Source organism: Astyanax mexicanus, chromosome 16 (genome assembly GCF_023375975.1).
Source record: "Astyanax mexicanus isolate ESR-SI-001 chromosome 16, AstMex3_surface, whole genome shotgun sequence".
In the NCBI taxonomy this organism is placed as follows: Eukaryota; Metazoa; Chordata; class Actinopteri; order Characiformes; family Acestrorhamphidae; genus Astyanax; species Astyanax mexicanus.
In genome coordinates this window covers 40,640,089-40,920,906 of record NC_064423.1, presented here as the reverse complement: position 1 = coordinate 40,920,906, position 280,818 = coordinate 40,640,089, and the positions used below count along the sequence as shown (strand labels likewise).

General features: G+C 38.7%; 3 protein-coding genes across 8 annotated transcripts in view; 1 reads left to right on the top strand and 2 right to left on the bottom strand.

Moving 5' to 3' along the window:
• Positions 1-69,116: 69,116 nt before the first annotated feature.
• Positions 69,117-83,027, top strand: ric3a (RIC3 acetylcholine receptor chaperone a). The gene is made up of 6 exons (XM_049465393.1): positions 69,117-69,297; positions 71,159-71,367; positions 73,429-73,516; positions 77,680-77,773; positions 79,359-79,504; positions 80,562-83,027. The coding sequence occupies exons 1-6, from the start codon at positions 69,180-69,182 to the stop codon at positions 81,602-81,604; spliced, it is 1,698 nt and encodes a 565-aa protein (XP_049321350.1). The 5' UTR covers positions 69,117-69,179; the 3' UTR covers positions 81,605-83,027.
• A 12,823-nt stretch (positions 83,028-95,850) lies between these two features.
• Positions 95,851-263,758, bottom strand: tub (TUB bipartite transcription factor). The gene is made up of 12 exons (XM_022670111.2): positions 263,565-263,758; positions 162,806-162,857; positions 141,678-141,840; positions 131,250-131,384; positions 123,632-123,799; positions 120,833-120,954; positions 116,781-116,972; positions 114,825-114,937; positions 105,023-105,137; positions 100,389-100,487; positions 98,119-98,290; positions 95,851-96,747 (listed from the first exon to the last, which is right to left on the bottom strand). The coding sequence occupies exons 1-12, from the start codon at positions 263,618-263,620 to the stop codon at positions 96,614-96,616; spliced, it is 1,521 nt and encodes a 506-aa protein (XP_022525832.2). The 5' UTR covers positions 263,621-263,758; the 3' UTR covers positions 95,851-96,613.
• Positions 263,759-276,023: 12,265 nt separating this feature from the next.
• The window catches only part of rras2 (RAS related 2), a 70,913-nt gene continuing 66,118 nt past the window's right edge, over positions 276,024-280,818 (bottom strand). For 2 of the 6 annotated variants that reach the window (XR_007424753.1, XM_007239334.4), the window contains one exon: positions 276,024-280,818. This exon is cut by the window's right edge. The gene's annotated coding sequence lies outside the window, so the exon portion shown is untranslated. The other 4 variants (XR_007424755.1, XR_007424756.1, XR_007424754.1 and 1 more) reach the window with 4 other exon arrangements.

Sequence of the window (280,818 nt, the reverse complement as noted above, 5' to 3'; positions counted from 1 at the left end):
ATGTTTTCTCTCTGTACTACGAGTTAAAATGCTCTGGTCTGCTTTATTGACAATCTTGGGGTGTCTGTCACTCCTCTGTGTTCTAACTCCAGTTTCCTTACGTTGGTCACAGGTAAATTCCAGATTATTGCTGGAATTCCTGGTCAGTACGGTCTACATGGTTAAATGTGGTGTAATGGAACCACAGTGGCAACCTCCAAACAGAGGTTTTGACCCCATTTGTATGCACAATATGGCATTTCAAAACGGCATTCCATCTATTTGGTCCTACCGTACAACCTTACCACCACGGCGCCATAACAAACCATATGCAAATTTGGCCAACCTTCGTTCTTTCCCCAGGACCTTGGAGTCCAACACACAGAAATGCCACCTGAAAATGGCTTTGCTTAATACTCGCTCGCTCAATACTAAAAGTCTTGTCTTAAATGAATTTATATCTGACAGCAAACTAGATTTTCTTTGTCTTACCGAAACCTGGCAAAAACCTTTGGACTATTATTTGTTAAATCAGACCACTCCTGTAGGTTATACATACATTGTTAAGCCTCGCATGGAAGGGCGAGGAGGTGGTATCGCTGCAATCTATAGGGCAGACATTAAAACAACTACAATTTCCATTCCTGCTGCACTTTCTTTTGAACACCTTGTTTTCAAGCTGTCTGGCCCTACTCCTCTGGTCATTGCTGTGATCTATCGCCCCCCCAAGCAAAACCCCTCCTTTCTTGCTGACTTTTCTGAGTTCCTCACTCATCTAAGTGCCCTTTCTTCATCTGTTCTCCTCTTGGGTGATTTTAACATCCATATTGATGACACCAACTGCAAGTTTGCTAATGAATTTTTGGATTTATTAGAGTGCCTTAGCTTTACACAACATGTTGACTTTCCAACTCATATAAAGGGTCATACTCTAGACCTTGTCTGCTCGACAGGTGTTGCTATAAATCACATCTCCAATCAACAACTTGGTGTCTCTGACCATTTGACGGTCTCCTTTGATGTTGATGTTCCTGCCCCCATCACAAAAACAAAACGTAAAATTTCGTTTAGGAATCTTAAACAAATTTCCCCCTCTGCTCTTACAGACTCTCTTATCAACCAGTTGTCTGTCTCTCCTCCTCTGCCACCTAGAAATCCTTCAGCCCTTGTCGATTATTATAATGACACTCTCTCCTCCTGTCTTGATCAGCTGGCTCCTCTCAAAACCAAAGTAGTTTCATTTTCCCATTCATCACCATGGTACACACCAGAACTCCACCTAATGAAATCTCGGAAACGCCAGCTTGAACGACTTTACAGGAATACCGGCCTAACAGTGCACCACCAGGCATACTCTGATCACCTTAAACTTTATAAAGATGCCCTAAATACAGCCCGATCCAATTACTACTCTGATCTTATTCATGCTGATTCGTCTAACCCTAAAGCTCTCTTCTCCACAATAAACAAACTTCTCAAACCAATGGATAACATCTCCAATTCCTTTACAGTTGATAAATGCAATTCTTTCCTTTCATTTTTTCAAACAAAAGTCGAGACCATTTACAGCTCACTGTCCATCCCTCCTGTCCTTCCTGGCCCTCCATTTGTCTCACCACAATTTATCACTCAGCCTCTCTCGCAGTTCTCACCTGTGTCTCAAATACAGCTGTCAGAGATTGTTGCTAAAACTCAAAGCTCCACCTGTATCCTAGATCCTCTCCCATCTAAACTGGTGAAGGATTGCTTCCCAGCCATCTCGTCACTCATCACAGACATAATAAACTCTTCCCTTAGCTCTGGTTCAGTTCCACATTCCCTCAAACTGGCTGCTGTCACCCCCATCCTAAAGAAACCAGGGCTTGACCCAGAAAATTTGACTAATTTTCGTCCCATCTCAAACCTCCCTTTCCTGTCAAAAATGCTAGAACGTGTTGTTGCGTCTCAGCTTACAAATCATTTAGTTTCTAACAATTTGTTTGAACTGTTTCAGTCTGGTTTCCGTCCCAAACATAGCACTGAATCTGCCCTTATCAAAGTGACAAATGACCTTCTTCTTTCCTCTGACTCAGGACATATTAGTATTCTCATCCTCCTCGATCTTACTGCAGCTTTCGACACCATTAACCACTCTGTTCTTCTTTCACGCCTTAAATCTTCACTCAATATCACAGGTACTGCCCTCTGTTGGCTAAGGTCATACCTCACAAACCGCAAACAGTTTGTTAATATTAACAACTGCAGTTCTGCTATTGCTCCACTATCCCAAGGTGTTCCCCAAGGCTCGGTGCTTGGTCCACTACTATTCATACTTTACATGCTTCCTCTCGGTAACATCATTCGTCAGCATGGCCTTCATTTCCATTGCTATGCTGATGATGTCCAGCTTTACATTTTTACCAAATCCATCACTACTGCATCTCTTTCTGTTCTGACAAATTGCCTCACTGAAATAAAATCCTGGATGAAAACCAACTTTCTCAAATTAAACTGTGATAAATCTGACATGGTTATTATCGGTCCGAAATCCCTGACAAAAAACACAACAAACTTCCAGCTCACGATTGACAACTCTACATTGTCTCCTTCCTCAAACATCCGTAATCTTGGAGTCATTTTTGACAGTAATCTTTCATTTGACAATCATGTAAATCAAATCACAAAATCTGCTTTTTTTCATCTAAAAAACATTGCACGCCTTCGTCCATCACTTTCCTTTTCCTCCGCTGAAACCCTGATCCACGCTTTCATTACATCTAGAATTGACTACTGCAATAGCATTCTTTACGGCACATCTAACAAAATCTTAAATAAACTTCAATATATTCAGAACTGCGCTGCACGTCTCCTCACTCGTTCTCCCTCCCGCGACCACATTACACCTGTCCTCCAACAACTTCACTGGCTCCCTGTCACTCATCGTATTCAATTCAAAATTCTTTTATTTACTCACAAAGCTCTCCATAATCAGGCCCCTCCCTACCTCACTGACCTGCTTCATTATCATACTCCTTCCCGTTCACTTCGATCATCTGACGCCAATCTACTGTCCATTGGTAGAACCAAGCACCGGACCTGGGGCGACAGAGCTTTTTCCATAGCTGCCCCCTCCCTGTGGAACTCTCTCCCAAAACACCTCCGCGACTGCTCTGATCTTCCCACTTTTAAATCTCTCCTCAAAACTCACCTTTTCAGATCTGCTTTCAACACATGATGCAACATTTCTATGTCCCTTTCCTTTTTTCCTTTTCTTCATTTGTTTTTAATCTCTTTAAATTTAAATTTAAATTTTCTATCTTTTATGCTTTGATTGTTTTGCTCTATTTGATTTCTATTGTATGGTATTGATGATGTTGGTGATGATGATGTTGATTATTTTACTATGTATTTTCATATTGTATTTTTTATGCAATGTAAAGCGTCTTTGAGTATCCTGAAAAGCGCTATAAAAATAAAATGTATTATTATTATTATTATTAAAAGTCAGGGTTCCTCAGTCTAGGGCTATCAGGTGGCATTTAGCATTAGCGGCTAATGGGCCACAGACTCTGTAATAAATCAAATAATGAAATATACCACTTTAAATAATACATTTTCCTGATTATTTCAGCTTTTCAGAGCTTTTAGACTCTTTGGCCCCGTTTTTCGGCGCTAGAAATGCGCACTCTCTCCGCTTTTAGACTCTTTGGCCTGTTTTTCTGCGCTAGAAATGCGCACCCTCTCCACTTTTAGACTCTTTTACCCCGTTTTTCTGCGCTAGAAATGAGCACTCTCTCCGCTTTTAGACTCTTTGGCCCGTTTTTCTGCGCTAGAAATTCGCACTCTCTCTGCTTTTAGACTCTTTGGCCCCATTTTTCTGTGCTAGAAATGCGCACTCTCTCCGCTTTTAGACTCTTTGGCCTGTTTTTCTGCGCTAGAAATGCGCACTCTCTCCGCTTTTAGACTCTTTGGCCCGTTTTTCTGCGATAGAAATGCGCACCCTCTCCGCTTTTAGACTCTTTGGCCCGTTTTTCTGCGCTAGAAATGTGCACCCTCTCCGCTTTTAGACTCTTTTACCCCGTTTTTCTGCGCTAGAAATGCGCACTCTCTCCGCTTTTAGACTCTTTGGCCCGTTTTTCTGCGCTAAAAATGTGCACTCTCTCTGCTTTTAGACTCTTTGAACGTTTTTTTTTTGCACTAGAAATGCGCACACTTTCAGCTTTTAGACTCTTTGAACCTTTTTATTTGCACTAGAAATGCGCACTCTCTCCACTTTTAGACTCTTTGGCCCGTTTCTGACACCTAGCGTTCAAACTTTGAATCTCACATTATAAAAACCTGCTTAACAGCGGGCCAACTTTCATTCTATTTCTAAAATACCTCGCGGGCCGCTCCAAAAAAGGAAACGGGCCTCAAATGGCCCGCGGGCCGTAGTTTGGACACCCCTGCTTTAGCACATTCAAGAGATTTTGGACAATTGCATTCTCCCAATATCAGAAATAGGTAGATTTACACCGGAGTTCTCCTTTAAAGCCCAGGCCAAACACTTTGGATCGATTCTGCTGACCCCAATAACACCTCTTCAGAGTAACTATGTTCCACCATCTCCAAACCCCCACCTTTCCTCTACTCCTCCACCCCCCCCAGCCTGTTTCCCAGTATTCCAGCAGCCGCTCAGGGCTGTTATGAAGATGTGTGGTGGTGCGTAATTGTGTGCTTGTTGTCGCTGATTGACTGAGCGCAAGCTTTGATGCAACATTCATTTAACCGCAGCCGCACTTCGCTAATGCACAAACAGTGTACTCAATCACTGCTGGGCTCCACCGCCACCCCCCCACCACCATCCCGGGGGTCTTTAGTGGGCTGATGGGTTGGTCGATATCCGCACCTACCGACAGAAAGAGCTGCAAACTGGCTTTAAAGACTCGCTCCCACGTATGAGGGATCGGGATGGACTCGGGAACCAGGCCTTTAGGAGAACAACACTTCATAGAAACACGGTTCTCTGAGATCATGTGGCGTTTTGTAGTTTGCCACACATCAAAATAAGATTTAAGGCGCCCTTAAAATCCTATAATTTTTAATAAAAATCGCCATTGTTTTCAGTGAAGTTTCTCCAGCAATAAGGCTTGGTGCAGCAGCATTAGCATTAGCGCTAGCTCTTTTGCGGTTCAGAGGTGAGTATATTGGACTGTAGTCTGTAGCATGTTTACCGTGTTAAAACAAGCTAATTTGGACGAACTGCTAGCTGATAGCCCCCTGGGTTACTGGAACACTCAGGGTTTGTCAGTCTAGCACTATTGGGCGGAATTTACTAGCGCTAAGCACTGTGGTTAGTGGCTAATGCTATGAAAACCATTTATTTGGGGGAGTAAAATGCTTCCGTTTATTTGCAGTAAGCTTAGATTTTTAATATTTTGTCTAAGGGTGAGTTTTCAGTGAAGTTTCTCCAGCACTAAGGCTGGGTGAAGCAGGATTAGCATTAGCCACCAACTAGCAGGACGTAAATTGGGCCTGTCGGCACTAGACTGAGGAACCCTAAGTGTTGCGGTAACCCAGGGCTCTATCAGCTAGCGGTTCGTCCCACGTAGCTTGTTTTACACAGTAAACATGCAGACTACAGTTTGATATACTCACCACTGAACGGTTAGCAGCTAATGCTAATGCTAATGCTGCTGCACCCAGCCTTAGTGCTGGAGAAACTTCCCTGAAAACTCACTGACAGACAAGAATTATAAGAATTATAGTTTTGTTTGCTTAGGTAAGTCAATTTAATGCAAATAAGCCACTGGCTGGCCACGCCCTACCACATGTTAGTGTTAGCTTGTATAGCTAAATGGTAAAACACAATCAAGCTGTACTAAAAGCACAAAACTCAGTATTTAAAAGTTCTTGCATCTCCCTCATCTGCTGACTTGCCAGTAGGTACAGATCCCTCCCTCAAACAAAGTCTACTGGCTAATCCTGCTGTGTACTGTCTGAGGATCTCAACCATTAGTCCCAAATTCTGTTTCATCAACTGATCTAGTGGGTGGGGCTCTGTTGGGGATTAATGGGTGAGGGGTGGAGCCTGGACGGTTTATTGGAACTGAGACTCAAGTGGAAATACAAAAACACAGAAAAAGTGAGTTTTGGTCATTTAAAAATGATGAGTTTCTTTGATTTAAAACCTCTGGAATATAATCAAGAGGAAGATGGATGATCACAAACCATCAAACCACCAAACTGAACTGCTTGAATTTTTGCACCAGGAGTAAAGCAGCATAAAGTTATCCAAAAGCAGTGTGTAAGACTGGTGGAGGAGAACATGATGCCAAGATGCATAAAAAAAACTGTGATTAAAAACCACCAGGGATATTGTTGTTTTCTTTGCATTATTTAAGGTCTGAAAGCTCTGCATCTTTTTTGTTATTTCAGTCATTTCTCATTTTCTGTAAATAAATGCTCTAAATGACGATATTTTTATTTGTAATTTGGGAGAAATGTTGTCTGTAGTTTATAGAATAAAACAACAATGTTCATTTTACTCAAACATAAACCTATAACAACTGGTCACTTAATATTACAAGGTAATTAATATAGATATTCTAAATTAATCTGAATACTGCTGATTGGAAAGTAAAAGTAAGTGATCAAATCCTCTACATTAAATAAATTAAACAAATTAAACCCTTTAGATGCTGTGATTTACTGCATACTAGGTGATTATGTGATTTAGGTGATTAGAATAACAGGAGCAGGAATGAAGTGAACCTGCAGATGTCTCGCAGATCCTCCCGCAGCCATGCTTTTTAGAACAGCACCATCTACAGGGAGCCCACACATGTCCTCTCCAGAGCAGAAATATCAGCTCCTCTGAATTAAACAGCCTCTATAAATCTCAGTGAGGGGAAGAACGAGTTCTAGTGCATCTCAAAAAAATTAGAATATCATTGAGAAGTTACTTTATTTCAGTAATTTAGTAAAAATGTGAAACTCATATTATATAGATGTATTAAACACAGAGTGATCTGTTTTATTAAGCGTTTATTTCTTTTATTGTTAAGAATTGAAGGCTTACAGCCAATAAAAACTCAAAAATCATTGTCTCAGAAAATTAGCATATTATATAAAAGCAATTGGTACTTTTGTCAGTGTGGGCAGTGTGCCAAATCCTGCTGGAAAATGAAATCTCCATCTCCAAACCATCACTGATTGGTGGAAACTTCACACTAGACCTCGAGCAGTTTGGACTGTGTGTCTCTCCACTCTTCCTCCAGACTCTGCTCCCTTCATTTCCTTTAAATGAAATGTAAAATGTACTGATGATCAGTGATGGTTTGGAGAGTCATGTCTGTCATCTGCTGGTGTTGATCCACTGTGTTTTATTATCAAGTCTAAAGTCAGTGCAGTTTTGTTTTCCCACAAAATCTTACAGCACTTCATATCTTACAGCTTCCCTCTGCTGAGAACAACTTTTATGGAAATGTATGGAATTTCATTTTCCAGCAGGACTTGGCACACTGCCCACACTGCATACCAAAAGTACCAGTTGGTCTTACTATATAGTATTCTAATTTTCTGAGACACTGGTTTTTGGGTTTTCATTGGCTGTAAGCCATAATAAATCATCAACAATAAAATAAATAAACACTTAAAATAGATCACTCTGTGTTTTTAATATATATATATATACAGGTGTTGGACAATGAAACTGAAACACCTGTCATCATTTTAGTGTGGGATTTTTGGTTTCATGTCTAAATTGGAGCAGCCTGGTGTTCAATCTTCATTAATTGCACATTGCACCAGTAAGAGCAGAGTGTGAAGGTTCAATTAGCAGGGTAAGAGCACAGTTCTGCTCTAAATACTGCAATGCACACAACATTATGGGTGACATACCAGAGTTCAAAAGAGGACAAATTGTTGGTGCACGTCTTGCTGGAGCATCTGTGACCAAGACAGCAAGTCTTTGTGATGCATAAAGAGCCACGGTATCCAGGGTAATGCAGCATACCACCAAGAAGGACCAACCACATCCAACAGGATTAACTGTGGACGCTGTAAGAGGAAGCTGTCTGAAAGGGATGTTCGGGTGCTAACCCGGATTGTATCCAAAACACATAAAACCACGGCTGATCAAATCACGCAGAATTCAATGTGCACCTCAACTCTCCTGTTTCCACCAGAACTGTCCGTCACCACAATCAATTATTGTGCTCTAAAACCAGGTGTTTCAGTTTCATTCTCCAAACCCTGTATATGGCCAGGGTACTACAACATCAATCAATCAACGTCGGAAAGTCTTGTCACCTTGTTAAGGTAATTAGATTTCCAGAAAAGTGGTGTGGAGTGTGTTTAAAGGATTATACGTGGGTCGAGAGAGACGGAAGCATGTTGTAAAAGCAGCAGCTGTGTGGTCCAGAAACACCGAGGTGAAGCAAATCAATAGTGAAGTGATCTATCAGATTATGAAGGAACACATAAGGAATCATGTAGTAACTTAAAAACAGTGTTAAACAAACCAAAATACTCTGTGAAGAAGTATTAAGATACTCTTATCTGGGGAGCTGTTGGTTAACTTGCGGTTTCTGAGGCTGGTAACTCTGATGAACTTATCCTGTACAACAGAGAGAACACAGGGGTGGTCCTCATGAGTGCCAGTTTCACCATTATAAGGGTTTGATTGTCTTTGCTGTGACTGCACTTAAGGATGTATTTTGTTACTTAGTTGAGTAGTTCTTGCTTCTCATAATCTGGATTAGAACATTACTCAAATATTCACTATTCACTGTATACCTGTAACTCTACCTCTTCAATACTTGAAGTAACAACATTTCGCTCATTTTGGTGGAGAATCTCAGACAGGACACAGCAGGATTAGCCAGCAGACTTCTTCTGAGGAAGGGATCTGTACCTACTGTCTGTAGCATGTAGGTGCAAAATAAAATAAAATAAAAAATCACTGATACCTCTGATGCTACAACTGATGCTCTCAAACACATTAAGAGAAATTTAAGTAATTAACTCTTGATGAGTTCAGCACAGCTGTTAACTGAAAGACTGAATTCCAGGAGACTCTACCTCATAAAACTGAACATAAAATCCAGCAGAGATGTGCAAAACGTATCAGCTAAGAATGTAAAATCTAAAACATATTCTGGTTTATTTGACACTTTTTGTTCACTAAATAATTCCATTTTTTTCATAGTGTGGATGAGTTTAGTATTAATCTACAATGAAGAACATTTTAAAATAATGAGAAAAATTGTATTTGTAGATATGTGCATGCAATGTTTGTAAAAACTTTTATTATTGATATGATTTAGTAATGCACATACCTAAAAAGTATAAAAAGTGTAAAAAGTATCTCCATTCATTACTATAGGTAGAAGTATATTTTAGATACTTTAATAAGAGTTTAATAAAATACTTCTATAGAAGTTGAAGAAGAATCAACTCAAGCTTTTTAATCTTTAAGTAAAATGTAAAAAAAAAAAAAGTACTGGATTCTGGATTCAAAAGTTATACTTAAGTATAAAAGCCATAATGACTATAAATGTTAAAATATTAAAATGTTAATGTTGATAAATATATATTTGGGATGCACTAGGCTCCTTAGTGTTTCCGCTGCATATATGCTGATGGAAAATGAATGTATTTTTTTTAGTGGAATGTAAATATATTGTTATAAATATATATCAAAAATATATTAAAGATATTAAACTTTAGTTGAGACGTCTTGAGAGCTGGAGTTCTCTTGACGTGACGTGTGCAGGTGTGATGGATCACAGTATAAACCAATAGGGAGTCGGAATGGTATATGTTTGTACTTCTCTATATCCAATCACAATCAGATTTATTCACTCTATCTGGATAAAGGAGAGATTTATCTGGATAGGGGTTTTATTGAACGACGAGAAGACGGAATTTAAAAAATGAGCTGAAATGAGTAAATAGGAGTAACGAGGCTGTTTTTATTGAAATGTAAGGAGTAGAAAGTTCAGATAATTGTGTGAAAAAGTAAAATAATTTATTTATTAATTTATTTTAGGGGGGGAGAGAATCCAAATAGACCTCGGCAGCTCTGACACACTTTTCGGCGAGCAGGTATCTGCTGCTGCTGCTGCTTCTGCTGCTTCATATATGATTAATTAATTGAGGCAGGCTGCCATCTGTGTTTTAACTGATTAAATAGAGCACAAAGTAGGATGCACCTTTTGATGTGAACCTTTGGGGAATGCTTTCGCCGGCTTTGTATTTCTACCTTGATTAAGCACAATACTCCAGCACTAACCGCCCCCCCCCAAAACCTCCCAATCACCCCCCCACCACCACCAGCCCCTCCAGTTCAAAGTCTCTTTAATTTGTGGGAAGAGGACTTGAAGGCATTAGAGGAGCTTTATAATCCTGCCCATCTCCAACTTGGAAGGATTCGTCTTGCTGTAGCGAACGTTTCGTACAGGCCTGAGACCGGGTTTCTAGCTCGAGCAAATTCGTGATAGCAGAGCAAAGTGTTGCATTACATTTATTGTTTTTTTTTTAACTATAAGAAGTGCTTAAAATCCTTTAATTTTCTCAAAAATCGTCAGTGCGACAGTAGATACAGATCCCTCCCTCAGAAGAAGTCTGAGCGAAATGTTGTTTCTTCAACTGATCTAGTGGGTGGAGAGTGCTGTGAACATTTCGTACAGGCCTGAGATCAGGTTTCTTTAGCTCCAGCTCATTCGTGATAGCAGAGCAAAGTGTTGCACTACAATTATCGGCTTTTTCTGACTATAAGTTGCATTTAAAATCCTTTAATTTTCCAAAAAATCACCAGTGCGCCTTATAATTCGGTGCTCCTTATTCAGTGTACCTACTTGCCACAGGCAGTAGATACAGATCCCTCCGTCAGAAGAAGTCTGAGCAAAATGAAGTTTCTTCAACTGATCTAGTAGGTGGATAGTAAAGCGAACGTTTTGTACAGGCCTGAGATCAGGTTTCTTTAGCTCCAGCTTATTCATGATAGCAGAGCTAAGTGTTGCATTACATTTATTGTATTTTTTTAACTATAAGGAGTGCTTACAATCCTTTAATTTTCTCAAAAATGGTCAGTGCGTCTTATAATTCGGTGCTCCTAATTCAGTGTACCTACTTGCCACAGACAGTAGATACAGATCACTTCCTCAGAAGAAGTCTGAGGGAAATGGTGTTTCTTCAACTGATCTAGTGGGTGGAGAGTGCTGTAAACATTTCGCACAGGCCTGAGACTGAGTTTCTTTAGCTCCAGCTCATTCGTGAAAGCAAAGCAAAGTGTTGCATTACACTTACCGTATATTTGTACTATAAGGTGCACTTAAAATCCATTAATTTTCCAAAAAATCATCAATGCATCTTATAATTCGGTGCTGCTTAAATGTATGAATTCTACCAGTCAGGTATTAAGGAGCAGTAAAGCCACTCCACTGAAGTACAGAGTTATACAGGAGTTTCAGTGAAATTTCTTCAGCACCAAGGCTGGGAGCAGCAGCATTAACATTAGCCGCTAACCGTGCTAAGCGCTAGTTAGCTCTTTTGCCATTCAGATGTGAGTATTATCAGCCTGTAGTCTGCATGTTTACCATATTAGAACATGCTACGTGAGGCACACCTCTAGCTAACATCACCCTGGCTTACCAGAACATCTAGGGTGATGACAGGTGAGTACTAGAGGTTAGCCGCTAATGCTAATGCTCCAGCCTTAGTGCTGGAGAAACTCAAGAATCTAAGCTTAGTGTAAATAAACCGAAGCGCTTTACTCAAGCAAATAAACAGTTTTCAGGAGAGAACTCCATGTAGATTGCATGTTTAATTGTGACGTCCACAATCTTTTAAACAATTATATCTTTCAGAAAACAAATGAATGGATTGTAATGTTTATTTTTTGGTGATTGAAGTGTTTATATTAGTGTTTATAGGGGAAATACAAAAACATGCATGGTTTGCAAGTGAGTTTTTAATCTCTGTTGAATGTTCAGATCTGTACTTTTTGCTGTGTAAAGGTATTATAAAAGGTCCGTAATTGAAATGAAAGGCCTCTAAATCCCTGCGTACATCTTCACGTCCTCGCGCTCTCCTCAAATCCATCCCCCCATCACATTCACAGGCCTTGAAAGGCCTGAATTGATGTCAGAGAAGCAACAATTTCTCACCTGTCATCTTGTCATAACTCCGCCCCTTTCAGAATGTAAGATGACTTTCTTTATTTTGTACCTACTTGCCACCGACAGTAGATACAGATCCCTCCCTCAGAAGAAGTCTGAGCGAAATGGTGTTTCTTTAACTGATCTAGTGGGTGGAAGGTGCAGGTTTTTTTATCGTGATGTCCAAATGATTCAATCTTTCAGAAAACGGATGGATGGATTGTTTAAATTGCTTATAGGGGCAGTCGAAACCCAAGTGGGAATACAAAAAGATGCATGGTTTGCAATATAAGTTTTTGCTGTGTAAAGGTATTTTAAAAGTCACTTTTAACCTGTACGGATTGGATTTTCCCTACAAGTGTACATTTCCTACAGGCCTGAGCCCGTTGTTCCCTCGTTCATTTATTAATTCGTTCATTAATTCGCCAGCTGATATTTATTTTTTGTGTTTTTGTGATAGCAAAGCAAAGTGTTGCATTACAAGTGAATAGAATTAGATTCACTTTTTTTTTTAAATATACTGAATTGATGTCAGAGAAGCAAGAATTTCTCATCTGTCATCTTGTGATAACTCCGCCCCTTTGAGAATGTAAGACGACTCTCGTTATTTTGTACTTACTTGCCACAGACAGTAGATACAGATCCCTCCCTCAGAAGAAGTCTGAGCGAAATGGTGTTTCTTTATTGTGACGTCCAAAATCTTTCAAATGATTCAATCTTTCAGAAAATGGATTGATGGATTGTTTATATTGTTTATAGGGGCAATTGAGGCCCAAGTGGGATTACAAAAGCAAGCATGGTTTGCAATATGAGTGAGTTTTGCTTTATATAAGCCATTTAAATCTCTGTAGAGTTAAAATTGCACTTTGAGAGTGAAAAAAATTTACATTCGACTGTTTATATCTGTAGTTTTTGCTGTGTAAAGGTATTATAAAGGTATATCAAATCTGTACGGATTGGATTTTCCCTACAGGTGTACATTTCCTACAGGACTGAGCCCGTTGTTCGCCCACTCACTCGCTTGTTCATTCGTTCGCTCATTCGTTCGCCGGCCGCTGTCTATTTTTTTTTTTTGTGCCGTTGGAGCACTCCCACCCCCCTCTAGACCGCCACCGAATAAAAAATTGATTCCAGTAAATTCTCACCTGAGATCCATCACGGTGAAAGGCTTTTAAAGGTCACACATGTAATAAGTTCCGATGGTCTCAGTCACTCAGATAATGGGCCTTTAGTCCACCCCGCAATGCTGCTATATAGAAATAATGGAGTAATCTGCGGACCATTCAATTCAACAGTGCCGGAGCGCCAGTGCCAGGCGGGCAGGGCGGGCGCTAGGCAGGCGCCGAGGACGGAGGAAAAGCCGAGCGGCCCCGAGTCATTGACATTTCCGAAAAAGGCTCCTCGCCGGATTCGCTAAGCCCCGCCACTCCACCCTCCCTCAGAAATTAGCAGCACAAAAAAAATATATTCTAATGATGAGCCGTGTGATAATCGTCCTCGCTCACAAATTAATTAGCTTCTCAACAAGCGCCCAGTACGGCCGCGAAACCACGTCCGCAATCACAGGGAAATTGTACTGTGATTGCTTTAAAATGGAATCATTGTGCGATGATACATTCCACTTTATTTTAATTACGAGAAATAAGCTCCCATTTTCGCCCGAAGGTCCGTAATTGAAATGTTAGGCCCCTAAATCCCGGCGTACGTCCTCACGTCCTCCGTCCTCCTCAAATCCGTCCCCCCATCGCATTCACGGGCCATGAAAGGCCAGCGAACACGCCGAGCCCCACAAATGGCACGAGAATAATGCGTCTTCTCAACAGTTTCCAGTAATTAGGTTCCAGAAAAGCGAGGACCAGATTCAGCCTCTCGAATATATGGGATTTATTTGACTGCAGACAGAAAGAACTCATGAAATCACAGAGAATAATGCAGTAAACTTGAGTACTCTGAAGCATTTAGGTGGTTCCTTACCTGGGGCAGTCCTGAAGTATCCTTTTCTTGGTAACACTTTACATTAAGTGTTGACTAACTAGTATGAATTAATGCATTAGTTACCATTATTAACACAATGCTTAGGTAATGTTAATCAAACACAAAACAACTGAATTATTAATGTTACTTTTACATTGAACAAAGATGAACAATGACTGCAGACAGTTAACTGTATGCAGTAAAGTAGAATACTTTGAAGCATTTAGGTGGTTCCTTTCCTGGGGCAGTCCTGATGAGTGCCAGTTTCATCAAAACATTCAGGATATATTTTGGATTGACTGATCCCTTATTTCTGAAAATATCCTTTACTTTACCATATTAAAGGATTATAAGGCGCACCAGATTATAAGGTGCATTAAGCGACACTAGTAAGGATGCATACTTCAAAGTGAGCAAGGGTGTCGCCATGTTTCCCTTCTAATGGGGAACTGCCTAAATAAATAAAACTGTAATTCTTCAAAAAACATTTTCTTTTAAAGTTAAACAAGTGCTGGATGTTGATCTACACAGATTTCTAACTAGCTAGCTAGTGCTGCGGATAGCGTTTACTGCTAATGCTGCTGCACCCAGCCTTAGTGCTGGAGAAACTTCTCTGAAAGAAAAACCCACCCTTATAATGCTGTACTTCAGCAGAGTGGCCTTACTGCTCCTTAATACCTGACTGGTAGAATTCATACATAAGGAGCACCGGATTATAAGGTGCACTGCCGATTTTTGGGAAAATTATTGAATTTGAAGTGCACCTTATAGTGTAAAAAATACGGTCAGTGATCAGTGATGGTTTGGAGAGTCATGTCTGTCATCTGCTGGTGTTGATCCACTGTGTTTTATTATCAAGTCTAAAGTCAGTGCAGTTTTGTTTTCCCACAAAATCTTACAGCACTTCATATCTTACAGCTTCCCTCTGCTACTGACAACTTTTATAGAGATGTAGATTTCATTTTCCAGCAGGATTTGGCACACTGCCCACACTGCAGAAAGTAGCAATTGGTCTTATTTAATGTTCTACTTTTCGGAGACACTGATTTTTGGGTTTTCATTGGCTGCAAGCTTCATAATCATCAACAATAAAAATTTTAAAATAAACCACTCTCTGTGTTTAATACATCTATATACAGTAATATATGAGTTCCACATTTTAAACTGAATTACTGAAATAAATTAACTTTTCACACCTGTAATCGCCTTTATAAATGCATTTTCCATGCTGTTCCAACTTTGTCTCGAGATTTGTGGATGTAATATTCAGCTCATGGAACCATGGGAAATATAAATAAATGCATAATTTACGCTCTCTAAGCATTCCACAGGCAAACAGCACATGTTCTGACCTTCCGATTTCTAATATTAACTTATTATTAACTGTGGCTGGTCTGAACCAACAACTAAACCGGGGTGGTGTTCAGCTAGTCCTTTCTTTTCACCAACTAGAAGAAATGAAAGAAGAAAGAAAGAAGAAATGAAAGAGGTCAGCCAATGAATGGATAACTTTAAACATGGCTTTTTCTATTTCCTGCTGTTTTAATTCTCTCTTATTTTTAAACAGAACCAGACCAGAGCGACCACAACAGATGTCTTCAAAAAATAAAAATAAAATAAAACACAGTAACTCAGTAATCTGTATAATGGGTGAAAAAACACAAAAATAAAAAAATGTGGGTTTTATCCTCGTTTTTTACTTTCTCAAAAAACGACGGGAGAGAGAATCGAGGATGTTGAACAACAAATCGGCAGAGCAACAGAGAGTTTACATTTTCTTAACTTTATGCAAATTAATTATAGCGTTTTGAAGCGACATTCTAACCCAATTGGCTACTATTTTCCCTGCAAAAATATATATTTTTCGGGCGGGACTAAAAATGACAGCATGTCAATGTGAATGTTATATGAACATTGTTATAATGTTATATAAAAACAACATTCACTATGTCTTATTAAAATTTATTTATAATTTTAAGCGGATTTATAGCATTTTAGTGATCTTAATTTAGTTATCAAATACATATTTAATACAAACACACAATAAATATTATTTAAAATTTTTATTTAATTTTCAAGGCTGTTGAAGTAATACAATGTTTTTTTTGTTTTTTTTTTTAGTTTTTTATTGTTAGCTGGACCATGAAACATGCAAGCTTTGACGCCCCGCGACAGTAACTCAGTAATCTGTAAAATGGGCGAAAAACCACAAAAATAAAAAATGTGGGTTTTATCCTCGTTTTTTTTACTCTCTCAAAAAACAAGGGGAGAGAGAATCGAGGATGCTTACCAACAAAGCGGCAGAGCAAAACAGAGTTCTTTTTAGCAAATTATTTATAACGTTGTGAAGCGACATCCTAACCCCCGATTGGCTACTAGCTTTTCTCTGGACCTATCAAATACAAGGAGGTCCGAGGTCCTCAGGCTTCTGTTCTCTGAACTTTTGGTTCCTTTCACATTTCGTTCCCACCATCTCAGAAAGGGCCGAGAGTCTACCGAGCTCGGGAGTCTGAGCTGTAGAATAAAGAGTTCAAGTAATTCCTTATATTTATAACCTATTTTCCCATGCAAAAATATATGCAAAAATATATAAATATATATATGCATGTCAATGTGAATGTTATATGAACTTTGTTATAAATGTTACATAATATAAAACAACATTCACCATGTGTCATTAAAATCAATTTATAATTTTAAGCTTATTTATTGCATTTTAGTGATATTAATTTAGTTATCAAATACATATTTAATACAAACACACATTTTATATATATATATTTTTTTTTTTTTCAGCGCCGTAGAAGCCATACAATTTTTTTTTTGTTTTTTTATAGTAAGCTGGACCACGATACGGGCGAGCTTTGAGGGTTATATATAAGTTCTATCAGTCAGGTACGAAGTACAAAGTTATAAGTGTGAGTTTTCAGTAAAGTTTATCCAGCACTAAGGCTGGGTGCAGCAGCATTAGCATTAGCCACTAACCGTGCTAAGCACTAGCTCTTTCGCCATTCAGAGGTGAGTGTTTCGGACTGTATTCTGCGTGTTTGCCGTGTTAAAACAAGCAACGTAGTTCAAATTTTCTGTCCATTTGAGGCTTAATTTGAAAATAGAAAATTGATTTATGCATTCTTTGCATTTGGTATGGTAAAAAAAAAAGAAATAAATTAAAAGAAATTTATTCATGTTTTCTAATTTTTGCATTTTTGCATTTTGTTACAAAAATATAAAATGGTATAATGGCATAATTTTGTCACCATATGAAATTTTTAAATATTAACTTATATTGGAAAGGTTAGAAATTAGGAAAAAATGATAAACAAATTCATCCTGGGCAAGCTTTTTTTGGGGGCGAAAAACCACAAAAATAAAAAATGTGGGTCTACGCTAATTTTTTATTCCCTTAAAACGACAGGAGAGAGAATCGAGGATGTTGAGTGAGACGAAAAAGCTGAAAGAGCTGAAAGAGCTGAAAGAGCCGTAAAGAGCGGCGCGAGAGCCTCGACTGGGTTGCCATTACAGCTTTTGATGTTCACCCCCTTTCCGCCGTAGTGTGTTTTTTTGTGTTTTCTTGTGCATATTAAACAACATTTAAAAAAATATATATATTTTTTTTTTCATGGCCGTTGAAGCCATAAATTATTTTTTTTTTTATTTATTACATTTTTTATGATTTTAAGCTGGACCATAAAACATGCAAGCTTGGACGCCCTGCGACAGTAACTCAGTAATCTGTATAATGGGCAATAAACACAAAAATTTAAAAAATGTGGGTGTATCCTCGTTTTTTAATCTCTCAAAACAACAGGAGAGAGAATCGAGGATGTTGAGTGAGACGAAAAAGCTGAAAGAGCTGAAAGAGCGGCGCGAGAGCCTCGACTGGGTTGCCATTACAGCTTTTGATGCTCACCCCCTTTCCGGCGTAGTGTGTTTCTGTGTTTTCTCGTGCATATTATATGACATTTAAAAAATAAAATATATATATTTTTAGGGTCGTTGAAGCCACACAATTTTTTTTTTTTTATTAATTTAATTTTTTTTTATGATTTTAAGCTGGACCATAAAACATGCAAGCTTGGACCCCCTGTGACAGTACCTCAGTAATCTGTATAATGGGCGAAAAAACACACAAATAAAAAATGTGGGTCTACCTTATTTTTTTTATTCTCTTAAAACGACGGGAGAGGGAATCGAGGATGTTGAGTGAGACGAAAATCAAAAAGCCAAAAGAGCTGTAAAGATCGGCGCGAGAGCCTCGACTGGGTTGCCATTACAGCTTTTCATGCTCACCCCCTTTCCGCCGTAGTGTGTTTCTGTGTTTTTTCTCGTGCATATTATATGATGTTTAAAAAATAAGTGGAGTTATAACAAAATTTTGGGAGTGAACCATGCCCTCACTCCTCCCACTTCCTTCCCTATTTAAACCGTCACTTCCTCTCTACCTGCTCATTGAACAAACCTCGCACCCACCTCCTCCCAATCTTCCTCCTTCTTTAATTTTATTCTCTTCTCATGTTTCTCTTCATGAGAGGGGGGGCTTCGGCTTCATGCTTTACAGCGAAGCTGCCCCGAACTCCACCCCAATACTCTGAGTTCGCTCCCCCTCTTTTCTTCTTCTCTGCCCAGTGAAGGGCGTGGGTCAATACTAGCAAATATCAAGTCAAGTCAAGTCAAGTAGTTTTATTATCAATACTGCATATGTACAGGACATACAGAGAATTGAAATTACGTCACTCTCCTTCCCAATTTTTACAGCAAGTACAGATAATAGATATAATAAAGGAGAATGGGAGACACTATGTGTACAATACAGCAGGGACACAAATAGACATACATGAGACAAAAACAAGGTGCAGTGGTGTGGGGGAGGAATAGATATATAAATATAAGTAAATAAGTAAAAATAGATATATAATTATAATATAAAAGAGTGGGAGACACTATATGTTCAATACAGCAAGACACAATAAACATACGTAAGACAATAGTGCAATATTGATGGTGATTGAGATGGAATGACAGTAAAAATAGTAAATAACAGTAGTGCAAATACGGTATATGGTATATAGCTTAAGGCTGGTAAAGTGAATGGGTGCGTAAGTCCTTAAAGTTCACAGTTTAATTAAGTGGAATTAAAGTGCGTATAGACAGTGCAAGTATATCAGTAGTGCAGGTGTTGTGTAGTGCAAGTCTGTTTGGAAGGGACCAGTACTTTGTGCATTGTAGTGCAGAGTTTCAGTATTTTATTAGTGGGGGGGTTCAGGATGCTGAGTGAGTGTGTGCTGGGGGCAGGATTGGGATGGGGGGTAGAGCAGGAAGAGAGTTCAGCATCCTCACAGCCTGATGGATGGGGCTGTCTCGCAGTCTGCTGGTCCTCGCCCCGAGACTCCGCAGTCTCCTCCCTGATGGCAGCAGGATGAAGAAGCTGTGTAGTGGGTGGGAGGGATCTCCTGCCAGACGGAGGGCTTTCCGTGTGAGGCGGGAGCTGTACAAGTCCTGAAGGGAGGGGAGAGAGGTGCCAACAATCTTCTCAGCTGCTCTCACGATGCGCTGGAGGGTCCTGCGGCAGGATGCTGTGCAGGCCCCGTACCACACGGTGAAACAGCTGGTCAGTATGCTCTCGATGGCCCCTCTGTAGAAGGTGGTCATGATGGGGGTGGGGGCTCCAGCTCTTCAGTAGAGACGCTGGTTTGCCTTCCTGGCCAGTGACGCTGAGTTGGTGCTCCAGGAGAGGTCCTCCGTGACGTGCACACCCAGGAACTTGGTGCTGCTCACCCTCTCCACAGCAGTTCCGTTGATGAACAGAGGGCTGTGCAGTGTGTGAGTTCTCCTGAAGTCCACAACAATCTCCTGGGTCTTCTCTGCGTTCAGAGAGAGATTGTTGTGTTTGCACCAGGAGGCCAGGCGGCTCACCTCGCTCCTGTAGTGTGACTCATCGTTGTTGCTGATGAGACCCACCACCGTCGTGTCATCCGCAAACTTGACGAAGAGGTTGGAGGTGTGTGCTGGTGTGCAATCGTGGGTCAGCAGAGTGAACAGAAGGGGGCTCAGCACACATCCTTGGGGAGCCCCTGTGTTCAGTGTGGTGATGCTGGATGTGCTGCTGCCAACCCGCACTGCCTGTGGTCTTCCAGTCAGGAAGTCTAACAGCCAGTTGCACAGTGAAGTGCTCAGCCCCAGACTGTCCAGTTTGTGTATGAGCTGTTGGGGGACGATTGTGTTGAATGCTGAGCTGAAGTCAACAAACAGCATTCTGACATAGGTGTTCTTCTTGTCTAGGTGTGTGAGGGCTGAGTGGAGAACAGTGGAGATGGCATCATCGGTCGAGCGATTTGACCGATAAGCAAACTGGTAGGGGTCCAGGGAGGGGGGAGCAAAGACTTGATGTGATGCATGACTAGTCGTTCGAAGCACTTCATGAGGATGGGGGTGAGTGCAACTGGACAATAGTCATTGAAACAGGATGGCGATGCCTTCTTTGGGACAGGGATGATCGTGGTGGCTTTGAAGCATGTGGGAACCACCGCCTGACTCAGAGAGGCGTTATAAATGTCAGTATAAACCTCTGCGAGTTCCCAGGCACAGTCTCTCAGCACACGGCCAGGAATGTTGTCAGGCCCAGGAGCTTTCCGAGCATTGATCCTGCTGAATGCTCTCCTCACACTTTCTGGGCACAGCGTCAGCACCTGGTCACCAGGAGGAAGGATGGATTTCTGGGCGGGTGTGTTGTTGAGTGGCTCGAACCTTGCGAAGAACCCATTCAGGTCGTTCAGCAGAGATGTGTCACTGTCGCAGGTCTGTGGATGTGGTTTATAGCCTGTGATAGACTGGATACCCTGCCACAGGTTCTGTGTGTCTCTGCTGTCACTGAAGTGTTGGGAAATCTTCTTTGAGTACAGCCTCTTAGCTTTCCTGATCCCGCGGGACAGGTTGGCCCTGGCTGACCTCAGGCCTGCCTGGTCACCTTTTCTGAAGGCTGCATTTCTGGCCTTCAGGAGCTTGTGGACCTCTCCTGTCAGCCATGGTTTCTGATTCGCTCGAACAGTGACGCCGCGGCTCTTACCTCCGTCAGCTAGCGCGCGGTCCGCCCGATAGCATGTTAGCCGCTCCAGCTGAACGGCGTGGTCCGGGACGCTGTTGTTGAGCCAGGTTTCGGTGAAAACATAAACACAACAGTCTCTCACGGTCTTCCCACGGAGTTGACTGAAGTAAGCGGATGTAATCCAGTTTATTGTCCAGAGAGCGTACATTGGCCAAAAGTACGGTGGGGATAGCTGGCTTGTGTGGGCTAGCCGCTAGCCTCGCACGGATACCCCCGCGCTTACCCCGTTTCTGCCTTCTCACCTGCCGCCTGTGGCGCTTCCATTGTGGGCGAGCTGCAGCGGTGGGGGTCGGTGGGGGTGCGGGTGTCCGGAGCACGCCGCAGACTCGCAGTTCTTCTCGGAGTCCGCGGTTTAACTCCAAAAGTGAGTTTCTGCCGACTCCAAGCAGAAACTCACGGCTGTAGGTGCGTTTCAGGACGTGAACGCACGACAAAGACGTACAAAAACACTGCGACTTACGAGACAAAAAACACGAAAACGCTGTTTCCTCGGGGGGGAGAGAAGCCGCAGCGTGTGCACGCACCGCCATCTTGGATAGAATATATATATACATATTTTAAGGGTCATTGAAGGCATACAATTTTTTATTTTTTATTTATTTAATTTTTTTTATGATTTTAAGCTGGACCATAAAACATGCAAGCTTGGCCGTCCTGCGACAGTAACTCAGTAATCTGTATAATGAGTGAAAAAACACAAAAATCAAAAATGTGGGTGTATTCTCGTTTTTTACTCTCTTAAAACGACGTGAGAGAGAATCGAGGATGTTGAGTGAGACGAAAATCAAAAGGCCGAAAGAACAGAAAGAACAGAAAGAGCCGAAAGAGCAGAAAGAGCTGTAAGAGCTGTAAGAGCTGAAAGAGCGGCGCGAGAGCCTCGACTGGGTTGCCATTACAGCTTTTGATGCTCATCCCCTTTCCGTCGTAGTGTGTTTCTGTGTTTTCTCGTGCATATTATACAACATTTAAAAGGAAAAAGGTGTGTATTTACCAGACGGGCCTCGCCGTGTGGCGAACGAGGAGCTATTGGAGTGGCAGACAAAAGAGGCGAGCGCATTGTAATTGATTGTTACTAAAGATTACCTTTCTGCGGGAAACGCCTGGCGATTGCAGAATCGCGCGGGGCTGCTGGAGGTGCCTCTCGCAGGAAAGTGTCGCTTTCAGCATCACACGTCCCTGCTGACACGCAGCTCCGCAAACAATTACTGCACTTTCCTCGCTTTGTCTCCGAACCCCTGCTAGCCTCGCTGGGGCAACACTTCCCCCTCTTTGTAAAAACTACTCTACACTACTCTACTCTACTCCAAGCTGTGGCAATTACGCCTGCATCTATTGACACCTCCTTCACGGGATCTCGCGTCGCCAGCAGATGCATCGCTTTCTCTTCTCCCTCCCTAAGAACTACGACAAACTGTCAGGAGGAAGCGAGCAGCTTGCTACATGGAAATGAAGCAATTAAAATAATGCCACATTATGGTGCCCGCTGAGGACTGGCATCTGTTGCCGAGCTCAGATCCCCCGCAATCCTTCTCTTAAAAGCGCTAGCAGAGTGCAGCGGAGCTGATTAGCGCAGGTGAGTCACGCTAAGCGCCGGTCATTCGGAAAAACACCGGGCCTGGAGGGGCTGAGTCAGATAGTGCTGATAATACACAAAGAGTTTTTTGCACTTAAAAGCTCTATCCTGAGCAGATTCGTTTCTTTCATGGGGATGTCTGTGAAAAAAAAACTATTTCAAACTTCTACTTCAACTGATAAAACTCCTGTACTCGGATTGCAATAAAAAAAAAAAGATTAATTAAAAAAAGAACCAATGATTTGTTTTTGGGTGTTCAGTAGCTCCTCCATTTCCACTCGCTGTTGTGTTTTTTTAACATGGATCTCTGTGGAAACGTGAGCCGAAAGTTGTTGCGTATTCGCACTCTAGTAAACTGTTTAAGCAGACAACTGGAAAGACACGAAGGCAAATATACAAGATATATACACGAAGTTGGTTTGGTTTATTTGATAGCCACCGCCACTGAACATGTAGTGCTCGGCTTTTTCACGCAGGAGCAGGCAAAAGACAAAAGACTCCACCCCTCGCTAGAGAACATCCAATGAAAAACACTTCATTCACCAGTACCAAAATAAAAGTAACCTCACCAAAATAAAATCCTATTCTTTTGTGTTGGAACACCACAAAAGTGTAATTACGGTGCGCAGCAGTGGACAAATTTTGAGCTATTTTATTAAACGCGAGGACAAAGAGATGTGCGTCTGGACAGGACTAAAATTAACGGAGGACCACAAAAAAAAGAGTTCAGAGAAAAACAGTAGATAATTCAGCCTGTAATTTTCTCAGGGGGACGTGAGGTGTAAAATATTTCACACTTCTACTTCTACTGATAAAACTCCTGCATCCGGACTGCAACTGAACAAAAAAAAAAAAAAAACAGGAGGACCAGTGAGTTTTTTTTTTTTTTTTTTTTTTTTTGCTTTCTCGGTCACATGACATTCACATGATGTTCAGTAGCTCCTCCATTTCCACTCACTGTTGTGTTTTTTTACATGGATCTCCGTGGAAGCACATGCGTCCAAAGTGTAATTACGGTGCACAGCGGTGGACAAACAGCTACTGTATTTTATTAAAAGCGATGAGACAATTACACACAAAGAGATGTGTCTCTGGACAGGACTAAAATTACTAGAGGAGTTCAGAGAAAAACAGTAGATAATTCAGCCTGTAAATTTCTCAGAGGACGTCCAATGTTTTCAGATTTTTCCAGTTTTGCACTTTGTAACAAAAATATAAATGGTATAATTCATCCTAATTTTGTTACAAGATGCAAAAATGGAAAAATCAGAAAATTAAGTAAAATTAACTTTCATATTTTAGTAAAAATCTAATTGAAAGGGGTAGAAATTCTGAAGAAAAAAAAATGATGATAAACAATTTCTTCCTTACTTTAAAGGGCTCATTCCATCAGCCATATGAGCTGTTTTTTTGTGGAAAAAACTGCTCTGGTGATCCGGTGTAACGCGCGGGAGGGGGGTGGGGGGTTAAAATAAAGACATTTTTACACTAATAAAAGTCTTTACAATGTCATATGTTACTTTACAACATGTGTAATAATGCCCGGCTAAGTGCAGTTCAGACACTGATCTAGTCTTAGAGTTTCTGTAAAACACCAAATCCACCGGAGATCCTATTTAAACCTTTAGTTACACACAGATGTGTTTTTCGCACAAATAACACAGGAATGAACTGCCCCTAAATGTTCGCAAAATTTCATCCACAAATAAAGTCTCTAAATATATTTTCTTGTACACAGACATTCAGAAATTAAAGAGTCTTGTTTTGTTAATAAAGCCAAGAGTAGTGAAGATCTGGCAACCGTAACCCATCTCAGGAATCCTCTAATTGCTCCAAATGAAACGGACAGGCAAAAAATCAAACTGGACAAAAGACAAAACCACTCCAAAACCTCATAACCTCATTTTTTGTCATAAATATCAATTATTTGAACATGCACTCTATAACCATTTCTTTAAAATAAAAAAAAAGTTTTGTAACCATATTGAGTTTCGAAATCTTATTAAAAAAAGAAACAAAGCTTACAAAAAGAGTTTGAGTTTGACCAGAACATGTTTTAAATAGTTAAATATTAAATAAATATAAATATATGTGTTATAATTCAGATTTGAGTCAGAGATTAAGAAAAATATATAAAATATGAAGTTTAATTTGGGTGCATTGTGGGTGGGTCTCTGGAGGAGACGGATTAACCCACAGGCCCAGAGCGCCCAAACTTTCCAACCTGTTTGGTGACAGGTTTTATAAGCTAATGCAGTTTGTGATGTATAGCATAATAACCCGGCGCATGACTGTAGGGCGCTGCTCTTAATATCGGGCGGCTCGTGAATCAGGGAAAATTATTGTAATGAGGCCCAATTTCCATACAACAGCCAAATGAGTTCATTATTCTAAAGCTACTCTGCCGGACTCACCCACCCAAATTGATGCTTTTATTTGGGAGGAATTGGATTCCGGACATAAATAGAATTAAGTAAAGTTGCAGACGGTAAAAATGCAATAATAATTATATTGCAGTTATCAGAAGGTTATGGGCGGATCTCGCCCGGTGATTATTCACATCATCCGTCAGGGAGAGGCGGACTCGTCTTCTTTTGGTTGATTATTTTAACAGAACAACGACTAAAATCAGAGAGTTATTAAATATTATACACTGATTTAATGAGTTCAATAAGCTACAGCACTTTAAACCTTCAACAGAAAAAACTTGACTTTATTTAACTGTGTGGAGTTAAAATGTATGTTTATTTTAATTATAATTATTGTTATTGTAATTTTTATGATGATTATTATTATTTGTTATTATATGTTGTTATTTCTAGTAATATTGCTTTTGTTAGTTATTATTCTTGTTATTTGATATGTTATTGTTAGTTACTGTTATTGTTATTTATTGTCATAGTTGTTAGTTATTGTTATTATTGTTGATGTTATTGTTAGTTATTGTTATTATTGTTGATGTTATTGTTAGTTATTATTGTTATTGGTATTGTTATTTGTTGTTATCGTTGTTGTTATTATTTGTTAGTTATTATTTGTTGTTACTGTTATTATTGTTAATGTTAGTTATTTTAGTTATTATTATTTGTTGTTACTGTTATTATTGTTAATGTTAGTTATTGTTAGTTATTGTTAGTTATTGTTAGTTATTGTTATTATTTGTTGTTACTGTTATTATTGTTAATGTTAGTTATTTTAGTTATTATTAGTTATTGTTAGTTATTGTTATTATTTGTTGTTATTGTTATTATTGTTAATGTTAGTTATTTTAGTTATTATTAGTTATTGTTAGTTATTGTTATTATTTGTTGTTATTGTTATTATTGTTAATGTTAGTTATTGTTAGTTATTGTTAGTTATTGTTATTATTTGTTGTTACTGTTATTATTGTTAATGTTAGTTATTTTAGTTATTATTAGTTATTGTTAGTTATTGTTATTATTTGTTGTTATTGTTATTATTGTTAATGTTAGTTATTGTTAGTTATTGTTAGTTATTGTTATTATTTGTTGTTATTGTTATTATTGTTAATGTTAGTTATTGTTATTATTTGTTGTTATTGTTATTATTGTTAATGTTAGTTATTTTTAGTTATTGTTATTATTTGTTGTTACTGTTATTATTGTTAATGTTAGTTATTTTAGTTATTGTTAGTTATTTTTAGTTATTGTTATTATTTGTTGTTATTGTTAGGTATTATTATTATTATTGTTAGTTGTTGTTATAGTTATTATTTGCTATCTGTTACTTATTCGTGGTTATTGTTATTTTTATTGTTATTTGTTACCTGTTACTTGTTCATGGTTATTGTTGCTATAATTATTATTATTAATACTTACATTTTTATTGATTTATATTAGTAATCTAGATTGAATTGCTATACTCTTTATATCAATACCATACTATTCTATAGTCACACTAACTATATAACTTATAGCTTGCTTTATCTCAATCTTTAATCTTACTGCATTTATATTTAATTTTATTATTATTGTAATCGTTTTTTCCATTTGTTTCAGGCCTTATTGTGGGGTGTGATCCTGTTTTATAATCAGTAACAAGTCCAAAAGCCTGCTTCCTTAAATGTTCCTGCAAAGTTCGAAGCATGAAATTGTCCCAAAATGAAGACTTAAGACATCATAATCATAATGATCCCCCCTCTACCAAACTTTACACTCAGCACAATGCAGTCAAACAAGCACTGTTCCCCTCACAGAAACTAAACTCAAAAGCGTGATTGGTGGCATCATTTACCGAGTCGCTGTCGTTCCCAGTCTCTTCCACTGTGTTATAATAATATCACTGACAGTTGGCTGTGGAATATTTAGTAGTGAGTAGTGATGAAATTTCACGATTGGACTGTTGCACAGGTGCTGCATCCTATCACACAGTACCACAGTGCTGGAGTTCACTGAGCTCCTGAGAGCCTGAGACATTCTTTCACTAATAGACTGTTTGTAGAAGCAGTCCCAGCAGCAGGGCCTAGCTGCTGCTTTTAGAGTGGCTTGCAAAAGTATTCACACCCCTTGAACCTTTTCATTCAGTATTTAGTCACCCTACAACCACAAACAATTTTATAGAGATTTTATGTGATAAACCAACACAAATTAGCATATATACGTAACTGCTACTACTGTTTGTAGAAGCAGTCCCAGCATGCCTAGCTGCTGATTTTATTATTATACACCTTGCAAAGAATTTAATTCAAAATTATCTACCTTCTGAACTGATCACAGTAAGGAACAATGCCACGTTCATGTCGCTGAATTACGGGGGGGGGGGGGGGGGACGATAATGCGTCACCATGCTCTGTAAAATGAATTAAATAATGAGGTTTTGTTTCCAGTTTTCTACTTTCGAATTAAGCTTAAAATGATTAAAAAACTGAACTGATAAACGTTACACGGATGTTTCCCACACCCCTCAGACTATTTACAGTATGTACCAGTGGCGTGCAGTTAATTGTCACACCTCAAGCCTTTTGTGTCCTGGATTTTTCAGTTTCTGTCCTGCTTCTGTTTGTTGCCGTTTTCCTTGTTTTGTTTTCCCTAGCCCCACCCTGGCCCCGCCCTTGCCATTAGTGTTGTCACCTTTTGTCTCATTTGAAACTCCGCCCCCTCATAGCTTTCACAGGTGTCTCCTATGTTTGCCTGAGTATATATATACCCCATGTGCTCCCTTTGTTCCCTGTTGTGCTTTTTGTTGGACCTCGTCCCATTAATCTGTGTTTTGTTTAGCCTCAGACCTGCTGTGTTTTTTGTCTTCAATGTTTGAGGTTTGCTTTGTGTAGTTTGTTTCTTTGTTTCTTATTTTTGCGTGTTTGTTTCAGTCTTTTAGTTTTATAGTGTTTTGTTTTTGTTACCTTTTCCTTATATTACTCCCAAGTTTTTTGTTCTTTGTTTGTTTAATAATGGAAAATAAAGAAGACTTGCGTTTGCATCCTGCCTCCTGCCTCCTCCTCTTCGTTACATTAATATGTGTGACCTACACATAGATGAACATTATATTATCTTCTCATTAAATTCTCATATTCTCTGTCTTGACTTACTTATATGAACTTAATACACGTTAACAGCCCACAAACACAACTACAAATAACCATAAAATACCAAATACAACACATCACAGCTATCAATGCTTAATTTTCCTTCAAATACATCAGGTACACACAAAAACTCACCAGTCAGGCAGCCTATTGTTAAAGGCTTTTAAATTAGATACGACACAAAATATCTGTCTTATTTGCAGCCGCAATTCCCTTATAGTTAGCTAACTAATGAACTAATCCAGCATGAGCTCCGTTTTATGATAAGCCAATGCGTGTGTAGCCCCTTCATCAGAACGCTGCTGAGAAGGGGTTAGACAGCCATGAATCTGATTGGTTAGATTTTCCTACAACTTTGCTAATAGACTCATCACTAAACGCGTCAAAAAATCAGTAGAAGGGTCACGCAGACACACAAGGGGGCAGAAGCCTTTTAAACAGCAGTTTTCAAAGTGAACTTTGAAAAAAAAAAACGTTGAAAAGTTACTTTATTTCAGTATTTTAGTTGGAGTGTGAAACTCATATATTATATAGATGTATTAAACACAGAGTGATCTATTTTAAGTGTTTATTTCTTTTATTGTTGATGATTATGAAGCTTACAGCCAATGAAAATCCAAAAATCAGTGTCTCAGAAAATTAGAATATTATATAAGACCGTTTGGTACTTTCTGCAGTGTGGGCAGTGTGCCAAGTCCTGCTGGAAAATAAAATCCACATCTCCATAAAAGTTGTTCTCAGCAGAGGGAAGCTGTAAGATATGAAGTGCTGTAAGATTTTGTGGGAAAACAAAACTGCACTGACTTTAGACTTGATAATAAAACACAGTGGATCAACACCAGCAGATGACAGACATGACTCTCCAAACCATCACTGATCATCAGTACATTTTACATTTCATTTTAAGGAAATCAAGGGAGCAGAGTCTGGAGGAAGAGAGGAGAGACACACAGTCCAAACTGCTCGAGGTCTAGTGTGAAGTTTCCACCAATCAGTGATGGTTTGGAGAGTCATGTCGGTCATCTGCTGGTGTTGATCCACTGTGTTTTATTATCAAGTCTAAAGTCAGTGCAGTTTTGTTTTCCCACAAAATCTTACAGCACTTCATATCTTACAGCTTCCCTCTGCTGAAAGTTGAGGATTTCATTTTCCAGCAGGACTTGGCACACTGCGTACCAAAAGTACAAATTGGTCTTATACTGTATAACATTCAAATTTTCTGAGACACTGATTTTTGGGTTTTTATTTATTGGCTGTAAGCTTCATAATCATCAACAATAAAATAAATAAACGCTTTAAATAGATCACTCTGTGTGTTTAATACATCTATATAATATATGAGTTTCACATTTTTAACTGAATTACTGAAATAAAGTAACTTTTTAATGATATTCTAATTTATTGAGATGACCCTGTATTGTGTAATCATCAATTTCACATGCACTTATTGTCACCCCTTCTCTCTTCTCTGAAGGGTTAGAAGGGCATCACTGCACACCACTGATATTTATATATTTATATAGTATATACAGTATTTTCAGGCCTCATCATCTTCATCAGGAACCTGTTACCCGATCATGTAGAGTCTATAAAACACCACACGACTTCTATATAACATGCCTTCCACTCCAACAGGAGAGGGACTCTGCAGATCCCCGGCTCGTATCGGCGGTGTTTATCAGGGCCGTTCCTAATTGCGTTTATCCCTTTCAAGGTAACCTTTTCTAACCACCTCCGCCTGCCGGTTAGCCGCGGCGCTATTCACGCTGCCCATCGAGAGTTCTGCTCCAATGTATCCTCTTCATCAGGTGATTATACTATCTATCAGCTGCAGCTGTCACTACTCATTTAAAGCCTCTGCCAGACCCTCCGAGTGATGCAGCCGACTGTAACCCCGCTGATTGCTGTTTTGTAATCCAACACCTCGCCCCGTGATGTTTCTTCTTCTTCCTCCGCCGCCACGGAAAAAAAAAAGCGCGGACCCTTACACGTGAAAAATTCACCGGGGTAGACTCCTGTTGATAAAGGCGAGACGACGGAGGAGGGGGAGGAGGAAATAAATAAAAAAGGCTAATTACGAACGCAATGCCATCGGAGGGGAAAAATGAAACCCAACACATCGCTTTTGTTGTTGTGGGAAAAAGAGAGAGAGAGAAAGAGAGAGAGAGAGAGAAAACACAAGGAGAGAAGAAGAAACACAAGAAGAAGAGGGAGGAAAAATAAAAAAGCTCGCGCCAAATTCTTTTCCTTGTTGCCAAGGCACGCTCGGGATGCTGGCAGCTACAAAGATTCAATTATACAAAGTGCAAAAAATAATTAGAAAAAATAATAGCACTTGAAAGAGGAAAAAAAAAATAATAATAATAGTCCCCTCCAGAAATTGCATAGAACAATAAATCTGTTAATTAGCTCATTAATATTCAATTGGGGTCAGTGGACTTAATGGAACCTTTTTCATGGGCCAAGGAAATGTTTAACACCCGTTTTTTCCTCCGCCGACTCTGATTATCAGCCGCGCGCAGGCGAGCCTTATCAGCGCTCCAGATGGCGGAGAACAATGCCGCGCCATTATCGCCTCGCCGCAGCGCGGGCGCCTCGTAACCGCGGTGAGCCTGAGACAGTGAGGTATAGATACCGGGGCGTTTAGTGTAATTGATATGTGGTATATATCGTATTGTTTAGGCGCTGTTTGTTTGCTCCGTCGGTATTCAGGCCCAGAAAGGAGAGGCCGAGATTGATTCTCAGCACCGGCCCCGGGTTTTACTTTTTTCTCTCTTTTGGTGTGTGTGTGTGTGTGTGTGTGTGTGTGTGTGAGGTGTGCGGGGGTGTGTGTGAGGTGTGTGTGTATGTGTGTGAAGGGGTGTTTTAGGGGGGGTGGGGGTGATGTTGCCCTGCTTATACAGGTCACAGATTACATGTTGGTGCTTGGGCCCCTTGACATTGCCACTACCAGTACTACTACATACTACTAATACAACAATATATATATATATATATATATATATATATATATCATAATAAAAAAATAAATAAAAATAAATAAATAATAATAATAATAATAATAAGTAACTTTAAGCATAGTAAGAGAGGGTAGTGTAAGGGTTTTCCCTCCTTCCACAGGTCACAAATAACCTGTCAGTGCTTGGGCCCCTTGGCATTGCTACTACTATTACTAATAATAGTAAAAATACGAGAACTACTATCACCACAACAACAACAACAACAACAACAATAACAGCAACAACAATAATAATAGTAATTATAAAAAAAGTTCTTTTTGGCATAGAAATAGAGGTTAGTTTAAGGGTTTTCCCTTCTTCCAGTGGTCACAGATAACATTTCAGTGCTTGGGCCCCTTGGAATTGTCACTATTAATCATACAACTAATAATAACAATAAAACTACTTATTAAACAACAAAACTATTAATATTTTTTTTTCTTTTTTTTTTGTCCCTCCTTGCAGATGACACAGATAACCTGGTCAGTGCTTGGGCCACTTGCCATTGCCACTACTACTACTACTACTACTACTACTACTACTTATAGTTAAACTACAAGAACTACTACCACAACCACAACCTCTACTACGACGACAACAATGACAACTGCGACTACTACTTTTCTGTGCTTGGGCCCCTTGGCATTGCCACTACTACAAATAATAAAACTATAGGTAATAATCATAATTATAATACATTTTAAAAAGTTATTCATGGGCAATTTTGGCTAATGTAAAAGGGGTGGTATGAGGGATGTTCCTCTTTCCACAGCTCACAGCTAACTGAGCTGTGCTTGGTCCTCTTAATATTGCCAGTACTATTACTACTGCTAATAAAAATGAGAGTTTCCTAAGTCCTATCCGAATGGGATTAGTTTTTCAGTGGGGCGTCTGTGAAAATTATTTCACACTTCTACTCAGTGATAAAACTCTTGTATCTGGACTGCAATTGAAAAAAAAAAAACAGGAGGACCAGTGATTTTTTAGGCTTTCTCGGTCACATGACCTCACGTTCAGTAGCTCCTCCATTTCCACTCTCAATGGAAACGCACACTCTTTAGATAAAAAAGGGAGAGACATGTATAAGAAACATCACATAACATTTCCGTGCTTGGGGCCCTTGGCATTGCCACGACTACTCATGCTACTAGTAACAATAAAACTACTACAAGAACTAGTTACTCAATGGCGCTGACTAAGAAAATACAGAGATGTGCAAAGCTGTCATCTAAGCAAGAGGTGATACTTTGAAGAATCTAAAATATAAAACATATTATAGTTTGTTTTCCTTCATAGCTCAGATGAATTAAGTATTAATCCACAATGCAGACTATTTAAAAATAATGAAAAAACACTGAATGTGTGTGTGTGCCCAGACTTTTGACTAGTAGTGTATTTCACTGTAGGTTCGACAACACAAAGTCAAATTTTTTGGAAACACAACTTTCTGTGCTTGGGCCCCTGACATTGCCACTACTACTACTACTACTTCTACTACTACTACTACTTCTACTACTACAACTACTACTACTACTTCTACTACTACTACTTCTACTACTACAACTACTACTACTACTTCTACTACTACTACTACTTGTACTACTACTACTACTTCTACTACTACAACTACTACTACTACTTCTACTACTACTACTACTTGTACTACTACTACTACTTCTACTACTACTACTACTACTACTACTACTACTTCTACTACTACAACCTCTACTACTACTTCTACTACTACTACTACTACGTCTACTACTACTACTTCTACTACTACTACTACTACTTGTACTACTACTACTACTACTTCTACTACTTCTACTACTACAACTACAACTACTACTTCTACTACTACTACTACAACTTCTACTACTACAACTACTACTTGTACTACTACTACTTCTACTACTACTACTACTTCTACTACAACAACTACAACTACTACTTCTACTACTACAACTACTACTACTACTATTACTTCTACAACTACTACTACTACTACAACTACTACTACTACTACAACTACTACAACTACTACTTCTACTACTACACCTACACCTACTACTACTACTACTACTACTTGTACTACTTCTACTACAACAGCTACAACTACTACTACTTCTACTACTACTACTTCTACTACTACTACTATTATTTCTACAACTACTATTTCTACTTCTACTACTACTACTTCTACTACTACTTCTACTATTACTACTACTGCTACAACTACTACTTCTACTACTACTACTACTTCTACTACTACTACTACTACTACTTCTACTACAACTACTTCTACTACAACTACTTCTACTACTACTTATATTACTACTTCTACTACTACTACTTCTACTACTTCTACTACTACTACAACTACAACTACTTCTACTACTACTTCTACTACTACTACTACTACTACTACTACTACTACTTCTACTACTACAACTACTACTTCTACTACTACTTCTACTACTACTACTACTTCTACTACTACTTCTACTACCACTACTTCTACTACAACTACTTCTACTACTACTTATATTACTACTTCTACTACTACTACTTCTACTACTACTACTACAACTACAACTACTTCTACTACTACTTCTACTACTACTTCTACTACTACTTCTACTACTACTACTTCTACTACTACAACTACTACTTCTACTACTACTAGTACTACTACTACTTCTACTACTACTTCTACTACTACTACTTCTACTACTTCTACTACTACTTCTACTATTACTACTACTACTGCTACAACTACTACTTCTACTACTACTTCTACTTCTACTACTACTACTTCTACTACTATTACTACTACTACTGCTACAAGTACTACTTCTACTACTACTACTACTACTTCTACTACTACTACTTCTACTACTACTTCTACTACTACTACAACTACAACTACTTCTATTACTACTACTTCTACTACTACTACTACTAATACTACTTCTACTACTACTTCTACTACTACTTCTACTACCACTACTACAACTACAACTACTTCTATTACTACTACTTCTACTACTACTACTACTACTAATACTACTTCTACTACTACTTCTACTACTACAACTACTTCTACTACTTCTACTACTACTACTACTACTACTTCTACTACTACTACTTCTACTACTACTTCTACTACTACTTCTACTACTACTACTTCTACTACAACTACTACTTCTACTACTTCTACTACTACTACTTCTACTACTACTACTACTTCTACTACTACTACTACTACTGCTACTACTACTACTTCTACTACTACTACTACTACTACTGCTACTACTACTTCTACTACTTCTACTACTACTACTAATACTACTTCTACTACTACTACTTGTACTACTTCTACTACTACTTCTACTACTACTACTTCTACTACTACTACTTCTACTACTACTACTACTGCTACTACTACTTCTACTACTTCTACTACTACTACTTCTACTACTTCTACTACTACTTCTCTTACTACTTTGCTACTATGATCGCTAGTTCGAATCCCAGTCATGCATAGTTGGCCTTAATCTGCTGCATCAGCAGCAGTTAGAAAAGAGGCAAAGTCTGACTTCATATGCATCGGAGGAGGCGTGTGCTGGTCTTTACTCTCCTGGTGTTGGAGCATCACTAGTGATAGGGTAACAGATAACCTTCTGGTGTTTGGACCCCTTAACATTGCCACTAAAAATAAATGGCAACAACAATAACAGTAGCAATAATTTAAAAATAATAATTTTGAAATAAGGTACTCTTAAGTGCACTGAAAAAAAAATTATATGTAAAATTTACTTTTAAAAAGTTTCGCAACTTTCTGCATTTGCTGTTTAAAGTAAATTTAATTTCAGATAAATGTAAGTAACTTCAACTCGGTTTCAAGACTTAAATTTTACACAGAGTAAATAAGTGAACTGAACTTCAGTCAATCCTTTCTTTTAGTAAACTTTACTTCATTTATTTTTACTGAATCAATCCTTTCTTTTAGTAAACTTTACTTCATTTATTTTTACTGAATCAATCCTTTCTTTTAGTAAACTTTACTTCATTTATTTTTACTGAATCAATCCTTTCTTTTATTAAACTTTACTTCATTTATTTTTAGTGAATCAATCCTTTCTTTTAGTAAACTTTACTTCAGTTCTGCATACAATATTACCTACTTACAATTACTTAATTTATACAAAATTACTCAAATAATTTATGATACATAATATATTATAATTCCTGAAATTAAAATATTTTAGTTAAAACACACATATTACACTGTCTCAACACATGGATGGTATGTAATACATTATTTTAGTATACTATACTATACTATACCATACTATACTATACTTTAGTATACTAGTATAAATAATTTATTACATACCATCCATGTGTTGAGACAGTGTAATATTTGTATTTTAACTGAAAATATTTAGATTTCAGGAGTTATAATATATTATGTATCGTAAATTTGAGTATTTGAGTAATATTGTATGAACTACGTAATTGTAATTAGGTAATATTGTGTGCAGAAATTAAGTAAAGTATAATAAAAGAAAGGATTGACTGAAGTTCAGTTCTCTTATTTACTCTGTGTAACATTAAGTCTTGAAACCGAGTTGAAGTTTCTGAAATTTATCTGAAATAAAATGTACTTAAAAAAAGCAAATGCAGAAAGTTGTGAAACTTTTTTTTTTTAAGTAAATTTTACGTATATTTTGTTTTCAGTGTATATTTTGCAATGCTACTGCCCATAAGTGAGAGTATAAGTGTGTAAGTGTACAGTACACAGTACTATACTGTATTTTATCTATCTGCGCAGACGTGAGGATCTGCTGGCTGCTCTCAGCGACTGTGATTGATGTTTTATTCAACAACTGCGGCGGGGAGCACGGCCCGGGCTCAGACCGAGCTCCCCGACTCCGGCTAACTGCTACCAAGGCCATTAGCGAGGAGCGCAAAGTCCGGCTTCCTTTCGCCCAATCAAATTCCAGACGAGCGCGAAAAGGTCAGAGGAAATATAATAATGGAGCTCTTTGATAGGGGGTAGGAGCCGGAGTTAGAAAAAAGAAAGGGAAATATTGTCGCTGCTAATGGCTGGAGAAGCTCTCCCGCGGCTGAGGACCGGCGAGGAGCTGACAGGTACGCCGGCTAGCCGGCAGCACAGCTGGACCGGCCAGTAATGCACTGTAATGGCTTCAGCATTGTTCTGCGCTGATGATAGAATAAAGGAGATCACAGCAGGAACTGGAAAAATACTAAAAATACTAAAAATACAAAAAAATGGCACAACTGGATCCTTAAGAAACAACTTTAAACCTTTTTTAGGGTTTAAAATGTTCTGCGTGTTCACTTTTTAAACGACTTTATACTAGTGCATCTCAAAAATCTCAATTTAATATCAATGAAAAGTCATTTTATTTCAGTAATTCAGTTCAAAATGAGAAACTCATACTATATACAGCTTTGGAAAAAATGAATAGAAAACTTCAGTTTTTATTTTGCTATTATTAAAATGAACATTCCAGGCAATTAAAATATTGTCATTTAGAGCATTTATTTGCAGAAAATGAGAAATGACTGAAATAAATAACAAATAAAAAGATAATAAAAAGATGCAGAGCTTTCAGAAATCAATATTTGGTGGTTTTTAATCACAGTTTTTTTTTCATGCATCTTGGCATCATGTTCTCTTCCTCCACCAGTCTTACACACTGCTTTTGGATAACTTTATGCTGCTTTACTCCTGCTGCAAAAATGTATTCAAGCAGTTCAGCTTTGGTTTGGTTTGATGGCTTGTGATCATCCATCTTCCTCTTGATTATATTCCAGAGGTTTTTAATTTGGTAAAATCAAAGAAACTCATCATTTTTAAGTGATGTCTCAGAGCTGTAGATGTATTACATACAGAGTGGTCTATTTTAAGCATTTATTTATTTTATTTTTGACAGTATGTGGCAGTATGTGGGCAGTGTTTCAGGTCCTGCTGGAAAATGAAATCTGCATCTCCATAAAAGTTATAAGATATGAAGTGCTGTAAGATTTTGTGGGAAAACAAAACTGCACTGACTTTAGACTTGATAATAAAACACAGTGGATCAACACCAGCAGATGACCGACATGACTCTCCAAACCATCACTGATCATCAGCACATTTTACATTTCATTTAAAGGAAATAAAGGGATCAGAGTCTGGAGGAAGAGTGGAGAGACACACAGTCCAAACTGCTCGAGGTCTAGTGTGAAGTTTCCACCAATCAGTATCTCCCAGTCTGAAGGGTGTTTGTTGGATAAACTGTTAATATTTCTGGATCTCTGAACGCTGTGGGAGAACGGAGGTGTGCTATTCATCAAAGATAAGAATGTTTAACTACAACAAAAGCCCGTTTTACACTGAGGGGTAAAAAAAAAGACTATATGGTGGAATCTTCAGTGAAACCAGCAGAAACCGAAGCCGGATAACCAGCGTTTGATGAAGCTCCTCTCCGTGTCGCTGAGGTGCCGTGAACTCACCAGGACCCCGACTTCCCTCACACTTATTAATCTGCTCAAAGATCTGCAGAGGAAGCTTGAGGAACTGCATTGCTGAGATCTGATGGTCAGAACTCAAAGAAATGGCTGTAAAATTATCAACCATAAAGAAAGTAATATTTTAAATTTATTTTAAATTTTATCTCCAAATAATAATGTAATGTAATGCCAAAAATCTATCAAACATTAGTCTCATTAGCGATAAAACCAAACTGAAGACTAGCACACACCACCTCTCATACACCTCTCTCAGACTCCGGCTGCTGATGTAGAAGCAGCATCACCTTCTGTACTCTCTCTCTCTCTCTCTCTCTCTCTCTCTCAGTCTCCGGCTGCTGATGCTGAAGAAGCAGTATGACCCACTGTACTCTTGGTTTATTTCACGTTACACCCAAAATTAATCACACCCATGATTAATTAAGAAAATTAGTACATGCATTTTGCACACTTCAATCTTAGCAAGGTGTACTTTTCCTGTCGTTATGATAGCAAAGACACATTGACATGCCCTAAATCAAGCTGCACACAAGGTGCACACGGTTGACTGCTCACCTATATACATGTATAAAAATCACTAAAATAGGGCCCAATACAGTCGCTATTACTATTAATTAATGTAATTACTTTGTAATTGCTACATTTCACACATTTCCACAATTGTAGGGTCTCAAAAGTGTAAAACTCTCCAGTGAATAGTTAAATTTCTGCAGGAGAACATAGCGAGACTAAGCGGAAACAGAAATGTGAAGGAGGAATAAGTCCATACACAAAGAAGATGATGGAATATCCTTTTCATCCTCAGAGATAACCTGCAGATTCCTGACCTTACGGAAGAGAGGGGGCACTCCAAAGCTCTTATTTTCCATCAATCCGGAGAGAAAAAAGAGAAAAGAAAGAAAAAACGTTATGGATAAATAAGCAGGCGGCGCTCGATACGTCTCCCTCCCGAGATTAGCGAGGTCCTGCCGTGCAGATAAACTCTTTGCTCTGTAAGATTAAGCATGACACTCATTTCCTATTAAATCTGCCATCTTCTTTTTTTATATCCTCTTAAAAAATCTCCAAAATAAATATCAATCTTAAGAGGGAATGTCTTCCCACCTCGGGTTTTGCCTTTTTGATGGAAAAAGCGGCTGAAAACATGAAAGCTTGAACGGACCGGTTCTGTTTTTCTCTGCATGAAGTAAAGACTTTATGGATTTTTGGGGAAGATAAAAGCGGCGGCGTTTTGTTCTAAACGCGTCTGTTTATTGACACCGATCGCGGAGAGAGGGGAGATTATTTCAGACTGCATTATCTTTTTTAGTCGCTTGTAAAAATTCAATTTTGCCTTTTCTTTATCAGGGCGGGGAATATCTGTAACAGTTATGCGGAAGGTGAGGGACTTAGCGCAGATTTCCCTTCACCCTCTTGCCCGGGCAGCTTAGAGAAATGAAATAAGAAAACAGCGGCGGGGAGCCGCCCGGCACGCCGGTGACCACTGGAGACGCTGCCACTGTGAGTGTAATTGAAATGGCCGGCGACGGCGTTATAAATGAGATATGGGAGAAATAGATCTGTCCCAGACACACAATGTGTTTATTCTTCTGTTAGCGACTCGAGAACAACAGCTAAGCACATATTTATACAGCGGATTCATGCTGAGGAGCGAGGCCTGAGCTTTCATGGCCGGACGTACCGTTATACTTAGAATAAAAAGAATATAATACCAAAAAAAATTGGTACCACTTTAAAATAAGGCTCTTTAATACAGAATTATTGGCTAGAGGTTAATAAAGCATTGAAGGTAATATTCTGCATGGAAATACCTTTTTAATGTAAGGAATTGGATGTGAGAAAGTCCAGATAAATATTTGTTTATGGGTAGTTTTGGGTCACACTTCCTATGAACCCTGTATTCATAATGCATTATACATGCATTCATAATGCATTACAGTGGTGTGAAAAAGTGTTTGCCCCCTTCCTGATTTCCTGATCTTTGCACGTTTGTCACACTTAAATGTTTCAGAACATCAAACCAATTTAAATATTAGTCAAAGACAAACACAGGTAAACACAAAATGCTGTTTTTAAATGAAGGTGTTTATTATTAAGGGAGGAAAAAAAATCCAAACCTACATGTCCCTGCGTGAAAAAGTGATTGCCCCTAAACCTAATAGCTGGTCGGGTCACCCTTAGCAGCAACAACTGCAACCAAGCTTTTGTGATAACCTGCAATGAGTCTTTTACAGAGCTGTGGAGGAATTTTAGCTTCTCTCATCTCTGCAGAATTGTTGTAATTAAGCCACATTAAAGCATCATTTATCGGGAAGAGAACTAAAGTTAACAACAAGCTAGCTAACCTTAGCAAAGCTAAATTACACACTAAGGTTACCAGAAAGTGAACTGAAGCTAGCAGCAATCTAGCTAACCTTAGCAACAAGCTAAATTATAAACTAATGTTACTAGGAAGTGAACTAAAGCTAGCAACGTGCTAGCTAACCTTAGCAATGAGCTATCTAACCTTAGCAACGAGCTAAATTACACACTAAGGTTACCAGAAAGTGAACTGAAGCTAGCAGCAAGCTAGCTAATCTAAGCAACAAGCTAAATTATATACTAATGTTACCAGGAAGTGAACTAAAGCTAGCAATGAGCTAGCTAACCTTAACAACAACATAGCTAACCATAGCAACAAGCTAGCTAAAATACTATTGTTATCTGGGACAGTACTAAAGCTAGTGATGAGCTGGCCAACCTTAGCAACGAGCTAAATTACAAATTAGTGTAACCAGAAGTGAACAGAAACTAGCAACGAGCTAGCTAATCTCAGTGATGAGGTAGCTAACCTTAGCGAGGAGCTGTTTGAGGGCAAATTGTGGTTGTTTTTTTACATTGAATAATAAAAACAAATGGAATTTGAATTTTTATTTTAAAATCCTAATCTGGTCTCGGTTTTTCTCGGTCTTGGACATTTCAGTTTCAGTAGTAAATAAAAGTAAGAATTAGAGTTAGTCTGGTTGATGCATGTAGTTAAACGTGTTTATTATGTGTGTTTTATGGTCAGTATTTTCGTTTCTAGAGGAGGTTCTGGAGTGGAGATCAGTATTAGAGGATCTGGAGAGTTTTTCTCAGTTTCTCTCTCTTTGCACTGCAGAGCTGCTCCCCAATCAATCCCATTGCTCTCTAACCCTCCAAACACACTCTCGCGCTTGCACTCGCGCACACACACTCTCTCTCTCTCTCGCGCCCCAGACACACAAGGGCAGGCTGGAGAGCTGTGGGCGAAAGTCTCGGGACCCCCTCCTGCTGAGTGCAATTGGGATTTGAGAAAGTTAAACACTTCTCAAGCACAAATTCCAGCCTGAGCAGCAGAGAGGGGATTCAGCTCGTCCTCAGAGCTCGCTCCGGCCATCAGGAGGTCAGCTCCATCATCTCCGTCCCTCCCCACCACACACACACACACACACACACACACACCTACCCTCGCCACCCTGCTGGTGTGGAGAGGCTGAGCTTTCTCATTTAGCCTCAAACGCCGCTGTCAACACTTTCACGGCCGCCCTTGACTCTCGCAAGACTCTCGGAAGAAGACAAGGTTGAGGAGGAGGACAAAGGCTTCAAAGTGAGGAGGTGGATATCAGAGCAGCGCTGTGATGAATGGGCCGAGACGGAACACACACTTCCTCTTTTTATACGCAAAGAAAGATTTCTCAACGCTTCCTTTTTCCTCAATTTTCCGCGTCCGGAGAGAGAGACGCGAGGGCGATGGGTTTCCTTTGATTCTTTGACCAGCGTCAAATAAAAAGGAGCGACAAGAGTGACAATCGAATGATTAGCGTACAGTGACTCGTCTCACCATCCCAACACAATTCAGACACAATTCCAAAGAAATCGAAAAAGAAAAGAAAAAAAAAAATCAATATAGGAATATAATAAGAAATAAACTTTAAAATAAAAAAAAGAGTCCTGATTGGTGGAGATTAGTTCACTCAAGGTAGTCTAGTCTTGGAAAGCTATTAAATGACTAAATACTTATCATCGATAAACCTTTAAATGTCAATACTTAGATAGACATCATTACTCATCGTTACACCCGTAGAGAGTTTAAAACTTCTCTACTGTTGAACACAAATCAGGCGAAAGTTTCAAAAGCAAATGCTACAAATGGGCCAAGGCGGAACACACACTTTCTTTTTTTATACGTGTAACAGGTGGGACCTGTTTAGAGAAAGTTATAGTTTCTAGTAGGACCTGTTGTGAAACACCAGGAAGGATCAAGGGAGGGGTGTTTCCTTACTATTTAGGCAGTGCTAGGCAGTGCCCACAGGTGTGGATTGGGACTGACTTGCTAGTTAAATCGAAAATATCTATGTATACGGACATGCGCAGTGCTATTTGTTTGGCAACATTCGGCTTCACAGCCGGTTGTTTGAGAGGATTCAGAGTAGCCTTTAAATACCGTAAAGGTGTGGGGGTGTATTGAAAGTTTCCACGTGTTTGTTTGGAGTAACGTGAACCCTGATGCATGCTGACTGAATTGGGAGACATACAACCAAACACATGTACCAGCAGCCGGTACACAGCCAGACCAGACGGAAGGTTACAACCATTCGGATTGTGTTGCCTTGACTACAGAAGTCGCCGCGTGTCACTGCTAGCAAAGTACATGCAGATCACCAGTGGCTGTTTCAGCCAGTTTTTCCCAGATTCAAAAACAACAAAGTGATTTTTCTCCGTGAATTATATCTCTGGCTCTGTGTATGTTTGCATATTTATCTCCACGCTATTTAATATAGTAGATATTAGTTCTAGTGAAGTCTGATTCTGCTTACAGTATTATACTATTATATTATTTTATTTGGGTGTTTTTATTTTTTAATATTTTAAAACTACTTGTTGAGTAAAAGGGTACTGTTCTAAGTGTGATATTAGTCTTTTTTTGCTGTTATATCCTTTTTTTGTTAGCTTTCTTTGCTTATTATTATTATTATTATTATTATTATTATTATTATTTACTATTATCATACTTTTGTGTTTTTTATTCTGTGACAGAACAAACAAATTAGTTTTCAGCCCTGTTCTGTCCCTGCTGTAATTTTCTCAGTGCATACACATACACAGCTATTTTTTCCATTTAATACTAATTCCCCCTTTTAAAAGTTCAACATTCTGCTAGCTTGGTACATTTAACATATTTTACAGTTAAATGTATGCTAAAAGTATGCTACTGGGAACACATTTCTGTTTTAATAGCTGCCGGTACAATTTTTACATTTCATACACTCACCTGTACTCTCTTCCTGGTCTGGCAAAGGGCCCTACAATTGTTTTAGCTGCCCTTATATAGGGCCTGAGCAAAATTGGGGGCATGCTCACTGGGCCCATTTTGGGCCATACCATTTTGAGGGGGTTCTTTAGGGATTTTAAATATTTATGTACCTATTTAATTTTCTTTGATGCAGTCACAATAGCTATAGTAAGCATTTCTGGGCCAAAAAGCGTGAGTGTACTATATTGAGTGATTTGGTAGCAGATATATATATATATATATATATATATATATATATGCTGAAGACCGACCTCACTCTTAGGGTTTTCCTTAGTTACGGTGACCACACCTTACATATGTAAAGATTTCTCGTCACTCCGATTTTCCGTGTCCGGAGAGACGTGAGGGCAGCGGGTTTCCTCTAATTCTTTGACAGGCATAAAAAGAGCGTCAACAACGACAATCAAAAGATTAGGGTACAGTAACTCGTCTCACGATCCCAACACAATTCTGAATAAATCAGAAAAAGGAAAGGAACAAACTTCGAACGCTTAGCCCAAAGTGACTCGTCTCACAATACCAACACAATTCTGACACAATTCCAAAGAAATCGGAAAAGAAAAGAAAAGAAAGAGAGAAGCGTAAGAAGCGTTAGAAGACGAGGGAAGGGTGGACACGGCTGGACGAGACTTCTGTGAACTTTTGAATAGAGCTCTGCCAAATACAATATATTCAATCAATCAATAAATCAATCCATCATTCAATCAATTTAGGGATTGGGGGGAAAATAAGATAAAAACAGAAACATAAGACCAGAACTGCTATGCAATTTTTCATATAGGCATAAAGCCTTTATTAATAAGAAGCAAACTTTATATTATAGTAACAATCTCATCACTTATTGATTGGAGGCGAGCCCTGCTCTAGGAAAGCTATTAAAATAGCTTCAAATCAAATTTTATTTTTAGTTGGGATCATAAATTAGATTAAGTAACACTCTTGGCATTTAGGTCATTATCCTAAAGTGGTAGAATTAAATAATTATCCAAATGATTTAGGCAAAACAGCCAATTTTAGGACTTAAGGAAAGCGCAATATACTTATTTACAATAAACCTTTAAATGTCAATATTTTATACAGGTGTATCGATGAGTATTGAAGTGTTTTAGAGTTTAAAACTTCTGGAAATCAGGCGAGAGTTGAGATAGTAGATATAAAGGCGCAAAAGCTACAAACCTACGTTTTCTCAGGTCAGTCAGAAGGTTAGACACACTAAAATACTCTCATTCTCTGTGAACATCAAGCGTTTCTTCATCTAGCATTTCCGCCGTATCGCGCTCGAACCAGAAAGACACGGCGGAACGAGAGCGACTCCCCTCCCACAGGTTTCCTTTGATTCTTTGACCGGCGTAAAAAGAGCGACAAGAACAACAATCGAATGATTAGCGTACAGTGACTCGTCTCACCATCCCGACACAATTCCAATACAATTCAGACCCAATGCCGAAAAAATCAGAAAAGAAAAGAAAAGAAAAGAAAGAGAGAAGCGTAAGAAGCGTAAAAGAAGACGAGGGAAGGGTGGACACGGCTGGACGAGGCTTCTGTGAACTTTTGAATAGAGCTCTGCCAAATACAGTATATTCAATCAATCAATACAGGGATTGAGTTGGGGGGGAGAGATGTATAAAAAAAAGAAGAGAGAGAGAAAGAAAGCGAAAAATAAGACGGTTAAAGTCTTTGTTGCTAAAGGTTAGGCAAAAACGGACGGCAGAATGCTTTTTCGCCTCCCAGCGCAAAAGGGTGCCAAAATGAAGAGCTGTCGCTGTCGTCCGGCCTCAGCTTTGATGTGTAAAGTGGACAGAAGACGTGGAAAACCAGAGCACGAAATTCAGAAATGCTCCGTGGAAAAAAACAGAGAAGAAAGGAGACACTTGGAAATGGGGAAATGGCGCCAAATAGCGCCACGGGCCTTCCATCGATTCCCTGGTTTCTTTGGGTTCTTCAGATTCCTCACATTGCTTGAATTCCTTGAATACCATGGATTCGCTTCCTGTCACTCTTGTATATTCCTGTCATTTCGGGGCTTAGCGTCATCGCTAACGTCAAGCGCTAAAAGCTCTAAACGTGATTACCCCGCACGTCCAAACCTGTTAAGATGTCTTGACGCAGTCTTTCAGTTCCTATCGCTCCCAGACGACAACCGCCGCCACAGAGGGGGCACAGGGCCCGATACCCAGCCCCGGCTGAATGGTCCACGCCGAGGTTTAAGGGCAAAAGCCGACAAGTCCTTAACGCCTGGCGTAATCTAACTAACGGCATTATTCAGCCTGTCACAACCTCTGCTCTTCACCTACGCTTCCTTCATTCAGAGGTTTTACTCTGCTCTCAAACTGTTAGTGAAAAAAACCCAACACTGAACCACACTTAGCGCTAAAGCTTTAGCTTAAGCTAAAGAGTTCAGCATAGGCTATAAAGGATCACATAAGGAGCCCTTTAGTCACTTAAAAGTGCTATTCCTTTCCTGTGGCGGTCCTGATGAGTGCCAGTTTCATCATTAGTTCTTAAGGTCATAGGTCACAACTTTATAAAGGTGTAACAATGAGTATTAAAGTGTTTTAGAGTTTAAAACTTCACTACTCTACTATTAAACACTACTGAAAATCAGGCGAGAGTAGAGACAGTAGATATAAAGGCGCGGAAGCTACGAACGCTACGTTCTCTCAGTCAGAAGGTTAGACACACTAAAATACTCTCATTCTCTCTGAACATCAAGCGTTTCTTCATCCAGTCTTTCCTCCGTATCGCGCTCGAACCAGAAAGACACATAGAGAACGAGAGCGACGCCCCTCCCACCAGTCCAACCTGCCGGGGGGGGTTGGTATCACTCAAACAAAACGCAGCGTGTTTACAAGTGCAAAAACAAGAACATTACATTCAAACAATGGCACATCAGATTCACCCCACCCCCCCACATCAACCCCCTCAACCTTATTCATCCATCCCCCTCCCTCCTTTCATCCCTCCATCACTCGCTCCCTCTCTCTCTCTCTCTCTCTCTCTCTCTCGCACTCCCTCTCTCGCTCATATCCCCCTGGGGCTCCGAGGCCTTCCTTCATGTTCAAAGATTATCAGTTAATCCAAAATGTGCAGGAGAGCCAGCGAACGAGAGAGAGAGAGAGAAAGCGCAAGAGAGAGAGACAGAGAGAGAGGGAGAGAGAGAAAGCGCACAGGGAGAGACAGAGACAGAGAGAGGGGGAGAGAGCGGGCGAGTGCAAGAAAGAGAGAGAGAGGGAGAGCAGGCGAGTGCGAAAAAGAGAGAGAGAGAAAAAACGCACAGGGAGAGAGAGAGAGAGACAGAGAGAGAGGGAGATAGCGGGCGAGTGCGAGAAAGAGCGAGAGAGAGCATGCGAGTGTGAGAAAGAGCGAGAGAGAGCATGCGAGTGTGAGAAAGAGCGAGAGAGAGCATGAGAGAGGGAGAGAGAAACAAGAGAAAGAGAATGTGTAAGAGAGAAAGAGCATGTAAGAGAGTGTTAGAAAGAGCAAGAGACAACGAGAGAGAAAGAACGAGTGAGAGGGTGAGAGAGCGGGCGAGTGCGAGAAAGAGCGAGAGACAGAAAGAGCAAGCGAGAGAGAGAGAGAGAGAGAGTAAGACAGAAAGGGAGTGGGAGAACGAAGTGGAAGAAGGAGTGAGAGAGAGCATAAGAGAGGGAAAGACAAAAAGAGCAAGAGACTGTGCGAGAAAGAGAGAGAGTGTAAGAGAGAAAGAGCGTGTAAGAGAGTGTTAGAAAGAGCAAGAGACAGAGAGAGAGCAAGAAAGAGTGGGAGCAAAAAAGAGAGAAAGAACGAGTGAGAGGGTGAGAGAGAGCAAAAGCGAGAGTGCAAGAGAAAGAGCATGTGTGATAAAGGGAGCACAAGAGAGAAAAAGTCAGAGGGAGGGTAAGAGAAAGTGTAAGAGCGCGAGAGACAGAATAAGCACAAGAAAGAGCACGAAAGAGAGAGCAATAGTGTGTGAGAGAGGCAGAGAGAGAAAGAGAAAAAGAGCAAGAGACCGTGCAAGAAAGAGAGAGAGAGAGTGCGAGCACGAGAGCAAAAAAGAGGCAAAAAGAGAGAGCGTGAGAAAGAGAAAGACAGTACGAATAAGAGAAAGCGTGAGAAAGAGAGAGTGTGTTTGACAGAGAGAGAGAGAGCAAAGAAGAGGGCAAACGAGAGAGCATGAGAGAGAGATAGACAGCAAGAACGAGAGAAAGCGTGAGAGAGTGCAAGTAAGAGAGAGAGAGAGATCGCGAAAGCCAGAATCCAAAAAAGTGGGGGATGGTTGGGTTTGTGTCAGAGCTTTTTATTTGTTTGTTGGCTTTCATATTAATGCATTGGAACACCACGCCATTTTTCTTCCGCTTTCGGTCGTTTCGCTCTTTTTTCCTCTCTTTTTTTTGTTATTTTAAGGACGGAGGGATGGAGGGATGGAGGGATGGGGGGGGGGGGTGTTTGCATGTGTAAATGTTTCAGAACCATTAAATAGGAGATGAAATTTTCAATGGATAGCATGCGCGAGTATTAATTGTAAAGGCCATTATTTGGTGTCCATGAGGCTGAATCAGCTTAGCCACTCCATTCCCCCATTTGCATACAAAATGCTTTATTTTGGCAATCAATGAAAGTGCTCCACTGTACGTGAGGCTTATCACATGCTTGCAGGGAACGGATTCCTTCGCCATCTCGTTAAATTCTGTTGATGCAGAACAATTTGAAACATGGCACGGGCTGCAATGACATTTAAAGATGCCTCGGCTTAATTATATTTTGCAAACATTTGGGTTGTTTGTCCTCGGGGATAAAGTGCCTCCACTACAAAGTTAACTTGTTAATAATTCAGAGGAGAAGAAGCTCTCTCTCTCTCTCTCTCTCTCTCTTTCTCTCTCAATCCCTCTCTTTCTCTCTCCCTCCCTCTCTCTTTCTCTCTTTTTGTGAAGCACTAATCATTATCTCCTATTAGAGCTGGTTAAGGGCGTTCAAGGTGCCGTTGGTACAACAGGGAAGGCCGGGCTCTGATGGCATGGTTTCCATTTAATACTAAACTCATCCGAACTATGAAGAAAAACATATGGAATTATTTTGCTTTATGAGGTAGAGTCGCCTAGAATTCAGGCTTTCAGTTAACAGCTGTGCTGAACTCATCAAAAGTTGATTACTTGAATTTCTTGCCTCTTAATAAAGTGCTTAAGAGCTTAATTTTTTTCTCCAGGGCCTTTATAAAACACATATTTATTGTTAACACAGATCCCAAAGGGATTGGTGTACAATGTACAACTAGTCAACAAAAGGGCAGCAATAAGTAACAACATACTTAAACAATCAGGAGTATACGACAAAAGATAAGGCAAGAGAGTACTCCAAGAGGAAAGCAAGGTCGGTAACTAAAGATAAACTGCAGAACTAAAGGGCTAAGCAAGAGAGTAAACTAAGAGCAGAAAAGGGTTGATAACAAAAAGGCAAGAAAACAAGGAAAACGTGTCAAAACAGAGCTAGAAAACTAGATAATACTCACCGAGGAGCAAGAGAAACAGAGGGCTATTTATACAGGTGAACACAGGTGTGAAAAATGAGCAATCAGAAGGTGGGTGAGGCTGAGCGCTGCAGAGTCACGTGTTAAGCCGAGTAATTGTAGTCCATTAACTGAGAATGCTGGGAAATGCTGGAGTCTTCAGTGGAACAATTGTCCTGAATGGGCAGACTGACAGCGTCAGGACTGACACAGTTGTGGAGTTGTGAAGAGGTGGAGTTACAGTGGTATACAGTGAAAATGTTATAAATGATGAGAAGCAAGAGCTACACAACTAAGTAAAGAAGAAAAAAAAATATTTTAAGAAAAAAAATTAAGACAGTCAAATAATAAAAAAAAAAACTACAAGAACTTCGAAAGTATTCTCAAGTGCAGTCACCGCAAAGCCAATCAAAAACGTTAAAATGCTGATGGAACTGGCACTCATCAGGACCACTCCAGAAAAGGATGGAAGAGCAATAGCAAGTTTTCTCTGTTGCACAGGATAAGTTTATCAGAGTTACCATCCCTCAGAAACCACAAGTTAAAGTGTATTTAGATTTGTTTAACACTTTGTAAGTTACTACATGATTCCTTATGTCACTATAAATGTATAACGTAGAAATAATAAAAAAAATAAATAAATATTGAATGAGAAAATGGGTCCAACCTTTGGCTAGGACAGTATTAAGTTAATAAGTGTATGTTAATGAAAGTTAATGAAACTACCTTAACTACCACAACGACCACCTTAACCACCACAACAACCACCACAACAACTACCACTCCTTAACCACCACAACAACCAACACAACCACCACCAAAACCACCTTAACCACCACAATAACCACCACAACACCACCCACAACAATCTCCACAACCACCTTAACCACCACAACCATCATGATAACCACCATAACCCCATTAACCACCACAACAACCATCAACACGACCACTTTAACCACCAACAACAACCACCACAACAACCAACACAATCACAACAACTACCACCAACACAACCACCTTAACCACCACAACAACTACCACCAACACAACCACCAACACAACCACCTTAACCACCACACATCAACAACCTTAACCGCCTTAACCACCACAACTACCACCAACACAACCACCTTAACCACCACACATCAACAACCTTAACCACCACAACAACCACCACAACAACTACCACTCCTTAACCACCACAACAACCAACACAACCACCACCAAAACCACCTTAACCACCACAATAACCACCACAACACCACCCACAACAATCTCCACAACCACCTTAACCATAACAAACATCACAACAACCACCACCTTAACCACCACAACCATCATGATAACCACCATAACCCCATTAACCACCACAACAACCATCAACACGACCACTTTAACCACCAACAACAACCACCACAACAACCAACACAATCACAACAACTACCACCAACACAACCACCTTAACCACCACAACAACTACCACCAACACAACCACCTTAACCACCACACATCAACAACCTTAACCGCCTTAACCACCACAACTACCACCAACACAACCACCTTAACCACCACACATCAACAACCTTAACCACCACAACAACCACCACAACAACTACCACTCCTTAACCACCACAACAACCAACACAAACACCACCAAAACCACCTTAACCACCACAATAACCACCACAACACCACCCACAACAATCTCCACAACCACCTTAACCATAACAAACATCACAACAACCACCACCTTAACCACCACAACCATCATGATAACCACCATAACCCCATTAACCACAACAACAACCATCAACACAACCACTTTAACCACCAACAACAACCACCACAACAACCAACACAATCACAACAACTACCACCAACACAACCACCTTAACCACCACACATCAACAACCTTATCCGCCTTAACCACCACAACTACCACCAACACAACCACCTTAACCACCACACATCAACAACCTTAACCACCACAACATCTACCATCAACACAACCACATTAACCACCACAACAACCACCTTGACCACCACAACTTCAACAACCCCCACCGCAACAACCACAACCATCTTAACCACCAAAACAACCACCACAACCACCTTAACTCCCATAACAACCTTAATCCCTACAACCACCTTAACCACACCAACAACCGCAACAACCACAATAACTGCCAAAACAACTACCACACCCACTTTAACCAGAATAACCAACGTAACCACCACAACAACCACCACAAAAACATGTAAAAAACACTTTGTTTTGGACTCTTGTCTCGTGTGGAAACACCCTAAAATGCCATTTCTACATTTAAATATTGGTTTTAAATATTTGTTTTTTTGCCTGCCACTCTTTCATTTCTAATTGCTAAACCTAATATTGCGATACTTTGATATATCAGCATTTTTATACACTCCTAAAAAGCAATATGATCTGAACTGCAGTCTAAGATTTGGTTTGGTAAACTCGACACAATTCCATACGATGAATAAGATAAGACTATGGGATTGTGTACAGCAGGAAGTAATCCAGCAGTGCCGGCGGTAAACTGGCGTGAGGAAATCCAAACAGACGCAGAGAGCAGATGTATACAGTATGGAGGACGAGTCAGAAGGCAGCGTTTGAAGTGTCTGTACGCTTTAATGTATGTAAATACATTTCCTTGCGTGTAGCAGCGAACCATCTCGCCCACTGCCGCGCCATTGATGTTCTCCGTAAACTTTTAATGCTGGCGAAATTAACACGTCTTCCCCAATTCATCAATACTGTGTAACATCAAACAGCGAGCGCGCTGGGGGAGCGCTTTTATCTCCAAAAGCCTCGGACGCTGCATCCACCGCTAAGTGACTTCCACTCTCCACTTTTATTTACATTGCACAGAAAATACACTGTAGCCTCCAGATGCACAAGAAGCACCATCCAGTTTTCACAAACATCTACACTCAGCTCAGACAGCTGAAAGAGGCTCTACGTAGTGAAGTTAAGGTCAGATCAGCAGCCGGAGTCAGAGAGAGAGAGAGAGAGAGAGAGAGAGAGAGTACAGTAGGTCATGTTGTTTCTCTAGAATCAACAGCCGGGGTGAGAGAGAGGGGGTACAGTAAGTTATGCTGTTTTACCAGCATCAGTAGCCAGAGTATGAGACAGAGAGAGCAGAGTAGGTCATGCTGCTTCTCAATCAGCATCAGCATCAGCAGCCAGAGTCAGAGAGAGAGAGAGAGAGAGTACAGTAGGCCATGCTGTTTCCCTAGCATCAGCAGCCGGAGTCTGAGAGAGAGAGAGAGAGAGAGAGTACAGTAGGTCATGCTGTTTCTCTAGCATCAGCAGCCGGAGTCTGAGAGAGAGAGAGAGAGAGTACAGTAGGCCATGCTGTTTCCCTAGCATCAGCAGCCGGAGTCTGAGAGAGAGTACAGAAGGTCATACTGTTTCCCTAGCATCAGCAGCCGGAGTCTGAGAGAGAGTACAGTAGGTCATACTGTTTCCCTAGCATCAGCAGCCGGAGTCTGAGAGAGAGAGAGAGAGAGAGAGAGAGAGAGAGAGAGAGAGAGTACAGTAGGTCATGCTGTTTCTCTAGCATCAGCAGCCGGAGTCTGAGAGAGAGAGAGAGAGAGAGAGAGAGAGAGAGAGAGAGTGTACAGTAGGCCATGCTGTTTCCCTAGCATCAGCAGCCGGAGTCTGAGAGAGAGTACAGTAGGTCATACTGTTTCCCTAGCATCAGCAGCTGGAGTCTGAGAGAGAGTACAGTAGGTCATACTGTTTCCCTAGCATCAGCAGCCGGAGTCTGAGAGAGAGAGAGAGAGCGAGAGAGAGAGAAAGTACAGTAGGTAATGCTCTTTCCCCTCATCACTCTCATCACAATGCTGGTTGGTACCCAAGTACATTAGTGAAGTAAAAATAATACTCCAGTAGATACAGGTGCAGCATTTTAGTACTTAAGTACAGTAGTGAAGTAGTTTTAGTATTGCAGGCCTTTGGCAACTGGCAGCAACAGTGAGTTTAAATGTGCAACGTGAATAAAATTGAGTGGAAGAAAAACGTCCGGCACTGATCGTCAAACAAATCCATTCGGCTCGGTCCTAATTTGTTCATGGTGGCAAGGAATTCTTTCAGGATGCAGCTGATGAAATAAGCATCGAGATAAACATCTCCATTTATGACTCTGTGCAAAAAAAAAAGACGTAAGCCCGGCGTGCCGAGGTTCTGATCAAAGCCTTTGATTTCTCCATTCAGAAGCTTTATAATTACAAGGACACGCGACAGAGATACACCCGAGCTCCGGCTGAGCTGACCTTCTGATCACTTCATCTCAGGTGAGCCGGTTTCTCCTGATGCTCTCTCTCAGCCTTTTGAAATCAGTTTTGATAGACGCTGAGACATTCTGATATAATAAAGGAAACAGCAGTCAATGCCGAAAAAATAAATTGCGACATGATCTTGTAATAGAGAACAATGTACAGATAGATACAGTATTTGTATGTCTGGACAAATATTTGAGCAAGATGATGTATTTTATATAGGCCGACCGCTCCCCAACTCGTTCTAGAATAACTGATGCCCAACTCGATCCACACTAACCACTGCCCTATTTGTTCTAGACTAAACACTGCCCAACTCCTTCTAGATTAAATGTTATAGACTAAACTCGTTCTAGACTAACCTTTGCCTGAATCAATAGATTAAACGCTGCCCGACTCCTTCTAGACTAAACGCTGCCCGACTCCTTCTAGATTAAACGCTGCCTGGCTTGTTTTAGACTAACCTTTGTCTGACTTCTTCTAGACCAACTATTGCTCGACACATCGCTCTAGACTAACCACTCAGCTTGAATCGTTCTAGACTAACCTCTCAGCGCGAATCGTTCTAGACTAACCACTAAGCTTGAATCGTTCTGCTCGAATCGTTCTAGACTAACCACTCAGCTTGAATCGTTCTAGACTAACCACTCAGCTTGAATCGTTCTAGACTAACCACTCAGCTCAAATCGTTCTAGGCTAACCACTAAGCTTGAATAGTTCTAGACTAACCGCTCTGCTCGAATCGTTCTAGACTAACCACTAAGCTCGATTCGTTCTGCTCGAATCGTTCTAGACTAACCACTCAGCTTGAATCATTTTAGACTAACCACTCAGCTCGAATCGTTCTAGACTAACCACTCAGCTCGAATCGTTCTAGACTAACCACTCAGCTCGAATCGTTCTAGACTAACCACTCAGCTTGAATCGTTCTAGGCTAACCACTCAGCTTGAATCGTTCTGCTCGAATCGTTCTAGACTAACCACTCAGCTCGAATCATTTTAGACTAACCACTCAGCTCGAATCGTTCTAGACTAACCGCTCGAATCGTTCTAGACTAACCACTCAGCTCGAATCGTTCTAGACTAACTACTCAGCTCGAATCGTTCTAGACTAACCTCTCTGCCCGACTCGTTCTAGACTAAACGCTTCCCGACTCCTTCTAGATTAAATGTTATAGACTAAACTCGTTCTAGACTAACCTCTGCCTGAATCAATAGGTTAAACGCTGCCCGACTCCTTCTCGACTAACATCTGCCTGACTCTTTCTGTACTAACCACTGCATGACTCCTTCTAGATTAAACACTGCCTGATTTCTTCTAGATTAAATGCTGCTGACTCCTTCTAGATTAAACACTGCCTGACTTCTTCTAGATTAAATGCTGCTGACTCCTTCTAGATTAAACGCTGCCCGACTCCTTCTAGATTAAATGCTGCCGACTCCTTCTAGATTAAACGCTGCCGACTCCTTCTAGATTAAACACTGGCTGACTTCTTCTAGATTAAATGCTGCCGACTCCTTCTAGATTAAATGCTGCCTACTTCTTCTAGATTAAATGCTGCCTGACTTCTTCTAGATTAAATGCTGCCGACTCCTTCTAGATTAAACGCTGCCCGACTCCTTCTAGATTAAATGCTGCCAACTCCTTCTAGATTAAACACTGGCTGACTTCTTCTAGATTAAATGCTGCCGACTCCTTCTAGATTAAACGCTGCCCGACTCCTTATAGATTAAATGCTGCCGACTCCTTCTAGATTAAACTCTGCCCGACTCCTTCTAGATTAAACACTGGCTGACTTCTTCTAGATTAAATGGTGCCGACTCCTTCTAGATTAAATGCTGCCTACTTCTTCTAGATTAAATGCTGCCTGCTTGTTCTAGATTAAATGCTGCCGACTCCTTCTAGATTAAATGCTGCCGACTCCTTCTAGATTAAACGCTGCCCGACTCCTTCTAGATTAAATGCTGCTGACTCCTTCTAGATTAAATGGTGCCGACTCCTTCTAGATTAAATGCTGCCTACTTCTTCTAGATTAAATGCTGCCTGACTTCTTCTAGATTAAATGCTGCCTGCTTGTTCTAGATTAAATGCTGCCTGACTTCTTCTAGATTAAATGCTGCCTGACTTCTTCTAGATTAAATGCTGCCGACTTCTTCTAGATTAAATGCTGCCGACTTCTTCTAGATTAAATGCTGCTGACTCCTTCTAGATTAAATGCTGCCTACTTCTTCTAGATTAAATGCTGCCTGGCTTGTTTTAGACTAACTTCTGTGTGACTCACTATTGCTTGACACATTCTAGACTAAGCGCTCTGCTCGAAACGTTCAAGACTAACCGCTCTGCTCGAATCGTTCTAGACTAACCGCTCTGCTCGAATCGTTCCAGACTAACCGCTCTGCTCGAATCGTTCTAGACTAACCGCTCTGCTCGAATCGTTCTAGACTAACCGCTCTGCTCGAATCGTTCTAGACTAACCGCTCTGCTCGAATCGTTCTAGACAAACCGCTCTGCTCGAATCGTTCTAGACTAACCGCTCTGCTCGAATTCAATCCAGACTAACCTCTGCCCGACTCGATCCAGAATAACCTCTCCCTGACTTGATCCAGAATAACCTCAATCGAGAGTCCTGACTTCATTAACTCTTCATTAAAGCAATGTTTCTATTCCAAAGTCTTGTAAAAAGTATTTTTTTTTAAATAATTAAACACAGTTACTCTAACAAACGGAGGATAAACCCTTTTTTAATACCCTTTATTTTAGAAGAAACACAGAGAGAACAATCAGAAGTGTCCCGATACTTTTGTCACAGGCAGTGTGTGTTCGGCTTTTCTGTGTTTGTGTGTGAAAAAGTGTGTGTGTGTCCAGCATTTCACCCACGCACAACTAAACCTGCAATTTCACCGTGTGTCTCACACTGTGCCGCCGGCCCGCGCTACAGCGCCACCTTAAATAATGTCATTTCCCCCCCGCTGGCCCAGATCAAAGCCCCTATCAGCTGAACTCCAGCGCCTCCTCCACCTTCACGGTGAGCCCCCCGCCATGTCCCGCCCGCACAAACCCGCCGCCTGGGCACACTGGGGGGGGCACCGCCGCCACAGAGCCGCCACCGCAGCCGCCACCACAGCAGCCACCACCGTCCTCCGGCTCTATATGTCAGACAGAGCCAATCAATTGGGGGCCTGGGCGAGCGAGCGCGATCGGCCGTGCCTCCGCTTTGAAACAATAGGTCAGGTGGACGTAATTAGCTCACCGGGACGCTAACCAAATTCACGGGCTCGCTTAAAGTCGTGACACTCTCACGCGGTGCACGCCATTAAGCCGCGCTGACCGGACCGCGTGATGTCCGACGCCCTGCGTCTGAAATGCGCCACGTGCCCCTCGCCATGAAAACAGCAATCTACATGCAAACACGATTTTCAACCCATCAGCTTTATTCAACCCTAATTTCTACACTCTCTTTCCACCATTTACATCCAAATCAAACTGGAAACTTATCTGAGTGACAAATATCAAATCATATCAAAAGAGTCTGTGAGGTCAGCAAGAGTAAATGAGGCACTATAAGAGAAATCTGTACAGGTAACAGGTAACAGGATGAAATAATGTCCCATGATATTTATTTTTTACCCTTTAATGCATCTATGCTAATTCCGAACCGGAAAAAAATATGAAGAAAATGGAATAGCTCCTTGAGTTCACAACCTAAACAGACAAAATGAACACATTTTTCCATACAATTCTGGACCAAGGAATTTAAAGGAATGATTATTTTTAAGTTTTTTACACATTTGGACTTAATTCTGGGACAAAAATATCAAAAATTAGCAGAAAATGTTAATTTGCCTGTATGTTTTCACATTATACTAAATTCCTGGACACTAAATAAAAACATCCTGAGATTTTTCGTAATCCTTGAAGTGTCTACTTTAAGATTCTGACAGGTAACAGGACAAAAAATGTCCTGTGGGGCTTATTTTTAACACTTTACTACACCTATCCCAAATCCGAACCTAAAAAAATATGTCATATTTTTTTAGCTGTCATCTCATATCCAATGCTATAAAAACATTTTAATGGAGTCTTCAATATACAGGTATGTGTAAAAAATTGTACATTTTGTTAAGGGTTCAGGCTTCAGAGATTCACGCCCTGCAGTCAAACCAGGAGGAGACAGACACCCGTGTTGTCCTGTACCTCCACCAAGCTGTAAAGTGGGGGTTCAAGTCCAGTTTGATGGGGACCCCGAACACCGACACATTGCGGAACCTCCTTTACCATGTCAGCAGTGTCAACCTTACCATGATTCTTGACCACGGAACTGGCTTGCATAGTAAACTAGTGAATGTCTCTGAGCTAGCTGGAGCTCTGGGATCTAAACACTGGAGCACTCTTCTGGGATACTATGCTGCACCAGTGCTCTTTTAAGAGCAAAGGCAAAGTTTGAAGGAGCTGCAGCTTGGTACATTGTGGCAGGTCAGCAATGAGCTCCAACAGGAGATAATGTTATGTATGTCCATCGGCCAACTGACCTCCATTGATGCTGCGAGAACCAAGATGCTGCAAAAGATGGTGGGTGTTAACAGAGCCCTGGATGCAAGTTTTAAAGTGGACAGAGTAAACTACAGGGTCTCCTGCTAAAAAAGGACAGATCAGCCAAAATCTGAAAGGCCAAACCCTTACGATCAGGGCACGGGTTGGGAGAAGACAATGGAGGAGGGGGTGTTGGAGCCGGTCTGGTCAGTTTGCCCCATCTTCCCTCTTTCTCTTCCCATTTTTGCAGGAGCAGAAGAGACAGGATTGATTGGAGAGGGGACAGGTGATCAGGAGGAAGGGACAGAGATTTAAAAGATAGACTTTGATGATCTCTTCAATGTTGATAGTACCACACTATACTAATACTTTATTTTAGTACATTGTTGGATTTTATCATCAATTAGTTCTGCAGCTTATTACATTTTTCATCCTAGTACCTGTCAGAATCTAAAAGTAGACTTTTCATAATGTGAATATAATGTATAATGTAAAAAACATACAGGCGAATTAACATTTTCTGCTATTTTTTTATCTTTTTGTCCCAGAATTGAGTCAAAATATGTCAAAAACTTCAAAATAACCATTCTATGGAATTCATTGTCCCAGAATTGTATGGAAAAGTGTGCTCGTTTGACTTTATAGGTTTTAACGGAAGGAGCTATGCCAATTTCTACATATTTTTTTTAGGTTCGGATTTGGGATAGGTGTAGTAAAGGGTTAAAAATAAGCCCCACAGGACATTTTTTGTCCTGTTACCTGTCAGAAACTTAAAGTAGACACTTCAAGGATTAAGAAAAATCTCAGGATGTTTTTATTTAGTGTCCAGGAATTTAGTATAATGTGAAAACATACAGGCAAATTAACATTTTCTGCTAATTTTTGATATTTTTGTCCCAGAATTAAGTCAAAATGTGTAAAAAACTTAAAAATAACCATTCCTTTAAATTCCTTGGTCCAGAATTGTATGGAAAAGTGTGTTCATTTGTCTGTATAGGTTGTTAACTCAAGGAGCTATGCCAATTAATTAATATATTTTTCAGGTTCGAAATTGGGATAGGTGTAGTAAAGGGTTAAAAATAAGCCCCACAGGACATTTTTTGTCCTGTTACTTGTCATAATCTTAAAGTAGACACTTCAAAGTTTAAGAAAAACCCCAAGATGTTTTTATTTAATGCACATGATTTTAGTGTAATGTGAAAACATACAGGCAAATTTACATTTTTTGATATTTTTGTCCCAAAATCAAGTCAAAATGTGTAAAAAACTTAAAAACAATCATTCCTTTAAATTCCTTGGTCCAGAATTGTATGGAAAAGTGTGCTCATTTGTCTGTTTAGGTTGTGAACTCAAGGAGCTATTCCATTTTCTTCATATTTTTTCCGGTTCGGAATTAGCATAGATGCATTAAAGGGTAAAAAATAAATATCATGGGACATTATTTCATCCTGTTACCTGTCAGAATCTTAAAATAGACACTTTAAAGATTAAGAAAAAACAGGTGGCGAAAAAAAATCCACTATGTGCTCGTGGACCCCTGTTTCCATCTAGACTATAATCCTTTCCCTGTATTTTTTTTTTCTAGCAAATAAACAGTAGATGTATGACATCCAATAAAAAAATATACAAATCTTATTATTTTTTTTTTTTTCAATTTTACCTGCATCATATTTTTGGATTCACAGATTGGATTTTTCCATTTTTTAACACCAAAAGAAAAATGACAATAAAAAAAAATGTTTTACAGCATCATTTTTATATTAGTAAAATATCTTGACATAAACCCATCAGCTTTACTCACTCTATATTTCTACACATTTGTTTCGCCATTTACACCCAAATTAAACTAGCAGCTTATCTGAGTGAATAATATCAAATATGGAGTAAACGATGCACTAAAGAAATCTGTCCGAAAGAAGGTCAGATTTGTTTTAAAACATACTTTAAAAAAATTACTGCATTTTGCTTTTTCAGCAAATAAACACTAGAGGTGTGATGGCATTCAAAAATAAATATTAAAATCTTATCTGCATCATATTTTTGGATTCACAGATTGGATTTTTCCCATTTTTAATAACAGAAGTGAAATGAAAAAAAAAAAACAGCTTTTTTGTTTAACAGCTTAATTTTTATATTAGTGAAATATTCAGACATTATCAGTTTGTTTGTATATATGACTTATTTTAACAGTCTATATTATTTGTATATGTGACCTACCAGTACATTATATTGTTTGAATTAGTGACTTTTATTTTTACACATTGTTTGTAATGGTAACATACTGACACTGACACATACTGACACTGACACATACTGACACTGACACATACTGATACTGACACATACTGATACTGACACATACTGATACTGACAGCTAATTTAACAGTTTTTATTTTATACCACTTCAGTTTCTGAATCAGTTTCTCTGATTTTGCTATTTATAGGTTTATGTTTGAGTAAAATGAACATTGTTGTTTTATTCTATAAACTACAGACAGCATTTCTCCCAAATTCCAAATAAAAATATTCTCATTTAGAGCATTTATTTACAGAAAATGAGAAATGTCTGAAATAACAAAAAAGATGCAGAACTTTCAGACCTCAAATAATACAAAGAAAACAAGTTCATATTCATAAAGTTTTAAGGGTTCAGAAATCAATATTTGGTGAAATAATCACAGTTTTTTTTTCATGAATCTTGGCATCATGTTCTCCTCCACCAGTCTTACACACTGCTTTTGGATAACTTTATGCTTTAGATTTATGCTTTAATATTGAGATTTTTTTTCATCAATAATCCCCCAGCCCTAGTGGTCAAAAAAAAGAAAGAAAAAAGAAAGAAAAAAAGAAATGTAACAGGAGAGTGGACAGCAGGACTGTCCTGTACAGTCAACAAGACTCTGGTCCTGGTAGTTCTCTGGTTTGGTGGTAATAGATGTTGGACAGTGGGCTGCAGTTATAGGAGTATTTTTCACTGTTTTATTATCGCAGTGTTTCAGAGACGAGGATTTGTAACAGCGTGTCCTTCAGCGCTCAAATCCAGCCTCACCCCCCTCCTTCCGTCAATACAGAGTAAAAATTAAACCCTACTCGATATATAAGAGTGAGCATTGATTTAATATTTGCACCCCGCCACTGAAAGCAGCCTTTGCTCCTGCACTCGACTCGCAATTTGGAAATAAATTGACTGATTTAGACGGAGGCAGAGGAGAGAGTGAAGGAGGGGTGAGAGAGAGAGAGAGAGAGAGAGAGAGAGAGAATACCGAGGCCTGATGTAAACCTGCTCCAGCAGCACTGAGTAAGGTGACATTGCACAACAAATCACCGGCATGAATATAGAGAAAGCAAACGATTGCTATTTCTGAAAGCAATTTTGTTTGGTGAAGGTGTGTTGATTGCCATGTATGTGAATCCATCGCTGGCGGAGACACGGAGGGGCGCCAACATTTCATAAGAGTCAATGCCATATTTTGCCGTTAGCATAACAATAAGACGAGACAGACTTTCATAAAAAAGGAGAGAGAAAAACTTGAAAAAAGAAAACAAGTACAGATACACCACACGCTGCATCCGCAAAACCACCAGCATTGTGGACGACCCCACCCATCCCTCACACGGACTCTTCGCTCTGATGCCGTCCGGCAGAAGATACAGGAGCATCCGAGTCTCCACTTCTAGACTCTGCAACAGCTTCATCCACCAGGCAGTCAGACTTCTCAACACACATATGAGAATCAGCCAATTTTGCCAACACTTTGGTTGTCGAGTATCATTTTTCAGTTGGCTTGATATGCATGTACAAACACCTCGATTGGTATATTATGGCATATTATGGTGTATTATGGAAATAATCAACATTTTTGCCAACTGTTTGCAAAGTATAATACCGCAATCGTCCTGATTTGTGTGTACTGGACTAATTCTGCATGCATGATGCAGAGTCTCATCCAATGTTACCATACATCCTCACAGCCAATCATCAGACATCCTGGCTCTAACTCTAACACTAACTCGTCACTAGCTCTTGTTGATTAATGCAATCAAATCCTCACGCCAATGTTTAGTTTTTAGGACCCAATGCCACATAAGAAAAGAAATAAAAGGACAGGAATCTTGCTTCGTGGAGGTCGTATGTGTGTACAGTGTGTGTACAGTGTGTGTACGATGTGTGTGATCCAGCTGAGACAACCTGCAGACTGCTGCAGTAAGACTGCAGTGAGTTTAATTGGGCTTAATGAAGAATAATTAAGTAATTAAAACACTGATAAGAGAGAGAGAAACAGATACAGAGCTGAAACTGGAGCAGATTTTTACAACAGGCCACACTGACCACCCACCTACACACACCCATACCCACCCCAAACCCACCCATACCCACCCCAAACCACCCATACCCACCCCCAACCCACCCATACCCACCCATACCCACCCCCAACCCACCCCCAACCCACCCATACCCACCTACACCCACCCATACCCACCCCCAACCACCCATACCCACCCCCAACCCACCCATACCCACCCATACCCACCTACACCCACCCATACCCACCCCCAACCCACCCATACCCACCCCCAACCCACCCATACCCACCCATACCCACCCATACCCACCTACACCCACCTACACCCACCCATACCCACCCATACTCACCCCCAACCCACCCATACCCACCCCCAACCCACCCATACTCACCCCCAACCCACCCATACCCACCTACACCCACCCATACCCACCCCCAACCCACTCATACCCACCCCCAACCCACCCATACCCACCTACACCCACCCATACCCACCCCCAACCCACCCATACCCACCCATACCCACCTACACCCACCCATACCCACCCCCAACCCACCCGTACCCACCCCCAATCCACCCATACCCACCTACACCCACCCATACCCACCCCCAACCCACCCATACCCACCTACACCCACCCACACCCACCCCACCCACACCAACCCCACCCACCCATAACCACCCCCCACCCACCTTCACACACCCAACCCACCCCATACCCAACCCACCCCATACCCAACCCCAACCCACCTACACACACATCCAACCCACCCCCATAATTATGACTTAGTATCTCAAGTATGAAATAGTATCTCATAATTGAGATAAGTTGTAGTTGAGATACTAATTCATTACTATGAGATGCTAAGTCATAATTACGAGATGCCAAGTCATAATTATGATATACTAAGTCATTATTATGAGATAACACCCCCAGACTAAGTATTTCATAATTATGACTTAGTATCTCAAGTATGAAATAGTATCTCATAATTGAGATAAGTTGAAGTTGAGATACTAATTCATTATTACAAGATGCCAAGTCATAATTATAAGATAAGTCCTTATCGTAAGTCATAATTGAGATACAAAGTCAGAAATATGAGATGCTGTCACAGTTACAAGATAGTAAGTCAGGATTATAGCAGCAATTCTTGGGTCAAAAGAAGCCCAAATGGGAATATGGGACCATTCTTGAGACAAAAGCCACGATGTGTGATACAAAGTCATTATTATGAGATACTAAGTCATTATTATAAGATAACACCCCCAGACTTACTTAGTATCTCATAATTATGACCTAGTGGAGGAGATTTACTTGTTTCCAACTCCTGGAAATGGGTCTTTTTCATTCCCTACCTCCTGTACTTTTCTTCATACAGTGTTAGCACACCCTCCACAGCTTCTCGGCCTCACAAACTAATTTTCTCTCCAAACTGAAGCTCGTTTCCTCCCGACACTCGACCGGAAACCCTTTTTCCACGCGGCCGTGAAGCGTGCATGTGGTCAACGTCAAAAGGTAACACTTCCCCACTCTTTTTCTTTTTTCCTCCACTCGCACAATGTGCTATTTTCACCGCCCCCCATTAGCGAGGTTTATTTTTAAAGCAGAGGCCTGATGTGTGCTTATAAGTTTCCATGAGAACCAAGAAGAGCTTATTTTTAACAACGCTGCTGCTGCTGCTGCTGCAATTACCCCGAATATGGAAATAGCAGTTCAACCCATTCACAGTGGAGCTGGCTAGAATAATGGGAAAATAAAACCTGAAATTGGGGTAGGGGTGACAGTTATAAAAATTATATTTTCTTCTCATCTTCAAAGCGAGAGGAGAGAAAGAAAACTTGAGGGCCTGAATAATAATAAATGAAATCCTTAATACCCCATATTTCATATTTGAAAGTGCTTAAGAACTTCTACTTTGAACAATGCGAGCGCGGCGCCAAAAAATAGAGAAAAAGAAAAGAAGAAAAGCAAACTAACTATCAGTCGCCGCAGTGCGATACGTCTGTAGGTCTGGTATAATCTCTGCTAAAATGATGCTGGTCTGGCCTGATAATCAATCCGTAAGCCACGTCTCTGGTGAGGGTGCTCAAACGCAGCGTTGTTTCCCAGGATTAAGAGATTATAATTGGGTACATGGCCAATACAGTGCGGGTGCCAGTGTTTCTGAATGATGTTAGCTGCAGACTGTGGGCGCAGGGCGACGCGTGCCGCTGGGGTAACGTGTAATTGCGGCCCTCGGTGGAATTCTGCCGTTTATATCGTACGTTTTAGAAACGCAAACACGCGGGAGGGAGGGAACCTCACGTCTTTTTTTAAACGCTCGTTTTTCCCGAACGCAGACCAAACGAGCTAATCTTAAAGCCGGGATGAAGAGAAACATCGGCAGTAGCGCAGTAATGCAGCAGTAGCACAGCGGCTCATTCTGCACTTTATGGAGCTGGTCGTTTTGTTTTGCATGCAGATGCCCACAGGCTAGCGTTCATATTGGGACTGCTGCACTGGCAGGAATGAATCAGGGAGGTTATTTTTATATAGAGAGAAAGAAAGAGAGAAAGAAAGAAAGAAAGAAAGAAAGAAAAAGAGAGAGAGAGGCCCAATCCCATTTCCCCCCTTGGTCCTACCTTGTTAGCACTTCATACAGAGATTTTTCAAATTCAGCACACTTCAAACCAAGGGATATGAGAATCACTGGTAAAAAAAACCCACGAATTTAAATATTTTCATTGTTAAAAGTAACATTCAACACTGTATTAATGTGTAGTTTTAATGTTTTATGGCCAAATTCTTCATAACAAGCATAAAAAAGATCGCTAGTAGTTTATCTCCGTAGCTAATTAGCTAGCTAACTTTCACGTTCCACCTTAAATGGTGCAACAGACGGAAGGGGCTGCAGCATTTAAGGCAGTATGGAAAAATAAAATAAAATAAAATAAAAGCTAGCCAATTTTAGCTTCCCATCACAGAGGAATTAAGAAATGGACAATAATAATTTATAATAATTTCTGCACTTTATTAAAATCTCCCCCTTTCTGAAGACATACAATAAAATACGCCCTAAAGTTAACTATAGTTAACCAGCAGCAGCAGCAGCAGCTAGGTTGCTGAACTTTAGCGCTCCTGATGACGTATCAGGTGCTTGAAGGGTTTCCCAATTCTTAGAGGGAGAATTTCATGCCTTACCTTTATAATTCTGTTCTAATGGGAAGGGCTACACTCAAAAACAAGGGGTAAAGGGAAGGGCCAACTTGTGAAATGGGATTGGGCCAGAGAGAGAGAGAGATAGAGAGAGAGAGAAATGCTAATGCTAATCACTAATTTACTGTTTTACGCATTCAATCCCTCACCCACTCATATCACTCATTCAACCCTATTTCAGTGATCACCGTGCAGCTTGATTTAATCGTTGCAAAAAGTCTTTGTGTCTTTGCTATCGTAACGTCAGGAAAAGTACATCTTGCACGTCTCGAAAATCTGTGCAGAAGGCATGTACTAATTATCCTAATTAAATCATGGGTGTGGTTAATTTTGGGCGCACTGTGTAATAAACCAATCAGCATGTCGCTTGCTCATCATTCCCTTTAAGAGCCAGGTGAGCTCTGACTTTGGTGGATTGCTGTTTTAACGGTGCAACGATAGCGATGAACGTCTGACTGCTGACCTCTGTCTAGGTTGTATTCAGTCAGTGGAGCTCCTGTGTTTTTTTCCGTTCCCGAGATACAATGATTTACACTGTACGATATTTTTTTTCGAACTATAAGGCGCACCGGATTATAATGCGCATTATGTGACACTAGTAAGGAACAGGGGTGTCGCCATGTTTCCCTTCTAATTCAGCAGGTCTCGCCACTGGGTGGCTGTTTATTGGGGTGAGTAAAGCGCTTCCATTTATTAACAGTAAGCTCAGATTTCCAGAATTACACTAAGGCTGGGTGCAGCAGCATTAGCATTTACAGTATTTTGTTTGGTAATTTGTTAATTAATCATTATTCATTATTATCAATAAACGGAAAGTTATCACCTTCAAAATATATAAATAGAAAGGTTTTATTAATATTTATTAAAATATGTATTTACTATATAATAACAATTGTAATAGAGTGGGTAGAGCTAGTTTCTATTTATTACTCTGTAGGTAGAATAGAGTAGAGATACTAGTGTTTGATAAAATACTTCTGTAGAAGTTGAAGAAGTATCAACTCAAGCTTTTTACTCTTTAAGTAAAAGTGTTTAAAAAAAAGTACTGGTTTCAAAACTACTTAAAGTATAAAAGTAAAAGTAATATAAGGAGGAAAAATAAAGCCATTAAGAACAAAAGCTTAGGCCACGCCCACATAGTCCTATAGTGCACTACCCCCCTCCCCCCAAAACACATTTTATAAAAAGCCATAATGACTATAATGTTAAAATATTAAAATGTTAATGTTGATAATATAATTTGGGATTTTGCACTAGGCTGCTCTCTAGTGTTTCAGCTGCGTATATGCTGATTATAAATGAATGTATTTTAGTAGAATGTAAATATATAAAAGAAGTTTAGTTGGACTGGAGTTTATCTGGAGTTCTCTTGAGTGTGATGATAGATCACAGTATAAACCAATAGGGAGTCGGAATGGTATATGTTTATAGTTCTCTACATCCAATCACAATCAGATTCACTCTATCTGGATGGAGAGATTTATCTGGATAGGGCATACCTGTCAAGTCTCCCGTTTTGGCCGGGAAACTACCGTATTTTACTCCTCTTTCCAGCCGTCCTCCCGTATTAGTATTTTCCCGTAAATTTCCCGTATTTTATTAAAATAAAAAATATATATTATTGAGGAGACAGGGCACTGACCGCTCTGTGTCTCTTAACCAATCGTGGAGCCGGTTCAAGGAGAAAGTCCCGCCTTTCAGGAGAAACAGCCAATCAGCTTGCAAGGAGGGTCAGTGTGGGGAAGCCCCGCCCTCCTCGCTGTGAGTTCAGGCAGCTAGTTGGAGCTGCTGATGTTAAAACATACATGCAGCGATTTTTCTAAAAGAAAGGTAACGGTAGTCTAATCATGGAAACTGTGATGAGATTTTTCTGATAGCTGCTTAAAAATACTCCGAAACAAAACACACAGATTAAACCTTTTAAAATAAAAAAATTACAGCTTGTGACTCAGTTTAACTAGAAATGTGGAGAGGACCGACATTAACTGAACTGATCAGGGGTGGAGTGATCAAAAGGAAGAAGTATTAATTAAAATTTATTGTGTAGGCCCCTTAGGACTAATTTTTACTGATGGAATATATCTGGTCCATGTCCTTTTAGTAAAAGCTCATAATACCATTTTTAGGTCACCTACAGTCATTTTGCAGAATTTGTGCACCCTTTGTTAAATTTTAAATCCATTAAATAAATAAAAAATATATCATATAAAAGAGTGCATTTATTGAAAAAAAGACATGAAATCTTAAAAAAAAAAAATATATATAGAAAAGGGTTTTTAATTTGGCTGCATTAAAAGAATGACATATGTAGGATTGTCCACAACATTTCAGATTCTGATAATCTAATTGTAGTGTGTAAGTGGTTCACATGTGGTTATTTTAGATTTTTTGTAAACCTGTCTTAAAATGTAAGAGATACTGAACCTTCGTTGGGCTGGTGGGACGGCTTTAAGCGGACAGAGGAAAATATCCCTTATTTTTAAATCTAAAACTTGACAGGTATGGGATAGGGGTTTTATTAAACGACGAGAAGCCGAAATGAAAACGAGTTGAAATGAGTAAACAGGAATAACGAGGCTGTTTTTAAAGCTCACACTCACAAGAAAAGAACTCACAACTTATACACACACACACATGACTTCTGGCACAGCAGTGTGTTTACATGTTAAACCTGGTTTTAGTGAGTGTTTGTTAGAGAGCCAGTGTTTGGCCTTCGTGTGTCTGTGTTATTATGGGCTGTTGTTTATAATGTACCTCTAAGACTTAATTTTATTATATATTTTATATATTCAGAGAAGATGAACTGTGTTTAAAGGTGTGATTATCAGTTTAGAGGAGGAGGATCCATATACATCCTCCTCTCAGCATCTCCATCATCATCATCCTCCTCCACTTTAATGAGCAGAGGCTGCGATTACACTGACAACACTGACATCTGCTGGACAAAGAGAGACACCGCAACTGAACACTGTTATAATAGTAATAAAATACATTAAAAATATATAAACAAAAAACAAAAAATCTTTAATCTATTCATAATAGTCTATTAACATACCTATTATTATTATTCTTATTACAAAATAAATAGAAAATATACAATAAACTTAAACAATATACACAATAACTCAAAACACTACAGATATATTGCACTGTACATGTATGGTAAAATACAACTAAATATATAGATATTACAATGCTATATTATATACATGTGTAAAAACAATCTAGAGTATATGTGTGGAAGTGCAGAGATATTTCAGTGTCATTATTATTATTATTATTATTATTATTATTATTATTAGTATTATTAACACACTAATATACTACTTTTACTACTACTACTACTACTACTAATAATAATAATAATCACTAAATATAAACGTAAAAACTATAATACATATAATACACAATACATAATTGTGTTTATAACTAAAATTATTACAAATTGAATATACACATAATATAAACTGTATTTGTTAATTATTCATAAGTTAAACCATATTAGCAAGAATAGCAATAATAAAAATATTGTATTGAAATAATGAAATACTAATAGAACATGTTGAATACATTTAAATTAATATAACAGTTTAATATAAAAGTACTACTAATAACATTAATAACAATAATTTGAAGATTATTGTAAATTATTTGAAGATAAATTGTAAATAACTATAAAATTGAAAAGTAAAAATAATATAAAGTAATTTTAAATTATCCAGAAGTAAAAATGGTAAATATTCTGACAACCATATAAAATAAACAATCTGTGTTTTGATAAAATAATATAGAACAATATAAAAAAAATACAGGCATTGGTAATATTAGTAGCAGCAGAAGCAGTAGTTGTAGTATTATTTATTATTAATAATAATAATAATAATAATAATAATAATAATAATAATAATAATAATAATAAGTTTACTTAAGGTTTAATTCATCCAAACTGAAACAAATAAAATATACATCCTCAAATTAATAAAAAGAACAGAATAAATATATTATTAATATATAAATGTGTTTATTGTTGTTGTTGAACCCTTTTATGATAATGAGCGGCGCTGAGCGTGGATGATGATGGATTATGGTGGAGGTCACTTCCGGCTGTAAGATGCCGGGAGGTGGAGCTACCCTGCTCTGTGTGTGTGTGTGTGTGTGTGTGTGTGTGTGTGTGTGTGTGTGTCAGTCTCGGTGCTGACAGTCATGTCGGTTTCCACGTTTCAGAAGATCACCTTCATCTCCTGCCTGGTGCTCTGCGTCTCCTTATTCCTACCCAGAATCCTCCTCTCCCGGGGGAAGAAGGAGGTGCTGCAGTCTCAGGGTGAGCTCTCTGGACCCCCTCCCAGTCCTCCCAGTCCTCCCAGTCCCCCCAGTCCTCCCAGTCCTCCCAGTCCCAGTCCCCCCAGTCCCCCCAGTCCCCCCAGTCCTCCCAGTCCTCCCAGTCCTCCCAGTCCCCCCAGTCCTCCCAGTCCCCCCAGTCCCCCCAGTCCTCCCAGTCCTCCCAGTCCCCCCAGTCCTCCCAGTCCTCCCAGTCCTCCCAGTCCCCCCAGTCCTCCCAGTCCCCCCAGTCCCCCCAGTCCTCCCAGTTCCCCCAGTCCTCCCAGTCCTCCCAGTGACACCAGGACCCTGAGAAACATCCCTCCACTCCTCTCCTCCCTGCTGTCCTACAGCTGCCAGTGTGTGTGAACGTTCTTATAGGGACCTGATCTGGACCTCATAAGCAAAGTGTTGAATAAATAACAGTGAACAGTGATTTAATAGTGCAGTTTTGTGTGTGTGTGTGTGTGTGTGTGTGTGTGTGTGTGTGTGGTCCTCGTGTGTGTGTTTGTCTTCAGTAATTGGTACTTTAATAAAAGAAATTGGTCACTAAGGTTAATGTTAGGGTTTAGTATAAAACAGCTACAGTCATTATTAATTATAATTATATGAATGAATTGTCCTATTTGTCTTTTTACAAATGTATATCATTTTACATTTTTATTTTATTTTATTTTATTTTCCACTATTGGTCTTTTTATATAATTATTTTTGCACTATTGATTTTTCTTTATATATTGTTTTCCACCATTGGTCCTTTTACATATTTATTTATGCACTACTGGTCATTTTAAATATTTATTTTGTGCACTGCTGATCTTTTAGCAATTATTTTTGCACTATTTTCAAATGTATTTATGCACAATTGATCTCTTAACATAATAATTTTTTTAAACATAAGTATTTTTCTTTATTGGTCTTTTTATATATTTATTTTTGCACTATTGGTCATTATAAAAATATTTATTTTTGCACTCTATATCTTTACATATTATTTTTGCACTGTCTGTGTTTTTATATATTGTTTTTTGCACTACTGTTTCTTTTACATATTTAATTTTGCACTATTGGTCTTTTTACACATTTATATTCATACAATTGGTCTTTTTATTATATTTATATACGCACAGTTGCTATTTTTACCTTTTTTGCTCTATTAATCTAAATACATCGATATTTTTGCAATATTTACAAATGTATTTTACCACTATTGGTCTTTTTACAAATTGTTTTTTTGCACTGTTCATCTTTTTACATATTTTTTTGTACCATTGGTCTTTTTACACATTTATATTCGCACAATTGATCTCTTCACACATTTATTTTTTGCATTATTGGTCTTTTTATATATTTATTTTTGCTAAGTCTCTTAAACTTTTCCGGGCCTGTGCAATAATCTACTGTACAAATATGTTACCTATATTTCCATAAATCCATCCATCCATCCTACCTTAAGAATTGCTGCTCATGACAATAAATGTATCTTATATTATCTTAAATATTCCTGAATTAATTGATAATGAATCAGAAATGGATTTAAACTGAATTTGGATGTTGTTAATCAGTGGATGCAGAAAATCAGAGGTGAGATCCAGGTTTATATAGAAGAACAGCAGCTGCTGACCCGTCTTATCAGTACTGCCCTATATCTCACAGTGAACAGTGCACGGTGAAAGCATTGTGAGAGCATGGTGAAAAAGCTCAGTTGCGTAAGGTCTGTGCAATTCTCTTCCCCCAGATTATGAGCACTAAAGCGAACAGTGCTCATATTCCTAATGGATCAGTTCAGCCTGAATGTTAATGTTAATGTGCGGATCTGCAGTAACGGGATTAACTGGGTTTTTATTGTTATTATTTGGTGATAGTGGGTCCCGGACACGCCCCCCCGCGGAGGTACGGCCCCCCGTTCTCTGAGGAACCGGATCAGTGGCAGGCTGAGCTCCTGTTCACCAAACCCTTCAGCCCGGAGTCGCTCACCAGAACCAGAGATGCAGGAAAACCCAACCTGCTCGGCCAGGTCATCCCCGTTTACGGCTTCGGGATCTTCCTCTACATCATTTACATTTTCTTTAAGGTGAGAAATCTCCGATTTAGACCTAGCGTCCACATATGTGGACATCACATTTTGGGTTGTCTAGACAACAACACTAATTTTTACTTTACAAGGGCGACTTCATTGTGTTCTATCAAAATATAAAGCTAAAGTCCTCATATGTGGACATCATTTTTCTCAGACACTAAATCAGGTATAAAGAACATTCTTTGTTTTTACACTAATCAGGTACCAATTAGTGCAAATAGCAAAGAGAAAAAAAATGCATGCCATGCAAGAGTTTGTGTCCTTTGAGGTTAATTAGCCATACACTAAAATACTGATTAATTTTAATGTTTTTATTTTATTTTTATTATTTAACTCGTAGTCTTTACGTTACACTTATAAAATAGCAGCTTTTTCTAGAAACACAAGGACACTTTACAACCATCTACACACCGTCTAAACTCACACATACACACACACTAGTGAGAAGCGGCAGCCAATCACACACAGCATACTCTCAACCGGAAACCACAGTGCACCTGGAGACCTGAATCAAGCACTGAGAAGCTGCACAGGCGTGCTTAAATATACCAATAAGTAGGTATATATATATCTGGGCACACAGTCATACACACGGGTGATTTTATGGGTGATTAAGTGAGTTTTTACACCAGCACTATTTAGCGAGGTTCGATTGAGTAGGTGTGAAAACAGTAATCACACTCGGGTGCTGATCAAAAGAACTCTACCTGGATTTAATGATTTATTTGTGGGTTTGATTGGTCAATTCAAATATTCCCAGTTAGACTACAAGCTACAGGCAAAGTTGGTATTATAATATAATATAATATAATATAATTTTATATTAATTAAATTATGTGCTATTCAAAAGAATTGGACCAAACAAACTCTGGAGCGGTTCACTCAACTATCAAATCTACAGTCCATTTATTTGAGCTAAACTGCTGATAAGGCGCAGTTTAATCTGATATATTAGCCAGATAACGCTAATTAATTACCACAGCTATGAACAAACACTGTGTCCATGCTGTTTACACACCCGGCCTGTGCTGCGTTCACTGCTCACAGTTGCGTGACTCTGTTCACTATGTATAGATCTGTGCTGCTGCACATCCAAACACTTTGTTTGATAGTGCAGCGTTTCAGCGTTCAGTATTATAGCACAGATATACGAGCTGGAACACAGAATCTTCTCGCTATATTTACCTTTGTCGTATATTTATATATACTTCCGCGCCAGACAGCTCTGACCAATCAGAGGACACAATGTGCTCGCGTGGTTTATTGGTGCGCATTTTGGTGCGTTTTGGTTTGTGCCTGTGTGAAACCAAACCAAACAAAAGGAGAAACGCTCCAAATAAACAAACTCATCAACTCATTCAGACCATAGAAACTTTCACAACTACAGAGAACATGGAAACTCCACCCAGTTAGGGACTTGAACCCAAGACCCCAGTGCTGGGAGGCGAATGTGCTAACCAGTGCAGTGCATCTGCTTGACTTTATAGCAGCACCGGTTCTGTCGAGTAATGATTATACAGACTCTCCAAAATATTATATATATATAAATATATATATTTAATAAAAATATATATTCAATATATATTCAATGCATATATTGTGAGCGAGCAATTGTGAGAAAGAAAGTTCCTGAGAGCCTTCAGCAATGTGATGCCACGAGCATTCTCAGTGCACGAGTGCATAGGTCTATAGTAACACTAACGCTACATTTTTGATAAATCAGTGATCCGGATCCTTTCCACCCGATTCTGATCCTTTTAAATCACACGATTCCGATTCGTTCACATTTTGCCATCTACATATTTGCTATCTACATATTTCTCATCTGTTAAAGATCTTACCTCCTTCAGTGTTAATCCTGTCCAAAAGTGGTGTTGATTTCTCTGGGCTCTGAAGCTTCTGGGAAGAACTGAAACACAGGGATTGTTGCGTATTAACAAATTAAATTAAGTTAAGACAAAAACATCAAATATCTTAGTTTTTTGTCTGATTTTGAGGCTGTAAAAGATGAAAATGTGATTTGGGTTGATGGATGTTCATTTGTTTTCTCTCCAGCTCACAAACAAAGACCCACAGAAACGATCCCACAGACAAGAATGCAGATTCCCCATCCTGACGCAGGAATGCAGAATGCAGGAAATACGTAAGTTAGAAATGTTTTAAAATAAAGACATTTTTACACTAATAACAGTCTTTATAATGTCATATGTTACTTTATAACATGTGTAATAATGTCCTGCTAAGTGCAGTTCAGCCTATACTGACCTAGTCTTAGAGTCTCTTTAAAATGCAAAATCCACCAGAGATCCTATTTAAACCTATAGTTACTCACACACAGAGGATAGTTCAGGTCTAGAAAGTAAAATTCCGGGGTAAATTAAACACACACCTGCATATCTCAATAGTACTTGGCTGGTGGTGTTTTTCCTCCATAGACTAATTCTAACCATTTGTTTCTTAGCTCTGAATTACTGGGTAAAGTATATAAACACTGATGTGTTATTCGCACAAATAACACAGGAATGAACTGCATGCTGTTCCTAGCACTGTTAGTTATCTCCTATCTGACGAGACGTGTCGCCGCCCGGCTTCAGCTCTCTGACTGTGGGCGGTCCCGAGCCGAGATGGGCGGGGCCATGAATGCTAATTCACAGGTTGATGTAGACATGGCGCTTTTCCTGATCAACTCGTTTTTCTATATATTTTCTTTTAGAGTAAGGAGAACTTTAATAATAAATTAGAAATAATAAGGAACAAGATAATAAATATTAATAAATACAAATAATATATATATATATATATTTTTTTTATTGACATGTATTAAAAATAGGAGATTCTAAAAAGACCATAAAAAATGTACACATAAAAAGTAAAGAATTTATAAAATATAAAATGATAAAAAAGATAATAGTAAAAGTAATGTATAATGATAAGAATGATAAAAAATAATAAATTAATAATAATGAACTAAGAACATAGAAAACAAAATGAAAACATAAGAATAAAAACTGAATAAATAAATTAATTAATTAAACAATAAAAAAATAGAAAGAAAAACTCATTTAAAACAATCACAAGTTTTCTGGTGGTGCCTAGAAATTAAAAGTTTAAAACGATTATACAATGATAAATTCTATAATACAGTGATATAAAGGCCTGGTCCTCTGTCTAAATCTATCAGCAGTTTTTTTGCCCTGAAAATTCAACCAATAAAAACTTAACTTACTTTATACATTAATATATTGATTCACTGCATGAATATTAGAGTTTTATGTAAAACTACTGATCTACTCATCTGACAAACTAATTTCTAATTTGATAGAGCCACCAGAGAACAAAGCTTGTAGTTTATTCTTCACACTTTCCCTTCCACCTTAAAACATTTTTCCCCATCCACCTTAAAAGAAGCACTTATAACACTAAGCCTGTTGTATATGTTTGAGTTTTTAGATATTTTTGATTATGTTGTGCAGATATAACAAAACATAATCTGGAATAATAATTTGCTCCACCTTAAAAGCCAAAGACATTCATTTAAAAGCCCCTTAAAACAAATCATTATCGTTTATATAATTTTATAATTTTATTTCTTACCATTTTCAATTTTTTTTTATAATTTTATTTTTACTATTATTATTTTTATTTATTTTATAGATTTACTTGTTATGTATATTTTTATTTGCATGTATATTTTTATATTCATATATATATTACATTTATTTAAAAATAAAAATACTTTTTTATTATAACTTTTTTTTTTACCTTATTTCTAATAAATTAGCTAATGTTTTCAATTGTTTTTATACTGTTAATGCTCAGCTATAATCATAAATAGAGTAAAACTGAACAATGTCAGTGGTTTTATGAGCATAAAATAAAACATGATTGCTCTAAATATTTATTATTTAGCTAACTAGCTAATTTCCCAATGATTTATTTACTCCAGATGATTTTTACATTTTCTCAAAATTTGAAGCATAACTTGTCATTCACAGTCTTTAACCAGTCTTCCTCTAGTTTATATCAAAATAAAATGGCGATACACTAAATAAAATATTAATTTTAACAAAACCACAGTTAAAAATGTAAACAATGTGTACAAATCATTTCTTACCGCTCTCAACCTGCGACTTCAACAGAGCACCACTGCCAGACTTCCATGAGTTTACGTCAAGTTTACGCCCACAGCACCCAGTTTTAGTCCCAACAGCTTTAAAAACCTTTTAAAAACATTAGAAATACCAGGAAACTCCAGACTCATCGGGTTCTTCCCTGCAACACAGTTCAGTGAGGCACAGGTGAGTGTAATTAGAACTCCGGGGTCTATCCTGGGAGCTGCCTAACAAACGCCGCTGGGTCCTAATGCCCTACACTTTCCCCAGTGCTGTTTGGTACTAGTGCCCTACAGTTCAGAGTTGGCCCTGGTCCTACCTGTTCTTTATTTTATTTTTTTTTTAGGTTTTAGTTAACTAGCCAGTAATAATAGTGACATACAGTACCAGTCAAAAGTTTGGAAAGACCTTAAATGTTTTATATTTAACATTCTTCAAAGAAGCGCCTCTTGCTTTACAAATCTTGGAATTTTTTTACTTTATTAATATTAATTAAGTGCATTTCAAGAAAATTTTTGCTTACAGAACAATACAAGTATAATATGTCTTATTTAACAGTCTATGGATCTTTATAGGTAGAAGAAAAAGAAATGCAGCTTTATCTATATGCAGAAAAAAATGAATAAATACATACAGTGACTCTATATTAACAGAAGAAATCTTGAAATGTGTCAGAAATGTGTCTTTTTAATTGTAGGTTTGCAGTTATGTTTTCCATTAAATGCAAATCCTTAACCCTTTACCATTGTTTTGTTGAGGGGGGCTGTGGTTTTAGCCAGGAGACCATTAAATCTTTTTTTTTAGCAATCAAAAGAAGAATTTTAGGTATTAATATTTGGTTTCTATCTGTTACTTCCTCTGATATATTTCATATCTTGGAATTACCTGGAATTTTAAATCAATAAATTAGCCTTTATTTAAACTTAGACTACATTAAAGGTGGCCCTCGTTTACAATGTAGTCAAGCCAATACATAGAGTATGGCTTGTCAAAGAAAAAATAAAGATAAAACAAGAAAATAAGATATAAAATAAATATATAAGATACAAATAAAAGTTTAAGTTTAAGAGTAGAAATCATAAAACCATCAGATGAGTATACAAAAATAATTCAACACATAAAACAGTAAAATATAAATAAGCAATAACTAAAAACAATAAAAGAAAGGACAACCAAGGAATATCAATTTTTTTATGAGGTAGAGTCACCTGGAATTCAGGCTTTCAGTTAACAGCTGTGCTGAACTCATCAAGAGTTAACACTAATTGAATTCCTTGTCTCTTAATAAAGTGTTTGAGAGCATCAGTTAAAGTAAAGTAGTGAAGAGGTAGAGTTACAGGTATACAGTGAATAGTGAATATTTGAGTAATGTTCTAATTCAGATTATAAGAAGCAACAACTACTCAACTAAATAAAGATTTAAATACTTTAAGAAGAAATAAAGATCAGTCAATCTGAAAGGAGAATTTCAAGAACTTTGAAAGTATCCTTAATTGCAGTCATGCAGCTTTGCCATCAAGCTGCCGGCGCTCAGAGGGAGCACAATTGGCTCTGCTCCCTCCGGGTGGGTAGATGGCGCTCTCTCCCCTCATCACTCTTAGGGTGATGTCTGCAGCACAGGGTGTCTGTGAGCTGATGTATCAGAACCGAGTTGCTGCGCTTTCCTCCAAGTGCTCGGCAATGCTGCATCAACAGCTCAAAAAGAAAGGCTCAAAAAAGGCTGGCTTCACATGTATCGGAGGAGGCATGTGCTAGTCTTCACCCTCCTGGTGTGTTGGGGCATCACTAGTGATAGGGGGAGTCCTAATGAGTGGGTTGGGTAATTGGCCGTGTAAATTGGGGGAGAAAATGGGGAAAAATTAGAAATAAAATTATAAAAAAAAGTCACTGCAAAAAAGACCATCAAACACATAATAATAATAATAATAATAATGATGGAACTGGCAATCATCAGGAGCCCCAGGAAAGGATGAAAGAGCAGGAGTTTCCTCTGTTGTACAGGATAAGATCATCAGAGTTAGCAGCCTCAGAAACCACTAAAGGTTAACAGCTCCCCAGATAGTTACGTTACGTTAAGTTACTACATGATTCATTATGTGTTCCTTCATAATCTGATAGATCACTTCACTATTGATTTATAGTGTAGTTTTATCAGTTTTATCAGGTGTGATTGTGTGTGATTGTGCTCCTCCAGCTGATAATGAGATGGCTCAGCTGCAGGCCAGACTGAGACAGATGGACGGGGTGAAAGAGAGAAGATCCTCCAAAGCTGTCCATCCTCCCGCCAGGTAAACCTGCTCAGTCTTCAGGAGTTTATTAAAGATAGTGAGAGATTCTCCTGATCTGGTAGTAGAAGGTAGTTAGTTAGAGGTGTTAGGAGAGTAAGTGCTCTTTGAAGAGCTCTGTCTTCAGGAGTTTATTTAAGATAGTGAGAGATTCTCCTGATCTGGTAGTAGAAGGTAGTTAGTTAGAGGTGTTAGGAGAGTAAGTGCTCTTTGAAGAGCTCTGTCTTCAGGAGTTTATTTAAGATAGTGAGAGATTCTCCTGATCTGGTAGTAGAAGGTAGTTAGTTAGAGGTGTTAGGAGAGTAAGTGCTCTTTGAAGAGCACTGTCTTCAGGAGTTTATTAAAGATAGCGAGAGATTCTCCTGATCTGGTAGTAGAAGGTAGTTAGTTAGAGGTGTTAGGAGAGTAAGTGCTCTTTGAAGAGCTCTGTCTTCAGGAGTTTATTTAAGATAGTGAGAGATTCTCCTGATCTGGTAGTAGAAGGTAGTTAGTTAGAGGTGTTAGGAGAGTAAGTGCTCTTTGAAGAGCTCTGTCTTCAGGAGTTTATTAAAGATAGTGAGAGATTCTCCTGATCTGGTAGTGGAAGGTAGTTAGTTAGAGGTGTTAGGAGAGTAGGAGCTCTTTGAAGAGCTCTCTCTTCAGGAGTTTATTAAAGATAGTGAGAGATTCTCCTCATCTGGTAGTAGAAGGTAGTTAGTTAGAGGTGTTAGGAGAGTAAGTGCTCTTTGAAGAGCTCTCTCTTCAGGAGTTTATTAAAGATAGTGAGAGATTCTCCTGATCTGGTAGTAGAAGGTAGTTAGTTAGAGGTGTTAGGAGAGTAAGTGCTCTTTGAAGAGCTCTGTCTTCAGGAGTTTATTAAAGATAGCGAGAGATTCTCCTGATCTGGTAGTGGAAGGTAGTTTGTTCCACCATTGGGGAACTCTGTATGAGAACAGTCTGGATTGCTTTGTGTGGATGTTTGACCCCCACTCTTATCTCACCTTACTGATCAAAGAGCTGGACCATAAACCATCCTATCAGACATAGCTCAGGAGAAACATTTAATAAACTACAAAGTTTCTGGCTTGGTCTCTTTTAAAGGAGAACTCTGGTGTAAAATGTTTTTTTTTACTTTTGTTGTAGTAAAACATGATAAAAAGTTCTTATCTTTGATGAATAGCACACCTTCGTTCTCCCACAGCGTTCAGAGATCCAGAAATTTTAACAGTTCATCCAAACACCCTTCAGACTGGGTGATACGGGACATAATTTACCGTGATAAATCACTTTTTACACCTTTATCCATCTCAAAGTAGCTCCACACCTCCTTACTAGAATCTGGAGAGAATCTGACATTTAAAACGAGGCATTAATAACTTAAAAAGTGCAGAAGAAGCTTATTAAAAACCACTGTTTACATCCTATAACACTAGTAGCTTCAGCTCCGAGCGCCACCATCACTGTACTGATAATAACATAAATACATATATATATATACATAGACTCCGCATAGCGTAGCAGCCGGTTTAAGGAGGGAGGCTGTGCAAAGTCTATGTACATATATGTCTATGTTAGATGTCTTTGTTAGATTATCTCTTCCTGGCCTCAGATCTCGGAGAGGAAGCCGTCAGAGAGAGGAGAGGAAGCTCCGGCAGCTGCGGCAAAGCACTCGCGTAATCCTGGAGGGACGACCACTAGAGGGCGTATCTCCTGAAGTGGAAGCTGAAGAAACCCCATATTCAGCAGATTGGGAAGGTACGGAACGGTATACCTCATACACCGCACTGTAGATGTTCAATTATTAGAATCTAAAGTATAAAACATATTCTGGACACTTTTTTTATTTACTAAATAATTTAAAAAAAGAAAGAAAGAAAACAGACTGAATATAAATGAGAATAAGTGTCTTGAAGTAGACAATCATAATTTCAAGATTTTTCATTTTTAATCAACCTCATTCTATAATGACACCTACATGTAGGTGTATATATATGTATGTATATATGTATGTATGTATATATATATATATATATATATATATATATATATATATATATATATATATATATATATATATATATGTATATACACGTATATATTATAGTGTATATTATAGAATGAGGTTGATTAAAAAGTACAGGAATGAGATCCTAACGTGTGGCCATGACTTATTCAAGCATGGGAATAAGATAATTCTCAAGTCCTGGCCATATAAGTCGTCCCCATGACTTTGCATTATGAATTATCTCAATCCCACCATATCTTGTTCCCAGGTCATAAAGAGACACTAAACCCTAAACCATATTTTTTTTCCATTAATGCAATGTGTTCCCTTTAAAAAACACACTAGCATTTAGCGCCTAATGCTAAAAACACACTAGCGTTTAGCTGCTAATGCTAAAAACACACTAGCGTTTAGCTGCTAATACTAATGCTGCTGCACCCAGCCTTAGTGGAAATATGAAAATCTAATCTTACTGTAAACAAACAGAAGCTCTTTACTCACCCAAATAAACAGTTTTCAGGAGAGAAATCTGTGTAGATTAACATCCAGCACTCGTTTGACTTTAAAAGAAATAGCTTTTTTCTTTTTAAGAATCACAGTTTTGTTTACTTAGCTTAGCTTAGCTTAGCTTTACAGGTCTTGAATTAGAAGGGAAACATGGCGACACCCCTGTTCCTTACTAGTGGTGCATAATGCGCCTTATAATCTGGTGCGCCTTATAGTGCAAAAAATACGATAAATAAAGAAATAAAGACGTCTTTTTTGTGTGTGATGTCTGTACAGTATGTATCTGCTTCCTTTCAACAGGTTACTCTGAAGAGACGTTCCCCAAGTATGAAGTGGCGTTCCGCGGACGCCGATATCCCAGCGTCATACTGGAGGAGCCCGACATGGACGCGCCCACCGCCGAGGAACTCGCCGAGAGAATGGGGAGAGCAGAGGAGGAAAACGATGAGGAAGATGATGATGAGGAAGATGAGGAAGATGAGGATGATCACATTTATGATGAAGAGATCAAGAACAGAGCAGAGGAACATCTACCCACGATAGATGTTGCTGAGAAGAATCGTCTAGACGTAAAAGAAGACAATGGGGAAGCCAAACGATCACACAACGAAAATGATGATGATGATGATGAAGATGATGATGACGAAGAAGAGGAGGATGAAGAAAGCGATGATGAAGATGAATTAGAACCTGAAAAAGCACACGAAGCAGAACTATTAAAAGAAGATGAAGAAGAAGAAGATGAGGAAGAAGATCGAAACACTAGAAAACAAGACGAGGAGGAAGAAGAGGAGGAAGACGAGGAGGAAGTAGGAGAAGACCACCCTTGTCTTCCTCACCGCGAGGATGATGATGATCATGAAGAACGAGGACCGAAATCAAGAGGAGCCAAAAAGAGGGCGGAGTCTCCCAGCAACAGACGACAAATCACATTCAGCGATCACAGACGGGTCTTCCTCTACTCGAAAGGAGACGCGATGGGCGGCAGGTTCGAGGACGAGGAGCTGAAGGAAGAGGGTGAGGAAGAGGACAGTGAGGAAGAGGATGATGAGGAAGAGGACGAGGAGGATGATGATAATACTGAAGAGGAAGATAAGCATAATGAAGATGAAGCTGAAGGAAGAAAGAAGGAGGAAGTAGACCCCCTGATGGAGGCTGAGAGTCTGGGCTTCCACACCGAGGTTCTTGATCTCGATCCAGAAGAACAGGAAGTAGATCTCCTCGACTTCCTGCTCACCTACCAACCAGAGTCCACGGTTAGCTCCACCCATCCAGCTCCGCCCAAAGGTCCAACATCTGGAACTCTGAGGATGCGGCACAAGAAATCCAAGAAGAAAAACTGACCCGAGATTCTTCTCGATTAATGTATAACTCTCGATTATTCGATTAGTTAATTAGGTTAGGTTCGGTTAGTCTAACAATTAATCACTAAGGTAGGCTGCACCTAACAATTATTATACGATTAGTTGATTAATCTAACAACTAATCACTGATGTGGTCTGCACATAACGATTATTTTACGATAAGTTGATTCATTTAACGATTAATCACTGATGTGTGCTGCACTTAATGAATATTTTTATGATTAGTTGATTAATCTAACAACTAATCACTGATGTGGGCTACACCTAATGATTATTATACGATTAGTTGATTCATCTAACAACTAATCACTGAGGTGGGCTGCACCTTACGACTATTTTACAATTATTTGATTCGTCTAACGATAAATCACTGATGTGGGCTGCACCTAATGATTTTTTTTTTTTACGAATAGTTGATTTATCTGACGACTAATCACTAAAACGGGCTGCACCTAATGATTATTTTTAACAATTAGTTGATTCATCTAACGATTAATCACTGATGTGGGCTGTACCGAATGATTATTTTATGATTAGTTGATTAATCTAACAACTAATCACTGATGTTGGCTGCACCTAACGATTATTTTTACGATAAGATGATTCATTTAACGATTAATCACTGATGTGGGCTGTACCTAATGATTATTTTAACGATTAGTTGATGCATTTAACAACTAATTACTGATGTGGGCTGCACTTAATTTGATTTTTACAAATAGTTGATTCATCTTACAACTAATCACTGATGAGATGCACCTTTTTAGGGCTAGTCTAATACTAGTCATCTAGTATTCAACTAATCACTGATGAGATACGCTGATAATGGCTGCAGCTTGCGATTATTTTTACGATTAGTTGATTAGATTAACAAATGATCACTAATAAGGGCTGCACCTAACGATTATTTTTTTCTCGATTATTCATTCGATTATGTTTCCCGCCAGTTGATTCATCTAATAGCTTATCTTATTCCACAGATTATTTCGAGATAAATTGAATAGACTAACAATGAATCACTGATGAGATGCACTGATTAGGGTTGCACCTAATGATTTTTATTTTTCTCCCAATAATCTAACAATATTATTTCTGATTTGTTGATTAGTCAAATGACTACCTTACCAAAAAAAAAAAAAAAAAAAACGTCAAATTTAAATGGTTGTGATGCAGTGTTATTCATAAATACTGTACAGTTACCAGAAATGGAGAAAAGATATATATTTTTTTAGTTTCTGTGCTCCCCCTACAGTCAGGGAGTATAGTTCTCGCGTTACACATGCATTTCTGGACAAGCTGACAGGTTACAAGATTTATTTTATATTTTATCTCACAGACTCTGTGGATGTGTCCCAAATACTTAATATTACTAGTTTTAAAGTATATTAGGTTTGCATGATATCTGAACAAACATTACATTGCATATGCAATATATATATATATATATATATATATATATATATATATATATATATGTGCAATATATTTTGTGATATTTTGTGTTGTATTAGATTCTATTCGCCTTACCTGAAACTGCACATTCTGCGATGTGGATGTTGCTCATGTGCCCATTATGATGGTAAGGCTGAAACCATTAATCATATATTATACATAATTAACACTGTGCAATAAGCGTTAAAAGTAACAGTACTTGGGCGGCACGGTGGCTTAATGTTTAACACTACCTTCCTAACCTTCCAGCACTGAGGTCTTGTGTTCAAGTCCCTATCTGGGTGAAATTTCCACGTTCTTCTTAAGGGTCCAAAACTAATACTAAATTAATTATCTAAATGATCTCAATGTGTGTGTGTAAGTATGGATGCATGTATGACTGTATGCCTCAGTTCCTGATGCAGTTCTCCAGGTGGGCGGTGGTTTCCGGTTGAGAGTACGCTGTGCGTGATTGGCTCCTGCTTCTCTCTGGCTTGTGTGTGGATGAGCGCTGAGTGACGTAAAAGAATGTAAATGTGGTAAATTAATTTATTCATTCATTATGACAGTAATGAACATTGATAAATGGTTAAATCAGGGGTGTCCAAACTACGGCCCGCGGACCATTTGCGGCCCGTTTCCTGTTTTGGAGCGGCCCGTGAGGTATTTTAGAAATAGAATGAAAGTTGGCCCGCTGTTAAACAGGTTTTTATAATGTGAGATTCAGAGTTTGAACGCTAGGTGTCAGAAACGAGCCAAAGAGTCTAAAAGCGGAGAGGGTGCTCAGTTGTAGCACAGAAAAACGGGCCAAAGAGTCTAAAAGCGGAGAGAGTGCGCATTTCTAGCGCAGAAAAACGGGGCAAAAGAGTCTAAAAGCGGAGAGAGTGCGCATTTCTAGTGCAGAAAAACAGGCCAAAGAGTCTAAAAGCGGAGAGAGTGCTCAGTTGTAGCGCAGAAAAACGGGCCAAAGAGTCTAAAAGCGGAGAAAGTGCGCATTTCTAGCGCAGAAAAACGGGGCAAAGAGTCTAAAAGTTGCCGTAATTAAGGAGTTTAATATTAAGAGACATCATGAAATGAAACATCAGTTTGAAAAATCTTAGTTTACACAACACTGTCAAAGATAAAGACAGTAAGTCAAGTAAAATGGTGTGTAAATGAAATAATCAGGAAAAATGTATTTTTTAAAGTGGTATATTTCATTATTTGTTTTATTATAGAGTCTGTGGCCCGTGACTTCAAATATATTTCTCCTTCTGGCCCCCGACAAAAATGTTTGGACACCCCTGTGCTAAATAATGTCTCAACTAATTATTAAGTGGCACTTTTGTAGATATTGTTAAACACCACTAAAGCATTTTAAAGCTTACAAATGTTGTACATAGTAATACACGACTTGAGACATAAAATAAAATGGTTGTAATGATTAAAAATGTCTACTAGTGTCTATAATTAATAATTATTACTGTTAATTAATGCACCCTTATTGTAGAGTGTTGCCGATACATGCTCAGATACATTCATCACTGTCCAATGAAAAACGTGCATCTCCAAAATTGTGACTTTACAGTAGAAGACATTCTTTAAACGTTCTTAACTTTGAATGGAAGTTAATGTAAAATAAGAGTTAATTCCAGGTATTTTAGAGCTTTTCTATTGGTCCAATTATCCAGAATTAATAAAACAGGGTTAAAAAATGGAGATACATGTATTTCATTAAACAGCAGCGATACACATAATTAAACCCAATAATTTCAATAACGTTTATATTTATTTTTCTTTTCTTTTTTCTTCATAATGAGAGAAAGAGCTGTATACAAACAGTGTAGGTTGACCAGTGTACACATTTTACATAACAGTGTAACATCAATAAAGTACAGAAGCGATGGACAGACTTGTCTTCATAAACAATCAAGCCAAAAAAAAAAAAAAACATGAAAGCACACATTAGTCCAATCAGAACAAACTAAAACCCATTAATCACTGAAAGAGCAAACGATTCGTCCAATCACACCTTTAGAAAATATGTTTATTTTTAATTTGTCTACAAAGAAGTTTTAATAAATATCGTCACAGATTTCTTTGCGTGTTGCCTTTAATTTGAATGTGTTCATTAAAAACTTTAGTATTTATTAAATATTACAAAATATTTTGAGTATATTTGGGGAGCAGATTGGTTTTAAATTGTGAAGAATATATAAAGTATCTCAGAAAAGACAGTATATCTTTTTGTATTTTTGTTTTTACTGTATAGTTACATTGTGTAAATTTGCTGTGCCATCAATACACATCAACTCATCAAAAAACACAGCCATTAACGTCTTAGCCGCTGGCAACAAAAGTGAATACAACCCTACGCAAAAATTGCCAAATTGTGCCCAAAAATGTCAATATAATTTAGAGCCATCAGTATTTTCCAGCACTGCCTGGATGCAAGGTGGACCTTGCACTTGCATTCCACCACTTTCTGTTTGAGGATGCCCCACAGATGCTCAATAGTGTTTAAATCGGGAGACATGCAAACTGTTTCCAGGCTTTCTTGTGTGTCAGCTTCAGAAGAGGCTACCTTCTAGGACAGAACCATGCAGATAGAGTTGATGCAGTGTGTGCAGGGTGTAATGGTCTGAGCACTGCAGGCTGAACTCCTGCTTGTTCAACCTCTGCAGCAATACTGGCAGTGCCAACCTCTGGATATTACGCTAAACGCATGGGCACATTTCACATTCATGGCTGTGTTTTAAGTGAGTTAACATTGTATTAAAGTGTTGTATCTTCAGTAATGAAATAATATTATATATAACATAATGACAAAAATGTGAGGTGTATTCACTTTTTTGAGATATTTTCAGATATAATATTAAATTTACTGAGGTGCATGCTGTAATCTGTGTTGATGTGCAGTAATGGACATTTTAATGGAAAGGTAAGCCATATATACACTGACATGACAAGGGACGGCTGGCTTGGGAATGACCACACCTGTATAAGTTGTGAGGTGCTATCTTGTGAGTGAATTATTAAGGCCTGACAGCAGATGAAATACGGATGGTACGTTCCATTTCTGAAGTATGAACAGGGTTTGGGGGAACATTCAAAATACTGAATATCATAGAAGACTTGGACTATAATTACTATAATTATTTTTCAGACTATAAGGTGCACTTAAAATACTTTAATTTCCAATATTTTCCCAAAAATCATCAGTGCATCTTATAATATGTTGCACCTTCTGTATGAATTCTACCAGTCAGGTATTAAGGAACAGTAAAGCCACTCCACTGAAGTACTGCATTATAAGGGTGAGTTTTCAGTGAAGTTTCTCCAGCACTAAGGCTGGAGCAGTATTAGCATTAGCTGCTAACCACAGCTAAGCGCTAACCCTTTCACCATTCAGAGTTGAGTATATTGAACCTTGGGTTACTGGACCACTCAGGCTTCCTCAGTTTAGCACTATCGGGCAGCATTTACTAGCACTAAGCACTGCTAACTGTGGCTAGCGCTAGTGCTAACAATGCTAAAATACTGGAAAGCTAAGCTTGCTATAAATAAACGGATGAACTTCACTCACCCAAATTTTCAGGAGACGTTGTTTACGTAGTTCCCATCCCATGACATGTGGCATGTCAGTGTACATGGTTGTGTACCCAATACTTACTTAGTGTATGACTGTGGGCTGTTCATGAATACGGGTAATCTGTTCCTCTTTGGTGGTTCATTGTGTACAAAAAGGCTTCATAACTGCTGCTTTAAGATTTGTTGGTTGGTTTTGTTGTAAAAACACTCAATGACAAAAAATAACGCACCCTGGATTTCGTAAAACTCTTCGGTATGCAGTTATTGTACATTTTTAGCAGATATGTAAATGATTACAGGTGTGGTCTGATTAGAGGGCGCAAAAGAACTTCCCACGTTGCCCTCTTATAGAATTAAGCCAGGCGGACAATGTGCGATTTTTGTAATCGGATGCGTTCTGGAGAGCTCACACTGCACGTTTGAATCGTTTGTCGTGTATGACCAACGCCTGCGATTCATCTGCACACACTGTACGGTCCGACTGACCTGCTGCGACGGGGGAGCTTACACTGCACGTCTAAACGCAGCCCGTAGGCGGAGCTTTCTTTGCGTACAAACTCTCGCTTCAACACAACATGTCGCCTTGCAAAAGAAAGCGCTTAGCTTTGCTTATTTGTGCCCTGTTGTGCGCTGAAAGTCCACGGAAGAGACGTACATGGACTCGCAGGTGGCTGAGGCGACGTGGACTCTACGGGTTGTCCGTTTTACAGAAGGAGAGCGCATAGAAAAATGACTGCGCGTCAGGCTGCGAAAGAAACACCAGCAGCTTAAATAAAATAAAATAATTTTATTTTTTATTCTGTTTATTGTTTATGTAAAAACTGGTTTTGCAACACTGAATATTAAACAAGCAATCGGTTATTCACACTGGACAGGGACACTCATTTACAGTGCCGCTGAGCATTAACAGTTTAAAAGGGATTAAAAATATATATAAAAAATAGAAATAAAAACTGACATTTATTATAGACGAATAAAATATATACGTAAAAAAGGAAAAATAGGACCTTTAAAAAGATCATAAAAATTGACATAAAAGGTAAAAAAATTATATCTTATGAAGATATATATTTAATGATTTGATTAATAAAAGAAGAAAAAGAATTAAAATAATTAAAATTGTCCGATTTATCTTGATTAATTTTCAGTACATTTATTAGCTTTAGTAAGTTTAATAGCACTAATTTTACTACACTTCTCCGACCTTATTAAAACGTTTATTTTAGAAGACAGAGGTTATTATGCGCGCAATGCCGCGCGCTGCGCTAAGCTGGCTTTGCGTGGCTAATATTCTGGAGCACTGGACGAGATTTTAATTAATAAATTAATATATTTATAATTTTAATAAATTTGCCCTGGCGAAAAGGAACGAATTATAAAATATAGCTTTATATTTCTGTGCATGTTTTAAGTTTTATATAATTGACGGGCAGCACCAGACGCTGACAATGTGCTTTATTTTTCAGATATAATAGCAAAGTGAAATAAAATTAATTTATATTTGTTAAAGTTATTTTCTCTTTTAATTTATCTTTTAACTCCAGCTATTGACTGAGAATAAGCATCTGTTGAAGTTATTAAACAGCAGAATGCCTGTGTCTGCTATATTAAGCTATAAGTCTGTGTACCGAACATAAATATAAATCCTTATAACTGACAGAAATAAACATGACTAATAATAATGTATAGTTACTGTGCAGATTTTTGGGAAAACAGGTCGTGACGTTAAGAAATCGGCCCGCAAAACAGCTCACACTGTGAGACAAGCGACCAAAATTTCTGGCATGTCAGAAATCCCTGGTCGCGTCCGACTGCTCATTCGCAGCTCGTATGGGCAATTAATCGGACATCGCTTCCCCTCTCACACTGCACGACAAACGACGCACGATCAAGCTAAAATTCGGCCCGGTCATGAAATTCAGTCGCATCCGACCAGATCGGGCTTAAAATCGGGCTAAAATCGCACAGTGTCCGCCTGGCTTAAGGCTTTTTGGGTTTGGGTAGTGTACCTCCTGGTGAGAGATCTTTAAATGCTAGACATCTCTCTAAAATGCAATCTAAGGCTACGTTCACATTACCAGGCTGAGGTTCACATTACCAGGCCCAGATATGATTTATTCATGGCTGTGTAAACCTGCCAAATCAGATTTTTTCAAATCAGATTAAGTCACTTTCATATGTGGTCCTAAATCGAATACATATCTGATCCATGGACATGCGACATGAATGTGAACGATCAAATCAGAATTTATGCGATTCACTTTTAGCTTTTATGATTTAGCATTAGCATTAACACTACATGCTTCTCTCTTGTACCCACAAACATGTCACCGCCGCCAGCTCTGCTCTGCTCCGTACTCCGGCTGAGGGTGCAGCTAACACCGCCGCCAGCTCTGCTCTGCTCCGTACTCCGGCTAAGGGTGCAGCTAACACCGCCGCTAGCTCTGCCCCGCACTCTGGCTGAGGGTGCTGCTAACACCACTGCCAGCTCTGCTCTGCACTCCGGCTGAGGGTGCCGTTGACACTGCCTTGTCATGCTATCCCCGATAAAAACTTCGCTGTTTTTTTTGTGTATTACTGTTTGTTGTTTGGCAACACACTCAGACTCATGTTCCTGAGCTCGGCAGTAAGCTTTCATCTGGAGTTGCTTCTGTATTTTATGGCATTACCACATTGGATTTTACTTTACCCCCTAGAGATGTCTTATCCTACTGGATCACCAAAAACTTTGGACTACCGACCACTCAGGTACTTCACTTATCTCAACTCTATCCGCTTATGCTATTGGAGCAACTGTTTGGTTGTCATGATCTGCTTCTGTGTACATCCTCTGTGAAAGATGACAATTTGGATAGTTTTGATACAGCTTTTAGACGCATTTTAATTATACTCCTGCTACTTATCTCTGGTAATGTTCACCCGAATCCTGGGCCTGCTTTTGACACTACCTCATCTCAGTTGTTATTTAATGACTTCTGTGATTGCAAATCTTTGGGTTTTTTACACGTGAACATTTGTAGTCTAAATGTTAAATTCAAGGCACTTTGATAACTTAAAAACACTGGTACATACTTCTAACCCTGATGTCTTAGCCATCTCAGAATCCTGGCTTAAGAAAAGCAACACTGATCTTGATATTTTGTTACCAGGTTACATTGTATTTAGACAGGACAGAAGTACCAGGGGAGGTGGTGTAGCTATGTATGTGAAAAACCATCTGCATTGCACTGTTGCTTTTTCTAAATCAGTCCCCAAGCAATTTGAGTTATTGGTGGTAAAGCTTAAACTTTCAACAAATTTCGTTCTTACTGTTGCTGTTTGTTACAGAGCACCCTCTGCTCCAGCTCTGTCGCTAACAGTTCTCAGTGAATTCCTAGCTCCATTCATCACCTCAGAATTTGTTCTTTTGGGTGACCTGAACTGGGATATGCTCAACCCCCCAGACATAGTTCAGCAACAATTTGATGCTCTAAACCTCTCTCAAATTATATCTGAGTCTACAAGACCTAACCTTAAATCTCCCTCATCCTCCACACTGTTAGATCTTATTTTAACTAATACTCCATCTAACTACCAATCTGGTGTTTTTAGTCAAATAAGTGATCATTGTGCTATTGTATGTATACGCTCTGGCACCTCTGTTAAACGACCACCGGTGATTGTGACAAAGCGTTCCCTGAGGAAACTAGACATGCAGGCCTTTGTTCAAGATGTTGCAGCAGTGCCTTGGGACATAATCAATTCCATCCACAGTTTAGACAATGCCTGGTCTTATTTTAAGAAAACATTCAGCATGCTTATTGATAAACATGCCCCGATTAAAAGATTTAGAATAAAAAATCGGTATAGTCCTTGGTTCTCCCAAGACCTAGCAGTGTTTATCCATAAAAAGAATACTCTCTGGCGAAAAGCTCGATCTACTCAATCTCCCGCTGACTGGCTTGCTTTTAAGCAGTGTCGGAATAAAGCCACACAGGCCATCAGAAACGCCAAAATTTCCCATTTTAGGGAAAAATTTAACACTTGCGGTTCTGATGCAAGAAAGTTTTGGAACACAGTCAAGTCTATGGAAAATAAACTTAATTCTACTCATCTGCCAAGTTCTATGATATTCAACAACATTGTTATTAATGGTAAGCATCAGATGGCCTTACTCCTTAACCATCATTTCATTAATTCAACTAAAGCGTTTACTACCTCAAACTCAGTCACTACCTTTCAGCCTCCCTCTTCCAGCAATTCAGGCTTTTCCTTTAAATCCATCTCTGTCTCAGAAGTGTTGGAAGAACTCACTAAATTAAATCCAAATAAATCCGCTGGCTATGATGGACTTGATCCCATGTTCCTCAAGGCATCTGCTCATGTCATTGCTGCTCCAATCACAAAAATATTTAATCTGTCTTTACATCTGTCTGCTTTTCCATTGGACTGGAAGTCAGCCTTGATTTTTCCCCTTTTTAAAGGTGGTTCTGGCTCAGATCCCGATTGTTATCGGCCCATCTCCATTTTACCATGTCTAGCCAAAGTCATGGAGAGGCTGGTCCATAAACAGTTAAGCTACTTCCTTGCCTCAAATAACATCTTGTCTGACTTTCAATCTGGTTTTCGAGCTGGATATGGTTATATGACCGCTGTCACAAAGGTCCTTGATGATATTATCACGGCATTAGACAGCAAGAAGACCTGTATAGCTGCCTTCATTGACCTAGCCAAAGCCTTTGATTCAGTTGATCATAGAGTTCTCCTAAGTCGGCTTTCTAGTATTGGTTTGTCCACCTCCTGCTGTGATTGGTTTGCCAGCTATTTAGTAGGCCGTGTTCAGCAGTTGAAAACAGAAAACTTTCTGTCCGAGCCACTAGCCATATTTAAAGGTGTACCTCAGGGTTCCATTCTGGGTCCAACCTTGTTTTCTATTTACATTAATGATGTAGCCAAAGCTGCTGGTAATTCACATATCCATCTTTATGCTGATGATACCATTTTATATTCATTTGGTCCCTCACTTCACTCTGCAGCTTCTACACTTCAACGTAGCCTCACCTCCATTGAGCAGTCCTTTCAAAACCTCCATCTCCGTCTTAATACTAATAAGACTAAGTGCATTATTTTTGGTCTAAAAAATGACGCCACTAACCCTCCCAAGATCAGCTGTGCCAATGGCACAGCTTTGGAATATGTTAATGTTTATAAATACCTAGGCATCTGGCTGGATTCTTCATTGTCTTTCACCACACACATCAATAACTTGCAGATGAAAGTTAGATCTAGACTTGCCTTTCTTTTTCGTAATAAAGCCTCTTTCACTCATGCTGCTAAACACACTCTTGTCAAGATGACAATACTCCCAATTTTGGACTATGGTGACGTCATTTATAAAATGGCATCAGGCACTGCTCTTAGGAAATTGGACACTCTTCATCACTCAGCAATCCGCTTTGCCACTAACGCTCCTTTCCACACTCATCACTGTGACCTCTATAAACTGGTCGTCTGGCCTTCCCTTCATACTCGGCGGCTCCATCACTGGTTTAATTTAATCTATAAAGCAATATTGGGAAAGACACCACATTATCTCTCCTCTCTACTTGACATAGCCCGTAATACGTATCATACTAGGTCAAGTAATTGCATTAAGCTCACCATTCCAAAAACCCGTACTATTTTTGGTCGTAACTCCTTTCGTTTTGCAGCAGCAAATGACTGGAATGCCTTACAATGCACATTGAAATTTGAAATTTTAACTAAATTTACCACTTTCAAGGAAAAAATTGAGCATATCATAGCTGATGACTGTTCCTGTTAGTCTTTACAAGTCCTTGTTCTTTGTGTCTTTTATTGTTGACATGTTTTTAGTTTTGTGTTTATCTATGTTTATGTGGTGCCTATTTCTATAGGGCCAGGTCATGTTTGTAAATGAGAACTGGTTCTCAAACATTTTACCTGGTAAAAAATAAAGGTTAAAAAAAAAAAAAAAAAAACACATCTCTTGGTGCAGCTGTGCCGCTATAGCTGCAAAAAAAAAAAACAGCAAAAGCAAACCACCTGTCCTTTTTTCTTCATCTCCTGGACCTGAGCATGAACTTCAGAGCAGCTGTTTACTCTCCACTCCAGCAAAAGATGCTCCACATATGAGCTGCTAACTCATCCATTTCCCTTTATAAAGCTACGAGTCTCTCCTCTCTCTAATATGAGGGTTTTTGTTGTTGGTGAAGAAGGAGGCGTTTATACAGGTATCAATGTGCAGCATGTGAGACGATTCAGGGACAGATTCTGTGTTCACATTACACACAGATACAGATCACTTACATTTACAGTGAATGTGAACCGACAAAATAGCCAAATCAGATCTGAGTAAAAAATCTGATTTGAGCAATGTGGCTTGTAAAGTGAACATAGAATAAGTCTTGAAGGCATTTTACCCAGTTGACTGATTTTAAAAAGGGTGTAGAGTCTCAAACAGGGAACTAGTTTCATTTCCTAGTTTCATTTCTTCTTTATATTTAATCATTCAACTTCTTGGTGCGTTATTTTTTCAGTCAATGAGTGTATTTTATCGAGAGGTCAATCGAGAGGTTTCTTCTTTTAAAAAATCCACCACAAACACGATTACAAGTACAATTTTTCTCTGGTCTTCCACCAGCAGGTCAAGGCAACTAGTTTCAGGAAAGTGTTTAAGAGCTAATGAACTTTTCAGAGCTTCTCACTCTTTAAAACCTCTCCAAACACAACTACGAGGACTTCTTTAAATTCTGAAAAGCAACAGTACCTCACGCAGACGTACATGGCTGTTAACAAGCGTAAAGGACTACGCAGATCTCCGTCAGAACGCACTGGAAAAACCCTTTTAAACATTTTTTAACATTTTTTTTTCCTCCAAAGGCACAATATTTACAGCTTCCCACCGTAAACGACGTAGAACTCTGGATAAAGTGCACCAGTCGGCACGTCCCCGAACCCTACTGCAGCGGCTCAGTGTTACAGAGATTATCACCCACTCCCTGATGCACAGCTTTAGCATTCACTTTTACCTAGAGTTAAAACCCATCATACTTCATTCCAACAGTGTGGGCAATGTAATGGTCATCTTTGTGCTGGGGTTGGGTTTTAGGGATGGGGTTTGGGTTGGGTTTTGGGGTTGGGGATGGCTTTTGGGGTTGGGGGTTGGATTGGGTTTTGGGGTTGGGTCTGTTGGGGTTGAGTTTTAGGGATTTTAGGGTTTTAGGGATGGGGTTTGGGTTGGGTTTTGGGGTTGGGGATGGCTTTTGGGATTGGGGTTGAGTTGGGTTTGGGGTGGGGATAGGTTTTGGGGTTGGGTTTTGAGGTTGGCTTGGGTTTTGGGGTTGACTTGGGTTTTGGGTTGGGTTTTAGATTTTGGGGTTTGGATAGGTTGGGGTATTGGGTTGGGTTTTAGGGTTGGGGTTGGTTTGGGGTAGAGTTGTGGGTGGGTTGGGGTTTTGGTGTTGGGTTGTAGAGTTGGGTTGGGTTATAGGGTTGGGTTGGGTTATAGGGTTGGGTTGGGTTATAGGGTTGGGTTATAGGGTTGGGTTGGGTTATAGGGTTGGGTTGGGTTTTGGGTTGGGGATTGGGTTGCTACAGGCTATATTTATCGGGTGATAAAAAAAGAAGATAAAAGCAGCATAATTCATAAATAAATACATACAATTCTTCACACTCAACATCTCTCGAAGCTACTGACTAAGACTATGGAAGCCCAGTTCCCCAGGTTTCAGTAGAAAAACATCATTTAGAGCATTTAGTTCAGAAATCAATATTTGGTGGAATAACCCTGGTTTTTAATCACAGTTTTTTTTTCATGCATCTTGGCATCATGTTCTCCTCCACCAGTCTTACACACTGCTTTTGGATAACTTTATGCTGCTTTACTCCTGGTGCAAAAATTCAAGCAGTTTAGTTTGGTGGTTTGATGGTTTGTGATCATCCATCTTCCTCTTGATTATATTCCAGAGGTTTTTAATTTGGTAAAATCAAAGAAACTCATCATTTTTAAGGGCTCTTATTTTTTTTTCAGAACTGTATATGTACCTTTATTGTTTTCTATTACAGGCCTACTTTTTAAGAAATATTTGTTGTGTATTTTGCTCATTATTTCTCCTACTATTTATTTTATTGTTCTAGACCCACCATGACCCTGACCAATAAGAAGCGGGAAAGAAAGATGGATAAATTAAACATATTTATATAACATTTTTTGATTTATATGCTCTAGGCAGGAATAAAATAAAACTCTGCATCATTTTTCCCTCCATCTAACAGGAACTGGGCTTCCATTTACACGGTATCTCCCAAACATGAGTACACTCCACACATTTCTGCACATATTTTATTCTAATATATGTTTTCATGGGACAAGACTATAGAAATAAAACTTGGATATAACATGCGGACTCATCTTGTTTGGTCAACCTGTCCTGGAAATGTGCTATATATGACATTTTAGGGTTTTAGGGTGTTATCAATCTGCTAACTGCCTAGAGTCTCTTTGTGGAGAGAAACAATTCTGTTTCTCACATCCTCAAAGAGTTCTTTGCCATGAGGTGGCATGATAAATAAATATATTTGGGGGAGTAAAGCACTTCTGTTTGTTAACAGTAAGCTTAGATTTACAATTTTATGTCAAAGAGTAAGGTTTTTTTGTGAAGTTTCTCCAGCACTAAGGCTGGGTGCAGCATTATTTGCATTAGCATTAGCATTAGCTAAACTAAGGAACTCAGGGCACTATAAGCTAGCGGTTCTTCACACGTAGCTTATTTTAACATAGAAATCACACAGAATACAGTCTGATATACTTACCTCTGAACAGCGAAAGAGTTAGTTCTGTAGTTAGCAGCTAATGCTAATGCTGCTGCTCCCAGCCTTAGTGATGGAGAAACTTCACTTTAAAAAACTCTTTAGCAGAGTGGCTTTACTGCTCCTTAATACCTGACTGGTAAAATTAAAACATTAATTTAAGGATTTAATTAAAAAATTAAAGGATTTTAAGTGCACCTTATAGTCTAAAAATTACGGTAATCCATTTTATAATGGCATACAAGCTGAAAAATGACTACTCTAATTTAAAAATACCTTTATATATATATATTGTCTATAGTGTTGTCCCATAAAAATATATAAAATATATAATATTTGCAGAAATGTGAGATACTGTAACATACAGATTAACATTAATATACAGGTGTGAAATTAATAAGTAATAAACACTTGGCTCACACACACACACACACATTTTATGTTATGCCAAATGTGACACTGTATGACATTCAATAAAATCGGACACGTTATAAAATCAGTAGAATCAGTAAAACATTGACATATAAATATACAGTATATCCAAACAGACATCATTGGATAACTGGTTAGAACTGTAGCTGTTAGAATGCAGAGTGGAGTGACGTTTAAATATTGTAAAATGTCATTAAAATATCGTTAAAATATCATTAAAATATCGTTAAAATATCGTTAGAAGTGTTTTTTGTTAGATATCATCAGGAAGGTAAGTGTTTATGGAACTGTGGAGCGAAGAAACTTAGAAATATTAAAGAAATACACATTAAAACCTTCATTTTAACATGTAAAATGTTAGTGTTGTTGAGAAATCGCCGTGCTCCCATTGGAGGAAGCAGTGAAGGCAGTGGAGGGATTCCACCACAAGTGTAGAACCCTTTTTTTTTTGACACAATAATAATCTGTTAAAAAGAGAAAAAATAATAAAATAAGAATAATAAACAACAGTGGTTTAGTCTTTGTGCTTTTCCCCACTGTGGACTGTTTTATCCCTTTATCTGGAGATATTTCACACACACACACACACACACACCTGCACACACACACCTGCCGAGCTCCTACACACACTCTCCCAGACGGGGACGTTTAGTGGCAGGGACGCAGCCGGGAGGGCCGGGGGTCACTGCAGCCCTTCTCTGGGTGATGCCGGGTGTCCAGCGTCCGCCGCCGGCTCGGCTCGGCTGGTTACTCACAGGCCAGCTTGCTGTCGAAGCTGGACAGCGCGATGGCGAAGGCCTGCAGAGCACACATGGGGTAGTTGAAGTCCATCGTGAAGACGTCCTCCGCCACCCGGCCAAACTGCATCACTATGTAGTCCGCTAAAAAGAAATAAACAAAGAAAAAAGAACGATAGAGAAACAGAGGAGAGAGAGAGAGAGAGAGAGAGAGTTACACATTAAAATCTACAGTGTAGCTTTAAAATAACGCTCTGAAATGATCTGATATAGATTTATATAAAACTGAGAACCATCTTCACAATATATGAATATGTAGATAGATGGATGGATGGATAGATGGATGGACTGACAGATATAGAAATGGGTAGATGAGTGAATGAATGTATATATGTATAGACAGATGGATGGCTAGACAGATGGGTGGATGGATGGATGAATGGATGGATGGATGTACAAGTAGGCAGATGTGTGGATAGATGAATGGATGGATGTATAGATAGATGGATGGATGGATAAATGGATGGCTAGAAGGATAAACAGATGTAAAGCTGGATGGATGGGTAGATTGACAAATGTATAGATGGGTGAATGAATGTATACATGGATAGATATATGGATAGACAGATGAATAGATGAATGGATGGATGAATGGACAGATGGAAGGCTGGATGGATGGATAGGTGGATGGATAGGTAAATAGGTAGATGGATGGTGGGATGGATGGATAATTAGATAATTGGATGGATGGGTAAATAGATAGGTGGATAGATGAATAAATAGATGGATGCATAGATGGGTAAATGAATGGATGGATGGTCAGATGGACAGATGGATGAATAGACGGATGAATGGACGGATAAATATATAGATGGATGTATGTATGGACTGATGGATGGATGGATAGATAGACTGATGAACAGACGGATGAATAGACGGATGAATGGATGGATACATATATATATAGATGGATGTATGTATGGATTGATGGATGGATGGATAGATAGATAGACTGATGAACAGGCAGATAGATGGATGGATGGGTAGATAGACTGATGAACAGACAGATGAATAGACACATGGATGGATAACTAGATAATTGGATGGATGTATAAATAGGTGGATGGATGGATGGACGGATGGATGGATAATTGGATGGATAGATAAATAGGTAGATGGATGGACGAACAGACGATTGGATGGACAGACAGACAGATAGATGCATGGATAGACAGATAGATGAAAAGACGAATGTACAGACAGACTGATAACTACTTCACTTTTTAAGGTGGAACTGAAACTATGTGGAACTCAGCCAGTGACCTTGGAAGTAAGTTCTTCACTTTTTAAGGTGGAATGGAGCAGTGAGGAACTCTCAGAGGGTGTTGGTGTAGTTGGGTGAGTTTAAATGAGTACTAGACACAATAAAACTATTGATCTGTGTTCACTTTTTTCACTTTTCTGCTTTAGAGTTTGTTTGAGGCTTAAAGAGGTGTATAACCGTGCTGAACTCACGATCGTTGTCGTGAATGATCTGGAAGTTCTTGACGGAGGCCTGGGTGACCCGGCCGTGAAAGTTGAGGACGTAGGACTGGGTGTCGTCGTTCCACACCGGCGTCTTGTTGTGCAGCTCGATGACGCTCTCCGTGCTCTTGTTCTGCCAGCGTGCGAGCAGCGACTCGTGCTCCTGCACAACAACAGCGGGGCAGATGTGCGAGGATTAGCCCTACATTAGAACCGGGGGCTTCAGACGCTAATGCTAAAACCTCCTATCTGAAACGCTAAAAGGTTAACAGACTGCTCAGAGCCTAATCCCTAAACCCTGCAGCAGCCTTCAGTCTTCAGCTCACCAATAACACACACACACACACATATACACACACGTATATGTTGGTTTTGCTGTGTAAATGAGGACATTTTTTTTGGTACCACTTTAAAATAAGACTACCTTTATAAAGGGTTTATAAAGGATTTACAAATAGTTTATTAATGGTTACTAATCAGGTTGTAAATGCCTTAAAAATTCAACATTAATAATCAGTTATGTAGAACACATACGTAGAAAAGGCAACAATGACCTGTTGTTTGACAAATAGTGAACCCACAGCCATCTATATTGTTGCCCTTTCTACGTATGTGTTATAACTGATTATTAATGATTCTAAAGGCATTCACAACCTAATTAGCAACCATTAATAAAGCCTTTATAAAGGTAGTCTTATTTTAAAGTGGTACCTTTCGTTCTTATAGTAACTGAAGCTAACTAAGAAGAAATTATTTTTTTTAATTTACATCTCTGCTGCATTTTCTCAGTCAGCTTTATGAGGTAGAGTCACCTGGAATTCAGGCTTTCAGTTAACAGCTGTGCTGAACTCATCAAGAGTCAATTACTTGAATTTCTTGTCTCTTAATAAATAATAAGTGTTTAAGAGCATCAGTTGTGAAGTAGTAAGGAGGTAGAGTTACAGGTATACAATGAATAAATAAAGAAAAAAGTGACTTTAAGTAAAAAAAAGGTCACTCAATCTGAAAAGAAGAATTTCAAGAACTTTGAGAGTATCCTCGAGTGCAGACACACTCAAGACAATCAAAAATGTTATAATGATGAAACTGGCACTCATCAGCACCACCCCAGGAAATGAAAAGCAGGATTTCCCTCTGTTGCACAGGATAAGTTCATCAGTTCATATGTTACCAGTTAAATTGTATATTTTAATAAATGATAAAATGAATGAATGAGGTGTGTCCAAACTATCTATGCATGATGTGAGAACATCTGGTCCTCACAAAGACAACAAAACAAACACACACAACAACAATTCCTTATACTGTCTGTTTATACATTCTTATAAACACACACATATGTTGGTTTTGCTATTCTTGTAAGGCGATTCTATTCACGTAATAGCTGTAGTAACTACGTCTGTGCGGATAACAATACAAATATATATATATATATAGCATAACAAAGCAATTATACCCTTTTATAGACAACTGATTTGTATTTAATAATAGTTTGGTACAATTTTTTTGTAAGTACTCCCCCCCCCTACAGACCTTAACTAGACCATTCCAAAACCTTAATTTAGTCTTTACTTTTTTAATCCATTTAGAGGTGAACTTGTTTGTGTGCTTTGGGTCATTGTCCTGCTGCAGAACCCAGGTACACCTGAGCTTGAGGTCACTAAAGAACAGATGATCAATAACTTTGTTTCTCATCTGTTGTTGAGTTTCTTCAGATGGGGGTTTAATAATAATGTGCTGCTAATCAGGCCTGGTTGTGTAGTGAAGTTAGAAGTGAAAAATTAATCACAGTTAATTTATGGGGAGGCAAACACTTTTTTCACACAGGGCTACATTGGTTTGGCTAGAATTTCCCTTAATAAATGAAATCATCATTTAAAAAGTGCTTTTTATATTGACTCAGGTTATATTTGTCTGATATTAAAGTTTGTTTGATAATTAGAAAAATATAAATATGACAAAAATGCAAAAACAATATAAATCTGTAAGGGGGCAACTACTTTTACTTTTTCACGTCTCTGTACCACTATGCTTGCAAGGACATCTAGTCCTCACAAAGATAGCAATACACACACACACACACACACACACCAACAACAGAAACAATGCCTGTATTCTCTGTTTACAGCGCAGACACTAATCTAACGCTCCATTAAGTGCTCTCTGTGTGTGTGTGTGTGTGTGTGTGTGTGTGTGTGTGTGTGTGTGTGTGTGTGTGTGTGTGTGTGTGTGTGTGTGTGTGTGTAAATCTGAGCACTCACATTCCGGGGTCTGATACACACTCGCTCGTGATCCATGTTCATTCCGGGAATGATGACGCTCATCTTCCGAGGTCCTTTAAACCCTAAAACATTAGTCTCCTATAAAACAAACACACAAAAATACAAATACAAATATAAATACAGCAGTTACTGATGTTACAGGTTTAATACAATATTCATCACATTCCTGTAACAGAGAACCATAATCAGGCCACAGATAATAAAGATAGAATTATTTTTCATGGTGTTCCTTAATCCCACTGTTCTTTTTTTGGGTCAAACTGAAGTTTACAAATACAGAAAAAATATATTTCCTATTATGTGTGGAGTATATGTTTTTATAAACACACACTATTCTGGGCTTCAAAGTGTAATATTGAGACCAAAACGTGGCCCAAATATTTATTTATTTATTTATTAATATATATATATATATATATCTTTGTTTGTATGTTTTTTCTATTATAATACATAAGATGCAGATGCATCTCAAAAAATTAGAATATCATTGAAAAGTTACTTTATTTCAGTAATTCAGTTGAAAATGTGTAACTCATATTACATTATATAGATGTATTAAACACAGAGTGATCTATTTTAAGTGTTTATTTATTTTATTGTTGATGATTATGAAGCTTACAGCCAATGAAAACACAAAAATCAGTGTCTCAGAAAACTGGAATATTATATAAGACCAGTCTTAAATTGGTACATTTGGCAGTGTGGGAAAATGAAATCCACACCTCCATTAAACCATCACTGATTGGTGGAAACTTCACACTAGACCTCGAGCAGTTTGGACTGTGTGTCTCTCCACTCTTCCTCCAGACTCTGATCCCTTGATTTCCTTTAAATGAAATGTAAAATTTACTGATGATCAGTGATGGTTTGGAGAGTCATGTCTGTCATCTGCTGGTGTTGATCCACTGTGTTTTATTATCTAAGTCTAAAGTCAGTGCAGTTTTGTTTTCCCACAAAATCTTACAGCACTTCATATCTTACAGCTTCCCTCTGCTACTGACAACTTTTATAAAGATGCAGATTTCATTTTCCAGCAGGACTTGGCACACTGCCCACACTGCTTACCAAATGTACCAATTGCTCTAAATATATAATATTCAAATTTTCTGAGACACTGATTTTTGGGTTTTTATTGGCTGTAAGCTTCACAATCATCAATAATAAAAAATGAACGCTTAAAATAGATCACTCTGAGTGTAATACGATATATTAATATAATATATAGAGTTTCACATTTTAAACTAAATTACTGAAATAAAGTAACTTTTCAATGATATTCTAATTTTTGAGATGCATCTGCATTTTATCTATTATAATATATATATATATATATGATGATTAGCCATTTAGTCGAAATCGACTTTCGGCCACTTTATGGATCTGTTCTCTCCACGCGTTCCTGTCCTCGACGATTACTTTGAGTTCTGCAATTGTTTTGCTGGTGGCCCATGTGATTGTATCAAGCCAGCGTATTCTTTGCCGTCCTCTTCTTCTCGTCCCGCTCACTTTGCCCAGCATCATCGAAGTCTCCAGTGAATTTGCGCGCATAATGTGACCGAAAAAGGACAGTTGTTGTTTGACGATTTTGCCCTCAAGCGACATTTTCGGCTTGATACGGTCCAGGACCCTCTTGTTTGTTGTCCGTGATGTCCAGGGTATGCGCAGTAGTCTTCTCCAACACCAGAATTCAAAAGCATCGATTTTTCTTCTTTCCGCTTTCCTGATTATCCAACTTTCACATCCGTATGTTGCTATGGGAAAGACAATGGCGTGTACGAGTCTCGTTTTCGTTGCAATGCTCACATCCTTGCTCTTCCAGACTTTATCCATTCCTTGCATTGCGGCCCGGCCAAGTGCAATCCGCCTTTTGATCTCTGGTCCGGATTCGCCGTTACGGACAATTTTGGCTCCCAGGAAGATGAAATCTTGGACTGGCTCGATTTTTTCATTGTTGATCTTGATGTTTACTGCATCATTGCATGCCGTTGTCATTACTTTTGTTTTCTTGATGTTGAGGTACAGTCCCATGCGTTCACTTTCCTCTTGAACTCGTCGGATCAAAAATTCCAGGTCTTTTTCACTTTCTGCAAGTATAGTTGTGTCATCCGCATATCGCAGGTTGTTGATAATCCTACCTCCAATATGGAGGTCCATATTGGAGGTAGGATATATATATATATATATATTAGTAAATAAATAAATACATAATTGGGCCACGTTTCGGTCTTACTTTTATATTTTTACACTTTGAAGCCCAGAACAGTGTGTGTTTATAAAAACATATACTCCAAAAATCATAGGAAATGTATTTTTTCTGTATTTTCTGTATTGAGTGCAATACGATATATTTATGTAATATATGAACTGAATTACTGAAATAAAGTAACTTTTCAATGATATTCTATTTTTTTTTAGATTGACAATTAATTGGTAATAGGTATAACATTTTTTTTAATATAGATTTTTTTATATAATTTTTTAAATAATGATAATAAATGTTTCTTTTTTTGTGCTTTTTAGAACAATCAAATTTGCTTTAGAAGATCTTTAACAATGTGAGCTTAATAAAAATAGTTTTAAATACTAGCTTGCAAAAGCATAACTAACCACCAGAGGTCTCCCTGCTCCACTGTACAGTACTGTGCTTTACTGAGTGCAGCTGAGAGTATATGTTTTATATTTTATATTCTTCAAAGTAGCTCCTCTTGTTTAGACGACTGTTTTGAACATCTCTGCTGGATTTTCTCAGTCAGTTTTATGAGGTAGAGTCTCCTGGAATTCAGGCTTTCAGTTAACAGCTGTGCTGAACTCATCAAGAGTTAATTACTTGAATTTCTTGTCTCTTAATAAAGTGTTTGAGAGCATCAGTTAAAGTAAAGTAGTGAAGAGGTAGAGTTACAGGTATACAGTGAATAGTGAATATTTGAGCAATGTTCGAATCCAGATTATGAGAAGCAAGAACTTTGAAAGTATCCTAAAGTGCAGTCACTGCAAAGACCATTAAACACTTTATGACCATTAACACTTTACTGTATATCTCTTCTCCATATATACCACCTCTCTAGGTCGGGTTATCCGCTCACATGGTTTTTCCTACCACTGCTTTGCGGATGACACCCAGCTATACCTGTCGTTCTCACCTGAAGATCACTCAATCTCTGCACGGATTTCGCAGTGTCTCTCTGACATATCCTCATGGATGAGGGAGCATCACCTTCAATTAAATCTCTCAAAGACTGAACTTCTGGTCATACCAGCAAAACCATCTTTTCAACACAACTTCTCTATAAGTATCGACTCTCTCTCTCTCTCACCGACAAAGGTTGCTAGGAACCTGGGTGTTCTGGTTGATGACCAGCTTCTCTTCACGCACCATGTGGCCTCAGTTGCTCGGTCCTGCCGCTTCGCGCTTTATAACATCAGGAAAATTAGACCGTTTCTGACGCAACAGGCCACCCAACTCCTGGTACAAGCTGTGGTAATCTCACGCCTCGGCTACTGCAATGCCCTGCTAACTGGCCTCCCGGCCTGTGTAGTAAAACCACTCCAGATGATCCAGAATGCAGCAGCACGTCTGGTCTTCAACCAATCAAAACGGGCACATGTCATCCCGCTGCTCATTGAGCTCCACTGGCTACCAGTTGATGCTCGCATCAAATTCAAAGCTCTTACAATCGCCTACAAGGTGATGACAGAACAGCTCCTTCCTACCTGCACTCGCTCCTGAAGGCTTACGCTACCTCCCGGCCGCTGCGCTCCTCCAATGAACGTCGCCTCGCTTTGCCAAACATTTACACAAAGCAATCCAGACTGTTCTCATACAGAGTTCCCCAATGGTGGAGCAAACTACCTTCTAATACCAGATCAGGAGAATCTCTCGCTATCTTTAAGAAACTCCTGAAGACAGAGCTCTTCAAAGAGCACTTACTCTCCTAACACCTCTAACTAACTACCTTCTACTACCAGATCAGGAGAATCTCTCGCTATCTTTAATAAACTCCTGAAGACAGAGCTCTTCAAAGAGCACCTACTCTCCTAACACCTCTAACTAACTACCTTCCACTACCAGATCAGGAGAATCTCTCGCTATCTTTAAGAAACTCCTGAAGACAGAGCTCTTCAAAGAGCACTAACTCTCCTAACACCTCTAACAAACTAACTAATTCTAACCTCATCTCCTTCTTCCTCTTCTCTACTCCTCTATCCCATTATTTCCCTCTGACCTCCTTAAGGCCCTATCTATAGATGCTTTATTTCTTATAACTTCTATTATTTTTGTACTTAACCTCTTCTATTATTTGCACTTCAATATTGTAAGTCGCTTTGGACAAAAGCGTCTGCCAAATGTAATGTAATGTAATGTAATGTAAATGATGATGAAACTGGCACTCATTAGGACCACCCCAGAAAAGTTAAAAGCACCCCAGATAATAGCATCTTAACACTTTTAAGTTACTACATTATTCCTTATGTGTTAAGTTTTTCTAAATTATTTTTTAGCCACGCAGTGCTTGGTAAGACAAAACGTATTTTTTATAAGATTTATTGCTTTGACATTATATAATTTCGCTTGTTAAAAATTAGTTTATGAATGTTGGTAAATGATGACTTACGTAGCAGATAGCTGCCAGCTCCTGCCGCAGGTTACTGGCCTCCAGGGTGGAGGTGGTCTTCACCGGGTTCATCCCGTTATCATACACTGTAAACTTCGTCCCCATGAGGTTCGACCTGTGCATCAGACTCACGTCAGAAACATTTACACATTTTCTTCCTAATTTACACTCTTTTTGAACTGCTGCTGATGCAGCATTACCGAGTAGCATCACAGCGCTAACGCTCGGAGGAAAGTGCAGCTCACAGACGCAGCCTTGTGCTGATCCATATCACCCTAGGAGTGATGAGGAGAAAGAGAGAGCACCATCTACTGTACTGTACCCACCCAGAGAGAGCAAGACCAACTGTGCTCTCTCAGGGCTCCGGCAGCTGATGGCAATCAATTAAATTCGATTTTAAACATTAATACTGATAGAAGCATCATGGCCAGGGACGTGAAGCCACGCCTCCTCAAATTCTAGTATAAAGTCTTCTCTGAACAGTATAGAGACAGTTACTTCAATAAAAGCAGAATAAAGTCTCTTTAATACCCTTAATTTCAGAAAAAAAACAGAAAAGTGAATTTTCCTAAAAGAGACGCAGGATGGTTGCGCAGCTAAAGTCGCTTCCACTTTTCGCTATAGAGGTAGCTATGGTGTTGCTTATTGGTTGCAAGATGGTTTCTAAGGTGTCGCTATGGTGTCGGTGGTGGTTGCTAAGGTAATTCGTGGTGGTTGCTAAGGTGTTGCTAAGTGGTTGTTAGGTGGTTGCTAAGGTGTCGCTATGGTATCCGTGTTGGTTGCTATGATGTTTTTAAGGTGTTGCAAGGTGGTTGCTATGGTGTTGCTTTGCTGTCTGTGGTGGTGGCTACGGTGTTGCTATATTTTACATGTTGGATGCTATGTTGTTTCTTTGGTGATAAGTGGTTGCTAAGGTGTTGCTATGGTATTGCTAAGTGGTTGCTAGGTGATTGCTAAGGTGTTGTTATGGTGTCTGGGATGGTTGCTAAGGTGTTTCAGGTGGTTGCTAGGTGGTTACTAAGGTGTTGCTAAGCGGCTGCTAGGTGGTTGTTAAAATGTTGCTATAGCATATGTGTTGTTTGCTCTGTTTTTTCTAAGGTATTGCAAAGGTATTGCAAAGGTGTTGCTATGGTGTCTGGGGTGGTTGGTAAAGTGTTGCTCTAGCATACGTGTTGGTTGCTACAGTTGTGGTCAAAAGTTTACATACACTTGTAAAAAAACATAATGTTATGGCTGTCTTGAGTTTTCAATAAGTTCTACAACTCTTATTTTTCTGTGATAGAGTGATCGGAACACATACATGTTTGTCACAAAAAACAGTCATAAAATTTGGTTCTTTCATAAATTTATTATGGGTCTGCTGAAAATGTCACCAAATCTGCTGGGTCAAAAATATACATACAGCAACATTAGTATTTGGTTACATGTCCCTTGGCCATTTTCACGGCAACTAGGCGCTTTTGGTAGCCATCCACAAGCTCCTGGCAAGCTTCAGGTCGAATGTTTGACCACTCTTCTTGACAGAATTGGTGCAGTTTAGCTAAATGTGATGGTTTTCTTGCATGAACCCGTTTCTTTAGCACTGTCCACATGTTCTCAATGGGGTTTAAGTCAGGACTTTGGGAAGGCCATTCTAAAACCTTAATTCTAGCCTGGTTTAGCCATTCCTTTACCACTTTTGATGTGTGTTTTGGGTCATTGTCTTGTTGGAACACCCAACTGCGCCCAAGACCCAACCTTCGGGCTGATGGTTTTAAGTTTTCCTGCAGAATTTGGAGGTAATCCTCCTTCTTCATTATCCCATTTACTTTCTGCAAAGAACCAGTTCCACTGGCAGCAAAACATCCCCAGAGCATAATACTACCACCACCATGCTTGACAGTAGGCATGGTGTTCCTGGGATTAAAGGCCTCACCTTTTCTCCTCCAAACATATTGCTGGGTGTTGTGGCCAAACAGCTCAATTTTTGTTTCGTCTGACCAGAGAACTTTCCTCCAGAAGGTTTTATCTTTGTCCATGTGATCAGCAGCAAACTTCAGCCGAGTCTTAAGGTGCCTTTTCTGGAGCAAGGGCTTCTTTCTTGCACGGCAGCCTCTCAGTCCATGGCGATGTAAAACACGCTTGACTGTGGAGACTGACACCTGTGTTCCATCAGCTTCCAAATCCTTGCAGACCTGCTTCTTGGTGATTCTTGGTTGACTCTTGACCATCCTGACCAATCTCCTCTCGGCAGCATGTGATAGCTTGCGTTTTCTTCCTGATCGTGGCAGTGACACAACTGTTCCATGCACTTTATACTTGCGTATAATTGTCTGCACAGTTGCTCTTGGGACCTGTAGCTGCTTTGAAATGGCTCCAAGTGACTTCCCTGACTTGTTCAAGTCAATAATTCGCTTTTTCAGATCCACACTGAGTTCCTTTGACTTTCCCATTGTAGCTTTTGTAGCTGAGTCTAATCACTGGTCAAATGAGCCCTATTTAAATGGGCTCATGAGAAGTCAACAGCTGTAGTCAATCAGAATCACTTACAAGAAGTGAAGAGGCCATGACATGAAGCTAATTTGATTGACACAACTCGCTACATCACCAAAATTGACAAATTTTGTTGCTGTATGTATATTTTTGACCCAGCAGATTTGGTGACATTTTCAGCAGACCCATAATAAATTTATGAAAGAACCAAATTTTATGACTGTTTTTTGTGACAAACATGTATGTGTTCCGATCACTCTATCACAGAAAAATAAGAGTTGTAGAACTTATTGAAAACTCAAGACAGCCATAACATTATGTTTTTTTACAAGTGTATGTAAACTTTTGACCACAACTGTATGTTGTTTCTAAGTGGTGATAAGTGATGGCAAAGGTGTTGCTATAGTGTTGCTTAGTGCTTGCTAGGTGGTTGCTAAGTGTTGCTCTTGAATCTGTGGTGGTTGCTGTATTGTTTCTAAGGTGTTGACAAGTGGTTGCTAAGGTGCTTGTGGAAATGCTTGTCTATATCTCTTATATTCGACAGCCCTCTGCTAACCCCGGCTATTATTATTTCCACTCAGTTATACATTAAGGGTAACCATCATTTTAATGCAGCTGAGCATTTACAAAATTAAAAGGACTGAAGAATAAGTTTAAACTGTATAAAAACAAGCAAACAATATAAGATTGAATTAAGAAGAAATAAAATAATTCAGAATAAAAGGATATACAGACAGGCTAAAATATAAAGCAATTAAACAAAGGGATAAATAATTAGAATAATAAAATCTAAACACAATTAAATAAATAACAAACTAAAACTAAAATAACACCACATTTATACAAAAATAATAATGGAACTTAAAAGAAAAAATAGAAAAAACAAGTAAAACCAGTAATAAAACAAATAAAAGGATGAAGTGAGTAAAATAAACAAAATAAATAAATGAAAGGGCTAAAACATAAGTTAAAACATAAAATTAGATAAACAAAAAAATAAAATAAAATAAAATAAAATAAAATAAATAGATAAAAGAAGAAAATCAACTAAAACAGGTACAGGCTGTCTGAAGATGGTTAGATATTAAAAGTTTAAAAGAAGTTCCTTATAGTGTCTTTTAAAATGCACCTTATGTCTGAAAATAGACCAGAAAGTATACATTTATTAATAGTGTGCCTTATAATACAGTGCATCATATATAGTTTGAAAAACACGGTATAAAAAACCCATTTAAGCAGAGTATACCTGAGGAGATTGTAGGTAGACGGTGAGTTTTGTGAGGGACAGGCTGGATTAATGTGTTTCTGTTAGACAGAGGTTGAGGGTAATTGAGGAAGTCACTGATTTATCAAAGCCCTGAACTAGAAAAGGTCACAGTAAAGGTCATCAGCCCCTCAACACTGATCTATCTGTACGAGTGCTGACAGTCTGAAGAGCCGACCGCCAGACTTAATCCACCGCCTCCATCACGGCCGGCCTCCGGAGAACCCGAGCGGGGAGAGAGGAGGAGGAGGAGGGGGAAGAGTGATGAAGGAAGAGTGATGGAGGGCAGGAGAACAGAGCTGGAGGATCTGTAACGTTAATATGTTTTTAATTGAACGCTCGGTCCACATCGATCCTTTCTTTTTACCGCTGAACTCCTGGGAAATCATTCCCTGGCTGCTAATAACAGAAAGTAAGACACTCGTTTAGCTGGTGCTGTGCGATATGAGGATAAATATCGTGGGGACGATAGAAAAGTGTCTATCCTGCTACTTCCCTTCTATCAACATTATCGTTTCTACAGTAATTTAATCAATAATTCATGCAAATAGATAGATAGATAGATAGATAGATAGATAGATAGATAGATAGATAGATAGATAGATAGATAGATAGATAGATAGATAGATAGATAGATAGATAGATAGATAGATAGATAGATAGATAGATACTTTATTGATCCCCGAGGGGAAATTCTTGACATCCAGCAGCAGGTGTGTATAGTACACAAAGTTACAAAAAGATAAAAAAATATAAATGATACATATAAATACAACAAAATAAAAAATAAAATGAAATTATAAAAGTACAGTCTTTAGTGTGTGTGTGATGTAAAAATAGTGCAGTTGAACACAATAGACAGCGAACACCAGTTGATAAAGTGCATAAAGTAAGGATAAGGATAACTGATGTCCGCCATACAGAAAGTGCAAACACAGTTATATAATAATTTAAATTAAGCAGTGCAAATGATACGTAAACAGTAGATGAATGAACTAGTGAATGAACTACTAGTGCAAAATAGGGTAGAACTATAAAAATAGTGTTATGGGCATCAGCAAGATAGTGTGACCATAGATAGATGGGGGTATGTCCATGGTGTGGCCAGAATTGCTGGAAAGAAAAGGTGTCACAGAGTCTTCAGTTTGCTGTGCTGAGATGAGTTGAAAAGTCTTATGGCCTGAGGGACAAAAGACTTTCGGAGTCTGTCTGTGGAGCAGGACTGGGACAGCAGTCTGCCGCTGAATGAGCTCCTCTGCCTGGTGATGGTGCTGTGCAGAGGGTGGTGAACATTGTCCATGATGTTCAGCAGCTTGCTGAGGGCTCTTCTCTCTGCCAGTGGTGTTAAGGACTCCAGCTCTAATCCCAGCACAGAATCAGCTTTCCTCACCAGCCTGTTCAGTCGTCCAGCGTCCCTCTTGCTGATGCTGCATCCCCAGCACACTACAGCGTAAAAGAGGACGCTGGCTACCACAGACTGGTAGAACATCAGCAGGAGTTTCTGGCAGATGTTAAAGGACCCAAGCCTTCTGAGGAAGTACAGTCTGCTCTGGGCCTTCCTGTAGAGGGAGTCAGTGTTCACTGACCAGTCCAGCCTGTCGTCCAGGTGCACACCAAGGTATCTGTAGGACTTGACCACTTCCACATTGACCCCCTCGATGGAGATTGGCTGCTGAGCAGAGGGCCTGGACCTTCTGAAGTTTATGCACATCTACTTGGTTTTGGTACAGTGTGAACAGGACTGGAGAGAGAACAGTCCCCTGTGGTGCTCCTGTGCTGCTGATCACTGTGTCAGAGGAGCAGTCCCTGATCCTGACATGTTGTGGTCTCCCAGTAAGGTAGTCAGTGATCCAGGTGACCAGGTGCATGTCCACCTCCATCTTCATCAGCTTGTCTCTCAGCAGTAGGGGCTGGATGGTGTTGAAGGCACTGGAGAAGTCGAAGAACATGACCCTCACAGCACCTCCCCCCTTGTCCAGATGAGAGTGAGCTCTGTGCAGAAGATAGAGGATGGCATCTTTCACTCCCACCTTTTCACGGTACGCAAACTGCAGTGGGTCCTCAGCATGGTGGACCTGAGGTCTGAGGTGGTCCAGCAGCAGTCGCTCCATGGTCTTCATCACGTGAGATGTCAAAGCAACCGGCCTGTAGTCATTCAGCTCCTTCGGGTGTGCCTTCTTAGGAACTGGAACGAGGCAGGTTGTCTTCCACGTGGCAGGAACTCTCCCTAGACGCAGACTCAGGTTAAACACATGTTGGAGGGGCTCACCCAGTTGAACAGCACAAGCCTTGAGCATTCTGGGGCACACTCTGTCCGGGCCAGCTGCCTTCCTGGGGTGAAGTCTCCTCAGCTGTCTCCTGACCTGGTCTGCAGTAAAGGTTGGTGGACTGGAGGGGCTGATTTGTCTGCTAGCTGATAGTGTTGATGGTGGTGACGATGATGATGAAGAAGATGGTGGGGGTGAGGGTGATGGTGGTGATGATGATGATGAAGAAGATGGTTGGGGTGAGGGTGATGGTGGTGATGAAGATGGTGGAGGTGAGGGTGATGAAGATGATGATGGAGGTGATGAGGGTGGTGGTGGTGGTGGTGAAGATGGAGGTGAGGGTGATGGTGGTGATGAAGATGGTGGAGGTGAGGGTGATGAAGATGATGATGGAGGTGGCGGTGGCTATAATAAAATGTATTGGTGTTAGGGTTGGATTTGTATCATGTTTTCTATTTTTCGGTGAGGATCTTGTACTGATTTTATGTGGTACACGGCGCTCTGTTGTGTATTTTTACATTTTAATCAGAACAGTAACGCTGCTGCTGCTCCTTCGTTCTATAGGTGTTGCGTCTCATAGCGCTGGTAAAGCTTTATATTCTGTCTTTAAGCTACTGCTTTGAGTGTTAGAATTCGTTGGATTATATTTCTTTTAGTATTTTGAGCTTAGTTTAGTTGGTTATTTTCCTATTTTATATCTATTTGTTATGTTGTTATTAGCTTATTAGCTTATAAGCTTGTTGCTGCCTTCTTTGTTATTTAGCATACAGAACGTCTTACTGGTCTTTTAAATGAATGTTGATTTGTTCATTTAATAGCTGTATCTAACTATTTTAAGCCAGACAGGCACTGTGTGATTTTTTAATCAGGTGCGGAGAGCTCATCCGCAAGTTTGAATGGTTTGTCCTGTAGGAAAACGCATGCGATTCATCTGCTGACACTGTACTCTGACTGGCAGGCTGAGAGACTGCACGACATGCAGCCCGTAAGCAGTAGAAGAAGCTCCAAATTTTTTAGGCGCTTTTCAGATTTTCTATTTTTATTTTCCGATCCATAAAATTAAATATTCATATGGATGAATTGTTTTGGCAGCTCGACATTTTGCTATAAAGTGTTTACAATCATCATATAAAATTATAAACTGCTACCTTTTACTGGTTAGATACTATTGTGATTAGAACCGATAATGGTCTTTTCTTTCTCCAAAGGACTGGAAACTTTATAATAATAAAAACTACCAATTGTATACTTTATTTTGCAGTAGAGAAGCTGTTTCTGTTTGTTCTATTCCTGATAGAAAGAGAATTGTGCGGTGTTTCTTTAAAAGTGCTCTTCCGCCCTCAGGAAAATCTCTTGCTCTCTCTGAGTCTCGAGTAACAAGCCCCACCCCCCTTTCAGCTCGCAGAACTTGGCACCTAATTGGCTGAGAGGGCACATTTACATATCGTCGTATCCAGTAGGCTTTGCTCTGTCAGCAGATATGTGTGGACTCGTGGAGCGTTCAATAATACCCGTTTAATAAAGCGTTCAAGTTTATATTCATTTTATTCTGCCTCAAATTATTTCAAGCACTGGTTGGATATAAATGAGGATTACTGGCGACTGGATTGATGGATTTTCTTAAGTTTGGAGGCATTTTGAAGGTAAGAGTGTGGGGTAAGCGCTGGAGGGGGTTGGGTGTGTGTGAGGAGAGTCATCAGCTCACCCCGCAGCGAAACACAAGCAGATTACACTGTACACACACATTGTAACACACTCTTTCAGGAACCGTACATCCTACAGTAAAACGGTTCGCAGTTCCATAATCCGGAGGGGCAGACAGTTTGAATGTGTATAACATGTCCGCATTGGATCAAATATGTACGTACGAAAAACGCAAATATGAAAATGATGATTCATAATTTTAATAAAGAAGGCATATTTTGCCCTAAATGTTTATTTTCTGAAAGGAGATACAGCTAAATCAAGATAACTGAAAAGCAGAGATTCTAAGCCTTAAAATGGCATATTGGGTGTCTATATTGAACCTATAATTATTCATAAACACAGCCAGATATTAAATATTACATTTTTCGCGTGTTAAGAGGTTAATCCACCTGCGGAGTTTTAAACGCGGATGAGCGCGTCTCTTTTCTCGGGCCGGGTCGGGTTCCAGGAAATAGCCTCTGATGTAGTCTTCTGTTTTTTTTATACTATTTTTATTTTATATAAAGCTTTGGTATGATAATCACCATATAGCTAAGTAACCAAGTATTATTGTTTACGAAAATGAACGAAATAACGAAAACTGAAAGTGAAAGTGACTACTTAACTGAAACTAATAAAAATGGTAAATTAAAGAAAAAACTAAAACGAACTGAAATTACAGATTGAATTCCCTCATTTTCGTGTTTGTTAATTTATTTATAATTTATTTATATAAATGTGGTATATCATGATATATATATATATATATCATTATCGTGATATAAAAAAATCTATATCGTGATATATGATTTTTCCCATATCGCCCAGCACTATGTTCAGCTGCTTACAACCAATTACTGTATATGAAAGCAGGAATGCTGTGGTTCCACTTCCTCCTGTTCTGTAGAAATGAAGCCAAAAATGTCCATCATGTTGACAAATTTGCAACTAGAATCTCCCAGATTAAGCCAAGAGTCTCAGGCTGCCTTCATTAAGTTTAGAGCTTAGACTGGGCCCAAAAAATCCACGTTCTGCCCGAGCCCGACCCAACCCGACACATAAACTGGCTGTTTTCGAGCCGTTTGAATGAGTGAAATCTGTTTAGAATGGTGTAAACATTAACATTGCAGCACTGAAGAAGCACAGACCTATTATTCAATAAAAACGTGTAAGAACAGCTAAACACAGTTTTTAAACAGTTTCATTTGTTACTTATAAGGTCATACTCGTTTTTGATTTTTCATTATAATTTAACTTTATTGTGTTTTCACTTTTCTCCTGCAATTCAGTTAGTTTTAATTTGTTTTAATTCCTTTTTAGAGTGGGGTTGCTAGTTTTTTTATTATTATTTTTTTATTAGTGCTTGGTTTTAGTTTTTATTAATTCTAGTATAAGTTTTAGTTTTTTTCATACTTTGAGTTATTTGTGAGATGCAGAATTTAAAAAAGGTGTTATGTAATAAAACTCAACAAAAGAAACCATAAAAAAAAATCTGTTACTGTCAAACAACCAACTGTCCACAAAAACTGTAACAGTCCACAAGCTAGCAGCCTTAAGTCCAAAATATATATAATATTGCTGCTTAAAAAAGACAATAGAACACACATAAACACACTTAGAAACCCAATAAACTCTACAGGTTTCACTAATTTTTTACTAATTTGTTTTACACTGTAAAGCATTAGCATCACTGATACTGTGAGCTGATTGGTTGGTGAGTTGATAAATTAAATAAAGTAAAAAAAGATGTCTTAACTTTACTAAGAAAATGGAAATAGCCAAGATATTGTTCTAAGCTAAAAAAAGAAACATGACACCTGCAGCCTCTCCCGAGAGGTGGTGCTTTTTCTGGCAGGGGTGCTGATTTCAGCACCATAGTAGTGCTAAATCTGCACCCCCGCCATGAAAAGCGCCCTCTCTCAGCAGCGTGCACACACCATCTTTATGATAAAAGCTGAGAAAATTGCTTAAGCTAACTTTAAATAGACATGTGCTCCCGAGAGGAGGAGCTTTTCATGGCGGGGGTGCAGATTTCAGCACATTTTCAAAATAAAAGTTTGTTTTAAAACAATATCTGATTTTCTTTTGCAGCAATGACGGTGAGAAAACCTGCCTTAGTTTCCCGATGAAGCTCTCTCCGCCTCTGGACAGGTCCGTTGGGTCGATGGAGATGAGGTAATTGGATGTTTTGCTCTTCTTTCTTTTTCTCCCGGCTAAAAGGAAAACCTACGGCATGAGAGGAGCTTAATTAACCACAGAGGAACATCAAAACACCAGCACCTGCAGGAAATGAGATCAGAGGCTTCAGCTCAGCTTAACAATGCTGTAAAAAGACTTTTTATGGCCTGAGCTTTGATCTTTATTATTTTTATCATCTTTATCGCCTTTATCATCTTTATTGTCACAGAAGACATCAGGTGATTTTAGTGATCTATCTGTCAAGCTGTCAATCTTGCACCATACAGCTTGATTTAGGGCATGCCAGTGAAGCTTTGCTATCGTAACCACGGGAAAAGTACACCTTGCTTGTCTCAAAATGTGAAAAAGGTATGTACTAATTCTCCTAAATAATTATGGGTGTGTTTTGTGCATGTTTGTTTTCACAATTATATTATAACCTTTTACACAAGTTAGAATAGGCCTATGTTTTATACAAAACATGAACATGAAGTTCTTTGCACAAAATCAGTCTCACATAGATAAAGAAGATAAGGATCTCACCAGTTCTATTCTTACCAGTTTCAGTCCCTTTCAGAACGAGCCGTTTAAGGGTGTTTAAGGTCACTTTTATGCAAATAATGTGTTTCTAGCCTGCCCCATGCTTACGCTTAGTGTTTACCAAACGTTAGCGTTAGCTTGTGCTAAATGGAAAAAACACGAACAAGCTAGTTCATGCTGAACTTTGATAGAAGCACAAAACTCTTATTTAATTATTTGAATGTTTTTACTCATCCCCCTCAGCTGCTGACCTGCCACGGACAGTAGGTACAGATCCCTCCCTCAGACGAAGTCTACTGGCTTATCCTGCTGTGTACTGTCTGACGTTCTGAACCCAAATTATCTTGTGGGTGGGGCTCTGGTGGGGGGGTTGACGGGTGATGGGGTGGAGCCAGGGTGGTTCTATGCAAGTTTCCTTATTGAGATGTTACAATAAGGGAGGAGCATCCAAAGGTGATTCACAGAAAACGAATGATTGATTTTGATTTTTTGGTGTTTTTGGACTGTTTATAGTGTTTATGTATATAGTGTTGTTGCTAGGTGGTTGCTAAGTGGTTGCTAGGTGGTTCCTACGGTGTTGCTAGGTGGTTGCTAAGGTGTTGCTAAGTGGTTGCTAAGTTGCTGCTAGGTGGTTGCTAAGTGGCTGCTAGGTGGTTCTTACAGTGTTGCTAGGTGGTTGCTATGGTGTTGCTTAGTGGTTGCTATAGTGTTGATAAAAGGTTGCCAGGGTGTTGCTATGTAATCTGTGGTGGTTGCTATGGTGTTGCCATGTTATCTGTGGTGGTTGCTAAGGTGTTGCTAGGTGGTTGCTAAGGTGTTGCTATGGTATCTGTGGTGGTTGCTATGGTGTTGCCAAGTGGTTGCTAGGTGGTTGCTAAGGTGTTGCCAAGTGGTTGCTAAGGTGTTGCTAGGTGGTTGATAAGGTGCTGCTATGATATCTGTGGTGGCTGCTGTGGTGTTGCTAGGTGCTAAAGCAATGCTCTACCATAATAATAAGACTTAAGAAGAACAGTACTGCCATTGCCTACTGCAATCACACTAAATACAAAAAAGTGTTCTTTCATGAGGTGGCTTAGGGGGTTAGGTTCAGGGGGTTATACGATAATCCGCAACACATCTGGTTAAAAACGGCTAAAAATATGATGCACCAAAAATATCCCATTTTTGCTCTCGTTCATCATAATCAACTCTTGGCTCTCTCGCTCTCTCTCCATCTTTCAGCAGAAAAAAGAAAGAGAGAAAATGAAGTGCTCCTGATTCTAAATTAAGCCTTTTCTGATTGGACGTCTAATTTAGGGCTTTCTGATTGGGCCATAATAACGGTACTCCAGCCCCTCTTGACCTCACTGACCTTTTTACCGTCTTCTCGTTCCAGATGGAGGTAGTAGGTGGGGTACATGCCCCGGTCCATGCCCTTCTTGTCACGTGTGATCCTGCATTTGACGGTCACGCCCTGTGGAGCCGGCCTCAGCGTGAACTCCTCCAGATCGCCCACGTCGATGGGAGGATTGCTGGCCACTGGAGTAGAAGCGGAAGCAGCTTCCTGTAAAAAATAACAGAACAGACAGATTAATAGTGCATGTTTGATAACCACAGACAATTAGCCTTTATGTAAATATACAGTACCAGAAAACAGTTTGGCCACACCTCCTCTCATTCAGGGTGTTTTCTTTCTTTTTATGATTTAGTATTAGTACTATTTAGTAATTTAGTAATTTAGATTTTTGTAACCACGTCATAATGCTTATCAGGGCCATGCAGAGACACGGCAAGCTGATTGGCTGTTTCTCCTGCAAGGCGGGACTTTATCCATGAACCGGCACCGTGCTTGGTCTCCTGATTAATACTGTTTTTTTTTTCATTATTTAATGCAATACGGGAAATTTATGTGAAAACACTAATACGTGAAGATGGCGGTAAATTATTGCTTATTGCTATCTTTCACCCCGCCAACAGTCTATTTCTGAGAAGCGTTGAACACGTCCAGGTAGCTGCACCGTTAATTTTAGCAATCTGCCAAAGTCAGAGCTCACCTGGTTCTTAAAAGGAATGATGAGAAAGAGACACTCTGATTGGTTTATTTCACATTACATCCAAAATAAACCACACCCACGATTGATTAAGAGAATTAGTTGCCGTGTTTTGAGAAGCAAAGATACTTAACCAGAGACACACCGACATGCCATAAATTAAGCTGTTAATCAAGCAATTAAAGATATTTATTCTAAGTACCACATATATCCCTTTCAGAATGAGCCATGTAAGGGCTCTGTCACTTTTATGCAAATAAGCTGTTGCTGGTCACGCCCCATGTTTACGCTGAGCGTTTACGACACGTTTTATCATCCGCTGACTTGACAGAGACAGTAGCAAGATACAGATCCCTCCCTCAGAAGAAGTCTGCTGGCTAAACCTGCTGAGTACTGTCTGAGGTTCTCAACCAAAATGAGCGAAATGACTGAAATGGCATTTTATTTTCAACTCATTTAGTGGGCGGGGCTCTGGTGGGAGTTGACAGGTGAGGGGTGGAGCCAGGGTGGCTCTACGCAGGTTTATGTATTATGACATCACAATAAGGGAGGAGCATCAAACATTACTGATAGAAACTCTTTCAGCAGATTCACAGAATACGGTTGGATTTTTTTCGGTGTTTATATTGTTTGTAGAAGCAGTCAAGACATATTTGGAATATATTTAGAGCACTTCAGTTTGTGAATCAGTTTCTCTGATTTTGCTATTTATATATGTTTGAGTAAAACGAACATTGTTGTTTTATTCTATAAACTACAGACAAAATTTCTCCCAAATTACAAATAAAATATTCTAATTTAGAGCATTTATTTACAGAAAATGAGAAATGGCTGAAATAACAAAAACCTCAAATAATGCAAAGAATCTTAAGATCACAAGTTCATATTCATAAAGTTTTAAGAGTTCAGAAATCAATATTTGGTGGAATAATGCAGGTAGTTTTTAATCACAGTTTTTTTTTCATGCATCTTGGCATCATGTTCTCCTCCACCAGTCTTACACACTGCTTTTGGATAACTTTATGCTGCTTTACTCCTGGTGCAAATATAAAAGCAGATCAGTTTGGTTTGATGGTTTGGCATCTTCCTCTTGATTATATTCCAGAGGTTTTCAATTTGGTAAAATCATAGAAACTCATCATCTTTAAGTGCTCTCTTATTTTGTTTCCAGATCTGTATGGCCCCAGCCAATCAGAGAGCAGATTTTTACAGGTTAATGCACAGCAACAGCTGAATCCAGGCCAGCTGATTTTCAGCACTGATGGGAGGGACAGCTCCCCGAGGACGGACATGTAGCACTTCTAACTACAAGACACATCAGTGACGTCTTCTGGGTGGACTCAGGGGACAGGGACACACACACACACACACACACACACACACAATTGTCAGTTGTGTTCATTAGCTCCATTACACACTTTACTGACGCTTCAGTCTTAATTCATACGGTTTAATATGATGTTTTTTCCACTTTTTACAACTATATCAGCTTCAACTTTTCTAGGGAAGCTTTCCACAAGGTTTAGGAGTGTGTTTATGATGTTTATAGGAATTAATCTCAGTCTTCATCCCAAAGATGTTCTATCAGGTTGAGATCAGGACTCTGACTGATGACTCTTGACTGCAGACCAGTCAAGTTCTTCCTCACCAAACTCAAACTCAACAGATCCTCCATTTCTTTTTGGAGCTTTCTTTGTGCACTAGTGAACAGTAGTGATGTTAAAACAGGAAGGGATCGTCCCCAAACTGTTCTCACCAAAGGTGTAGGAGTGGGTTCGACATGGGTGGGGAGGGAGGGGGACACATTTGCTAAAATAATTCAAAGCTCACCCTATAGTGACTTAGAACAATATTAGTGGAATTACTTTTAATCACAAAAAACTAAATATTTTATATGTACATTTACTGCTGTTTTTATTATGCATGCCATGCCTGAATTATATACATATATATGACAAAAACTCATCAGGTATCACCTGTAATATTGAAATAATATAACAAGAGATTTGGTTATTATTATTATTATTATTATTATTATTTTATTTTATTTTTTTTTTATTATTATTATTATTATTATTTTTTTATTATTATTATTATTATTATTATTATTATTATTATTATTATTATTATTATTATTATTATTCTTTTTATTATTATTATTATTATTATTATTATTATTATTTTTTTTTTATTATTATTATTATTATTATTATTATTATTATTATTATTATTTATTTTTTTATTATTATTATTATTATTATTATTATTATTATTATTATTATTATTATTATTATTATTATTATTATTCTTTTTATTATTATTATTATTATTATTATTATTATTATTATTATTTTTTTTTTTTATTATTATTATTATTATTATTATTATTATTATTAAGGTCCAAGCATGTTAGCCAATGCTAACCGCTAGGTGATGTGCTGGCATGTCAATTCTGTTATACATTTTCCTTTTTTTTCGCTCTTTTAAAAAAAACTCAATAGCGTTGTGTCCTGTGTTTTTTTTATTTTTTCTACTAAAAGCACTTTTTACGATGGCGTCCTTTTATTAAAAGAAAATAACTTCATGTTTTATAGAGATTTTTGGCAGCAGTTAATATTGTTAATATTTATTCTGGTTTATTGTTTTATTGTTGCGATTCAATGCTCTCATCACTGACCTCGCATGTAAAGCTGGTGTTGTGCTGAATTCAGCACCCCCGCCAGGAAAAGCACCTTCTCTTAGGAGTGCGCACTCAGGTTTTCTTGATTAAAAAGCCGAAATAATTGTTTAGCCAACTTTAATTAGAAACATGCTCCCGGGAGAGAGTGCATTTCATGGCAGGGGTGCAGATTTCGGTGCACTTTCAAAATAAAAGTTAATAAAAAAAAAAAAAAGTTTTTCTATGGTATTATTTTCTTGGGGAACCAATCCACCTATTCTGAAAAAAAAACACCCTCATACCATAATCATAATGATCCCCCCTCTACCAAACTTTACACTTGGAACAATGCAGTCAGACAAGAACCGTTCTTCTGGCCAATAACAAATGAAGAAGCGTGATTTGTTACTTTAGTCTTGCTTTAAAAATAAAACATCCTTGTTTGGTAGAAAGTATTGTGTCTTTTCACTTAATCAGTCAAACATTAAAAGTGTTTTTTTTTTTGTAACTTGCCAACAAATTTTTTTAGTTGCTGAATTTTCACAGTTCCAAATATTAACAAAATAAGCAAAGAGCGTAGCATTCATTAAAAAAACGTTACAAAGATGGAACTGGCACTCATCAGGACAGCCCCAAAGAATTTTGTTTTTTTTTTAACACTTTTACGTTTTTAAGTTTACTTCTAAAATAAGGGTTTGAGTATTTAACCCTTACCTTGCTGGATTTCTTGCTGGTGGCGGATCCTGGTCTCGTGTTGCTGTTGAGCTGAGAGGAACTCGAGCTGACCTCATCTTCATCATCCTCCTCTTCATCAAAATTCATACTACTGGAGATTCCTGAAGAAAGTATGAAATTAAGAGTCAAGGCTAGCACAGAATCAATACACATATATAAAAAATATATTGCATTTTGTTTCGAAACACCAGAAATGTCAGCGTTAAATTACAACTTTAAATCCAGATTAATCTGAAAACTTTAACTTGTACATTTTACATTTGTTTAAAGAGTCTGGTGATGTATTAATAACATTTGTATTTAGCAATATAACACAGTCTTCACTGTATGCTGTTTACTGCAGAGTTCAGAAGGTACATTACTTTATTTATATTGAAGTTCAGGCTCTCTCTTTGTTACACAGGTAATGGCACGTTTCGTCTTTCCTAGTTGTTAAGTGTGGAATATGGAGCTAAACTACAGTATCATTATTACCTCCCTCACACACATACAAGGAAAAACATCATGATAAAATCATGTCATAATGATTTTAACCTCTTAAGCTCCAAGCCTATTTTTACCATTTTCCGCCTGAAATTACATACTCACATTTGAAGGCTTATCACTCCAATATTAAATTATTTAGAGTCAATTCTATGAATTAATATTACTTAGAAGCCTTTACACAATTCATTTAAGGCATTTTAATTATTCAATTGAACATGTAATGGCCAATATATGGTAAAAACCAGGAAAATTTTTAGGCGCTTTTCAGATTTTCTATTATTTTTTTTTATTTTCAGACACATAAAATGAACTATTTCTATGGATGAAGGGTTTTGACAACTCTATATTTTACTATAATGTGTTTACAATCATCATATAAAATTTTAAACTGCTACCTATTACTGGTTAGAAGTTATAGTGATTTGAATCAGTAATGGTCTTTTCTTTCTCCAAAGGACTGGAAACTTTATAAGAATAAAAAAGACCACTTTTATAACTCATTTTTCAGTAAATTCTGGGTTTTTGTGTGGTCTACTCATATACAAACAGAAATCCGCAGTGTCTCTTTAAGAGCGGTTGTTCTGCTGAGTGGAAAATCTATTAGAGAAAGTTTCTATGGCCAAGCATCTCTCTTCTTTAGCCTTTCAGCTGGCCGAGCTCGCCACCTGATTGGCTGAGAGACCTCACTCTCATACCGTCATGTCCAGTAGGCTCCGCCCTGTCTGGCTGTGGGCCAGAATCGGAGCAGCGTCGAATAAAATGCTTTTAATTCGTAATTAAAGTTAAGATTCCGTCTCACATTATTCCTCGCGCGGGGTGGATATAACTGTGGATTATAGGAGACTGGATCGATGGATTTTCTTGAGTCTGGGCTCTTTTTGAAGGTAAGAGAGTGGGGGACGCGCTGGTGGGTGTTGGGGGGGTGGGGGGGAGTGACTTTAGGTAACTACAGGACCAAACCTGTGCATTTTTCAACTCTGAACACGCGCTGCAACGCGCTCTTTCAGCTCTAATTCAGGGGCCGTACATCCTACACTAAAACGGAGCACAGTTTCGGAATCCGGAGGGGAAGACGGTTCGAATGGTGTATAACATGTATAACATTTTCATAACCAAGGCATATTTCGCCCTAAATGTTTATTTTCTGAAAGGAGATACAGCTAAATAGGCTATATAACTGAAAAGCAGAGATTCTAAGCTTTAAAATGGTATATTGGGTGTCTATATTGAACCTATAACTATTCATAAACACAGCCAGATATTAAATATCATACCTATTACATACCGATAACATCCGATAACATACCGATTACACCTAACATCCTATTACATACCGATAACATCCGATAACATAACGATAACATCCGATAACATCCTATTACATACCGATAACATAACGATAACATACCGATAACATCCGATAACATCCTATTACATACCGATAACATAATGATAACTTAACAATAATTTTCGATAGCATAACGATAACATCCAATAACATACCAATAACATCCCATAACATCCTATTACATAACGATAACATACCGATAACTTAACAATAACATTTGATAACATACCGCTAACATACAGATAACATCCGCTAACATCCAATAACACACCGATAACATCCACTAAAATACCAAAAACATTCGATAACAAAGATAACATCCAATAACACCAGATAACATACTGATAACATAAAGATAACATTCGACAACATACCGCTAACATCCACTAACATACCGAAAACATTCGATAACAAAGATAACATCCAATAACACCCGATAACATACTGATAACATATCAATAACATATCGATAACATCCGATAACATACCGATAACACCTAATAACATCCTATTACATACCGATAACACCTAATAACATCCTATTACATATCGATAACATCTGATAACATCCTTTTACATACCAATAACATAACGATAACATTCGATAGCATAAAGATAACATCTTATTACATACCGATAACATCCGATCCTTTATATTCAGATTAATACTGATATTGATATTGGATTACTGTAGAGTTGTTAGCTGTTAGCTGGTTAGTAATGTTAGAAACGCTATATATAAATATATATATATATATATATATAATACAAGCACTGACTAAGTAAAAAATGTAATAAAAAAAAATATTTTACACAATTTACTGTGTCTCTTTAAAAAAAATGTTCAGTAGATCCTTCTGTGTGTAATACAGGGTTCATACATGTTTTAACTTATAAATGTTCATGATTTTTCATGACTTTTTCACTCCTATAAGGCGGGTTACCTTTTTTCAGCATGGTGACCCGGAGGTCCTGTTTGCTTTGGGTCTGAGAGCTGCTGAGCCCCTCCCCCTGCCCCGGACCCTCAGCCTCGCCCTCGGGAGCGGGAGAGTGGCCCACCGTTAGGATCTGGATCTGCCCCTCATCCGGGAAGGCAGCCGGCCCATCGATCCCTGCGGTACCACCACAACAACAACAGCAGCTCACAGCAACCACCTGACCAACCTCAACAACCGCCTGCAGCTGGCAATGCTTTAGTAAGTTTTAATATTATTATTCATATTAAATATTAGAGCACTATTATACTGACACTAATAAACACACACACACATATATAATGGCCAGTGTCGGGGTAAAAAATACAATAATGTAACATATTACATCATATTATGTTAAATGTTCTGCAATATAATCACACAAATGTATTAGTTACGAATTTAATTGAATAAAAACTGTGTTACTATGTCAGGCAGTAGTTCCACTCCAAGCCGCTAGGTGGCGCATTGGCCCAGACTACAGTAATTGGCAGCTCGGGAGTGTTTTTTTCTGCCAAATTAGACCTAAAAAAAGGGGTTAATCTACTTTTAATCTGCAATTGGGTTCCACAACCCTCTGGGCTGGAGAGCTACACTCTAAAACCATACGCTGTTTAAACTCAAATGATTTAAGTCTGTTTTACATAAAATTGTATATTTCTAAACAATACTCAACTATTTTGAGTTAGTTGAACTGAATTTGTGGGCACATATACTGTACTATTCAAACTGAGATCTTTGAGTTGAACCAACTTATAATAATAACTGAGTTTAGTCTGTTTTTCCATTAACAGCTTCTTTTCCATTGGCTTCTGTCACAATCTATTTGCATACTGGGTGTGTCCAACAGTTTCTGACTAACACTCACTACTCATCAGTGTGTAGTGATTCCCCCCCCCCCCCCCCCCCCTGGGCTACCTTACAAATAAATCAACTTCCCCTTTAGCTGTAATAACTTGATGTTTTAGTTTATGCTAACTCAAATTTTCATTCCCCATTACTTAAAAAATTCAAATTATCCGGTTCTTACAGTATAAAAAAATAAGAAAGTTAAATCAACTTCCCCTTTAGTTGTAATAATTTGATGTTCTAAGTTATGCTAACTTAAGTTCCGTTAATTAACCGTTAATTAACTTTTTTGAGGCAGGCGGTTTCCTCAATCGTTTTAAGTAAATTCAGCTTATCCGGCATTAAGATTTTTTTTGTGGCCTGCCACGTAATGGCTTGGAAAATATCTGGCCCTTGATTTAGAGCGTGCCAGCTGTATAAGCACATTTATGTAACTTTATAAAAAGAATGCCTTAATATCTGTTGTCTTATGTACAGTATGTTGCTTTAACCCTTGTGTGGTGTTCATATTTTTGTTACTCGTTTACTTTGTTACTTGTATTTAATTCAGCAAAATGAAGCAATTTTACATTAAAATGCTTTACACATGCTTGCTTCACCTAAACTGCGAGCAATATAAGCAGCTTACATGGTTAATATTTGCCCTTTACCTTTCTTATGTTACATTTCTTTTAAAAAGTGCTACTCTTTTTTTATTAGTTTTTTAATAAAATGTAAAAGAAAATGAATTAAACTCAAGATATGAGTAGAAAATTTGTTTAGTTTAAAATTTACAAATGAAGCAATGTTTATTAGCCCTTGGCCAAACATACTGTATAATATAAATGTGTGTGTGTGTGTGGGGGGGGGGGTGTACAGTGTGTGTTTATCGAAAATGTGTTTTGATATATGTTTTTCACAAAAAATGAGCCAATGCCAATGAGTTTGAGCTAGAAAAAATATATATATTTTTTGTATCATTTGATGAAAAATGAAAACGGGTCCCACAGACCCGAACACCACACAAGGGTTAAGGGTTTATATAGGAGTTATTATACAAGCTTATAACTGTCACTATAAGGTACAGTGTTTGTATATTAACATTTACAGCATTTAGCTTACACTCCTTATCCAGCTTATCCAGAGTGAGGTAGCTCATAAGAAGGCGGTGGTGTTATCCACTGTGCTACACCAACCAAGGTACAGTTGGTACAGTATTATGTACTGTATGCTTCAGTATATAATGTACTGTAAATGCATTCATAATGCAATATAATTAAAGAACTCCAGGATGTGAAGTAATACCAACATTTCCAAGATGTCTTCAGCATAATTTGAATTCTGCATAATTTGTGCATGAATTAATGTCTTGACTGCAAATATTTGCAGCACAAACCTGATTAATACCATTAAATTGACTACATTATTTATGTAGCAACTGCTGCCACATCTTGTCCTCAAATAAAGCGAAATAAATATAAAGTATAAACATAAAGTACTTCAGGTATTTTAAATTAAGTTTATAAAGAATGAAGACTTTTTTCAGGAAGTAATGAGTAAAACAAACAAATTACAATTTTAGTAAAGTAATGAGTACTAAGTAATTGATTTCTTTTTAAAGTAAATACCCCAACACTGACACACACACACACACACACACACACACACACACACATTCTGTGGTTATATTATTTTTAGGCATGCTGAAATGCGATTACAAACACAGTGACACATGCAGGCACATGCTAAGCATTTGCATATAAACACTGAAAGTTCTGCATCACTCATGCAGCAGAGAAAGAGTCACTAGTGGTGGTTTTCACAAGCTCCTCCAGACACCAAGAGTTAAGAGTTAATAACTTGTTTTTCTCGCCTTTTAATGTGTTTGAGAGCATAAGTTGTAAAGTAGTGAAGAGGTAGAGTTACAGGTATACAGTGAAAACTTTTAATGATGGAACTGGCACTAATCAGGACCACCCCAGCAAATGAAGAGCGAGAGTTTCCTCTGTTGTAACTACTATAAACTACAGACAACATTTCTCCCAAATTCCAAGCTTTTATTTGCAGAAAATGAGAAATGACTGAAATAACAAAAAAAAGATGCAGAGCTTTCAGACCTCAAATAATGCAAAGAAAACAAGTTCATATTCAAAGTTTAAGTTTTAAGAGTTCAGAAATCAATATTTGGTGGGTGGTTTTTAATCACAGTTTTCGTGCTTTCATGCTCATCTTGGCATCATGTTCTCCTCCTCCACCAGTCTTACACACTGCTTTTGGATAACTTTATGCTGCTTTACTCCTGGTGCAAAAATTCAAGCAGTTCAGTTTGGTGGTTTGATGGCTTGTGATCATCCATCTTCCTTTTGATTATATTCCAGAGGATTTTAATTTGGTAAAATCAGGAAAAGATTTTTTTCCAGAAGTATTCAAGAAACAGGAAACACCTGGGGCAGGTAACGAGAGGGAGGAGACGCAGAGGAGTACACAGGGCCATGTGCAGGGGAGCACGTGGGAAAAGAAAACACAGACATGGAAAAAAAAGATCAGAAAAGATGAGAAACAGAGCGAGAATGTGACAAAAACTACCAAAAATAAGAGCAAAATCTAATTTTTGGTCCAAAGCCAAAGAATAAAAATAAGTTTTAAGACAAGTTTTAAAAACAGTATTTATTTACTAAGTACTGAGGCCAAAATACAGCATTAAATTTTAGCCACTCACCCGCTCAGACCAGCAGGACCATGATGCTCCACTAAGCCCTTTAAATGGCATCTCACAATACATGACCTTCAGGACTCTACCTTTCTCCCAGCCTCCTGCCAGATCTCAGAATGCTAAAGGTCTCAGGAGTATTAGCTCATTATGTTTTCCTGAGATCATCTCTCACGTCACCCTGAGTTTTCTATATCTCCTGAAGAGGCCGAGGAACGCGAGAGGAACACGAGAGGAACACGAGAGGAACGCGAGAGGAACACGTGAGGAACACGAGAGGAACACGAGAGATACACGAGAGGAACGCGAGAGGAACGCGAGAGGAACACAAGAGGAAAGCGAGAGGAACACGAGAGAAACACGATAGGAAAGCGAGAGGAACGTGAGAGGAAAACGGGAGGAAAGTGAGAGGAAAGCGAGAGGAACGTGAGAGGAACGCAAGAGGAAAGTGAGAGGAACACGAGAGGAAAGTGAGAGCGAGTAGCATCACAGCGCGCTTAGAGGAAAGCCAATTGTGCTCTCTCAGGGCTCCGGCAGCTGATGGCAAGCTGCATGAATGGGATTCAAACCAGCAATCTCCCGATCGCAGTGGCAGCTCTTTAGCGAGCTGGACCACTCAGAACCCCACTCTTTGTTTCTAATAAAATATAGTGCATGCACTTCTCCTGGAAACATGCTCTAATATTGTGCTTCTTTATTTATTAATGTGTATTTTTACCTTTAAATAGATTATAGCACGGTTTGACAGGGTAGCACAACTCGACAGAACACCGGATCTCTCAGCTAGTCCTGTGGGCGTGGCCGTGATGTTTTTTTTAATTCAAATGAAGCAACAGATGTAGTCAATCATAAGTTAAAGATGTTTAATTTTTAATAAATCTCACTGAAATCTGCAGTTCTATAAATCCATATTTTTAGTGTGGTTGAAAGACGCCTGTTCTGTGTGTGTGAGGCTCGAATGTGTGTGTGAAGTCGTCGTTCATTCTGTTCTCTGATTGGCTGGGTTTTCTGAGACTGGTAACTTTTAAACGTATCCTTTACAACAGAGAAAACTCTCGCGGTCCTGATGAGTGCCAGTTTCAGCATTATAACGGTTTTTGATGGTCTTGTTTGCACTTGACTTTTTTTGAGGATACTTTCAAAGTATACTTTTTTAAAGTATTTTCTTTCTTTTCTTTTCTCGCTTCTCATAATCTAGATTAGAACATTACTCAAATATTCACAATACTCAATACTCTTCACTACTTTACAACTGATGCTCTTAAACACTTTATTAAGAGGCCAGAAATTCAAGTAATTAACTCTTGATGAGTTCAGCACAGCTGTTAACTGAAAGCCTGAATTCCAGGTGAGGTCCCTACTTTGTAGAATCTAATATATAAAACATATTCTGAATTGTTTAACACTTTTTTTTCTTGTTTATTAAATAATTCCATATGTTTTTCCTCATAGTTTGGATGATTTTAGTTCTAATCTACAGTACAGAACATTTTTAAATAATGAAAGTTTGTCCAAACCTTTGCACTGCCTAAAAAAAAACTCAGATTTGGTAAAAATATAATTTTTCGGTCACTTTTAGCTGCTGTGTGAGTGTAGCTTTTGAGATTTTGAGACTCTGTGCACTCCTGATCACAGCAGGCGCGAGAGTCTTGCTTTCTGCTATAAGTGAAAGCTTGTAAGCACCGCCGCTGACGAGAGGGAAGGCGAGAAATCCTCCAACACACTGTTGTTTTATAGAGAAAGCTCTCAGTAAGAGATGATGAAAGATAAAAAGACAGTGTGGATAATGGTGTGAAGACACACAGACAGAGGGTCTTCCTTTATATCACTATTACAGACGGTGTCAAAACCAAAAAAGTGAAAGGTGATTCACCTGATTCACCCAGCTGTAACTACACTCATCCAGTTGTCAGCCCTGATCATTTGGAATTAAAGCAGGAAACTAACTGCGAGTGTGATTTGATATTTGCTAATATTAGCTAGCGCTCCGCTAACCTTAGTTCTCTTCCCGTTAACGAAGTTAGCTAGCTCACTGCGAATGTTAGCCTGTTAGCTAGCTCTCCACTGACCTTAGTTCTCTTCCCATTAATCAAGTTAGCTAGCTTGCCGCGAACATTAGTATGTTAGCTAGCTCACTGCGAATGTTAGCCTGTTAGCTAGCTCTCCGCTGACCTTAGTTCTCTTCCCATTAATCAAGTTAGCTAGCTCACCGCAAACGTTAGTATGTTAGCTAGCTCGCAGCTAATGTTAGTCTGTTAGCTAGCTCTCCGCTAACTTTAGTTCTCTTCCCATTAATCAAGTTAGCTAGCTTGCCGCGAACATTAGTATGTTAGCTAGCTTGCAGCTAATGTTAATCTATTAGCTAGCTTGCAGCTAATGTAAGTATGTTAGATAGCTCACTGCTAACATTAATCTGTTAGCTAGCTTGCAGTTAATGTTAGTCTGTTAGCTACCTCTCCACTAACCTTAGTTCTCTTCCCATTTACGAAGTTTGCTAAATCAAAGCAAACATTAGTATGTTAGCTAGCTCACTGCGAATGTTAGCCTGTTAGCTAGCTCTCCGCTGACCTTAGTTCTGTTCCCATTTACGAAGTTTGCTAAATCAAAGCAAACATTAGTATGTTAGCTAGCTCTCCGCTAACCTTAGTTCTCATCCCATTAATGAAGTTATCTAGCTCGCCGCTAACATTAGTATGTTAGCTAACTCAGAGCTAATGTTAGTTAGCTCTCCGATAAACTTAGTTCTCTTCCCATTAACATAGATAGCTAACTCGCCACTAAAGTTAACATATTAGCCAGCTCGCCGCTAACGTTAAAATGTTAGTTAGCTCCCAGCTAATGTTAGTTAGCTCTCTGCTCTCTATCTATCTATCTATTTTCAGGACCCTTGAAACCCTGTTAAACCAAAAAGTTATATTTTGGCCTCCTGATGGTTGACTCATGAACATTAACAGTAGCCAAAATGAAAGCCTGTGGTCCTGGCGTCCATTAAGACTTCATAGAGTATTACACAGTGGTGTGCAGTGAGGCCCTTCTAAGGGCCTAAGGGGTGACAATAAATGCATGTAAATAATTACATAATATTTAATCAGGAAATATATATTATAGTTATTGTAAGTGTAAGAATTTATTTTATAAATTAACTAAAGTAAAAAAACAGCAACTAATTCAAAGCATTAGTCTTTTTAGTGTTTTTCAGTTGCTACAGGACTCTTATCTGACTGACATGTTTTAACCAATCAAAACTGCTGTTTAAAATGGGTTCTGCCCCCTTGTGTCTGCGTGGACCCTTCTCCTGATTTTTTGAAGGGTCTATTAGCAAAGTTGAAGGACAGTCTAACCAATCAGATTCATGATTTTCAGCATTGCTTAGTGTAAAACGGAGCTCATGCTGGCTTAGTTTAATAGTTTGCTAACTATAATGGAATTGCAACGGCAAATAAGACAGATATTGTGTATTAAATAGCCTTTTCAAAGGCTGTCCTTCCACGTGAAGCTAATTTACAATAATAACAGGCCGCCTGATTGGTGAGTTTTTGTGTGTACTTAATGTTTTGGCTGCTCTGGTGTACTTTCGTCATACAAATGAGTGAGAGTAGGCAAATTAAGCATTTATTGTTGGGACTATTGTATACTTTTGTAGTTTGTAGCTGTTGTATTTGTGGGCTGTGGATGTGTATTAAGTTATTATAGTTAAGACAGATGATATGTAGTTATTGTAATATTTATCTACGTGTCGGTCGGTTCCTTACAGAATATGACAAAATAGTAACTCACAGTAATGCCGCCATCTTTTCTGCATTACATTTACAATTGCCAAAAACAAAAAAACATGGCTACATCTATTTGCAACATCATTCTGCATCTGAATATGGCACAAATCTGATAACCACAGCATGCACAAACCACCTTTTCACACTGTTATTCCATGCATACTGTAAAAACATATATATTTAATGTCATGCACATGCTGGGTGGATCTCAGGCCAGGTTCTGCATGGCAGGAAATGGGCAAAAACGGGCAGAAACGGGCACGGCCGAGTGGCTGACCTTTGTGCTTCCCCTTTTTCTCCTTCTTGGCGCTGCCCGTCTGCGGGGTGGACGTGGGAGGCTTGGCTTTTTTAACCGAGCGAGGAGCCTGAATCTCCGCTACAGCCTTGACCTCCTCCTGTTCGGCTTCTTGTACTACGCGAGGAGGCCCGGGGGGGGGGGATGAGGGGGCGGAGCCAGAGGAGGAACGACAGAGGAGGGAGGAGTGTGAGAGGGCGTGAGGACGAGAGAAGGAAAAGAAGGAAGAAGGGAAAATGTTAGAAGTCAGAGTTAAAGAGTTAAAGAGAAGAATTAGTAAAAAAGACAGCTTATCAAAGCAGATAAACTGAGGGGAAAAGGGGGCGGAGCTTTACCTGTTACATGCCATTACCAAATGACCATACAGGGGTTGAACAATGAAACTGAAACACCTGGTTTTAGAGCACAGTAATTGATTGTGGTGACGGACAGTTCTGGTGGAAACAGGAGAGTTGAGGTGCACATTGAATTCTGCGTGATTTGATCAGCCGTGGATTTATGTGTTTTTTGGATACAATCCGGGTTAGCACCCGAACATCCCTTTCAGACAGCTTCCTCTTACAGCGTCCACAGTTAATCCTGTTGGATGTGGTCGGTGCTTCTTGGTGGTATGCTGACATTACCCTGGATACCGTGGCTCTTGATGCATCACAAAGACTTGCTGTCTTGGTCACAGATGCGGCAGCAAGACGTGCACCAACAATTTGTCCTCTTTTGAACTCTGGTATGTCTCCCATAATGTTGTGTGCATTGTAATATTTAGAGCAGAACTGTGCTCTTACCCTGCTAATTGAACCTTCACACTCTGCTCTTACTGGTGCAATGTGCAATTAATGAAGATTGATCACCAGGCTGCTCCAATTTAGACATGAAACCTCCCACACTAAAATGATGACAGGTGTTTCAGTTTCATTGTCCAAGCCCTGTATAGACATTATACAGTAAATCTACTGGTTTGAGGATTTGATTTAAGAATTCAGTGACAAAACTATTGGCCAAAACTATTGGCAAAACAGCACCTCCAGTGGACGGGAGCATCCTGTCTGTCTTAACATACATACTTTACATACGAAATGTACCAAATATACAGCACCATTGTGGATACTTTCAAAGTTTTAGATTTGTTTTTAATTGATGCTCTCAAACACTTTTTTAAGAGACAAGAAATTCAAGTAATTAACTCTTGATGAGTTCAGCACAGCTGTTAACTGAAAGCCTGAATTCCAGGTGACTCTACCTCATAAAGCTGACTGAGAAAATACAGCAGAGATGTTCAAAACTTATCATTTAAACAAGAGGAGCTACTTTGAAGAATGTAAAATATTAAACATATTCTGGTTTGTGTAACACGTTTTGTGGTTTAGTAAATAATAATTCCAAGTTTCTGTCAAAGTTTGGATGGCTTTAGTATTAATTTACATAAAAGGACATGTTAAAATAAAAAAATAAAAAACACTGAAATAAAGATTAAGAAACCCAAACTTTTAACTGATACTCTTTTTGTGCCAACTTTACAAATTTCAGTAAATTTAAATAGTTTCCTCCTGGTTTCTTTTATTTCTGTTAATAAATAAGAGTTAATCTACAGTTACAGTAGATACAGAATCACCAGCACAACAGATTTCCGCACAATACCACTTCTTTTTCTTCTTCTATTGTTAAATGGGTGGTGATATACTGAACTCAACTTCCTGTAATTGGTCTGAAAATCCAAACCATCTAGAAATTGGACCAGATTTTTAGTCCTTTGGTCTGAACAATTATACACTTAAGCAATTATACATTTAAGGTCGTCGATTAGTGGATCAGTGGTAATATTACACATTATAGCAAAACCTCGAGTGTATTATTGTGATTATACCACAGTTCCATTATCACTGTTTATTAAAATATTTTGAGTTAAAGAGGAGGAGAAAACAGGATTACTTCTAGTGTACTTCGTTGGGTATAAAAATATATATTAATATATTGCACTACAATTTTGAGTGTGTTACAAATGTACTTTAATTTTTTTTTCTAATTATAATTACAGAACATTCAAAATATTTTTTAACTGTTACATTAATGTAATACCTAAATATATGTATATATTTAAAAAATGTATCAATGTAGTAATTTAATTTACTTTCTAAAAAAGTTACGTGATACATTGTACTTTAAGTGAACTACTGTACCAGCTGTTTTTAACACACTTTACTAAAAAAATGTACAAAAACATATTTGGAAATAAGTATTTTAGAAGTATATTGAATTACATTAAACTAAAAGTGAACTTCATAGTAGTCTATTTATTTAAAATACACTATATTGTACTTTTTAAGAAGTATGATCAAAGTTTACTTTGAAACATTTGATTAAAGCATAATATTAATGTACTTTTAGTATATATTAAAGCTCACCTTCCGTCGTTTTTTCTTTCATTTTAAAATGTCTAGTTGTGGTCTCTAGTATGAATGAATGACATGTGAGCCGTTTTTGTAAAAAAAAAGTGCTCAGGTGTCTCTGTATAGCTCTTTTTTAACGGACTGTTTTAGGGGTGTGTCCAAAATGACCGGATTCCAGCTTTGCTCATGAATATTCATACATGCAAACAGCATGCAAATATCTCTCCTCTGATTGGCTAGGAGCACTGCGACGCCCCTCCGCCGCTCTGCCGCTCACTGCCTCCCACCTCCTAACTGATGAGCGGTGATGTTGCGTCGCTTCAGCTCCGCCTCTGGGAGTTTCTCGAGCCAAGGTGGGCTGGTCTGTGAGTTTCTGCCTACGTAGGCAGAAAGATAATTCAAAATTCACCCGTTTTTCGGAGGGGGGGAGGGGGGATTTCTTTGCTTAGCTCCTGCAGACAATGGGGGCTGCAAAACAGTTTAATGTGCAGGTGTACACATTCAACTCGGAGAGACCTACTGTATTCCACAAAAAAACAAGAAAAATCGGATTTTCGCGGAAGGTGAGCTTTAAGTAAATTTAAATATCTGTTAGTGTATTTGCAGCATACTTAGACATTTCTCAATATGTTACAAAGATGAAGTAGTATGTTTAAATTACTTAAACTTTTATTAGTTAAGTATATTTAAAATGAGTTCATTTTAGTACAGTTAAGTACACTTAGCACAATTGAAACGTAATTAAAGTGAAATAAGTACAAAAAAAAGTTGTTTTATTTTAGCACTCTTTAAATATACTGATTAATAATAAAGTGGCTACAAGAACACTTTAATGCACTATAGTATAATAATGATAAGTATGCTTTAATCTACTTTTTTTTACACTAGGGTGAAATAGTGAGGATAAACTCGAAATGAAATCGAAAATAGACCAAATTCTTTGGGTGTTTAGAGAGAAAATCCCAGGTTTAATGGAAGGTTTTTTAGCGCACTGCAGCGTGTCCCCCTTCCGCTGTCTCTTATATAAGGCTGTATCCCGCTGAGCTGCTTTTAAGACCAGATCTGAAGCAGCGAACTGAATTTTTACCAAGTTTCATGACAAACCCTGACAGATCTGAGCAGAACTCATCTACCTCAGCGAGACGCAGAGCCCACACTCGAGAACGTGTACGCCGGAGTTGTATAACCAACTTCAAACTGTCACTCAAGCTCCACAAAGGGATCGATGGATTAGTCACGGAGCGAAAAGCGGCGAGAGATAGGAGCTGGAGTTTAAGAACAATGTAAATGAGCGGCGTAAAGAGAGGAAATTCTACAAATACTGGAGTTTTGAAGGAGGAGAAGTTTGCAATTTGAAGGCTTGAATAATTCAGCAGATGGTAATGATCTACGCTGTGTTACTGGGAATAGCTCTATACTGACTCAGGCTGAGGGTTTCTGAGGATCCTGGATAGAGCAGATGTTAAATATTGAAGAAAACATGGAGATTCTTTAGTCTTTAGTCTTTTAAACACAGCAAAGGGAAAATCTATTCTATGTTAATATGTTAATGCTTTTACACTTTATTTACTATATTGACTATATTGGCAAAAATATTCGCTCACACATCTAAATCACTGAACTCAGCTGTTTGAATCAATCACTTCCACGTCATTTGGTTTTGTATAATCCAGATTTTGGAGTCCTATCAAACCAGCAAATCAAATCGTCATCAAATGAAACCATTATACTCTTGAAGAAGCCTTTCATACTATTAATTCCATAAGTATCAAGTGATTTTACTGTACACAGCAAAACTGACAGTGTCAAATTAACTCTGTAAGAGTTTAATTTAACACTGTCCTAGATAACATATGGTCCCACTCCTTATAGTGTTAAAATAACTCGACCACAAGAGTCAATCCAACACTGTATGGAATCATATATTAACCCTATGTAACTCTCATCAGTGTTAATCAGAGTTAATTCAAACACTGCAGGGTTGTAAAACAAGGTAAAACAACAATTTATATTAGATTAGATACATTTTTTTAAGTTTGTTTGAATGTATTTCATCTAAACAACTGTATACCAGAGTATCTATAAAACATTATATAATGTGAGCTATAACACAGAATAAATGACCTTTTAATACTATCTAAGCTTTATTTAGAACAAGAGATACCATCAAAAACTGCCAAAAAAAGCAATGTTTCTCCCATAACACAATAACTCTTGGATGGAGACCCTTATCCACCATCCAACCCAACACTATAAGAGGGTGAATAACGCTCTATCAGGGGAACCACCACAACTAAGCTAAACCACACACACACACACACACACACACACACACACACACACAGCAGAATAAAGAGGCGGAGCCTGTTAGAGTTGAATTTTAACTCTGAATAATAACACCAACTCTGTGGATTGTTAGAAAAACTCCCAGAGAGTTAAAACATGTTTACACTGTGTTTTTGACACTGTGAATTTTACTGTGTAGTATTTTAGAGTAGTGGGAAGTCAAACATTGAAAAAATGTTCATTCGGGTTTGCATAAACCAGAATTTGGAGACATATGAAAGAAAGAAGAAGAAAGAAGAAAATCAAACTATTATCAAATGAAACCATTACATTCTTGAAGAAGCCTTTCTATACTATTATTTCTATAAGTAACAAGTGATTTTACTGTAGTATTTTGAGGCAAAATAGAAAAATAGAAAAAATGTCTATTCGGTTTTGTATAATCCAGATTTTGGAGTTCTAAAATACAAACAATTCACACTGTAATCAAATGACACCATTACATTCCTAAAGAAGTCATTCTATACTATTAATGGCAAAAGTATGAAGTGATTTCACTCTAGCATTTTAGAGTAATGGGAAGTCAAACATTGGAAAAATGTTCATTCAGTTTTGTATAAAACAGAATTGAGTATCAAGTGATTTTACTGTAGCATTTTGGAGTAATGAGAGGTCAAACCTAGGAAAAAAACAGAATTTGGAGTTCTATAAAACCAGCAAATCCTACATTTATCAAATGAAAGCATACAATTCTTTACAAAGCCTTTCTATACTATTAATTTCATAAGTATCATGTGATTTTACTGCAGCATTTTGTAGTAATGAGAGGTCAAACCTGGGGAAAATGTCTATTCGGTTTTGTATAAACCAGAATATGGAAATCTATAAAACCAGTAAATCAAACTGTTATCACATATAACAGTCGCATTCTTGAAGAACAATTTCTATACTATTATTTCTATAAATATCAAGTGATTTTACTGTAGCATTTTAGAGTAGTGGGAAGTCAAACATTTAAAAAATGTTCATTCGGGTTTGCATAAACCAGAATTTGGAGACATATAAAAGAAGAAAATCAAACTATTATCAAATGAAACTATTACATTCTTGAAGAAGCCTTTCTATAATACTAATTTTATAAGTATCAAATGATTTTACTGTAGTATTTTGGAGTAATGAGAGGTCCTAGGAAAACCTAGGAAAAAAAGTGTCTATTCGGTTTTAAACCAGACTTTGGAGTTCTATAAAACCAGCAAATCATACATTTATCAAATGAAAGCATTAAATTCTTTACAAAGCTGTTCTATACTATTAATTTCATAAGTATCAAGTGATTCTACTGCAGCATTTTGTAGTAATGAGAGGTCAAACCTGGGGAAAATGTCTATTCAGTTGTGTATAAACACCTGTGGACATGGAAGTGATTGGAACACCTTAACAGTTTGGAACAGTTGGAACCAGCAAATCGTACTTTTATCAAATGAAAGCATTAAATTATTTACAAAGCCTTTCTATACTACTAATTCCATAAGTGTCAAGTGATTTTACTGCAGCATTTTGAAATATAAGAGGTCAAACCTAGTAAAAATTTGTCTATTCGGTTTTGTTTAAAACAGATTTTGGAGTCCTATAAAACCAGCAAATCATACTTTTATCAAATGAAAACATTCAATTCTTTACAAAACCTTTCTATACTATTAATTACGTAAGTATCAAGTGATTCTACTGCATCATTTTGGAGTAATGAGAGGTCAAACTTGGGGAAAAAGTCTATTTAGTTTTGCACAAAACAGAATTTGACTTGCTGAATTATTGTAAACACCTGTGGACATGGAAGTGATTGGAACACCTGAGTTCATTGATTTACATGTGTAAGTGAATGTATTTGGAAATATAGTGTAAATATATAAGTATAAATATAACACCCATCCCAGAAATATTAGGGTTACTGTTTGAATTTCCGAACACATGACGATAAAATGAGGAGAAAGCAATGTTTCTAATACAGCTGTACATCCGTCACTCTCTGGGTTTAATGTAGATTAGTGTAGAGAGCAGGATGTCAGTGTGAGGAAGCTTGTCTAATGTTGAGCAGCTCTGGGCTTCAGATCAATAGGAGAACTCACGCCGGCGTCTCCTGCTGCTCGGAGCATCGCAGCTCTGTTTACTGAGAAGTTCATCCAGCATTTCCATTTCCAATCACCAGCCGTCCCCAGCCAGCGTCCCCGAGCCAGAATCAATACTGCTGTATCAACACAAAGACCAGCCGGAGCGCCGGGAGCGCCGGGAACGCCGGGAACACGACCTCAGAGCCTCATTCTGATACCACGCCAGCTTTCTCCGGCATCTCTAATTCCATTCACCAGTTCCCAATCATCCATCAGACTGATTTAGATCCATTTCCCCTTAATTAATAAATCATCATTTTAAAAAACTAGTTTTTTTTACTTACTCCTGGTCTCTTTGTATGATATTAAAGTGACACCACTTGGTACCCCTTTAAATTGGGTTTAAAAAGGAGTTTATTTATATTAATAATTCAGTAATAAATACTTTAAAATAAGGCCTATACAACATTAAAGTAAAGGGTTTACAAATAGTTTATAAAGGCGTTTACAACTCTTATTAATTAGGTTATAAATACTTTAAAGTAAGGGTCATACAATAAAGTGCTAATAAAGTGGTTATAAAGAGTTAATGAATATCGTTAATTAGGTTATAAATACGTTAAAGTAAGGGTCATACAATAAAGTGCTAATAAAGTGGTTATAAAGAGTTAATGAATCTCGTTAATTAGGTTATAAATACGTTAAAGTAAGGGTCATACAATAAAGTGTTAATAAAGTGGTTATAAAGAGTTAATGAATCTCGTTAATTAGGTTATAAATACTTTAAAGTAAGGGTCATAAAATAAAGTGTTAATAACAGGGTTATAAACGGTTTATGAATCTCGTTAATTAGGTTATAAATACTTTAAAATCAGTCTCCTAAAATCCTATAGTAAAGAGTTTACAAAATGTTTATAAAGGAGTTTACAACTCTTATTAATTAGGTTATAAATACTTTAAAGTAAGCGTCATGCAATAAAGTGTTAATAAAGTGGTTATAAAGAGTTAATGAATCTCGTTAATTAGGTTATAAATACTTTAAAATCAGTCTCCTAAAATCCTATAGTAAAGAGTTTACAAAATGTTTATAAAGGAGTTTACAACTCTTATTAATTAGGTTACGTATACTTTAAAATAAGGCTCCTAAAAGAAATGGTTTATAAAGGAGTTTATTAATCTCATGAGTTAGGTTATAAATACTTTAACAGCTCCTAAATCAAAGTGTTTATGAATGGTTTATAAATGAGTCTATTCATCTCATTAATTAGGTTAATAATGATGTAAAATAATGGTCTTACAATCCTAAACAAAATTGTTTTTAAATGGTTTATAAAGGAGTTTATTAATATTAATAATTAGTTAGTTAATTAGAAAAACTTTAAAATAAGGCTCCTAAAAGAAATAGTTCATAAATAGTTTATAAAGGAGTTTAATAATCGTATTAATTAGGTTATAAATACTTTAAAATAAGGCCCATACAATATTAAAACAAGGGGTTTATAAATGTTTTATAAAGGAGTTTACAACTCTTATTAATTAGGTTATAGATATTTTAAAAATTTAAGGATAAAAAATATGAAAAAAGGGTTTTATAAATAGTTTATAAAATAGTTTAATAATAGTATTAATTTGGTTATAAATACTTTAATATAAGGCTCATAAATTTTTTAAATAAAGGGATTATAAATCTCGTTAATTAGGTTATAGATACTTTAAAATAAGGCTCCTAAAAAAAGGTTATAAATAGTTTTTAAATTAGTTTATTAATCTATATAATTAGTTTAAAAATACTTTAATATAATCCTAAATCATACAATCCTAAAATAAAGTGTTTATAAATGGTTTATAAATTAGTTAATTAATCTAATTAATTAGGTTATAAATACCTTAAAACAAGGCTAATAACATCCTAAAATAGAGGGGTTTATAGATGCCTTATAAATGAGTTTCTTATAAAATTAATTTAAAATAGGTCTCCTAAAAGAAATAGTATATAAATCGTTTATAAAGGAGTTTATTAATGTTGATAGATTATACACTACAAAATAAGGCTAATACAATCCTAAAATAGGGGGATTTATATTTTATGTTTTATAAACGAGTTTATTAAATGTATTAATTAGGTGATAAATACTTTAATATAAGACACCTATAATCCTACAATTATAAATGGTTTTACAAAGGAGTTTATTGATCTCATTAATTAGGTTTTTAATACTCAGAAATAAGGCTCTTAAAAGAAATGGTTTATAAGTGGTTTATAAAGGAGTTTATTCATCTAATTAATTAGATTATAAATACTTTAGTAAGGGCTCCAAAAATAAAGTTGAGTGTATTAATGTTATTATTTAAGTTATAAATATAAAGGCTCATAAAATCCTAAAATAAAGTGATGGTCGCAGAAGCACAATAATATCTTATAATACTTTAATATTTTGCCACCTCGATTGAAAATCTTAATCTGTTTCTTAAAATTGATACTAAATTTAAAATTTCGCATGACTGAACAACAATTTGCTTACTATTATTAACATTTTGTTCTATAAATCAGGTCAGAACTAGTTATAAGGAACGTAAAACATTAAATAAGCCGTTTATTTGTATGATTAAATGTTTTTAAGCTGTAGAAGGTTCAAAAAGCTAAAATCCACCTTTAAAAGAAGCTGGTTTAGTTTTATGTTCAGCACTAACCCTAAAATACTCCTATATCTGTAGCTAAACACTGTCCTGTAGTGATGATGCCCTCAGGGTTTTTAGTAGTAGTACTTACAGAAAAAGAGCTGTAAGGAACTTTTAAAGCTTTTAAAGGGTCTGTATCACATACAGAACATCAATATTTGGTTCTTTTTGGGTTAAAGCCAGAAGTGGAAAGTAACTAATTACATTTACTCATGTTACTGTAATTGAGCAGATTTTATTAGTAATTTGTAATTTTTAAAGTAGTTTTTAAAATTAGGTACTTTTACTTTTACTCAAGTACATTTTGACACAATTAATTTGCTTTCCAACTTTAGAAAACTCCTCATTACTGAGTAAAAAAAAAATGTGTTTTGTTCTCCATGGCAGCACAGCTGAACTTCTCCATGCAGTGTTTATTACGGTTAGCGGGAGAGATGCTGTGTAAACATTGGGAACATTAAACAATCTGCTCAAATGGCAGTTAAAGCATAGCAATGGCAAGTTGAAAAATAATAATGAACTGTAAAACTATAAAAATACAGTTTATAGTCACCTATATTACCATAAGCTTTTAACAGTAAAGAAAAAAAAAAGGATCATAGAAATCTATGTCACTTTTAATTTATGATTTGCTGTACTTTTTTACATCAAATAAATAAAAGTAACTATGTAACTTTTACTCAAAATACATTTTAAATTGAGTACTTTTTTACTTTTACTCGAGTAGATTTTTAGATGGGTACTTTTAGAATTTTAGCAAAGTAAAGGTACTTTTACCTAATGACAATTTTTCTAATTTTTACTTTTTCCACCTCTGGTTAAAACTGATGTTTTGATAATCAGATATTTTTTTCAGTACTGTAGATCACTCAGGTCTGATGATGATGCAGGTAGATCAGGTGGGTCAGAGTGTGATGGAAGGTGGGATTGTGGGTAATAAGGGATGGTCGTACCGTGGTAGATGGTGCTACTGTTGCTGCTGAGATACGACTCCACCAGCGGCGCCTGCTCCTCCGACTGCCTGGTTCTCCGGGTCCGCGAGCGTCCGTCCAGATTCGACTGAACCATCAGCGGCTCCTGACGCTTCTTCTTCTGCTTCTGCTCTAACAGAGCTCTCTAAAAAAACGCACACAAATTTCAGATTATTAAACAAACTTTAATATCAGACAAATATAACCTGAGTACATGGAAAACATAGAACACTATGTACACTTTCTGTCTAAAGTTCTTGAACGTACTGTTGTCAGCCAGCTACAGGAGTACCTGTCTCTTAATAGTCTTTTTGAACCCTTCCAGTCTGGTTTTCGTCCATTCCACAGCACAGAAACAGCTCTAATCAAGGTCACTAATGATCTCCTTGTGTCTGCAGATGCTGGTGCTTTAAACGGTCTGTTATTTCTTGACTTAAGTGCGGCCTTTGACACAGTGAGTCATTCCATTCTCCTGTCTAGGCTGCACGAACTGGGAATTGATGGTACTGCCCTCGATTGGTTTACATCCTACCTGACCAATAGGCAGCAGTTTATCACCCTCTCTGGTCACACTTGCTCTACGTCTGTGGTCTCTCAAGGGGTTCCTCAAGGATCTGTCCTTGGACCTCTCCTCTTCATTATTTATATCCTTCCCCTTGGGCACATACTTCGTCGTTACAACCTGCATTTTCACCGCTATGCTGATGACACACAGATTTACCATAACACCAAATCACTTAAAAACCCACCCCTTTCTCACTTAGGAGGCCTGCTTGTCTGAAATCAAGAGTTGGATGAAACAGAACTTTCTTATGTTAAATAGCTCCAAAACTGAACTCATTCTCATTGGATCCAAGTCTATCCTTAAGAAAACGCCCACTCTTACTCTTTGTATCGATGGTGTAGCCATATCTCCCTCCCCACTTGTCCGTAATCTAGGTGTTAACCTTGATTCAACCCTCTCATTTACTGCTTATATTAACTCCATTGTCAAAATTTCATTTTCCACCACAAATCAGATCATCCCTCTCTCAGTCAGCTGCTGAAATCCTTATCCATGCTTTCATTTCCAGCCGTCTAGACTACTGTAACTCTCTCCTTTTAGGTATCAACTCTTCCTCCATTCACAAACTTCAAATGGTTCAGAACTCTGCCGCCTGTCTTCTCACATACACTCGTGCACATCACCACATCACCCCTGTCCTCCAGCGTCTCCTGTGGCTTCCTGCAATATCGCATTCAGTTCAAAATTCTTCAAAATTCAAAAACCTGTCTGATCTTCTTTCTCCCTATACACCCTCTCGCTCTCTCAGGTCATCCTCAGCTGGACTTCTCACCATCCCTCCATCTACCCTCCGAGGTTTTGGTGACAGAGCCTTCTCAACATCTGCCCCTAGACTTTGGAACTCTCTCCCATTAGTAGTTAAACAAACCACTTCACTCTCCATATTCAAATCTAATCTGAAATCTTATCTCTTCTCACTTGCCTACAACCTCCCTCATGCTTTCAATGTCTGACTGCCATTGTACAGTGTTCACTCTGTAAATCACTCTCTTATCTCAGTCTGTTTGTTCTTCTATTTGATCTGTCCACATACTCTCTTGCATTTTTGTGTTATTGTTGCTCTTGTTGATTGTAGTGTGTTTTCTATGTACCCTGTACTGTAAGCGTCTTTGGGTTCTTGATAAAGCGCTATATAAAAATAAAGAATTATTATTATTATTATTATTATTATTATTAACACTGGTGAACCTTCCCAGGAGTGACCGGCTGACCAAATTACCAAAAATTACTCAAAAAGGGCATGAAGAACTCATCCAGGAGGTCCAACAAAAGAACCCAGAACAACTTTTAAAGAACTGCAGGATCTCACTCGCCTCAATTAAAATCAGTGTTAATGATTCAATAATAAGAAAGAGACTTAAAACAATTCGGCAAAGAAGAATGGAACAAAATTCCTCCACAGAGGAATTTAGAAAGACTCGATCGACACAATCAAGTTATTTATTAGATTTAGGGGGCAAACACTTTTTTACACTTTTTTGTCTTTAAAAAATAAAATAATAAAAAGGACAAAATGGATTTTTAATCAGATATATGGGTGGGTTAATCGGCCTAGCTAAATTGGAAAGAAAAATTAGAAATATATCTTAAAAAAAAAGAGAGACCCAAAATCAAGAAGTTCAAGAACTTTGAACGTTTTCTCAAGTGCATTCACCGCAAAGGCCTTTAAAACCTTAATAATAATGTTGATGGAACTGGCACTCATCAGGACCAAGTTTCCTTCATTGCACAGGATAATTTTTTCAGAGTTACCAGTCTCAGTAATTGCAAGTTAACCAACCGATGCGTATCTATACTGTAAAAAAATATTTTTGAAAAATCTAGACGAAATACATGGAAATGGAGATATGTATATGCTTATATTGAGCAAAGAAATGAGCAGAGTAATACTTAAATTAAGCAAAAATCCCTGATTAATTGTGGGCACAAAAAAATCAGAATAACTTGACTGGTGGACCTTTTGAGCTTTTTTGAGTCAAATTGCTTAAATATTAAAAGGCGAATATGTTAAGTAAGTCTGATTAAGATCATTATTCCTAAAATAAAGCATTTGCAATTCTCAGTAAGACACATTCTTATCAGAAAAAAAGAAAAATTGCTTTGAAACTAGATAATTTCATATATCTAATATATACACACATATACAGGGGTTGGACAGTGAAACTGAAACACCTGTCATCATTTTAGTGTGGGATTTTAGGTTTCATGGCTAAATTGGAGCAGCCTGGTGTTCAATCTTCATTAATTGCACATTGCACCAGTAAGAGCAGAGTGTGAAGGTTCAATTAGCAGGGTAAGAGCACAGTTCTGCTCTAAATATTGCAATGCACACAACATTATGGGAGACATACCAGAGTTCAAAAGAGGACAAATTGTTGGTGCACGTCTTGCTGGAGCATCTGTGACCAAGACAGCAAGTCTTTGTGATGCATCAAGAGCCACGGTATCCAGGGTAATGTCAGCATACCACCAAGAAGAACCAATCACATCCAACAGGATTAACTGTGGACGCTGTAAGAGGAAGCTGTCTGAAAGGGATGTTCGGGTGCTAACCCGGATTGTATCCAAAAAACATAAAACCACGGCTGATCAAATCACGCAGAATTCAATGTGCACCTCAACTCTCCTGTTTCCACCAGAACTGTCCGTCACCACAATACATTATTGTGCTCTAAAACCAGGTGTTTCAGTTTCATTCTCCAACCCCTATATATATATATATATATATATATATATATATACACACATACTTAATACCCAGATGCAGGACACGCAGAATCCGAAAAATTTTAAGAACTTTAAAAGTATCCTCAAGTACAGTCGCTAAAGATCGTCAAAAACGTTGTGATGATGGAACTGGCACTCATCAGGACCACCCCAGGAAAGGAGGGAAGAGCAGGAGTTTCCTCTGTTGTACAGGATAAGTTCATCAGAGTTACCAGCCTCAGAAACCGCAAGTTAACCAACAGCTCCCCAGATAAAAGCTTCTAAAAGCTTCTTCACAGAGTATTTTGGTTTATTTAATACTGTTTTTAAGTTACTACATGATTCCTTATGTGTTCCTTCACAGTCTGATAGATCACTTCACTATTTCTGGTCGTCAGAAAGCTTTCCGTGTCTGATAAAGTTCACTAGAGTTCACGGCTAGAGGTTTTGAGGAACCTGCAGTGCGCAAATTACACTGTCAGAGGAGAATTTAATGAGAGTCCTTCTACAGTATTTCTTACTGACTGCTTCTATAATGGGTTTCTGTTCTGCTCCCTGAAGTGATTCCTCATCTGCAGCAGCTGTGAGCTTAATTATAAGCTCTTATTATTACAGTGCTCACCAGTAGCACCACAGCTATAGTGCCTGAAAGAAAAGAAGCTAATCTCAGGTGTTCACAGGTGTATAATAATAAAAGCAGCAGCTAGGCATGCTGGGACTGATTCTACAAACAGTCTATTAGTGAAAGAATGGGTCTCAGGCTCTCAGGAGCTCAGTGAACTCCAGCACTGTGGTACTGTGTGATAGGATGCAGCACCTGTGCAGCAACAAGAAGTCCAGTCGTGAAATTTCATCACTACTCACTACTAAATATTCCACAGCCAACTGTCAGTGATATTCAATGGTGTGCAGTGAGGCTCTTTTAACCCTTCAGAGAAGGGGTGACAATAGGTGCATGTAAATAATTATGTAATATTTAATCAGGAAATATATACTATAGTTATTGTAACTATAAGTATATATTTCATAAATTAACTAAAAAAAACAGCAACTAATTCAAAGCATTAGTCTGTGTGTTTTTCAGTTGCTAGAGGACTCTTATCGGACTGACAGCGGTTTTAACCAATCAAAACTGCTTTTTAAAATGGTTTCTGCCCCCTTGTGTCTGCGTGACCCTTCTACATTTAAGGCCAGTGGGAAAGCACATGCTAACATTAGCAGCGAGTTAGTGGGAAGGGAAGGTTAGCATAGAGCTAGCTAACATTAACAGGGAGAGAACTAAGATTAGCAGAGTTAACATTAGCGGCGAGTTAGCCACTGGGGAGAAAACTAGGGTTAGTGGAGAGCTAGCTTATATTAGCGGTGAGCTAGCAAACATGCTAACATGTTCTGCATCACGAAGGAACAAAATTGAATTTCTAGAAAAATGAGAAGAACTTTTCAAGACCTCAATAAATATAATTTAGGCCCAAAAAAGTAGTCAGAACTTCTTAAGTAGAAAATAAACTATTGTATTGAAAAACAATACAAAAATAAAAACCGTTTCCTATTTGTTATCAATTTTCTTTTTTTAATTTTGTTCCTTTGTGATGCAGAACATGTTAGCATCTTCCCTAGGTCACCGCTAATGTTAGCTAGCTCTTTGCTAACCTTAGTTCTCTCACCAGTAACTTCAGCTAGCTCGCAGCTAATGTTAGCTAGCTCTCTGTTAACCTTAGTTCTCTCCCTAGTAACGTTAGCTAGGTCTCCGCTAACTTTAGTTTTCCCCCCAGTAACGTTAGCTAGCTTTCTGCTAATGATAGCTTGCTCACTGTTAACCTTAGTTCTCTCCCCAGTAGTGTTGGCTAGCTCTCCGCTAACCTTAGTTCTCTCCAAAATAACGTTAGCTAGCTCAATTCTATTGTTAGCTAGCTCTTCGCTAACCTTAGTTCTCTCCCCAGTAACGTAGCTAGCTCGCAGCTAATATTAGCTAGCTCTCTACGCTAATATTATTTCTCTTCAAAGTAACATTAGCTAGCTCAAGTGTATTGTTAGCTAGCTCACTGTTAACCTTAGTTCTCTCCCCAGTAATATTAGCTAGCTCTCCGCTAACCTTAGTTCTCTCCAAAATAACGTTAGCTAGATCAATTCTATTGTTAGCTAGCTCTTCGCTAACCTTAGTTCTCTCCCCAGTAACGTAGCTAGCTCGCAGCTAATATTAGCTAGCTCTCTACGCTAATATTAGCTAGCTCTCTACGCTAATATTATTTCTCTTCAAAGTAACATTAGCTAGGTCAAGTGTTTTGTTAGCTAGCTCACTGTTAACCTTAGTTCTCTCCCCAGTAATATTAGCTAGCTCTCCGCTAACCTTAGTTCTCTCCAAAATAACGTTAGCTAGCTCAATTCTATTGTTAGCTAGCTCTCTGCTAACCTTAGTTCTCTCCCCAGTAACGTAGCTAGCTCGCAGCAAATATTAGCTAGCTCTCTACGCTAACATTATTTCATTCATTAAGTAATATTAGCTAGCTCAAGTCTATTGTTAGCTAGCTCTATGCTAACCTTATTTCTCTCCCCAGTAATGTAGTTAGCTTGCAGCTAATATTAGCTAGCTCTCTACACTAACATTAGTTCTCTCCAAAGTAACGTTAGCTAGCCCAAGTTTATTGTTAGCTAGCTCTCCGCTAGCCTTAGTTCTCTCACCAGCCTTAGTTCTCTCACCAGTAATGTTAGCTAGCTCGCTGTTAACCTTAGTTCTCTCCCTGTTAACATTAGCTAGCTTGAAGCTAATGTTGGATAAATCCACGCTAACCTTTGTTCTCTCCACGTTAATGTTAGATAGTTCGCAGCTAATGTTAGCTAGCTCTTTGTTAACCTTAGTTTTCTCCCCAGTACTGTTTGCTAGCTCGCATCTAATGTTAGCTAGCTCTCCACTAACCTTAGTTCTTTCCCCAGTAACGTTAGCTAGCTTGCATCTAATGTTAGCTTGATCTACGCTAACTTTACTTCTCTCCCCAGTAATGTTAGCTAGCTCGCAGCTAATGTTAGCTAGCTCTTTGTTAACCATAGTTCTCTCCCCAGTAACGTAGATAACTCGCCAGTAATGTGAACTATGCTAACCTTAGTTTTCTCTCCAGTAAAGTTAGCTAGCTCACACTTAATGTAAACTAGCTCTATGCTAACCTTAGTTCTCTCCCCAGTAACGTTAGCTAGCTAGCAGCTGATATTAGCTAGCTCCCCGCTACTAACCTTAGTTCTCTCCCCAGTAACGCCAGCTAGCTCTACGCTAATGTTAGCTAGCTCTCTGAGCTAACCTTAGTTCTCTCCCCAGTAACGCCAGCTAGCTCTACGCTAATGTTAGCTAGCTCTCTGAGCTAACGTTAGTTCTCTTCCCAGTAACTCACCGCTAATGTTAGTATGTACCACTGGCGCACCATCTAAAAATGTTATACCTACAGCAAATTTACAGTACATTTAAGACATTTTAAGACTTTTTGAGGAAACGTCAGTGACATTATAACACAGTGGAAGAGACTGGGGACAAAAGCAACTCGCTCTGTCAGTGTAAAAGTCAGAAAAGTCAGAGTGCACCTGACTCTTAAAGTGAAGGATGAGCAAGTGACACTCTGATTGGTTCATTTCATGTTACGCCCAAAATGAACCACATTTTTGATTAATTAAGAGAATTAGTACATCCCTTTTTGCACTGCGTTTCGAGCCATGCAAGGTGTACATTTCCTGTCGTTATGATAGCAAAGACACACTGACATGCCCTAAATCAAGCTAAACAGCGAACAGATGGTTGTCGACTTGCTTATAGATCAGTAAAATAGGCTCCAGAGAGTTATTTGTTGCACTGAATCAGAAGAAGAACAGTGGTTATTAAGCTGGCTCTGTTGAGCAGCTGGTGTAATCTGATCAGTAATGGTCACTAAGACGTAGCGCTGTGTCCGCAGGTCTTCAGTGTGTCTCCAGTGGCCACTTATGATTGGATTTCCTGGCTGGAGGAACATCAGTCTCTCAGTGTGTTAGTTGAGGCTTTTACAGGGGTTTAAACTGTATGTGCTGCTTTATCTTCACTTATACATCACTGAGATCTCCACAGCTCCTTCACACTGTATAGAATTAATAAACATGGGCTGTATTATACACCAATGCTCTTTGCTATCTTACACCCCTTTGACAGTCTATTTTCACGCCTTGCGCCAGAGACATTTGAACAGCGCCAGAGTTTAGCAATAAATCTACACTGATGGGTGTGGTGGTCTGGAAGAGAGGTGTGTTCAGGTAAATATCTGGCATGTTTCTATATATTTTGGCGGAGGAAAACACAGGTGCTCCACTGACTCATTAAAACCCTGACAACAGACAGAGTCCATTTCTATAGGTGCTCTCAGCTCTCGTATACCCGCTCGTTAAACACACACAATCAACAGTGAACAGAATAAAGTATAAAACAACATTACTGTAACACCCTCTATTTTCTGGGTCAATATGATCCCAGCATTTTAAACCTACAAAAATGATTATAATTCCAGATAATTAAAAAAAAAACGGTGAGTAAAATTTGCTAACATGTTTATGTTTATTTGACAAGTTATGTGTGGTTCTGGTGTTATTATAAGTGTTTTATTAGTACTATAGAAGAATTATCAGTATTGTGTTGTTAAGTCAAGGCCAAGAGTTAAGGGACATTTAGAGAAAGATTCTAAAATTTAATGCTATAGTGAACTCAACATTATTATCACACAAATATGTGTAAAATATGGAGATTTCTTATGTTTTACGCAAATAAAACAGCCTAATAAAACAGAAATTATAGTTAATTTTTTTTTTATCTTATTTTTAACAGTTTGTCTTTATCAAATTAAGAGAAGACGGTAAACGTGAATCACAAAACTAATGTCTAAAATTTTTTCAAGGGTTTTAAACATTGACTGGGGTCAAATTGATCCCAAAAATAATACGAGGGTTAAATGAGCTGCTGCCGTATCTTCACAGACACACCAACACGCCTTAAATCAAGCTGCGTGATACGCAATTAAGCAGTGTGCTAAAGTCAAACCAGCGCTGGATGTTAATCTACACAGATTTCTCTCCTGAAAACTGTTTCTGTTTATTTACAGAAAGCTTAGATTTACAGATTTACACTAAGGCTGGGTGCAGCAGCATTAGCATTAACAGCTACCTGCTAACACTAGACACAATTAGTGGCTAATATCGCCCAACAGTGTTACTCTGAGGAACCCTGAGTGTTCCAGTAAGACAGGACAATATTAGTTAGCGGTTTGTTTCACGTAGCTTGTTTAAACACAGTAAACACCCAGACTACAGTCTCATATACTCACCTCTGAACGGCAAAAGAGCTAGCGCTTAGCACAGTTAGCGGCTAATGCTGCTCCAGCAGTGCTAGCCAGGGTTAGCAGCAGCAGACTACAGGCTGATAACTGAAACTCCTGTATAACTCTGTACTTCAGTTGAGTAGCTTTATTGCTCCTTAATACCTGACTGGTAGAATTTATAGATAAGAAGCACCGGATTATAAGGCGCACTGACATTTTTGGGGAAAATTAAAGGATTTTAAATGCACCTTATAATGCAATTAACTGCATTACAGAGATCTGTTTTTTTATAGCTTTACTGGTTAAATCTGAATTAGTATCATCATACTCCTCTGAACATGTGCATCACTGAGGCTGAAGCAAAGCAGCTTTTTCTTCTTTTCTAAAGCGCTCAGATGCTTTGAAGCCCTCGGTTTCTGGTCGCTCCCGCTCCTGCAGAACGCTCGGGTGTTACGCAAGCTTCCAGAAACGGAGGGGCTTCCCAAAACACAGCACTATAAAATATTGAGGGAGTCCCGACGGCGGCGGAGCGCGAACTGCATGAATAATCATTCAGGATAAGAGTTAAATCAGCCGAGCAGAAAGACTGAAAAACCGACCTGCCCTCCAACTAAACCCTGCAGGGGAAATCCTCCCCCGACCCGACCGGGGCTACTGCCAAACCGCAGCCGTACTGAACATAAACTTACTTTTACTGTACCATAAAAACATTAAAAACATGCACATTATACACAATATTTACCAGGATGCCATATAATCACATTCAAAATGCATCAGTAATGAAAGATCCCAAAAAACTGCAGTTTTTACACTGCTGGCATCATCGATATGCAGGACTGGAGAAGACAGGAAAGGACAAGTCATAATAGGACAGGATAAACAAGGAAAGGACAGGACACAAAAGGTTAGGGGCAGGGAAAGGACAGGTCATGAAAACACAGGGCAAAACAGTAAAGGAAAGGACAGAAAAGGATAAGGATAGGGGCAGTATGGGGAAGATACATGACAGTACTGTGAAGGACAGGACACAACAGAACAGAGGCAGGGACAGGAAAGGAAAGGATAAAGGCAGGGACAGGACAGGAAAGTACAGGTTACAACACAACAGGATAAGAACAGGAACAGTACAGGGGAAGAGACTGGACAGTACACAGCAGGATGGGAAGGACCGGACACAACAGGATACAGGCAGGGACAAGACAGTACAGGAAAGGACATGACAAGTCATGATAGGACAGGACAGAAAAGTAAAGAAAAGGGCACAAAAGGATAGGGACAGGACAGGAAAGTACAGGACACAACAACAGGATAATGACAGGACAGTACAGGAAAGGGCAGGTCATGATGGGACAGTAAAGGAAAGGACAGAAAAGGATAAAGGCAGGGACAGGAAAGGATAAGGACAGGGACAGGAAACAACACAACAAGATAAGGATAGGGACAGTATGGGGTAGAGGCAGGACAGTACTGTGAGGGACTGGACACAACAGGATAGGGGCAGGGACAGGAAATTAAGGAAAGGACATGACCATTCATGACAGGACAGGATAGAAATGTAAAGCAGAGCAGGACAGGACAATATAGGAGATGACAGAATAGGGACAGTACAGAAAAGGACAGAAAATGGCAGGGACGGGGCAGGAAAGGACAGGTCACAACACAACAGGATAAGGACAGGGAGAGTTTGGGGCAGAGACATGACAGTACTGTGAAGGTCAGGACACCATAGGATACAGACAGGGACAGGACAGCACAGAAAATGACAGGGCATGACGGGGCAGAGAATGCACAGTGCAGCAAAAGAAAGGCCAGGACACAACAGGATACAAGCATGGACAGGATATGCCAAAACAGTACAGGAAAGAACAGGACACAACAATAGGAAGGGACAGGATAGGGAGCAGGGACAGGAAAAGAAAAGGACACAACAAGCAGGGCAAAACAGGATAGGGAAAGTGACAGTACAGGAAAGGACAGGACACAAAGACATAGGGGAAGTAACAGGACAAGGTTGAACTATACACAGAAAGATAGGAAATCACAATAAGTTAAGTACAGTAACAGGACAGTACAGGAAAGGACGTGTCTTGATAGGACATTACTGGACAGCTCAGGAAAAGACACAGCAACAAATTATTGTAATAATGTACAATTCATTACTCAAATTATCACACAAAATATCTCAAAAAGTTACACATTATGCCCCAAACTGAAGATATTTAAAAACAGATTCAGAGTCAGCGACCTAACAAAATTACTCCAAAAGGGCCTGGATTACTCATCTAGAAGGGCCCTGAAGAACCATAAACTACATATAAACATTTATCTAAATATACAGCTCTGGAAAAAATGAAGAGAGCACTTCAGTTTATGAATCAGTTGATTTTGCTATTTATAGGTTTATGTTTGAGTAAAATGAACATTGTTGTTTTATTCTATAAACTACAGACAACATTTCTCCCAAATTCTAAATAAAAATATTCTCATTTAGAGCATTTATTTTTTCAGAACTCAAATAATGCAAAGAAAACAAGTTCATATTCATAAAGTTTTAAGAGTTCAGAAATAATCAATATTTGGTGGAATAACCCTGGTTGGTTTTTAATCACAGTTTTTTCATGCATCTTGGCATCATGTTCTCCTCCACCAGTCTTACACACTGCTTTTGGATAACTTTATGCTGCTTTACTCCTGGTGCAAAAATTCAAGCAGTTCAGTTTCTTCCTCTTGATTATATTCCTGAGTTTTTTAAAGCTGAATTTACCTGTTAAAGCTCAGGATGCTCTTCACCTGAGTTCACGCTGCATAAACACACTCAGCTGTGCACCAGCAGCCTCTCCTGTCCTCGTCTCCTGCAGGGGGATAATTATGAAGCGCTAACGCTACGCGCTATTAACCGTAGAAGTGTGCTTGAGCCGACTCGCGCTCATTGAAATGCAAAGGTGGAAAGCTCTTAAGGATGGGGACGGACGGGGACGGGCAGGGTGGTGCAGGTGATGCGTCCTCACCTCGGCTGCATCGCCTCGAGTGTCGTCCCACAAAGCAGACAAGCAATCAACATGCTAATAACGGCCTTATGTTCCTCAGATGTTCCTCAGAGGGAGGCGAGGCCGTGGGCCGCATCCACTGTTTAGGCCTGAAATATGGAGCAACATGTGCTCATCTCTCCCGACGCCTACTGAATCCACCAGCACGTCCTCAGATGATGTCCTGCGTCCACCCCCACAACACCTAGGGTGCCTGCAGGACTCTCCCGCTCTTCAATATCTAAAATCTACTGTTCCAGGCAGCAGAGATATACCAATACAGAATCACACATCATTCAGGGACAGTACATGAAAGGAAATTACAGGACATAGGACAGGAAAGGACAGGACATTACATGATAGAGGCAGGACAACACAGGAAACAAAAGGAAGACAAGAAATGAAAGGGACATGAAAAGACTGGAGCGAATGACATTAAAGGACAAATTAGTACAGGAAAGAAAAGAGAGAACAGGACATGACATGATAGGGACAGAACAGTAAAGGTAAGGACAGGACACAACAGGATAGGCACAGGGCAGAACAGTACAGGAAATGAAAGGGCATAACATGATATTATAGGGATAGAACAGTCCAGGAAAGAAAAGGAAGAGAACAGACAAGACATGACAGGACAGGGAGGGACAGGCCATGATCAGAAAGGACAAAATAGTACAGGAAAGGACAAGGCATAACAGGATAGAGACAGAACAGGAAAGAAAAAGAAAAGAAAGGAGAGGACAGGACAGGATAGGATAGGATAGGAAGTGACATGATAAGTACAAGAAAGGACATGGCATAAAATTATATGATAAGAAAAGGAAGGGAATGGACAAGGGAACATGACAAGACAGGGACAGAATAGGGTAGGATGGTACAGGAAAGAAGAGGACAGTGAATATCATGATAGCAGCAGGGACATGACAGAACAGGAAAGGAAAAGACACAACAGGATAGGAACAGGACAATACAGGACAGAAAAGGACAAGGCATGACAAGACAGATACAGGATAGGGTGGAACAGTACAAGAAAAGACAATATAGGGACAGGACAGAACAGTACAAGACATGAAAGGAAATGACTGAACAGTACAGGAAAGGAATAAACAGGCCATGACAGAATAGGGGCAGGGACACAGTGCATAGTACAGGAAAGGACAGGACATGAAATTACATGACAGTTGAGTAGAGGAAAGGACAGGACATGAAAGGGACAGGACAATACAAGAAGGATAAGAAAGGGAAACGACAAGATATGACAGGGCAGTACATGAAAAGAAAAGGAAGGGAAAGGAAAGGACATGCCAGGACAGGGCAGGGCAGGATAGTACCGGAAAGGACAGGACAGGGGGTGGGACATGACAGTACAGGAAAGGAAAGGACACAACAGGATAGGGACAAGAAGAGACAGAAGAGTGCAGAAATGAAAAGGAAGTGAAAGGACTGGAACGAACAGATTGTTCTTAGAAAGTATTAATTTAAGATTTAAACATTCTGGTAACGGCGCTGCAACATTTCGCCTCAATGTTCTAATTTTATTTTCGTAAAAGTTACTTTTAACATTTATATAACGTTAATATTTGTCTTGCTGAGAACGTTGTGTTAGAAACTACGTTGTAATAACACTGTGATACAAACTATTACTAAATTATGCACATTTTTAGAACATTCCTTACGTTACAAACTAACCTAACCAGGACAGGGGGAGGGACATGACAGTACAGGAAAGGAAAAGACACAACAGAATAGGGACAAGAAGATAGAGAAAAGAAAATGACGAGACATGAACAAGGCAGAAAAGACAATACAGGGAGAGGGCAGGGATATGATAGTACAGGTAAGTAAAAACAGGAAAGGAAATAAGGAGAGAACAAGAAATGACAGGACATGTTAGGAAAGGAAGTGAAAGGACAGTAAGTTTTCAATTAACATTTTAAACATTCTGGTAAAGGCGCCGCAACATTTTATGTCAATGTTCTAATTTTTAGTTTTATGAATGTTCTACTTTTAACATTTCTATAACGCTTTTTTAGCTTTTAGCTTTTAGCTTTTTTTTTAGCTTCTAATTGTGATACAAACTATTATTGCATTGCACGTTTTCAGAACATTCTTTACATTCCTTACGTTACAAACTAACCTACCTGGAACCTTTTTTAAAACATTGCTAAAAACATTTACATTTACATTTATGGTATTTAGCAGACGCCCTTATCCAGAGCGACTTACAACAGTGCTTCAAAGTTACTTAAGATATCCAAAGCTAGTTTGTAGACTAGGATCAAGAGATACATAGAACTTAATCATGTTAAGAACCCTAGGAACCTTTTTTTAATTTTTTTTTTTATTTTATTTTTATTATTATTAGTTTAGGAACTCTTTGAAAAGATGTGTCTTCAGTCGACGTTTGAAGACCGTGAGTGACTCTGCTGTTCTGACATCCAGTGGAAGTTCATTCCACCACCTTGGTGCTCCAGCACAGAGAAGAGTCTGGATGTCTGTTTTCTGTGTGTTTTGAGTGATGGAGGTTCGAGCCGAGCCGTACTGGAAGCTCTAAGAGCTCTTGGTGCAGATCTGGTTTTGACCATCGCCATCAGGTATGAAGGTGCTGGTCCGTTTTTTGCCTTGTAGGCCAGCGTCAGGGTTTTGAATCGGATGCGGGCGGCAACAGGAAGCCAGTGGAGGGAACGCATCAAAGGAGTCACATGACTGAACTTCGGAAGATTGAAGACGAGTCGTGCTGCCGCGTTCTGAATTAACTGTAGTGGTTTGATGGCTCGCAGTGGAAGACCAGCCAGTAGAGAGTTGCAGTAGTCAAGTCTTGAGATGACAAGAGACTGCACAAGCACCTGAGTGGCTTCCTGAGACAGAAACGGTCGAATTCTTCGGATGTTGTACAGGAGAAATCTGCATGACCGAGTCAGATTTGCAATATGGCTCGAGAACGATAACTGGTCATCCAAAAAAAAAAAACAGTGGGTACCACTTAATAAGACTACCTTTATAAATTGTTTATAAACAGTTTACAATTTGTTTATTAATAGTTACTAATTAGGTTGTAAAGGCCTTAAAAATAATTAATAATCAGTTATAACACATACGTAGGAAGGGCAACAGTATAGATAGCTGTGGGTTCACTATTTGGCAAACAACAGGTCATTGTTGCCTTTTCTTTGTATGTGTTATAACTGATTATTAATATTTATAAACCCTTTATAAAGGTAGTCTTATTTTAAAGTAGTACCAAACATTGTTTTAAGGTTCTTTGTTATCTTTGTTACCGTATAGCACATGCATATAAAGACTGATCAACAGCTGCAGCAGCGGCATCATTACAGACCAGCACTGATTGGTTGAGGTGAAATCCTGCAGCAGAATTATCAGGGATATCAGTGAGGAATCTTCAGGAAAAAAGGCGGTATTCTCAGCAGCGCTGGGGATCCTGACACCTGCAGAAACTTCCGGATGAAAGAAATTCCTCCAGGCTGTTTTATATCCGCTCATTTGATCTGATTCTGAGTGTTTGGTATGGCTGACGTGCTACAGCTTTACTGGAGACGCTGCAACTCTTGCAGGTATGTGTTCACGCTAACGCCGCTCGCTAACCGCGTCCTGCTGCGGGGCTTTTATTATGTATTATTAAAGCAAACACAGACAGTTCTTTGAAATATTAGGATGTAGGATGAGATGAATTTTACATTTAACAGTGCTATGAAAAAGTACATTTTTAGTTTTTCCTTGCGTCCTTGTTTTTATGCATTTATTTATTTTCCTACATTGTAAATTGAGTACTGAAGTGAACCAGACTTTAAAGAAACACGATTAACAGTCCAGAGGTCATACACAGGCAAGACAATATCAGAGAGCAATCCAAAATTGTTGGAAAAATGCAAATACAAAAACAGGGTCGCAAAGAGAGAAAAAACACAGGCAAGAAGAAATACGTTGTACGAGGATAGTCCATCATTACTCAGCACAGTTGAAATGGAGGGAGGGGTTTATATAGGCCAGTGATTAAGTGTTAGTAATTTGGTGATTTACTTCCAGGTGGTGCCGTGTGCAGTGTCATGTGATCATGAGTGTCAGTGTGTGGTGCATCCTGGGTATCATGACTGAGTACGGGAGAGACAGGAGCGCAGTGACAGGTGTGACGATTTACTTTACTTAGTTAATTAGTCCCTGCTTATCATGATATGGATTAGAATAGGGCTGCACTAAATTAAACAATGCAGGGCCCATGATGTCACCAGCCCCGCCCCCACCCTCACGCTGTCTCATGTCCGGACCAATCAAGAGCTGAGTCTGAGTCAGCGCAGAGCTCAACTCAAAACCCGAGGACAACAGCAAAACAACAGTAATCGGCCCTTTAATCAGCATTTAAATGGCTTTTTAAAAGGTAAATAAGAAAAGCGTGAATTCAGCTGTAACTGGAAATATCTGCACTGCTAAACTGTGCTGGACTGAGGAGCACAGCTTTCCACACGTGTTCACGTTCACAAGCACGTGCCCAACCATGTGGATGGAGGCCATGCATGCGGTTACCTCATGTTTATTCCTTCCCCCTCCCTCTTGCGCTTCTAAGGCAGCTGCAGCCTGTCACTCATACAGACACAGAGACAGCGCTGTGTATCTACTTCTACGTCCAGCCCTAGATTAGAACGTTACTCAAATATTCACTATTCACTGTATACCTGTAACTCTACCTCTTCACTACTTTACTTTAACTGATGCTCTCAAACTTTATATTAAGAGACAAGAAATTCAAGTAATTAACTCTTGATGAGTTCAGCACAGCTGTTAACTGAAAGCCTGATTTCCAGGTGAGTCTACCTCATAAAGCTGACTGAGAAAATACAGCAGAGGTGTGCGAAACTGTCTGTCTACCAATGTAAGATATATAAAACATATTCTGCAGTACAGGCCATACATTTGAACACTCCTTCTCTTTTTCAGTGCGTTTTCTTTATTTTCATGACTATTTACATTGTAGATTCTCACTGAAGCATCAAAACTATGAATGAACACATGTGGAGTTTTATGTACTTAACAAAAAAAGGTGAAATAACTGAAAAAACATATTTTATATTCTAGTTTCTTCAAAATAGAAAATAGCCCCCCTTTGCTCTGATTACTGCTTTGCACACTCTCGGCATCATTCTCTCAATGAGCTTCAAGAGGTGGCCACCTGAAATGAAAAGTTTTCCAACAGTCTTGAAGGAAGGAAGGAGTTCCCAGAGGTGTTTATTAGCACTTGTTGCTCCTTTGTCTTCTTCACTCTGTGCTCCAGCTCACCCCAAACCTCAAATCTGGATTGGGTTCAGGTCCGGTGACTGTGGAGGTTCAGCTCACGTTTTTTTATTAAGCACATAAAACTCCACATGTGTTCATTCATAGTTTTGATGCTTCAGTGAGAATCTACAATGTAAATATCAGTCATGAAAATAAAGAAAACGCACTGAAAAAGAGAAGGTCTTTAGTATGGAGGTCTGACCCATCATCACAGCCTCAGACTGCATTAATTAGTAATTAATTATTATTATAGAGCCGTCTACCACACGACACTGCAGCAGCACCAGCAGCAGGAAATATAACACCAGGCTGATAATATGATCCCGCCCGTCTCCATCGCATCGCACATGCTCCCCGCCGAGCGGCTGAGTGCACACCTGTCGCTACGCTATCAGACACTGCGCTGCTTCAGATCCGACTCTGAGAACGTTATCAGAACAGCCAGGGGCTGAAACTCCTTTAAGGAGGCGGGTAATTAATGCGCTGCCTTGATAAGGTGGCATCCAGCTGCTGATGAAGTGTGTGTGTGTTTGTGTGTGTGTGTGTGTGTGTGTGTGTTTGTGTGTGAGATATTCAACTACTGTGCAAAGAAAAAGTGCTAATTTTTTTTTTATCCCTTTTCTCTCACATTTTATCACATTTATCATCAGCATATTTAAAAATAAATAAATAAATGAATGAGTAACTAGTATAGACTTAAAATCTTGTGAAAATCTCCTAAAATCTCCAGAAAATAAAGAATACTGTAAATACTGTAGATACTGCATATCACTTACAACACTACTCAACACAATTCAAAAGCACTTTTTATGTCTTTTTTATATTCTTTCAACAATAGCAATAGTTTTCTTCTTGCCACTTTTCCACAAAGACCAGATTTATGAAGTGCACGATTATAGTATAGATTCTCCCGATACACCTGAGCTGTGGATCTCTGCAGCTCCTCCAGAATGACCATGGGCTTTTTGCAAAGGCACACCTCGACTCTGTTTGTGGCGTGTTTGCAGAAATGTCTTCTTTCGCATCACTCTCCCATACAGCTTCTCCTTGTGCAAAGTGTAAGTGCTGTATTGTTGACCGATGCACAGTGACACCATCTGCAGCAAGATGATGCTGCAGCTCTTTGGAGGTGGTCTGTGGATTGTCCTTGACTGTTCTCACCATTCTTCTTCTCTGCCTTTCTGATATTTTTCTTGGCCTGCCACTTCTGGGCTTAACAAGGACTGTCCCTGTGCTCTTCCATTTCCTTACTATGTTCCTCACAGTGGAAACTGACAGGTTAAATCTCTGAGACAACTTTTTGTATCCTTCCCCTGAACAACTATGTTGAACAATCTTTGTTTTTAGATCATTTGAGAGTTGTTTTGATGAGCCCATGATGCCACTCTTCAGAGGAGATTCAAATAGGGGAACAACTTGCAATTGGCCACCTTAAATACCTTTTCTCATGATTGGATACACCTGGATATGAAGTTCAAAGCTCAATGAGGTTACCAAACCAATTTTGTGCTTCAGTAAGTCAGTAAAACGTAGTTCAGTTCAGGAGTATTCAAATCAATAAAATGATAAGGGTGCCCATACTTTTGCACCGGTCAAATTTTGGTTTAATGCATATTGCACATTTTCTGTTTTCTGTAGAATAAACCTCATTTCAATCCTGAAATATTACTGTGTCCATCAGTTATTAGATATATCAAACTGAAATGGCTTTTGCAAACACCCAAATATTTAGAGAATAATAATAGGGGTGCCCAAACTTTTTCATATGACTGTAAGTTTGTGGAATACTTTTTCAGGTTAATTGTTGGATGATGGATTGATCAGAGCTGCTTGGAATGCTCAAAGCTTGGGATGTGTTTTTATAACCTAAACCTGCTTTAAACTTTTTCTCCACAACTTTATCTTTTTTTACGTTTTTCTGCGCTACAACTGCGCACTCTCTCCGCTTTTAGACTCTTTGGCCCGTTTTCCTGCGCTACAACTGCGCACTCTCTCCCCTTTTAGACTCTTTTGCCTGTTTTCCTGCGCTAGAAATACGCACTCTCTCCGCTTTTAGACTCTTTGGCCCGTTTTCCTGCGCTACAACTGCACACCCTCTCTGCTTTTAGACTCTTTGGCCCGTTTTTCTGCGCTACAACTGCGCACCCTCTCCGCTTTTAGACTCTTTGGCCCGTTTTTCTGCACTACAACTTCACCCTCTCCGCTTTTAGGCTCTTTGGCCTGTTTTTTTGCGCTACAACTGCGCACCTTCTCCGCTTTTAGACTCTTTGGCCTTTTTTTTATGCTACAACTTCACCCTCTCTGCTTTTAGACTCTTTGGCCTGTTTTCTGCGCTACAACATCACACTCTCTCCCCTTTTAGACTCTTTGGCCCGTTTTTCTGCGCTAGAAATGCACACTCTCTCCGCTTTTAGACTCTTTGTCCCGTTTCTGACACCTAGCGTTCAAACTTTGAATCTCACATTATAAAAACCTGCTTAACAGCGGGCCAACTTTCATTCTATTTCTAAAATACCTCGCGGGCCGCTCCAAAAAAGGAAACGGGCCGCAAATGGCCCGCGGGCCGTAGTTTGGACACCCCTGCTCTAGAGTGACCATGGGTCTCTTGGCTGCTTCTCTGTCCAGTGCTTTCATTGCTTGATCTGTCTGTTTGGGTGAATCATGGCTATGTTTTGGTATATTTGCAGTTGTAGAATTATTTTGCGACAAGAGTCAGTGTCTAACAAGATCATATCTGTAATAGAGTTGCATGATGCACTGAACGTTAGATGCTTTTTCAATACGCTCAATAGTCATCACTTCAATGCTTTTAATACTATAGCTATATAGTCTGATTACAAGCTTCAAAGGAGTCAAATTAGCGCAATTTGATTCATTTCATAAGAAAACTAATTTACACCACGGCTACAGTGGCAGGATTAATGTAAAACTAGTATTCTGAACAAATGAATCAGTTCGCATTTTCTAATTTGACTCAGTTCAGCAACGCACGCACATGCAAGCCAGCAGCGCGAGAGAAGTGTAGAATGACGGCGACTTGTGGGATTAGTGAAGTTACACTAATGAGTTAGTTAAGATACTCTGTAGCTATCTATCTATCTATCTATCTATCTATCTATCTATCTATCTATCTATCTATCTATCTATCTATCTATCTATCTATCTATCTATCTATCTATCTATCTATCTATCTTATTTAAAACAATAAAGTGTTAATTAATAAAACCGAGCAATGTGTGTTTAAATTAATACATTATTAATGTTCTCACTATTTATTTTCCTTATTTAGAATTTAACTTCTACCCCTTCAGGTTCATACAGTCAGGCTACCGTTACATCTGTGCTACACAAACACACAGAAAATACGATTAATATGTAGCTCAATACATCTGCATAGGCCAAGTGCCTGTGGTGTGACATTCACAATTAAAAAAATATAAGTATTTTGATTATTTATCATAAACATTTCAATGTGACATTTAGGGAATAGTAATAATTTAAAGTAAATTAAATAAAAATGATTAAACGTTTTCCTATGTGTGTAGATAATGAAAAATAATGCAAAAGGTAACATATTTGCACATGAACAATGCTATACTTTTATATAGAAATGATAAAGAATCGGGATAAATTGACTTACATTATCACATTATACCCATTTTTAATTTAATACACAATAACAGTCATGTCACACAATATGACATTTTTAGTCACTAAGACTGTGAACTAGTGAATAAATGTCAATTTGAAGAAAACATATATATATATTTTTGGAAATATAAGAGTTGGTAGAATATAACCCTGTGATTTCCATGACTTAATTTTTTACTTTACTTAAATTTTTTCTTCTTAGTATCGTTTTGATATTGAGAATCATGATACTACAGTTGGTATCGGTCAAAATTCTGGTATTGTGACAACCCTAATTTGTACACATAAATACACTGTAGTTTTGAGGTGAATTTTGACATTTACGTAGGATTTTATGTACAATTTTGTAAGCAATCGTTAAAAAAATGGATTGTTGTGAGAGAGCTACAGTCCTCTCACACACTTTCTCGCACTCCCCTCAACTCTCACAAACACACTTATTTATAATTGTCCCCTTCAGCCGGGAAGAGAACAGTTTATAGGCAATAGAGGAGGTCATGTCCCCAGTTAGCAGTTAGCTACCAAACAGCTCAGCAGTTTAATCCAAACAGCACCCACCTGCCTGTCCAGCTTCTGCTGCCGCAGGGTACTGCCCTCCTCGTCCAAAGTGCTGCAAAAAACACACAGAAAATAACAACGATTACTTCGGTGTACCTCAGTACATCACACAACCTGTACAACCTGTAAAATAATGGTTTCAGGTGGATTATGGTCAGATTATTGCTTTTACAAGTTATTTTCAGGAAGAAATGGACACTGTGAGTTCCGAACCAAGATAAAAACAGACCATCCAGACTGTTATCAGCAAGAAGTGCAAAAAAAGTGCAAAAGTACCATTCAGGCTTTCAGTTAACAGCTGTGCTGAACTCATCAAGAGTTCATTACTTGAATTTCTTGTCTCTTAATAAAGTGTTTGAGAGCATCAGTTAAAGTAAAGTAGTGAAGAGGTAGAGTTACAGGTATACAGTGAATAGTGAATATTTATAGAGTAATGTTCGAATCCAGATTATGAGAAGCAAAAAATACTCAATTTAATAAAGAACTAAAGGTATCACTTTTAAATAAAGGGTTTATAAATAGTTAATAATAAGGGAGTTTATAAATGGTTCTAAATTAAGTTGTTAATACTTTAATAAGCATTAACATTAATAAGCACTTAATAAACACTTAAATACAACGAACATCAGTGACAATTACCTTTTTTTGAACATATCTAATAAAATAAAATCAGTTTAAAAGTCAGTTTAGTCATTTAATATGCTATTATAGGTATAAATAAATGATTAATAAAGTTATGAACAGAAATGTTAATGATGACCGATGGAAAAGATAAGTCCATAAAGAAAGATAAGCTTCTAGTAAAATCTGAGGATTAACAGTATAAATAAATTAATAAATAATTAATAAATAAATTAACGTGGAATCACTATTTGGTACACAACAGGCTACTGATGCTCTTCCTTTTTGATGTGTTGAACTGCTTGAACTGCTTACTTATGGCTCATAACCTAATGAATAACTATATAATAATAAACTCCTTTATAAACTATTTATAAACCCTTTATTAAGGAGCTTTATTATAAAGTGGTACTGAATTTAAAAAAGGACTCAGTCAGTCAATCAGAAAGTCAATTTCTAAAGAAGTTTGAAAGCAAGAGTGCAGTCACAAAAGACCATCAAAAACATTATGATGATAGAACTGGCACTCATCAGGACCGCCCCTGATTTGTTTTCAACAAAACATTGGACTGTCCTGCATGCAGTCCTGATCTGTCCCTAATATAGTGCAAGATATACAGCTCTGGAAAGAAATAAGAGGGCACTTAAAAATGATGAGTTTCTTTGATTTTACCAAATTAAAAACCTCTGGAATATAATCAAGAGGAAGATGGATGATCACAAACCATCAAACCACCAAACTGAACTGCTTGAATTTTTGCACCAGGAGTAAAGCAGCATAAAGTTATCCAAAAGCAGTGTGTAAGACTGGTGGAGGAGGAGAACATGATGCCAAGATGCATGAAAAAAAACTGTGATTAAAAACCACCAGGGATATTCCACCAAATATTGATTATTTCTGAACTCTTAAAACTTTATGAATATGAACTTGTTGTTTTATTTGCATTATTTGAGGTCTGAAAGCTCTGCATCTTTTTGTTTTTGTTATTTTAGTCATTTCTCATTTTCTTCAAATAAACACTCTAAATAACAATATTTTTATTAGGAATTTGGGAGAAATGTTGTCTGTAGTTTATAGAATAAAACAACAATGTTCATTTTACTCAAACATAAACCTATAAATAGCAACCTGTAAATACAGGAATATTAAATATTAAATATTAAATGATGTATATTACACAATTTCATGTAGTTAAGTAAATTTCCCAGGCTGTTTGAAGTGTTTCTTAATTTAATTCAGTATAATTTGTGTTTTAGACACAAAAAAGTCAGATAAATGTTGAGATAAACAGCTCCACAGCACAGTTCTGCATATATTACCCTGTGTTTTCAGCAGGCGTACAGTAAAATGATGCATCGTATAGAAGCAGAACCTCAACACGTAAAGTCTCTCTCTGTGTGTAAAGTGTGTTGGAGGGCTCGTCTCCCGAGAGCCTAAATTGCTCCCAACAGGAAAACGAGTGCGGGCTGTTCCGCCGAGCTCTCGGGGGAGAGATCTGAAGCTCTTTAGATGAAGAGCTAAGTGCTAAAATAACACTCCACTCTGCTCTGAAAGAGTGACGGCAGCGCGACAGGCTCGGAAATAAGAGTATAAGAGTCACACTGCTCCAGAAACTCCATGTTCACTGGTTTTACTGCTGGCACTCACAATGGGTCCTGCTGGTCTGGGCTCAAGAAATTTCATCATTTTTCACCCATTTACGTTTCCTATCTTGCTTTAATCAGAGAAATTTGATCAAATTCCCACAACACAATGTGAAATGCACAAAATGTACTGTATATCATCACTGTCAAAAGAGACGTTATTAATGAGGAGATTAATGGCCACTGACTGAAATATGACTCAGGGTTCTCGTAACACTCAACCCAGCATCTATTCAAGGATAAATTCCCACCCTTCAACAAAAAGAGCCAATCATCTTGCTGCTTATGCTTCGAGTAAATGAGGAGATCAGCAGAGGATGTGGAGATCTGCGCAGGCGCAGTAGCCAGAGCGAACTGGAAAAATGGTTGGCGGAGGTTTAGATCAAACATGGTTTAGACATAGGGTTGGCGATTAAGTTTGACCGCTGCCAGATATTTTACAAGCCATTAATTGTCCACAAAAAAAATCTGTTTTGGAAAATGTAGTGTAATGGGATGGAGTGCTGCTACAGACCAGTAGCTCTTCAGCCCAGAGGGTTGTTGAACCCAATTGCAGAACAGTTGATCTCAAAGCAGGTAAACCCAAGAAGAAAGGAAAAAATAAATAAATAAATAAACACATCGCTTCTCACGCAGGATCGAACCCGTGTTGTCAGGGTTGTGATCCAATACACTACTACCGCTGCCCCGGCTAGTGAATTGGGACACGGCGGAGAAAAAAAAACGCCCTTATAAGGAGATAGGGAGCCCAAGAACGGGCAGAAAAACGAGAACGGACAGAAGCTAATGTCATGCAGAGTGCAACAGAGAGAGAGAGAGAGAGACAGGGGAGGGATATAAACAAAAGCTCTCCAGAGAAGCATTTTATTTTATTTTTTTTTCATTATTGTTCATTATAGTTTCTATTGCTGACCTCTGGTTCAGTGCATTAAGGAAGCAAACGCTACAAATCTGTTTATAGGGATTTCAGAATTTTAAAATTAATCAGCAATTTAAAATTGTTGTTCAAACAGTACTAATCAGATGTTCATTTTAATATATGCTGGCCACTCACCATTCAAACAGATAAAAGGCTGGTCTTAATGATAAAAATGGATATAATTGCCCGGTTTTGTCGTAAATGTTGCTGCTGAGGGAACTGACTTAAGATGTCACACAAAAATATTCCCCCAAAAAAAAAAAAAACATAATCCCCCCTCCACCAAACTTTTGACTGTTAACTGAAAGCCTGAATTCCAGGTGACTCTACCTCATAAAACTGACTGAGAAAATTCACCCAAGGTGTGCAAAACTGCCATTTTTTTTAATTATAAATGAAAAAAAAAAAAACTAAAAATTATGAGTTTCTTTGATTTTACCAAATTAAAAACCTCTGGAATATAATCAAGAGGAAGATGGATGATCACAAACCATCAAACCACCAAACTGAACTGCTTGAATTTTTGCACCAGGAGTAAAGCAGCATAAAGTTATCCAAAAGCAGTGTGTAAGACTGGTGGAGGAGGAGAACATGATGCCAAGATACATGAAAAAAAACTGTGATTAAAAACCACCAGGGTTATTCCACCAAATATTAATATTAATCTGAACTCTTAAACCTCTTTATGAATATGAAATAGTTTTCTTTGCATTATTTGAGGTCTGAAAGCTCTGCATCTGTTTATTCATTTTCTGTAAATAAATGCTCTAAATGAGAATATTTTTATTTGGAATTTGGGAGAAATGTTGTCTGTAGTTTATAGAATCAAACAACAATGTTCATTTTACTCAAACAAAAACCTATAAATAGCAAAATCAGATAAACGTATAAAAAAATAATAATGTGCTTATTATGTAAATGAGCATGCAACATCAATAGGTGAGTAAGTCGTAAGTGTAGCACAGAGACTTCACAGGAAAGGATATAAAAGCTTGTATATTTTATTACAACTACGACAACTACAAACACACACAGAGCCCTCACTCCTGTTACATAATTCCGCCGTGGCTACGCTAGTGCTAGCATTAGCATGTTAATCCGGCTGAAGGGTCGAGGCATTGTTCAGAAAAGCGGTGAGCAGCGTACGCTGGATAAATATCAAAGTCTTGTAGAGAGACGGAAGCGGCGGTTATGGAGATGTAGAGGAGGTGCTGCTCTGTTAATGATGTGAGTCACAGAGCCACTGCCTGTTCTCTTTCAGGTCCTGTGAGAGCCGATGACCTTTATGGGGACTTTGAGCTGTCATTGGTTCTACTTCACTTCTGTTTAATCAGTCTGATCTTGCTTAGCGCTGAGTGAATGTAGGTTATCTATATTTTACTGAAGTAATTATTATTTTTACATTTTCACACAATTATCTGAACTTTCTACTCCTTACATTTTTTAAAAAATAGTTACGTTACTCCTATTTACACATTTCAGCTTGTTTTTAATCAGTCTTTTTATCCTTCAATAAAACCCCTATCCAGATAAATCTCTCCATACACCCTAGTAAAAAAAAATATTTATATATTTTTTATATATATACTTAAAATAATATATACCTAATTGTACCTAATTGTCTACGTATACTGTAAATATACTTACAGATTTATGTAATTACTTAAAACATATTAAAAATACATTAAAATTATGCTTTCATCAAAAGTTTGAAAGTAAAATTTGATCATACTTTTTAAGAAAGTAAAATATATTGTATTTTGTGTATTCTGTTTTTTGTGAAAAATAAAAGTGATCCGGTGATTCTGTATAACACTGCTTTAGTCCTGTGAGGGAGTGGGTGCAGAATAAGGATAGGATTTCAACTCTTGTTCATTCATACATGCAAACGAACAATAGTTAGAAATGTTTTAAAATAAAGACATTTTTACACTAATAACTAGTCTTTGCAATGTCATATGTTACTTTACAACATGTGTAATAATGTCCTGCTAAGTGCAGTTCAGCCTATACTGACCTAGTCTTAGAGTCTCTGTAAAACACCAAATCCACCGGAGATCCTATTTAAACCTATAGTTACACACAGAGAGGTGGGTAGTTCAGGTCCAGAAAGTAAAAATCCTCTCCGGGGTGGATTTTTACTTTACTAGTGTAAACAGAACTGTTATAAACATCTAATCACCTACCTATCTCAATTGTACTTGGCTGGTGGTGTTTTTCCTCCATAGACTAATTCTAACCATTTGTTTCTTATCTCTGAATTACTGGGTAAAGTATATAAACACTGATGTGTTATTCGCACAAATAACACAGGAATGAACTGCATGCTGTTCCTAGCGCTGTTAGCTCCTCCTATCTGACGAGACGACGTCGCCGCCCGGCTTCAGCTCCGCCTGTGGGCGGTCCTGAGTAGAGGTGGGCGGGGCCATGAATACTAATTCATGGGTTGATGTAGACATGGTGCTTTTCCTGATCGACTCGTTTTGTTTTTCTGAATATTTTCTTTTTTACTAGCTGCTGCAGACAATGAGCAAGAGGTTGAGGAAGAGTTTCATTATGTGCAGCATCATAAACAACTCAGAATTTAGAGAGACCTGCTTTATTTTTTAAGAATACAAAAGAACAAGAACAAGAGGATTTTTAGTGCCCCTTTAATGTTATAGGCATCTTTATGCCCCACCCATCTCCTCTCTTAATCAAAGCAGAGCCATCTCACTTCACTGTGCTAAATCAGATCTGACACCTGATTTTTATCATTTTATCATGCATGTACAACCACACACACACACACACACACACACGTTACGCAGCAGTCCAGGGGTGTTGTTTCCCATTAAAGCAGCTGATAATGACATAAACAGCGCTGCTCTAATGAGGGTCAACTATCTCATTATATTAGGGGCTGGACGATAAATTGATGGATGCGCTCTGGCAGACACATGCAGCGCTCATCACACTTCCTCTCAGCGCCACTCAGCGCACTGACAGTTCACTCCGCTGAGAAGTGTGTGTGTGTGTCACACACACCGCCTTCGACACGGTCAACCACGACTTCCTCCTAACTATACTTTCAAACATGGGGATCTCAGACAATGTGCTGTCATGGTTCAGATCGTACCTCACTGGGCGCTCGTTCAAGGTGTTGTGGCAAGGACAGCTGTCCTCAGCCCGCTCCTTATCCACTGGGGTTCCCCAGGGTTCGGTACTGGGACCCCTTCTCTTCTCAATATACACTGCCTCTCTTGGTCAGGTTATCCACTCACATGGCTTTTCCTACCATTGCTTTGCTGATGACACCCAGCTATACCCAGACATATCCTCATGGATGAAGGAGCATCACCTTCAATTAAATCTCTCAAAGACTGAACTTCTGGTCATACCAGCAAAACCATCTTTTCAACACAACCTCTCTATAACCATCGACTCTCTCTCTCTCTCACCGACAAAGGTTGCTAGGAACCTGGGTGTTCTGGTTGATGACCAGCTTCTCTTCACGCACCATGTGGCCTCAGTTGCTCGATCCTGCCGCTTCGCGCTTTATAACATCAGGAAAATTTGACAGTTTCTGACGCAACAGGCCACCCAACTCCTGGTACAAGCTGTGGTAATCTCACGCCTCGACTACTGCAATGCCGTACTAACTGGCCTCCCGGCCTGTGTAGTAAAACCACTACAGATGATTCAGAACGCAGCAGCACGTCTGGTCTTCAACCAGCCAAAACGGGCACATGTCACCCCGCTGCTCATTGAGCTCCATTGGCTACCAGTTGATGCTCGCATCAAATTCAAAACTCTTACAATCGCCTACAAGGTGATGACAGAACAGGCTCCTTCCTACCTGCACTCGCTCCTGAAGGCTTACGCTACCTCCCGGCCGCTGCGCTCCTCCAATGAACGTCGCCTCGCTTTGCCAAACATTCACACAAAGCAATCCAGACTGTTCTCATACAGAGTTCCCCAATGGTGGAACAAACTACCTTCCACTACCAGATCAGGAGAATCTCTCGCTATCTTTAATAAACTCCTGAAGACAGAGCTCTTCAAAGAGCACTTACTCTCCTAACACCTCTAACACACTAACTACTTCTAACCCCATTTCCTTCTTCCCCTCCTTCACTTCTCTATCCCTTTATTTCCCTTCGACCTCCTTTAAGCCCTATCTAAAAATGGGTTATCTAAATTCCTATTACTTTGTACTTCATTATTGTAAGTCGCTTTGGACAAAAGCGTCTGCCAAATGAAATGTAATGTAATGTAATGTGTCAGTGTGTGAATGTGTGTGGGTGTGTATTCTTGTACTAGTGTACACTAGAATTAGTTACAGCACCTAAAAACCATGAGTTTCTTTGATTTTACCAAATTAAAAACCTCTGGAATATAATCAAGAGGAAGATGGATGATCACAAGCCATCAAACCACCAAACTGAACTGCTTGAATTTTTGCACCAGGAGTAAAGCAGCATAAAGTTATCCAAAAGCAGTGTGTAAGACTGGTGGAGGAGAACATGATGCCAAGATGCATGAAAAAACTGTGATTAAAAACCATAAGGCAGACCATTATTTGAGAGCACCTCAGTTTCAACTTCTATGTTTGAGTAAAATGAACATTGTTGTTTTATTCTATAAACTACAGACAACATTTCTCCCAAATTCCAAATAAAAATATTCTCATTTAGAGCATTTATTTACAGAAAATGAGAAATGTCTGAAATAACAAAACAAAAAAGATGCAGAGCTTTCAGATCTCAAATAATGCAAAGAAAACAAGTTCATATTCACAAAGTAGTTTTTAGAGTTCAGAAATAATCAATATTTGGTGGAATAACCCTGGTGTTTTTTAAATCACAGTTAAAATCGTGCATCTTGGCATCATGTTCTCCTCCACCAGTCTTACACACTGCTTTTGGATAACTTTATGCTGCTTTACTCCTGCTGCAAAAATTCAAGCAGTTCAGTTTGGTGGTTTGATGGTTTGTGATCATCCATCTTCCTCTTGATTATATTCCAGAGGATTTCAATTTGGTAAAATCAAAGAAACTCATCATTTTTTTTTAAAGTGATCTTTTATCTTTTTCCAGATTGGGGTACAGTATTAATCATGTGTATTAATAATTGTGACCCGAATGCGTCATTATCAGCAGTGTAACATGCGGCCGCTCTTATTCACTGGCAGCTGAGCTGAGTTAATGGGGTCATCAGCTAAATGATCTGGTCCTTTTCTGACCAGAACTAAGTGCAGCAGCAGCAGGGAGACGATGTCCGATTACAGCTTATTGAACATTTTGTGCAACAGTTTTAGTGATTCATTTACACACTTAGGCCCGATCCCATTTCACCACTTTAGGTTAAGGGTTAGGGCAGGTGCTGGGGGAATATGGAACTTTAAAAGGAGATTTTTCAGAGAAACTTTGCAAAGAACAACAAAAAGCACATAAAATGTGACTATTTACCTTGTTAAAAATTACGACATCTCTATTTTACCATAGCTTAATGTGTAGTTTTAATGTTTTATGGCCATTTTCTTCATAACAATCACACACACAAAAAAATCGCTAGTAGTTTGTTTCAGTAGCTAGCAAGCTATCTTTCCCGTTCCACCTTAAATGGTGCAAAAGACTAGAGCTTAGATCGGGCCCAAAAAATCCGACCCGACCCGGCCTGAGCCCGTGCACGTTCTGCCCGAGCCCGACCCAAACCGACCTTTAAACGGACTGTTTTCGGGCCGTTTAAATGAGCGAAATCTGTTCAGAATGTATTATTTAACACTGAAACACTGAAGACGCACAGACGTCAAACGCAGACAAGTGCAGGAGCTCACGTACCGCCACAGCTGCGTGATTATAACATTATAACTGGTGCACCTTTCTTTAAACAGTTTAACTTGTAACTTACAAGGATATAATAGTTTTGAAATTTTCATTAAAGGTTAAATTTTATTTTGTTTTCACTTTTTTTCCTCCAATTCAGTTAGTTTTAATGGTTTTTAATTGGTTTGCTAGTTTTTGCACATCACATCAGAGAGATCAATCTGAGAAACACATAAACAAACTCAAAAACTCAATAAACTCTACAGGTTTCACTAGTTTTCACCAAAATGATTAACTATAAATTAATAAGAGAGAGAGAGAGAGAGAAAAAGAAATTCATCAGTTCATCCTTCAGCGTGGGGTGTTCAGGTGTATGAGCTACTCACAGGTATTTATAGCTGAGTGGTGTTTATTCCACAGTATCTCCTGTTTCACTACAGAACATCTGCTTTTATCTCCCTCGTGCTCATATTCTAATCTCATACAGAATTCGGCAGCTTTCTCAGGGTTTTCTATCGTTATTTTGTGTTGTGCCGAATCTGACTCCCCGCAGAATCTGGCTCCGCGTGCAGATTCGGCACAACACCACGCGCAGTAAAACTGCTGGAGTGGAAACCGTGCTTATTAAAAAATAAAAAACACGAAAACAAAGGATTTTCTATCAGCAATTTCAATTTGTTTTAGTTAGTTTTATAAACACACAATACAGTTCCAGTTAGTTTTGTTTTTTATTTTAATTAACGTTTATATTTTCAGTTTCAGTTAACGGAAATGTTTTTTCACTTTCAGATTAAGTTATTTCCTTCGTTTTCGTTAAAGATAATACTTGGTTACTTGACTACATTGTGATTATCCCGCTAGAGCTTTATATAAAATAAAAATAGAATTAAAAAAACACATGCCTACATCTCAGGCCCCGTCCACACGAACCCGGGTATTTTTAAAAACTGAGGTTTTTGTCTCCTTTTTGGCCTTCCGTCCACACGAAAACGGAGGTTTTCGAAAATGCCGCCCAAGGTGGAGATTTTTGAAAACTCCGCTCCAGTGGAGCCGTGTGGACGGGGGGGAAACTGAGGTTTTTGAAAACGCTGACGTCACACAGCGAGTCTGCGCATGTCTGCTTTTTAGTTTACGAGCTAGAGGGGACTTTTTTTCGGTGCAACAACTGTGAACTCCGACCGTTTAAAGCATATTAACACCCAGCTGATCCAACTAATGAACTAACTGCTCTTTCTGACCGAACAGCGCGGAATTACCCAGAACCAGCTTTAAACTCTGTAACACGTTTTACCAGTGTAGCTGAGAGCAGTGATCGTGGCGTGATGGCTGTTCTACACACTACTCTATCAGTATGAGCTCTAATTATACTGATCCAACACCACCCTGAATACACTGACAGACCAGCTACACCAGCAAACTCAAAATACATCATTTACTGTTTCTGGAGCTCCTCATCCAGCCTCTCTGGATTTTATAGCGGGTCAGTTATGTGGGTAATAGTAGTTTGTTTATAGATTCTGATCAATTTTATTATGCAGTTTGGTGTTTGTTTCTCGTTGTTTAGTACATTAAGCCACGTTAAGATTCATCCTGAAACAGGGACAGCACCTGGATTGGTTCGTTTCTCTTTGCAATTTGTGGATTAATAACATGTTCACAGCTTAATTTAATGTTACGCTCACATTACCTAACACAGCGGAGGTAACGTTGTTACTGAAATGCGCTGTGTGCAGTTTTTTCCGATCCTCCTGTCCGGAGGTACAGACCCTACTGCGAACAGTAAAGAAATTGGTGGGACAATTTTAAAAATGAAGTAGTTGTTGCTGAGAAGCGTCTAGAGAATCCCTGTTCATTTCAGCGTTTTCGAGTGGTATGACGTTTCCACGTGGACAGAGATATTTCTGAAAACGCTGCTCGTGATTTTCGCAGTGTCTCTCTGACATATCCTCATGGATGAAGGAGCATCACCTTCAATTAAATCTCTCAAAGACTGAACTTCTGGTTATACCAGCAAAACCATCTTTTCACCACAACCTCTCTATAACCATCGACTCTCTCTCTCTCTCTCACCGACAAAGGTTGCTAGGAACCTGGGTGTTCTGGTTGATGACCAGCTCTCCTTCACGCACCATGTGGCCTCAGTTGCTCGGTCCTGCCGCTTTGCGCTCTATAACATCCGAAAAATTAGACCGTTCCTGACGCAACAGGCCACCCAACTCCTGGTGCAAGCGGTCGTCATCTCACGCCTCGACTACTGCAATGCCCTGCTAACTGGCCTCCCGGCCTGTGTAGTAAAACCACTACAGATGATCCAGAACGCAGCAGCACGTCTGGTCTTCAACCAATCAAAACGGGCACATGTCACCCCGCTGCTCATTGAGCTCCATTGGCTACCAGTTGATGCTCGCATCAAATTCAAAGCTCTTACAATCGCCTACAAGGTGATGACAGAACAGGCTCCTTCCTACCTGCACTCGCTCCTGAAGGCTTACGCTACCTCCCGGCCGCTGCGCTCCTCCAATGAACGTCGCCTCGCTTTGCCAAACATTCACACAAAGCAATCCAGACTGTTCTCATACAGAGTTCCCCAATGGTGGAACAAACTACCTTCCACTACCAGATCAGGAGAATCTCTCGCTATCTTTAAGAAACTCCTGAAGACAGAGCTCTTCAAAGAGCACTTACTCTCCTAACACCTCTAACACACTAACTACTTCTAACCCCATTTCCTTCTTCCCCTCCTTCACTCCTCTATCCTATTATTCCCCTTTGACCTCCTTTTATCCCTATCCAAAGATGTTTTTCCTTTAAACTTATTTTACATTGTACTTGAATATTGTAAGTCGCTTTGGACAAAAGCGTCTGCCAAATGTAATGTAATGTAATGTAATGTGTAGACGAAGACATTTTTAAAAACGACAAAAAGACAAAAACCTCTGTTTTTTAAAATATCTGGCTTCGTGTGGAAGGGGCCTCAGACTATTTTCTGGAGCCTGACCCGACCCGGTCGAGGAATGAGGTGGGAAATCTCGAGATACCCCTCGCTGCAGAACCACAAGTCCAGGGGGTGGGGCTGGATCTGATCCAAGGGGTGGAGCCTGACCTCCTGACCACCCATATCTTCTTTTCATTGGTTTTAAGTCATCGCATTTCAATTCGTCGTTAAACTTAACACGTGTCGCTTACGTTTCCCGACCAGGACTTTTATCTTATCAAATAAATCCTGGAAAATGTTATTTGCTACGTAGCACATTTAAATCACACAATACAGATTTAAAAGAAGGAACATGTCTGTGATTACAAACATAATAAAATGCTGTACATTTCCTATATAAATATTAACTATTTCATTTTTTATCTTTAATAAAAAGGGCCTAAAGACAAAATAAAAAATAAATAATTAAAATAAAGGATGCCAATGAGTGTCTTATCTACCAGCTACCATGTTCATTTATTATTACAGATATTAATACACAATCAAAATGGCGAACAAAAAACAGAGTTCTATAAAAAGAGTGTAACGATGTATAATTTTCCAAAGAGCTTGGAAAAATGCCCAGTACACTGAGAGTATAGAATGAGGATGTTGTTACTGCCAGATTGTTATTTATATTTTTTCTTTCTCCTCTTCCCCGTTCGTGATTGTTTACTTGACTCCGAAAGGCGAGTGAGTAAAACCGGATGGGGAAGAGTCCGATCTGCTTCAGACCAATGAAAACACGACGTAGGAAGAGTTGGATCAGATCCAGCCCCACCCCCTGGACTTGTGGTTCTGCAGCGAGGGGTACTTGGAAATCTCGGCCGGAGTTCGGATCGGGTCTTGGGTCAGGTCGGGTTCGGGCAGAGAATCGAAGCTCTACGACAGACAGCAGAGGCTGCAGCATTTAAAGTGGAACAGAAGAATAAAAGAAGAAAAAAAGTGAATAAAAGCTCATTTCAGCTTCTCATCACAGAGGAATTAAAGAATGGACAATTAATTAATTAATTTCTGCACCACCTTCACACTTTCTGAAGACTTTTCTGAAGAATGTGAGAATGTCCAGACATCTCTTCATGACCTATTTTAACAATACTTTACTGTTATTCCAAGTAAATAAGGCTAAGCTTACTACTTATATTTTTATTGTTTAGTTGAGCACTCATTTAACATGGCCTAGTGTTAAATAATGAGGGTTTTAGCAAAAGCTGAACATAGAGAGATGGCAATGGGGCTGATGAGTTGCTGTAGGTAACTCAGAAAAACCTGGAGTGGACTTTTTTACTTAAGTAGTATATATATTCTCCTATCGATCGAGCGGAATGGATTTTTTCACAATGCAATAGAAACAGTGATAGGTAAACTATATTTTACGTCAAATGTAGGGGCACCCATATACACAGCTCTTGAAGGTTTCTCTGATTTTGCTATTTATAGGTTTATGTTTTAGTAAAATGAACATTGTTGTTTTATTCTATAAACTACAGACAACATTTCTCCCAAATTCCAAATAAAAATATTCTCATTTAGAGCATTTATTTACAGAAAACGAGAAATGGCTGAAATAACAAAAAAAAAAAAAAAAAATGCAGAGATTTCAGACCTCACATAATGCAAAAAAGAAAACAAGTTCCTTTTCATAAAGTAGTTTTAAGAGTTCAGAAATAAGCAATATTTTGGCATCATGTTCTCCTCCTCCACCAGTCTTACACACAGCTTTTGGATAACTTTATGTCTTTACTCCTGGTGCAAAAATGTATATGTATGTAGACTCCAGTGCTGATGTAATGTTGATGGGATTAATAGAAAAGCATTGAGGATCCCAGCTGATCCAACTGCTGCCCTCCAACTCATCACCACACATCTCCCAGAGCAGGATTCATCTGTCTTGTATGCTGGGAAACGAGACACGAGAGCCCTGGTGCCAGGTCTGAGAGGAGTTATATAGGATATATATATATATATATATATTACAATAAGTATCCTGATATATAATGTTTAACACTAAAACACTAACACTGAAAACAGTTCTTGGCTCTTATGGGTTCATATTGATTTTTTATTTAATTCTGACCTAATTCCAAGCAAAATGATTCAAAGGAATCAAAAATAGGGATTTCATAATGGTCTCTGTTGGACACGTCTGGGTAGCTGCACCGTTAAAATAGCAATCCGCCAAAGTCAGAGCTCACCTGACTCTTAAAGGGAATGGGAATGATGAGCAAGAGACACTCTGATTGGTTCATTTCACATTATGCCCAAAATTAATTAATTAACCACACCCATGATTAATTAAGAGAATTAGTACATGCCTTTTGCGTGTTTCGAGGTGCACAAGGTGTACTTTTCCCGAGGTTACGATAGCAAAGATACTCTGACATGCCCTAAATCAAGCTGCACACTGCACATGGTTATTTGACGGCTCGCATAAAGAGACATTAAGAGACAAGAAATTTAAGTAATTAACTCTTGATGAGTTCAGCAGCACAGCTGTTAACTGAAAGCCTGAATTCCAGGTGACTCTACCTCATAAAACTGACTGAGAAAAACCAGCAGAGATGTTCAAAACTGATCATCTAAGCAAAAGGGAGCTACTTTGAAGAATCTCAAATATAAGACATATTCTGGTTTATTTAACACTTTTTTGTTTATAAAATAATTTCATATTTTTTGGCTTTAATCTACAATGCAGAACATTTCTGCTTATTTCACAGGGTTTCTGTAGTACTGATCTTAATGTTAGTTTAAACATGCAATATATAATATACATAAACATTGTAAAAAAAAAAATCATGGTACAATAGCTTGTATCCACTGATTATTGTGTCTTTATTTTAATATTAACGGATAATTTATAGCATACATTCGTTTAATTCAGTTTTAGGGTGTTTTTATTCACACTAGAGCTGAAAAAAGCCAAAAAAAGTGACGCCGGAAAATAATTTTATCATAAAATAGTAAAAACAACAAATGACAAATCATTTAAAAATATTAATATCTAAACACCTTCAGAGAGCCTATAACTGTTTTATTTGTTTTAATACTGGTTTTACTTTTGGCCTTTTACCATTTTTTTTTAATTATCTCATTCTTTTATTTTTTTATACACTTTATTAAGTTATGAATTGTTATTAATTTATTTTAGTTCCATCACTTACCCTTTTTTTATAATTTTGGTGTTTTTTTAGTCCTCTATCTCTTAATTGTGTTTATATTGTATTATTCTAATTATTTATCTCTTTGTTTTATTGCTTTACATTTTAGCCTGTCTGCGTATCCTTTTATTATTGAATTATTTTATTTCTTCTTAATTAAATCTTATATTGTTTGTTAATTTTTATATTTAAACTTATTTTTAAGTCCCTTTTATTTTGTAAATACTGCATGAGGGTTACCCTCAATGTATTCTAAGTGTAAAATAAAGATTGATTGATTTATTGATTGATTGATTCTCACAAATATATAACTAAAAATATTAGGACAGATGTTTTTTCGTAGTTTCTTCCATTCCAAAATTAAAGGTATTTAAAAAGAGTTTCTACTAGATTTTGAAGCATTGCTGTAAGGATTTGATTGCAATCAGAGACAAGTGCATTAGTACACTTATACATGTATAGCTAAGGTTTTAAACAAGGTCAATCAATTTCTATCTTTTAATGATTTTGAGATTATTATACAGGTTTTTATTTCATACAGATTCAACTACTGCAATGGGCTTTAGGTTAGCTTTTAGGTGTTGGTCAGACTTCCATCTCAAAGTTACAGTTTCCAAAGTCGAGAAATTATTTCTGTTATATTGTCTTTGGATTTGGCGTTTTGCGTACAATTCTCTAGGGTCGGAACATGGCACAACAATGGGAAGACTAAGAAAAACAATTCTAAACGGTAAAAAGGAAAATACACAGTCATACACGGAAATAAACAATACAAAATTAAAAATAAACAATGAAATGAAACACTTGGTATGTCGAGCGGAACCAGAAAAAATACTCGGCATGGAAGCAGTGGGAATGAGGTGCACATAATCTATATGAAAGGGAACAGGTGAAAACAAGCTAAAAGTCAGGTGATGCAGAACACGGTAGTGTCATGCTGTGTGATCCTGTGTGGTGCATCCTGGGTAACGGAGTCCATGGGTTATAGTTCCTTCTTAGAGACTGGTACAGGTTTTTTAATGTTAGTTTGAGAATACAGTGAATAGTGAATATTTGAGTAATGTTCTAATCCAGATTATGAGAAGCAACAGCTAATCAACTAAGTAAAGAATTAAAAAATGACTTGAGAAATAAAGGTCAGTCAATTTGAAAAGAAGAATTTCAAGAACTTTAAAAAGTATCCTCAAGTGCAGTCACTGCAAAGACCATCAAAAATATTATAATGATGGAACTGGCACTCATCAGGACCACTACTGGAAAAGAAGTAAGAGCTAAAGTTTCCTCTGTTGTTACCAGAGTATTTTGGCTTGTTTAACACTGTTTTTAAGTTACTACATGATTCCTTATGTGTTCCTTCATAGTTTGAAACACTTCTCTATTCATTTACTATGTAGAACAAAAATGTACTGTATGTTTCTAAATCATAAATTGGCTTTTAAATGGATTTAGCTACAGTGTAATCAGCTTATAGCTAATATTTTAGGTTAGGGAACACAATAGGGTCCTCCTACACCCTCCCAGTCATCCAGAGCTCTTCCCTTCATCTCCCTGCTCTTCTTCTGCCTGCGTTTCTGTCGTTCCTGAAGCTGAGAGCCGGTCTCTCTGGAATTACTGGAGATATAAGATCCTGAACATCAGCTCCAGATATAGATTTCCCTGAGAAAACAGACGAGCAGAGACAAGCTCAAAATAAACACCAGCCAGACAGCCAGGCATCCATCCAGCGCTCGCTCGCGCTCTCAGCTCCTCAATCAACCAGCGGAGACAAGTGGACCGGGTAGCTTATAGCAACCAGGAGCCAATGGGAGCCCAGGAGCCAGTGCAGCCATGGCAATGGGTTTTCTCCTGCAGGCAGAGGCAGCGGTGGTGGCAGCAGCATCGGCAGCAGCAGCGACGGCAGTGGCAGGGACTGCGGCGGATTCCCAAACTAGCATGGGCTTGTATCTGTGTTTCATCCACAGAGACGCAAAACCGCTAATTAACACGAAAAGCACTGATCCGAACCACCATTCCCAAACGATTCCAAACTTGGAGGCATTAATTGCATTAATTAAGAGTTTTGAAGAAGCACAGAGCGAAAGATAGAAGGGAAGTCTCCTTAAAATGAAAACTAAACAAAAAAGAACCTTATCAGAGGCTCTCCAGCTAAAGAATTAACTTAATAATAATAATAATAATAATAATATGCATCTCTGTTTTATCCGTAAAGACAAAAAACTCCAAATTAACAAGGATTATTCCCAAATGATTCCAGGCATTAATTGCATTAATTAAGAGTTTTGAAGAAGCACAGATTGAAAGATAGGAGGGAAGTTTTCTTTACTCACTGTGGAGAACAGTGAGAGATTAAACACAGTGTTTAAAAACTCCAGCAGCACTGCTGCATCCAATCCACTCACTGTACAACCCCTATATGCAGCAATATATGACAATATGACAATATATGCATCTCTTTTTCATCCATCGAGCCAAAAATGACTAATTAACACAAACAGTACCGATCATTCCCAAACGATTCCAAACTGGAAGGCATGCATTTTATTAAATAAAATAGTAGTACAGTATTTTTCACACTTATAAGGTGCAATTAAAATATCTTAATTTTCACAAAAATCGGCAGAGCTCCTTATAATCCGGTGCTCCTTATGTATGAATTCTACCAGTCAGGTATTAAGGAGCAGTAAAGACACTCTGCTGAAGTACAGAGCTATACAGGAGTTTCAGTGAAGTTTCTCCAGCACTAAGGCTGGAGCAGTATTAGCATTAGCTACTAACCGTGCTGAGCGCTAGCTCTTTGGCCATCCAGAGGTGAGTATTATCAGCCTGTAGCCTGCTGATAACCCCAGCTAGCTTTGTTGAAGCGTGATTAGGTTTACCGTTAGCGGTTAGCCACTAATGCTAATGCTGCTGCACCCAGCCTTAGTGTAAATCTGGAAATCTAAGTTTACTGTACATAAATGAAATTACAGAATTACAGTTGTGTTTATTTAACTTAGCTTAGCTTAGCTTTACAGGTGTTGCCACCCAGCAGTGAGACCTGCTGAATTGTAAGGGAAACATGGCAACACCCCTCTTCCTTACTAGTGTCGCATAAAATGAGACTTATAATCCAGTGCGCCTTATGTATAAAAATGAACCCGGAAATAGATGTTTATGGATAGTGCACCTTATAGTGCGATAAATACGTATCTTATATAATATAATATGTATTTCTTGATGAACGGATCAATAGAAACTCTTCAAAATGACCTGAAATAAATTATTTTTACATTGAAAAATACCAGCTGAGAGCCTATTCTAATAGATATAATAGATCATAATGAACAAGTGGAACGAACAGTGAGTGAACACAGTGATTAAAAACTCCAGCAGCACTGCTGCATCTGATCCACTTGTACCAGACGTATATACAGCAATATATGACAATATATGCATCTCGGTTTCATCCATAGAGACTAAAAACTGCTAATTAACACGAACAGCACTGATTATTCTCAAACGTTTCCAAACTGAAAGGCATTAATTGCATTCATTTGGAGTCTTTGAAGGAGCACAGAGTGAAAATTGTCTTCTTAAAAGAAAAACTTATCAAACCTTATTAGAGGTTCTTCAGCAAAGAAATTTATACTTATATATTTAACTTAATAATAATAATAATATGCATTAAAAACTGCTAATTAACAAGGACAGCACTGATTATTCCTAAACAATTTCAAACTGGAAGGCATTAATTGCATTAATTTGGAGTTTTGAAGAATCACAGAATGAAATATAGAAGTGAAGTCTTCTTCTCTCACTGTGGAGAACAGTGAGTGAACACAGTGTTTAAAAACTCCAGCAGCACTGCTGCATCTGATCCACTCACTGTACAACCCCTATATGCAGCAGTATATAAAAATATATGCATCTCTTTTTCATCCATTGAGACAAAAAAAAAAAACGGCAAATTAACACAAACAGCACCGTTCCAGACGACCAATCCCAAACGATTCTAAACTTGGAGGCATTAATTTCATTGATTAGGAGTCTTTGAAGGACCACAGAGTGAAAGATAGCAGTAAAGTCTCCTTAAAACGAAAACTAAACGAAAAAAAACCTTATCGGAGGTTCTCCAGCTGAAAACGTAACTTAATTTTGTTTTTTTAAACGAAAACTAAACGAAAAAGAACCTTATCGGAGGTTCTCCAGCTGAGATAGTATCTTAATAACAATAAATGACAGTAATTTAATATAAATTTACACTCACTGCTCCCAAAAAAGTGGATAGAGTGAATATCACCGCTGTCCAATAAAAAACAAGTATCTCCATTTTTGTCTGTTTTTAGTTTACAACATATATTTTAAACAGACAAACGCCCTGAAATAAGCTGTTTTTACATTGACTACCATTTAAAGTTTTTTTTCTCTCCTCTAAAGCTGTTTTGGAGATACTCCTTTTTATTTGACAGTGACGATATGTTCCTATACGATATATTGGCAGCGTGGGCAGTGTGCCAAGTCCTGCTGGAAAATGAAATCTGCATCTCCATAAAAGTTAGAGTCAGTAGCAGAGGGAAGCTGTAAGATATGAAGTGCTGTAAGATTTTGTAGGAAAACAAAACTGCACTGACTTTAGACTTGATAATAAAACACAGTGGATCAACACCAGCAGATGTAAAAGAAATAAACGCCTAAAATAGATCACTCTGTGTGTAATACATCTATATAATATATGAGTATATGGAATAACTCTTCTACAACATACCAGTCAAACTGATTCTTCATCACAATCTTATGCGAAAAGGATATTTAGGACAATTTACTCAAGAGTGCTACAATTTCAAAGCTTCCAGACGCAGACTGTGGACAGGATCTCATTCAACCCATCGTACCCCTGCCAAGAAGATACAGTACTAATACTACTAGCCATCTCTAAAGGAATAAATCGATTAAACAGGCCATAATCAAGTCTAAATCAGGACACACCTTCACATTCAATGCGTTTCTTTATTTCTTTATTCAATGTATTTTCTACACTGTAGATTAATATTAAAGACATAAAAACAATTAAGGGACACTTAGCAATAAGAAAACACATTGAATAAGAGCAGGTGTGTCCAAACTTTTGACTGGTACTATACATGTATACAGCTCTGGAAATAATTAAGAGATCACTTCAGTTTCTGAATCAGTTTCTCTGATTGTGCAATTTATAGGTTTATATTTGAGTAAAATGAACATTGTTGTTTTATTCTATAAACTACAGACAACATTTCTAAAAATATCGTCATTTAGAGAAAATGAGAAATGGCTGAAATAACAAAAAAAAAGATGCAGAGCTTTCAGACCTCAAATAATGCAAAGAAAACAAGTTCATATTCATAAAGTAGTTTTAAGAGTTCAGAAATCAATATTTGGTGGATTAATAACCCTGATGGTTTTTAATCACAGTTTTTTTTTCATGCATCTTGGCATCATGTTCTCCTCCACCAGTCTTACACACTGCTTTTGGATAACTTTATGCTGCTTTACTCCTGGTGCAAAAATGTATTCAAGCAGTTCAGTTTGGTGGTTTGATGGTTTGTGATCATCCATCTTCCTCTTGATTATATTCTAAAGGTTTTTAATTGGGTAAAATCAAAGATATATACAGGTGTTGGACAATGAAACTGAAACACCTGTCGTCATTTTAGTGAGGGATTTAGTGTGGGAGGTTTCATGTCTAAATTGGAGCAGCCTGGTGTTCAATCTTCATTAATTACACATTGCACCAGTAAGAGCAGAGTGTGAAGGTTCAATTAGCAGGGTAAGAGCACAGTTCTGCTCTAAATATTACAATGCACACAACATTATGGGAGACATACCAGAGTTCAAAAGAGGACAAATTGTTGGTGCACGTCTTGCTGGAGCATCTGTGACCAAGACAGCAAGTCTTTGTGATGCATCAAGAGCCACGGTATCCAGGGTAATGTCAGCATACCACCAAGAAGGACCAACCACATCCAACAGGATTAACTGTGGACGCTGTAAGAGGAAGCTGTCTGAAAGGGATGTTCGGGTGCTAACCCGGATTGTACCCAAAAAACATAAAACCACGGCTGATCAAATCACGCAGAATTCAATGTGCACCTCAACTCTCCTGTTTCCACCAGAACTGTCCGTCACCACAATCAATTATTGTGCTCTAAAACACAATAAAAAGGTGTTTCAGTTTCAGCCTCCAACTCCTGTATATACAAAGTACTCAGTGCTGTTACTGCTACCATTTCAAAGCATGCCTGACTCTGACTGTGGACAGTATCTCATTCAACCAATCGTACAATTAGCCTGCTCTAATAGATCATAAACTGTGATTAAAACAGTGTTTTAAGAAACTGCTACAACTACCAAGCATCCCTGACTCTCTATCTCTATCTCTATCTTTAATTCTACACAATATCTCTCTATATATATTAATATATAGATATATACAGTATATAACCAAATCTTCCCTCCATCAAGGTCTATCCAGCAGTAAACCCACTCCAGCATATTCAGCAGTGCCCTTGACCCCGGCTCAGGCTCAGGTTCTGGTTCTGGATGTACCTGTAGGGGATCCAGTCGGACGAGTGTTTGGAGCTCATGTCTCCGTGTGTGGAGAGGCCTCACTGTGCTGGGGAGGGCTGAGGAGCGTCGTAGGACGACGGAGAAGATCCCTCCATCCCTGCAGCCATCGTCCGTCCGTTCGCGCGCGTGTGTGTGTGTGTGTAAGGAGTGTGTGTCCAGCTTTAGTCCAGGTCTTTGTCTTGCAGGTCTCTCGTTGTCCTGCTGCTGCTGATGCTGTTTATCCTGCCGTCCTCTTCCTCTTCATTCAGGCATCATGGAAACGAGGCGGCTGCCGCTGCTCTTCTACATCCTTCATCCTACATCTGCTGCTGCCTCGTGTTGTTCGCCCGCATCCTTCTCTCTTTTTTCCCTCGCTCTCTCTCTCTCTCTATCTCTCTCGCTCTGTTTCTCTCTCTCTCTGTTGCTGTCGATTGCCCGCTCTTTCTGCCTTAGACCCTCCTCCACACGGTGCCCGTTATCCTCTCTCTCTCTCTTTCTCGCTCTCTCTCTCTCTCTCTCTCGCGTGCTTGTTCTCTCTTTCTCTCTCTCTTAGTGTCGAGTGGCTCTTTCTGCTGTTTGTGTTCTGTTCTGCTCTCTCTCTCCCTCTATCTCTATTTCTCTCTATCTCTCTCTATATCTCTCTCCTACAGACTGCCAACCATCTGCATCTCTAACCCAATATTTCCCTCCCTCCCTCTCTCTTTCTTTCTTTCTCTCGCCCTTTCTCTCTTAGTGTTGAGTGGCATGTTCTGCTGTTTGTTTTCTGTTTTGCTATTTCTCTCTCTCTATGTCTCCTATATATCTCTCTATCTCTCTCTATATATATATATCTTTCTCTCTATCCCCATTTCTCTCTCTCTATTTCTCTCTATCTCTATTCCTCTCTCTATATCTCTCTCTTACAGACTGCCAACCATCTGCATCTCTAACCCAATATTTCCCTCCCTCCCTCTTTCTCTCTCTCACTCTTTCTCTATTTCTCTCTCTCTCTCCCTCCCTCTTTCTCTCCCTCTCTCTCTCTCTCTCTCTCTCTCTCTCAGACCCACAGAGAGGATCCCCAAATACACTCATCAACCAAAAATAACACACCAAGACACCGAGCCATCAAATAACCCTGCACCGTACAGCTTGATTTAGGGCGTGTGTCAGTGTGTCTTTGCTATCATAACGTCGGGAAACGTACAGCTTGAGCCGATCAAAACCTGCTTAAAGCTTAAAGCATGTACTAATTCTCTTAATAATAATAATTAATCATGGGTGTGGTTAATTTTAGCCGTAATCATTCTCTTTAAGAGTCAGGTGAGCTCTGACTTTGGTGGATTGCTATTTTAACGGCGCAGCTACCTGGACGTGTCCAACAGTTCTCATTCATTCTGTTTGTTGTTGATGTAAATGTTGGGTTTTTGCACTTTAGTGTGTCCACTGCTGTGTGTTGCCACAGTAGGAATGAACGTCTGACTGTTGGCGTCTGTCTAGGTTGTATTCAATCAGTGGAGCTCCTGTGTTTTCTGTTGCCAAGATAAACAAGCAAAACTCCACAAATTTACCTGAACACACCTCATTTCCAGAATATTTAAATGACGTAGACGAAAGCTGTGAAAATAGACTGTTGGTGGGATGAAAGTTAGCAATGAGCATCATGATATGCCTTGCGCAAGATGAGATACCCTTGAAAGGGTTGGACAGTCCTAGAATACCTTTGCTGTCTATGGATGAGCATTATCCTGCTGAAAAAAATGGCATTTGCCATAATTGTCCTGCACATATTGCTGAGCTGTTACTGTCCCTTGTATCACTACCAGGGGTGAACGGTTGTCGTATGCCATGGTTCTCTAGATAGTGTGGTGTAGCATAGCACGCATTTGAGATTATTTGTGGCCTCTGTGCTGAATAGAAGAGGATATGCCCTTGACAGGTTTGGAAATTTCTAAGAAACCCAGGATAATAGACGAGCATTATCCTGCTGAAAGAATAGCCTTGCCATTAGATGCTGATTGTTAAGAGGCCCTTGTACTATTTATATGAGATGACAAACATGGAGGAATAAAAGTTCTGCACATATGTTCCTTTTACCAACGGCCAATGGCTTCCCAGATCATCACACCAGCAGTTTCTTTGGGCAGTGTGTCACCAGAACGCAAACAAAACATGGATTTGTCACTTAGAATGATGTGGCTCTAGTTTGTAGATGTCCAGGTTTCTAGTTCACAACACCACTGCAAATGAAGGACACGGTGTCTGGCTCAGGAACGAATAGCGAGCATTTAATTGAAATGTCTCGTAGTCAGCGTTCTCTCACCAAGAGGTACACTACCCCAACAAAAGTAGTCTTCGGAAAGTCTTTCCCAAAAATCGTCAGTGCGGCTTATGAATGAATTTTCCCTGTCAGGTTGTAAGGAGTAATAAACCACTCTGCTAAATAACAGAGTATAAAGCATTTAGCTGGGTAACGCTGTTAACAGCTAGCACCGGGCTGAGTAGCACTGCTAACCGCGGCTAAATAGCCCTGCTAACTGTGGCTGACTGTGCTGCTAACTGCAGCTGGCTAACGCTGCTAACCACATCTGGGTAGCGCTGTTAGTTAGGGCTGGCTTGCGCTACTAACCGCAGCTGGCTATGATTTTAACCGCAGCTGGGGAACCCTGCTAACTGGGGCTATGCTGCTAACCACGGCTGAATAGCACTGCTAACCAGGGCTGGCTATGCTGCTAACTGCAGCTGACTACACTGCTAATGACGGTTGGCAAGCTCTGCTAACCGCAGCTGGCTATGCTGTTAACTGCCGCTGGGTAGTCCTGCTAACCGGAGCTGGCTAACGCTGCTAACCGGGGCTGGCTATGCTGCTAACGTTGGCTGAGTAGCACTGCTAACCGGGACTGGCTATGCTGCTAACTAGGGCTGGGTAGCCATACTAACCACGGCTGACTATACTAAACTGCAGTTTGCTAGCCCTGCTAACCAGGGCTGAGTAATGCTACTAATCACGGCTGGCTAGTGCTGCTAACCAGGGCTGAGTAACGCTGCTAATCGCTGCTGGCTAGTGCTGCTAACCAGGGCTGAGTAGCACTGCTAACCACAGCTGACTATACTGCTAACCACGGCTGAGTAGCACTGCTAACCGCGGCTGAGTAGCACTACTAACCACGGCTGACCGACACTGGCTATGCTGCTAACTGCAGCTGGCTTTGCTGCTAAAGGAGGCTGGCTAGCACTGCTAACTGCAGCTGGTTATGCTGCTAATGGTGGCTGGCTAGCACTGCTAACTGCAGCTGGCTATGCTGCTAAAGGAGGCTGGCTAGCACTGCTAACTGCAGCTGGTTATGCTGCTAATGGTGGCTGGCTAGCACTGCTAACTGCAGCTGGCTATGCTGCTAAAGGAGGCTGGCTAGCACTGCTAACTGCAGCTGGCTATGCTGCTAATGGTGGCTGGCTAGCACTGCTAACTGCAGCTGGCTATGCTGCTAATGGTGGCTGGCTATGCTGCTGACGGAGGCTGGCTAGCACTGCTAACCACAGCTGGCTATGCTGCTCACCGAGGCTGGGTAGCCCAGCTAACCGCAAGTGAGTTGAGCTGCTAACCGAGGCTGACTAGCACTGCTAACTGCAGCTGGCTATGCTGCTTAGAATGGTTCTAGAGCTTCTAGAGATTCTAATAGAAAGACTTGGCTGGACAGTAGAGACAGTTACTCCAACAAAAGCAGGATATATTATTTTTAATACCCTGAGTTTATATATTTCTATATATCAGCAGCTGCATCAAAATTGACATGTAATTTATTTATTTCTTTCCAACACGAAACAGAAACACACGTGAGGCTGTGTGGAGGCACTGCCAGCGCTCTCTCAGGACTCCGATGTGTTTTCCGGTCCCTGATTTATTCATCCATTTATTCAGCGCACGGCTCATTAGCATAGGACCGAGCGCCACAGCTGTAATTGTCTTTGATTTAGCCCGAATCCAAACAAAGGCTCGCCATCAGCGTATTGTTTAAACTCTCCCTGTGTGATCTTTCCCATCCTTCAGTCAGAATAATGAGATGCTGAGATCATCTCCTGTCAGATATGTACAAATATATACGGCCTCCGGGGCAGAAACGATGAACCCCATTACCACAGATTCCAGTTTCACGATTAAAGACGTCACTCAGTACAGTGACAGATTACTACACTCTTACACACAAATCAGCTGCAGTATACGAGAACTGGGGACCCACTGAAGAACACGCTTTACACATGCACTTCTGGACAAGCTGAGAGATACTGACATGTCACTGAAAGAGAGAGAAGCATGTGGACTGAGGCAGTATGACAGACAGCGAGCCAGACAGACAGGCAGACAACAGAGGCAATACAGTGATGGATGGATGGATGGATGGATGGATGGATCAGCTGCAGTATACGAGAAACAGAGACCCACTAAAGCACACGCTTTGCACATGCACTTCTGGACAAGCTGAGAGATACTGACGCAGCAATGTAAGAAAGAGAATATGTGGACACAGAAGGATAGATAGATAGATAGATAGATAGATCTAAGAGACTCAGAAGCAGTATGACAGACAGACAATACAGAGGCAATACAGTGATGGATGGATGGATGGATGGATGGATGGATGGATGGATGGATGGATAGATGAGTAATTCAGCTGCAGTATACAAGAACCGGGGACCCACTAAAGCCCATGCTTTATACATGCACTTCTGGACAAGCTGAGAGATACCGACACATCACTGAAAGAGCGAGAAGCGTGTGGACTGAGACAGACAGACAGACAGACAGACAGACAGACAGACAGACAGATAGATAGATAGATAGATCTAAGAGACAGAGGCATAATTGAAAGGGAGAGAAGCATGTGGACTGAGACAACACAGTAATGGATGGATGGATGGATAGATGGATGGGTACATGGATGGATGGATGAAGAAGCAGCATTGAAAAAGAGAGAAGCATGTTAAATGAAGCAATAAAGTGATAGATAGACAGACAGACAGATAGATAGATAGATGGATAGATAGCTAGATAGATAGATAGATGACACGCTGATTGGTTAATTAAGAGAACTGTAAAGGTGTACTTTTCCCGTCGTTATGATAGCAAAGACACACTGGCATGCCCTGAATCAAGCTGCACGGTGCATGGTTGACGGCTCACCTATTTCTACTGGTCCAGGTTAATAATTAAATTATTGTTCAATTTCATGCTTCCCTCTGCTGACTACTTTTATAGAGATGCGAAAGATTTCATTTTCCAGCAGTACTTAGCACACTGCTCACACTGACAAAAGTACCAATTGGTCTTAATATATTATTCAAATTTTTAATGTGTAATACATTTATATAATAATAGATGAGTTTCACATTTTGAACTGAATTACTAAAATAAAGCAACTTTTCAATGATATTCAATTTATTTTTTAATAAAATCATGCTTTAGAAGGTTAGTCAATTACTCCTAGACCCCCCTAATCAAAGCTTAGACCCACTAATATGTATAAATCTTCTGTATCTGCCCTGTTTTAATGCGTCATGTTCCTAAAGTTTAATTTTAAACTTGCTGTGTGCTGACGGGAGCAGGTTCAGAGTGTGAAGAGTGCGATCGCTATGCGGTACAGATGATGATGCTGCTGCTGATGCTCCCTGCATCTGTTATAATCACACTGGTGTGAAGCAGCAGGATCCAGAGCAGCCTGAGGTCCTGCGACCGTCCCGCGCATCAGCATATTCATCTTCTGCAGGACCTGCTCATCCCTCTTACTGTCACACTCAGTCACAGTGATTTACTACAGGGTTTAGGCACACATACCCTGCTCTGAGCACTCTGCTGCAGCGGCGGCAACGGAGTGTGTGTGTGTGTACAGTGTGTGTGTGTACAGTGTGTGTGTGTGTGTAGTGTGTGTACAGTGTGTTTTCGTCCTTGTCCTTTGGGGACCTGATGATGACACATGCGTGTGGCTCTGGGGAAGAGGCGTTTTTCTATTAAGTCAAAAGAGACGCAAAAACACCGCCTGATAAAAACAGCCCTCGTATTATTATTATATATACTTTCTGCTTAAATAATACATAATAATACACTAAAACGACAATAATTGCACTGTAATAATTGTTTAATTGTTCATTACAATGCAGTTCTCATTTCATCTCATTTTTTATTTATTTTAAAATGCCTAGTTGCATCTCTAGTATAAATGAACGAATGCAATGTGAGCCGTTTTTGTGAGAAAAAAGTGCTCCGGTGTTTCTGTATAGCCCTGCTTTAATTCACTGGATTAGTGATCTCTGACGAAAGACAGGTTTTCAGCTCTTGCTGATGAATATTCATTCATGCAAACGTATCGCCTCTGATTGGCCTTCTCCCTAGAGTCAATTTTACAGCTCTAAAACTCTAAAAAGGACTCTAAAATGTTTTAAGAGCCTTAGTTATAAAGATATTGTAGATATAGAGTGCAAGGAAAAGTTAACCCTTAAACTTCAATTAATGTCAATCAATGACAAATGGTTTTGATAGCATTTCTTTCATTTCGTTACAATATATGGAGGCTAGGCTTTGATAAGGGGGTCTAGGAGTAATAAATTAACCCTCTTTAACATGATATTACTATAGACTAGTGCATCTAAAAAAATTAACATTTCTATCCGCACCACCAATGTAAAATGCAGAATCCACCGGAGATCCAATTTAAACCTACAGTTACAGTTACTTACACAAGATAGCTAACGATGACTAGCTACATGATTCCTTATGTGTTCCTTCATAGTCTGATAGATCATTTTACTATTCATTTAATGAATGTAAAAAAAAATGATATTTGTGTTAATCTGAGCTGAAGGCTAAAGCTGCTGTTTCCATGTGGGTCGGCCAGACGTCTTCCTGTAGCAGTTTTTTTTCTCGAGTTTCCAAGAGTCTTTATTTGAAGGTGTAGGTGTAATTTCTCTAAAGAAAAGAAAGACTTCTACTTTTAATAGTTTTAACAGAGTTCTCTGTGTTTCTGGGTCTTTTTCTAGTTATTATGATGGTGAAAGTGAAAGTGTTAATGTGCTGTAAGTGTGTAAGTGTGTAAAAGCTGCTGCAGTACAAAGTAACAGCAGTAACACCATCTGTTCCAGCTTTACTGCTTTACTACAGATGAAGACTTTGGAAATTTACATTTTTAAATCCTTTTCCAATATATGGTGTAAAATAGGGCTGTTTGATATATATCGTTTAAGCATCGTCATCAAGGTGTGCGCATGTGCGATAGTCACATTGCAGGACGTGTGATGCCACTCAAGGCAATTAAATCAAACACGTCATGTTGCAATGCTTTGATTCTTGACACAAGAAGTAGATACACAGCGCTGTCTCTGTGTCTGTGTGAGTGACAGGCTGCTGCTGCCTGTGAAGCGTGAGGGGGAGGAGTAAACACGAGGTAACCGTACGCATGGCCTCCATCCACATGGTTGGGCACGTGCTTGTGAACGTGAGCATGTGTGGAAAGCTGTGCACCTCAGTCCAGCACAGTTTAGCAGTGCAGATATTTCCAGTTACTGAATTCACGCTTTTAATCCCAGAAAAACAAACGCTCTTATTTACCTTTTAAAAAGCCATTTAAATGCTGATTAAAGGGCCGATTACTGTTGTTTTGCTGTTTTCCTCGGGTTTTGAGTTGAGCTTGGCGCTGATTAGCCCTTGATTGGTCCGGACGTGAGACAGCACGTGAGTAGGAGGCGGGGCTGGTGACATCATGGGCCCTGCATTCATTAATATCGCAATATATCTATATATATATATATATCTCAGAAAAAAGAACATCATGTAAAATTTTTACAATATCGTGCAGCCCTAGTGCATAAAGCTTCATTCCAGTCCAAATATCAATTTCTTTGTGAATGTTTCTCAGTACCATTACAGATAGTATCACAGACAGCAGATTGTGATATTACAGTCTGGGATCAGAAGCTCTGATCCGCCGCAGCAGCAGGAGAGCAGGTGCAGGAGCCGCTCGGCTGGTGAATATTTGATGGTGAACGATGTCTTTTGAAGTCGTGCTACACTGCGTTCGGTTTGGGACGCTGGTGCTCAGATCAGCTCACAACAGGAAGCATCCAGCCAACATCAGATCTTACACTACTGATTCAGTATCTATAAAACCAGCCCTGCTTTAGGGTCAGTGTAACAGTTAAATCACTGGAGGCTAAATCTGAAAATAGAAAAATAAATGTTATATATATGTATGTATATATATATACAGCTCTGGAAAAATGAAGAGAGCACTTCAGTTTCTGAATCAGTTTCTCTGATTTTGCTGTTTATAGGTTTATGTTTGAGTAAAATGAACATTGTTGTTTTATTCTATAAACTACAGACAACATTTCTCCCAAATTCCACATAAAATATTGTCATTTAGAGCATTTTTTACAGAAAATGAGAAATGGCTGAAATAACAAAAAAAACGATGCAGAGCTTTCAGACCTCAAATAATGCAAATAAAACAAGTTCATATTCATAAAGTTTTATAATAACCCTGGTTTTCAATCACAGTTTTTTTCATGCATATTGGCATCATGTTCTCCTCCACCAGTCTTACACACTGCTTTTGGATAACTTTATGCTGCTTTACTCCTGGTGCAAAAATTCAAGCAGTTCAGGTTGGTGGTTTGATGGCTTGTGATCATCCATCTTCCTCTTGATTATAGAGGTTTTTTTTTTTATTTGGTAAAATCAAAGAAACTCATAATTTTTAAGTGCTCTCTTATTTTTTTTTTCAGATTTTGTCAGTGTTTTATTTTAACAAATCCTGTTTAAGGAAGGCAGAAATGAAAACTGAAAATTGGATGAAGACTCAACAAGCTGTTGCCATCCACGCCCAATATATTTGTTGAGCGTTAACTTTATTGTCAGTGTTAGCTTAATGTGCTAAATTTTAGCTAAATGCTAAAACACGAACAAACTAGTTAATCTGCTGACTTGCCATGGGCAGTAGGTACAGATCCCTCCCTCAGAAGAAGTCTACTGGCTAATCCTTGCTGTGTACTATCTGAGGTTCTTAACCAGCAGACAGAAATTGTTGAAGTTGTTTCTTCGACTGATCTAGTCGAATATTTCTTATATTGTTTCCATACCAAGCTTAAAGAGGTACAACAATATCACGGCAATTGAAATATGTATTTTAAAATTTACGAAATCGAAATGCATCACCATGAACATACACACCATGAACATACACAAAAGCAATTTTAGATCAACCATATTTCCATTAATCACAAATTTCTGCTAAAATTGTCCATCCTGTCGTACAGCTTGCAATAACAGGGTAGATGCATGTGGATGCATTACAGGAAGTGATTAAGATGGAAAATGTAATTTCTCTCTGAAATCAGTTTAATAAATATAATACAAATATAAATAGTCAACGTCATTTTTTTATATTATTAAAAGGTCTAAAAGGCACAATATTCTGATAATAACCCTTCAGTCAATCCAGGCTGCAGTAATTTCATAAGCTAAGCTAATCTAAACAGGCTAATTCCAGGAAAAAACCTCAATAAAACATGGGCAGAGGGCAGTTGTGGGTAGATGGCTGCAGTTAGCGCTAATGCTAATGCACTGTGGAGGCTCTGTGTGGAGATAAGTGGTGATAAGGAAGGCTCTGTGTAGTGTCCAGGCCCGCGGTCGTTATGGGCGGGGCACTGGCAGAGCCCGGCCCTGTTAATAATGCAGCGCCTCCATCAGCCATGCAGGCCACGAGGTGCCGGCGGTGCTAATGAATGAACATTACGTCCACTGTGTGTGTGTGTGTGTGTGTGTGTGTGTGTGTGTGCTGGGTCATGTATTTAAATGCTTGTGAGGCTCAATGTCCTTGGGGTGATGGAAAATGTTAAGACTATTGATGTCAATCGATTAATCGCACTTGTATGGCGTCATTTTTATAACCTATATACAGAGGTTAGACAATGCAACTGAAACACCTGGTTTTAGAGCACAATAATTGATTGTGGTGACGGACAGTTCTGGTGGAAACAGGAGAGTTGAGGTGCACATTGAATTCTGCGTGATTTGATCAGCCGTGGTTTTATGTTTTTTGGATACAATCCGGGTTAGCACCCGAACATCCCTTTCAGACAGCTTCCTCTTACAGCGTCCACAGTTAATCCTGTTGGATGTGGTTGGTTCTTCTTGGTGGTATGCTGACATTACCCTGAATACCGTGGTTCTTGATGCATCACAAAGACTTGCTGTCTTGGTCACAGATGCTCCAGCAAGACGTGCACCAACAATTTGTCCTCTTTTGAACTCTGGTATGTCACCCATAATGTTGTGTGCATTGCAATATTTAGAGCAGAACTGTGCTCTTACCCTGCTAATTGAACCTTCACACTCTGCTCTTACTGGTGCAATGTGCAATTAATGAAGATTGAACACCAGGCTGCTCCAATTTAGACATGAAACCTCCCACACTAAAATGATGACAGGTGTTTCAGTTTCATTGTCCAAACACTGTATATACAACCAATATAAATAACTTTAAATTACAACAGAGGCAGAGCTTCTTATTCTTTTATAAACAAATTTAACAGATTTATGTATAAACTTTTAAGGTGGAATGGGAATCTATGTTCTGTTTTATATGGACTGTTTGAGATTTCTGCACAACCTAAAGCAGAAACGTGTAAAACAATTAAAACTCTATCATCTACTAACTACAGTCTAAAAAGAGAACTGTGTTTTAACGTAGAGAAAATGTATTTTAACGCAGGGAAACTGTTAAGGTGGAATGTTGAATGTTAAATGTGTTTTAAGGCGGAAGGGAAATGTGAACAAGAAACTAAAAAAATGTTCATACACTGCAGTAAGTAGACCTAGTAAGGAATTAGTTAACGTTACTCAGATGAGTAGTTTTACAGTAAACTGGTGTAGATAAGACTTATTTTCTATCTTTTATTAGGCTACTTTGAAAATTAACAATAGCCAAGCTTTTTAAAAGGCATTAGCTAGATAATATGCTATATAAATGCATTCCTACATGCATCGCCCCTTAACATTTAATATTGTAGTCCCAGTGTCAAAATAAGTGGATGAGAGGGAACAAAATAGTTATCTACAGGGATTTTTTAAGTTACATTGTTATTTTCCAATTATTTATAATTAAATAACTCATGATTCCTGTAGGAGAGATCCTGTAGAAATATGAATAAAAAAATAATGGTGAGAAAGCTCATGTAATATAGCAGCCAGTAGCACTGTGTGCGTGTTTTAGCAGGATTAACTGTGGATTTTGCAGTATAATATATTATTTATGACTATTTAAGTTATTGTGATTTTCAGACTGACTGTTATAAGGAAAATATAGTGTGTCTATCTCTTTCCTCCATCAAGGCCGAGCCGTTAACTCCAATCCCTTCACCCCCACCATCAATTCAATCCAGTGGAACAGTGATTCAGGTTCAGATCCCAGAATAGAAATATGTTCCAGCCCCGTGGAGAATGGCTGAGCATTAGGCTGTGTGACTGTTACACCGGGTCTGCTCCCCGTGGGCCACGAGCAGTAATGAGGAAACACTGGAGAGGGCCTGAACCCAGCTGTCTGTCTGTCTGTCTGCCCGTCTGGATCTGTCTCCATCTCTCACGCACTGCTGCCTCTGCTTCACCTGCATCACTTCATCTCCAACAACACGTTAACCACGTCATCTATTACTGAATTAACCGGATAACAATAATTCCTTATGTTCTTCTTGTTCTGTGTGAAATACAGTAGGTCTTTCTGGGTTGTTTATGATGCTGCACATGATGAAACTCTTCCTCAACCTCTTCCTCATTGTCTGCAGCAGCTAGTAAAAGAAAATATTCAGAAAAACGAGTCAATCAGGAAAAGCACCGTGTCTACATCAACCCGTGAATTAGTAGTATTCATGGCCCCGCCCACCTTGGCTCGGGACCGCCCACAGTCAGAGAGCTAAAGCCGGGCAGCGACGCCGTCTCGTTAGATAGGAGATAACTAACAGCGCTAAGAACAGCATGCAGTTCATTCCTGTGTTATTTGTGCGAATAACACATCAGTGTTTATATACTTTACCCAGTAATTCAGAGCTAAGAAACAAATGGTCAGAATTAGTCTATGGAGGAAAAACACCACCAGCCAAGTACTATTGAGATAAGTAGGTGTATGTTTAGACCAGTTCTGTTTATACTAGTTAAATCCAAGTAAAAATCCACCCCGGGGTTTTGTTTGTTCCAACTGCCTGGGCGGCTCTGCTGCAGCTCAGCCAACAAATAAGTGGAGTGTTTTTTTTTACTTTCTGGACCTGGACTACCCACCTCTGTGTGTAAGTAACTATAGGTTTAAATAGGATCTCCGGTGGATTTGGTGTTTTACTCTGAGAGACTCTAAGACTAGGTCAGTGGCTGAACTGCACTTAGCAGGGCTTTATTACACATGTTGTAAAGTAACATATGACATTATAAAGACTGTTATTATCCGTCTTAGCGTCTCCTGGTGGCGCAGTGCTGTTAGCCAATCAGAGGCGATATGTTTGCATGTGTGCATATTGATTTATACAACTAGACATTTTAAAATGAACGAAAAACGATGGAATGACACCTTTGACACCTGATGAGTGCCAGTTTCATCATTATAATGTATAAACATGTTAAGAGGCAAGAAATTCATGTGATTAACTCTTGATGAGTTCAGCAGCACAGCTGTTAACTGAAAGCCTGAATTCCAGGTGACTCTACCTCATAAAACTGACTGAGAAAATCCAGCAGAGATGATCAAAGCTGATACTTTGAAGAATGTAAAATATAAAACATATTTTAACACTTTAGCACTTTTCTAAACACTTTTTTGTTTAATAAATAATTCCATATGTTTTTTCTTTATAGTTTGGATGAGTTAGGTATTAATCTACAATGCAGAACATTTTAATATAACGAAAAAAAAAAAAAAATCATCATCTTTTTAATATAATGTCCCAATACTTTTTGAAAAATTATCAAACATGGCATTACCATAAAGCTGTAGTAATTATATGGGGGATATACCTGTAACCTACACCTGAAGTTTTCAATCTGCAGTACTGAATCTGCAGTACTGAAACTACAGTACTGAATTTGCAGTCTAAAAACTCCAGTCCTGTCTCTGAACTACTGGATCTGTAGTTTGTAATCTGCAGTTCTGAAACTACAGTACGGAATTTGCAGTCCAAAAACTCTTGAATCAGCAGTTCTGAATCTGTAGTTCTTATTTTGCAGTTCTGAAACTACAGTACTGATTCTGCACACCTAAATCTGCAGTCCTGAAACTACAGTCCTGAAACTACAGTACTAAAACTAAAGTACTGAATTTGCATTCAAAATCTACAGCCCTAAATCTGCAGTCCTGAACCTGTAGTCCTGAAACTGAAGTCCTGAAACAACAGCACTGAAACAAGAGTCCTGAATCTGCCATCCTGAAACTTAAGTACTGAAACTGCAGTCCTGAACCTGAAGTCCTAAAACTCCAGTCCTGAAACTGTAGATCCTAATCTGCAGTCCTAAAACTGTAGTACTGAATCTGCAGTCCTGAAACTCCAGTGCTGAAATTGCAGTCCTGAAACTGCAGTACTGAATCTGCAGTCCTGAAACTGAAGTCCTAAATCTGCAGTCCTGAAACTGCAGTACTGAATCTGCAGTCCTGAACCTGAAGTCCTAAAACTCCAGTCCTGAAACGCCAGTCCTGAAACTGTAGATCCTAATCTGCAGTCCTAAAACTCTTGAATCAGCAGTTCTGAATCTGTAGTTCTTATTTTGCAGTTCTGAAACTACAGTACTGATTCTGCACACCTAAATCTGCAGTCCTGAAACTACAGTCCTGAAACTACAGTACTAAAACTAAAGTACTGAATTTGCATCCAAAATCTCCAGCCCTAAATCTGCAGTCCTGAACCTGTAGTCCTGAAACTGAAGTCCTGAAACAACAGCACTGAAACAAGAGTCCTGAATCTGCCATCCTGAAACTTAAGTACTGAAACTGCAGTCCTGAACCTGAAGTCCTAAAACTCCAGTCCTGAAACTGTAGATCCTAATCTGCAGTCCTAAAACTGTAGTACTGAATCTGCAGTCCTGAAACTCCAGTGCTGAAATTGCAGTCCTGAAACTGCAGTTCCTAATCTGCAGTCCTGAAACTGTAGTACTGAATCTGCAGTCCTGAAACTGAAGTCCTAAATCTGCAGTCCTGAAACTGCAGTACTGAATCTGCAGTCCTGAACCTGAAGTCCTAAAACTCCAGTCCTGAAACGCCAGTCCTGAAACTGTAGATCCTAATCTGCAGTCCTAAAACTCTTGAATCAGCAGTTCTGAATCTGTAGTTCTTATTTTGCAGTTCTGAAACTACAGTACTGATTCTGCACACCTAAATCTGCAGTCCTGAAACTACAGTCCTGAAACTACAGTACTAAAACTAAAGTACTGAATTTGCATCCAAAATCTCCAGCCCTAAATCTGCAGTCCTGAACCTGTAGTCCTGAAACTGAAGTCCTGAAACAACAGCACTGAAACAAGAGTCCTGAATCTGCCATCCTGAAACTTAAGTACTGAAACTGCAGTCCTGAACCTGAAGTCCTAAAACTCCAGTCCTGAAACTGTAGATCCTAATCTGCAGTCCTAAAACTGTAGTACTGAATCTGCAGTCCTGAAACTCCAGTGCTGAAATTGCAGTCCTGAAACTGCAGTTCCTAATCTGCAGTCCTGAAACTGTAGTACTGAATCTGCAGTCCTGAAACTGAAGTCCTAAATCTGCAGTCCTGAAACTGCAGTACTGAAACTGCAGTCCTGAACCTGAAGTCCTAAAACTCCAGTCCTGAAACTGTAGATCCTAATCTGCAGTCCTAAAACTGTAGTACTGAATCTGCAGTCCTGAAACTCCAGTGCTGAAATTGCAGTCCTGAAACTGCAGTACTGAATCTGCAGTCCTGAAACTGAAGTCCTAAATCTGCAGTCCTGAAACTGCAGTACTGAATCTGCAGTCCTGAACCTGAAGTCCTAAAACTCCAGTCCTGAAACGCCAGTCCTGAAACTGTAGATCCTAATCTGCAGTCCTAAAACTCTTGAATCAGCAGTTCTGAATCTGTAGTTCTTATTTTGCAGTTCTGAAACTACAGTACTGATTCTGCACACCTAAATCTGCAGTCCTGAAACTACAGTCCTGAAACTACAGTACTAAAACTAAAGTACTGAATTTGCATCCAAAATCTCCAGCCCTAAATCTGCAGTCCTGAACCTGTAGTCCTGAAACTGAAGTCCTGAAACAACAGCACTGAAACAAGAGTCCTGAATCTGCCATCCTGAAACTTAAGTACTGAAACTGCAGTCCTGAACCTGAAGTCCTAAAACTCCAGTCCTGAAACTGTAGATCCTAATCTGCAGTCCTAAAACTGTAGTACTGAATCTGCAGTCCTGAAACTCCAGTGCTGAAATTGCAGTCCTGAAACTGCAGTTCCTAATCTGCAGTCCTGAAACTGTAGTACTGAATCTGCAGTCCTGAAACTGAAGTCCTAAATCTGCAGTCCTGAAACTGCAGTACTGAATCTGCAGTCCTGAACCTGAAGTCCTAAAACTCCAGTCCTGAAACGCCAGTCCTGAAACTGTAGATCCTAATCTGCAGTCCTAAAACTTTAGTACTGAATCTGCAGTCCTGAAACTCCAGTGCTGAAATTGCAGTCCTGAAACTGCAGTTCCTAATCTGCAGTCCTGAAACTGTAGTACTGAATCTGCAGTCCTGAAACTGAAGTCCTAAATCTGCAGTCCTGAAACTGCAGTACTGAATCTGCAGTCCTGAAACTGAAGTCCAAAACTCCAGTCCTGAAACGCCAGTCCTGAAAAGCCAGTCCTGAAACTGTAGATCCTAATTTGCAGTCCTGAAACTCCAGTGCTGAAACTGCAGTCCTGAAACTGTAGATCCTAATTTGCAGTCCTGAAACTGCCGTGCTGAAACTGCAGTCCTGAAACTGTAGATCCTAATTTGCAGTCCTGAAACTGCAGTGCTGAAACTGCAGTCCTGAATCTGTAGATCCTAATTTGCAGTCCTGAAACTCCAGTGCTGAAACTGCAGTCCTGAAACTGTAGTTCCTAATCTGCAGTCCTGAAACTGTAGTACTGAATTTGCATTCCAAAATCTACAGTCCTGAATCTGTAGCCCTGAAACTGCAATACTGGAACTGCAGTCCTGAATCTGCAGTCCTGAAATGACAGTACTGAATCTACAATCCTAAATCCGCAGTCTTAAATCTGCAGTACTGAAACTGCAGTCAGAGTAGAGCTGGGCAACATATCGATATTTTATTGTATTGAGAATTTTTTTTTATTGTATTGAGACAAATTTTCAATACAGAGTGTTCATAATCCTGATTAACTGGATGATGTGCAGCAATACATTAATAAAAATCATTGTGCTATACATCAAAAAGTATTTGAATTGAATATTTGATGCTATGTACGATATATATGATGAACACACCTGATTAGGTACATACACCAAGGGCACTGGCTTTTAAACTGTTTATTTCCATATCAGAATTATATGATATCGACCAAAATTAAGAAATATATCTTGATAGAAATTCATAAAGTCAGACTCTACTCCATCTAACAGCTTTTTATCATTATTGAACAGTGCATGGATTCAAGATTATAAAAAAACTTCAAACAACTGAAGTAAAAAAATAAAAAATAAACATTTGATCAAACTCCGGAGCAGCACTTCAGACTCCAGCGTCTCACTGCAGCTCCGGAATAATCAGCCCGGAGACCCGGCTGTGTTTAGCCTCGGCGGTCCGGTCGGCGCATGCATTAATCATGAATTGAGTTTGGAAATGTCAGTTTGGATGAGAAGATGCCGCAGAGCCCCGGCCGGATTAGACTCGGCTCCTTTGTTCCTTCACTACCAGCCGTGTTCGCTCCCGTCAAACCGGACTCTGCATGAGTTAAATCCTCTAAAATCTAGTTTAGAAAACTGACATTCCTCATTTTTGCAGTGATGTTAGAATTTTATAAGAATATTCAACTGATTTCTAAACTTTTATTCACTGTTTTAAATAATTTAATCTACTTTTTGCTTGTTTTAAAATCAGGTTTATACAAAATCAGATTTTAACCAATTAATTTCCATTATTTTCAAGGCAGATTTTCATCACCATATGATTTTTAAAACATCAGTGCAGACATGGACAATAAAACCAAAAATCAACTAAAACTAAATAAATTAAAATATATTATAGTACGCCTAAAATGAAGCTGATAAAATGCTGACACTGTGTAGAGGCTAAATTACTGAATTAACTCTGAGCTGATGTATTTGATGTATTTGTAGCTCAAAATATATTTTCTTATTTTCTCCATCGATAAGTAGAAACACACTGATTTGTAGACCAATTTTCCAAGACTTGTCCAAAACTTTCTGGGTATTTTTATTTATCAAAAACTTATCCAGGCCTGGAAATTGCTATTTTCAATTATTTTCATGACCGTATGAACCCTGTAAAATTGCTATTATTACATATTCCCCCTTCTATATTACACAAGTTAGAATTTAATGTAATATAATGAAGAATACATTTATAGGTCTATGTTCTATACAAACTTTGCCTATGTTCATGAACTTCTTTACACAATTTTTTTACACTAGAGGGAGAGAGATCTCACCAGCTAATTTATTCTGATCAGTTTCAGTCTCTTTTAGAATGAGCCTTTTAAGGGCTCTGTCACTTTTATGCAGATGAGCTGTTGCTCGCCACAAGCAAGCTAGTTCATGCTTATTTATATCAACTGTGATAGAAGCACAAAACTCCCTCGTATGCCAACTTGTCATAGACAGTAGGTAAAGATTCCACCCTCAGACGAAGTCTGCTGGCAAATCCAGCTGTGTACTGTGTGAGCTTCTCAACCAAAGATACCGAAATGGTGTTTCTTCAACTGGTCTTGTGGGTGGGGCTCTGGTGGGGGTTGACAGATGATGGGGTGGTGCAAGCATGTTTATGTGCTCTTGTCCTTTTGCGTATTATTGTGCTACATAGAGCATGTTTATGATGAAAATTACATCGTTTTTCACTACTTTTGGAGCAGTAAAGATGCTTTAAACTGCTTCTGTTCACTGATGAACATAACATGAGGGTCGACTGTGGAAATAAAGTTAGAAATGAATCAGAGAAGAAGCTCCAGAAGAGCTTTTTCAGATCCACTCACTTCCCTGTGCTCCAATAATCACCACTGAGATACCATCACTGCACCATAAACTCAATAAGACCATCTATTAGTATCTATGGAAACATATGGCTTCCTCTCTCTCTCTACCTCTCTCTCTCTCTGTCCATATTTCTCTTTCTTTCCCTCTCTCTATACCTCTTTCTCTTCTTTTTCTCTCCCTCTACCTCTCTTTCTCTCTCTCTCTCTCTCTATCTATCTCTGTCCATATTTCTCTTTATTTCCCTCTCTATATACCTCTTTCTCTTCTTTTTCTCTCCCTCTCTTTTTCTCTCCCTTTCTCTACTTCTCTCTCTTTTTTCTTTCTCTCTCTTTTCTCTCACTACCTCTCACTCTCTCTCTTACTCGCTCGCTCTCCATCTCTACACGCCTTTACCTCTTCTTCTTTTTCTCTATCTCTCTCTATCTTTTTCTTTTGTCTACCTGTCTACCTCTCTGGAATCTTTTTCTCTGTCTCTTTCTCAACCTCTTGCTCTCTCTGTGTCTATTTCTCTTTCGCTCTCTCTCACTCTCTCTCTACCTCTTTTTCTACTTCTCTCTTTATATTCTCTTCTTTTTCTCTATATCTCTCTCTATATTTTTCTTTTTGTCTACCTGTCTACCTCACTGCAATCTCTTACTCTCTCTCTCTCTCTCTCTAATTCTTTCTTTTTTCTCTTCCGTTTCTCTCTTCTCTCTCCTCTCACTGAAATCTTTTTCTCTCTTTCTCTTTCTCTCTCTACCTTTTTCTTTTTGTTTACCTGTCTACCTCTCTGACGCTTCCTTACTCTCTCTCTCTCTCTACCTCTCACTCTCCCTCTACCACTTTTTAAACCCTCTCTCTATTTTTTCCTTTTTGCCCACCTGTCTACCTCTCTGCGATCTCTTACTCTCTTTTCTCTTCCTCTCTCTTCTCTCCTTCTCTTCTTTTTTCGCCCTCTCTCTCTTTCTTTCTCGCTCTCTATCTCTCTACCTCTTTTTCTTTTCTTTACCTTTCTCTCTTTCTTTTTGTCTTCCTCTCTGCAATCTCTTTCTCTCTCACTCCCTCACTTCCCCTCCCTCTCTATATCTCTCTCTTTTCTTCTTCTCTTTTCTCTCAATGAACTCTCTCTCTCTATCGACCTCTCACTCTATCTCTCTTTCTCCATCTCTGCCTCTTTTTCTCTACCTCTCTCTTTCTTTTTCTTTTTCTCTACCTCTCTCTTTCTTTTTCTTTTTGTCTACCTCTGCGATCTCTCATTCTCAGTCTCTCTCTAACTCTCTCTCTCTTCCCCTCCCTCTATCTCTCCCTCTTTTCTCCTTCTTCTCTCTTTTCTCTCAATGAACTCTCTCTCTATTGACCTCTCACTCTATCTCTCTTTCTCCATCTCTGCCTCTTTTTCTCTACCTCTCTTTCTTTTTCTTTTTGTCTACCTCCCTGCGATCTCTTACTCTCTCTCTCTCTCTCTTTATCTCTAACTCTCTCTCTCTTCCCCTCCCTCTCTCTATCTCTCCCTCTTTTCTCCTTCTTTCTCTTTTCTCTCACTGAACTCTCTCTCTATCGACCTCTTACTCTATCTCTCTTTCTCTCCCCATCTCTACCTCTTTTTCTTTTTCTCTACCTCTCTTGTGCGCTCCCTTGCACGCTCTCTCTTCTCTCTCTCCATTTACCGCTTCTTCTCTCCCTCCCTCTCTCTTTCAAATTCTAATTCAAATAGCTTTTTTGGCATTTGCAAATAACAACTGTTGCCAAAGCAAACAATTCAACAAATAAATATCAAAAACAAAAAATAATCAAATTATGACAAAAGTAAAGAATAATAACTCTATTATTCCTTTTCCCTTTTTCTCTCTCTTTCTTTCTTTCTCTTTCTTTCTTTCTCTCCCCCCCCCCTCCTCTCTCTAGACTCTGAGTTCGAGGAGAGGTACTCCAAGGTGCTGCTAATTTTCGTTGCCATAGAAACACCTATGGGCAGACGGTTGCCAAGGTAATGATACTTATTCATTTTTATTATAGTGATGTCAATTGCTATATAATAAAGTCTTTTTTTTATTTTAATCAAAAGATAAATTATTATTCATATATATATATATATATATATATATATTTTTTAAGCTTTTAATAATGTGTATTTAATGTAAATAAAATGACTCTGATCCAGTTTTTTTATTTGTAATTAAGCATCCAGATGTTGCTTTCTGTCTGTGCTGAGAAAATATTATGTATATATATATATATATATATATATATATATATATATATATATATATATATAATACAAATTTATTATAAAATATAAACATATATAAATATATAAATATAAAATTAAACATTAAACATTATCCCAGATAGCAAAAAGCATTCTACCTGGATCAGGATCACATTAGTCATTCTCTGCTGTATGGTGTATTATTCATTTAATTATATACAATAATATTAATAATATTTTTTCTTATATTTCATTATAAGTCCGTATAATTTTAATTCTATGTTTTAGATGTCTTAATCCTTATTTGTTTTAATTATATGTCCTTAGTTCTTAGTTTTCTATTAGTTTTTTTATTATAATTTCTTTTAACTTTATTTTAAAATTGTTCTGTTTTATGTCAGTATATCTCTCTTTAATGTGTTTTAAATGGCCTCTTTGTATAAAATGTGCTTTACACATAAACTTGCCTCACCTGGTCTGTTATTTACTGCACTAATTGTGGATGTTTTCAGACAAATTAGGCTATTTTTCTAACTATTTTGTACAAAAGTGAGAGTATTAAACATAAATAAATTCATTAATTAATTAACTAATCAATTAATTATAAAAAAAGAAAGGAAGACTCGTGGCCGTGTTGCCAAGTAGTGACCCCTGGTGGACGGCATACACACTTACAGCAACCCAGCACAGCTGCCAATGAAAAACATTTGCAGTACCATTCAAAAGTTTGGACACACCTTAAATTCATTTTTTTTTTTCATTATTATAATATGTTCTGCATTGTAAATTAATGGAATTATTTTATTTTCTTAGTCAGTTTTATGAGGTAGAGTCACCTGGAATTCAGGCTTTCAGTTAACAGCTGTGCTGAACTCATCAAGAGTTAATTACTTGAATTTCTTGTCTCTTAATAAAGTGTTTGAGAGCATCAGTTAAAGTAAAGTAGTGAAGAGGTAGAGTTACAGGTATACAGTGAATAGTGAATATTTGAGTAATGTTCGAATCCAGATTATGAGAAGCAACAACTACTCAACTAAATAAAGAAAACTCATTAATAGCTACAATGTGTTCCTTTGAAGTAATAAAATATATCAATCCTGCTTAAAATTTTTATAAACATTTCCTAACCTTTAAAAACGCTTTTATTGTGGTCTTTTCCGCCTCTGCAGCGCCCCCACATGTTCAACTGTGCTTTAGGTGAGGATGATGTTTCCGAGTGCTTTGATACATGAACAGGGGCGGATCTAGCCATTTTGGGGCCCTAGGCAAAATATAAACAAGGGGCCCTCATTCTTATAACACACACATAAACCAAATAAATAGAGATGGAACGATCGATCGGCAGTGTATCGGTATCGGCCGATTCTCAGCCAAAATACGGTATCTGCGATCGGCAGATATTCTTCTGATTTTAGCCGATCTGATTCAGGAGTTTAGGGTTAAGCAGTTTATCAGAGCTGTGTGTGGATGAAACTGGTGAAACTGTTCGCTTACAGGAAGCTGCAGTTCCTCCTCCAACCACTAGTCGGAGCTGCAGCAGCAGCAGCAGCACAAGCCCCGCTGTCTTTACTCAGTCAGAGCTACAGCCCAGCCACGGGCTACAGGCTCAGCTCAGCCAGTCTGGAGCGTTTTTACAGCTTTCTTAAAGTTCATCTGTATAGGAAATAAAGATTTTTAACCCCACTAACCGGATAATACAGCTCTCTACAGTTCATCTTTCAGCCCAAACAGCTAACAGCAGCAGTTTAGAGCAGCCGTCACGGAGTCACTGCTCGGATTACATTATAAACAGGTCAGTTAGCGCGCTGCTAACCTCAGGATGTTTATAACTACGGAGTTTAGTGAACACACCACGGCAGCAAGGTTAGACTGTTGAAGGCTACTGGAGACTATTAAAGGCTATTGGAGGTTATTGAAAGGGTTATTGGGGGCAGAAATCAGTATAGGCTGGTTAGATAAGTGATTCACGTCCTCGTCCTTTGCTGTGGTGAAACTGCGACTAGCGCTGTCACAGTGATGTTTATTAACGTCATTAAAACAGATTTTGTCAGGTATTGTCTTATAAATATTTACACATAACTTATATCTCTCCTAAAAAGCGTTTATTTTGGTCAGTAACACTCTTGTGTTTATTTACTATCAGCGTAAATTACCAGTGTTTGCTTTGGCGTGGATGTAATTAGAGGAAACACGTCGTGTGGCACGTTGCTACGTCATCATATTACGGACTAGTTCAATGCAAGCAACGGAGGGGGGTATGTATGTTTGGACAATTAGTATTTAGACATTAATTGGGTATTCTACTGATATTTCTGTTGTTTTTTAAATAGAAATATGTCTTTTCTTTACTTTACATAAGTAACAAATTAACATTGTTTTTGGGGTATTTACTGTAGCTGGGATGGTCAGATTTGGGGGCCCCTATGGAGGACAGATTTGGTCAAGGCCCTAGGCAAATGCCTAGGTTTGCCTAATTAAAGAACCACCTTTGTACATGAACACTCACAATATGCAAATAAGTTAATCGATAATACCGCCCCCTGCTGCCCCACCCCTAAACCCATACATCACCCAGTGTAGGGCTGCAATTATTATTTTGATTATTTTGGTAGTCGACTAATCTGATGATTATATTTACGATTATTCGATTAGTCAACGATTATTTCTGCCATGTCTTCCATCTCTAAAACAATAGAAACAGCTGAACATGAGAAATAAAAGGCATTTAAATGTCTAATTATTGTTTAAAATTCGTTCTGATATGTAGTGAGTAAATATTTAATCTGTTGTGTTTGGGCACTTTTAGAGACAAAGACTAAGTTGAGTGCACTTTATTACTGTGTAATGCGACACTGTTACAAATTAACGATTAGTCGACAAATTTAAATAATCAACATTATCGATTATATCGATTAATTGTTGCAGCTCTAACCCAGTGATTCTCCCAAACTACCCCTCCCATTTTTTGTGTGGATTTAGAAAAAATCTGACAAAATTTAGGTCAGTCAATCAAAAAAGAAGAATTTTAAGAACTTTGAAAGTATCCTCAAGCGCAGTCCCCAAAAAAGGACCATAAAAACGTTACAATGATGAAACTGGCACTAATCAGGACTGCCCCAGAAAAGGCTGTTGTAGGAACCTCAAGGTAGAAGCTCCCCAGTTGAGAGCCACCTTAAAACACTTTTAAGTTACTACATGATTCATTATGTGCTCCTTTACAGTCTGAATCACTTCACTATTCATTTACTGTGTAGGAAAAAATATGAAAATATTAAACTATTGAATAAGAAGGAGTGTCCTTCAATCCTCTACAGACTGCATTCCTCCGATGCCAGCCTGTGCCAACACAGCAGAGGGGATGGGGCTTCAGAGAGGCGGGCACAGATCTGACTGTGATGTATATTTCCTCCCTTCTTGCCAACAAATAATAAAAAACAGCTGACGTCTGCGCCGCGTCTGCCCGTCTCCTCCAACACGGGCAACGCCGAACTCCAGCCCGTAACCATGGCAACAGGGCACTAATTATCACCCGAAAGCCAAACCAGGCACAGAACAAAAACGCCACCCTGTGCCAGCCGTAATCAGTGACATCACACGCCCGAGCTATTATATGCAGAGAAAAAACAAGAAAAAAATAAATTATGCATAACATTATGACCACCTTCCTGTTTGTTTCTATAAAAATGATCCATTTCTTCAGCTCCACTGATCACTGTGTTCTTCTTCTATACTATTATTGTGTTGTATTAATATTATTTTGGTGGTGGGTCATGGTTATTCTCAGCACCGCAGTGATTAGCACTGATTAGCATGGTGGTGGTGTATGAGGTGTAAGTGTGCGTTGTGCTGATGGTACGAGTGGATCAGATACAGCCGTGTTGCTGGAGTTCCACCTTAAATGCTGATGCTATTATCACACAATCAAACCTTAAGTCCACATTAAACGCTACCAATACTTTTACACAATCTCTCGAGTTCCACTTTAAATGCTGACGCTATTTTAACACAATCACTGTGGTTCCATATTAAACATTGCCGATATTTTCACACAATCATTTTAGATTCACCTTAAAAGCTGATTACTCTAGTTCCACCTTAAAGGTTGCCACCATTTTTTACACTATCATCCTGATTTCACCTTAAATGCTGCCGCATTTTTACACTATCACTGTAGTTCCACCTTAAATATTGCAGACATTTTCACACAATCACTCTAGTTCCACCTTAAAAGCTGCAGCTATTTTCAATCACTCTAGTTCCACCTTTTGGCACACACTCACTTCAGTTTCACTAGTGCCACCTTAAATGTTGCTGCTACTTTTACACTATCACTCTAGTTCCACCTTAAATTCTAACAGTATTTTCACACAAGCACTAGTTCAACCTTAAATGCTGCTCCAATTTTCACACAATCCCTCTAGTTCCACCTTAAATACTGCCACTATTTTCACACAATATCTAGTTCCACCGTAAATGCTGCTCCAATTTTTTTATACAATCACACTAGTTACACCTTTATTGCTGCCAGTTTTTTCATCCACTCTACTACCACCTTAAATCCTGTCTACTGTGACACAACACCACTAGATCACTAGATCCACCTTAAATACTGCGACTATTTTCACCAAATCGCTCCAGTTCCACCTTAAATTCTGGATGAGTTTAGTATTAATCTACTATGCAGAACATTTTAAAATAATGAAAAACATTGAATTTAACTGGTACTGCATATATATATATATATATATATATATATATATATATATATATATATATATATATATATATATATATATATATATATATATATATATGTATCTGGTTATATATATATATATATATATATATATATATATATATATATATAACCAGATACACTCTTTTCAGACTTACAGCCACAGTTAACCGCATCACTTCCTGCCCTCTAGCGGCAGTAGTAATACACTACACCTTAATCAATCATCAGCAGCATAATTATATATATATATATTTTTTTTTACGTACAATTAGACAAATAAAATATTGCAGAAAATAGCTTTAGATGAACAGCTTCCATCACTTAAGGCCACTAGAAAGTACACAGATTCATTACATTACATTACATTACATTACATTTGGCAGACGCTTTTGTCCAAAGCGACTTACAATAGTCAAGTACAATGTAAAATAAGTTTAAAGGTAAAACATCTTTGGATAGGGATAAAAGGAGGTCAAAGGGGAATAATAGGATAGAGGAGTGAAGGAGGGGAAGAAGGAAATGAGGTTAGAAGTAGTTAGTGTGTTAGAGGTGTTAGGAGAGTAAGTGCTCTTTGAAGAGCTCTGTCTTCAGGAGTTTATTAAAGATAGTGAGAGATTCTCCTGATCTGGTAGTAGAAGGTAGTTAGTTAGAGGTGTTAGGAGAGTAAGTGCTCTTTGAAGAGCTCTGTCTTCAGGAGTTTCTTAAAGATAGCGAGAGATTCTCCTGATCTGGTAGTGGAGGGTAGTTTGTTCCACCATTGGGGAACTCTGTATGAGAACAGTCTGGATTGCTTTGTGTGAATGTTTGGCAAAGCGAGGCGACGTTCATTCAGCTGTATTTATTGTATAGGCCTTGTGCTCTCGTTGCAATCAAATCATCAATGCATAAAAAGTAAAAACAGTAGAGACAGTTCCTTCAACAAAAGCAGGATAAACTAATTTTAATGAAACAAAAAAATAAATGAATAAGCAGTTGTCTATGTATTGTATCTGTATCACAACAAAAATGACAAAATAGGATTTATCCATGAAAGGAAATTATAAATACATATTACAATACAAGACACAAGACACAGTACATAAACTGATGATCCCATGTCATACAATTTCTGTTATGATCACACAATCACTCCAATTCCACCTTAAATGTTGCTGCTATTTTCACACTATCACTCTAGTTCCACCTTAAATGTTGCAGCTATTTTTAAACTATCCCTCTAGTTCCACCTCAAAATATTGCCGCTATTTTCACACACTTACTCTAGTTCCACCTTAAACGCTGCCTATTGTGACACAATCACTCTAGTTCCACCTTAAATGCAGCCTATTGTGACACAATCACTCTAGTTCCACCTTAAATGCTGCCTATTGTGACACAATCACTCTAGTTCCACCTTAAATGCTGCCTATTGTGACACAATCACTCTAGTTCCACCTTAAATGCTGCCTATTGTGACACAATCACTCTAGTTCCACCTTAAATGTTGCTGCTATTTTTACACTATCACTCTAGTTCCACCTCAAAATATTGCCGCTGTTTTCACGCAAACACTCTAGTTCCACCTTAAATGCTGCCTACTGTGACATAACCACTCTAGTTCCACCTTAAAAGCTGCCAGTATTTTCAATTACTCTAGTTTAGTTATTTTTACACAATCACTTTAGTTCCACCTTAAATGCTGCCTACTGTGACACAATCACTCTAGGTCCACCTTAAATAATGCCACTATTTTTGACACACTTACTCTATTTCCTTCCTAAATGCTGCCACTATTTTTACACTATAAACCAATAAAAGCCTGGAAAATCATCACAAAAGAAGAATGCAGAAGTTTAGTGATGAAGTTATTGTACCACTTATATTAAGTCTAATTTACTTTAAACTATTTTATGTTGATATGTTCCAATACTTTTGCAAAAAAAAGCCACAATGTTATTTTTTTGTCTCATATTCAACTTTTAATGTCAACCCTTAATTGTACTTAAAACATATTGAGAAATGTCTAAGTATGCTGTAAATATACAAACTTTTACTAATTTATGTACTTACTTAAATAGATTTAAAGTACATTAATATTATTATATAATGTTTAAAAGTGTTTTAAAGTATAGTGTATTTAAAAATAATAGTACACTTTTTGTTTAATTTAATTGTATATACTTCTGAAATATTTATTTACAAATATATGTTTGTACATTTTTGTACAACTTTTTAAAAAGTAAATAAAATTAATACATTGTTAATATATATATATATATATATATATATTTAGGTATTACATTAATATAACAGTTAAAATGTATTTCCATGCTCTGTAATTATAATGAGGAAAATATAAATATTTTATAAGTAAATTATAGGTTACAGTGATAAATAACACATATAAATGTCAAATAAAAATGTTAAAAATTGTAGTACAGTATATTAAAATATATTTTAATACCCAACGTATTACCCAAGTATACTAGAAGTGTGCTACTTACAAAAGACAGGAACAAGAACCATATTTGTAATAATAATAATAATAATAATAATAATAATAATAATAATAATAATAATGTTACTAATTTTAGCAGAAATAAGAGATTAATACTTTTGGGATTAATCCAGTACTTTTGGAGATGACTGTATTTTAAATAAGCATCTGTAATTCCAACTCTACACCACATGATGGTGCACCATCATCACTGAGCTCAGACAGCCAGTTGTTTACTATCCACTGGCATCCAGGCTGGCATCCAGGCTGGCATCTAGGCTGGCACAGCTTAACATGTGAATCGTGATGAGCTGAAACAGAGCTGATGAACAAAACGTGGCAAAAAACTGAAAAATCAGGTGATATTCAGAACCTGTACCATCAGTTACGTCTTCTTTTTGTTCATGTTGGACACTGGATGGCATCACGACACGCCAGCATCATAAAACAAAAAGATGAAGACCTCATTCACTATAACATTATACAGTTCATTATATTATAGTTATCATTATAACACTTACAGTACCAGTCAAAACTCTGGACACACCTTTTCATCCTGTGTTTTTCTTTATTTATTTATTTTTTTTTCTACACTGTAGATTAATATTAAAGACATGAAAATTATTAAGAAACACATATTAAACGGGAATTACATAGTAAACCGTAAAAAAAAGTGTAATTCCTCCACATTAATCCCCTGATCTAAACCTGATGAACTTAGATGGTGATTTGGGATGAGTTCCATCTTAAATGTTGCCGTTATCTTTAAAGTATTCCTTAGGTTCCACCTTAAATGTTGCAGCTGTTTTACACTATCACTCTGGTTCCACCTTAAATGCTGCCGCTATTTTCACATAATTCCTTTAGTTAGACCTTAAATTTAAATTCTATTTTTACACAATCACTCTAGGTCCAATTTAAAAGCTGCCACTATTTTAACACAATTACTGCAGTTCCACCTTAAATGCTGCCACTATTTTCACACAATTTCTTTAGTTCCACCTTAAATACAAACGCTATTATTACAAAATCACACTGTAGGTCCATCATATTTTAACACCACAGTTCAATCTAAAATGCTGCCTCTATTTTCCCACAGTTCCTTTAGTTCCATCTTAAATACTGCCGCTATTTTAACACCATAGTTCAATCTTAAATGCTGCAGCTATTTTCCCACAATTCCTCTAGTTCCACCTTAAATACTGCAGCTATTTTAACACCATAGTTCAATCTTATATGCTGCCAGTATTATCACCAAATCCCTCTATTTCCACCTTAAATACTGAGGCTATTTTCCTCAGTATCACTCTAGTTCCACCTTAAATGCTGCCACTATTTTTCCCCAATTGCTATTTGGATGCACCTCCCTTATTCCCTTATTGTGACATCATTACTTCCAACATGTGGATATTCCTACACGAGATAAAAACACGCTGGATCACGTGTACAGTAATTTGCGTGGTGCTTATCGAGCTGCACCACGCCCCCACTTTGGACAATCAGACCACATCTCCCTATTCCTGTACCCAGCATACAGGCAGAGACTGAAACAGACAACCCCCACAACCAGAACAGTGAAAATATGGACTCCGGAGACTGAGGGCATCCTGCAGGACTGTTTTGCTACAACAGACTGGGATATGTTTGAGGCTGCAGCCACTATGGGGGACTCTTCAATCAACATACAGGAGTATGCTGAGCACGTGTCCGGTTACATCAGCACGTGTGTGGACAACATCGTGCCCACCGTACAGGTGAAGAGGTTCCCTAACCAGAAACCTTGGGTCAACAACCAGGTACGACGCATGCTGCGTGCTCGTTCTCTTGCATTCAGATCAGGCAATGAGACTGAGTACAAAGCTGCGAAGTACAAACTGAGGAAGACCATCACAGTGGCCAAGAGGCAGTACAGGGAGAAACTGGATGGCTTCTACTCCACTGCTGACTCAAGGAGGATGTGGCAAGGCCTGCAGCACATCACAGACTACAGGAGCACCACCAGCACCATCAGCTCCACAGACAGCCTACCGGATGATCTCAACACATTCTACACCCGCTTCGAGACCTCCAGCAACAACACTGAGAGGGGTACACACACCCAGCTCTCCCAACCCCCCTCCTCCACACTCTCAATATCACCAGGCCAAGTTTGCAGAGCTTTGAGTAAAATCAACCCCCGCAAGGCAGCAGGACCAGACAACATTCCTGGGCGGGCCCTCAAAGCATGTGCGAACGAACTGGCTGGTGTTCTGGCCTCCATTTTCAATCATTCCCTCAGCCAGAGCATTGTTCCCACCTGCTACAAGACCACAACCATCGTCCCCCTCCCCAAGAAGAGCCCCCCCCCCCACCTGCTTGAATGACTACAGGCCAGTAGCACTCACTCCGATCATTATGAAGTGCTTCGAGAGAGTGGTGCTGGCCCACATCCAGCACAGCATACCGGACACCCTGGACTCACTGCAGTATGCCTACCGTCATAACAGATCCACCTCAGACGCCATCTCTGCTGCCCTCCACTACTCCCTCTCACACCTGGAAACCAAAGACTCCTACATTAGGATGCTCTTTGTGGACTACAGCTCTGCCTTCAACACGGTCATCCCCCACAAACTCACCCACAAGCTGTCCACACTCAGCTTGCACCCCTCCCTCTGCAACTGGCTCCTGGATTTCCTCACTGGCAGGCCCCAGTCTGTAAGGATTGGCAACAGGACTTCAGCCAGCATCACCACCTACACCGGCACCCCACAGGGATGTGTCCTCAGCTCCATCCTTTACACACTGTTTACCCACGACTGTGTCGCCTCACACAAGGACAATATCATCCTGAAGTTTGCTGATGATACCGTGGAGATAGGACGCATCACTGGCGGAGATGAAGCGGCCTACAGGAGCGAGGTGACCAGGCTGGTGTTATGGTGCGAAGACAACAATCTCGCTCTCAACACGGTCAAGACAAAGGAGCTGATAGTGGACATGAGAAAGGGGAGGAGACCTCATCAGCCACTGTTCATCCGGGAACTTGAAGTGGAGAGAGTGAGCAGCTTCAAATACCTGGGCGTCCACATCAGTCAGGACCTCACATGGACAATAAACACAACGCAGCTGGTCAAAAAGGCTCAACAGCGGCTGTACTTTCTGAGGAGACTGAGGAAGTTTGGGATGTCTCCCAAGATCCTCAACAACTTCTACAGCTGTGTGATCGAGAGCCTCCTGACCAGCTGCATCACCGTGTGGTACGGCAGCACGACTGTGGCAGAGCGCAAACGTCTGCAGAGAGTGGTGAAGACTGCCGAGAAGATCATCAGGACTCCACTGCCCTCCCTGCAGAGCATCTACCACCACAGAGTCCACAGGAGAGCTGCATCCATCCTCAAAGACTCCACCCATTCCCAGCATGGACTGTTCACACTTCTGCCCTCAGGCCGGAGGTACAGAAGTGTAAAATGCAAGACCACCAGGTTAAAGAACAGTTTCTTCCCCACGGCCATCAGACTCTTGAACACACCTAAGGAATGACCCTGCCTTCAGACTCTAAACACACCTCAGGTATAACCCTGGGATCAGACTCTTGAACACAACTCAGGAATAACCCTGCACTTTACTTCAACATGTTTACATTGCAGCCGTCACTTTACTGTTAATCTTTTTTTAATATATATAGTTAATGTCCATAACTGCATTATTTCACACTTGCACTTTTTTATACATTTCTTTGCTTAAGTAACTTTTATTTTTTTATGTCTTTGACAATTAGTTTAATAATTATAACCTTATTGTATTTTTTTTGCACTTTTTCTATCTTCTATTTGGCATTCTTGGCGAAGAGCAAAGAAAGAATTTCATTGTACACTGAAACCCGTTTCTGTACTGTACATATGACAATAAACTCTTTGAATCTTTGAATCTTGAATCACAATAAGAAAAAACCTACATAGAACCAACCTGGCTCCACCCTTCACCCATCAACTACCCCCAGCAGAGCCCCGCCCACTAGATCTGCAGTTGAAGAAACGCCATTTCAGTCTGCTGGTTGAGAACCTTAGACAGTACACAGCAGGATTAGCCAGCAGACTTTGTTTGAGGGAGGAATCTGTACCGACTGTCCGTGACTCCTCACCACTTTCGGCACAAGCAGCAAGCTGATTGGCTCTTTTTTGCTAAAGGGTGGCGCTTTATTCTTTAACAAACTAATTAGATCAGTTTCGGTCTGCTGGTTGAGAACCTCAGACAGTACGCAGCAGGATTAGCCAGTAGACTTTGTTTGAGGGAGGGATCTGTACCTACTGTCTGTAACTCCTCTCCACTTTCGGCACAACCAGTAAGCTGATTGGCTCTTTTTACTGAAGGTTGGCTCTTTAATCTGTTAACAAACTAACTAGATCAGTTGAAGAAACACCACCTCAGTCTGCTGGTTGAGAACCTCAGACAGTACACAGCAGGATTAGCCAGCAGACTTTGTTTGAGGGAGGAATCTGTACCTACTATCCGTGACTCCTCTCTGCTCTCGGCACAACCAGCAAGCTGATTGGCTCTTTTTTGCTGAAGGGTGGTGATTTATTCTTGAACGAACATACTAAACAAGTAAAAAAACGCCATTTAGGTCTGCTGGTTGAGAATCTCAGACAGTACACAGCAGGATTAGCCAGCAGACTTTGTTTAAAGGCGGGATCTGTACCTACTGTCAGTGGCTGGTCTCCTCATTACGTTATTAGCGTATCTGCTACAGTACAGGTGTGTGTTGTCGTGTAGTAAAACGCCAGTAGTGTTGTAGTGTAGAACCTGTAGCTCTGTTTATGTGGGAGTTCCTCTGTCTGCAGACTCACACCACCTACTCATCATTCAGCTCAGGTGTTCTTCAGAACATCACCCAGCAGCCGCCTCCACCACCCAAACCCACCTCCTGCACTCCACTCCTCCTCTCATCTGTATTCATTCACTCATCCCTCTCTCTACACCACTGTAGAAAGGTTGTAATGGTGTAGATGAGTGTTGGGTACAGGGTTGCCAGGTCCAACAAAAATATCCAGCCCAAAGTCAGTCTAAAACCTGCCCTTCAGAAGCTTAAACCAGCCCAAAATAAATGTCTGTCCCACATTTCAATCAAATGACAACTTAGTAGTGTGTTTATAAGGGATTCATTAATAATATTAATAACATTAGTGCGTTTAATTAGTTCTTTTATAACAGTTTTATATCCCAATCAAGAACATTTAATAGTAACATAATTAGCAAAAAATAAATGAGGGTTATGGTTGACTTTTACTTACATAAACGCACAGCTCTCAACTAGAAAACACTAGCCCTTTAAACTCCAGTTATAAAGCAGTTATAACCACAGCAGCATTACTGACTGGCTCAAAATAGCTTTCATTTGAAGACCTCCCCCACGGAAGTCTCTACATGTCCTTTTATGCCCGTAGCCCCGCCCCCTCTCTAATTGGGCCATTTTAAAATTACAGGTAGGGGTACCAAACACACATACATATAGCGCATCTCAAAAAATTAGAATATCATTGAAACGTTACTTTACTTCTCTAATTCAGTTTAAAATGTGAAATAATTTACTATATTATATTATATTATATTATATTATTATATAGATGTATATGTCCTGCTGGAAAATGAAATCCACGTCTCCATGGATACTACAAGAACAGGAGCCAGGTAATAACAGCAACCAGCTACATTGTCCCCAGCAGTACAGGTGATATGGCAGCATCACATCATCACAATCACTAACACACACACACACACACACACACACACACACACACACACACACACACACACACACACACACGCGCGATGGTCAGCATTACTTTTATCAGTTGAATTTAAAGTTAAATGTTTGAGGACAAAAAATAAAAAATGGTGTAAAACCATTATTAATTATTTTAATTAAAGATTGGCGTTTCAATCATTTCAGGTTTTTCATTTGTGCGGTTTCAAAATCTGAATTCCAGAAACAAAAAATGGGCATTGTAATAAAAAAATGTATATTACTGTATTTCTGACAGATTATGACAGTTTCAAAGTATATCACTGTATTTTTATTATTATTATTATTATTTTTTTTTTTTTGCATGACTGGATTTTTATATATGTAATTATATTTTACTGTACTGTTAGGAGCACATATAATGTAAATAATTTAAATTAAGGCTTTAAATACTATCAGGTTTACTTTGCCTCCAAAAATGATACAATATATAAAGAAATCAGATTTTATTAGAATAAAAACAGCTGAAGAATGTGAACAACAGACCTTTGAACAGACCTTTAACACGGCTTCCTTTAAAAAACTCAATATTTTAAATAGTTCCATAAACACTATAAACAGACCTAAAATACTAAAACAGTTTAAGTATTCAAAATACATATTTTTCAAAAGCTCTATTGCACAAATAAGACATGCTTTTAATATCAAATTACACATTTACAACATGTTATTATTGAAGCCATTAGAGGCATTAAAGTATTAAAATCAGCCACAATTCCCTTCTTTCTCCATTTAACAAATACATTAAATTCAGTGTGCATTAAAATGACCAATCACGCTAAAGTATTAATATATTTAAAAGGGCTGTAGTTACTGCTTTTAAAGTTTTTTTGCACCTCGTATCCAGAGTTTTAGCGAGTTTTTTCACTTGTGCTGAATAAATGATTCTGTACCCAGTACTGATTCTGGGCTCGTCTGGAAGAAAGAAGGAACTTTTGCTAAGCTGTGGAACAATTGCGTAGTTCCATTCCTCTCTTTTTCTCTAAAATAATTAATTGCTGTTTGCTGTTGTTTTTTTCTATTTTACTCAGATAAAAACACTCATACGGTGTGGAACAGCAGCAGGAGCTCCTCAGATAAAGTGCTGTGCTTATTTCTCTCCAGACAGGATAGAGTGAGAAATTTTATTCTTTAATTAGAAAAAATATTTTATGGTAAAAAAAAATAATAAATATTGGGATTTACACCCAATTTTGTGTTTTCAGAAGCCTGAACCGATAAATATTAGACTGACCCATAATCACGACATTAATATACATGATATGCTGGATGATAAGGGGGGGATTTTGTTCATTATCTCTTAAACAATCACAAAAATGCAATTTTGCTTATTTCTGATTGGCTCTTTGAGTCATATAAAACCATTAGATTGATTTAAACTGTTTAATTCAGCACGACAGGATCTGAACATTGCTTAACGTTATAAAAATAAGGTTATACTGTAAAACTGTGAAATAAATCAGTGTATATAAATCATATATATATATATATATATATATATATATATATATATATATATATATATATATATATAGAGAGAGAGAGAGAGAGAGAGAGAGAGAGAGAGAGAGAATATTTCATTTCAGTCCTCTGCCCTGTAGGCCATCACTGCAAACAATGCACAATTAAATAGCTAATTAAGCTCTTCACACATCAGAGTGGGGAAGAGGAAATGAAATCAGACGGCTTTATTCAATAAATCACTTTATCTTTTACATTACATTACATTACATTACATTACATTTGGCAGACGCTTTTGTCCAAAGCGACTTACAATAGTCAAGTACAATGTAAAATAAGTTTAAAGGAAAAACATCTTTGGATAGGGATAAAAGGAGGTCAAAGGGGAATAATAGGATAGAGGAGTGAAGGAGAGGAAGAAGGAAATGAGGTTAGAAGTAGTTAGTGTGTTAGAGGTGTTAAGAGAGTAAGTGCTCTTTGAAGAGCTCTGTCTTCAGGAGTTTATTAAAGATAGTGAGAGATTCTCCTGATCTGGTAGTAGAAGGTAGTTAGTTAGAGGTGTTAGGAGAGTAAGTGCTCTTTGAAGAGCTCTGTCTTCAGGAGTTTCTTAAAGATAGCGAGAGATTCTCCTGATCTGGTAGTGGAAGGTAGTTTGTTCCACCATTGGGGAACTCTGTATGAGAACAGTCTGGATTGCTTTGTGTGAATGTTTGGCAAAGCGAGGCGACGTTCATTGGAGGAGCGCAGCGGCCGGGAGGTAGCGTAAGCCTTCAGGAGCGAGTGCAGGTAGGAAGGAGCCTGTTCTGTCATCACCTTGTAGGCCATTGTAAGAGTTTTGAATTTGATGCGAGCATCAACTGGTAGCCAGTGGAGCTCAATGAGCAGCGGAGTGACATGTGCCCGTTTTGGCTGGTTGAAGACCAGACGTGCTGCTGCGTTCTGGATCATCTGGAGTGGTTTTACTACACAGGCCGGGAGGCCAGTTAGCAGGGCATTGCAGTAGTCGAGGCGTGAGATTACCACAGCTTGTACCAGGAGTTGGGTGGCCTGTTGCGTCAAGAACGGTCTAATTTTTCGGATGTTATAGAGCGCAAAGCGGCAGGACCGAGCAACTGAGGCCACATGGTGCGTGAAGAGAAGCTGGTCATCAACCAGAACACCCAGGTTCCTAGCAACCTTTGTCGGTGAGAGAGAGAGAGTCGATGCTTATAGAGAAGTTGTGTTGAAAAGATGGTTTTGCTGGTATGACCAGAAGTTCAGTCTTTGAGAGATTTAATTGAAGGTGATGCTCCTTCATCCATGAGGATATGTCAGAGAGACACTGCGAAATCCGTGCAGAGATTGAGTGATCTTCAGGTGAGAACGACAGGTATAGCTGGGTGTCATCAGCAAAGCAATGGTAGGAAAATCCGTGTGAGCGGATAACCTGACCAAGAGAGGTGGTGTATATGGAGAAGAGAAGGGGTCCCAGTACCGAACCCTGGGGAACCCCAGTGGATAAGGAGCGGGCTGAGGACAGCTGTCCTTGCCACGACACCTTGAACGAGCGCCCAGTGAGGTACGATCTGAACCATGACAGCACATTGTCTGCGATCCCCATGTTTGAGAGTATAGTTAGGAGTATCTCTCACACAGAAACGTAATTCAGGAGGAGAGGAACGGATCTCGTCAGGCTTTATCCTCTTTTTTCCCCCTCGTTCCACAAACAGCCAAAGCCAGTGACCCAAATAACATACAGCCACTCCTTCAGTCTGTTCTCGTCAGTTTCAGGATGTTATAGACATTTTTCACACTTCATTGTTGGTTAAAGTGGAAGCATAATGATCAAAGTTAATTATCTGATATATTCCCTGTATATACAGCTCTGAAAAAAATAAGAGAGCACTTAAAAATGATGAGTTTCTTTGATTTTACCAAATTGAAAACCTCTGGAATATAATCAAGAGGAAGTTGGATGATCACAAACCATCAAACCACCAAACTGAACTGCTTGAATTTTTGCACCAGGAGTAAAGCAGCATAAAGTTATCCAAAAGCAGTGTGTAAGACTGGTGGAGGAGAACATGATGCCAAGATGCATGAACAAAAACTGTGATTAAAAAACAACCAGGGTTATTCCACCAAATATTGATTATTTCTGAACTCTTAAAACTTTATGAATATGAACTTGTTTTCTTTGCATTATTTGAGGTCTGAAAGCTCTGCATCTTTTTTTTTTGTTTTGTTATTTCAGTCATTTCTCATTTCCTGCAAATAAATGCTCTAAATGAGAATATTTTTATTTGGAATTTGGGAGAAATGTTGTCTGTAGTTTATAGAATAAAACAACAATGTTCATTTTACTCAAACATAAACCTATAAATAGTAAAATCAGAGAAACTGATGAATCAGGTGCAGAGCTTTCAGACCTCAAATAATGCAAAGAAAACAAGTTCATATTCATAAAGTTTTAAATCAATATTTGGTGGAATAAGCCTGGTGATATATTCACATGCATCTTGCTTTTCATGCATCTGGGCATCACATTCTCCTCCATCAGTCTTACACACTGCTTTTGGATAACTTTATGCTGCTTTACTCCTGGTGCAAAAATACATTGAAGCAGTTCAGTTTGGTGGTTTGATGGCTTGTGATCATCCATCTTCCTCTTGATTATATTCCAGAAGGTTTCAATTTGGTAAAATTAAATGATATATATACAGGGTTTGGACAATGAAACTGAAACACCTGGTTTTAGAGCACAATAATCGATTGTGGTGACGGACAGTTCTGGTGGAAACAGGAGAGTTGAGGTGCACATTGAATTCTGCGTGATTTGATCAGCCGTGGTTTTATGTTTTTTGGATACAATCCGGGTTACAGCTTCCTCTTACAGCATCCACAGTTAATCCTGTTGGATGTGGTTGGTCCTTCTTGGTGGTATGCTGTAATTACCCTGGATACCGTGGCTCTTGATGCATCACAAAGACTTGCTGTCTTGGTCACAGATGCTCCAGCAAGACGTGCACCAACAATTTGTCCTCTTTTGAACTCTGGTATGTCTCCCATAATGTTGTGTGCATTACAATATTTAGAGCAGAACTGTGCTCTTACCCTGCTAACTGAACCTTCACACTCTGCTCTTACTGGTGCAATGTGCAATTAATGAAGATTGAACACCAGGCTGCTCCAATTTAGCCATGAAGCCTAAAATCCCACAATATATATATATGAGTTTAAAATAAAGCATGTATATATACTGTACATAATACTGCTGTGCACACACCAAACTCTGTAGTGTGTACTCTATACATGAATAGTTAATGTTCCTGCAGCACAGCAGCATCCATATGTTAAACATACAATCTTTCCGTCACGTGATCACGTGATCACAAATGAACATGAGCAAGCAGCAGGGGAGCAGATGTGATGATGCTTTTCTTCATCCCTCTGGCAGATGAAGGGAGTAATTACCGAGACCGTCTTATTGCCCACAGACATGCCTCCTCCTGTCAGCTCCTATCTCCAGCATGATTGTTTGCCATAGCAACAAGCTCCTCAGCTTCTCCGCATGCTCTCCGGCTGGAGGAGTGCGGTACGCCGCTCTCGTTTAATCGCCGGAGCCCTTATTTACCACCGCCTCAGCGTCACGACCGGGTTTCAACAGGCGCCGCCGACGGCGTGCCACCCACACCTGTCTCACGCCGCTTCAGGGAGCCTGTCAGGATCACTGGAGGACACAAGCGCTCTACAGAAGAGGCCTGAGCACGACCGACGTCTTCACAAGAGGGTGACGAGGCGATGAAGCGATGAGGAGATGAGGAGATGCTACACCAAAGAGCAACAGGGAGGAAAATGTTTCTACCACATTCAACTAGTGTTAAATAGACCACTGAAGTCGTGTCCTCATTTTGTAGTGGGCGCCATGTTGTTTATGCCCATATTTGGGGTTCCGTATCTAAGAGGTTCAGGTAGATCTGGGCGATTATGGTCAAAAAAAAAAATCTCGATTATTAAAAAAAAAAAAAAAAAAAACGATATTCGATTTCGATTCGTTTTTTTCCTCCTACTAAAATTCTAATGGCAGATGACAAAGAAATGGTTAAAATTATGTTTATTTTTATTTTGTTTTCACTTAAATCTCTCCTTTGGGGTTCAAGTGCAGACCATACCATGTGTGTGTGTGTTTACATATATATATATATAAAAGGGGTGTCACGATTCTCTAAATCCTCAAATATCGTTTTGCACTTATGTTTTTCCAAACATGTGTAAAAATATTGTGACAAAATTTAAATAATCAAAATTAAATTACTTCATTTGCAGTTTAATTTTTTTCACTTGAACACGGGTCATATATGTGACAAAAATAAAATTCCAATTAAATTCATTTCATTTCATTTTCATTACCATACGGGTATTTCACAGGCTAATCTAAAATGAAAAAGCTAATTATAAAAAGAAAAAAAAAGCTTCACTTTGGCCTTGCCTTGATAGATGATAAACTGCTTAAAAAATAAAATCAAAATGCAATAGTAAAGTTTTTATTTATTAGTTCTTGTATTTCTAGTTTTTGGTGGCAGCTGTTATTTTTAAAAGTAGCCCAAAAAAAAAACGCACCCTGCCACCCCTGAATTTTCAATTTTCACCCGCGACTGGATTTTCAAACAAGCCCAATTTGGTGGGAAAACCGCGAACCTGGCAACTCTGCCCCCAGAAAGCTGGGCTCTGTGGGCTTTGCAGCCTCTGATGTTCTGATGAAGATGTCCAATAGAAGATCAGCAGGCCAGGAGAGGTCGCAGACGCCCGTCAGACGGATAAATCGACCTTTTAAGTCGGAGCGTTCTGGTTTAATTAGCGAGGACCTTCCTGCTCTCTTCAGCCAACAAACACGGCTATCGCTTCCTGTTAGCGCTAACAAACTGACAGCGCTAAGAATGCCATTCACTCTGCTGCAGGCTAAATGAGATCAGCAGGAATGGTCCTGATGGTAGATGAAAGCGGTAAACGTGTTGCTACTAGAGGTAGCTTTCATTTACAAATGTGAATACCCTGCTAATAAAATAAAAAACAGCATAACCATAAGCATGAAAAAGCTGGTTACCCAGCATCAGTGGGAGAATCAAAGAGTGAGGGGGGCAGGGGGGGCAACTGCCCCTGTCCTTCTGCCTCCATGTACTTAAATGCCCTCTATGCTAGTGAAAAAGAGACAAAAAAAGCCATATATATATATCTTATCTTCTGGGGAAAAAGATGTAGTTGAGTGCCCACTAGGGTATGATGATGTATCTCTAGATCAAAACCTTCTGATGTATGAATCAGGCTGCAGATATAAAGTATATTCTATTTCACCCTCAGAAAAATGTGATAGTATACAGTATTTTACATACTTAGATGTAGTGCTGGGCGATTTTTACAATTAATTTGATTAATTTCGAATTACAGTTTCAATGCGATTTTTAAAATGGCATACAGACATTTTTTAAAATCTAAAATAAGTGTTTGTCCGTCTTACCCTGGTTACTGCCGCCCTCCACAGACAAATACACGCATATTTTCTACACAAAGAAACAAGCCAAACACTCCAAACGCAGCCAAACACAGCCGAGGACTGAGCTCGTAGCGAAAAACAGTGGAAATATTACATTTTAACTTTAGTTTAATCCGCTTTAGTTTAATCCAGTTTTGAATCACTCAGTGAGTCGACTCCTCACTCAACCCAAAGCGTCTGAACACAAAAAGGTCACATGATAATTCACTATATAAGATGAGATTAAATGTAAAAAAAAAAATCTGTCGTATAAATATATATATTTCGAAATCGAAAATCTGATTTTTTTTGTAAAATAATCAAGTTTTTTTTTTTGGTCATAATCTCCCAGCTCTCCTTAGATGTTCAGTTTTGCACATCTCTGCTGGATTTTCTCAGTCAGCTTTATGAGGTAGAGTCACCTGGAATTCAGGCTTTCAGTTAACAGCTGTGCTGAACTCATCAAGAGTTAATTACTTGAATTTCTTGTCTCTTAATAAAGTGTTTGAGAGCATCAGTTAAAGTAAAGTAGTGAAGAGGTAACTTCCTTCTTTTCGCGAACTTCCTTCTTTTTGAAAGAAAAACACACTTTTCATGGAATTCACAACAATTTTGTCCATTTTACAATTCATTTAAGTGTATCAGATGATTTAAAGATTAAAGATTAAAAATGTTTGTATTAAAGCCTATTTTTGAGGCTTATTTTTTTTACATATAGTCCTGTTATCAGCATCGGTCCCAAATTCCAGTTAAGGATATTTGGTTATTAGAGTAATTGGTTGTTAGGACACTCTTGCTCAATTGTGATGCACAGCTAAAAAACATTATACTAATAAGTGAGCTTAATAAAAGGGAGAACAACATTCAAGGTTAATTTAGTATCTGAAGCATCAGCAATTGCTTACAGGATCAAAATTGTTAGAAAGAAACAACTTTCGTTAAAGACTCATCAGTCCATTGTTGTGTTAAGGAAGAAAGGAAGGCAACTCAATGCGAGATATTGCCAAGAAAGTGAAAATATCTTACCATGCTGTTAACTACTCCCTTCGAAGAGGGAGTCCCTTCAAACTGTCTCTAACAAGGACAGAAAAAGGAGTGGGAGGCCCCGATGCACAACTGTGCAAGAAGATAAATATCTTAGAGTGTGCAGTTTGAGAGACACCTCACAGGGTGTTAACTGACAGCTGCACAAAACGGAAGCAGTCAAACACCATCGTCGGCATCAACGGTCAAAAGGCATCCATGGATTTTCCATCCATGGATGGATGGATGCAGCTCCACTGGATGGATGGATGGATGGATGGATGGATGGATGGATGGATGGATGGATGGATGGATGGATGGATGGATGGATGGATGGATGGATGGATGGATGGATGGATGGATGGATGGATGGATGGATGGATGGATGGATGGATGGATGGAAAATTTCATGGCAGAATTGCCAAGAAGAAGCCATACCTCACACTGACAAGGCAAGTTTATATAGCACCTTTCATACACAACCGTCATTAAAAGTGCTTTACAAATTAGAAAATAGAAGTCAAATTTAAAAAACATGTGAAAGAATAACAGTAAAAATGGAAATAAAAACTAAAATAAGAATAAGAATAAAAAGAAAAGACTGCAATGGGCCAAAGAGAAAAGACACTGGACACTAGAAGATTGGAAGAAGGTGTCGTGGACAGATGAGTCCAAGTTTGAGGTATTTGGATCAAACAGAAGCACATTTGCGAGGCACCGGACCAATTAAAAGATATTTCATGATCTTAAGTGTGTTTCCATTAGAAACAGGAAAATTTCACTGTGATCCAAAAGAAAGAAAAAAGAAATAATAATTTCAAGTGCAGTCAATGCAAAGACCAATGCAAAAACGTTATAATGATGGAACTGGCACTCATCAGAACCGCCACAGGAAAGGATGGAAGAGCGAGAGAGCTAGAGAGTTTCCTCCGTTGCACAGGATAAGAACATCAGCCTCAGAAACCGCAAGTTAATCAGTAGTTTTAAAGTATATTGCAAAAAAATAAAGAAATATTCACCAATTAGTGATTATTAGAACATTATTCATGGAGCATAGCTTATACAGAAAAAAGAAAGCATGGATTCAGATTCCCTGAGGCTTAAATGATTCTAAATGTGTCTAATAAAGATGTTGAGTGGCCATAATTATCTGGACAGATCTATAATATTGCAGAGACACAGTGATGAAACGATTCTTCTGGGAAATATAGGATTTTACAGACCAGCCTGTTTCCTCAGACAGCAGCAGAGACAAGAGCTGGATCTTCCTTCTGTCATATAAAATATTACCATAATAACTGGGACAGCAATTTAAAACTGTAGTTAATATTCATGTTTTTTAGGGTTTAAGAGTTTAAATAATTGATTTAATTATTTTAGATTTAGTTTCAGGTAACCAGGACCAGCCCATGCCACTGTGAACACCATGCACAAGGCACGTCGTGATGCTCATTGCAATCTTACACCCCACCAACATTCGTTTAAACAGCAGCGGTGCTTCTGAATATATCTACACTGATGGGCGTGGTGTTTTGGTTATGAAATGAGGTGTGTTCAGGTACATTTCTGGAGTTTTGCTTGTTTATCTTGGTAACAAAAAAAACACAGGAGCTCCACTGACTGAATACAACCTAGATAGACAATAAAACAGTTAGACACTCATCGCTATCTTGGCAACACACAGCAGTGCACAAACCCAAATTTTACATCAACAATGAACAGAATGAATGAGCGTGAACTAGGAGCTCATTTTCCTCTGCTGCGAAGAGAGAAGTGTTTGTTTGACACGTCCAGGTAGCGGCTCTGTTAAAATAGCAATCTGCCAAAGTCAGAGCTCACCTGGCTCTTAAAGAGAATGATAAGCAAGAGACACTCTGATTGGACCCTAGGAGTGATGAGGGGAATAAGAGAGTACCATCTACTGTACTGTACCCACCCAGAGAGAGAGAGAGCAAGACCAACTGTGCTATCTCGGGGCTCCGGCAGCTGATGGCAAGCTGCATGACCGGTATTCGAACCAGCGATCTCCCGATCATAGTGGCAGCGCTTTAAACCACTGGATCACTCGACACACTAAGGCAGGGGTGTCCAAACTTTTTTTCTTGGGGGCCAGAAGGAGAAATATATTTGAAGTCACGGGCCACAGACTCTATAATAAAACAAATAATGAAATATACCACTTTAAATAATACATTTTTACTTTCATTTACACATCATTTTACTTGACTTACTATCTTGATCTTTGACAGTGTTGTGTAAACTAAGATTTTTCTTATTGATGTTTAATTTCATGATGTCTCTTAATATTAAACTCCTTAATTACGACAACTTTGAGACTTTTTGGCCCGTTTTTCTGCGCTCCAACTTCACTCTCTCCGCTTTTAGATTCTTTGGCCCGTTTTTCTGCGCTAAAACTGTGCACTCTCTCTGCTTTTAGACTCTTTGGCCAGTTTTTCTGCGCTAGAAATGCGCACTCTCTCTGCTTTTAGACTCTTTGGTCCATTTTTCTGTGCTAGAAATGCGCACTCTCTCCGCTTTTAGACTCTTTGGCCCGTTTTTCTGCGCTAGAAATGCGCACTCTCTCCGCTTTTAGACTCTTTGGCCCGTTTTTCTGCGCTAGAAATGCGCACTCTCTCTGCTTTTAGACTCTTTGGCCCATTTTTCTGCGCTAGAAATGCGCACTCTCTCCGCTTTTAGACTCTTTGGCCCGTTTTTCTGCGCTAGAAATGCGCACTCTCTCCGCTTTTAGACTCTTTGGCCCGTTTTTCTGCGCTAGAAATGCGCACTCTCTCCGCTTTTAGACTCTTTGGCCCATTTTTCTACGCTACAACTGTGCACTCTCTCTGCTTTTAGACTCTTTGGCCCGTTTTTCTGCGCTAGAAATGCGCACTCTCTCTGCTTTTAGACTCTTTGGCCCGTTTTTCTGCGCTACAACTGTGCACTCTCTCTGCTTTTAGACTCTTTGGCCTGTTTTTCTGCGCTAAAACTGCGCAGTCTCTCCGCTTTTAGATTCTTTGGCCCGTTTTTCTGCGCTACAACTGCCGCACCCTCTCCACTTTTAGACTCTAGCCTGTTTCTGACACCTAGCGTTCCAACTTTGAATCTCACATTATAAAAACCTGCTTAACAGCGGGCCAACTTTCATTCTATTTCTAAAATACCTCGCGAATGAGTACTGTATATAGTAGCTCTACAGACACAGTGAATAAAAGCTCAGAATAAAGGAAAAGCAGCCTGGCTTTATTCCTCTCAGCATCCTCACCCACCCAACACCAACACGCAGCAGCCCTGCGGTACACTGAATTATTACTGTACCTTCTATTATTATCATTTTATTATCACTACAGTCCTCCATGACCCGCTCCACAGCCGTCTGCCAGCTGCTGCTGATATAAGGCATGAAATCAGTCCTCAGAGACAGAACTGAGCCCAGCAGGTCTCCTGTCAGAACCAGCTGTTTAAACCAATCCGCTCTTTAATAGCTCGTGTCCAATTAAGAGAGAATTAAGAGAGCGTTCACACATGATCTCTTTATTGACTTTTCTCTCGGTACGTGGTGCTAATCTTATTTAAATTAGCACTGCTGTGTGTGTGTGTGTGAGTGTGTGTTACTGCTACTTGTTTAAAAAAAAACATTACTTTTCTATTTGCAGCTCGTTTTTCTTTTTGCAGCACGTTTTTCTATTTGCTGAGCCTGTGTTGTAATTTTGATGGATGTGTTTTGTGCTTTTGCAGCGCTTTTCAATTTGCACTGCATTGGGCTTTCTCGGCCACCGTACTTAGTCCCTTGTTTCTCGTTTATTTCTAGTTTTCATGCTTCATCTTGGCATCATGTTCTCCTCCACCAGTCTTACACACTGCTTTTGGATAACTTTATGCTGCTTTACTCCTGGTGCAAAAATTCAAGCAGTTCAGTTTGGTGGTTTGATGGTTTGTGATCATCCATCTTCCTCTTGATTATATTCCAGAGGATTTCACTTGGGTAATTTTTTTTTTTTGAGCTGCATGGTATGCCAGGTTTATGAATGGCGTTTCCGCGTGTTTGAGGAAGCTTCAGTGAAAAGCTTCCCCGGTTTTAATGAGGAGCTGTTTATCTGGTAGCCGAGGCGGTTAATTGGGTGGGTGTTGCTGAGGGAGGGCAGGAGGAGATGTTTTCCTGGCTCCAGGCCGGCTCTGTAATTCAGAGAGGGATCCTGCAGCCGCTCTTCTCTCTGAACTGGAGGAATAATGCGTTCTGTATTCAGCGCCGGGTCCACGCTCTGACGCCGCTGTGATTTTAATCTACCGCTGTCCTCCGTCGGTGACTCACCATATTCACACTACTGTCAGCGTGAGTCTAAAAACGCTCCACTTCCACAGTCATTTCCCTAAGCCTATCATTACGAGCCGCTGCAGGGAGAGCTCCTGCATCTCAACAGCTTCATTAACGTGCAGCAGAGCAGCAGAGGCCAGATATCTTCATCCACAAAGATCTCTCACAAACCTGCAGCTCCTGACATTACACCTTACACTGCTTACAGCGGGTGGGACAATGTATCGATATCGTGATGTATTGTATCGATACATTATCATACATGCGATACAATTAAGCAATAATACACTTGAGGTTCGTGCTATAATGTGTAATATTGGCACTGCTGTGATGCGGTATAGTATAGAGTAGAGCAGCACAGCAGTGCCAATATTACACCTTATAGCACGAACCTGCTATTATACCACAGTTCCATTATCATTATTGCTGTATATTGAAAGATTTTAAAGAGTTAAAGAGGAGAAAATAGGATCTGTTTGGTTATAAAAACTCTGCCAGTTAAAATATAGTCAATATAGTGATATATTGTATCGATACATCATATATGCGATACCCCTAGTGAAAAAAGTAGATTAAAGTATACTAAGCATTATTATGCTATAGTGCACTAAAGTGTACTTAACTGTACTAAAATGGAACTATTTTAAATATACTCAAGTAGCATTTAAACATACTACTACATGTATGTAACCCCATATTTTAAATATGCTTACAGTAAAATTATAATTTATTTAATGAGTATCACTATTATATTATACACCAGGTATATTAGAAATGTACTAAGAATTGATGTTCAATATATGTGATCTATATTTACATTGTAGTACAAATATGCCTTTTATTCCTGTCCTTTGTAAGTTGCACACTTATAGTATACTTTGTTGGGTATAAAAATATATTTTAATGTATTGTACTACAATTTTTGTACTTTAAGAGAGCTTCTGTAACAGCAGTTTTTGACACACTTTACTAAAAATGTACAAAAGTTTGAAAATTTGAAAATATGTATTTTAGAGGTACACTATAATACACTAATACACTAAAATACACTATATTGTACTTTTTAAAAGTGTGATTAAAGTTTACTATTTTTAAACATTTGATGAAAGTATAATTTTACTGTACTTTACATATTTATAAATATATATATATATATATTATATTTATATATATTTTAAGTAAGTACATAAACCTGTTAGTATATTTACAGCGTACTTAGTTTCTCAATGTCAATGTTTTAAGTAAAATTAAGTATATCTTTTTTTCACCAGGAATCTCTGGCTGATATTAAAGTTTGTTTGATAATCGGAAAAATATCACATAAAAAAAGACCTTTTTAAGGGACAAATACTGCAGGTTTTATGCAGTTAGACTTGGTTCTTGTTGTAAGACAGTGATGAATGAGAGTATTTATAAAGCAGAGCTGCAGTTTGGAGCAGAGTAATAATACAGTGCTCTTGACCCCCTGTATCTGTAAATCCAGCTCTTAGCTGACCGCTCAAGGCCTCAATCAGCTGCACTGCTGTAGAAACTACAGGCTGATCAGACCTGCTGTCACACCACAGACTACAGAGCAGTGATGGATGATCCAAATCACCTACAAAACTGATGCAGTGTGAGGACCGGTCCTGTGCTGCTGTTATCTCTTTATTTCATCAGGATAATCCAATTTGGTATTGCAGGAGATCACTTCAGTTCCCAAATTTCATTTTTAGAGCATTTATTTGCAGAAAATGAGAAAAGGCTGAAATAACAAAGAAGATGCAGAACTTTCAGACCTCAAATAATGCAAAGAAAACAACAAATTCATATTCATAAAGTTTTAAGAGTTCAGAAATAATCAATATTTGGTGGATTAACATATTTGGTTTTTAATCACAGTTTTTTTTCATGCATCTTGGCATCATGTTCTCCTCCACCAGTCTTACACACTGCTTTTGGATAACTTTATGCTGCTTTACTCCTGGTGCAAAAATTCATTTAAGCAGTTCAGTTTGGTTTGATGGTTTGTGATCATCCATCTGGTCTGAAAGGTCTAAATGCTAATAAATGCTCTAAATGAGAATATTTTTGTTTGGAATTTGGGAGAAATGTTGTCTGTAGTTTATAGAATAAAACAACTGTAGTATTAGGTTAATTGCATAGGCAGGAACCATTGTTCAGTCAAGGGTTGAACTGGGGGGACCTAATAAAGGGGAGTGCAGAGTTCTAAAGTAAAGCTGGTGTGTGGTGTCGTCTGTTGTTGTCTCTCGCTCGTCAGAAGGTTTTATACTGAACGGTAAAACTGAACATGGTGTCAGAAGTGGGATAGGAGTAAGTTCTCCAACGTTTTGGGTTTCAATACCACTGGCGAAGTAAATAAAACAAAACGGACAAAAACTGGGTTACCGCACGGTGGGTGCTTGGACCCCTATAATCGCCATTTGAGACCCGCGAGTTTGGGGGGGCCATATCCAAGCGGTTCAGCATTACAGCGCGGCAGCATGAGCCTGTTCCAAGTCCCACCACCGGATAAATTCACGTTTAAGGCTGAGGACTGGCCCAAGTGGATAAAACGCTTCGAGAGGTTTCGGATAGCTTCAGGTCTGGAAACGCAAGCGGACGAAAACCAGGTGAACGCGCTGATTTACGTGATGGGAGAAGAGGCGGAGGATATTCTGACCTCTCTGCACCTGAGTCCCGCTGAAGCGAGCGATTTCAACGAGGTCAAAAACAGGTTGGATGCTCACTTTATAACCCGGAGGAATGTTATTTTTGAAAGAGCCAAGTTTAACCAGAGGCAACAGGAGCTGGGTGAGTCAGTTGATTGTTTTATTACTGCGTTGCATTGTCTGGCCGAGCATTGTGGATACGGAGAGCTACATGACGAAATGGTGAGAGACAGGCTAGTAGTTGGGCTAAGAGACACAAAACTGTCAGAACAACTACAAATGGACCCTGAATTAACACTCGTCAAAGCTGTTACCAGAGTTCGACAGAGTGAGCAAGTGAAAAAGCAACAAGAAGTGCTTAAGAAAAATTTCAAAGGCGACACACTAAACACGCAGCTCGACAGCATGCAGCTCAAGCAGCGAGGTGGTGTTAAAAACACACCAGTCAAGCTACAGTCATCCCAGTCAGTTATGAGGGCGGCACAGAAAAGGTATACCAAACCTTCACCGTGTACATGGTGTGGTGATATAAAAGGACACAGCCTGCAGCAATGTCCAGCTAGAGAAGCAGTGTGTAACCATTGCAAAAAGAAGGGACATTATGCCAGAGCTTGTCGTGCCAGAAAGTCCAGTCAAGTGAACATTGCATTACTTACTGAAGATGTTGAGGATGAGGTTGCATTTCTTGGCTCACTTATGGCTGAAACGAACGAAGGTCCATGGATGACAGAAATAAAAATGGATTGCTACAATGTTTTGTGCAAAATAGACACGGGTGCGGATGTAACAGCAATACCTGAGAGATTGTGCAGTCCTGACCAGCTTAGCAGACTGGTAAAGTTATCAAAAGTCCTCAAGGGTCCAGGAGGCACAGCACTATCAATAAAGGGAAAATTCACAGCCACACTGCAGAAAGGACAAAAGAGCATTAAACAGGATGTCTACGTCGTAAGGGATCTGGCCACAGCACTATTAGGCCGTCCAGCTGTCACAGCACTGCAGTTAGTTGCTAGGTTGGATGAAGTCAATCTAGATAGTGAGGAAGCAGTAAAATCTGAATTTCCAAAGCTGTTTAGTGGTCTAGGAAAGATGCAGGGAGAGTACAAAATTGTATTGAAGCCTGGTGCTAAACCCTTCTCTCTGTCCACCCCTAGACGCATTTCACTTCCCCTTATGCCTAGAGTTAAAGAAGAACTCAATTGCATGGAGCAACAAGGAGTCATCTCCAAAGTGGAACAGCCTACTGAATGGTGTGCACCTATGGTGGTTGTACCTAAGCAAACAGGCAAGGTGAGAATTTGCACAGATCTCACAGAACTGAACAAATCTGTCTTGAGGGAGAGACACCCGCTTCCCTCAGTAGAACATACACTAGGACAGCTGGCTGGAGCCAGAGTGTTTTCAAAGCTTGACGCAAATTCAGGTTTCTGGCAGATTCCACTTTCCAAAGAGTCCTCCCTACTTACCACGTTCATAACCCCATTTGGACGGTATTGCTATAACCGCTTGTGCTTCGGAATTTCCTCTGCTCCTGAGCACTTTCAGAAGCGTATGACACAACTCCTTGAGGGGTTGGAGGGGGTTCTGTGTCAGATGGATGATGTGCTCATCTGGGGAGCTACACAACAGCAGCATGATGAAAGGCTACATGCAACACTGTCACGACTTCAGGAGGCTGGGGTCACACTTAATGAAAAGTGTGAGTTCTCCAAGAACCGAATCAAGTTCCTGGGGCAAATTATTGAGGCTTCTGGGGTGAGTGCAGACCCGGAAAAAGTGAAGGCAGTGAAAGCCATGAGAGAACCTGAAAACATTAGTGAGGTGAGAGGACTACTGGGGATGATAAATCATCTGGGGAAATTTCTACCACATCTGGCCGAGAAGACCCGTCCACTTAGAGACCTGTTGAAGAAGTCAAATATGTGGGCATGGGGGTCCCAACAGCAGGAGGCCTTTAATAGCATCAAAGAAGAGCTAACAACGCCACCTGGACTGGCATTATATGACACTAATGCTGAAACACTCGTCTCTGCAGATGCTTCATCATATGGGCTAGGTGCTGTTCTCCTCCAAAAACAACCAGACACAGCATGGAAACCAGTAGCGTATGCATCACGGGCTCTGACCTCTACTGAGCAAAGGTATGCCCAGATAGAGAAGGAGGCGTTGGCGACAACATGGGCATGTGAGAGGTTTGCAGAGTTTCTCATAGGGAAGACTTTCCACATAGAGACAGACCACAAACCATTGGTCCCACTGTTAGGCTCAAAGATGCTAGATGCTCTACCACCTAGAATACAACGTCTCCGAATGAGACTGTTGAGGTTCTCATACACAATATCACATGTGGCTGGCAAGAATATTGCCACTGCAGATGTACTTTCTAGGGCCCCTGTGAGCTACACTGAAGATGAGCTGCAGCAGGAAGAAATAGACCTATACGTTGACACGGTCATGGCAAGTCTTCCAGCTACAGAGCACAGGCTGCAAAAAATCCGGACACATCAAGACAGTGATCCTACACTATGTCAACTTAAGAAACACTGTGTAGATGGGTGGCCTGACAGATTTTCTGTCAAAAGGGAGATTCAACCCTATCTGCCCTTCTCGGGTGAATTCACAGTGCAAAATGGAGTGCTGCTCAGAGGAGAAAGAATTGTCATTCCAGTATCACTCCGTATAGATATACTTAACAAGCTGCATGAGGGACATCTAGGCCTAACGAAATGCAGAGAGAGAGCCAAACAATCAGTGTGGTGGCCTGGCCTTAGTAAAGAATTGCAACAGCTGATAGAGAACTGTGACACATGTGCTCGCGAGAGAACAAACTTGAAAGAACCAATGCTGCCTACATTGTTTCCAACGAGACCATGGTCCACAGTAGGAGCAGATATGTTCCAGTATAACAACCAGCACTACTTAATTGTTGTGGACTATTTTTCTAGATTCTTTGAAGTTGCCAAGATGTCAACAACAACTTCAGAAGCAACAATCCAGCACTTCAAATCAATCTTCGCACGTCACGGAATCCCAGAAGTGGTGCGCTCGGACAATGGGCCACAGTTTTCATCTGAGTGCTTCCGACACTTCGCGAAGGACTGGGGCTTTGCTCATGTGACATCTAGTCCTCGCTTTCCGCAGAGCAACGAGGAGGCGGAGAGAGCGGTAAGAACAATCAAAAATCTACTGAAAAAGTCAGCAGATCCATATCTTGCACTCATGGCTTATCGTGCTGCCCCACTGGCCAATGGATACAGTCCCACTGAGCTTCTCATGGGCAGGAAGATAAGAACACCTGTTCCTGTCATTCCATCTCAACTCAAGCCAGGGTGTGTGGACATGGAAAAGCTGAAGATAACAGAAAAGATATACAGACAAAAGCAAAAACGCAATTACGACCGCAGACATAAGACACACCACTTGAAACACCTCGACCCAGGCAGACACGTGTGGATAAAGGACACTGCAGAGCGGGGCACAGTGGTGTCTACTGCTGCCACACCCAGATCTTACCTAGTGGAGACACCAGAGGGCATCCTACGGAGAAACAGGTTCCATCTCTCTCCAACACCAGTGGCACCTAAACACACAACAAGCCTGCCTGACACATCATCTGATGAACACACCACATCAGAGTCTGCACGGCCGCTTAACTCACAAAATAGCAGAGATGGACAGCAGCCGCTGATCCAAACACCAGTGCGCCGGTATCCAGTCAGAGAGAAAAAGGTCCCTGGTTACTTGAAGGACTTTGTTTGCACTTAGTGGAAGATAGATCAAAGGCTGAGTGAGCCTGGGGCAGAATAATCCCCACACTCAGCAGAAGGGATGGGTAGTCTACCCCAACCCTTCTAAAAAAAAAAAAAGAAAGAAGAAAAGACTCAAAATGTGAATGTGAATATTATGGCATGTAAAAAAAAAAAAAAAAAAAAAAAAAAAAAAAAAGAAAAAAAAAGAATGACCTGTTATTTTTCTGTTTAATTGTTGAGTTCAGAACAGAATAACTAACTGTTAGTAGTAAAGTAAAAGACAAGATCTTCACATGTTGTGGAACAGTCTGTTTAGTAAAGTTATCCTAGAAGGAGGAATGGAACACTTTTATCTCAGAAAGGGGGATGTAGTATTAGGTTAATTGCATAGGCAGGAACCATTGTTCAGTCAAGGGTTGAACTGGGGGGACCTAATAAAGGGGAGTGCAGAGTTCTAAAGTAAAGCTGGTGTGTGGTGTCGTCTGTTGTTGTCTCTCGCTCTTCAGAAGGTTTTATACTGAACGGTAAAACTGAACAACAACATTGTTCATTTTACTCAAACATAAACCTATAAATAGCAAAATCAGAGAAACTGATTCAGAAACTGAAGTGATCTCTTCATTATTTTTTCCAGAACTGTATGTATTGGAGTGATGGGAGAAGTTAATATTAACAAGGATTTGATAAATAATTAATATATAGTAATTATGTTAAAATTAGTATGGTGCAGTTCCTGCTGGGCGTGTACTGTGTAATGCTGTAAGGTACAGAGAGAGATGTTAGTAGTGAGACTGGTGGAAATGTGTGCTGTATTCTGACTGCAGCAGAGCTACAGTGTAATTTATTAACACCTTCAGTCTGGCACGTCTCCTGAACGAGGATCTCATCTACGCTTACAGCAGCTCCAGCCTGCCATCAATCAAACGCTAAGCAGAGAGCGGACACACACTTACAGTACTGTAAAACCAGGGTTCAGATATAATATACAGTCTTTTAGTGAGGACGATTGGTGTCGCAATACAAAACCAGACCTTTCCTGATAGTTTTAGTCTTAATGTTTTGACTAGAATGTATATTAGTTTAAGTCACATTTTAGACTTCTGGGTAATATTAGTTTTAGTCAAGTTTTAGTTGAGGAAAAAAACAACATTATATATATATATATATATATATATATATATACACACTGCTCAAAAAAATAAAGGGAACACTCAAATAACACATCCTAGATCTGAATGAATGAAATATTCTCATTGAATACTTTGTTCTGTACAAAGTTGAATGTGCTGACAACAAAATCACACAAAAATCATCAATGGAAATCAAATTTATTAACCAATGGAGGCCTGGATTTGGAGCCACACACAAAATTAAAGTGAAAAAACACCAATCCAACTTTAATGTAATGTCCTTAAAACAAGTCAAAATGAGGCTCAGTATTGTGTGTGGCCTACACGTGGCTGTATGACCTCCCTACAACGCCTGGGCATGCTCCTGATGAGGTGGCGGATGGTCTCCTGAGGGATCTCCTCCCAGACCTGGACATCCGCCAACTTCTGGACAGTCTGTGGTGCGACGTGACGTTGGTGGATGGAGCGAGACATGATGTCCCAGATGTGCTCAATCGGATTCAGGTCTGGGGAACGGGCGGGCCAGTCCATAGCTTCAATGCCTTCATCTTGCAGGAACTGCTGACACACTCCAGCCACATGAGGTCTAGCATTGTCCTGCATTAGGAGGAACCCAGGGCCAACCGCACCAGCATATGGTCTCACAAGGGGTCTGAGGATCTTATCTCGGTACCTAATGGCAGTCAGGCTACCTCTGGTGAGCACATGGAGGGCTGTGCGGCCCTCCAAAGAAATGCCACCCCACACCCTTACTGACCCACTGCCAAACCGGTCATGCTGAAGGATGTTGCAGGCAGCAGACCGCTCTCCACGGCGTCTCCAGACTCTGTCACGTCTGTCATGTGCTCAGTGTGAACCTGCTTTCATCTGTGAAGAGCACAAGGCGCCAGTGGCGAATTTGCCAATCCTGGTGTTCTCTGGCAAATGCCAAGCGTCCTGCACGGTGTTGGGCTGTGAGCACAACCCCCATCTGTGGACGTCGGGCCCTCATACCATCCTCATGGAGTCGGTTTCTAACCGTTTGTGCAGACACATGCACATTTGTGGCCTGCTGGAGGTCATTTTGCAGGGCTCTGGCAGTGCTCCTCCTGTTCCTTCTTGCACAAAGGCGGAGGTAGCGGTCCTGCTGCTGGGTTGTTGCCCTCCTACGGCCTCCTTCACGTCTCCTGGTGTACTGGCCTGTCCCCTGGTAGCGCCTCCAGCCTCTGGACACTACGCTGACAGACACAGCAAAGCTTCTTGCCACAGCTCGCATTGATGTGCCATCCTGGATGAGCTGCACTACCTGAGCCACTTGTGTGGGTTGTAGAGTCCGTCTCATGCTACCACGAGTGTGAAAGCACCACCAACATTCAAAACTGACCAAAACATCAGCCAGACAGCATAGGTTCTGAGAAGTGGTCTGTGGTCCCCACCTGCAGAACCACTCCTTTATTGAGTGTGTCTTGCTAATTGCCAGTAATTTCCACCTGTTGTCTATTCCATTTGCACAACAGCAGGTGAAATTGATTGTCAATCAGTGTTGCTTCCTAAGTGGACAGTTTAATTTCACAGAAGTTTAATTTACTTGGAGTTATATTGTTTTATTTGAGTGTTCCCTTTATTTTTTGAGCAGTGTATATATATATATATATATATATATATATATATATATATATATATATATATATATATTGTTATTTTGTTGAATTGTTTGTTATTAGGTTGCCATAGTAATATCTGGCCAGGGACTACAGATGGAAATTAGCCTTTTCGGCTAACTCTGGCTTATTTACAATTGTTTTCTGTTGATTCATGAGCATTGTCCCTGTCAACTAAATAAAAAAAATAAAAAAAATTTAAAAAAGTATCGTAATCGCGAAAATACCATAAAATATTGTGATATTATTTTAGGGCCATATCGCCCAGCTCTACTTCATGAACATGTTTTTTTAAGAAGCCCAGTAGAAGGAATGTCCACAAATATTTGGACATATTGTGTATTCTAACCTAATATATCCATGTTAATCTAATATATACAGTGTTCAGAAGGTTTAGAGGGTGAGTCTGATCTGTGTGATAGAGTGAAAAGGACGAGGGTTTCGTGTCTCGGCATATGAATGACTTAATCAAGCCGAGAGTGAGAACAGACTCAGATATTAACTTCCTGATTAATGACCTTCAGCTGCTCCGGCTCTCAGCGGAAGATTTCCACGAAATTCAGAGACCCGAGAAACGACCTCGACCATTAACATGCTGGTTTAACCTGTGTTCAACATCGCTCACAAGATAGCACCTCAGGGCATATCCCGACTACACGAAGGAACACATAAGAAATCATGTAGTAACTTAAAAACAGTGTTAAACAAACCAAAATACTCTGTGAAGAAGCGTTTAGATGCTCTTATCTGGGGAGCTGTTAACTTGTGGTTTCTGAGGCTGGTAACTCTGATTAACTCCTGATGAGTGCCAGTTTCATCATTATAACATTTTTAATGGTCTTTTTTGTCTGTACTTAAGAATACTTTTAAAGTTCTTGAAATTCTTCTTTTTGGATTGTCTGATATATTTTTTCAGTAATATTTTTCTTTACTTAGTTGAGTAGTTTTTGCCATAACCTGGATTATAACATTACTCAAATATTCACTATTCACTGTATACCTGTAACTCTACCTCTTCACTACTTTACAACTGATGGTGTCAAACACATTAAGAAGAAAGAAATCTTTAAAGAATCAAAACTTTAAAACATATTCTGATTTGGTCAACACTCTTTGTTTACTATATACTGTAATTCCATATATGTTTTTCTTCAGAGTTTGGATGACTTTAGTAGGTAAGCATGTCAGTGTGTCTTTGCTATCATAACGTCGGGAAAAGTACATCAGAAACTGAGCTGCTGGTTGACGCTGTGAAGGAGCTCCAGGGTTTGTGCACTGCTGGGCTATTGCCCGTGTTGCCAAGATAGAGATGAACGTCTGACTGTTGGCGTCTGTCTAGGTTGTATTCAGTCAGTGGAGCTCCTGTGTTTTCTGTTACCAAGATAAACAAGCAAAACTCCAGAAATGTACCTCAGAAAACACCTTTTTTCCAGACAACCACGCCCATCAGTGTAGATATATTCAGAAGCTCTGCTGATATTTAAACCATGGAGGTGAAAGGCGTGACAACAAACAATTGTTTTTGGCGTTGACCATTGTCTCCATCAAGATAAAAGTACAAAGATGAACCTCTATGAGAACAGAAGCACTGAAATAAAAAGGGTGGACAGAAACAGGTGGAAACATCAGGTACGGTGATAACTCACTGAAATACACAAACGAACCTAATCCCTCTGCCTATTAAAATGTGTGTATGGCTCTCTGTGCTAAATCACAGTGGTACCCGTGACGGGAGCTGGAGGCGGTTGCTGTGGTACTACACTGTGTGTGTGATGTTCCTGAACTCCTACTGCTGTGGAGACATCACCTGAAGACAGAACAGCAGAACTGAACCACAGGTGGGCCAGTGTTCCCCTCCAGGGGGTCTGACATTTCCCTCTCTACCTGCCACCCCAATGCTCCTCACGCCCATCATCACAGACTACATAAACTATAGACTATATACATAGATGCCGCATACTCTGCCTCCTGGGGTGTCAGCATGGCCGCCATATTGGAGGAGGCAACCCTGCACCCCCAGCGCATTCATTTACACTGAGGAAGGAGTTAAATACACCTATAATAATCACTCATAATAACTCCAGCAATTTATACATAATTTATATGTAATGATTCAGGACGCTGTTACACATTACAAATACCTGCTTTCATGCTGAAATACTTTATATTATGCTCTTTTATTATGCTCAGACATATAGTATGGCATAATAATAAGCATAGAAATTAATTAACTTTATACTAATATGTACATACATACACATATACATAAAAACACATTATATATATTATATTATTAATAGAAATAATAGATGATATATTATAATATTTTATTATAATTATATTAGTAATCATTTAGAGCATTTATTTGCAGAAAATGAGAAATGGCTGAAATAACAAAAATGATGCGGAGCTTTCATATATCTATCTCTATATATATATATATATATATATATATATATATATATATATATAGAGAGAGAGAGAGAGAGAGAAAAACAGAGAGAGATAGATATATAATGTGTATTATGTATTTATGTATATATTTATTTATGTATGTATTTATGTATATATCTAAATATGTGTAATAAATGTGATTACTATAGGTGTATTTTACACCTTCCTTTAGGGTAATGCACTGGGGCTATGTCTATGTATATGAAGTCTATGACATATACTATATCGCCAAATCTTTTCGCTCATAGAGTTTAAAGGTCTTATTCCACTAAAATCCACTTTTTCTTGTTCGTTGTGAAATACAGTAGGTCTGTCTGAGTCTCTTAGCCTCCACTGTGTGCAGTAGCTAGTAAAAGAAAATCCTCAGAAAAACGAGTTGATCAGGAAAGGCTCTGAAGTCTGCGTCAACCAGTGATTTCGCCCACCTCGGCTCAGGACCGCCCACAGACAGCACTAAACCCGGGCAGGAGCAGAAGAGCTATAGTTTTTAGCAGCTATTTACCATTAGCAATCTTGTGTAAGTAACTGTAGTTTTAAAAAGGATCTCTGGTGGATTCTGTGTTTTACCAAGACCTTAAATATACGCTAGGGGAGCACGGTTTGACACAGCAGCACAACTCCACAGAACAGCGGTCAACATTAAGCAAAGTTTAAGGGTTAACTTTATCTAGCACTCAGTGCTGTATCTTTAAAACTAGGCTGTAGCTCAGCTTAAAACACTGCAGCTCCGCCCACTTTTATTCTGTAACGGCACTTTTATATCATGTTTTATTCATGCTTTATTCTTTTTTTTTAATGATTTTTAATTCCTTGTTGTTCTTTTACATGTTTTTAATTTTACTTCTCTTTGTTTTAATCATGTTTGAATCAATCATGCTTTATTCTTATTTTAGTTTTTATTTCCATTTTTACTGTTATTCTTTTACATGTTTTTTTTATTTGATTTCTCTGTGTATTTTCTAATTTGTAAAGCACTTTGAATGACCGTTGTGTGTATGAAAGGTGCTATATAAACAAGCTTGCCTTGCCTTGCCTGTATCTCTGAAAACATTCTGTCCTTTTAGTTTTAAAGCTGAAAAATCGACTGTAGGGGAAGGCATTCTCTGCTGGCGTTCTCTGCTGCAGTGCTGTTAGCCAATCCCAGGCGATATGGTTGCATGTATGAATATTCATGAGCAAGAGCCAAAGACCTGTCCTTTTTTAGAGAACTCTAATGCAGTGAACTAAAGCAGGGCTAAATAGAAACACCAGAGCACTTTCTTTTTCACAAAAAAACGGCTCACATGGCATTCATTCATACTAGAGACACAACTAGACGTTTTAAATTGAATTGAATTGAATTTAATATTGACCCATTATTTACAGCTATAGCAGCTTTAACTCATTTGAAAAGGCTTTCTCCACTCTAATTCATCCTGAAGATGTTCTATCAGGTTGAGGTCAGGACTCTACGCAGACGAGTCAAGTTCTTCCTCCACACCAAACTTACCTAACCAACCGGCTCATCCAGGTCTTTATGGAGCTATTTTTGTGCACTGGTGAACAGTCGTCATGCTGGAACAGAATGGAGGGGCCGTCCCTAAACTGTTCCCACAAAGTTGGGAGCATAAAATTGTCCAAAACCTCTTGATCTGCTGAAGCATTAAGAGTAAATTACACTGAAACTAATGGGTCTGAAAAAACTCCTGAAAAAGAACAACCCCACACTATAATCATAATGATCCCCCCTCTACCAAACTTTACACTTGGAACAACAATGCAGTCAGACAGCTACTGTCGTCCATGTCTTTATGGAGCTCGTTTGTGCACTGGTGTGCAGTAAATAAGATATCAGACCATAAACCCCCTAATATGAAATTCTAACAAAAAGTGGATAGCCCCCTATTCCAGAACCAGAATGCGATCCATTGCTGTTTACTGCAGAACAGCTTCAGAACCCTTTTAAGTTTGGAGTCCGGACTAAGGCTCTCTGGATTTATGCGTTAATTTAACGGTAAGGCTGTGGGTTCAGTCTCCACTGGGAGATCTCTCCTCTCTGAACAGGGTACGCCTCATGTTGGATCATGTTTAAAAGCCGTATTGTAAATTCTGTGTTTTTCACTGAGGAGCAAAAGCCTTTTTCCCAAGAGGAAACACAGTGCAGCCAGCGGAGACTCCGCACTGCTCTAATTAATGTCTCCGTATACCGAGCCCGCTCTCGGACTCGCTCATCTGAAAAGAGAATATTAAAAGTTAAGAATTCATATCAGGAACGACAGAGCGAATAAGAAATTTAGGTTAGCCTGAGAGTTCTAAAAGTATCGGAACAGTTAAAAACACTCTCTTTATTTCTGCTATAGATTGAAAACATTTAGGTTTGATATTAAAATACGAATATAAGAGAAAAAAAGATCAACATTTCAGCTTTTTTGTCCAGGAATTTACATCTAGATGTCTGAACCCACACATTTTTCTCGTGAACAAAAGTATTGGAACATGTTTACATTTATGTGATACAGTAAAGCAATCAACACTTATAGTATAGCAACACCTCAGCAACCACCTCGCGACACCTTAGCAATTAATCCTTATAATTTAACACCACCTTAGCAAAAAGCACTGATACTTTAGCAATCAACACCTATACCATAGCAACACCTCAGCAACCAACTAGCAACACCTTAGCAATCAACAGCTATACCATAGCAACACCTCAGCAACCACCTCGCAACACCTTAGCAATTAATCCTTATAATATAACACCACCTTAGCAAAAAGCACTGATACTTTAGCAATCAACACCTATACCATAGCAACACCTCAGCAACCAACTAGCAACACCTTAGCAATGAACAGCTATACCATAGCAACACCTCAGCAACCACCTAGCAACACCTTGGCAAACACCTATACTTTAGCAACACCTTAGCAATCAACAGCTATACCATAGCAACACCTCAGCAACCACCTAGCAACACCTCAGCAAACACCTATACTTTAGCAACACCTTAGCAAAAAACACCTTTACTTTAGCAACTGTCTATAGCAACATTATTCAACACATTAGCAATCAACATCTATACCATAGCAATATCTTAGCAATTAACACCTATAGCATAGAACACCTCAGCAACCACCTCACAACACATTAGCATTCAATCCTTATAGCATGGAAATACCTTAGCAACAAGCACCTTTACTTTAGCAACGCCTCAGCAATTAATCCTTATTGTATTACAACACCTTAATAAAAACACCCTTACTTTAGAAACTGCCTATAGCAACAATTAGGAAACACTATTCAACACCTTAGCAATCCTTATACAAAAGCAGTACCTCAGCAACCACCTAGCGATACCTTGGCAGCAAACACCTTTACTTTAGCCACTGTCTATAGCAACAATTTAAGAAACACTATTCGACAGCTTAGCAATCAACACCTTAACCATAGCAACACCTCAGCAACCACCTACCAACACCTTAGCAACACACCTTTTTACTTTAGCAAGCAGTCTACGGCAACCATTTGGGAAACACTATTCAACACCTTAGCAATCAACATCTATACCATAGCAACACCTCAGCAACCACCTACCAACACCTTAGCAACACACCTTTTTACTTTAGCAAGCAGTCTACGGCAACCATTTGGGAAACACTATTCAACACCTTAGCAATCAACATCTATACCATAGCAACACCTCAGCAACCACCTACCAACACCTTAGCAACACACCTTTTTACTTTAGCAAGCAGTCTACGGCAACCATTTGGGAAACACTATTCAACACCTTAGGAATCAACATCTATACCATAGCAACACCTCAGCAACCAGCTAGCAACACCTTAGCAACAAATACCTTTACTTTTGCAACAGTCTAAGGCAGCGATTTAGGTAACACTATTCAACACCTTAGCAATCCACACCTATACCATAGCAACACCTTAGCAACCAGCTACCAACACCTTAGCAATCAATCCAGAAAACACAGGAGCGCCACTGACTGAATGCAACCTAGACAGGTTTTTTTTTAAGAGTTTATCAGATTTGTATTTGATATAAATTGAGTTTTATGAGGTGAAGCGAGTTTATCCACAGATCTGTGGAATAAAACTCTCAGTACTGCAGAAACGCTGGCAGCCGAGAGCGCCGCTGAGTCATTAGCCTTTAGGGATGAGAAGAGTAAACAGATCATGCATTACGGGACCAAATCTGTCCATATCTGCGCTTAGAGAATAACAGTGGTATGCGTCTGCGCAGCCGCTATCCGTCTCGGCGGAAGCTGGAAGCTGGCAGGATGCAGGTATTTGATGCAGTGAGCTTGTTTAACTATTTATTTCTGAGATTTATGACTCCGAACTCGCTGTTGTTTCCCGGGAGAAGGTCAGGCGACTGCTTCTGTTATCGCCATCCCATAAATCCTGCTGAGTAATAGCATCTGCTACTGAAACACCGGAGTCTACCGCCAGAGAACCGAGCAGATCAGCCAGGTGCAGAGCACATCCCGACAGATCATGTTCAGATATGGTGAACCCTATCTAACACCCTGTGCAAGGTGCATCAGTTGTGATGCTCATCGCTATCTTACACCTTGCAAACAGTTTATTTTTACACTTTCTGCCTGCTTAGTTTAAATAGCTGCAGAGCTTCTGAATTCCTCAGCAACCACCTACCAACACCTTAGCAACAAACCCTTTCACTTTGGCAACAGTCTAAGGCAACAATTTAGGTAACACTATTCAACACCTTAGCAATCAACATCTATACTGTAGCAACACCTTAGCAACAACCTACCAATACCTTAGCAACAGTCAGATGTTCATTACTATCTTGACAACACAGGCACACCACACATACACCTCCACTTTTAGCAATTAATCCCTATAGCATAACAACACCTAACCATGAACACTGATACATGAGCAACACCTTAGCAAGAAACACCTTTAGTTTAGCAACTGTCTATAGCAACTATTTAGAAAAACACTATTCAACACCTTGGCAATCAACATCTATACCATAGCAACACCTCAGCAACCACCTACCAACACCTTAGCAATGAATCCTTACAGCATGGCAACACCTTAGCAACAAATACCTTTACTTTAGCAATAGTCTAAAGCAACTATTTAGGAAAAAATATTCAACACCTTAGCAATCAACACCTATAGCATAGCAACACCTGAGCAACCACATAGCAACACCTTAGCAAGAAACACCTTTAGTTTAGCAACTGTCTATGGCAACTATTTAGGAAACACTTTTCAACACCTTAGCAATTAACATCTATACTATAGCCACACCTCAGCAACCACCTAGCAACACATTAGCAATTAATCCTTATAGCACAGCAACACTTTAGCAATCAACACTTAGACCATAGCAACACCTTAGCAACCACCCAGCATCACCTTATCTATCAATTCAGAAAACACAGGAGCTCCACTGACTGAATACAACCTAGACAGACATCAACAGTCAGACGTTCATCGCTATCTTGGCATCACAGGCGCACCAAACATACACCTCTGCTTATTACCCACACATGAACATACAGAGCAACAAATTAGCAATCAATCCTTAAAGCATAACAACATATTAGCAGCAAACACTGATACATGAGCAACACCTTGGCAACCACCTAGCAACACCTAAGCAAGAAACACCTTTAGTTTAGAAACTGTCTATAGCAACTATTTAGGAAACACTTTTCAACACCTTAGCAATTAACATCTATACCATAGCAACATCTCAGCAGACATCTAGCAACACCTTAGCAATGAATCCTTATAGCATAGCAACACCTTAGCAACAAATACCTTTACTTTAGCAACAGTCTAAGGCAACAATTTAGGTAAAACTATTCAACACCTTGGCAATCAACACCAATACCATAGCAACACCTCAGCAACCACCTAGCAACACCTTAGCAATCAATCCATAAAACACTGGAGCTCCACTGACTGAATGCAACCTAGACAGAGGTCAACAGTCAGACGTTCATTGCTATCTTGACAACACAGGCACACCACACATACACCTCCACTTTTAGCAATTAATCCCTATAGCATAACAACACCTAAGCAACAAACACTGATACATGAGTAACACCTTAGCAAGAAACAACCAGTTTAGCAACTGTCTATAGCAATTATTTAGGAAACACTATTCAACACCTTAGCAATCAACATCTATACCATAGCAACAACTCAGCAACCAGCTAGCAACACCTTAGCAATTAATCCTTATAGCATGGCAACACCTTAGCAACAAATATCTTTACTTTAGCAACAGTCTAAGGCAACTATTTAACACCTTAGCAATCAACACCTATACCATAGCAACACCTTAGCAACCACCTAAGCAACAAACCTTTTTACTTTAGCAAGCAGTCTACATTTGGGAAACATTATTCAACACCTTTGCAATCAACACCTATACCATAGCAACACCTCAGCAACCACCTAGCAACACCTTAGCAACAAACCTTTTTACTTTAGCAAGCAGTCTACAGCAACCATTTGGGAAACACTATTCAACACCTTAGTAATCAACATCTATACCATAGCAACACCTCAGCAACCACCTAGCAACACCTTAGCAACAAACCTTTTTACTTTAGCAAGCAGTCTACGGAAACCATTTGGAAAACACTATTCAACACCTTAGCAATCAATATCTATACCATAGCAACACCTCAGCAACCAGCTAGCAACACCTTAGCAATTAATCCTTATAGCATAGCAACACCTTAGCAACAAATACCTTTACTTAAGCAAGCAGCCTACGGCAACCATTTAGGTAACACTATTCAACACCTTAGCAATCTACACCTATACCATAGCAACACCTTAGCAACCACCTAAGCAACAAACCTTTTTACTTTAACAAGCAGTCTACATTTGGGAAACACTATTCAACACCTTTGCAATCAACACCTATACCATAGCAACACCTCAGCAACCACCTAGCAACACCTTAGCAACAAACCTTTTTACTTTAGCAAGCAGTCTACGGCAACCATTTGGGAAACACTATTCAACACCTTAGTAATCAACATCTATACCATAGCAACACCTCAGCAACCACCTAGCAACACCTTAGCAACAAACCTTTTTACTTTAGCAAGCAGTCTACGGAAACCATTTGGGAAACACTATTCAACACCTTAGCAATCAATATCTATACCATAGCAACACCTCAGCAACCAGCTAGCAACACCTTAGCAACACACCTTTTTACTTTAGCAAGCAGTCTGCGGAAACCATTTGGGAAACACTATTCAACACCTTAGCAATCAATATCTATACCATAGCAACACCTCAGCAACCAGCTAGCAACACCTTAGCAATTAATCCTTATAGCATAGCAACACCTTAGCAACAAATACCTTTACTTTAGCAAGCAGCCTACGGCAACCATTTAGGTAACACTATTCAACACCTTAGCAATCTACACCTATACCATAGCAACACCTTAGCAACCACCTAAGCAACAAACCTTTTTACTTTAACAAGCAGTCTACATTTGGGAAACACTATTCAACACCTTTGCAATCAACACCTATACCATAGCAACACCTCAGCAACCACCTAGCAACACCTCAGCAACAAACCTTTTTACTTTAGCAAGCAGTCTACGGCAACCATTTGGGAAACACTATTCAACACCTTAGTAATCAACATCTATACCATAGCAACACCTCAGCAACCACCTAGCAACACCTTAGCAACAAACCTTTTTACTTTAGCAAGCAGTCTACGGAAACCATTTGGGAAACACTATTCAACACCTTAGCAATCAATATCTATACCATAGCAACACCTCAGCAACCAGCTAGCAACACCTTAGCAATTCATCCTTATAGCATAGCAACACCTTAGCAACAAATACCTTTACTTTAGCAAGCAGTCTACGGCAACAATTTGGGAAACACTATTCAACACCTTAGCCATCAATATCTATACCATAGCAACACCTCAGCAACCACCTAGCAACACTCTAGCAACAAATCTTTTTACTTTAGCAAGCAGTCTACGGAAACCATTTGGGAAACACTATTCAACACCTCAGCAACCAGCTAGCAACACCTTAGCAATTAATCCTTATAGCATAGCAACACCTTAGCAACAAATACCTTTACTTTAGCTCTAAGGCAACTATTTAACAGCTTAGCAATCAACACCTATATCATAGCAACACCTTAGCAACCAATTAAAGTACAAAAAAGTTGTTCCATTTTAGCACTCTTTAAATATACTGATTAATAATAATGTGGCTACAAGAACACTTTAGTGCACTATAGCATAATAATGATGCTAGTATACTTTAATCTACTTTTTTTCACTAGGGAATAATAAAAATACAGAGAAACACATACAGATACAGTGTAATATATGATGAGTGGAGCCGTTTTGAGTGATGATATAGACAGTTTCAGCTGTTCTGAAGGATTAAGGTGTTCTGACAGGTATCAGTAACAGTATCAGTGTCGGCACAGTGGAGGAGGTTTACTGTAGCGCAGCATCTGAGCGCCGTTACCACAGAAACAGGTATCTGACTCAAATGTGGGCCGATGCAGTGTCAGGGGCCACACCTGAGGGACACGTCTTCATCACACACACCTCTCTAAAACTCACACACACACACAGGTAAATTAGTGGTGTTTCTTTTATTATAGACCTGTTGCAGCTTTATACACTACATTTACATTACATTTACAGCACTTAATACTGCGGATTTCATTTTCCAGCAGAACGTCTCACACTGCCACACTGCTCACACTGCCAAAAGTACCAATATTCTAATTTTCTGAGACACTGATTTTATGTTTTTTTTTCATTGGCTGTAAGCTTCATAATCATCAACAATAAAATAAATAAACACTTAAAATAGATCATTCTGTGTGTTTAATACATCTATATAATATATGAGCTTCACATTTCAAAACTAGCGCATTTTGAAACCGAGCACCACGCAGCTTGATTTAGTGCGTTTCAGTGTGTCTTTGCTTGCTATCGTAACGACGGGAAAAGTACACCTTGCGCATCTTGAAATGTGCAAAAGCCAAGTACTAATTATCTTAATTAATCACGGTTGTGGTTAATTTTTTGGGCGTAACGTGAAATAAACCAATCAGAGTGTCTCTTGCTCATCATTCTCTTTAAGAGTCAGGTGAGCTCTGTCTTTGACTTTGGCGGATTGCTATTCTAATGGTGCAGCTACCTGGACGTGTCCAACAAACGCTTCTCTTAAAGCAGAGGAAACTGAGCTGCTGGTTGACGCTGTGAAGGAGCTCCAGCAGCTCATTTACGGGAACAGCAATGTTATTTTATTTACTATTCTGTTTATTGCTGATGTAAAAGTTGGGTTTGTGCACTGCTGCTTTGCCAAGATAGCGATGAACGTCTGACTGTTGATTTTTGTCTAGGTTGTATTCAGTCAGTGGAGCTCTTGTGTTTTCTGTTACCAAGATAAACAAGCAAAACTCCAGAAATGTACCTGAACACACCTCATTTCATAACCAGAACACCACGCCCATCAGTGTAGATATATTCAGAAGCTCTGCTGCTGTTTAAACCAGGCAGGTGAAAAAAGGGAAAACAGACTGTTGGCGGGGTGTAAGATAGCAATGAGCATCATAACTCACCTTCTGCAGGTTGTGAGATAGGGATATTAAACATTTTATATAAACATATCATATTTTTTTATATTAATTTTTTTTTATTATTATTTCAGCCTTTTTTATTTTCTGCAAAAAATGTTTTAAATGAGAATATTTTTATTTGGAATTTGGGAGAAATGTTGTCTGTAGTTTATAGAATAAAACAACAATGGTCATTTTACTCAAACATAAACCTATAAATAGCAAAATCAGAGAAACTGATTCAGAAACTGAAGTGATCTCTTCATTTTTTCCAGAGCTACTTATTTAAATATTTATATATTTTGTTTTGCAGTGTAAAATAATGTAATAATACAATTCCTTTTTTTATTTTTTAAAGGTAGCTTTTATCTAATCTCTGTAAAATCTATGGTAACTGCAGGTTAATCGGAACAGTCGGTGCTCAGAGCTACACCGTGTTCCTCTCTCCTCACTCCTCTGGTGAAGATGATGGGTCTCAGCATCAGCACCGGTGACGCAGGCTCCATACTCATCTGACCCTCAGAGGGCATTAACCCGGAAAACGCCTGCTTATATATATATATATATATATATATATATATATATATATATATATATATATATGAATCATCCCATAATTGCACTCGTTTCTCTCAGGCTCACATTAGCTTTTGTTTGCCTTTGAAAAGACACTGATTGCTCTGAACTGTGTGTCTTATGTAGATGTTTATCAAGGGCAAATATCTTTCACTTTCATTTCTGAAGGAAAAAATTTAGGACTCAACTGTTTTTTATTATATTTTTTTTGTCTTTCTGATTTGAAAATTCATAGATTCATTATTATAAGGTATTTTAAGGTTTACAAACATCTGCATTAGAAATGGGAACACTCTGATATCGGTATCTGGTCTGAAATTAATGTTATCAGACACAGCAGTGCCACAAATCAATTACCTACACACTAAGAAAAGGAAGTACAGATTTGTACTTAAAAGAGTATAAAGCTTGTCTCTGGGGCTGTACCTTATATTGAGGTACAAAAAAGTACCTTTCAGTGAAAGTCCTTTTTTGTACTCATGGTTTTTGTGCCAGTAAAGATTATAAAGATTATAAACATTATCATCAACTAAATATATCTCAAAAACTTGATGATACAAAATTGTCTGGTTTTCAAATAAAAAATGTGCAATTAAAATATATATTGTTTATTAGTACAGTGATACAGAATACTGAATGTACCTTTTGTCTGCAGGTTAAATGGTACAAATTTGTACTTAGTGCTGTAAGAAATGACTTTATACTTCAGAGGGAACAAATCTGACCCTGTAAAGACCAATATTGTACCTTTGAGGGAACAATTATGAAGAGTGTACCTTTGAGTACAAAAAAGTACTCATATCGTACCTCTGTTTTTTAGAGTATTAGTATTATTAACACAATACCAAAAATATGACTTTTGATATGATACCTGCCTAAATATGTTAATACTGATACTAAAACAATACTATGGTTAAAACCTTAAAGCTCACCTTCCGTCGTTTTTTCTTTCATTTTAAAATGTCTAGTTGTGGTCTCTAGTATGAATGAATGACATGTGAGCCGTTTTTGTAAAAAAAAGTGCTCAAGTGTCTCTGTATAGCTCTTTTTTAATGGACTGTTTTAGGGGTGTGTCCAAAATGACCGGATTCCAGCTTTGCTCATGAATATTCATACATGCAAACAGCATGCAAATATCTCTCCTCTGATTGGCTAGGAGCACTGCGACGCCCCTCCGCCGCTCTGCCGCTCACTGCCTCCCACCTCCTAACTGATGAGCGGTGATGTTGCGTCGCTTCAGCTCCGCCTCTGGGAGTTTCTCGAGCCAAGGTGGGCTGGTCTGTGAGTTTCTGCCTACGTAGGCAGAAAGATAATTCAAAATTCACCCGTTTTTCGGAGGGGGGGAGGGGGGATTTCTTTGCTTAGCTCCTGCAGACAATGGGGGCTGCAAAACAGTTTAATGTGCAGGTGTACACATTCAACTCGGAGAGACCTACTGTATTCCACAAAAAACAAGAAAAACCGGATTTTCGCAGAAGGTGAGCTTTAAACAATTGAATATTAGATGGAACTAGATTATAATCGTTTTTTTTTTTCTTCTACTAAAAATCAAACTACAGATGACAAAGAAATGGTTCAAAACTAGGTTTACTTGCAAAAAAACAAAACAACTATAATTTATATACATATATATATATATATGGTGTTTAGACATTTTGGGTTGAGTCGACTCATTGAGTGAATGGGTGACTCAATGATTCAAGACATTGTTTTTAAGCCCATGATTTCATTTCACATTCAAACCTCGGAGTTACTCACACACAGACACTGGAGTATGTAAGCATGTAAAATCGCGATTACTCATTTTGAAAATCGCATTAAAACTGTAATTTGAATTAATCGAGTTAATCGTGAAAATCACTCAGCACTACATGGAACTAAACATTATTTGATTTTAAAAATAATAATAAAAAATATTTAACAATGCGATGATGCTTAGTCTTCATTTCAAGTATGCTCCTATTCTGTATTAAAGTTTAAACTGACTGTTTTTTATGTTATGCCCAAAATTAACCACACCCACGATTAATTAGGAGAATTAGTTCATGCCTTTTGCACAGGGTTTCGAGCCGTGCAAGTTGTACTTTTCCTGACGTTATGATAACAAAGACACACGGTGCACGGTGTATGCAGTCTGACTTATTTTTTTTTGCTACATTCAGTAAATGAATAGTGAAGTGATCCGGATTATGAAGGAACACATAATGAATCATGTAGTAACTTAAAACCAGTGTTAAACAAACCAGAATACTCTTTGAAGAAGTATTAAGTTACTCTTATCTGGGGAGATGTTTTATAACTTGTGGTTTCTGAGGCTGGCAACTCTGAAAAACTCTTGCTCTTTTTTCTTTATCTGGGGCTGTCCTGATGAGTACTAGTTTCATCATCATCATAATGTTTTTGATGGTCTTTGCGGTGACTGCACTTGAGGATACTTTAAAAGTTCTTGAAATTCTTCTTTTTGGATTGACTGACCTTCATTTTTTCTTGTAGTATAGTTCTTTTTGCACTATAAGGTGCAGATTATAAAGCACCCTATGTGGCACTAGTAACACTAGTAAGGAACAGAGGTGTTGCCATGTTTCCCTTCTGATTCAGAGACCTGTAAAGCTAAGCTAAGTTAAATAAACTAAACTATAATTCTTGAAATTGAGTGAGCGCTGAGTGTTAATCTACACAGATTTCTCTCATGAAAACTGTTTATTTGGGTGAGTAAAACACTTCAGTTTATTTACAGGAAGTTTAGATTTCCAGATTTCCACTAAGGCTAGCCACGGTTAGCGGCTAATGCCACCCAATAGCGCTAGACTGAGGAACCCTGAGTGTTCCAGTAATCCAGGGTGATATTAGCTAAAGGTTTGTCCCACATAGCTTGTTTTAACATGGTAAAAACACACAGACTACAGGCTGATAATACTCACCTTTGAATGGCGAAAGAGCTAGTGCTTAACGCAGTTAGCGGCTAATGCTAATTAATGCTAATGCTAATAACTTAAACTCCTTTATAGAGAAGTTGTTGCTTCTTATAATCTGGATTAGAACATTACTCAAATATTCACTATTCACTGTATACCTGTAACTCTACCTCTTCACTACTTTACTTTAACTGATGCTCTCAAACTTTAACATAAAGAGGCAAGAAATTCAAGTTATTAAGTAATTTTGACTGCTTCCGTTTTGTGCAGCTGTCAGTTAACACCCTGTGAGGTGTCTTTCTCTCAAACTGCACACTCTAAGATATTTATCTTCTTGCACAGTTGTGCATCGGGGCCTCCCACTCCTTTTTCTGTCCTTGTTAGAGACAGTTTGAAGGGACTCCCTCTTCGAAGGGAGTAGTTAACAGCATGGTAAGATATTTTGACTTTCTTGGCAATATCTCGCATTGAGTTGCCTTCCTTTCTTCCTTAACACAACAATGGACTGATGAGTCTTTAACGAAAGTTGTTTCTTTCTAACAATTTTGATCCTGTAAGCAATTGATGATGCTTCAGATACTAAATTAACCTTGAATGTTGTTCTCCCTTTTATTAAGCTCACTTATTAGTATAATGTTTTTTAGCTGTGCATCACAATTGAGCAAGAGTGTCCTAACAACCAATTACTCTAATAACCAAATATCCTTAACTGGAATTTGGGACCGTTGCTGATAACAGGACTATATGTAAAAAAAATAAGCCTCAAAAATAGGCTTTAATACAAACATTTTTAATATTTAATCTTTAAATCATCTGATACACTTAAATGAATTGTAAAATGGACAAAATTGTTGTGAATTCCATGAAAAGTGTGTTTTTCTTTCAAAAAGAAGGAAGTTACCTCTTCACTACTTTACTTTAACTGATGCTCTCAAACACTTTATTAAGAGACAAGAAATTCAAGTAATTAACTCTTGATGAGTTCAGCACAGCTGTTAACTGAAAGCCTGAATTCCAGGTGACTCTTCCTCATAAAGCTGACGGAGAAAATCTCCAGCAGAGTTGTGCAAAAGATGTCTAATCTAAGCAACAAAATACTACTTTTTGAAGAATTTAAAATATAAAACACCATCCCTAATGCCTGTACTATGGCTCCTCTCTCTCTCGTTTTCGTTTTTTATTCTCCTCAGAGCCTCCATCACTCGACTCCAGGCTCTTTGTTGTATCAGGGCCAGACCGGCTTTGTTTACGAGGCTGAATTGCTGCATCGATTAATCGCTCCTCAACATTTCTCAGCTCTTGGGTTGAAAAGCGCCGCACTAATGGCAGCCGTGAACAGAGGCCAGGCTTCTCCAGCGGCCCGATCAGAACACTATAATGAAATCACTTGACATTCATTTGGATAATTGGAGGCTGGCTCACATCTCTCTTAACAGAAATATTAAACAAGGCCCGCTGGAGCTCCAGCAGCCTGAATGCTATCTCTGGTAAACACCTTGGCTCCTGATCTGGTGCTTTTCAGGAACACTGAGCCGGTGCAGTGTGGGTACGGTGAAGCCGAGTTAGCGAGGGTTAGGAAATGGACCACCATTAGAACATCCACATATTCTAATCAATGAGAAAATACCAGAAAATCCGGACAGACCCATCTGAGCATCATTTCACAGAAAAACTACACATCTAGACTCAACACGACCCAGAAAAAAAGTGTTAAACAACAAATATCTTCTATATTTTACATTCCTGGCTGGATTTTCTCAGTCAGTTTTATGAGGTAGAGTCACCTGGAATTCAGGCTTTCAGTTAACAGCTGTGCTGAACTCATCAAGAGTTAATTAATTGAATGCATTGTCTCTTAATAATAAAGTGTTTGAGAGCATCAGTTAAAGTAAAGTAGTGAAGAGGTAGAGTTACAGGTATACAGTGAATAGTGAATATTTGAGTAATGTTCGAATCCAGGTTATGAGACACAAGAACTACTCAACTAAGTAAAGAGAAAAATATACTTTAATTCAATTCAATTTAATTTAATTCAATTCAATAAAAAAAAAGAGTTTATCGTCATGTGCACAGTTATAAAACAAGTTTGCTCGTACAATGAAATTCTTTCTTTCCTCTGTATAAAAAGAAAAGTAGAAAATATACATTAAAGAAAGATACATAACTAAATATAAATATTCAATCCAAAAGTTAAATTTACATCCAGGATGGAAATATGTACATGATAACAGTATTTGTTATGGATATTATTTACTTTAGTAAGTACATGATTACCTACAGTAGTGAAATATGAAAAAAAGTGCAAAAAGTTAAATAGTGCAATTAAAACTTTTAAGCTTTTTTAAAATTTTGCAGTAAAGTGAACATTAAAAAATGTTATAATGATGGAACTGGCACTCATCAGGAACGCACCAAGGAAGGATGGAAGAGCAAGAGTTCTCTCTGTTGTACAGGATAGATTTACCAGAGTTTCCAGCCTCAGAAACTGCAAGTTAACAAACAGCTCCCCAGATAAGAGCATCTAAATACTTCTTCACAGAGTATTTTGGTTTGTTTAACACTGTTTTTAAGTTACTACATGATTCCTTATGTGTTCCTTCATAGTCATAGTCACTATTCATTTACTGAATGTAGGACAAAAAATAAAAGATGGAAGATGGATGAATAAAAGCATCTGGGTTTGGCGGTTGTCACAAAAACGGTACTTGTCTGACTGCACTGTGCTGAGTGTAAAGTTTGGTAGAGGGGGGATCATTATGATTGTAGTGTGGGGTTGTTTTTTTTTCAGGAGTTAGGCTCCGCCCCTTAGTTCCATTGAAAATAACTCTTAATGCTTAAAAAGATCAAGAGACTTTGGACAATTTAATGCTCTCAAGTTTGCGGGAACCAGAGCACAAAGCAACCTCTATAAAGACCTGGATGAGTCCTGGATGAGTCCTGAGCTCAACACTAGTGTAAAATGGTTTAAATGTTTTTAACTATTAAAATTATGAAAACTATTACAGTTTATAACAGACTTGAATAAACAGATTAGCACTGTGAACTGCCTGGAATGAAAAAACAAAACAGGCAGAAACATTCAGTAATTGGCTGCCAAAACACTGGTTTGCCAATATTTGGTTTCCAGCTAAACAAACATTAAGGCACATCAGTGTATTTGAACAGGCCTACCTGCCATCTGTGCAGAATACAGTTATTTTTTTTACATTATTAAGTACAATTAGAAGCTTGTCCTGTTGATAATTATATTGTAATTATAGCCATGTGCCCATAAAATAATCTTCTAATAAAATATTGTCATTTATTTGCAGAAAATGAGAAATGGCTTTCAGAAATCAAATAATGCAAAGAAAACAAGTTCATATTCATGAAGTTTTAAGAGTTCTGAAATCAATATTTGGTGGAATAACCCTTTTGGTTTTTAATCACAGTTTTTTTTTTTCATGCATCTTGGCATCATGTTCTCCTCCTCCACCAGTCTTACACACTGCTTTTGAATAACCTTATGCTGCTTTATGCTACAGTCAGCTACTTTAAATTGCTCCTATTGCTGATACAGGAGTACACATACAGCTTGTTTAGTCCCAACAGAGAGATACTGCCAATAGAATAGGAACACCAGGAGCAGGTAAATAAATATATAATGCTAGGGATCTGAGCTATAGAGGGGTATAAAGCCTCCAGTACTGTTCTCTTGAATGATGGAGCTCCATCCATCACTTTATCCAGTATATTCGCTATATATTTATTAATTTAGACAGTGGTATAGAAAGCTATGTTTTAATGAGGCTTGTTAAGACTGCAGGTACAGTGGTACAGTGCGTTATGATCAGTGCTCAGGAATTATGGGATGTCTCAGCCGGAGCTCGCTAACGGATAAGCGTCTCACTGTGAGGAAGAGGATTCAGATGCTCTGTGAAGCATCACCTTCATTATAAAACACTCCCTCCATTTACCTTCATACCTGATCCCTCACTAACACCTGACCACACAGAGAGAGAGAGAGAGAAAGAGAGAGAGAGAGAAAGAGAGAATCAGAGAACGAGGTCGACGGAGAGAAAGAAAGACAGAAAAAGGAAGACAGAGCAATAGAGAAAAACATGAATAGAAAGAAAAAGGGGAGCGAAGACAGTGAGAAAGACAAAGATGTTATGAAAGAAAGAAAGAAAGAAAGAAAGAGGGAAACGGAGAGACAGAGTAAGAAAGAAATAGAGGGAAACAGACAAAGCGAGAGAAAGAAAGATGGAGAGAAAAAAGGAGGGAAACAGACAGAGTGAGAGAGAGAAATATGGAGAGAGAAACAGAGCGAGAGCAAAAGATGGAAAGATGAATAGAGAAAGTGAAAGAAAAAAAGAAAGAAGGAAAACAGAGAGACAGGGTGAGAGAGAGAGAGAAAGATGGAGAGAAAAGTAGAGAGAGAGGATGATAGAGAAGAAGAAAGAGAGAAACAGAGACAGAGCAAGACAGAGAAAGATGAAGAGAGAAATAGAGAGAGTGAAAGAAAAAAAGGAAGAAGGGAAACAGAGAGACAGGGTGAGAGAAAGATGGAAATAAAGTATCTATCTATCAAAAGAAAGAAAGAAGGAAACAGGAAAACAGGTTGAGAGAGAAAAAGAAGGAAACAGAGACAGAGCGAGAGAGAGAAAGATGGAGAGAGAAGTAGAGAGAGAGGACGATGGAGAGGAAGAAAGAGAGAAACAGAAAGACAGAGCAAGACAGAGAAAGATGAAGATAGTGAAAGATACAGAGAGAATGAAAATAAGAGGGAAACAGAGAGGAATAAAACAATGGAGAGAAAGAAGGAGAGAAACAGAAAGAAAGAGCAAAAGAGAGAAATAGGGAGAAAGAGAAAGAGAGATGGGTGGAACCTCTATTCCCATTCTCACTCCAGTATAACACAACCCATATAGAAAAGCAATGAAACTGCAGACAAGTGTATCACACTCTCTCTCTCGCTCTCTTTTGCTCTCTCTCTCTCTCTCTCTCTCTCTTGCTCTCGCTCTCTGTCTCTTTCTCTCTCTTGCTCTCTCTCTCTTGCGCGCGCTCTCTCGCTTTCGCTCTCTCGCCAGTCCCTCTGGACTCACAGCAAACACAGAATACCAATCACATACTGGGTATCAACTGACTCCCCGGTATAAACAACCATCTCCACCACACTTCAGCATTATCCTCCTAAAACCAAACACTAGATTTTAAAAGAGTGAGACAGAGTGAGGTAGAGTAGGGTAGAGTGAGATACAGCAAGGATAGAGTGAGGTAGAATGAGGTAATGTGAGGGTAGTTTGAGGGTAGAGTGAGGCAAAGTAGAGTAGTTTGAAGGTAAAGTAGGGTAGAGAGGTAGAAAGAGGAAGTATTAGGTAAAGTGTGGTACAGTGAGGTTAACTAAAGGTAGTGTGTGGTTAGAGTGAGGTAGAGATGAGGTGGAGATAGATAGATAGATAGATAGATAGATAGATAGATAGATAGATAGATAGATAGATAGATAGATAGATAGATAGATAGATAGATAGATAGATAGATAGATAGAAGCGAGGTTGGGGAAGTGTTAATATAAATAGTGTGAGGTAAAGCTAGGCAGTGTGAGGTAGAAAGAAGGTAGAATGAGGCTAGAGTGAGGTAATGTGAGTATAGTTTGAGGGAGGAGTGAGGTAAAGTAGGGTAGTGTGAAGGTAGAGTGAGGATAGTGTGAGGTAAGGCTAGACAGGTAGAAAGAAGGTAGAGTAAGGGTAGTTTGAAGTGGAGTGGGCAGGTGTAAAAGCAGAGTGGGGTAGAGTGAGATACAGCAGAGTAGTGTGTAGTAGAGAAAGGTAAAGTGAGAAAGTATAAGGTAGAGCAGAGTAGTGTGAGGGTAGAGGAAGGGTGGAGTGATGTAAAGTAGGGTAGTTAGAAGGTAGAGTGAGAAGGTATACAGTAGAGTGGAGTACTGTGAGGGTAGGGTGGCGTAGTTTGGAGTAGTGTGGAGTAGAGTAGTGTGGGTATCGATATATGATATGATCTAAACTATACAATATATCATAATATTAATATATTGCCCCACCCCTACAACATACCCTATACTTGTAAAGTAGCTGGTTTGACCAGCTCTTGGCCTGAATGGTGCTCTATTGCATTGGATTTTGGTATTGCTGGTTAATCAGCATGATGATGCTTGGTCATAGTGGTTCTCTAGCTTGGTCAGGTTGATTGATCATGCTTGTAGACCAGTTAAACAATCAAACTAAAACAACAACATACCCTATACTTGTTTAACCAGCTCTTGACCAGAATGGTGCTTTATTACATTTGATTTTGGTCTTACTGGTTGATCAGCATGGTAAAGCTTGTTCATAGTGGTTTGTTTCGCTTGTTCAGACTGTTTTTATTTTTTGTTTTAGCTTTTTCTCAACTAATCCAGGGTCAACTGAAAATAATATATCAACTGAAATACAATGAAGCCTAAAATACAATAAAGCTCAATACAGCCCCTCTATCACTGACCCATGAGCTCATTTATCAAGCTTGGTCTAATTGGGGGGCGAATCTTCGATACAAATATTGGCATCTTATGCCATGTATCAATACAATATGATATGATCAAAACAAATAGCTTGGTCAACAAGCTCTTGACCAGAATGGTGCACTATTGCATTGGATTTTGGTCTTACTGGTTGATCAGAATGGTGATTTATCAAGCTTGGTCAGGTTGATTTTTCATGCTTGTAGAACAATTAAAGAATCAAACTAAAACTGCAACATACTACGGTTGGGAATCACAGGGTATCTCAAGATACTGCCAATGATTCAATAAAAATGTCTATATCTGATGCCAGGTATTGATATGATATGATCAAAACTATTTGATATATTGTCCTAACCCTACAACATACCCTATACATGTAAGCTAGCTTGGTTAACCAGCTCTTGACCAGAATGGTGCACTATTACATTGGATTTTGGTCTTACTGGGCGATCAGAATGGTGAAGCATGGTCATAGTGGTTGTTTAGCTTGGTCAGGTTGATTGTTTATGCTTGTAGACCAGTTAAACTATCAAACTATAACAGTAACATACCGTTGGGAATCTCAAGGAATCTTATGATATGTTGCCATTGCTTCAATAAAAATATCCATATCTTATGCTAGGTATCGATATAATACAATATAATAAAAAACTATACAATATGTCATGATATTGATAAATTGCCCCACCCCAACAACATACCCTATACTTGTAAAGTAGCTGGTTTGGTGTATTGTTGCACTGGATTTTGGTCTTACTGGTTAATCAGCATGATGAAGCTTGGTCATAATAGTTCTCTGGCTTGGTCAAGTTGATTGATCATGCTTGTAGACCAGTTATACAATGGCTGGCCAAAGAGCACAGTCAAGCTTAGTCATAGTGGTTGTTTAGCTTGGTCATGTTGATTTTTTAGCTTTTTTCCCAACTAATCCAAATCAACTGAAATACAATGAAGCCTAAAATACAGTAAAGCTCAATACAGCCCCTCTGTCACCGACTCATGAGCTCTTGGTACCGTATGCCATGTATTGATACAATCTAAACTGGACAATATATTGTGATTACTATATACTCCTACAACATACCCTATACTTGTAAGCTAGCTTGTTTAACCAGTGCTTGACCAGAATGGCGTATTGTTGCATTGGATTTTTTGGTGTTGCTGGTTGATCAGCATGGAGATGCTTGGTCATAGTGGTTCTTTAGCTTGGTCAGGTTGATTGATCATGCTTGTAGATCAATTAAACTATCAAACGAAAATAGCATCATACTATGGCTGGGGATCACAGGGTGTCTCAAGATACGTTGTCAATGTTTTAATAAAAATGTCCATATCTGATGCCAGGTATTAATATGATTTGATCAAAACTATATGATCCTAGCTTGGTTCCCCAGCTCTTGACCTGAATGACGTATTATTGCATTGGATTTTGGTATTGATGGTCGATCAGCATGGAGATGCTTGGTCATAGTGGTTCTCAAGCTTGGTCAGATTGATTTTCTCAACTTATCCATGGTCAACTGAAGATAATACATCAACTGAAATACAATAAAGCTCAATACAGCCACTCTATCACTGACCCATAAGCTCTTGGTATCGTATGCCATGTATTGATACAATCAAAAATATACAATATTTCTTGATTGCTATATACTCCTACAACATACCCTATACTTAGGTAAGGTAAGGTAGCTTGGTTACCTAGTTCCTGACCAGAATGGTGCTCTATTGCATTGGATTTTGATCTTGCTGATTAATCAGCATGGTGATGCTTGGTCATAGTGGTTCTCAAGCTTGGTCAGATTGATTGTTTTTGCTTTTCATACCATTTTTCTCAACTATAATCCAAAAATACATGAAGCCAAAAGAGCCTCCATATCATTGACCCATGATCTCATTTGTAAACAGCAGAGTATAAAAACACACGCATGAAATCCAGACCAACTCAAATCCAATCCCACCGGTCCTCAACTTCCAATCCTGCTTCAATCAGTCCCCGAGATCTGTCATTTCACCCACGAGCTACATTCTTCACCATCCACCTCCAACGTTACATTTACACCCAACCGCACACTGAATCAGCGCGACACAGAGGCGTAACACGTCAAATCCCGTCCAGCTCGAAGCTCAGCAGCGCTGCTCTTACCTGTCGTAGCTCCAGCGGCTGTAGGACATGCTCTTATTCCCGCTCACTCCGTCCATCTTCACCTACAGCAGCAGTAGCAGACCGTCACTGTCATTCAGGGTGAGGGTGAGCTCTGAGCTCTGTGCGCGAGATGCTGAGCGTCCACCGCCGCGTATCAGCTGCTGCTGCGAGGAGCGCGAGCTGAGCTGAATGGAGATAGAAGGTTTAGTGTATGATGGACTGTACCACCAGAACCTCCATCAGAGGGGTCTTCACATCTCACACCATCCCCCTGCACCCGGGAGATCCACCGGCCTTTATTCATTCACCATTCATTCTCATTAAACTGCAGCCAGGCTGGATTACACTGCATTTCACCATCATCCTGCTCACCATCACTATCACCATTATCACCATCACCCTCCACCCAACCACTGCAGATACCCCCCCCCCCCCTGCATTAGCTTAGCACAGGTATACAGCTCTCCTAACCTGCAGTATAAACAGCTGAATGTTATAGAAGCTCATCCTTTATTTTACTCATTATAAAGTAAATCTCATTATTTTTAGATGGTAAGTCAGTAAAACAAAAGACAAACAAAAAAAAAAAAAACTTGATATCTCAAAATAAGGACTTCAACCCAGTGCCACCATTTTTTACCATATTTTTATACTTTTACCATGTTTGTTTTACCATGTTTTTATATTTTTACCATGTTTACCAATTTTGTAATCGCTTTACCACATTATGAATTATGAAATTATGAATTTGTACCATGTTTACCTTGATTTCTGTAGTTTTACCATGTTTTTTTATTTTTTCAATACAGACGCATTTTTTTGAAATACATTTTAATTTTAATATCTGTATTTAAAATGTATTTGAATGTGTCTCATAGGTAAAAACTATAAAAACGGTAAAACAAAAAAAAATGTAAAACTATGGTAAATATAGTAAAACTATAAAAAGCATGCTAAAAATATGGTAAACATGTTTTTTGTAGTTTTACCATGTTAAAACATGGTAAAACTACAAAAAAACATGTTAAACATGGTAAAACTACAAAAAACATGGTAAACATTGTAAAAACATGGCAAATATGGTAAAAACATGGTAAACATTGTAAAAACATGGCAAATATGGTAAAAACATGGTAAAACTAAAAAACATGGTAAAAACATGGTAAACATGGTAAAAACATGGCAAACATTGTAAAAACATGGTAAATATGGTAAAAACATGGTAAAACTAAAAAACATGGTAAAAACATGGTAAACATGGTAAAACTACTAAAAACAAGGTAAACATGGTAAAACTAAAAAAAAACATGGTAAACATGGTAAAACTACAAAAAACATGGTAAACATTGTAAAAACATGGTAAATATGGTAAAAACATGGTAAAACTAAAAAACATGGTAAAAACATGGCAAACATGGTAAACACATGGCAAACATTGTAAAAACATGGTAAATATGGTAAAAACATGGTAAAACTAAAAAACATGGTAAAAACATGGTAAACATGGTAAAACTACTAAAAACAAGGTAAACATGGTAAAACTAAAAAAAAACTTGGTAAACATGGTAAAACTATACAAACATGGTACCACTAAAAAAAAACATGGTAAACATGGTAAAACTACAAAAAACACGGTAAACATGGTAAAAACATGGTAAACATGGTAAAACTACAAAAAACATTGTAAAACTATAGAAACATGGTAAAATAAAAAAAAACATGTGCTGGTTGTTTTGTGTTTTCTGGTTTAAGCTGTGGTGTATGGGGGGTTTAGGGGGTGTTTATGGGGGTTTAGCGGGGTAAAGGGTAACAGAGGGGGTTTTGTCTGGGAGCAGAGAGGCTGATTTTAATATCAGAGTAAAATAGGCTGATTTAGGATTCAGAGGGGGTGATTATGATCTGAACTTTCTCTGTGATTAATGCTGTAATTAATTGTGTGTAATGTGGTTTATAGTTGGAGGGGTATTTGCCTGTATGCCCCTCGTGCCCTCTGTGCCCAGAGCTCAGTTCCGGTCTTTGTTAATTGAGCTCCAGTTGGCCGAGGCCTGCCCGCCTCCACATCTCAGCACCCGGCCACTTCCTGCGGTTACGCCACAGTCTGGTCGAGTACACCCCCCCCCCCTCCCCCCCATGCTCCAGCCCCTCACCATTGATAGATGTCAATTTGCATTTTGGCTCTAGCTGCTGGTCCGGATGTCGGCAGTGAAAGGTGCTGGATTTAGATTTGGGTGGGTTTGTGGCTGAAACAGAGCTATTTGGGCCGGATTAAAGCAGTAGTCTGAAAGCAGAAGCGTTTCTGAGTGGAGAAGAATATGGATAAAATATTGTGTTTAATGGTATCAGTGTGCTGAAACGACCATCACCGCTAAACCTAATAATATATTTATTCGTGTCGGTAGCTTTTCTTTTCCGGTCGAGTTCTTCTTCTGGTCACGTCACGCATCTTTACGTACTTTACAAGTCACACGTAAAGCCTCTAAAAGAGGATCCGGCTCAGTTTTACTGAACGCGAGCAGCTGGTAGGGCAATGGGGACTTCAGAAGAGGAAACTCAGAGCTCAGTAGCTCATTCACTCATAGTAAAACCAAAGAAACGAAGAAATTAAGTTTCTGACTGAGCATGCTCTCCCTTTCTCTCTCTCTCTCTGACTGAACATAACCTGGAATCGGATTCATCCACTCTGAAAGGAGACCACATCACACCCGCCCAGTTTAAAATGATTCTTCTGCATGCTCAGTGCAATTACCCATTCTCACCAGAGAGGGCCCTAAATCGGCCTGGTAACTCCGATTAACTTATCCTGTGCAGCAGAGGGAACTCTCGCTCTTCCTTTCCTGTGGCGGTCCTGATGAGTGCCAGTTTCATCATCAACACAACGTTTTTGATGGTCTTTGCCATGACTGTACTTGAGGATACTTTCAAAGTGTTGAGTAGTTTTACTTCTCATAATCTGGATTCGAACATTACTCAAACATTCACTATTCACTGTATACCTGTAACTCTACCTCTTCACTACTTTACTTTAACTGATGCTCTCAAACTTTACATTAAGCCAGGTTTACACTACATGACTGGTTGTCACAAGTCCTTCAGTTTTTGGGTCTTTCACACTCTGTGAATGAACAGCGACACAGAGTCACATATTACACAGTTTCTCTCTGTGGGAGATCACAGACTCACCTGGCTGCTCTCCAAAAACACGTTTAATCACCAGAACACACTTAAACTAAACACACACGAGAACTAGCAATGCCATGTCAGAGAATCTGTATAGAGGAGAATACGCACTTAAAGTGAGTCCAAGATGAACGAGTTCATATAAATCAAAGTTTATAAATGTCTGATCAGTGTTATACTGAAATATGTACTTATGTCCTCAAAACAGAACTATATCAAATGTTTCAGTACAGCAGACATGATTTTTTATCGTTTTAAACTCCAGTTACAAGCCTTTTAAACATGCTCTACCTGTATCTCAGCTCAGGATCAGCTTACTAACCAATCAGCTCACAGTAGCAGTAATGTTTTCTGTAGATGAACTGAAATATACAGGCACAATGTCTTTACCTTTTTAGTAAAATACATTATTCTACTTTTTAAAAATTAAAGAAATGCTCAAAACAGGTTTTTAGCATTAAGCACCATTCACCTCATTCATAGAGGGCTCCCTCGCTGGCTCCCTCTAGAGTTTAACAGTCATTTCATGATATAACAGGAGAACAGAAAGTGATCAAGTGAAAGTGACTCTCCATTAATGGCTCTGGTAATGTAGGAGATTGTGTTTTGGACCTGTTGTTCTCTTTCTCTGTAATTCCATTGGCTGTAGGTAGCAGCTGCTCCTGACTCCCAGTCGCAGACTGGGTCAGATATCTAGCATGCAAAATATTTGCCAGGCGTCTGCGACTGGTCGGCGATCAATCAGTGACAGTTGTCACTGTTAGCGACAAAAAAAAAAAACTGGGCTAAAATTGTATAGTATGAACCTGGAATTAAGAGTCAAGAAATTCAAGTAATTAACTCTTGATGAGTTCAGCACAGCTGTTAACTGAAAGCCTGAATTCCAGGAGACTCTACCTCTAAGCTTAACACTTTTTTTTGTTTGCTAAATAATTCCATGTCACATTACACCCAAAACACAATTGTAATTATTTAAGAGAACTAGTAAATTACTTTTGCACATTTTGAACCATACTTTTCCTATCATTATGATAGCAAAGATACAGTGACACAGCCTGCCTATAGATCACCAAAAAAAGGGGCCTGATTTTTGAAAAATGAATAAAACAATATATACAGCTCTGAGAAAAAAATCTGAGCGCATATAAAAATGATGAGTTTGTTTGATTTTTCCAAATTAAAAACCTCTGGAATATAATCAAGAGGAAGATGGATGATCACAAACCATCAAACCACCAAACTGAACTGCTTGAATTTTTGCACCAGGAGTAAAGCAGCATAAAGTTATCCAAAAGCAGTGTGTAAGACTGGTGGAGGAGAACATGATGCCAAGATGCATGAAAAAAAAAAACTGTGATTAAAAACCAACCAGGGTTATTGCACCAAATATTGATTTCTGAACTCTTAAAACTTTATGAAAATGAACTTGTTTTCTCATTTTCTGCATTTTCTGTAAATAAATGCTCTAAATGAGAATATTTTTATTTGGAATTTGGGAGAAATGTTGTCTGTAGTTTATAGAATAAAACAACAATGTTCATTTTACTCAAACATAAACCTATAAATAGCAAAATCGGAGAAACTGAGTCAGAAATGGAAATGGTCTCTTATTTTTTTCCAGTGCTGTATTTTATATTTTAGAAAAGCAATGTACCTATCTATGACCAAAATCAAAATTTTGGGAATGAAAAAAGTATAATTTATTGTGAAAAGGTCAGTTAGTCAGGGCGATCACAATCGCAGCAGTGACTAAAACCCCCGGGGGAAGGTAACGAGGGGCTGGTCCGACCTGGATCAGCTCTTATAAGAGCAGCACGTGCAGATCTGCAGGTTATTACAGCCTCCAGAGCTTTCATTCAGCTGCACAAACTGCAGGAACCTGATGGAGTATTTTATTACCTTCACTTTTTAGAATTATAGAGTCGACCCAATCGATTGAGCTTCATGTCGTGGCAATGGGTTTATTTTCAGCTATTTAACCTGAATGACTCATGTAATTGCGAGAGTACAGATTAGAGAATGGAGGAGGTCAAGAGACTCTCACTCTCTCTCCTATATACATATATACACAGATCTGGAACAAAATGAAGAGAGCACTTCAGTTTCTCTGATTTTACTATTTAGGGTTATGTTTTGGACAATGAAACTGAAACACCTGGTTTTAGAGCACAATAATTGATTGTGGTGACGGACAGTTCTGGTGGAAACAGGAGAGTTGAGGTGCACATTGAATTCTGCGTGATTTGATCAGCCGTGGTTTTATGTTTTTTTTGATACAATCCGGGTTAGCACCCGAACATCCCTTTCAGACAGCTTCCTCTTACAGCGTCCACAGTTAATCCTGTTGGATGTGGTCGGTCCTTCTTGGTGGTATGCTGACATTACCCTGGATACCGTGGCTCTTGATGCATCACAAAGACTTGCTGTCTTGGTCACAGATGCTCCAGCAAGACGTGCACCAACAATTTGTCCTCTTTTGAACTCTGGTATGTCTCCCATAATGTTATAGTGTGCATTGTAATATTTAGAGCAGAACTGTGCTCTTACCCTGCTAATTGAACCTTCACACTCTGCTCTTACTGGTGCAATGTGCAATTAATGAAGACTGGCCACCAGGCTGCTCCAATTTAGCCATGAAACCTAAAATCCCACACTAAAATGATCATAGGTGTTTCAGTTTCATTGTCCAACCCCTGTATATGTAAAATGAACATTGTTGTTTTATTCTATAAACTACAGACAACATTTCTCCCAAATTCCAAATAAAATATTGTAATTTAGAGCATTTATTTACAGAAAATGAGAAATGACTGAAATAACAAAAAAGATGCAGAGCTTTCAGACCTCAAATAATGCAAAGAAAACCAGTTCATATTCATAAAGCTTTAAGAGTTTTTAATGCATCTTGGCATCATGTTCTCCTCCACCAGTCTTACACACTGCTTTTGGATAACTTTATGCTGCTTTACTCCTGGTGCAAAAATTCAAGCAGTTCAGTTTGGTGGTTTGATGGCTTGTGATCATCCATCTTCCTCTTGATTATATTCCAGAGGTTTTTTATTCTCAATATTTTTAAGTGGTCTCTTATGTTTGTCCAGAGCTGTATTTATTGTATTTATAGTGGTGTAAAAAAAGGGTTTGCCACGGTTATGATTTCTTTTTTTTTCTTCTTCTTTTTTCCACTCTTAAATGTTTCAGATCATCAAACAAATGGAAAGACAACACACTTAACACGAAATGCAGTTTTTAAATAAAGGTTTTCATTATTAAAGGAGAACTCTGGTGTAAAATGGACTTTTATTGTAGTAAAGCATGATAATAAGTTCTTATCTTTGATGAATAGCACACCTCCGTTCTCCCACAGCTTTTAGAGATCCAGACTCCTTAAATACCCTTCAGACTGGGAGATACGGGGCATAATTTACCCTGATAAATCACTTTTTACACCGTTATCCAGCTCAAAGTAGCTCCACACCTCCTTACTAGAATCTGGAGAGAATCTGACATTTAAAACGAGGCATTAATAACTTAAAAAGTGCAGAAGAAGCTCATTAAAAACACTGTTTACAACCCGTAGCGTTGGCTATATCTAAGATTCTATGCCCTGAATCACCCAGTCTAAAGGGTGTTCGGACAAACAAAAATAAAGTTGTTGGATCTTAAAAAAAAAAATGAATCTTTCTCGTCTCTGTGGAGGAATTTAGTTCCACTCTTCTTTACAGAATTACAGTTTTAATTCAGACACATTGGAGGATTTTCCAGCATAAAAGTCCTGTTTAAGATCATCCACAGCATCTCAATCCTCCAGACATTAACTAGACCACTCCTAAACCTTAATTTTTTTTTGTTTTTTAATCCATCCAGAGGTGAACTTGATGTGTTAGTGTGTTTTGGGTCATTGTCCTGCTGCAGAACCCAAGTACACCTGAGCTTGAGGTCACTAAGGAACAGATGACGTACATTCTCCTTCAGAAATTTTTGTTAGACAGTCGAATTCATGGTTCCATTTATTGCAGTTATCAAGTCGTCCAGCCTCAGACCATCACACTACCACCACCATGTTTTACTGTAGGTATGCTGTTCCTTTTTTTGAAACACGGTGTTACTTTAATGAACAAGGTAATGGGACACACATATTCCAAAAAGAGTATTTTTCACAAAGATGTTTTCTGCAAAACTCGAGTCAAGCATTAATGTTGTTTTTGCTCAGCAGTGGTTTCACTTTCCTTGATGATTAGGCGGAAAAGTAATTTATCTTTAATTCAGTTCTTTTTTTTTATTTTTAGTTTATAGTTTTTTCAACATTTCCATGCCACCAATTAAAGAATAAATTAAATAAATCTAAAATAAATAATTTTCAGTCTGATCAGCAGGACTTTGTTCATATTCATATTTTTTTATTAATAATACAACTTTTTTTGCAGCTCTTCAGACAGTCTACTCTCTCAAAGGTATTTACTGCCATCTATTGGCAACATGAGAGATTTACACCAGTGGCTTATTTGTACTTCAGCTTTCACCATGCATTCACCTTCATCTATTAGTGCATCTTAAAAAAAATATATATATATATATTTCAGTAATTTACTTGAAAATGTGAAGCTCATATGTTATATAGATATAGATAAGTGTTTATTTCTTTTATTGTTGATGATTATGAAGCTTACAGCCAATGAAAACCCAAAAATCAGTGTCTCAGAAAATCAGAATATTATATAATAAGCCCAACTGGTACTTCTAGCAGTGTGGGCAGTGTGCCAAGTCCTGCTGGAAAATGAAATCTGCATCTTTATAAAAGTTGTCAGTAGCAGAGGGAAGCTGTAAGATATGAAGTGCTGTAAGATTTTGTGGGAAAACAAAACTGCACTGACTTTAGACTTGATAATAAAACACAGTGGATCAACACCAGCAGATGACAGACATGTCTCTCCAAACCATCACTGATCATCAGTACATTTTACATTTCATTTAAAGGAAATCAAGGGATCAGAGTCTGGAGGAAGAGTGGAGACACACAGTCCAAACTGCTCGAGGTCTAGTGTGAAGTTTCCACCAATCAGTGATGGTTTGGAGAGTCATGTCTGTCATCTGCTGGTGTTGATCCACTGTGTTTTATTATCAAGTCTAAAGTCAGTGCAGTTTTGTTTTCCCACCAAATCTTACAGCACTTCATATTTTACAGCTTCCCTCTGCTGCTGACAACTTTTATGGAGATGTGGATTTCATTTTCCAGCAGGACTTGGCACACTGCCCACACTGACAAAAGTACTAATTGGTCTTTTATAATATTCTAATTTTCTGAGACACTGATTTGCAGGTTTTTATTGGCTGTAAGTAGCTAAAAACCCACTAACGGTATGTTAGCTAGCTAGCTTGCTGCTAACATTAGCTAGCTCTCCGCTACCCTTAGTTCTCTCCCTAATAACATTAGCCAACTCGCTGCTAATGATAGTATGTTTTTTTCCCACAGTCTTAAAATTTAATACCTACAGCAAATTTAAGACAATTTAGGACCTTAATTAGCCAGATTTTATTTCACGACATTTTAAGACTTTTTAAGGACCCGTGGGAACGCTGAGTTAATCACACAATATTGTTGATTAACCTGTGATTAATCTGACTGAATAATAATAATAATAATTACTATTATTACAGCAGTTAGCGGCTTTGTAGTCAGACAAAGCAAAGCATTGTGGGATCACAGCTGGTTTAATAATAGATTTTATTATAGCACCAGAAGCTATACAAAGGGTGGGGACAGTTGTGAGCAAGAAAACACAATATGGATTAGATGTACACAAACGTCACTAGAAAAAAGTGGAGGATCATGCACTGGTTCTTCTTCCTTTATCGCTGATCTGAGGTCAGCTAAAACATGACCAAACCAAACCGCGCGTCAGTTCCGCCCAAAACTGGAGAAAAGAGGCGCGTTTCTGCTGATTTGAGACCAGTTAATACCTGTGGTTCTTCTACTGATGGATCAGGAGAAGGTCTTGGTTCTGGACCATCAATCTTCTCCAACTTGGTTCCATCAAAATATTTGGCAACATGGGTGTTCTGGTAATATGTAACAGGAGGTGGGCAGTAATGATGGTGAACAGAAGATGGAAATCCCATTATTTTGGCTGTAAAAATATGAGACAAAAGATCAATATTTCAGCTTTTATTTACAGGTATTTTACGTACAAGTAGATCTGATACACAGTTCAGAAGATTTAGCACATTCTGTCTGAACCCACCCATTTTTCTTATAAGTAAAAAAATATATATATTGGAGCATGTGATTATCAGGTGTGTTTTGTTGCCTAGATGTGTCCTGATACATTAATTATTCAATCAATAAACATCGCTAAACGTCTGAATGCTCAGTTTCAGATTTTTTTTCTGGGCAAATTGAGCATTTATAGTTACAAGGAGTAATGAACAAAAAAACAGAGATATGAGTGTATAGGTGTGCAAAGTTCCTTTAGATGCTCACAAGAAGAAAGTCGTCACTGGTGTACTAAGTAACAGATGTTGATCAAACCAATTGTGAAGCTGAGAGTTGATGGAAAATCAAATCAAAGCCATTAGAGCACAAATATTGGCCATATAGCCTGTACAACCGTTTGGAATGTCCTGAAGAAGCTCACAAGAAGAAAGTCGTCACTGGTGTACTAGGTAGCAGATGTTGATTAACAGGTAGATCAAGCGAAACCACAATAGTTGATGACAAACACTGTTAGTGCTGTAAAGAAAAACACTAAAACAACTTTTAGTAACATCAGCAACAACTTTTACCCCAGAGGGGAGGAGTGAAGATATCACAATCTACTGATCACAAAAAACTTCATGAACTAAATTACAGAGGCTTTACAACTAAATATGAAAGTCTTATACTTTATAAATGGGTGGGTTCAGACAAAAAGGTGATATCTTCTGATCTGGGTTTTATCTGTGTAGACTGAGCAGTTATAGTTAAAAGGAGAAACCAACATGGAAACTAGAAAGCTATGAGAGTTTATGGGTGAAATACAACCAATTCTGAAGCTGAGAGAATATGGAAAACCAATCAGAACCATTAGAGCACAAATGTTGTCTACAGCCAGTACAACTGTTTGCAATGTCCTGAAGATGCTCACAAGAAGAAAGTCGTCACTGGTGTACTAAGTAACAGATATCGTATACACTACTCTTGTTTACTAGAAAAATGTGTGGGTTCAGACAAAAAGGTGATCTTTTCTGAACTGGGTTATCTTCTGATTTGGGGTTAATCTGTGCAGATTGAGCATTTATAGTTAAGAGGAGTAACCAACATGAAAACCAGAAAGCTATAAAAGTCTATGGGTGAAATACAACTTAATTGTGAAGCTGAGAGAAGATGGAAAATCAATCAGAACCATTAGAACACTAATATTGGCCATATAGCCAGTAAAACAATTTGGAATGTCCTGAAGATGCTTACAAGAAGAAAGTCGTCACTGGTGTACTAAGTAACAGACGTTGATCAACAGGTAGATCAAGCAAATCAAAAACAGTTAATAACAGAAACATTGTGTTTCAGAGGGTTTTAGAATCTATCGTTTCCTATATGAAGTCTTATACACTTTAATTACTTTACGTTTATATGTTCCAATACTTTTGCTCACAAGAAAAAAATGGATGGGATCAGACAGAAAGTACTATCTTCTAAAATGTGTATCAGATTTAGATATAAATACATAGAAAAAAAGCTCAAATGTTGATATTTTCTTTAATATTCGTCTTTTAACAAAAAAAAAAACAGCAGAATAAAGGGATTGGCCTCACTGTCCCCATACATCTACACACAATGAAATCATGTCCACAAATACAGCTCTGAAAAAAATAAGAGAGCATTTAAAAATGATGAGTTTCTTTGATTTTACCAAATTAAAAACCTCTAGAATATAATCAAGAGGAAGATGGATGATCACAAACCATCAAACCACCAAACTGAACTGCTTGAATTTTTGCACAAGGAGTAAAGCAGCATAAAGTTATCCAAAAGCAGTGTGTAAGACTGGTGGAGGAGAACATGATGCCAAGATGCATGAAACTGTGATTAAAAACCACCAGGGTTATTCCACCAAATATTGATTTCTGAATTCTTAAAACTTGTTTTCTTTGCATCTTTTTTGTTATTTCAGTCATTTCTTATTTTCTGTAAATAAATGCTCTAAATGAGAATATTTTTATTAGGAATTTGGGAGAAATGTTGTCTGTAGTTTATAGAATAAAACAACAATGTTCATTTTACTCAAACATAAACCTATAAATAGCAAAATCAGAGAAACTGATTCAGAAACTGAAGTGCTCTCTTTATTTTTTAACCCATGCAAAAGTCCAGGTCTCAGGAGTTATTGAGAGAATCACTTTTCAGTGCAAATAAGCCTAAAGACACAAACGGCAGAAGCTAACATGTCCTAAACAACTAATTGGATTAATTTAGAAAAGAATAGAGCAGTAAAAACAAGACTACCATATTGTTTCACAGGTGAGGAGGTGAGTTTAATCGACCTGTAGTCTGCTGCTAACTCTGGCTAGCACTGCTGGAGCAGCATGGGCATTTCATTTATAGAATAAAACAACAATGTTCATTTTACTCAAACATAAACCTATAAATAGCAAAATCAGAGAAACTGATTCAGAAACTGAAGTGGTCTCAATTTTTTCCAGAGCTGTAGAAGAAAATTTGAAGAAGATTTGTATGAGTTTTTAAATCGAAATTTCCTGATTGGAACCCAAAATCGAGACTTCAGAGATCAAATTAAATGCAGCAAAACAGGGATTGGTTGAGTAGTTTTGATCTCATCTCAGCAGGAACACGGCAACTCTACCAATCGAACCGACCAATCACTGATCCTGATCATCATCATCATCATCATCATCCAGATCATGCTAATCATCATCCAGTGCTCGCTGGTCAATAACGCAGTGGAGGACCAAAGCGAGGAAGGTTCTCAACCACAGTTTAACAAACGTTTTAAAAGCCTTTAGTCCGTCCTCTTTTTCTTCTTCTTCTTCTTCTTTTGTCTTCGTCCGCTTTTCTTAAGTTAAAAAACAAACAGAATTAAATACTCCTCTTTACATATACACACACACACACGCAGTTGTGCAACGAGAGCATTTGCACTTACAAACATATAAAAATACTCATTAACTAGTCCGATAAGAAAATAATGTATAAAAGTATATAGTAAAAACATTTAATCATCATGTCCATTCGGAGGATTTCTTCCATCTCTTTTGTTTTTTCATCTTATATTACATGAGGATAAAACACAAAGCTAAAATAGTTTATTTGTATCCCACATACAGAAATACAGACGTGAAGAAAATAAAATAAAAATTAAAGGAAGAACGAAACGAAACAAAATAGTGAAAATAGTGATGTGAACCCTCGGGATACGAAGCCAGGACGTTAAAAGAACACAGATTACGCTGAATTTTACAGATCGAGGCTGAGTGTGAACACAACCCAAACGGAGTTACGTGGTTTTCTCAGTGCCTGACCCAACCACAGACTGTTACTGTGACACTTTACACGCTAAAACACATCCAGAGCCCCCTGCAGATACACCTTTAAAAAAAACACCTTAAAAACATCTCCTACTGTAAGTGTGCTCGTGAAAGAAAAACGGATTATGATGCTGATTATAAAAACATTAGGTATGTATAACATTCTACTATAATAGGAAAACAAACCAACAACAATATATCAGTATATACAGTGAGTGAAGAACCACAACATTATGACCACTTAATCACCCACAGGTAAAGGAAGTAAGGTAATCGATTTTCTCGTAACAGTAGAGCATGTTGGTAATCTCTTGAGACCTGGACTTGGTAAATGCTTGGTAAGCATTTTTAATTTGGGAATATTACAACCTAACAAGCAGAAATGATGTCCTCATATGTGGACTGTAGTTTATTGTAACACTTAAAAACTGTCCTTGACCCACTTAGTTTCAGGGAAATGGTTTCAAACATAAAATTGGATGAGAATTTTGTATCTGGCTCATGTTTCTGTCTGGACTGGCTGTAGAAACCTTTGCTTGGGATTCCCACCCCTTGAAAACCCTTGTTTTGAGTTGAGTGTTGAATGTTGTCATGGGACTACTAGATAACACAGTAGAGCATGTTCTTAACCTCCTAAGACTCTGACTTTAGCTTGAAAAGCATTTTTAATTTGGGACCTAACAAATTTGGGACACAAAATATTAAGGTAGTGAGGCAATTGATTTTCTCGTAACAGTAGAGCGTGTTGGTAACCTCCTGAGACTCTGACTTTTGCTTGATGAGCTTTTTAGTTTGGGATTATTAGGACCTAACAAGCAAAAAATGATGTCCTCGTTTGGGGACCGTAGTTTATTTTAACTATTAAAAACTATACTTGACCCAATTAGTCCAAAAACAAAATTTTATCTTTCGACAGGAAGTAAAAAACCATAAAGGGCATAGTTTTAAACATAAAATTGGATGAGAGTTTTATATCTGGCTCATGTTTCTTTCTGGACTGGCTGTAGAAACCTTTGACTGGGATTCCCACCCCTTGAAAACTCTTGTTTTCAATCAATTGAGTGTTGAATGTTGTCATGTGACCACTAGATAACACAGTAGAGCATGTTCTTTACCTCCTAAGACTCTGACTTTAGCTTGAAAAGCATTTTTAATTTGGGACCTAACAAATTTGGGACAAAAAAGATTAAGGTAGTAAGGTAATTGATTTTCTCGTAACACTAGATCATGTTGGTAACCTTCTAAGACTCTGACTTTAGCTTGATAAGGATTTTTACTTGGGACTATTTGGACCTAACTACTAAAGGTGGTAAGGTAATAGATTTTTAAACAAACAAAAAAAATTGGATGGGAATTTTGTAGCTGGCCAATTTTTCTGTCTGGCCTGGCTGTAGAAACCTTCGACTGGGATTCCCACCCTTTGTTTTCAATCAATTGACTAAAATGATGTCCTCATTTGGGGAGTTTATTTTAACTATTAAAAACTATACTTGACCCAATTAGTCCAAAAACAAAATTTTATCTTTCGACAGGAAGTAAAAAACCATAAAGGGCATAGTTTTAAACATAAAATTGGATGAGAGTTTTGTATCTGGCTCATGTTTCTTTCTGGACTGGCTGTAGAAACCTTTGACTGGGATTCCCACCCTTTGTTTTCAATCAATTGACTAAAATGATGTCCCCATTTGGGGACTGTAGTTTATTTTAATTTTTAAAAACTATACTTGGCCCAGTTAGTCAAAAAACGAGCTTTTATCTTTCAACAGTGAGCAAATACACATGAGGGGAAAAGTTTTATACATAAAATAGGATGAGAATCTTGTGCCTATCCCATGCTTTTGTCTGGACTGGCTGTAGAAACCTTTGACTGGGATTCCCACCCCTTGAAAACCCTCGTTTTCAATCAATTGAGTGTTGAATGTTATTATGTGACCACTAGATGATAGAGCAGTGTCCCCGTATGAGACCAAATGGTCAAAGTTTTGCAAAATTATTAAATATAATGGTGCAGAGAAGCAGAAATTTGATGTCTTCATATGAGGACGCAGGGTCTCAAGAAGTTAAGAGGTTAGTATACTTCATTACTTCACTCCTCTGGTTGGTAGGCACTCAGGATTGGGCTACAAAGTTTAGATTTAAGTCAGGTTGGGTTCAGATGTTGGGCTCATAGATGGTCATAATGTTTTGGCTTAACATACGATAAAGTCACAGCAACCATGAACACAGAGCAGTAAATGCTGTCAGTGTAAAAACTATTCCATTCAAAATTAAGGCAAGAAAATAAAAAAAAAACAATCCAGTTGTTTGAGATATAATTATATCTCCGGGTCTGTTGAGTTCACGGCGCCGGTCGGTGAGGATGTACCTGCTTCAGGACTGAAGGTCTGTGGTGAACGTGGAGAAAACCTGGCAACCTGAGCGTGAGAACAGTCTGTAGAAGTCTGGGCTGAGAGTAGGGCTGCACGATATATAGTTTAAGCATCGCTGTTTTCACTTAAGGCAGTTAAATCAAACACGTTGCAATGTTGCAGTTTTTTGATTCTTGAAACAAGAAGTAGATACACAGCGCTGTCTCTGTGTCTGTGTGAGTGACAGGCTGCTGCTGCCTGAGAAGCGCGAGGGGGAGGGGAGCGAGGGGGAGGGGGAGGAGTAAACATGAGGTAAACGCATGCATGGCCTCCATCCACATGGTTGGGCACGTGCTTGTAAACGTGAGCATGTGTGGAAAGCTGTGCTCCTCAGTCCAGCACAGTTTTGCAGTGCAGATATTTCCAGTTACAGCTGAATTCACGCTTTTAATCCCAGAAAAACAAACGCTCTTATTTACCTTTTAAAAAGCCATTTAAATGTCTGATTAAAGGGCGGATTACTGTTGTTTTGCTGTTTTCCTCGGGTTTTAAGTTGAGCTCAGCGCTGACTCAGCTCTTGATTGGTTGATTGGGTGGGGGCAGGGCTGGTGATGTCACAGGCCCTGCATTGTTTAATATCGCGATATATATATATATATATATATATCATCAAAAAAGGAACATTTGCAATGTATTTTTTTTACAATATCGTGCAGCCCTAACTGAAAGTCAAAGACACTTAGCAAAGACACAAACAGTCCACCTGCGACAGGTAGATTAAAAAAAAAAAAAAAAACACCAGAAAATTTCACATCAGCCATTAAATAAAATCATTAATAATTCACTAGAAGTGTGAAAAAGCTGACGACGCTGATGGAGCACGGTGTCTAGAGTCTAAAGTAGTTGCAGCACAGGTTTAAATTAGGGCTGGACGATATTGTTTTTATACTTCAGTATCAATAATAATCAATAATAATACAATTATGATATTAACGTGAACTAATCACTGTATATAAGCATGGACGCACTGGTTCCATTCCCTTATACTGTATAGAAATTAAGCCAAAAGTATTTTCCATATCATCAAATTTGCGACCAGAATCGGTGCAGTGTGTCAGTGTGTCTTTGCTATCGTAACCACGGGAAAAGTGTGCACACCTTGCACGACTTGAAACACCCTGCAAAAGGCATGTACTAATTCTCTTAATCACGGCTGTGGTTCATTTTGGGCGTAACGTGAAAAAAACTCATCAGAGTGTCTCTTGCTCATCGTTCCCTTTAAGAGCCAGGTGCAAAGATAGCGATGAACGTCTGACTGTTGGCGTCTGTCTAGGTTGTATTCAGTCAGTGGAGCTCCTGTGTTTTCTGTTACCAAGATAAACAAGCAAAACTCCAGAAATGTACCTGAACACACCTCATTTCATAACCAGAACACCACGCCCATCAGTGTAGATATATTCAGAAGCTCTGCTGCTATTTAAACCAAACAGGTAGAAGGCATGAAAATAGACTGTTGGTGGGATGTAAGATAGCAATGAGCTTCACGACACACCTTGCTCCGGTGTTAAAACATGCTACAGGAGACGAATCACCAGCTGATAGCGCCCTGGATTACTGGAACACTTAGGGTTCTTCAGTGTAGCGCTATGGGGTTGCATGTACATCCTGCTAATGCTGCAGTTAGCGGATAATGCTAATGCTGCTGCACCCAGCCTTAGTGCTGGAGAAACCTTACTAAGAACTCACTCTTAGACAAAATGTTGTAAATCTAAGTTTACTGTAAATAAACAGAAGCGATTTACTCACCGAAATAAACAGTTTTTAGGAGATAAATCTGTGTAGATTAACATTCAGCACTCGTTTAACTTTAAAATAATTTTTTTTTAAGCTCATCACTACACAGCTCCAAACTTTATGTAGCTTCATTGTAGATTAAATCAAGAACAGTAGAGTGTAGAGAGACTCGTGGAATGAAAGGAGAGCTTCCATGACTGAGCGAAGACTATTGGTAATAAAATTTTATCAATACTAAATTATCGTCCAGCCCTAGTTTAGATATATATCTTTGTTCGGGTGCTGACAAAAGCGTATACAGATGGCATGAGGTTCAGGCATGTCTATGTACATACATTACATACAGCTCTGAAAAAAAAAAAATAAGAGAGCACTTAAAAAATGATGAGTTTCTTTGATTTTACCAAATTAAAAAC

Coding starts and splice junctions, on each gene's coding strand:
- tub (XM_022670111.2), bottom strand. CDS start 263,620: ATGGACGGAGTGAGCGGGAATAAGAGCATGTCCTACAGCCGCTGGAGC. Junction 120,955..123,631: donor GGTCACCATGCTGAAAAAAG/GTAACCCGCCTT, acceptor TACTTTCTTCAG/GAATCTCCAGTAGTATGAAT. Junction 100,488..105,022: donor AGCTGGCAGCTATCTGCTAC/GTAAGTCATCAT, acceptor TTTGTTTTATAG/GAGACTAATGTTTTAGGGTT.
- ric3a (XM_049465393.1), top strand. CDS start 69,180: ATGTCGGTTTCCACGTTTCAGAAGATCACCTTCATCTCCTGCCTGGTG. Junction 71,368..73,428: donor TCATTTACATTTTCTTTAAG/GTGAGAAATCTC, acceptor TTTTCTCTCCAG/CTCACAAACAAAGACCCACA. Junction 79,505..80,561: donor ATATTCAGCAGATTGGGAAG/GTACGGAACGGT, acceptor TCCTTTCAACAG/GTTACTCTGAAGAGACGTTC.